Genomic DNA, 255,239 nt, shown 5'->3' on the forward strand with positions numbered 1-255,239 from the left:
AATATAACTTTCAGTAAAGCTTTGTTCCTGGTGAGCCTCTTTGGGAAGAGGGAAGGGGACGGTATGTATAAAATGAAAAAGCCTGCCATGATCTTAAGCTATATTTAAAGTCAATCCACATAATAGGGGCATATTTGAAAGAAAATGTGGCCGAGAGCAGGAAAAATAAATCTGCTGGTACAATAGATACACAATCCCCCCAGCAGTCTATAAACACGTGCAGGTAATCTGTGAACAAAAAGCCACTGTTAGTTCATGGGGTTGCCTGATGGACTACTTAAGTGCTCCTAAAAGACTGTGACTGCGATTTAAAATCCACCAGATTCTGCTCATAACTGAACCACCGAATCTGCAACAACCTTACTGACCACAGCACAGAATAGGAGTAGGAGAGGATACAAACTTTTATTACTCCAAAATGACCAGCCCTATGAAAAGTTTTTTATTTTTTTTTTTAAGCTATGAACAGTATACAATTTTTCAAGTCGGAATTAAGTTCTTCTGACTCTAGCCAGAAGTCGGCAGTCTAGGTGTCTATCAATCGCTCTCGAAAGAAGAAAGAAAAATTCTTCTGTTTACCAGAGTGTGTGTGAGTTTGAACCCCCCACCCCCTCCTGCTATTCTGCCCAGGAAAGCAAAGAGCGCAGGAAGCCCAAATTCCTGACTTGCTGGAAGACCCTAAGATGACAGGAGATAGAAGCCCCTAGAAAGGCATGTATTGCTGTAAGATAACCACTGCAAATATCAAGTAAATGTAGACAGAGAACAAAAGGGCTGGTTGGAAGGAAAGAGCTTTGTCAGGAGCACGATTAAATATTTATCATTTGTGCAAAGTTCTTATGGAACTGCAGGGCAAACTGAACATCTTTCTTAGGATGCAAATTTGTAGAGCTATTTTCACTGCTTTTGAATCCTGTATGCATTTTCTGTGTGGGATTCATTGTTTTGGTGACAGATTTGTTTAATCTGGTTATTATAGTATGTGACCAAGGATGAAGGAAAATAGTGACTGCAGTTTGCTGTTTAACAGAGTGGCAGACTTGTGGTGCATGCTAAGGCGCTGAGGTTTTTGCTAACACTTTTTTATTAATGTAGTGTTTTCCACCCCAAGCATTCCCAAACCAGCTGTTTAGTTGCTTACTCCTCCAAAAAAAACAAAACAAAACCCCCCCATGAGATTGTCTTAAAAAAAGAAAGTGGGAGATTTTTGCATAGAGAGAACAGGCTGAAGAGCTAGGTGCTTTGTAGTTCCTGATGCTTTAAAGGCAGCTCTCTGCCTCAGAAATATGTGAAGTGCTGGAGACCCAAACCTTGTTTTATATCTATCTCTCTGCAAAGATGTGTCCCCTCAAAGGACGGGAGAGCAGGGCTCCCTGCCTGGCTGCTTGGGCCCGTCAACGACTCAGACAACGCTTTGCTTTGCTGGAAAAAGAAAGGGCTGATGCCCAAGGAGGGCTCGCACAAACCATGCTGCTTTTCTAAGGGAGCTGCCAGGGATTTACCTTGGCAGGCATTGCCAGGCATTTTCACACATCTTTGCTGCATTTGAGGGCTGTAGCATAAGGACAAAATGTGCATTTGGTTGTCCCCAGGTCCAGCTCACGGGGATAAATCCTATCAGCTTGTATTTGACATCAAGATGGTTTGTGTAGCTCTTGGTCTTTCTGCCCCCTCCCTGCCCCCCTCCCCGGAGTTGATACAACTTTTCTTGGAAACTATCTTCAGCCAAGTTTCCAATCTTTTGGTATAGCTCAGAATTTCAACTTTTTTTCTCCATGTTTTCCTTCTTCCTCTGGAGGTGAGTGAATCGAGGTTCCAGCAAGTAGCTGAAAACTAATCTTCAGTTCTTCTCCTCTGCTATGTGGCCTTTCCTGTAGTTACATGAGTGACCAAAAACTGCTGCCTGGAGCTCTATGTTGCTCTTTTTCCTTTCCTTTCCTTTCCTTTCCTTTCCTTTCCTTTCCTTTCCTTTCCTTTCCTTTCCTTTCCTTTCCTTTCCTTTCCTTTCCTTTCCTTTCCTTTCCTTTCCTTTCCTTTCCAACTCTTTTTGCAATGCATGCAGTGTCTCACACTTCAGCACAAACTATCTGGCATCGTTCTCCTTTTGAGGTTGAGGTTCAGAAATTGTTTTTAGGATAGAGAGCAAGGAAAGAAAGGGTCTCCTCATCTTCCCCACCTTTGTCATCCTTAAGGCAATTAACTATTCCCAGTTACAATGTCTGTCTGACCTACAGCGGTCTTCAGGAGTCTGGGAAACCTTCCCTGAGCCTTTCAATGGTAGAACTCAGGGCTATCTCTCTGGAAGGGGCCATGACATCTGGTTTCCACATGGACTAAAGTTTGACTGGTATGAAGTACCTCCTTTAAGGTGTAAAACTTCTGGAAGGTGAGGAAAGATGATTGAATCCTTCTAGGGTGCAACTTTCTGCTTGCGGAACCCCTTCTTGCTGAAGTATTTGCTCTCCTACTTCTTCGAGGCGACACAGAGCTGCTAGTGAACCTGCATGGTTCTTCCTCCTGAGACTGGTGATCTCCCAAAGCTGCACCAGTGGCCAGTGAGGATGTCCCATGTTAATCCAAAAACCCCATGGAGAAGGTTTCATTTTCAGCTTGGCAGGTGTTCCTCAGGCAGATCCACTGTGGTCTGGGGCCTAAGCAAGAGGCAATGGATTACTCCACTCAGCTGTACAGTACCAAATGCTCACTGGAAGCATTTTGACATTTCTGTGGCTTGAGGCATTGGTGACCACGGAGAAAAATATGTTCTTTCAACCTAATCTTTAATTATTTTCTTTGCAGAAAGAAGAGTAAAAAATTTTTGGTGATGTATTAGCCTTTGTCCTACTAATGTGTCATTTTAGTAATTGTAGAATCTTGGGAAACTGAGCTTCTGTTGCTTGTATGATGTTTCACTTTTTTCCTTTTGTAGATACATTGCCATTTTCTGTATCTTTCAGTAGTTAACAATGAGAAAAATGACAGTCTTCTGAGAGGTTATAGTGTAATTAGTTGTAAGGTTCATGCTGTTCGCTGTCTTATGTCTGACATCCATGGTGAGTAATTGAGAAGATACTTCCGCACTGACAACAGCAAACATATGTGTCCAGTTCCTTCTGTGGAAAACTATTTTTACACTTATTCCAGAAATTGAAATGACTCTTCTTCTTTAGAAATGGATTATCTTAAACTGCTGCTATGCTATTTCCACCGCTGTTGTCAGAGTCGCTCTCAAGGTCAAGATGTGTGTGTATTTTTTTTTTTTTTTTTGAGAGGAGTTTAAAAGTGCATAAGCATTCGGATTCAACCTTCTATAAAAATCATGCTGACTGTTCTGCAGCTCCTCTTCACCAGACTGACAGGTAGAAGATTTCATCACAAATAAGATGACTTGAGGAAAATTAAAGTCTTCAGCAAATTTTGTTCATTTTTAGCTTCCTGAAAACCTTCTTCCAGTCATTCCCTGTTCTCTGCTTTACTCAGCCCCGTGAGTACTGCAGTGAAGAATGTTGTATGGGTTCAAGATAAGAAATCTCCATCCCAGCTCTTGCTGCAATGCTCAGGTGGTCCTTTTCTGAAGGCCAGAGTCCACTTCTATTTCTGACTCAGACTCCTAGCTTGGACATCAACCCCTCAGCAGAGGAGGACACTGCAGGTGCTGCTCTGCTTGTGTGCTGGGTGGTTCAGGTACCCAGCTAGGGAATCCATTTATGGGGGTCTGAACTGCTTGTTTTCCACGTGCTTCAAGACGCTCAGTTCAGATGCCTGTGAAGGACAGGGATGCAGCAGTTGGGACTCAGTTCAGCTTTCTCTGAAAGTGTGGAAGCCTCCTTCTGCAAGTAGAGAATAAACCAAACTGCTTGAAAACAACACTCCAGACTTCATGTCATTATTGTTGGGATAGGACAGAAGAAACTGGAAATGATTGGGCAAACACCATATTTTGAAGTAGCAAAATGCCCAGCCTCTGGTACCCTTGCCATATCTATAACTCGGTGTTACTGAGCTGGAAGGGACCTCTGAAGGCTGCCTCATCTAACCTCCTGTTTGAAGCAGGGCCACTCTCAAGGTCTGAACGGACTGCTCAAGGCCGTGAGACAGTCTACATGTCCAAGTCTCCCTTGCTGAGAGTAACTGGTGACTATTCTGGGTAGACGCAACACGGCAGGAGACTTGACTGTAGGCGGACAAGTTGAAGCTGACTCTCGATAATTTTTGATTTTTTTCATAAATGCTACTAGGACTTGGATACTTTGAGGAGAACACTCCTTAAGGAAGGAGCTGAGGCAACATTTGTTGCCTCCACCAGGATTGTGTTTTGAACATAGTGCTGAGTGCTGGAACAGTAAACAAAAGTCTCTGGGAGCAATGGTAGTGACAATGGTAGCAATAGTGTGACATAACTTAGAAAGCAGCAAGATTTAAAAACAGATGATGTTAAAGCAGAGCTGCTACTGTTTGGCTGGCACAAACCTGCACATTGTATTTTGCCTTTCATTTACTGAGGTAAATAAAAATAGACTGTTATGTTTTAATTCAGCTTCTTCCAGTTCATACCAGTGATCTCCCAGAGACTCCCCCTGACTGCTCATTGCAAAGTCTGAGGACAACAAGTTTTTTTTCAAACCTCTCTGTGAGATATTTTTCTCAGTTCTAGTGCTGACATCAAAATATATATGTACATTGTTAGAGAAACTTGATTTGTTGCCACACTCTAAAAGTTTAACATTGGTCTTGGGATAAACTTTAACATAATGAAAACAACCTGAATTTGGAGTAAGAGTAAATGAAGGAACGGAAAATTTCTCCTGGGAGAAGGCTGTGGTTGCTGCTGTGAATCATACAGCAAGGGGAAGGTCTACAGCTCTTTATTTAGTTACCTATCCTGGGTTTATGCATACAGTACCAACTCTATTAAGTTCAAAGCATGGCAAGAAGCACATTTATTGAGACATACAGAGCAGTATGGGCCTCAGCTTATCCCCAAAGAAGCCACAAGGGAGCACGAGCACTCTGTAGTGCATGAGAACCTGGAACATGCCCTATAGCTTGATCTTACCGAAGTCTATATGAAGGTACTTGGTGGTTTGCGGCAGGCCTGGGTCTAAAGAAAAGTACTGTAAACTAAAACTGTTATTTTAGAGAGCAGAGCAGGAGCAGGTTGTAAGAGTTGAGATGAGCATCTTCTAAATGTTAAGGGGCATGTTGCAGGAGATGCTCAACAGACGCAAAAGGTCACCGTTGCCCGAGCTTTCAGTAAAACAAAGGCCAACTATTTTTAACTTCATTTCCAGTGGGAAGCCTAAAGACATAAGCTGGCCTCATTGTAGAAGGGCCAGACTTCTGATAATCAGAGCTGTATACATAATGTGATGCTATGACCACATATGCATTTGTAAACAGTGTCCAGAATTTGCTCTGATCTCTGATGCAGTAACACTGCCAGTTGCAGATGGGGCCCAGTTGAGCTAAGTACTGCAAGCCATGCAGTAAAAGCAGTGCCTGCCTCAGGGTTACTGAAAGACATGTTATATTCATGAACCAAAGGTGGGATTGAGCAAGAGGAGACATAAATAACTTGTGTTTCTGAATAATACCATTATCTCCTGCTGCTCATGACAAATGAGTAAAAAAAGCAAGAGAGACCTCACTGATTGCCAGGGAAATGGGGCTGAGGCCTGAAGAAATTGTTGCTGAAGGAATCTGCTGGGAGAAGCAGGGCTCCCTAGTGTGTCTGCAGGCCAGCTAAGACTGATAAACAACCTGCACCAGACCTCTGAAAAGTCCAACTTGCCTTCTTTCTAGTGTGATGAAAGCTATGTCAGGAAAGAAAAAAAAGTGTGGGCTAGTATGGGCTTCTCGAATTTACAGAGGGCATATCAATATTTGATAGAAAGCTTGGAGATATTCAACCTTTCTATTTATTTCTCTGGAGATATTCAAAACTGCCTGGATGCAATCCTGTCTAACATGTTCTAGGAGATCCTGCTTGAGCAGGGGCATTGGACTAGATGATCTCCAGAGGTCCCTTCCAACCTCAACCATTCTGTAATTTTTCTGCCTTTTTTTTTAGCAGTCCAGCAATGCAGGTGAGGCACAATTCCACAGCAGTGTGGCTGGAACTCTCAGCTCTTTTTCTGTGCAATTGTGAAGCTGGATCACTATATGATTATGGCACTCTAGGGAAACAGGAACCTTTTTTAGGAATGAGTTTGAAAGGCTTTTAAGTACAGGAGCTTGTTGTTTTATTGATGGTCACTAGGGACTGGGGACAGAATGTAGCTCTAAAGGTGACTCCATGGGAGAAACGAGCCCATGGTTTCACTTCGACAGTTCATAAATGACACTGATTTGTGCCTCTGGGTGGCTGCCAAGTATACCATGAGGGTACTGCCTCCAGCAGTGATGTGAGCGAGAATAGAAAGCTTTTAATACCCAAACTAATAACTAACACAGCCTGGGCCTGTTCTTGGCTGCCTCTCCACCAGCTTCAAAGGGGAGCAGCTATCGGCATGAGCGCTGCATCCACGGCTTTGGGATGCCTGCAGCACGTGGCCAGGAGGGCTCGTGGTGCTGCTTCTTCAAATAGGCAAGCTGTGAGTTAACATTACCCCCTGATGTTACGGCTCCTGTTTCTCAGCTGCTGCTCAGACCCCCATCTGTCCTGTGGCAGTGGGGGTGATCCACCAGCTCCACTCCGGAGTTGCACCTTGTATTTCTGGGGGAAATTCTACTCTTATCTCAGTAGCTATTTTCAGTGAGCAATTTCCCCTCCCTTTAGCATGGGCAATGAGTGTGCATGGTTGCTGCTATTGGTAAATTGATCTTATGCCGTGAGCCTATTACCTCTGTGCAAGCAGCACAAAATGGTTTTCTGCCGCAGCATTAGAGCTTTGCGGCTACGCTCAGCATATCAGCCCAGCTATTTCCAAGACGTTTCAGTTGCCTCACTGTTCTGAAGCACACAGACCTCCTAGGACACCTCTGAAATTACTCTTTAGTGCTCTGTGTTAGTGACTTGTGCTTTTGAGGAAACCAGCCCATCTACAGGTTGTCCAAATGCACAAATAACACACGTTTTCATTTTATCTGCAGTACTCATGAGTCCTCCAGCTGCTGTGGAGGTCACTGAGCAGGTATTTCTCACACTTGCCTGGAAACCGCTCTTGGAGCAATGGTGATGCTTGGAGAACCTTGTACATCACAAGCTGCCTGGGGATCCCAAAGTGCATCAGCATTGGAGTATTGCACTCCTTTTTCTAGAAAGGCACAGAGATGTTAAGATACTTGATAGAAGTCATACATGTCATCTTTCTAAGAGCTGGGGGTTTGGTATAGGAGGCTCCTGGTTTTACTCTTTCAGTGAGAGGCTTAGATCCATGGTGATGTATTTCTTATAAGGACCTCTGACAAATAGTTAAGAACTTGATACAGTCAACAATATATTTAAACAGTTTTAAGTAGTGAGTTAGGTTTTTGACCAAGTTATCACTTTTCAAGAAGGTACTTATTTTGTACCAAAAAAAAAATCAAACCTTTCATTGGTCAGATTAATGCTCCCAAATTAATTGGAGTTTTGGGAAAACAAATTCCAGTACATTTGGATTGTACTGGTGATTGTCTTGCACTGAAGCTCAGTATTTTCCACGTTCAACACACGATCTTTCTTTAAAAGGAAACCTCATCTTTAAAGGAATAAACGAAAACCTCTCAGGCCCCTTGTCCCACTGTATGCTGGTCAGCTTATGCCCAGCAACTGCAGTAGAGTAGTGAGAGTGACTGGCCCTTGTTTTTTCCACCAAGCCCACAAGTGACTCAAACACTTCCTCCTCCAGGTTTTCTAGAATAGAGGCTTATATGTCTGCACCCTTGAGCGAGGATCTTTCTCATATTGCACCCCGTCTGTTCTAAAGCACAACAGTAGGTGACTGTATGTTTAAAAGAAAACAAAAAACCTCCCTGTGCTTCTCAGGAGAACAGTCTCATCAACCAAAATCAAGCTGCATAGTGTCCTGCAGAGCATCCTCACTAGGCATTTCTCAGGGTTAGCCATTACAATCAGTAATAATTAAAAGCAGCCCAAAGAAGTAAGGGGATAAAGGCCTTTTCTCAGTTGGTGTCAAATCTGTTGCAGACTGCATACTCCAAAACACAGGCTAGAGCTGATGCTGTGGGTGAGGAGCAGTGCTTAAAAAAAGAAACCCTGGCTGCTTCCCAGAGAGCTGAAGTACTAATTAGGGCCATGGACAGTCAGCTAATTCAGACCTTAATGAGCCTCAAGGGACTGCAAGATAACAGAAGCTATACTGCATATACCACCGTGCAGCCTTGAAGCTGTGCTGTTTTATTAATAAGAGCCTTTACAATAGATGTTGCATCACATGTGGAACAGGGAGGAAACTGTGAAAAAGGAGCTTGTGAAATCCAGACAGTGGAGGCAGGTCCAGCCTTTACTAGTGGCGGAGTTCACCTGTAAAAAAACAAATACACACTGGCACGATTTGGGGTCTCCCTACTAAAAGCCCAGAGATCTGTGAGGCTGGATTGCTATTTCTTGAGCTAAAGAGAGAAACCAATGCACCTCAAAGACAAGACTGAGGTGTTCCTCTTGTTTTCTGGACTTTGGACTGGACCTGAAGTTTCTTCTCTGGGTAGTTACTCTTTAGGTTGATTTTTGAAACAAAGCTGTGATGGTTTTCCCAGGCTTCATTTTCTCAGAAAACATCTCATACAGGGATCGCAGGGATCTTCGTGTGAGCATATGTAGGTTTGTGACACACATGGGTGTCCTGGTCATATGTGTGGAAACATGGTTAACTGCTAACACAGCAGGAAATAGGATACTTCCATATCTCTGGGATATAAAACGGATGTGAGGCAGAACAAAAAGAAAGGTCCTCACGGTTCCCCTTGCAACCTGCTCCCTCAGAAGCCTCTACAGAAGCTGGCCGTGGTATTGCACTGGGGTACCTCTGAACTCTAGAGGATCAGGCTTCTCACAGAGCCCCGTGAGGCCAGTGTAGCTTTTTACCATCTTCATTCAGCTTTATCTAAGACACTACGGACCCTATGGGGTCATTTATGTGGATCTTCCAGCAGACCCTTCTGGTGTTTGGATTTTCACTCTTTCGAAGCAGAACAAAATGAACTTGAGCGTGAATGACGTGATTTCCTTTCTGGGGGCATCCTGGCAAACGTGGGCCAGCCTGGGCAGCCAAAGCAAATATTCCCGTTTGCTCCACGCCGACAGCCTGACTGCAGGCTCCCGAGTGCCGCCGGGGGCCGGTTCCTCCCGAGGAGAAGCAATAAGCAAAGCCGCTGCCCTCCTCCCGCTGTGCCTGTGCGTGTGCAAAAGCAGTCCTCCTCCTGTCTCGCTCCTGCCGCGACTTCTGTGCAGCAAAGGGCAGAATCTGGCCTTTAATCACAGGTTTCAACGAGGGCTTGCGTCTGTTTGGCTGCAGCACTAATTATCTCTGCATTTCACCTACTGAGAAGATAGGGGGAATTGACACAATTCTGCTTCAGAGCTCGTTTTTAATGAATTAAATTTAAATTCAATTAACTGTTTCTCACATTTTTTTGTATGTTTTTTCCTCCCTTAGCAAGCTAAAATGCTAATTGTAGAGTGCATGATCATCATGGTTAGGTGCTTTGCTGAGAGTGTAATGGAGGGTAGCAAGAGGAATCTCTTCACACGCAGTGGTTCCTTCCTGCCAAAGGAGCGTTAGGTCTCATCTAAGGTCCTTTCTCCCCCTGTTAATCCTATTTTTGTATACATACATATGTGTGTGTGTATATATATATTTCTATAGCCAATACACTGCATCATCTTTTGGCACCCTGAGGAGGAGCCAGGGGCACAGCAGATCTTTCCAGTGAATTTATATGACTGTCACGTACCCTTTAGATACGGCCTGGCTTCTCTAAATTTTTCAGAACCTACGCTGGCTTTTGTGCCTACAAGGCGTCTTTGCTCTCTCTGTAGGGGATCAGCTGCTGTGGGTTAGCATCCAGCCCCATCAAAAGCAGGAAACCCTGGCTGGGCTCTTGGAGAAATGGAGGAATCACCTCCAGTTTTCTTCTTCCCGGCTAAGTGGGAATTCTCCTCAGGTTCCTACAATTCCTCCCCTATGTAAATTAAAATGACTTTTCTTGCTGCCTGCTTCAAAACTGATCCCACTGGAAGCCTGGGCACCCCTTCCCAGTGCCTAGCTGTTGCTCCCTTGTTGCTGCACTGCTGAGTCTCTCCCATTCGTCCCTAATCCTTCGGTATTATTGTATGGCATTTTCTTTTCATTGCTATTACACGTAGCAAACTGGGCCAGTGCTAAATTTCTGGGTATCAAGCCCCTGTGAGCTGTGCAAGAAAAACAAGAAGACGTGACAGAGGTGTTAGCTCGCCTGGAAAGCTGGATGTGGCCAATGGTGAGAAAGGTTAATATGGTTTCCCTGCTAAAATAAAGGATAGTGCCTTGATTCTTACCCTTATTTATCCAGTTCAGAAACAGTTCACTGCTTCACAAGTCAGGATCCCACCCTTCCTCTTATTGCCAAAGTGTGTTTCCTGAGAAAGTACAACCTGTCTCTTCCATCTGCCGTTGCAATTAAAATAGCTGGGGTGGGAGCTCTCCTCCCCCTTCCCAGTGCCCAGAAGCATTACTCAAGAAAACAAGGAAAAACACAACACCTACTAACCAGCCCCCATGTGAAATTATCTGCCTAGGCATGAAAATCTAAAGGAGCTGTTAGCTGCTGTGCTCCACACATGGAGGCAGGGCAGGCTCCAGGAGTGGGTGAACGCTCAGGTGGAGGTGCAAAGCATGTGATGTGATCCTGCTGTGACCTGTGTGGTCAACCAGGTCCACCCTTGTGTATGGTGACCTTTGAATCTTTTGCAAGCTGTTTATGTCGTATCTTTATTATATCTATATATGGTTATTTTTATCTATATTCTCTCTTTTGCATCTCCCCTATGTGAACAGTTCACATCCCCATAATATCCCAGCCTGGTGAATGTGTGCATGGTGATGAACGCCCAGTGGCACCAAGCAGAAGCTGCTGGCACCTTGGGTCTGTTTGTGCATTGTGTATGTGTAAATATAGGGGTATACAAAAGCTGGTTGATTTTACAGCTGTTGCCTTGAGTTGCAGGATGCTTCTCCTAGTACCTGAAGTTAGAGTGGGTGAAAGAGCGAGCAAACAGCATGGGAGCTTAGTGTCACCAGCAAGCAAATTGTGGCTCCTTGGTCTTTATTGTTCATCTTTTTGTGTCATGAACACTTTTTTGTTTGCTCTCCTCTTCTCTCCTCTGTTCCTGTCCTCTCACCAAGCTGCAAAGTGCCTGGCACCACGTGTTTTCAGCCAGCATCTTACCACTAACATTTACTGGGTTTCTTCAGTATCAGAAAGTAATGGGATATGTTGAAAATTGTGATTCTTTTTTTTGCATGAAAACTCAAAGTTCTTTTTGTTGTGGCTTATGTTCACAATATATGAACTTTGGAAGTTTGATTTTACAACCTGGAGTTCCTAAATGGAACATAAAACTGCAAAAAGCTTGTAAGAGTTGGGGGACCTGCAAGAAGCTGCCTCATTCTGAAGGGCTTTGCTTTTGGAAGGTATGCACTTACTCACTAATTTATTTGCTGCAACAATAGAAGGATATTTACTTTTCCTTGTTATTTCTAGTAAAACCTGCTGTATCATGCAGATTTTTCAATCAGAACCTCTCAGAAAGTTCTTCTGAGTCTTCTTTTAGGAAGCAACTACTAGAAATCTCTATTCTTCCCCCCGCATCTTCCAAACTATGTAAAAGAACTATAATAGGAAGTAAAAGAGTCTTCAACAGAGATGAAGCAATTAAATGCCACTGAAGATTTCTATTGTCTTCAACTTCCACTTCTCCTTAATTGCATTGCCACACTCAGCTTCCTCTCATCTCTCTTCCCTACACACTGTGACCTGTCTCTCCACTACATCTCCCACCTCTCCCCTGTCACCTCCTGGATCCCTCTCAGCTTGGTGCTCAGTTGGCCTCAGACTTGTAGCCTCATCTCATCCCACCTAAGGGCAATGTGTGAATAGAGATTTCATACGCTTTTATGGCTGTCCATAGACAATCCTCAGACTCAGTGATGAGACTAGGATGGGCAAAGGTATCGTGTTATTGGTATGAGAGTTTTGTGTGTATATTGGGGAAGTCTCCACAGCAGCTTGGCCATTGACTCTTGGAAATATTTTATTAAATATCATAAAGAGAATGCTACTTCTGCCTCTATGATGTTTGTATCCACTGCAATGAGAAGAAGAATGTATTTTGTAGTGAAATTCTCTTGAATACTCTGCATCTTATTTTCTGCTGAAATGCAACATTTGTGGCTGCTCCACTGGAGTAGCTTCATCAGAGAGTCTTGTGGAAACAACTATTTTCCAAGGATTTAAGTAATTCTATTATTTAATGAAAATCAGTAGCATCACAAAACCAAAAATAACCTCTCTAAGAACTGTGAAGCAACAGCTTTTCCTCTAAGTGTGGTTTCCTGGCCCTACTTGCTCATCCATAACCATATGATACATGGAGAAACTGTAGAGTCAAATGGAAAGTGAAGGAAAACATGATTCACCAGATATTTTGCAGCCTTATCTATTGTCATTATGGCAGTGACATATTAGGCAAGGGCTGGGCAGATATTTTGTACTATAGCCTCTCATTCCAAATTAATCCTCCGCCCTTTCCCCTTGCTCCCCAGCTGCCATCTTCAGCAGCAGTGTTGCTCCTGCCTTTTGGGCAGTAGCAGGGCTCGGAAGGGCTTTGGTTTATAGGTTCCCACTTGGCACCCATCTTGTTCTGGCTCTGCCAAGGGTCTCACCTGGTGAGCAAACCCTACCTTGTATTTTTCTTATCTCTCCTCTCTGGTTGTTTCCCAGGATAACAAAATAATAAAAACAGATTAGCAAAGCTCAGAGCAGTAACAAACCATGAAAGTCTTTGCCCTCTGATTCAACTGCTTGGTACTATCAAGCAAAAGAAATGTGAAATGGCGATACTTTTTAATTCATTAATGTATTTGTTTGCCATGGCTCAAAGCATTTTCTGTTCTTGGCTCTTTATAAACGGCAAGTACAAAGCGTAAGTACGGAAGATAAGGCAGGCATTTGCACAAATAAATGAAAATAATGATATAGCATCAGTTGCCTGAAAGCAAGAATCAAATTCTTTCCCATTCTGCTGAATTTGGTATACATCAAAAATACAAACTCTCTGCATTTTCAGTTCTCTGTGCAGAAGAAAAACACAATCTATTTTCCCCATTAATGACAAACACCTAAGCAGCAGTCAGAACAGAATAACAGAACAGCCCACCTTACTGCATTTATTTTTGTCAAAAAACCCATCAGTGTATTGTCGTAGATGAACACTGTTGAGAGAATTGGGACTCAGAAATCAAATGGAGTTGTTGCAATACAAAATCTGTCTCCTTTCAAAAACACTTCTAGGGTTGTGCTTTCTTTTTTGTTTTGCTTTCAAGAAGCGCTGGCTACACTGCCGGTCTCTTCTGGCATGAATGCCTCTCTTGAGAATATTTTCCAGGCATTTTTTTGGAAAACAGATGTATAGTTGAGAAATCAAGTCAGGAGTGCAGCAGACAAAGGGAATGGCTTTACAGATTAACTGGGTGTAGTGGTTTGGCACTACTTTGTCAGCATCCTTGCCTGGACATCTTAAGTCAAAGATGCCATTGCTGTCAGGACAGCATAATCCTTCTTTCTCACTTTTCTCTCTAAAAGTCTAACCCACATCCAGAAGATGAGAAGTGAAGCTCCTAAAGGAAAAAAAAAAGAAAAGTGGTGCAAATAGAAATAAACAGTTTGAAAGAAAACCACCCCCCTTACGCCAACTTTTATTTTAAGAGGAGATGGACTTTAATGAAATAAAGTTGCTAGGCTGGAAGAGATGTGTTGTCTGTTATTTCTGACAGAAAAAAAGGCTAGATAAGTAGATAGCATGGACAGCCGATGGATGCTGTCCTCATTGAAATGAAGTCTAAGAAGGGGGAAGAGATATTTTTTTTGTCAAGAAAAATATTGTGTGCCAAACTGACCTTAAAATTGTAATTTTAAAATTTAAACTTGCACATGGTATCTTCCTTGGATTTTTTGTTTTGGGTTTTTTTTTTTTTTTTTAGTTACTTTTCATTGGACAATTATATAGCAGCTCTAGCTGGCCATTTCTGTGCCATCTCCACGCAAAGCCTTGATTTGAAAAGCAGTGCGATATTGAAATGTGACTGCTTGTAGGCTTTAAGGGTCTTTGTAAATTGACCGCCATGGAGGTGGCAGCAAAGACCTATGGACTGAGGCTATTTCTTCTGCTCATTTTTCATCATACATGTGTCCTTGAATGGCATCAGAGGAAATGAGACCCTCTTGGCAGACCCGGGGTGCAGCCAGCACTATTGGCAGAGCCCTGGGATGCCAACGCATGCCCGGACTCTGGGGAGCTCCATAGGTGCAGCGGCCCAGGCCCAAGGGCAAGGAGGGACCGTAGCATGACTGTGTATCGGGCCTCTGCGATGGCCAGGCACTATCAAAACCTCTTTTATAATGAAAATGCTATACATCCAGTGTGCCGCAAGACTGGTTGCATGTGGTTTTAACTGGTAATGAACTAAGATTGCCCTTTTAACTCACTGAACCATGACTACAGCCTTGAAACGCATGGCATAGGCTGTAGCCACACACAAGCCTCCACAGCTCCCCCTGACTTTGAGACTACCACTCTCGCTCCGGGAGTGTGGTAGAAGAGCCGCAAATGCCTAGCTCAAGGCTCCTAAAGAGGACTTCTCACGGCTTAGGCCGTGCTGTCCCTTCACCCACTCTTGCCTCCCGGTTTCCTCGTTCGACTGGCAGGAGCATCAGTTTGTCCATCTCTTCCTTCTCTCGCAAGCTTCTGGCATAGCGAGACAGACGCCCCGTCCTCCTTGGACCTTTTGCTGGTGGGCTGAGTGGTTCCAACTGAACACTTATAGAACATGGCACAGGCAACCCCTAAGCTGCAAAGAACAGAGCACAGTACTCCTGCTACAGCACAGACAGCTAGAAGCCATCGGCAGGCAATCTCAGCTCCCAGAGAGACAAGCCCTTCCACAAACACCCTTGTCCTCCTGTTTGCTGACCTAGGGTAAGACCACGGGAGTTCCTCCGAGAGTGCTGGCCTGGTGCTCGCTTGTTCCTGCTGTCCTGCATTCATAACCACAGGGAACACTTTCTTTTGCAGGAAGCGTTAGGACAAATTCTGTTCAACTGCTTTTCAGATTGGCCCAGGGGAAATTCTAAGTGTTCCACAGGCCCTCAGCCAGCCTAACATTAGGGCATGTTTGAAATCACTGAATCACGGAATCAGTAAGGTTGGGAGGGACCTCTGGAGGTTTTCCCTATGAGGGGGATGTGCCCCTCGCTGGGTCTCCCTTAGCACCCGCTGCTGCATTCGTTACCCTCAAGTTCTGTCCTCGCTTGCTGATGAGGTCTTTCCTTCAGCCCAGGCAATGCTGTGTCACTGCAGTGAAGCCGTGCCATCCTGTTGCGTTGCTACCCGTGCGTGCCGGTGAGAGGCTGAAGCTATGGAGGGGCTTTAGCTCCCACAGGGCGGTACGGTGGTGCAGGCCTGGAGCAGGGGCCCAGGGTCATGGGGGAATTGTCAATGTGGACAGTCACACCTCGATGGCACCAGGCCCAGGGAAAGCTGACCTGGCAGCAGGAGCTCGGAGCAGAGCTGGCCAGAAGCCCCTTCCCGCTCTGTGTTCCTGTCGCTCAGCAAAGGGGCTTCTCGCCAGCTCTGCCTGGCTCCAGGGGCATTGCCTGCACCGGTCTGGCGCTGAAGAGGTCACTGACACCAAGCACCAAGCTCCCAAGCTTTATTGCAAGCAGGAAGTGGCTGTAGCCTGACAAGCGTGGGGGTTGCAGGTGTGTAGGACTTTGTCCTTGAAGACCCCTGTGTCTGGCAGCATTGTGGGGCCTCCCGAACAGCAGCAGTGCTCTGGGGCAGCGTTTGCGTCATCTCCAGGACAGAGCGTGGCTCTGGCCGCCCGTCTCGGCCGACAGGTCCTCCTTCTGTGCCGTGAGCAGAGCAGGAAGCGGCACACGCTGCGGGGTGAGGGGAACTCGTCCGGCGCGGTGGCGAGCGTCCGCGTTGCTCTCCTTCTTTGTGCTCCGCGTCCACAGGACCAGCTGCGATGTCAGCGGAGCCGCCCGGCACTCGCCTCCCAGCCCCGTGGCTCTCGCTGCCCCGTGAGACAGCTGCAGGTGAAGGCTCTGCGCAGAGCCCGAAGCAGCGTCTGGAGGAGCGAGGGCCTGGGAGCCGGTGGGTGTGGGAGGGCGGCGGTGGCTGTGGGGGGAAGGAGAGCTGTGGGTGAGGGGCTGCATGAGCACAGGGCGAGCACCTGGTGCCCCCCCCACCAAGGGCTTTCCCGAGAGGTCATGGCTTAGTGCTGCCGACCTCAGTGGCCCTGGCTGGGCCGGGCTGGGTCTTCTGCCTCCAGAACAGCTCTCGACTCACGTACGTACCTGGGTCACCCTCTGAGGAGTCTCTGGAGGAAGAGGAGGAGGAAGAATTTGCCTCGTCTTTGTGCTCAGAGGGAACCTGCAGAGGGAGAGCAAAATCCCACAGGTGAGTGCCATCCCCTAATGAGGTGTCAACAGGGGAAGATAGTACACAGTGTGGGGACGCTGCAAATGGCCCTGAGTCCCTTCAATGGTCAGTGCTGGCCACCTGCTTCTTGCTCACCTGATGTGGACGGCCTCCATGCGAGGGCGAAGCTGCTGGTCCTCCTTCTGAGGAGCCTGACGTGTGGAGGAGCGTGCTGGTCCCCTCTTGCTGAGAGCCTCCGGGCAAGGATAGATCTTCTTCCTCGGCTCCTGCGGCCACTGCCTGGGGGAGAGGTGCGCTCTGCAGGTTGCCATCTACCTCTCCGTCAGCGTCTGTGGCCTCGCTGTCGCGCAGGTGTCTCTGCGGCATGAGCCTCTGGAAGCTTGGCCGGACCCAGATCGTGTGGACAGAGGCAGATTCGTCCAGCTGCTGCTGTTCTGGCAGGTCTCTGTCCACCTCCTGCTGCCCTGCTTCCTCCTGTGCTTCCTGCAGTGCTGCCACAGCCCTGCTCCCTGCTGCTTCCTCCCACTCATTTAAAAACTGTTGTGGTGGCCGTCCTAGCCCTGGCCTTCTGTGCCTGCCCAGGAAAGCTGGCATGCTCGCCGCCATGAGCAGGGGGAGCAGGTCCTTGCTGAGGCGCCGCGGCTGCACCTTCGGCACGCGGCGCCGTTTGCTGCTGGTCTCTGCTTGGCGGGGGCGTTGAACTGAGCACGTGTGCCAACGGCCCCTGCGGCGCAGCCACGCTGAGCTCCTCCGCAGCATCATCCGCCTGGGGTTGTGTTGGAGGGCTCTCCTGCTCACGTCCACGGCCGGCTGCAAGGGTGCCAAGACGAGCAGGTCGGCGGCATGCTCCAGGGAGGCGGCGGATGGTGAGAGGCTGCGCGGGGCAGGGCCCGGGCCCTCAGCCTCCTCTGCGACGTCCATGTCTTGATGGACCTCGCCAAAGCCAGCAAAATCAGGCAGGGAAGGTGACGAGGAGTCGTCCTGGGCCATTTCCCCACGGGGCTGGCAGCGCTGTCTTCTGCAGAGCTGTGAGCTACTGCAGTGGCGGAGGGGCTGGGGCTCTCGCTGCCGGTGAATCCAGCCTCCGGTGTGATGTCACTGCTGCTGCTCTCTCCACTTTGCGATGCTGAGGACTCAGCTGGCACTGCGTCGTGGCTGTGCGCCCTTGTGCTCGGGACCTGTGGCAGGCTTGGCAGCATGGGGGAGCTTGGCCAAGGCTTGTCCCACTCCATGGGTGCTGGGCCACCTTGGCTTGTGCCTTCAGCAGTGCTCTGGGTTGCCCAGAGAAAAGAGAAGCATCCTGAAGGTTGGCGGCTGATTGGAGGAAGGATGATCCTGCTGCCGTGGCTCTGCAGCGGCCTCGGTGTTGCCAGGGCTGATGCGCTCGTGCTAGGCCTGGCCTCTGGCATGGCAGGGAAACCCTCTTCCCTTGCCCCAGTGAGAGCAGAAGCATCCTGCTGGGGGAATGGAAGGGAAGCGCCACTGCCGGGTGGGAGGTGTTCCCTGGAGTCATCTTCTGCAGAGCTGTCAGCAGGCCATTGCAGTGCCTTGGGCCTGCCTCTGGCAGAGCATCCTGACGACGCTGGCAGAGGGGGCAGCTTGACTTGGCTTGTAGACGCTGCCATTTGACCTCTGCCCATGCGCAGGGACGCATCTGCCTGGGTTGCCGCCTTGGCGGGGAGAGGCGGCAAGGATGGCAGAGGCGGCAGCTCTGCTCCTGACGAACTGCTGCGGGGCAGAGCCTCCCCGTGCTCCACGCTGCCCGTCTGCAACAGAAGCCCAGGAGAAAGGCCCAGTTACCGTGGGTGGGGACTCCTCCCGCACCCTCCCTGCTTCCCGGCTGGCAAACCTCCCTGCTGGGAGCCCCAGTGGCAGCGCTCAGCCCCGCGGGCGGGCGGGCGGCCGCCGCCTTGCTCCCAGCCGGCACCTGGGGAGGAGGCTGGTCGCTGCTGGGCAAGGGAGAGGCGAAGGCAGTGCCCCCGGAGAGCCCAGTGCCGAGCCCTGGCAGCGCCGCGCCGAGGCGGCGGTCGGCCTGCCGGGGGCAGGGACCCGCTGTCGCCTCCCGGCACCTGCCGCCGGCTTCTCGGCAGCTCCGGGCAGTGGGGAAGCGGCTCTGCCCGCGGGTCTGGGCGGCTCCGTACCTTTGCGCTGCCGTCCTCGGGGTGCCGCGAGCTCTCTGGGCGGGGGAGCGGAGGCAGGCTGTCCCTCCGGGGGGACGAGGCCGAGCTCTGGCTCCGCTGCGTCGCTGCGGGTGGCTCCTGGCGGTCCACCTGCGGGGAGAAGGAGGTGTGTGATGGAAGCGGTTGGGCTGCCACAAGCGGCCCCTGAAGCGCAGGAGACACCAGCCCCGCTTCGAAGGGCCCCGAGGAAAGGCCCCGTTGCCGCAGGAGCCCCGGGCTGGCCGTCTCGCAGCACCTCCCCTTCCCCACCGTCCTCGCGCTCGGCTCGCGCGCCCCACGCCTGCTGCCTCCCTGCATCCAGCCCCACGGCTCACCTCGCCGCGTTCCCGCGTGCTGGGGCGCCCGTCTGCGGCCTGGGAACAGGGGTTCGCCTTCCGCTCCACGGGCATCTCCAAATTCGCTGCCGGACACCACTCACGCCGGCACCGCGAGGAGCTGCTCCCTCCTGACGGAGTTGCTCTCCTCAGACTGGGGGCCGCGGGGCGCCCGCCCGGCAGGTCGCCGCGGGGACGCCCCTGTCACAAGGGCTGCGTGGGCCCGACGCCGCCCCCATCACAAAGCCCTGGCGGTCGCCGTGGGGACCGGACGGCCGCCGCCGGGGCCGCCCCAGCCCCGTGGCCTCGCCTCCGGCCCCCCTGGGCCCGCGTCCCGAGCCCCCCGGGAGCTGGGGCCTGGGCAGCAGGAGGAGGCTTCGCGCCCCCAGCTCTGCGCTGCCCCGTGCCTCGCGGCGGCGGCTCCTCTCCTTGCCTCCCTGGCCCCTCGCAGGCCCCCCGGACGTGCAGAGAACAAGAAGCATCCGTGACCAGCGACCAGCAACCCCTAGTGACCGTTGTCCCTGGGTTTGGGGAGAGTTCAGGCATTTGAAAACACATGACTTTAACATTTGGCAAGGTGAGGAGCCGGAAGAGAGCCCATTAAACATTTGCTTCTCATGAACACAGATTAATTAAATCATTTAGCCAGCACTGCCTGTACTGAGAGCACCCAGGCACCTGCTACGTTGGGGTTTCCCTTGTTTTTCCGCCAAGTGCTAGGCTCCAAAGCGGCTTGAGCTCCAAGCGGGTGCTAAAGGCTTTTGGACATTACAATGTGCCGTCCCTCGGATCTGCTGAGTTATGGCCGGCTTGTGCAAGCCTTGCCCAGGCAGCGTGGCTGATTTTAGGCGTGCCTCACGGCGTGAAGGCAGGACAGCTCTCCGGAGTGCTGGCCAGTGGAGCAGCCCCGAGCACTAGCATTTTGTGTATGAGGATGAAATTGGTAGGATATCCCCTCAGTCTTCTCTTCTCCAGGCTAAAGATGCCCAGCTCTTGCGGCCGTTCCTCATAGGGCAGATGCTCCAGCCCTCTGATCATCCTTGTAGCCCTACGCTGGACTCTCTCCAGTAGCTCCATGTCTCTCTTGTCCTAGGGAGCCCAGAACTGGACACAGTCCTCGAGATGAGGCCTCAGCAGGGCTGAGTAGAGGGGCAGGATCACCTCCCTCGCCCTGCTGGCAACACTCTTCCCAATGCACCCCAGGAGACCATTGGCCTTCTTGGCCACAAGGGCACATTACTGGCTCATGGTCAACTTGTCGTCCACCAGCACTCCCAGGTCCTTCTCTGCAGAGCTGCTCTCCAGCAGGTCAGCCCCCAGCTTGTACTGGTGCATGGAGTTATTTCTCCCTAGGTGCAGGACTCTGCACTTGCCCTTGTTGAACCTCATGAAGTTCCTCTCCGCCCAACTCTCCAACCTGTCCCTGTCTGTCTGAATGGCAGCACAGCCCTCAGGTGTGTCAGCCACTCCTCCCAGCTTGGTATCATCAGCAAACTTGCTGAGGAGGCACTCTGTCCCCTCATCCAGGTCATTGATGAAAAAGTTGAACAGGATGAGACCCAGTACTGAGCCCTGGGGGACGCCACTAGCCACAGGTCTCCAACTAGACTCCACACCACTGGTGACAACCCTCTGGGCTCTGCCTTTCAGCCAGTTCTCAATCCACCTCACTGTCCACTCGTCTAACCCACACTTCCTGAGCTTATCTAGGAGGATGTTACTGGAGACAGTGCCAAAAGCCTTGCTGAAGTCAAGGTACACAATATGTCCACTGCTCTTCCCTCATCTACGTAGCCAGTCACTCCATCATAGATGGCTATCAGATTGGTTAAGCAGGATTTCCCCTTGGTGAATCCATGCTGACTACTCCTGATCACCTTCCTTTCCCCCATATGTCTGGATATGACATCCTGAATGAGCTGTTCCATCACCTTTCTGGGGATGGAGGTGAGGCTGACTGGCCTATAGTTGCCTGGGTCCTCCTTCTTGCCCTTTTGAAGACTGGAATGACATTGGCTTTCTTCCAGTCCTCAGGCATCTCTCCAGTTCTCCATGACTTTTCAAAGATGATGGAGAGTGGCCTGGGAACTACATCTGCCAGCACCTTCAGTAGCCATGGGTGCATCCCATTCAGGCCCATGGATCTGTGGATGTCAAGCTTGCCCAGAATATCTCTAATCCTATCCTCCTCAACCAAAGCAAGGTCTTCCTTTCTCCAGATTTTTTCCTGGAAGGAAGGAAGGTAATGATTAATGCAATGCATTAATGTAAATGCAAAATGGAAGAAGGTAATGATTAATGCAAGATAGAAGATGATGGCTAGCAGGAATGGGCTGGAAAGGACTTTGCAAGTGGAAGCCAAGAGCCCTGTAACCTGGAGGGCCCCTTATATCACTGATTGCATTGGGAAAGTGAAACGAGGAGGCTCTGAAGTATGAGTTGGAGCTGCTCAGTCAGGGAATTATGATGGTCTCTGCACCTTTAAAGTCTGCTGACAGCAGTTTCTGGGCTCCCTTTAAGAAATAAAAAAGGTAAAGCACATAGGAAGTACTGAAATATTGCAAAGACAAATTATTAAAGCCAACAAAAGTTGAGAAATGCAAGACTGAACAGGGCTTCAGTGTTCCTGCCTCAGCCACTGCTCCCAAGACATGCCAGAGGGCTGTCCTATCTAGCTAGGATCCAACCTCCCTCTGGCTCATTTAAAAGCATCTCAAATTTAAAACAGCTCTAATCATCTCCTTTAATGATTGCAGCTGGACCAACCCATGGGACCCAAACTGCTAAAATCAGAGGTGTTCTTAGCTCCAGCTTGTCGTTCAACCTCGACAGCTTGTACATTAGTACCCAGACAGTGGCACAAGGTGAGGCTGAGCCCTCTCGACAATTTAGCAAGTGCTGAATAATCAAGCGCAGTGAATATGAAAGGCCTTTCCTGGGGTAGGAGAGTGCCCTGGCCATTGGGGTAGGCTCCCTCGGTTGTGACGGGTTATCCTCCATGCCAGGCACCAGCAGGAGACCTCTTGCATCTTGATGTGAAGATTTGTCTTGTTACTAAAATAAATGGTATGTATGTGTGTGCATGTGTGCACGGTGCCCAGGCGCGACAAGTTCCCAGCCTGTGACTGGGCTTCTAGGCATCATTACAACAATAACAAGAAATAATGTCCCTGGAAGAAATTCCTCTGTCTAAATGACTCGCTCATGGCTTTGCTTTAAACATTACGACGTTGCAGAACTAAAGGCCAATCACCAACATTACGGCAGGGCACTTTTCACAAATGAATGCACACACTGAGCTTTATTTCTGTAATGTCATCAGGCCGGCAGATAACGAGCAAGAACAATTTTTTGCCCTTAAATAACAGCACATGGAAAAAAAAATAAAACAAAAATAAAACAACCCACAAGCAGAAAGCAAAGGAACTTGTGAATCACCTCTCTACTCAGGATTTACAGCGCACAGGCCTGGTCGGAGCAGGAGAACCTACGGAGATGACTGATGTCTGCTTTTTCTCAACAAGCCTGTTTGGAAAGCGAGAAGGCGATGAATCAACCAGAAAAGAAAGAAATAACAGCAAAGAGGAAACAAACAAACAAATATATCAAGTTTTAAGCAGCAAACTGCCCAAAGGGGACGGGAGAAGGTCAGAGGGCTCTAACGGGAGCTCATGCCCCATCCTGATCCCCCAGAGTAAGGCTCTGGTACTACCGCGCCTGCATTCGTGCGGGCATCACTCATTTCCTCAGTGTAGGAGATGTCTGGCCATGTGAGTTGGGCTGATAAGCATTTCTACAGAAATAATGGTGTGCTTCATTCCTGGTTGAGTTAGGATGGATACATGGCAGGTCCAGCAGCAGGACGGTGCCAAGCCAGGGCCAGGGAAGGGCTTGCCAGCAGCATCCGGAGGGCACAGGGCTAGCTGGGGCCAAATTATTGGCTGTCCTTTCCCAGAGAGGGGATGTGGTGCTACAAATGACCAAGAGCAGCAGTTTGGGGTGGCCTTTAGGAGACACGTAGCTGGGTGGCAAGCAGAGTGCTTGCATGAGACAAAAAGAGAAACTTTGGTTTTGGCTGTGCCGGCTTGTTGGGCCTTTGCACTTGCTAGAGCAGATTCTGTGATTTCGGCTCCGACTTTGATCCGCACTGGCTTTGTAAGTAAGTCCCTGACCTTTCCTTCCCTTTCAGATGCGACTGAGGTTATTTCCACTTGCATGCTCAAAAGTACATCCACCGCCCTCTGCTACCTTAATCTTTCAGTCTACTCTTTTGCCAGCTTTAGAGCTAAATGCTCTTCTCAGGAGACAAGCAACACCAGCACTGCCTCCGAAGCAGCTTTAAGGCGATGACACAAGACAGGTCATGGGGAGACAATTACAAAAATCAATATATTCCACTCAGACAAGCATTGTTATATCATTAGCACTACTGTTGTGTGTTAAAGGTCTTTTTACCACCCACTTAGCCTAAGAAGGGGCTGCCGCTGGCGCTGCACTGCTCAACCGGGCAACGACAGTGGCGCGCTGTGCTGTGCTGGCTGCTTGTTTTTGGCTCATGTTTGGTGCAGGACAAATATGGCCTTTAATCCTCTACGAAACTGGGTAATACTAAAATACCTTCCCATAATAAAGCTAAGCCGAAGAGCTAAGTCAGGTCAAAACAGCCCTGGAGAGTTTCCTATCGCTCTTCTCCAGGACTGTCGTCTGCGGCTTTTCAAGGACCCGATGTTCCTTAACTGGAAAACATCTCTGTTAGCTCCAAATTCCTGCTCCCGGTCTCAGAATGGGTCTATTTTGGGACTGTAAGGAGCACTTACTACTTACCTTGCTACTACAAATGATGCAGTTAAACTTCCTGGGTTTTGGTAAATCAGAGGGGTCAGCATGCCCAGGGTGCAAGGAACAGATGGGAAGTCCTAGCCATGTGTTTCCCTTGCCAGGTAATACTGTTACCGCTAGCTCCAGAATTAAACCTAAATGCAGTATGCACATGACAAATAGCTCGCTTCCTCACTGTCCAGAAATGCCGTTAATTAGAACCCCCTCCCCCCGCCCTGGGTAGCACTAAATTTTGTTACAGGCCGAAATTGCTTAGCTATGACTGGGGAACAAAGTCAAGCTTGTTTAATGGTACAGCCATGCAGCAAACAACAACAACAACAACAAAAAAGGACAGTGTGACATGCGAGCAGCACGGGCACCAGCAGCGTGACGTGTCCTGCAACGATGCACGCAAGTCAGCGCTGCGCGAAGCACCTTCGCGGGCAGCCCGCTGGGAATGGGCACCAACAGCCCTGGGAACCACGGCTTCACTCTCACCATGGACTGGGAGAATTTATTACACTTACTCCTATTTTATTTTCCCAGTCCCAAGACTCTGGACATAGAGAAAAAAAAAATCACTGCAGCAGAAGGACTGGACTGGCGGTGCATGTGTCTTTCATCTGCAGGGGATAGAAACCTTGAGGAAACCAGTGCATTGATCATGTTATCCCTCAAAAATAATCTGTAGGATGAGGGCTAAGGCTGGCAGTGACGTGGTTACGGCTCCCCTTGAAGGGAAGAGAGATGGACAACCAGGTCCTGACATTCCCACCAAACTCACGTCTCTGCACATGTGAAAACACAGAGGGGAAAAGAAAATCAGTATAGAAAACAGAGGTGGGTGCAGAATAAAACTGAAGCAGTTTAGGTCAGTAAGGCAGCGAGCGAGGAGAGATATTTGCAATTGCATTAATAGTACAATTTTGCCTAAGTGGTTCCGTAGCCGGGGTCGGGCCCGAGAGGCTTTGCAACGCAGCATGCTTTCGTGGCAAATAGCTGGCGAGCGGAGGGCACCTTGTGTGTGGTAAGATTGTGCTTTTTTGTCACAAGAAAAGCATCGGGCAAGTTGCTGGGTGTTAAACTACAGCAATTTGCAGCTCTCAACATTTATCCAGTTTCCAAACAGAAAGTAAAGGGCTTGAAAGGGCACAAATTCTTGGAAAAACGGTATTGCTTGAAGGTGTGGAAGAATACCTTCAGCTCAAGAACCACAGTTTTGCTGCTTGGGAATGAGAATGATGGGAAAGCTGTCGAGCATCCTGGTCAGCAGGCATCAAAGCAACACTAAAATGATGGGGGCAATACGGCTCAGGCTGTTGGTTTCCACAGGAGACTTCGCTCACAGGGACTGGGAAATAGCCCCATGACCAAGACGTGCCTGAGATAACCACAGTGGCTGCTTCCAGTTCTGCAGAGGGCTTCTTTGCTCGGACCTGCAGCTCCCTTCATGGTTTTTGCAGTGCTTCATGGTGAATGTAATCTAGCATCACCCCAGCCTCATATAAAACCTGTATTAAAAATTGCTGCTGTTGGGAGAGGTAATCTTAAGTGGCTGAGCTGACCTTTTCCCATGCATTTCCAGTCTGCATTGGGGCAGTCACTAGCCCATGGCTCAAATACAACTTTGGGTTACACAAGGAGTAACAAACCACTGGGCTTGTTTCAATCTAGACCAGCTCAGAAAGTCACAACTGTGATTTTTGCCCTGGTTGTACAGTTTTGGGACAATCCCACCCGGTTACAGGCGACTAGAGCTGGCTGTTGGACAGGTACGAGGAGCCCCAGCTCTGCTGGTGTAGATGACTTGTACGTACACCCAAACACACTCATGAATGCACGCACATAAAAGTGAGCTAAAAAGAGAGGCAAATGAAGCGATATATGCTTTTATTTCCACAGATGATAAGAATAAAAGCTCTTTATTATCTGCGCTGAGGTTAGTTTGTAACACAGTTTTTCTTCCGTTGACTTCCTGGGGGAGTGCAGGTGGACCAGCCAACAAGATACCACTTCGGTTCTCGGCATGTGCCTTAGCAAAGGTTACATATAGCCATTTAGGCACAGGATTTATTCTGAAAAAATCTCAGCAGCTGCCTAAGTCCTACCAAAAATGCGTGTTTTTTTTTTTTTTTTTTTTTTTGGCCCCACATCCACACGACAGATTAACAGCCAGCCTGTCGCTAGCTGAGATGGAGATGCTGAGGCTCTCCGCTGTCACAGCAGCGGGGCAAGAAGGAGCATGAGTGTTAAGAGCTGCATCCATCATCACTGCTCTAAATCCGATTAGCAGCTCTTTTTCTCCAGCTGGTGAGCAGAAGGAGCAGGGAGGTAGCCAGCGTGACGTATAGATGTCCAAGAACAGAGCGCTTCCTCCAGCACTAATGTTTTCTTTATGAGGCGATCATTTCTTCAGGGGGTTAATTTTTTATATATATTGCCTTTAATGAAAAATTAAAAAGAAAAAACCAAACTCATAATGTTCCTGTCTTAAAAGGTTTGGTGGTGATATGGCTGCTGCTGTTGTACCCAGCACTGAGGGAGGATGAACCGTCCACGTCCATCAAGCGACGCATGTCGGGCTCGGGCCGAGCGTGGGTGGTTTGGTGGCCCCAGAGCTGCTGGAGGGCGGCCGGTTCGGCAAGGGGGCTGCCGGGTGGCGGGACCCGCCGAGAGCCGCCGCCGCCGGCCCCCCGGCCCCGGCTGACCACCGAGGCGCCCTCAGACCCGCAAGAGGTAACGGGCTATTTTGGCTCTGAAATGAGAGGCAGCAAATTTTCGCAAGGACGCTTTTTGCCTTGAGGGAGCTAAAAAAGGAAACAGGACGTGAGCATTAAGGAAATAACGGCTACTTCTTTCCCATAGCAAAGCTAAAAGAGCTGCAGGCAGATGATTGATAAACACTGTTTTACGATTTGCACTGGCCAGCTCGGGCAGACGGACATCTGGGCTTAAACGGCTCCTCGTAGCCCGGGAGCACGGCGAAGCCCTGAGCGAGCAGCGCCCTCGAGCCGGCCCCGCGCCGGGCGCCGCCGCGCTCAGCGCCGGGCCCGGCGCCGCCGCTCGGGCTAGGCCGGGATCCGTAGCGCGGGTTCACCGCGTGGCTCCTTAGAAAGGACCGGCTCGGCCGCAGCGGCCCGACGTGCGGGCGGATAAAACGGAGAGGGCTCCGCATCCCCGGCTAGTCCCGCGCGTTGCCAGCGCTCCTGCTCCCGGAGCCGCGCGGGGCCATTGCGTTTCTTCCCCTTCTCCCTCTCTGCCAGGACTTTTTTTTTTTTTTTTTTTTCAGGATACATCCTTACCCACCTCGGACAACGCATGCAGCCAGCATCCCCCCCCGACCCTCTCCCGAAGGGCACATCCGCAAGCCCAGAGGTGGATGCGCAATTCCAGCAAAGAGCTTTTTTCTGCCCCGTAAAAGCCCGGCGGAGCGGAGATGGCGGCGGCGCGGGGAGGGGAGCGGAGGCGAGGGAGAGGCTGGTTGCGCAGGAAGCTCCGCTCGGGCCCTGCTCCGGCCCGCAGGCTCCCTCGGGAGCGGTGCCGTGCCCGTGCCCTCGAACGAACGGGACCGCGGTTAGGCGGGGGAAGAGCCAGCCGGGCCCGGGCCTCGCCGTCCCCGCAGCGAGCGGCCCCGCGGCGGCCGAGCAAAGCGGCAGCAAGCGCAAGGCCACGAAGCTCCTGCCGCCGGTGGGTGCGAGCGCCGCCGCGAGCCCCCGCGCACAGCAAGCGCGCGGCACGGCAGATATATATATATATACACAGACACACACACACACATATATATATATCTTTTTCTTTTTTTTTGCGGGATAGACCCGTGTTTTGCCCCAGGCATGCTGCTGGCTCATCCTTGGGGGAAAGAGGGAGACCGCCCTGAGGAAAAATGATTTAAAAATGCCTTCAGATGCCTTTTCACTTCTTTTTATTTAATTCCATAAATATTTTCATAAGGCTCAGTGTCTTTACAACACTATTTTTTTTTTAAACACTTCTTTTTGTTTTATACACACAACTTTGACACTTGTTTGACAGGGTCAAACAGTCCAATATAAACAAAATAATAAAACTGGCAAGTGCGGATCAGCTGGGTTACCAAAATCCCTTTTTTTTTTTTTTTTTTTGATTTTTTGCTCTTACTGTTAAAACCCCAAAAGCACTAAAATATCAGTATTTGGCTTCAAACTAGAATTTTAAAAACCTCTTTTTTTTTTTCTTAATCTCTGCTACAAGTCCCTGTCGTCATAGTGCCTTTAAACTCCTACAGCCTCTTCTTTTCTTCTCAAGGAAAAATAAGCTTGGTGATGCCATGCAGAACTTACAATAGCTACTAAATATACATGTTCCCTGAAATGTAGCTGCAATGAAAAGATGACAGAGCATAAAGAGAACAAAACCAGAAACCCAAAGCACCACAGTGTACTAGCAATAACATTGCGAAGGACGGCCGGCGACCGTCCGGAAACTGAAACAAAATTTCAAATATATTTCTCTATGTATCATTCTCTATTTACAACTGTTAGATGCACCTAGGTTGGTTCTTGTTGGAGCTTTTCTGGAGAGGGTGGGGAGGCAAAAGTCTTGAATTTAGAGCCTCTGTTCTAGTGTCTAGGTCAAGGGGTGATGCAAGTCATTTACCTAGGGAGGAGGGTTGGTTTTTTTCTTTAATTATTTTTTTATATATATATATTTATATATATATATAATTTCAGCCAGAGAAATACCGTAAACATGTAGGTTTATTACAACTGTCTCGTTCTCTGCGTAGGGAATGGTAGGTGGGTTCCTTCTGTCTGGCATTGCAAGGGACGTCTGTGGCGGCTGCTCAGTCAAAATTACCCCGAGCTGCTCGCGGCCGAGCTGCGGCCGGAGCGCCGGAGCCCGCGCGGCAGCCCAGCCCTGCTCCCTAGCGGGAAAGCCACGGCAGGCAGCAAAAGTGGGACCCGGTGCCGGTTCTTCTTCGCGATAACGCGCCATCTCTCGCAGCACCGCGGCAATTTATGGAGGGGCGTGAGCTTGCGCGACCGTCCTGACCGAGCGCCAAGCCCCCTCTTTCCTCCGGAGCAAACGCCTGCATCTGCTTGGCCGGCCGCCCGGCTGGGGCAAGGGCTAGCAGCGCTAGTCTGGTTTGGCTTTCCGTTTAAGAAAGAAGCTGCGAGTCCAACAAGTGGCCTTGTCAGATCGAGCGAGTCTTGATTTATGATGCAAATAATGGTGTGGCGGTGGTGTTTCTTTTTTCCTAGTGCTGAATATTTAGGAAGCATCTTCTCATAAAAATTATGGATGTCTCATTCTCACTCTCTGAGGCACAAAACAGTAAATTAACAGGCTTAACTAATGTGCTTGTTACTTTCTTTTTTTCTTTTTCTTTTCTTTTTTTTTCCCCTAAGCAATTAAAAAGGCAAAGGAATAAGTGAAATTTCATCATGCTGACAATATTTTCTGATCTCTCTCTCTTTCTCTCTCTGTCTCTCTGCAGCTCTCTCCAGCCACTCAGCCACAGTACACTGCTTCGATTCACTTCTGCGAACCAAACTCATTCGCTGCTCTAAATACCCACCCTGTTCAACAGGCAAAATGACAATCGCTGCAAATTCTGTATTAATATCCGAGCTTAAAAATGCAGAGATACAAAAGAGCATAAAAATCTGTCCTGATTTAAAAGTGTGTGGCCTCCTATATGGAAATCCTGGCATTTAGCTGTTGCTTGCTGCCGGCTGCAGCAGGGAGACGCTTCCCCTCTGAAATCCTGCTCTGGCTTTGCTAGTTATCGGTAATTTCTAGGTTACTAAAAAGTGCTGAGATAACTGCTGTTGCTTAAATAAAAAAAAACAATACAGATACAGTCACTGCCTTGTAGCATGCCCTGAAAGGGAACAGGCCTCATGGAAATACTGAAATCGCACTCTTGGCTGGTCTCCCCAATTTCTTGTTTTTCTTCAGAGAGAAAAAAAATATATCCCCACGCTAGGTGGCCTGGGGTTGCCTAAAAAGGGTGAGACTCAAGTCAAAGCAAATACCATGATCAGTTGCTTCAGCCCATGTTTGCAAAGGAGCTTGCAAAACAGCTCTGCAAAGCTTTGAGTTCATCCTCTAACGCTGGCTAAACAGTCTCATTCGGCCAAGGAAAAAAACCCCAAAACCCACCATCCTAGGGCACGACCATTTCCTTTACAAGCTTAAACAGAAGCTTTTGGGCTTGCAAAGAAATGCACCGAAGGCTGAAATCGTAGCAAGCGGCTTGGAAAACACAGCCGTGAAGCTCCACAGCGAGAAAAAGAGAGAGAAAGAGACCCAGAGATCTTAGCTAATTCCTATCGAGCCCGCTGACAGCGCTACACCTCTGCTCAACCGTGGCTCCAGGTTGGATCCAACTCATCGCTGCTCTACATAAGGTCACGCAACCACGGTCACGTGGCGAGACTCCTCCGGTCGCATCCGTACCGGAGCAAGCCTCTCTGCCGCTACGGCTTGCATGCATTAAATAGCAGGTGACTGTTCCCAATTACTTAAGCAATGATCCTTAAGCTAACGGGTCACTTACTGGCAGCTAAGGGCTCGCTTGGCAGGTCAGCGCCCAAGGCTGAGCCAGGGAGCTTATACGGAAGAGCGAGGAGCAGCGGTGGCTCTCGCTCTGGGGATCACTGCTCCTGTAAATAGCAATTAGTGGTTCGTTAGAGCAGTGCTGTGCAGGCGTGAGCGTGGCCGACAGGATGGGACCTTAGTTCCCGAAGAAAGAAAACTGGCCATTTGCTGGAGGGTAATAGCCAATTTTCCGCTAGCTAGAACGGAGGGCTTGAAGCCACCAATTTTTAAGCTTTTATCTTTGCATAGAAGACAAAGATAGCGGTGGGCATTTCGGAGTTGTGGCTTGGCTTAAAAAAAGAACACAAAATCCAAACCGAAAACAACCCCACAGAAATAAAACGGAACGCCAAAGAAACGAAAGCCCCCGCTGCTCTTTTCTCAGCCTTAGAGCGAGTGTGAGCAACTCACACCATGCTGGGAAAAAGACAGCGCTTAAAAAAAAATAACAAAAATAAAAATAAAATAAAAATAAAATAAAGCAAGACATCAACTAAGGAAAACCTGCTCACTTCTTACAAAGCCCTTCGGCTTGTTTCCCCCTGCCCACGAGAAAACAGTTAAAGCCAGAGAAATACTGCGCAGCAGAGCATGGTGCACGACAGAGCACATCCAGACAGGCACGGTCGGGCCAGGGAGTGCGGGACAGGCGGGGAGGAGGGCGAGGGACGATGCTCTTCGGTGACACGACAGCTCCAGGGACAGCCAGGGACCAGGGATGGAGAAGCAGGCAGGGGGAGCAGAGACCTCCCGCCGCACCAAAAAAAAAACCCCAAACAACGCCCCCATCCCCGCCCCGCCATAAATAAAAGCAAATAAAATATACACCAACGCAGTCCACGAGGAACTTCAATGACGAGCTCACACAAGCGAGGAAGCACTCTGGGATGCCGATGGCGACTCGAATGGAAATGAAGAAGAACAGAACAACAACGACAACAACGACAAAAAAATTACGTCCGACCAATGGAATAAAATAAAATAGGTCACATGAGTAGAAATCATTGGTGCTTCCTAGTATCTAGTAGCAGATTGTTTCCCAAAAACAACAAAAAAAGTTTTTGGTCCTTCTATATATATATACATATATATATATATGTGTGCATGTATATATATAAATATATATGTATACATATTTAGTTGCAACAGTGCTTCTCCGAAAAAAGGTCCATCTATAAATATAATTTTATTTATTTTTATTTTTAATTTTTAGGCTTTTTTAAGTTTAAAACTCTCCGTCTCACTCTACGTATTATTTTTTGAATGGCGTTAACCTGCTGAAGTTTTGCCAGAATGGTGACTGGCTGCGTTTGGGTTCGGTGAACTCGAAGACCTGGGCCTGGGATATGCCATCTGTCACCATGTACTGTCCCTGATTTAATGGATCCTGGGGTGGTGGGTAGGCTGGAGGAACCGACCTGGAGTAGCTGACACCTGCATCGATGATTGGGGGGAAAAAGAAACAGATCAGTCAAAGTGCAATCGGGTCAGTAGTCGTTCTTCGTCATGCTATCGCTTCTTAACAACCAGGGTCCCGAACGCCGGGGAGCTGCGCTAGAGACGGCAGATCTACGGACGACAGCGGCAGCTACCTAACGTCTCACCTCGAAGGCTACCTAGGCTAAGCGACGAGCGGATGGTCTGGACACGGTGCGTTACTCCTGCGGGGCTGGCCCTGGCGGAGAAGTCCTGCGGGACCGGCCGAAGCGCGGACGCAGGGCCAGGCCCTCGGGAGCATCCCTCCGGCCGGGCGAGGGCGGCCAGCCGCGTCCTTCAGCCCCCGCTCCCAGGGTTCACCCTCGCCGGTTCCAAGCTCGGGCGCATCCCCCCGCTCCCCTTGGGAAGCTGTTCAGCCGCCGGCTGCTGCCGAGCGCCGCACCGCCCCAAAAATCGCTCGGCCCCGGCTCCTCTCGGCCCAAGCGACCTGGAGCATCCCCTCGCTGCAGGAAGGCGCCCCGTGGGGGGCCTTTCCCACGGGGAGAGGCAGCTCGGGCAGGACGGTGTTGGAAGCCGGCTGCCGGAAGCTCTGGCCATCTCTGGATTGCCTCGGCGGCACGCAGGACCGCTCTTCTTTCCACGGGGAGGGCTGCCCCCGGCCGCGGGACGGCTGGACGGCTTCGCACGAGACAACCTCGAGGCGACTGCCTGCCCTGGCTTTAACCGCAGGCGCCAGGCGACTCTGCCCGAGTGGATCAGTGTCCTCATCTGGAAAGCGGGGTAGTGAGACCCACCTACCTCACACGAGGGTTGTGAAGCTAAATTAATTAATGTTTGTAAAACACTTTGAGATCCTCGGCTGGGAAGGTGCTAGAGAAGGCAAAATACGGTGATTAGCACCCAGGTACCACAGCAACGTGTGCACAAGAAATGCGACTCTTCTGTGCATTCAGTTAGCGGTTCCTAGCCACACACAAACGCATGCTTTGCGGGACCAGCGCTCGGTGGCCCTGGGACGGGAAGGGCTGCGCACAGGCAGGTACTTACAGGCAAAGGGATAAGCCGCACAAAGTGCACTCGCCGAGTTCAGCTGACAACTTTTATACGTTGCCGCCTTGTAATCCAGGACCTCTTTTTGATATGAAGCTAGGGCTTTAGCATGGCAGGAGAGAGAATTAATTCGCTTCCCCTTGCTAGAGAATTTACCAATCATGAGTTGTTAAAGACCCCCAACAGTTCAGACTGAACAGAAATATCATCTTGACTATGCCTGACTGGTTTCTTCTTCTTTACAACAAACACCATCAAGCCATGCAGCTCTCTGTCCACTGCAGGGAGGAACAAAGACCTTTCGGTGGGCAAAACCCGCTCCATGATTCATTACTTTTTAATCTTTAACAGATTCCTCACAGGTAACATTTCAAAGTTAGCTGGAAAGAACAATCCAGAGATGCATTTGTAATTGGATTCTGGAATCTGAACCTACTCATCAGCTAGTTTTCTGCTTTTGTATTTTATCTAGCTCTCCACTTTATCTTTCTCAACCTCCTCTCTCCCACAAAAAGCCTGCTGAGGAGAATGCAAACCCAACAGAGCCCTTGTCGTTCTGAGGACAAATCCAAAATGGATTGCTTCCAGGATGCCTTGGACAGCTTCTGGACCATCCTTGCTGGCTGGGCTCAACTGTAAACTTGAATTTGCCACCCTGTGTGATTCAAGCCAATGATGTCCCGTAAAGGCAGGACATCAGCTCATCTCTGCCCTCTCTCTTCCATCCCTTATTTTTCTGTCACAGTCCTGCTCTGAGTTTGCTTGACAGAGGTGAATTCAACAGGTGGCCAGTGCAACCAACTGCAGAGTCTGCTCTGGAGAGCAAACGCTATCCCTACACCCTCATGACAGTGTAGACATACTCCTGGGGACAGCTAGCCATTAGTGCTCCAGGATTACCATTTCTCCCAGGTGAGGAGAAGTTGGAGAGGACTTCCAGGGTCTTTGGGGAGATAAGGATCTGGAACAGGTCCCCTATGTGGCTGGAGTTGGGAAACGTATCTTATTCTGTCTGGTGACTTGGCTCTTTGGCTGACCCAAAGGACCATATATTACCTTAATGGGAAATAGTCCTTGTGTAACCAGGGTTATTAACTAATGTTCCACAATGCTAAAGAGCTGTGAATCTAAAGCTGCTATTAAGGGCCATAGAAAGCAATTACTTCTAGCTTTGGAAGACCTCAAAACCACATTTCTTTAATGACATGGCCCAATGGCTTTTGTATCCTGTGGCTGCAGAAGAGCAGCCAGTCTTGTGAGGAATCCAGTCTGCCACGCTGAGCAGGCCTGAGCTCTTTATTGTCACTAAACTAATCTGTGGAGGGTGAACTAATGCATTTTAGCCAAGACACAGAAGTGCGGAGAAACCTCCTGGATCAGAAAAAATTTATGTGCTTCGAGGGATGAAGAATTGGACAAAGAACCGTCTGGTTGAAGTCCATTGAAATCCGTGGAGTTCCACTGCAAAGCAGGTACTCCATAGTCTGCCTTCTCCAAAAGAGAACAAGGCAGACTCCCCTGGGAACATACATGTCCCCTTGGAACATATCTGCATATACACTGCTGCTTTCCTCAGTAAAGAAACTTAGACTTACACTCTCCAAGCTGTTTATGTGGCTCTGCTCAAGACCTAGGCCTTTGTATTAATCTCTCCATCGGATGAACCTCAAAAGCTCCCAGCTGGTTCTACTTGAATAAGCAGCCAAAGGTTTGCATATTTACCAAGTGACTCCCGTGGCCTAAATTACTCCAAACTGTGCATTTCAATCGCATGCAAAACTGCTGTGTGTTTGTGGGCATGCAAATAAAAACATTTGTGCTCTGCAAAATTAGGCTGATAAGTCCATAATAATATATTTTCTTGTGAAATTGTCATACAGCACTTTGCGATAGCTAGAGATGCCACAAGAAGAGCTTTTAGAGCCATCCGCTTTCTTGACAAGGTGGAACACAGGAATTATGTGGTGGGGAGGAAGAGGGAAATTCACCCAATCCAAATACCTTCAAAGCCTGAGAAAGAGCAATTCTGGGAAAACCTGTGACAGGGTGGTATTTTTGTATTCTGCACTGAAGTGGTTTGTTCCCTCATCAGAACTCAGGGCTATTGTGCAAAACTGTCTCTTGGGGGATTTTTTTGTATGCAAAGCCATAAGGCCACTGCAATTCAGCTGAAAAAAAAAATGAGCAAAGCTCTTTTCCAATGCAATTTTGGGCTGCTTGGTGAACAGAATTCAAAACTCAAAGGAGAAGAATCGATAGCTAAGTAATGATTTCTAGACACAGCCTCTGCGCTGCCTTGCCTAGGCGTAAAAAAGCAGCTATATAGCAACGCCCAGACTTGGAGCTCCTTCTGCTGGTTCGTACATAATTCTGCACTATAGCAGACTATGAAGTTTGCAGCTGCATGGCAAGATCGTTCAGTAGGGTGGGGGGCTGTGGAAATCTGTTCAGGATGAGTAAAAAGAAAACTCTGGGGCTTATAATCTGGCTAGACAAAACTGGCAGAGAGAGGATGCACTGTCAGTTGAAATCACGGCTTTTTTTAGTGCCAGACAATGTCACTTTGAATCATTCGGATTTCTCAGGTCAGGGAAACAATTGCAAGGATTTAAAACTGTCTCTTTTCCCCTTTGCATTCCCATTTTTCAGAGTGTCTCTCCTCCTTAGAGTTACCATAGGAACCCCAAACAATATTGCCAACAGGAACTAGCACTGGAAGATTTAGGAGCGAGCTATTAACTCCCAGGCATCCCACACGGATGTGTGCCGACAGGCCCAGTTATAATCCAGGACAGCTACGTTAGCGCTGTGCTGTGCCAGAGTTAATACAAAACACACACGGGACACACTTATATTTGCCAATATACCATGAAACCTTCCCCTGAAAGATGTTTATTCCATCCTCAGCCTGTTAAGATTTTATCTCATGTTTTCATGAGTTATTTCACATGCTTTTCTTCTACCTAGCCATCTAGACATCACCCTGTTCATTAGTCAGGGTTAGGTAGGAGGCAATAAAATATCAACATCTGCTCTCTGCGCTGGCTAAACCTGGGACTCTGCTGGTGGAAAAGGAAGCAGTGCTACACCGGGAACCCTGCTCTTCTCTTCACTCTCAACAGCACCTTTGGCAACCCGCATCTCTCTGGAGGCATGCTCGGAAGTCTCACAAATCCACCCTCCTCACGGATACCGTGACTCAGACGCAACGTGGGGCAGCACCTCGAGAACACTAGCCGTTGTACGCTTAAATACTCCTGCAAGAGCAACAAGTGCAAGCCAGAATAAGAAGCGGTCACGGCTGAAGAGCCCTTTGCCCTTCTTCAGCACATTTCAACAGAGGATCTCAAAGCACCTCTCCACTATTTCATTCAGTTGCTGTTACATTTAGAGTTGGCAAACTGTTCTGTGTCCAATAGCATTTCTGCTCCCCGACTGCAGAACTAGCTTTTAGCGCAAGAGCTGTAGCTAGGAGCTGTGAACAGGAAACGCCGCCTCAGATGGCAGGTCTGATCAGCCACCTACCTCCTCAGGTTTTGCTTGCATGCTAAACTATCTAGCTCAAATTTTGTCGTACTCACCCAGTTCAAGAGGAATTTAAGTGATGCGTTAGCCATGGCTCTTTAAACAGCAGGAGATTTTACTCAGCAATCTTGCAGAGGTATTACCAGGAACGGCACCCGGCAATGAAAATGTGCCTCAGTTCCTTTTTCTAACCACTAGCCTCTCTCCTCTGTTTGGAAGAAAAGGTAGGGAAAAGGGCCAGCTGCTCCTCTGGGGGGACTTTGCAGCCTTTAGAAATGTGACAGAGGGAAAAAATGGTCTCGTGTCCTGGCTAATGCACAGCCAACCACAGTATCTACAAATACTGAGGTACCTTCAGCTTCCTGAGTATATTTATCGAGCCTGTTACTGCAACCTGGTGTCATTAGACTAGATGTTAAGATAATGATTCCCTGTGTGATAAGCAAAAGCTGTGAGGCAAGATGGAATAAATGATACCAGGGCTTTATCATTCAAAGCCAGGTGAAAAGTAATTTATCCTACTTTATATAATAGTCTCCTTCTCTTCCAGCGCAGTGTACACTGATAGCAAAGATCACTCTATCTGAAGAGTGATATGAAGAGGTCACTTCATTCACTACTTCCCTGAAATGCAGCCTCTCCTGGGCTGAAGACTGCACCCAGCAACACTATCCCCTATCTAAAATACCACATCAAACTGAAACTGCATGAGAATCTGTGTTGATAGACTTGCTAAAGTTGGTTTCTCAACAGGAGTTGAGAAGTGTCAACAGGACACTCAACAGGAGTTTCAACACCTAGATTCTTCAAATAAGGGCTTCAGGACTGCTGGAAAACCCAAGACGTCCATTTCACATCTCACCAAAAAGATCCCTCTGGAGAATTTGCTCAGAAGCACATGCCCACTGCAGAGTCACCAATGCCAGTCTCACATCCAGGAAATTTTTCCCTGATTTGCTTAGTTTGCAAATCTGACCAAATCTCAGATAAAACTACTGACTCCAATCAGGTTAGTAATTACTCCACTGTGATCTATCTAGATGATCACCAGTGAGACTAATAAGTGCTTTGGTGAGCCCCAGATAGTTACCGCATAATCACCATGGCTGTGTTTTGGAGGTTCTGGCTCAGGTCCCTGATTTACAGGTGATGGGATGAGCCCCAGGATTTCTCTGAATCCATGGGGAAGCAGTACTGAGAACATGATTAGCTCCATTCTTTCACCTACGCTGTGGGAAACTTTATTAAAAAAAAAGGCAAATGACTTTTTGATTATCTGAAAATGCAAATGCCCCCCTTCGTTTTAAAGAGGTGGGTTTGTGTGTTGCTCAGTTTCATGCATTGCCTCCCTAGGCTATGTCTACATGTGAGAACAGGATGCAATAGCATAGGCTTAAACACTCACAAAGAACTAGAGGAGGCACCTAGAAACTCTGTTGCCTGGCAAGACCTGTCCTAGCCAGTCAGATAAAGTCAGCAGAGGTACCTCAGCACTCGGTCATCTCACCTTCATTCTGCTAGGCAGACTTGCTGTGGGACAGCTTGAACTGCAAAATGTTTGAGATGGTATCTGAGAAAGGGTGTTGGGTGTTTGGGTCAGGGCTTTCGTGGGCGAGTTAGCCACAAGCTCAAGCCTTTGGAAAGGAAGAATGCAGCAAGAAAATGCAGTGACTCAGAGGAAGTTCTACTGGAGGCCCAAGCAGTTCATGCTGGCTGAAGAATTAACCCCTACTGGGATACGCATAGCTGAGTAATTATGGGCAGACTGAATGACAGAGCTCAGCATCCATCTAAGTCCAAGGCTAGATGAGGGGGTCATTGACCATGTGTTTCCCTCCTTCCAGGAGTGCCCAAACCACCATCCTGAAGACTCCTGAGGGTTGGAGGCATCTGCTTCGCTGAAGCTGTGGCTCAGCACAGAAGAGGCAACATGGGACCGAAGGGGCAGACTCCTAGCAGGGGTTTGCAGCGCTCACCTGCGAGGGGGAAACCCTCCCATCTAGCACTTTCCCCTAAAGTCACTCGTATTACTTTGAATCGCCATTTCACACCAAACTGGAAACATTCATGGAAACAGTGCTTTGAGACTGGAGTCACGTCACTAGGCACTGCAATCTCCAATCACTGATAGCTTCTAGGATCGAACGCAAAACCGCCTTATGTGCTCGAAGGATGGAGACAGGCTACATGCAGTCCTGCGTGGGGACACATGGGGACATAGCTGGGCATCCAGAAAGGGACTGAATGCTTCTGAGAGCTGCAAACACTAAGCATTGCAGCAGAGATTAAAAGGGGGCTATTGCAAAAGCAGCTCTTGATGGACTAAAGAAGCACTGGAGCCCAGTGTTTTCAGACACTTAGAAATGGAAAACATACCCTGGATAATCCTGGTCTACATTAAAGATGGACTGGAGATCCACAAGGGATCCATTTGCAAGGCAACTTTAGCCTTGTTGTCACTGTTTTAGTCAATTGTAAGTGTAATTTTGGAAGCACAACCCAATGAGATCTTAATGTCTCGCTTGTCAGTGCAGGCAGCAAAGGTCCTCAGTGGCAGCTGGACTGAACTGCAGAAAAACTGCACACTTGATTGTCTGTAGCGTAAAAAGGGTTGTGGGGATTTTTGTTGTTTTTGTAAATCAAGCCAAAAAAAAATCTCTTATTTTACTGTTCCTAGGAGACACCACACTGAATTCTATTCCCAGTTACTGCACTGACATTGAAAGAAGCTAAAGGGCTATAACCAAGAGGCAAAATCGTAAAAAAATCAATGCAAAAACAAATAATAATAATAACTAAAAAAACCCCACGAGCACCAGCCCTTTTCCCTGGCTGCTGCGAAGGAGCACAGCCAACACTACCCATTCACTTTATGTCTAATGGACTTAAAGAAGGCAGAAAATTGCTTTGATGCTTTTAAGGCACCTGGTTTAATATCATTCTATATGGCCCTACCCGATACGTAGTGCAAACCCTAGCGCATTGCCGAACTCTCATCTTGCTCATCGTGACATCGATCTGGCAGGGATCTTGGCGCCGCGGCGTGCATGCGCCTGTGTGCGTGCACGCCAGCGCTAGGACCCTTTCATCCCCCAAAACCTTCCAAAATGCAAGGAGCTGTGCTACCCGAGTATCAGTTTAGAGGGCAGAGTTTTGGTTTCTCCTCTCGGTACCAGCTGATCTCACCGTCTCTCCCTCCTGCAGCAGCTGAAATGCTGCTTTCTAATGGGCACGGCGGCTAACTCCGGAGTAATCCTTCGGGGAGGCAGGGCACAAGGGTGCAGGAAATAAGCAGCAGCTTTATACTATGTGAAAAATGCTTTTCTGCTTCACCTCTGCCAAACCTGATTGCGTTTTTCCATTTCACCTCCTTAACAGCTTTTCTCTCTTCCTTAAGTATTCCGTGACAGGGAAATTACCACTGTTTCCCATCAAATAAGTGGAGGGAACAACTGAGCTAATCTAGAAACAAGCCTGTAATAGACATCCGCTGGCACAGGAGGACTACTGAGCCCTCGAGTCTGGCTTTAGCCACTGTCCACCCAACGCCTGGACTCAAAATGGATAAACAGTTCTGCTGGAGTCGGCAGAAACGTTCCTATTCCCAAAGTGCTTCCCTGCTCTCAGATGTAAGTGATGCTCCAGAAGCAATTCAAAGCCCCTTGCAGCGCCTCTGCCTTGCTGGCTGGAAAGCCAAGGTGCCCGCAGCCAGCACCCTTCCCGATGCCTGCCCGCCTTTCTGGCAGAAATCCTGCGGGCGCTGCAGGTAACACGCACGTGGAACGATGGCAAGAGTTGGTCCCTGAAACACCGCGTCGCGGGAGCGTCCTCCTGCTTCCGCGCAACGCCGCGGGCTCCCCGCCGCAGGAGCTCGCGCCTCTCGTCGCCTTTGGGGCAAGCGCACCCGACAAACCACCCTCCTCCGAGGAACAGAACCACGCGTTTGACCTCAGCAAAACGTTCGCTGCCGGCACCTCCTTTCCTGAATTTGAGATTGGGCTCCGATTACTGCGGCGTAGGGCAAGAGAGGCAGAGCGGCCAGTGCGGTTTTGCTGTTACTCCACAATTCCTGCGCTAGGCAAAGCAATCCGGCTCCGCTTAACTCGACGCTCCGAGTCTGACGGAGCTGCCGTCGGACTCGAGGACTTCATCTCAGAAAAAGCGTTCCCAGTGCTATAGCATAAGCTCATTCTGCACAAAGAAACGCTGACTGACGTTCTGGGGAAGCAGGAGCCAATTAATTTTATAGTCAGAAGAGCCTAGGATAACACCCTCCCATTTTTTCATCTCAGAGAGAGAGAGAGAGAGCAAAAGAAAGAGAAAGAGAGAAAATAAGAGAGCAATTGCTGTGTAAGAAATAAATACAGTTAGGCATATTATGTTTGTCAGGCTGCAAGTACAGTGATTTAATTGGGAGCACTGGTAGGCATGCTCAGGCACTTTGGAGTTGTGTCAGTCAACGATAAGACAGTAAAATTATTAATTAATTAATGGCTTAATTAATTAATAATATAATCAAATGATTAGATCGCAAATAACAATTAAAACTGGTTTTGTTAGGGCCACCATGCAAGCCAGCTTCTGTAACTTTCCAGCTGCCATAATTTCAGTGATTGCTTCCGTGCTAAGGGAAAAGCATGCAAGAGGTGAGGGGCAAATCTGCTCAGTGGATCTCGTGATAGTAGCCTGTGCTACAGGTACGTTCGGTGCGATAGGTGTTCCTGGGCCCGTTTTTGGATGTATGCCTATTTTGAGCTGAGAAAATCTGGCCAGGAGAGCTTTTAGAGAACATTTCAGAAGACAACATGGGAAGTTAGTAGCGAGGAGAAGACCAATGACAATGGAGAGACACAGCAAACCGATGTGTTTACAGTTGGCCTAGCAAACCACTACTGGACCAGCAAAGCCAGTAGACAACAAATAGGTGAGGCAGAAAGCAAGGAGCTCCTTCGACTTTTGCAAAAAAATAACTCAAAGCGGGGAAGAATCAGCCTAGGGCTAACAACATCCAAGAAATGATGAGTTCTCGCAAAACCCATTTAAAGGCCTGGGTGTGCCAAGGTACTTTGGTAACTAATCAATATATCTGTGACTCTGGGAAGCTTAGGGAAACCTGAAAAATGTCCTCCCTGACTTTCCCTCCATAGTTCCTATTTCAAAACCCGCAGCTGTAAGAGTTATTGCAAGAGATGACTGATTAGCGCTGGCCTTGCTGCCAGTTGCAACTCAGTTTAACATCTAGCACGGCATTTCTTAGTTGGCTGTAGTCTGCCTGGGTGGGGAAACGAATCTGATGTTAGAGATATAGCAAGTCTGGACTAGGATGCTTTATTTCCTACAGCTGCTGCTTCTCTGCTGTCCTTAAAAAGTCACAGGGAGCCCAAGGAAATATGAGCCTCCCCTTTCCAAAAGCAGGAAAGGGGTAGATCTCTCACTATCATCTCCAGCATTTTAACCATCTTCCTTTCTTTTCTAACGGGAGACTTTGGGCATTAGGAAAGCAGCCTCCTCCCGGACATCTCCGCACTCACTCCCATTTCAGCCTGAGATAAACGGCTGCGTCTGGTTAGTCCGTGGATCGGCGAGCGGTTCCTGCCCCCGGGGCAGCTTCCGGACACGAGACTGGAGACACGACATCAAATTCATCTCTGGTAAAATTCCACTGGCTCCAACCGCGGTAGACCAGAGATTAATTTGGCCCACAGATACATTAAGAAAGGATACAAAGCACAAACGGTGTTTTATATTAAAAAAAAAAAAAAAAAAAGGAGAGAGAGAGAAAGGGAGAGGGGAAATTCAAGGGGAACGCTGGACCCTAGCCCAGCAGGATTCAGCCCAGCCCGCTCCACCCTCACATCACCTGGCACAGGGCATGTTGCCGGTTACCTTTTTGCTTACTGACTTTCCTTACTGTCATTGCCGCTTGCCGCTTTTGATTTTCAGAAATTTCGAAGCCTGGAAAAGGGAACACGGCAAACACAGTTCAGAAGCTTGCTCAGGAGGCCGCTTGTCCTTTCGGGGCGGCGGTGGGGGGACCCTCTGCCCTGGTTAGCAAGCACAGAACCCCCTCGGTGGCCAAGCCGCCCCCCGCAAGCCGGGCGTACGGGCAGGCGTTTCAGCGAAAAGCAGATCGGTCTTGAAAGGAAAGACCTCTTTATAATCTCCTTGTGCAGGGACTGCATGAAAAGTCAGATTAGACCCATGATTATTTATACAGTGTCGTAAATATGCCCAGTGCTCTACAGCTGAGCAGCACAAACTGATTTCGGTTACCGCCGATTTATGGGCTGAGGCCGGTAAGTCATCGCCTTCCCTGCGCGCCTATCCTGCACAAGACACGCTTAACCAGAGCAAAAATGACACAGCCAGGGGACTCTGAGGACTCCCTGGGGGTAGATGGCTGAAGACTTCTCCCTCCCGCAATACCCACCGAGGTCCACTGGGTCCAGGCTTGAAGCTACAGGCAGAATTTGTTTGGGGATGGGCAAAAATACCAGTAACTGACTGGGAAAGGTACCTGTTTCATGACATTGAGACCAGCCAAAGACATTTGAACAATTTTGAACTGTAATTCCACAGCAAAGAAAAAAAAAACAAAAACAAAGAAACCCCCAAAAGAGGGTTTCTTCAACAGTTGGGGCTAAATTTAATATTACCATCAACCTCCTTTCAGATTCATTTCAGATTCCTCACCTATCTTTTCATCTTCTTGTACCATCTTCCTTTCTTCTCTGAAAGCTCTGAGCCATCGCAACTTCTCTTCCAGTTTCTTGGCAAAGAATAAGTGCATTTCCTCAGTCTCCTTGTTATGAAGTTTGAAGGCATTCTTCATGCTGACATTGAAGTCATCATCTCTCCCATCCTCTATATCTACCACCTCGTACTTATCCATGTCTATGCGACCTTTGTAATACAGGATATCTCTTCGTATCAGGTCCTGCAGAGAAAAAAGGAGAGATGGGTTGATCACCAGACCCTTACAGAGCCTGAACTCAACAGAGACTTCATGGGAGGGTTGAAGAAAACAGAGAAGTAGTGGTGAAATATGATCAAATTCTTAAAACCTCATCTGCGGTGAACACATTTGTTGTTGGCTAAGCGAATAGGGTCGATTATAGGCATAATAGAAGAAAATATAAATCGTCATGCTGCAGGATTTTGCTCGTGGGCATGAAGAAATGCCTCTGAGTAGGTAATGCACTTCCATCCTTTTCCACGGATTCGATATCTTCTTAGGAAGCACATGCTGTGACCCTGTTCCATGGTACAAGAGGCTCGAAAACAAGAGTCTCACGGGATTCCTATGCTGCAGAAGAGGCCGTGTAGAAGGGCAAGACAAATCTAAATGCCACAGGAGATGGAGTTGCTGCCACTTCTCCCTGGAGCTCATTTCTCAGTCTTTGAGAATGCATCAGTGAGAAAATTACCCTGATTCTCAGCTCAGGGAAATCTTAGCTCATTTCCATCCTATTAGCCGCTGGTTATAACCTCGTGGTCCAGCTCAGGTTTCCTTTTTCCCTCCTTGATGTTTGCAGCCTTTAGAATGAAACTTATTCGTCCTTGGCTGCTTTCTAAGTCGATCATCCCTGGCTTAGGTTTTTTCAGAGACAGCCCACACGAAGGGGAAAGAAAAACAAATCCGTATTATTATTTTTCTGAACCGCTCTGGAAAATGAGCCCACTCAGGCTCATTGCCACGCTGGTGGCCACCTGCGTGGTGATGCCACGCAGCGGCTCCCCTCATCCCCACCACCGAACCGCAGCGGCTGCTCACGGCAGCTGGGAGACAGCGGTAGATGGAGGTGGCAATAAAAGTATTTTGAGCTCTGTGGTGTCAACTGCTCAATCACAGATGGGAAATTGCAGATGCAGACGAACTGCAGCAAAAAATAGTACTCAGATTTTTTTTCTGTTTCCTTCCTTCGTATTTACTTTTCGCCTGGTCCATCAAATTTTGTACTGCCTTTAATGGAACGGCTCCTGATGTAAACTGGTGTAAGAGGAGAATCAGACCCATATCTATACATTTTTTACAGGAACAGGGAACAAAAAGTTATAATCAGAAAAACAGGATATGAATTATATAAAAGCATGACCACATAAAGTGATTCAAGTAACAAGGCATACATATTTCAAAAGCCAAATTCAGCAAGACACAATTAAGAATCCCTTTTTCCACCCACTCTCATAACCCAATATTTAGCTGTACGAAACTCATCTAACTTAAATACCTTTCGATTTTTGAGAGTGCCATAAAGCTAAATGCTATGTCAAAGGATTCATTCGAGAGGAAAAATAGAATCAATGCGTCCGGCCTTTATTTACTCGAAAAAGATTCAGAAGTGAAGTTTTTTTTAAAGATAAGCAGGAGGTATTATTTTAAACAGATTATTAACTTCTGGAAAGCAAACAGTACATCACAATTTTTCAGCTCATTTCCTCATGGGTCTGTCAGGCAGCATTAAAAACCCTGAGACAGGATACCGTCCAGGAGCTCAGAGTCTTTAACAGCTGCCTCCCTTCTCTGGAGCGCTCTACCAAAAAAAGAAAAAAAAAATTCAGTGACTAACATACTGTAGAAATACCTTCCTCTAGTATGTAGGCTTTGAACTGTGATGCAGTCCAAAACACAGGAAAAGGATATTTCAAGCTGCATATGTAATAAAAAAATCCCTTTTCTGTACTGTGCTAACTTGGAGAATTGGTTCTTTCCTCTCCCTCTGCCCCCCAAACCGTGGAAGTGCTGAGAAAAGGCTGTAAAAATCACACTAAACTTGTTCAATTAAATCAATACTGTGCATTGTGTTTAAATTATGGTCTTGGCTTAGTCCTTAGAAATAGCATTTCTCTTTATCACATTCTCAAAAAACGTGGATAATAAACCTTATGGGGGGTGGAGGGGAGATGAGCTCATTAAATTAGCTCTACCGAGAAATATTTTTCCTCCTCCAGAGGAAGAAGCAGACTCACCACTTAGGAAAACTTCCAAAACAAAACACTGAACAGACTGTCCTCGTAAGTGAGGGAGCTGAAGCGGGATCAACCACCCTGTGCCATGCAGATGATAATACAGATATTTGTCCGTAAAAGGTAGGATGAAAATACAGAATTGCAGTCCTAATCTAGTTCTGAAAATACAGCCCTTGGTGCATTAGCTTTTTTCTTGTATATATTAAATGCATTTTTCCCCCTCCCATCTCTCCAATTTGCATTTAGGAAACACCCTGGGTTATTTTCAACGCTTCGAGAGCACGGAGCGCTCGGACCTCATCTGGTCCGCGCATATCGACAGACGCGCTACCCGCGTGTCCCCTCGGAGGCTGCAGTCGCTTTGGCGGCGCGCTGGCAAGGCTCCCGCGCTGCAGGGGGGCCGCTGAGTCCTGGGGAGGAAGATAACGGCGCTGCCTAGCAGTTACCGAAGGAACAAGAAGGAGACGATGGAAGCATCGAGCGCCTTGGGGAGCAAAACAGCCCCGCACGTTGCTGCTGCCGGTGAAAATGCAACCGCGGGCAGGAACGTGCTCAGCGATCTCCTCCAGACCGCGCGCAGAACACGCGCGAAGGAGAAACATCGCGATTTTTTTCCTCGGGCATTAAATAAGCCCGGGTGAAAATCAGCAGGGGTATGGAGTGCAGTTTGGAACGGACTTGGTTTCTCAGAAAGTTCAATCCATATTGCAAACGCAGTGACTGTAATTAGATCACACAATTTTTAATGAGTTAGTCACGTCGTATCGTCATTTCTCCTTTTTTCCCCTCTTCGGACCTATGCTCAGTGGATGGATGCTGCTCACTAATAAACGAAATTTTAATATTCACAGTATGGGAACCATAATAAGTATTTAATCCAATGCTATTTTATTACAAATGTTCCTGCAGCTCTTAAAAAGTAACATATATTATTTAGCTCACCACTGAAGTACGGACCCGTTCAAATGCAGTTGGTTTCCAACACAATCAATTTTAACAGAAGTTAGGAACCCATCTGTGCTGCATGAGACATACACCAAATAAAGCCAAACCTCTGTTTTAAGGAGCTTCTTATGCTTGTGAGCAAGAGAATCAAAATTCAGGGAAAAATCTAGGGAATGGAAGCAATGCTGCTTTGCGCGATTGGTGCCAGCGCCTGCAAGGAAGCCCATAGCAGTGCTGAGAAATGAACCCTGCTGTTCCGGACCCCAGTTTTTGCTGGGCACAGGACTATCATCCTTGCTTCAAGAACGTAGGCTGAATCACACAAGTGCACACAAGATAAAGGAAAACAGATGTGTGGCTGAGGATGGAAAGAGATTACTTAAGGAGATTGGCATAAGTACATGGGAGAAGGACAAAGCAAATATATATATAGATACACAGCATGGAGTCTTGCTGGATATATGAGTTGCCATATGATTAAAAGGGAAGGCACAATCGGCAGCTGGAGCAGTGGCCTGCTACTATCCTGATTATCTCAGGAATATCATACTAAGGAGCGGGGAAAAAATTACTGAGCTATGTTTAGGTCAGGATGAGGACCTATCTGGATTGCACTGCCCCGTTTTGGATGTCATATTAAAAATTTTTTTTGAGTTAAATCAGATGAAGTGCGAGAAAAAGTACAAAGGAAGAAACCTTCAGAAAGCAGGATCAAGGGGGAAAGGCTGAAGGAACAGAGTGTTTTAACTTAGAGAACACATCAACGAAGAAGAACATGCTACTGGTATTTCTATACGTGAAATCTTCTTGTAAAAAGGCCAGTGATTATTCTCCATCTTGATTGTAGTGTGACTTAACTTACCACAAGGGAGAATAAAATTAGATACTTGGGGAAAAAAAAAACACCCTTTCTGGCTATAAGGGTAGTTAAGCACCAGAACAGACAAAACAGGGAAGTCTTGGCACAGTCTTCCTTGGAGATTTTCAAGAACAAGGTTAGACAAATATCCATCAGAGATGATCTGAGGATACTTGATCCTGCTAAGGGAATAGCTAATCTCCCGGGGTCCTTTCCAGCTCCACTTCTCCATGGTGCCTAGGATGAAGCGACAGATGGAGGAGGAGAAGGATGAGAGCAGGTAGGATTGCTGTGGACTTTAGGGGCAGCATGACAGAAGCCCCAAAGCACAACGTGGAACAGCAAATGCAAGGAGCAGCCACGTAAGAGCATGGTCTCGGCAGACCGCAGCCACATTGCCTTGTGCAGCTCTTAAAGAAGCGGATGCATTTAGGTCATTTGCCCTTATTTTGTCTAAATACGATCCGTCTTACCCTACAGCTTCTGCAATTTTGCATTCTTTCTCTAGCAGAGAGTTAATTAAGCTCTTCTGAATAAAAAATGCTCTGCAGTCTGTTCACATAATGCATATGAAGGATTTGCAAGGAAAAAGATGAAGATCCCCTCCAAAAAAATATTGATGGGAGCACAAAACAAAAGTTTTGACACATTACATAAACGCACCACAGCTCTGCTCGCTGCAGTTGCTTTTTTGGAGGGTTAGAGCTGGGGTGCTGATGCCTGGGTAGCGGCTGTGCTCAGAGAGCTGGACCTGTGCACATGACTTGCTTGGGCCATTTTCTCCTGCTTTGACTTAAATCTCCCCAGCTCACTGTGCCCTCTCTGAGGGCAGAAGGGGGCTTTCACTAGATGGGCTTGGAAGAAAAAAAGAATCTCATTTGTGACTGTCATAAGGAAAGCAAGACTTTAAATTGAAAACATCTCAGCCTGCAGATCTGAGGCTGCGATGTGGCTTCCGCAATGAATTATCCGCCTACCTCCCAAATCATTGGGCTGGATTTGGCTGTCTAATAAAGGACTGTGTCTATAAATCAGTTTGTTCAATAAATCGACTTCTATTCTACCTGTCTTCTGTGCTGCTTTCTCCTCCTGCCCTTTGGCTTTAATCAATCAATCAGTTGTTTCCTGCTGCGAGCATCCCAGCCCGTAGCTACCTGGGACAGGTGTTGCCTTTGCATGGCATGTTTGTGCCGTGCCCTATATGACTCAGACCCTCCTGTGCCGCTGCAGAGGAAATATAATGTAAATCACAAGAGGGACAATCTGCCTGCGTAGTCGAGTGCTAGTGCAAATCGGCTCCAGAATTAGAAGCCGCCCTGCAGCTTAAAGGAGCACGTAGCTACAAAACACTCCCCTCCGTCAGAAGGCACAGTCGAGCGCTCAGGAAACTCCCGCTTCACCTCCCACAAGGCTCTCATCCCTTGCGGAAAGGGGCACTAAGTGTTTCAAGTACACAGGGGAGCAGGTTTTTGGGTGAATTCTGGCTGGGAAAAGCCCAGGAGGAATCAGAGCTCCTTTCGGGTGTAACGAACCCATTCCGTGCCTGGGCTCAGAGTCCCACTGGTGAAAAAAGAGGATTTGTTAAGGTCTAAAGGGAGCTGAGGGGAGACGGAGGAGTTGTGCTGCTTGTATTTGCTACACTACGCTGGTCCTCAGCAGCTCTTTTGCTTCTTGTAGTCGAGGCCACTGCAGATGGACTGCAAGATGGAGTGGAATACAGTAACTCCCTGACTTCTCCCCAAGGCAGAGCCCAGCCTCTAGAGACAACCTGGCCTAACATATGTGCCAAATAATTTTCACCTGGTACCTTTGCAGCTCCCCATTCCGTCCTCTCTATGCATTTCAGAAGCTCCTCCTATATATTTCTTTGGCCATGACATGCAAGAAGAGACTGTGAAGTCTTATGCAAGCGTTATGATTTTAGGATGGCCCATTTTTTCAAGTGCCATGTTTTACTCTATGCTAGGTCACACTCTGTTTCTCATGTGTAAAACAAGTCATCTGTAAAACACAAGCAGAGAGAGAGCCATTTCCAGCCATGACTCATTAGATCTCTTTTATGAGCTGACAATATAAAAGATGCTATCCTCAAAATCATCTGCTACAAGTTTCTCGTTGCACATGTATCTTATTGGTCTTTCTGATTACCAAAGTCTTGCATATTCCAAAGGTAAAGCAGTTTCAAAACGACCTAAAGAAGAAATATTACGCGCTGTAAGTACATGGATACAGTCAGATCTTTTGAGCTGTTTTCCTGAAGCACTGACTTTGCTGTACGCCTTCACGTGACTTGCAATTCCTCCATGCATCTTCCCCCCTGTCTATAATGGGATAATGGTATTTGCTTATTTTACACGGCAATTGTGAGCTGTAAATAAACAATCATCTGCGAAAGACCCATTGAAAGCCTCTGACGAAAGTTCTTTAAAGCCTCAAGGCACGGTAAGAATAGCTTAGCACTGGGCTTACAAGTGCTTCATGGTTTGGAGCTAGCAGACCAAAAAGTCGCAGAGGGAAGTCTCTGCAGGCTGCAAGCACAGCCCAGAGATGGCAGATGGGCAGGTGGCATCCCCCAGTTCCCTGTGTCCCTCCTGCAAGGAAAAGGGTGGCCTTAGTGCTGCGAGGAGTAAGAAACTGAGATAACACATAACGGGTGGCTCTTCCGCTGGGGACCATGGGCTCCATTCCCAGTAAAAAATCTATTTTTGAGATATTTTCCCTCTTGCATGAACATGGGTTACAGTGCAAAGTCACATGAGGGCTGTTGGGGGGTTTCTCACCTCACTGCTCCTTAACCTAAGTATGTACTCAGTATGAGGAGCATCACCTGTAGGGCAACAGCCCTCATGAGGCTGAACGCCTTGTAGTGTTAGTCTAAGTAGAAGGCATGAAGGAGAGCCAGGATTTGCCCTAAAGAAGTAGCAACTGAAACCTAACACAGACAAGGTGGCAAGGCAGCAATGCATTCACTGTGACTGCAGATCATTTGTGCCTAGTAGGTGACGGGTTCTTCAGCTACCAAGGGGAAATAGGGCTTCAAGAACGAGATTGAAGAAAGAGAGTCTGTGCAACTGGAAACTCTGTAACTTGGCCAATAGTTGATGTTATGCTGAAACTGGGAAAGACTAAACTAGGGTCCGTAAGAGCTACATCCTAATCCTACCAAAGCCTTGGGAAAGGCAGAGTTGGCTTTTGAACTCAGCTGTGGGTCTCAGACCCATCTCTGGAGATTTTTAGTTGACCTGAACAGTAACCAAAGTACAGAATGGAAGGCAAGCAGAGAGAGTGATCTGAATTTCTCAATTTACTCCTGAAATTGCTCCTGATTTTCCTGCCTGCCTGCTCTCCATCTTCATTCTGCCCAGCCCGCTGTGAGCAATGAGAGCATGGCATGCTGCCACTTTGCCATGTCTTTGGGTATCTTTAGTCATAAGGGCTTTCAGTGTTCCTTGGGTTTTTTAAAAAAGACTCAGTGCCTACATTTTCAAAATCTAATTTACCTTTAAGCAACTCTTTGAAGAAAGCAGTCCAGCCTGCTTTTCATGAACACTAAGGACACAATTTTCCATAGTATTTGCTCATTTAACTTAACCCAGCTGTGGGCAGACGGGGCAGTAACACACAGTTCTCACTGACTTTTCCAGAAGCCGAGTGCATTGCAAAACTGGGCCTGCTTTCTGTTCAGCTGAGCACCTACAAATTAATGAACCCTTCTGAATGTTTTTGTCCTAAATAGTTTTGGTATCAGAACTAAATCTAAGCCCTACCACATTGCTGGATGCCAGTGACGGTGAACTTACTTTGCTATCATCCAGCTGTTTGGGCTGAGCCATCGTTGAAGAGCAGCTCTGAAGTACCCTGGGGGATAGGTCATGTTATAACCTTGGGGAGGTACCACCACCTCCAGGATAGAGCCTTGGCCACTCCTGTCTTCCCACAGACCTCCCACGCTAGGCTAAATTATCTCTTACAAGTTTCCCCAGGGGCTACCATGCAAAAATGGGAACTGAAATCTCCAAGCACGCGGTTTATGTAATCCCTCCTTGCACAGGGACAGCTGTGCTGGGGAGGCCAGCAGATTCCTGCCAAATTATTCAGCAGTGTCTGTCTACTGAGTTTGGAAAGAGCCATTTGATTCATCCTTGCCAGTTCCATGAAGCTGCAGTGTGGGATCAGCGTGGGAGAGGATTGGAGCTGAAAGCGTTTGTGTGGAAATGCTATTTTTGTTAGACATATTTGTTGGAACATCAGTGGCACTTTGATGCCTTGTTCCACCTAAAGCTCAGTCACATCATATCTGAAGGAAAGGGGCAAAGGTGAGTGCATTTCCAAAGAACTAATAAATGGCAGAGATAGGAAAGCTTTCCGCAGACACATCAATTTGCTTTTCTGCTCTCTGCATTTTGTTCTCAGAGTCTGAAGATCGCCCTGGTGAAAGGGCACGGGAGGAGGAGGGGTCGACTTGCAGCTTTTGAGGTTTTGCTCATGGGCCAAATTTACACCCACCGCAATTACAGGCGTGACAAATGGGGCCCCGTGTGTACTGTTTACATCTCCCATATCTATAGGGTTATATGACCAGGCTCAACCTGCTCCCCATCCAGAAAAGGGAGCGCAGACCGCGAGCAGATCTGCAAATTCAGCCCTTCCTGGACTGCACAACGGTGTTACTAACAGCAGCCCTTGTCCCTCTGTCCTCCGCCTGTAAGTCTCCTGCGTCCGGCTGACACGGGTGTTTTCTCCCCGCAGCCCAGCTGCCTCTCCGGGCACCGCGCTCCCTCCTCTGATATTGCACACCGAGCACCCGCTGCCGTGAGTCAGCAGCACATCAGCAGGTTTCGGCAGGTCACGGGGTCCTGCCAAGACGGAGGATTAACCTGAGTCCTCCCGCAAAACTGCATTCGGGGCAGGCCACAACCGGCACGCGCGCCGCCCTGCAAAGCGTTCACCGAGCAACCGCTTCAATGACTGTCTTCACTAAATATTAAAGCTCTGTTTCATTTTCTTCAATCTGCCAGATCTGAAAGCTAAAAAACAAAAAAAAAAAAAAAAATTTCCACAACCATTTTTAATATATATTCTGCCAATTGCTGGAATTTATCGTGTTCTGCTCTTTGACGTTACTAACCGAGCAGACTGACAGAGATGAATGAGAAGATCAAACCGACCGGTGTTTTTTCCCTTCTTATGCTGTACGGTCTGGACCCACAGAAACCTCTCGTCTGCTGACGGCACCGACTGATCGGCAGGGCTACGTCACTGGGACTGTGGAACCAACGCTCCTCAAAAATTTAATTTTATACTTTGCTCTGGGACTCTGGCCAGGGCATCCTCAGCCAGGCATGTTTTCTTTGGCTGTCTTCATGCTCGCCTTGTGCTATCTCACAAGATCGAAGAGCATAACACCTTGCTTGGAAGGGCAACACACAACGGAGTCTCTACTGCGCTGCGGGGAAATACAGCCCGATCCAGTTCTGCCACCTCGCTGCAGCCTGGAACCAGGTCTGACCCGACACATGGGCTTTTATTAAGAGCTGCGTTAATGGGAGGAAAAGAGAAGAGGTGGGATGCAGGGGATGTCCAACCATGTTCCTTGTGGGTGGAAAACCAACTTGAAGGAATAAGAATTGTGCCAGTGCTGCCTTCTGTTTGCAAACAAGATTTTAGGCTAAACACATGAGATGTAGTTAGCTTGCAATAACAGCAGGGTCTTTGTTTCGGTGCAGAGATTACCTCAGTGGTTTCAACTGGAGTGATACGGGAACTAGACCTTCTCATACCGGAAGGGCTCTGAAATGTCTCCTTTATCTTCCTACTTGGAAACTCAAACTGCAATGGGGTTTGACAGGATTATTTTATTTACTCTATCTCCTATAGCAAAGCTATTTCTGGCTGCATGTCTGGCTCTTGCTATTAAACTGGTTTCATTTTGCCTCTCATCCAACCTGCTTCGCTCTGAGAGCTCAAGGGAAGGCAGCAATAGCAATAAGCCACAAGCTGGAGTTTACATTGCATCTTGATTGCAAGAGACACATAAAAAGTGCAAATGAAAACTAAATGTGTTTCCTGCAGTCACTGATCTTTCTGCTCTGTCAGAAAACACTGAGCATGGCACCCCATCAAAGCCTGTTCCACTATGGGCAAAAGAAAAGCGTAAGCTGGTGTGAAAACGCTGTTAACCCTTCCTATTTCATACTGTTGTTTCCAGTCCAGTTCCACTCTTGCGCCTGTTGGGGAAACCAAAATTATTACCCAGAAGAGACATATGAAGATCCCCATCTATTATGCCTCAAGCATCCCCCAACATAACAAGCTATGACCATAATTAATACTGTGTGTCACAGCCCTGGATGTTAAATACTGTGATTTGCAAATTTAAAACATCTCTGTGTCAAACTCTCTCAACCTCAGGGTGATAAGAAAAGCAGGCGTTGTGCCTTTAAGGCAACATCATCGAGGACTGACTTCATTTCTTGGTAATTTCGGTTAGCATACTGGAATATGTATTCTTATTTCCTGATTATAGACATATGGCAAGTCGAACAGAGGCCAATACTTGCTTCCTACACAGTTTATTCCCTTCTTCCTTTCCAAAAGGGATTTTTGCATTATGGAAATGAAACTACAGCTTCTTCTGAAGAAAGCACCACTATGTCCTCATGCATACAGCAAACACCCAGCCTCTGGTTCAGGAAACACGGATAGAAAATTCATTAGGAGAGTCTGATGTTAATCTAATAGCCTGAAGTGAGCTGGCTTTGCAAAGAAAATCTAAATCATGAGTTTCACCCGTGGCTCTTAATTAGGAGCTGTAGACATATAAGCTAACTCAGTCCTCTCCTGGTTCTAGAAATGTTCTGCAGTATCTACCTACATCCCTTGGTATATCAGTATTCACTTTATTGAATATTGAAACAGTTGACACGGTCATTTCATCTGACTAAACTTCTCACACCCTAGCACCAGACAATAATTCAGTAGCAGTATCAGGAAGCAATCAGTACTGTCTCTCATGGCAAAATTTGAGCCAAAAAGATCTATTTGTAAATTTGTGACAATTTTTCCACACAAGTTGCTTTGCAAGATGGTTGCCAAAATGAAAGCTGGCTGCCTCAAAAGTCAGCTCGTCCATCTGCTGTTACTGCTCTTATTCATACAACTCTTGTAAATCTGAGTGCAAGTTTCCTACTTGGAAGAAAGACTTAGCTAGATATCCATAGTGGCTCAGGTAACGTCTTGTTGGGGGCATTTTAATATAGTCCTTGATAATTACTCATAGTCACAAACTAGGTGTCTGTGCGAAGTACTCCCAGTTACCCAAGATGTGGTGGTCATGGAAATGCATTTTGGACTTCTCTTTCTGAGGCAGTGGAGCTTATGTTGGTATCAAGGGAAGGATATTGAATCCAGACAGCCCCGTGATTCCTCGAACTTCCTTGCCTGATCACTGAGCCACGTATATGCCTTGCCAGTTCTCTGAATGCACACAATCCATCGACCAACTAATCATCACCCAAATGCCCCTAAGCACATTTCCTAAAAAAGACCCTTGGCTCAGCTCCCATTGCAAGAGCCCTTGGAAGAATCCCAGAAGATTAGGTTACTGGGAAGACAACAGGGACATTCACGTTCAAGGTGTTGCTCAAACCAGCAGCTGGGAGTCCATCTTACCCATCTGCAGAGCAGCAGATCACCTTTATGAGATGAGTGAGAGAGAGGATACAAGGAGGTAATTCCAACCTGCTGAGGTCTGCAGACACCCACAATTTCAAAAGGCCAAGCAGATGCTGAAGCCTTACTTGAAACATTTAGGAGCAACTGTTAAACGTATTGAATGATGACCAGCTTGCTCGTGGCTGTCAGATGGCCTGCCTGGCATTACTGATGATCTTCTGCAGGCATATCAAGCAGGGAGCCACTATGTGCTAATCACGGGAAGAATCATCCTGAGAGTTATCCTCCCTCACAAAAATGTTTTGACCAGATGTTCAAAAAAAAAAAAAAAAAAAAAAAAAAAAAAAAAAACCTCAACCTTAAAAACATTTTCAGGCATCAAGAGAAAGAAAGGGGATTGCAAAGCTTCAGGAAAGTAGGTCATTTTCAAAGCAGAGAGGAGTTTATTTGGAAAAAACACTAATTGCTGCCAAAAGCAGATAGCGGGATATTAGAGAAATACTGGCATACCTAGTAGGCCTTATTCCTTAGGCACGGGCAACACTGAGTTGATCAGTGGGAAAAAAAAAATGGTAACTCTTGCTAGCATATGATAGGTGTCCTGCTGAAAACCTTCCTAGGCCATCTGCCTGTATTGTTGATGTAATGAGCCTGGTCCAAAGAATAAATGGTGGAAATGAACACATTTTAGAGCCTCTGGAACGTGCCTTGCCTCTAGAGCTGCCCACCGGACACAAAGCAGCAGAACTGAAGCAGTCCTAGCAGACAACAAGACTGCTAGGAAGAAACTCAAACTTGAATGGGGAGAGGATGTGTTATTTTGCACGTAGCCCTAGCCTGGAATAATGAGTACAAAATGAGCTGCTATTTCGGCTGAAGATAGATTTTGTTATATTCTGCCATGGGTTCAGCAATTACACAGCTTGCCCAGAGAAGGAAAAGCTTGGAATACAGATACATGCAATGGTTGCTGGAATAAATGTGCAGTATGCTCTCCTAGGAACGATACATCCAGTGCATGGGTTGGCCATCATGCCTGCTGGAAGCAGAGTGTTGCTGTTACTTTTGCAGCAAAAGGAAGACTGAGAGCTATAAAATTCACGTATCAGTTTGAGTTTGGACATGCAGGAGAGCTTTCAGTAGCTCTTTTCCAGATATTGCAGGAATTCATGTACCATTTTCATGGAGCTAAAAATGCATCTGTTGGTATCACTGAATGCCACAATCACCTCTCATTAGCCCAGATGGCTGACACTGATTACAGCCAGTTTTTGCCACATTTAGACTGTTTATTTCATCACCCACTGCAGGAATTAGAGAGCAGGAACCTGATGGTCTCATTGAAGCGGCCCCAATTTTTGTAGACAAGTGAGTTCAAAGGGAAGGACCAGCAAACCAGCATCCAAAATTGTCACGGAGCTTATGAAAGCAAACTCTATCTGTTCCATCAGGAACAGAGGTATCCATGTCTGCCAAACTGTATCTGCCAAACCACAGAATTCATATGCATTAACAGGAGCTTTGGGAGCACAGAGCTTTTCCAGCTGCAAACCTGTACCCATGAGACAACAGATAACACAGGTGAGGGTGATGTGCAGATAACTTCAGTGGAGATTTGGAGCACTGGGAAATCTTTTCTGAAATACACTCTTATCGTCCTAGTGCCTCTCAAGATACCTGGTTTGCTTTCACCAAAGTAAAAAGTTTGTGATACATTCAAATACAGAATTCGCTTTAGTTCCTTATTGCTATTAAAAATCTCTTTTTGACCAATAAATAGGGAAAATTTAACCATTATAATTCAAGAATATAGGTATTCTCAAATAGACTGTGTCATGATTAAGGATGTGTCACACCTACTAATTTACTCTTCAGCTAACGTTATCTTATCTAAAGAAAGCCCATAAATGCAGAAGATCTTCTGAAGAAGGAGATTTACTGTGATATGCCTTTGTAAGTGGTATCGAAACAGAAACCTTTGTTCATGGCTCACCAACCAAATGAATCGCACGCAAAACATTGGTCGGATCCTCTGGGAATGTTCTCATTGTCTGGAAGAAGAAGGGTCCTGTTCAATCTGCCTCTTTGGAAACCTCTGAAAGGCTTGATTTTTCCTGCAGATGAGGCAGAGAAGCTGGCAGCCCTGGAGCAGTGTCAGCTCTGAATCCTTCCGGAAACTTGAGCTTTTTTTTTTTTTTTTTTTTTTTTTTTTTTTTTTTTTTTTGCCCTTGTGCACTTAAGCAACTCTGATTCCTTGCGGGCTTGTGCAAGTGTGATGTGAAAGCATGTAGCAAGCCACACGCCACCTGGGAGCACTTCGGTTCCCTGACTGCAGCAGGGCTGTGCTGCTGAGACTGAGCCCAACAGATGAGCCTGGGATGTGGCAGCTCTGCCTAACCCCGGCCAAACCGAGCTGGAAAACCAGGACCCCGGCAGACCTGCTGTCTTCTCCGAAGTCTCGGAGATGTGTAGCTCATGGTTCATCTCCCTCAGAGAGCAGATTTAAAACATAGGGTAGGGAAGGCCAGCCACCTTTGGCTTCCAGCGCCTTGACTGAGACAACCCCAGGCTGTCTGGCTGTCTGGCTCTAAAATAGAGGCTATCTTGCTAGACGGTTGCTTGTTATGATCCATAGCAAGAAATGGTCTAGACAACACAGGTTGTAAATCACTCAGATTTACTTTATACAGAGTATGCAATCCTGAAATGTGAGCTAACACTCCTATTAATTCCGAATTTAAAATTTTTTCTTAATAAAGTTCAAGGAAAATGCTATCAGTGCTATTGGGAAATGCTACGGGAAAGTCCTGCTCTAGCCCCCTCTCCCCTCCTATCCCCCTACTCCAAAAAATAAAAAATGCAACTTGACATTGGAAAGGCTGGTACTGCAGATGTAGGAGACACTGCAACTTGGTATGGCCACTGTGCCTGTGACATCAGCCTCAAGCACTCTCTGCCCCATCACCCCAAAGCTCTGGAGACTGTCCTACAAGGATCTCAGCTAGCGGCACAAGAGCTTGTCACATCTGCGACACGGAGCCAATCTCCCTACCATGGAGACCTAGAACCACCACAGTGTCTCCAAGACAGAGCTAAAAACTACAAGGTGTTTTCCTGTGAAGACACCTCTTCTGCGACATCACCACACACACACTACATAACACCTTTTGAATACATACGGGAAGAGGATAGTGTCACACCATCAGTGCTTGCATACTGATGCAACCTTTAAGCCCCCAATAGCCTCTTGTGAATTGCTGAACACTCTGCATCCATACTGATGACCACAGAAATCCCAGCTCTGACTTTATTGGGAGGCAACGCTAGAAATCTCTGAGGATCGGACCCAGTGCAAGCCAAACTGAATGCTTATGAATTGGAAATTCAGGCTCATGATCAAAGTTCAGGAGGTCAAGATTAAAAATTAAACCCAGCCGCTTATTTCCAGCCTCATCTTGACAGTTCTCTGAACATCTGACTGTTGTTGGGTTTGGGGGGTTTTTTTCAGAGCTGAAACAGGTGTAAAAGGGACAGAAATGAGGGAAGAAAAATAAGCACACACATTCCAGAAGGCAAAATTTCAGCCAGCCATGACTCAGGGATAAAAGTGCCACCCGCTGAATCGCCCAGGTCGCTTGCACCCTGGCAGTGGGCAGCAATGGCTCAGTGAGTCAGGAGCCACCCACTTGCTCACCCGCACGGCTTCCCGCAGCAGCAGGGCATTCCTCGGAGGGCTGCCACGCCAGTGCCGACCTCCCTCCGCCTTCCCACCACATATGAGATCCGACAGGGACACGGCCCTGCTGTGTTCGGCTGCAGGCATCTGCAGCTTGCTCTCGTTCACGCTTGAAGTCGATCCAGGGGACTCCCTCTGCAGCGCTATCTATATATCTGCAGTGAAAATGTCAATGAATCCAAGTGTGTCAGAAGACAGAGGCGTCCAGGATTTATGAGCTCCATCACTTTACACGTTGACGTCTTCTTTAAAGTGGTTTGATAATAAAGAGCTGGGATCACCTGAGTGAGGCTACAGCAACGCAACGGCAGGAGGCTCATAGCACGAGATGATGATACTGCTTAGCGCAGATGCTCCCAACCACAGTTCATCCGCTGCTACTAATACTATACTGTGTTAGGATCAGTATTCTCGATTATCTTTCTCTGCTTTTGTGATGGGTTTCATTGCAGAAATATGCTCTGTAAGCTAGCACTGCAGCTACCTAAAGATGAGGCTTAAAACATCCCACTCAATGACAGCACGTATACTCTGGTAAAAGCCACATTGCTGCCTGCTAGTTCTTCAAGAAGCAGAAATCGTCATTTTAATGCAGCAATTGAGTCGTCTGCTTATGTGCCAGGCTTCACAGTCCATACAGAAATTCTAGGGCTATCTGATTCCAGACTACATGCTGCTGCAAAATGCTGAAGGAGAAGCAAGGCAATGAGCCAAAACGAGGGGCACGCAAGAAAAAGAGCAAGGCATGAACCGAGCAAATGGATGCTGGATTTGCCACTGGCATACAAAACCTTCTATGTTATGCTCACCATCCTGTAATTCAGTATTCCTAGGATTTGCATTGCCCTTCCTCGGTGCTACCCACGTCCTCTTCTGCACGTGTGGGAAATGGCCTCCTTGCCCTAAAAACCACTCTGGGATGGAAAGGCTGCAGCCTGCCTGCGGTGTGTCCTTAGCAGTGCTGGTTTCTCCCTGGATGTCCTTACCTTCTTGCAGAGAACCATCTGGTGATCAAAGAGAAAGAAAACACGCTGCTGGTTCCGTCCATAAGGCTGGTAAATCCAGGACATCTCCCCCGTGTAGATCAACTCGGAGCTCCGGTCCAAGATATCATCTCCCTAGAGGGCGTAGAGAAGGAGGTGGAGTGAGTCACTGCTCCCCCCCACCGGCGCAGCAGATACATTTCTCCAGGGCAGCTGGAGGGGAGCAGGAATTAAATGACATTTGGACCCTCCTGCATCTCTCCAAGCTGCCCCTTCTGACCAGAAACCAGATCATCCCCACCAGCTGCCTGGCCGCTCTGCCCTTTCTCGGGGCGCCCGGCTCGCTGAGGCAGGCAGGAGGTACAGCTATGGCAGCGGTCTTGCCACAACCTCTCAACGCCTGTCCTCCAAGCAACTCCCCCCTCCTGCGCATCCAGGGCAAGGAATGCCCCTGGGGGCCCCCAACCTTTAAAAGAGCTGCCCAACTCAAGTCCCCCCGCCGAGCACCTCAGGACATCCCCCACCACGAGCGATCAAAGCCATCCAAAGCACGCTATCAATTTTCTCTCCCTCGAGGCTGTCAAAACTTCTCCCTCCAGATTGCTGCCTCTCTTCCCACTCTTTCAGGCAATTGGATCCCCTTCTCCCGTAGGGTAGGTCGTTAGAGCTCCCCATCTCCAAAGAACTCTCAGGACCACCCTGGTTCTTCTGGCAGCAGGCAGCCCCAGGGGCTGGCGAGGCCTCCCCGGCAGCCTGCCAGGATGCCCTCACCCCTTCTCTGCCTCAGGCTAACGCTTGTTTTCCTCTCCAATTCTCTCTCTCTTTTTTTTTTTTTTTTTTAAAGGATTCATGAGCAGATGGTCTTGGAAATACAGCTTGCTCTCTCCCACTCTCGGAGAGAACAAATGCAGTCACCCTCCGCTAATTGGGATGAGCTGGACTTTTTAAAAAAGTTAATTAAAATCTATTTATTAAAAATGGGCGAATTCGCTGCCACCTGCCCCGTGGGCATCTCAGTGTATCTCACACTCTGAAACGCCGCAGAAGGAGTCAGAAGGACTTTAACTGAAAGGTAAGGAGCAGGATGAGGGAGCAAGGGAGAAAAGCTTCCTTTTTTTTCTTTTTTTTTTCTTTTTTTTGGCTCCCAAGCTAGTGCAGTTCTGGCTTTGATGCTGAACGAGAGCCAATTTTGGGACAAGCCCCTTCCAAAATCTCGGCAAACAGCATATAACACTTCAGCCAGCTACAGGGGGCATCTGGAGAGATGTGTTTTTCTGGTACCACTTAGACTTGCGGGTACCAAGGGACCCAAGAGCCAACCCCCACTTCTAATGTTGTGGTTCAGATTTCAGGCTGCTGCTCAGGTAAATGTGTAATTAACCTCTCGGCATTGATTGCAAATGAACGCCTGAGTCCCTGGGCCTGGTGACAACAGCAGCTTCATTAAGTCGCTGCATCGTCATGCTGCAGCAAAGACTTTCCAATCACCTCAGCGAGGTATTCAGCCACCCCTCTGTCTCCCTTCCGTGGCTGCGGCACCCGAAGGCCTCGTTAGGGATAACTCGCCAGGAATACCGAGGCATATTCCCAGGGAGAGAGGGGTTGCACATCCCACAGCATCTCAGGAGCGTGGTGTTGGGGTCTGATCTCAGCTGCACTACCTCCTGGTCAGATCTCAGCCTCTACAGAAACTAGGTCTGGCTGAGACGGTACAACCAAGCCCTTGAACAAGAAGCCTCTGAAGCAAACAAATGAGCTCCAGAAGTTGTGGGCCATCCTGACTAAATATGAGCTAATGTGAAGAAGACTCGTACCAGCCCATGGACAGAAGATTTTACAAGAGGGGGTGAGCCTAGAAGAGGCTGCCTGCTAAAAATAGAAAGCCAGTTCTATGTTTTACTCCTGTGGTAGCATCTAAAGCCTGAGGACACACAGAGGACTCTGTAAACACTTCTACTTGATTAGCTGAATCCAAACTGTGTAGTCCCTGCAAGCAATATGAAGGAAAAAAAAAAGATAGGATCTGTATTGCATTTTTTATGTTGTGAAAATTATTTATATATACAGTCTATAGGCTAGAAATAGATGGTTTCCAACATCGTGTTTGCAAATTTGGAAATATATATTGCAGATAGCTTTAGATTAGCATACAGCTGGCCAACTTTCAGCCCCCAAGAGCAGCACTCTCCATGGCCCTGCCTGTTCCTCAAACCCTCGGCTGCTGTAGCAATACTGGCTTGGTTGTGCTGCCAGAGCCTCCCAGAGCAGACGCAGTGAACCTTGAAAGGAGGTTTTATGCCAGCACAGTTATACCACCTCTCCAAACAGCATGAAGTCTCTTCTGGCGGTGGAGCATCCATATGGGTGGGGTTTACTGGAACTGCGAGGTCAGCTGAAGAATGGGGCAAGGAGGGAAGCGTTTGCTTTTCTGCTGAGGGCTGATGTGACCACCCCAGCTGGCCTTTCTACATGTCTTGGCTTGAGGCAGGCTTTCCTGTAATGCCTCTCCCAGCCTTTCTCTAAAGCCAAGGTAGTCTGCCTTCAGAGTTAAACTAGGTAGTGGAGTTGAGGATGGGTACGCATTTGGGCTGCCTGATCACACAAGCAGACTCAGCCAGCCTGTTTTCAGCAGTAAAAAGCTCTCTGAGGACTAGTTGTCCAGCACTGAACAGATTGTCTGAGGTCTGGCTTCCTAAAATCTTACACAAAACTAGGAAAAAAAGTCATTTCCCTCTCCATTTTTTTGCAAGCAATTCCCAGAGAGGCTGGATCTCCTATATCCTTCTGTAAGTTGAGAGAAACACCATTAAAAAAGAAGAAGATGGATTTTCAGTAGTTCTGAACTAGCAGATGTCTTACTGACTTTGCAGAGCACAGCAGAAAAATGGCCAGGACAAGACGAGAAGACCTCCTGAGGTCTCTTCCAGCCTGAGCTATCCTACGATCCTGTAAACTAATAAGCTCAGCCCTCTGCAGCCTGCAACACATCTGCACTGGGCATCCTGCTGCAAACGAGGGGCAGGGAAAAGAAGGAAATGTTACACCTCCCTGACTGCTCCGCTGCTTCTCTCCCACGTGAGCAAGACACTACCCTGGTATCAGGGGCTCCGAAACACTCGGCTCATTGGATGTAGGTGCCCAAGCCCAAGCCCACCACCACACACGGCTCCTTGCTACTGCTGCCGGGCAGAAAAGCCCCTTCATTAGTTAGCATTCAGCAACCAGGTCTCTCTCCTGCCCGACACCGCTGTTCTTTAATTAGAGATTGACAGGCTGATTAGCACTCTGGGCTACGGAAAGATCAGAAAAAAAGGAAAGTGAGAGAAATGTTGTCCTTTTCATCAGGCTCATTTTCAATACCTTCTGTTGCTGGGAAAAAAATAAAAAAGGATCTGCTCCAGCCCCTGATGTGATTTTTCCCAGGAGGATTTCTCATCAGGCTGTCCTCACTTTGAAAACACTACATTGGTCGCATGCATCTTTTCTTTTTTTTCTTCATGTCATTCTGGGATTTAACAACGTAATATTAGGATCAAGCCAACTATTCTGCGTTACATAATTAAGGGCATCCAGTCTTGTTTTAAAGGACCCGTAAATAACAAGAACGAGAGGAAATTTAAAAGGACAGAGTTCATTATATTTCTCAAGTATAAGTATTTCGCCCTTTATGTAAATTTGATACTCTCAAAACCTGCCAAATTGGCAACCCAAGGGAATCAGGGCTAGAAATATCTAGAAATCTACACAAACCAATGTCATTTGTTTAAACTTAAGGAGGAGCAGTTTAAGCTGTCTCCTAGCTGAGGAACTGGGCTCTCTCCTGCTCCTGCCACTGGCTCAGGGTCCTTCAGCAATGCCTGTCCTGTGGACAGCCACCATGGGCAAGAGGAGCTGGGCTACTTTGCCTCCCTCCTCCAAGCCAGTCTGGGCTGAATGGGAGGAGAGCAGAGCTGGCCATAGCCACAGAAGCTGGAGGGGCTCCTCTTGTACCCAGGGGCTGAAGTTATGGTCATTGCTGCCTCTTTAGGGTTTGGGTTTTTTTTTTTTTTTTTTTTTTTTTTTTGACTTGGTTTAAGAGTTTCATGAAAGGGAACCATCACCCTTCCATGGGAATAGAGCGATCCTGAAGTCCACCAAAGTGAAAAGCTGTTTTCCATCACTGTGTCTTCTCAGATGGGCGGTTTTGTGGAAAAAATCTCTTTATATATATATATATATAAAAACCCACTAACCTTTGAGAACTGTAACTCTCTTTAAGAGGACATGAGCACAAGAAGGGACTGAGCCTCCAAAAGCTGCCCAGCATGGGCTTTGTCTGGCCTGTTTTAAGTCTGATATAGAGGAGACTTTGCATGCTGCTCTGAGCGAGCTCCAGCTAACCTCGTGTGTCATTTCAGCCTTCGTGCTTTTAAATGTTACTGCTTTGATCCAAGGGTATGTAACTATGGGCAAGGGGATGATGCTGAGCGAAGGGAAATGCAGGCTGGACACCAGGAAACACTTCAGAACAAGGAGAGCTCCCAGACGTTGCAAGGACCCTGTGGGAGGTGGTGGAAGCCCTATCCTCTGAGCCATTAACAACTGCAAGGACAAAACGCAGCAGGGAATCGGGCAGCATCTCTCTAGGGCTGTTTACATTTTGGAAATTCATTTGCAAAAGAAAAAAAAAGAGAGTCTCATATGTGTCACCAGTTCAACACAGACTTTTCAGTCAAGACCACGTTCCTGTGAGTTCTGCAGGACCACATTTCAAAGAGATTGGGATTATTTCTTATTTATGTCAGATCAGCATCTTCCCTTCAGATTTTGCTCAGTCATGACTTATATGAAGCTGCCAAAGCTGTCAATAATTCCTTAGACTTCATGCCCTGGCTGTTATAGCACAGTTACCAGCTACCGCTAAAGTCAGGCCACATTTGCATGGTCCCATTTGCGATTTAAACCATGAAACCCTGCTTATCTGACATCGCGGAAAAAAAATCAGCCTTGTTTAAGTAAAGGACACTTACATTTTTCAAATGCTGACTCTGAAATCAACCTTCAACACAGGCCAGGTGGAACATCATGAGAGAGAAAACCATTCCTGACACACACGTGCACAACTCCCTGGGATTCAGCGGAATAGCTTCTGCTTACATTAGCTAGAATTTGCCCCCTAGTTTTTATTTTATTTTATTTTAGGATCACTATTATGCACACACTCCAGATAACACCCTCTCCTTGTGAGAATATGTGTAAACACACTCTGTTTCATGCCAGCATTCTTTGAACATTCATGAACATCTCAAATATTCACGCGCTAAGCACTGTTTTTGTTTGATTTGGATTCTTCTTTCTTTTAAAAAAAAATCTTTTCTAAGATCTCATTGCAAAACATGGGTAAATTTAGAAATGAAAACGCAATTTCCAATCAGCAAGTCAACATGGTTAGTCTAGAGATGTGGAAGAAAAACATAGACATTTCTCCAAATGAAACATTTCAGCAAGCTTAAACATTTACCCTTGGTTTCTGTTGAAATAACCCACCAAATGCAATACACTGTAGTGTAACATTAGGTGGAAAATTGGGATTATCTCTATTTTGTGCCCTTGCTGGATTGCTAGTGAAAAAAATTCGACCTGGCTGCTTTTCCCCTGATTCCTGCTTTCTCAGATTTGTTTGTTTGTTTGTTTGTTTGTTTGTTTTTTCAGGCTAATTTTAAATGAGCTTGCACCCCTGGTCTACATCGCTACAGCCAGTTTGCACTGCCGTGCCAGCTGCAGAGCAGATGAAGCCACTGTGATGCCCACAGGGACAGAGAGGGATCACCTCTGGGCGCAGACTTTAACTAGAGCGGGAATAGGGCCACGGAAAGACGGGAGGGAGAAGCTGTGGGTTCCTGTCGCTGTTTCAGCGAGCACTTAATACAAGTTGTATAAACATTTATAGAAGCACAAACTGGATGTCAGTCAGCTCTTCACTCTTCACCCAAGTGTCCTTCATTGAAAAGCTAGGTCTTCTCCCACGCTCTGATCCAGATAATACTTGCATATTCCCCACAGACTGAAAGAGATGGGGGCGGGGGTAAGTGCTGGGAAATCCCTCTTGCATCCCACAACAGCTAGGAGATGAGGGCTTGACTCCCTTCAGGTGGGGGAAAGCAACCCCAGATTGCCTGCAAGAGTGTTTCAATTTGTTACGGAAAAAAGGCAACTTCTGCCAACTTTGATCATTTTTTATGGAGTCAGATATGCTCCGAGGATGAGCTGAACCAGATCTCCAGGCAAAGAGAGATTGGGAACAAGTCCTAAAAGTGAGATGAGTGCATTCAGTGCTGCCTCTCACACAGCACTGTCAAGGCTCAGGGGCTACCAGCACACTGCAAACTTTACTGGCAAAAGCAAAGGCACAGAAGGTTTCAGACAGTGCTATAGATAGAGATCAGCTGAGTGGGATTTGGGAGGCTAGCAGCTTGGGTTTGCAATGCCTAAAGATTGTTTGCACAGATCTAGGACAGATCTAAGCATCTGGCACTGCTTTTGATCTCTTCTGCTCCCTTTCTGCAATATAATATAGATGACTTGCGAGTATTTTGTTTTTTCCTGTATCTTCCTGGCCATTACAGTGACATCTGTGCAGTGGGGATTGGATTTGAGGACTCAGAGGTTACTTCTGAGGCAAAAAACAAGCGGCGAAGACCTCTGCTGGATCTAGCTCTTATAATCTAGCATTCCTGCCACAGTCCTATGACTCGTGTTGATCCAAAATACAGAAGTAGAAATGGCAAGAATCCTGTTTTCCTTTGAACGGGGGCAGTGTCTGTATTCCCATTGGAGCTCTGAGCAGTAGCAACAGCAGATTCTGTTGTGTTATGAAAAGCAGGAGGATGTTGCTGCAAGAATGTGCTTTAAAAAAATTGGAAAAGTAATTGGAAAAAAAGCCTGGAAGTATGATTTGGAAGTATGATTTGGCGAGTTCCTAAGGACAGGATGGGGATAAAGAATGGGTACGGCTAAGTAGGAATAAATTATTAAGGATATGGCTAAGTAAAAATGAAAGATCAACTGGGCTAATGGAAGTAAAAAAGAAACTACTACACCAGAGATCTTCTATGGAGGTCACCTTGGCCTTCCACTCACACATGAATATTAACTGACTTGGAATTCATCCGTCCTTAATCTAGATTTATTTACAATGACGGTCTTGGCATTTCTTACAAATGACACCCATTTGCTCATCACACAGAATATCCTGAAAGCTGAATATAGATCTGATGGCCCTGGGCCTCCTTTGGAGCCGTTTTCTAGTTCTGAAAATAAGTCTGTGTGTCATTATTAGAGAGAGTTTTCTTCCCAGTAAGCAACAATAAAACAATCAGGGGAATCATCTGCAGTCTCCGCTCTAACCACCACTCAAAATGTAAGAACCAACAATGATTACTGTGTTTATATGTTTTATCCAGAGATCCAGGGTTGAATCTAACCCTCATTAGACCAATATAACTAATAACGCACAACTGGAAGGTGACTGCCTTTCTCTTTGTCTCCTCCCAGCCTCCCTAGATCTTCCACATCTAAATCCGGAAAAATCTATTAAAGGACTAAGGATTCTCCCTCCATCTTAATTTACATAGTGTGGTCCCGTTGACTTTAATGATGAGTTAACTAACTGTAAAGAAGACAGAAAGCTGTTCCACCACTATATTTACTTGCTCAACACATGACTTGATGATTTAAAGTAGAGGGGGATTCACAAAAACATTTGACTTTGGTCTGATACAAAAACCCTACTCATAAGCTACAACAGTTTTAAAATTCAGGGAGGAAAAGAAAAGGAGAATGAAGGTTTATTTTGGATTAAAAACATACACGTCTAAAGTATAGATGACTGAAGGCCTGGTAGTGAGGAATCCATCTGCTGACTTTGCCTTGACTTTATTTCTCAGCTCATTGATTATACCACGACTACAGGCTTGGTTCAAAAATATCTTTAAGTATTAAGTATCTGCTCACTTTAAATATGCAAATAGCGTTGCTAGCTTCAGCTTAGTATTTGTCTTAACCTGTCACAATTTCCATTGGTTTCTGGTACCTCCTTCCGTATGTCTTCCCCAGAGGGAGAGAGCACAAACACCCATAAAGAGTTTGATTCAGAGCTCACTTACTCCCAGCACAACAGCACTGCAGTCACCAGAGTTACTCTGAATTTATATCAGTGAAGTTAGAACTGGACCCTAGGCTATCTTCACAGTACCACTAATGCTGTTTTACATCTTAAACGCCATTTCCAAAATCCATAAATATGTCATCTTCTCTGTCCTGTGAAGTTTAATCCTGGTTCTGGGGTCTTCTCCAACATATACCCCAAGCACATCGTGTGAAACAAACTACACGCTCTAGGATGATTCAAAAAAGTGCACAGAATTTACTTTTTCCAGATTTATAGCACCAAATCAGGATGCAGTGGGTACTTTACCTCCCAGTCCAGAACAGAGGCCTGCCACTGAGCTATCTTGTCGATGTTCTCCAATCTCCGCTTCCGCTCATTGATCTGTTGAGTCACGTTCCTCATGACTGCGAGTGCAGCAGCCACATACCTGTAGTCACTGTCAAACACAAAAAGGAGTCCATAAACTGGAGTCTGAGATGCAATGAAAACGTCCAGGAGTCTATCCTTAGTAGTGGCATAATCTCACCTTTCAGAAAGAAATGCAGGTAGGATTCACCACTCATTACTACGAAACTGTATCTTTTCCATCAGCAGTAACTTTCTCAATCATCCAAAAAGGTCAGCTTGTTTAAAACTGAACTTGTGTGTTCGTGAGACAGACAAGCAGGCCAAGTCCTCAGTTGGTTAGTATGAAGAGAGCCCAATTGAGTTTGGTCTGGCTTCTACCTCTCTAACCTAAAACAATTGTGGATATCTGTCTTTAAAATCTTAGGATGCTCAGGTGAAGCACCCAAGAAGAAAGTTTGAATATTTTTATAATTTCTTTCTTTGGTCTTAGATTATTGCATTTTTAAAATGAACATTGGAAATATTTTTAACATCAGCTTTTTTTCTTTTGTAAAAGGTATCTGAAGAGAACTTCTAGGGTGTAAAGGTATCCTCCCATGGTCTACTCTTGCATGGTCAGGACACAGGCTTCTCCGACCCCACTGTCTGCCCACATTTGCTGTGGTAGTGAAAGGGTGGTGATGTCCCAGGAGAATCAACCACCACAGTGAAATCTCACTCTCCCAACTCGCTCTGCCTGGCTTGAACACAGAGGTTGAACACAGCAGAGCCACCAATGGAAACACTACAAGTAATTGATCTCACAGCCTTTAAGATGTAAGGCCAGATCCGTAAGGTGATTCCAGTAGCATCACCAAGCATTCATCCTGTGGCATTCACTCCTACTGCAGACTTCAGGTGAGCAAATCAAAGTAATTCCTTCCCCCTCGCCTCCCCGACCTCCGAACAGGCCTGTGAGTGCAATAACACAGAGTGAAAATAGCCTCCTGCCAGAGCCGGCAAAGATGATGATCAGTCTTTTCAAAAAGTGATGCTGGAATCAATGTTATTGATTTCCACCCTGTGCTTTCTTTTCCATTCCAAGGAACCTTAATGTTCATTTCAATCGGAAAGACGGACAAGGCCAGCTGCCATAATGCCACCATAATTTATTATTAACTTAAGGGTTGATATTGACTGCTGACTAATGAGAAAAACTGAGATCTTGGGCAGCTGCTGGGGGAACGGCTTTATTGATTATTGTGAAGAACTGCACTGATAACAGTTAAAATAGGGGTGAATGCAGTGAACTAGAATGAATCTCTAGATCTGTTTCCTTATGTGACACAGATGGGATTAATATTAAGAAACAATCACAATACATTATACAACAGAATATTATTTGCTTTTTTGCCATCCTTTCTTGAATGAAATCCTGACATTCATTCTCAGTTTTTAACCAATTCTTATGTCAAATTCAAGCTGAGGTAAAAAAAAAGTCCTACAAAATCCAAGAAGTCAGGGCTAGTTTTTCAATCAAGTAAGGATAATAGAGGACAAGATATCTGACTTATAAACCGTGATGCACAATGAAGAATTTCTTATGCCTTCCTCCACGTGAACCTCTGTAGGATGTGTGCTTGCCTGGGTGGTTAAGGGAGAAACTGAGCTATCCCAGAGACACGCTAGTCGGATCAGTGAAATATCCAAGAGATCTCACTGGAAAACTAGAAAGTCACTATGGTCAAGAAGGATCTGTAAAGGTAGGGAGAGGTGTAGCAATTAAAGAGAGTCACAAATAATGTCCTGGCAGCTACGCTCATGCAAAGAAGAGAGGCGAACTTCATTTGCACCCATTTGCAGAGTCTAACCTACCTCACCTAGCACGTTCGTGCAGCTCTTGACTCTGACTCAGATCTGCAGTGGGAACGCTGGGGACATTAGTAAGCTGCACTTATGACCTTCCTATATTTAATTCATATTAAGCTGGTGTAAATCTTTAGGAGGTGAACAGACATGGCTTTGTGAAAAATTCAAATGAACCAGGCTCAAAATAATGAGCAATTCAGCAGAGCTGGGCTTTGAAAACATCTCCATGCCTGCCTCCATGCGGAGTGGGCTGATGCCAGTCAAGCTGGGTTTTATCTTGGTAATGTTAATTCACTAATTCTAATGTTCTGGTTGAAGAGAAACCCCCATGCACATTTTTTCTTTCATGCAGTAATGAAGCAAGAATCAGCACTGAACTTCTTGGGCTCTTAGCCCATGTCTGAGGCTGAGGTGGCAAAAACTTAGAAGAAAAATAATAAAAGCAAAGCATTTGGCCAGTGAATTAATAATAGGATAGCATTAACTATGAAATTAAGGTTAATAAATTGCTTGTTGTTTGTACTTGGGATGCAATGACCTCTTTCTAGTGCTCAGTCAGGATGCAAATGGCAGGATGCCAAATATCACATGCTATCTTGGGAGAGAGTGATCAGGTTTCTGGTTTCAGCACTATTGCCCTGAACTGGCAGAGAGAAGACGCATACCTATACAAAAACAATATTAGTGAAAAGGAGGAAAAAAAGAGAAAGAATATAATGTGCCATCTCAGATGAAGCTAACTCTCTCGCCTTCACTGGGACTCCTGGTCCTTTCTGAGTTGTGTCTTAACCTGTAAATGGTTCGATTGATTTTTTTTTCAAAATGGTCTCTTCTGCATAGTGCAATACTGATCAGAGTGTGTAAGAGACTCTCACTCCAGCCTGTGGTGGGCCTGATTTCATTGCATCCGACTATTCTGTAATTTTATAGCTTCTGTTTCAGACTCTCAGTCAAACTGCAAGCGTTGCCACATTGCCAGCGAAGGAAGACACCTCACAGCCTGATTAATGGGGCCACCTGAAGCTCTCCAGTTGGCTTCTCCATATATATCATTCACAGCTGACACTGACGGCACCACGACCAGCAGGTGCCTGTCTTGTTCCGATGTCTGATATTGCTTCAACATGACATTCCTCAAACATTATTCACTTTCCCAGTCCCAGGCTTTTCTCTTCTCAGCCCTGATCTCAAAGCGAGTGATTACAGCAGCAGCAAACATTCATATTTCAGGCATGTAATCAGGGAGCCCTGGGCTTTCTGCACAGCCCTGACGCAGAGCCGTTTGATGCTGCGTAAGTCCCACTCGTTGTATCTCACTTTCCCTACTCGTGGCATTGAACTTGTCTGAAGAATGAGCCACGTGACTTAGAGGATCAGCAGCTTTCAGGTTCTTTGAACGTTTCAATCAGAGGAGCTGGACCACGGGGAACTGCAGTATAACCCACCACACTTCTGCATTATGATGCCATTTAACACGAGGCAATAAACTCTTTAGGGCATGCCCTAAAAGCCACTAACTGAGGCACATCACACATCTCAGGTGGAGATAAGGCACTGACCTTTTGCTGGCTCTCTGTGCTGGCATGAATTTCATATACGCACTGTGTTACAATTTCAGAGGGTTTACATTTTATTAATACCAAGTAAGTAAATATTATCCTGGTTTCTCTTTTCAGAAAATGGAGAAACAAGAGAAATAAAGTATCCAAAGCTCTGTCCTGTCACAGACACAATCCAGGACAAAAGGAGATCTCAGTTTGAACCAACTAACTGTTGCTTAGCCACAGGAAAGGTCTCAATCTCCTCAGTCTGATTACATAGCAACACACTGATTTTAGGACATCCCAAAGAAAAAGAAATGTACTGACAGAATAATTCACCCTTGGTGCAATCATACTGCCCATATAGTGCCACTTTGGTACTGTTAGCAATAAACTCAGAGGAGGTTACTTTAAAACATAGACCTCTCCTCTCTGCAGCTGCTAACATCCTCTTGTCGCAAGGTCACAAATCTAAATTCACATCATAAGCACTGTGGGGACATCCCATGGGTTGGGTCTGGCAAGGAAAATAAGCCACAACATTTGGGATTCTAGAGCTGGTTTCAAATACTCTTACGTTCCCATGAGTCCCCTCCAAGTTTGATTTGGCCTTGCAGTGAAGGGAAAACCAGAAACTAGATGTGGAGCCAAATGCATATCCAAACTGGTGATTTACAGAAGGGCATTTGGTTAGTATGAATGAGCAAAACTAGTGAACCAGCTCAAAGCATACCAACGCATCTCTGCTCGAGTCACTTCTCTGTGACCAGAGTGGGATTAAAAAAAAATCAAACACTCACAGAAACTTCTGAAATACTTATGGTCTTATTTTTCCTCTGAACCATTTTCCCTTGAGTGGGTTTTGGTAAGAGAAAGAAAACTGGTAGGGCAGGGAAAAAATTGTTCTTAGGGAGCCTGATTAGGGGAACCGATTTCACAGGTCTTGACTTACACTAGGTCAGGGAATCAGGTTGATGGCCCTCACCACAAGCAAGAGATGTTGGAAGTTTTAGGAAATAATCAAATTGCCAGTGCTCCTCAGAACCGAACCTAATGCCAACATCAGCGATGGAGTCAAGCTGAGAAGCACAGCACATTCTGAATTATCCCCACATCTGACAGAATTCAGCTTTGAGTTATGGGTCCTGGCTCTCCATCAGATCCACGATGAGGGCCTCTTCAGGGTAAAAGAACGAGCCTCTCTGACTGCTGACTGCTAACTAATTTTTCTGGTGTAGCAGGTAGCATCAGACAGTATATCCAAGAATAATTAGTTCACATCACTGATTACAACAGAGCTCAACTGGCTCCACTGAGAACCAGTGCTTCGGAGAAGCTTTCTGTCTAGTCTGCTGAACCTCTGCCTTGCTTCAATTTATACAAGATGTCATGAAGAGAAGAGCTGGACAGAAAATGCCAAACCTCTGTGTGCATGCAGAGGGCAACGTAAAGGAGCAGTGAGCAAAACTGCATGAAAGAAAGAGCGTTGCAGTACCTGTGATCCTGCGCGGTGTACTTCAGTAACTCTGCTAGCTGCAAGGGGTATTTGCAGATCTTCTGCACCGGTGTCAGAAGGAAACCGTCTATGGCAATATCAATCATCTGCTGCAACAGACGGCACGCTTCGAAGAAATGCTGGTACCTGCCATCCTTCATCAGCTTGGAAAGCTCCATGCATGCATCCAAATGATTGTTACAGTACTCCGAATAGATCCAGAACCCATCTTGCTGTGAGAGGCAGGAGGGAGGGGAAGCACACAGAGAGGAGCACACATCAGATGAGCACTGCCAACACTCAACCATCCAGCCAGCTAATGAGAACATGTTCCAACTAAAGAGAAAATGATACCCCAGTAGGAAGAGGAAAGGCTGATCCTGGAGGATTCCCTCTGCTTGGAGGAACTGCTGTATGGGTGCTCGGGGGGGGGGGGGGGGGGCAAGGGAGGTAGAGAGGGTCACTGTGTCCTGACACACTGCTGAAGGTTGTGTGGGTAGAGGGTCTATAAAAGTGATCCCCAGAGCAGTGTTTCAAATTGAGCGAGGGATTTTCTTTTTTAAAAGCAAAGGTGGAACCCAGTTGCAGCTCTGGTCTTCGGCAATAGAAGAGGACAATCTTGTTATCTCCAGAGCTCTTTCCCTGAAAGAGTATGACACCCCGGACAAGCGACAGGGAGCTGAGCCTCCCTCCTGCTCCGCTGGGTAGACTTCAGCGACCCAAGGCACTAACCACTCTGTGGGTTTGCCCGTGGCCTTAAGGGCACAAAACACCAAAACTGGGGGGGGGGGAAAAACCCACAGAGGAAAACACACTGGCAGATGCGTGCCCAACCATCCTTGAGCTGGTCTAACAAGTGGTTTTGGCTTGATCTTGCTGGAATCTCCCTTTTCTGCCTCCATTGACCACAGATGGGGCCGTGGCAGCTGATCATCTCCTAACTCAGGCTTGGTTCATCTGGGCCTCACAGAGCAGGCAGACTATGGAGAGGGAAGCCCCTTCCTTTAAATATACTTGCCCAGCAATCCATATTTCCCAGCGAATGTACTTTGCTGGGATGGGGGAGCGCGGTTTCTTCCCCCACGCCTGCGGCTGGCTGTGAGCCACGCGCTGAGCACCTCTCTCTTACTAAAGTCGCTGAGCAACAAGACACTTTGCAGATCCAAGTAGCAGAATCTTAACCTCCTTATACTTCAGCTTCCCCAGATGCTTATACGGGGATAATTTAGCAGGGATTTATTAGCCCGCTTTCAACCCCACGGGAATGACAACGGATAAGGATCAGCCCTTCGAATAGCAGTAGCAGTTCTTACTGTTGTCACTACAAATGCATTGCCAGCACAGCCCCAGGACACGAAGTTTTAGTTACTAAGTCTCACGAAGATTTGTTACTTCTTTTTAGTGCAGAGCTCCAATATGCTGCTACTTCAGAGACTGCTGGCTCTGCCTCCAAAAGGAGCAACAACTGAAGTGGCATTTAAGTTATTTATAAAAAAGTATCTACTAAGGGGCAAGCAACGAGGTCAAGCTGTGTGAACTTGCACCAAAGAAGCTGGACGGTGGACATCTGGTTCAGATGCCGTGGGCAGCGTCCACGAGCTACCCGCAGCCACGGCTCCCCGCTTCCAGGCTGGGCAGCGTTGTAGGATGGTGTCATGCCCGGCACATCGCTGCTTTGCCACGTGCCAGTTACGATTTTCGTTTCGTTCGCAGAGCACGCAAGTTCAAGGGAGGCCAGTAACGCACAAGCCTCGGCGTGGGGGACAGCCTCCCCCAACACAGCCCGCAGCGAAAGGCATTTCATTCCTCATTTTGCAGCGCGATCTTTCCAGTCTGCTTAATTTCTGACCAACAGAATTACTGTTTCTGTACGTTGCTACCCCCTCCCTAGAGCACCTAGCCCTAGAGATACACAGAGTGATGCTAATGCCATAATGCAATTTCTCAAAAATAAAGTTCCTTTTCAATTAGAAGACCAGTGATGCTTAAGAGCAGCTGTGAACCTTTTCAGGGATGCCCTGCTGAAGTTTCAGGACCGTCTATCATAAATTTCTCTAATAATACGTGAACATGGCCAGCTCAGCCCTGACTGTAAGTAATGAAGTAATACATTATAGGATCTGCATCCCGGGTCTTACGTAAGCTCTGATATAGCACTTCATTCTCCCTGAAGGAAAGTCTGAAAAACCTGGACTCTAATTTTCTTGACATTTCCTGACATACTTACAACACCGGCCAATTTATCAGCTCGTGTAATATGGGGCTTATGCAATGGCAGGATGGGGTGGGCAAAAGCCTCCAGGACTATATTGTCAGCAAAAACGTCCTCTTCGTTTTGCATACGGCATGAGTAAGCTATCTGCTGCCCTGCTGCCACTCAGCACGAGGCATCGACCGGCACCTTCCCACCCAGCACGGGCAGGAGCTGCAGCTGGACGGGTTTTTCATCCCTAGCAAATGCGTCTTGTTGCCAGAGTGAAGATCCTGAGCGTTTGCTTTCCTCTCCTGCAAACGAGCCCCTGACAGTCCGTACCTCTTAGCAGGAAAACTCATTTCGTTGGGAAATGATAGGTGAAAAGACCTCTGCTATTTTTCTCAATTTTCTAGAAAAAAATACTGCTTTACTTTTGGATCAACTTCTCTCCTAGGGGAGACAAATTTAGAGGTGAAACACAAGCAAGGCCTCCTTAAACTCCTTTGGACTCCCTTATACCTACAAGGTATTAAATTCAAATTCACGGGGAGGAAAAAAAAAAAAAAAGGAAAACCAACGAAAAAGGCCAAGTGCACTTACATGTTCAAGAAAACATGGTCCAATTTCGCTGAGGTGGGGGTCCTCATTGTTGTACTGTTTCTCCAAGTCCCGGACAAAACCCATCTGAAATCTGTAGATATCTTCAATGTTGCCAAAGATGACCTTTAGCTGTTCATCACTGAACATATCCCTCCTCTTCCGGCACTGCTTTAAGTAACCCTGTAAGGAGTAAGGGAGAGCAATGCATTAAATAACGTGAACTCTGGCAATCCCAGGAGAGCAGCAAGAAAGCAAACACTTCTTGTTTTAGACTGAAAAAAAAAAAAAGGAAAATAGCTGGACATTTTTACTAATGCAACTCCCAGATTTTTTCCTGAGGAAATAGTAAGTAAAACCAGAATCAGAACATAGCTCCGAAGACAAAATCCGCTTGTTATGGCATGACAGTCTCCATCCACTCCTGCCTATGATTCGGGATGCAGTAAGCAGATCAAGCCCCTTTTTGGGCAGCTGATGCTTCCTGTGCAGCTTTTGGCACTTAGAGCCGCTGTTCCCGCTGCAGCCAACAGCACTATTCTTGCTCCGGACCCACCAGAACCACTATCCGTGGGGCTGGCCAGCCCGTGTCGGCAGAGACCCGCTGGAGACAGCGTGCGTAGGGGAGTAAGGAGCATGCAGAAGACAGCGCGGAGTCCTCAGCTGCCGCACAGATCGGTTCTGCAAAGGGAAAGTCTCCCCCCCAGCACCTCAATCAGCACAGCCTCAAAACCGCTCCGTCCCTCCCCGCGGGCAAAACTTGCCCGATAGCTCCAAAGAGACGGAGTTTCGCGCGCCCGCTCCTCCAGAAACGACCGCCCCGCAGCGCGCAACGTTCAGGGGAGCCACCACAGCCGCTGCGGGGGCACGCGGCCTGCCCAAGCTGCACACGGTGCACCCTCGCGCCGGCACCGAGCGAAAACGCTCCCGAAGCCTGCCGCTAGCCGAAGGAAACGCATCAAAGCACGCCAGCTTTCCCGGATTCGTTAGGCAACGGGGTTTATGCCATCTAGAGGAAAGCAGCGTTATTTTAGCTTTTATCTCCTGCTCTTCATTGGATTCCCCCAAACCCGCTATTGCAAGCAGCAGAAAACGAGGGAGAAATTTTGTCCTGTTTTCTCAGCTCTCGCCTTCATTTGGTTTTCCTCCTTTCTGAAGTGGGACTAGATGAAAAGGCTTTGTGCCCTGCTCTGTGCAAACATCGGGTTCTCTTACTGAGTCTATAGGCATGAAAGATAAATGGTGAAAGAGAGAGGAAGAATTGGGATCCGGAGAGTTTAAGGACATTCTCCAAAATCACCAAATAAATCTGTGGTGGAGCTGCAAAAAATTCAGGTCTCCTGAATCTCAGCCCAGTGCAGCAATAAGAAGATCCTCCTTATTTATTCCTCATCAGCCTATGGTACATACTGGTACTGTGGCCAAGATCAGCTGGACATCACACAGGAACTTGTCCATGAACTCACCATCCTGGTTTCGTCTGAATCATGAGGAATTCAAACACGCTTGCTTGGATCACCCGTGGTCTAGGGGACGGGGCGGCACGCTGCAGCTCGGGATTGCCTGGGCTGCTTTTCTGCCTCTGCCACTGGCCTATGTGACATTGCGCAAATCATTTCACCTCTCTGAGCTTTGCCTGTCTTGACCGTTTAGACTAGAAACTTTGAAGGGGCCAAGTATCAAGTGCTACATGCTGTCCTCGTCCTGCTTGTGGCCTCTCGACTGAAATGACAACATGGGGGTCATCCCGAGACGACTTTGTCCTTTATTATGTATGGAGAGTTAAAAAAAAATAAGGGAAAAAGTGCCAACAGCTCCGGTTGAACTGCTATATTTGGGAACTATAGATGCTTAGTCACACAGATGAGCAGCCAGCTGGTGACATGCAGCTGCTGAGAGACAATGCAAACTATTGCAACGCTATAATAAACTGTCCTTCAGCCTCACCATGTGGTTCCCGGGAGGGAGAACTTCAAATAGATGAATGATAAATGCAACTTTGGCCAACCTGGCAAAGAGCCAACCTCTGAAATGACCACCTTAAAAGATACCATATAATGAACTGGCTTGCTTCTTCAGTTGGGTTATGGAATACCTTTTACATTTGCTAAATCTAGGTCTCTTTGCTTTCAGGGTTTCCTTAGGAGCTCCTTGCTGACTCATTTTCCTGGGTTTCCCTCTTTCTTTTATCAAGGCGAGGAGGAACGGGAACAGGCTGGTCCCCAGGTTGCAGGACAGCTGCAGGGCAAATGAAAATCCAAACTAGCAAGGAATAATGCAAAATGCTTTCTGCGCTGCTTTTCATGATTACCTGCTGATCCCAGAACAGCTGAAAAAGCCACGTGGACTCGTCTCAAAAAGTCAGGCTCTCGGACCTCGGCTTTGGTGCCAGCAGTGCTGAATGACTGCTGCAAGCCGGCCTCCCTTCTCGCATACCCTGCTCTAGGAAATCAGTCAATGGCTGATTTATGTGAACATCTTTCAGCCCTGCGGTTGCTATTGGCTGTGACTACTGTCTTGAACGTTCCCCGTCCTCTCCACGACGGCTCATCACTTTATCTAAGTCACGTGTTGCAGAGAAGCTGAAGCAGCACATTTCTGTGCAGGCACCTATAAAACCACAGGGAAAAATGAATGCATGCACGGAGTTCCCAAGCCTTAACCTGTACCTAGTCTGTGCATTTGGATGGTTGATTTCCAGCACAAGGAAGCAAATGGGAGACTAAAGATTTATTTATAAAACACAGCAAGCACCAGCTAGAAGGCTGCTGCATTGTTTCTTCCAGTAAATTTACTTCTGTTACATAAAACAATGTCATCTTCCTCCTGCTTGTTCCATCAGGTTTGCTCAGAGAATGGATAGCTGACTGATGAACAGATGTTGGAGAGTGTTTTGCTCAATGAAATACCTAAAAATAGCAGTCAAACTGTCTCCCTTTAAAGTGCTTTTCCATGTAGTCCCTAAGGCATAGACCAAAGTTAGAAAGTATTTGTAGGAGGTTAAGTACTAAGTTCTCTCCACTCTGGAGTGGGTACAGGGAGAGTCAGGAGAGGTGTCCAATCCATCCATCCTTTTCCTTGTCCGGCTGAGAGCAAGGTGAAAGAGGAGACGAAATTCCGGTTTCTTTCCATTTCTGAGCCAGCTTGGATGAAAGCTTGCCTTTGTGAGGACCCTTCGATTTGGACAGCACTAGGTTATCTAAAAATACTGCTCTCTAGAGCAGTGGCCACAGCATCTGGGCGAGCATCATGCATGAGTGTGACGTGCTATGCAGATACTCACATATCAAGAATAAGCACAAGAGCAAAGTTCAGGCTGTTTGAATCAGAAAAGCATGCTAGAGTCACGTCTGCCCACAGGCAGTCAGGACTCCAAAGCGCTTATTCAGACACCTGCCAGCAGCAGATACTGAACATCAGGCACATAAGGGTGCATCGGTTCCTCCCCGCTCCTATTCCCCACAGGCACCGCTGATTCTCGAGCTGCAGACTGCGACTGCCATGGGGCCCACCTGAAATACATAAAGCCCAGCAGTAACATAATCTGGTTCCTCAAAAGGGCAGCCAGCTCCAAACCAGAAAGACTAGATGTATGCAAGCAAGCTGCAAAAGCCAGCTACAAATTGTGCACTGGGGAAAATATTTATACATATTTTATATCTATCTATCTAACTATGTATATATAGAGAGAGAGATATAAAAAAGTTGAAAAGTTGTAGGTTTATGCATTCCTCTGAAATACGGGAATGCCTGCTAACAATTCAGCAATCTCTTTGCATGCCACCAATTCCCCATTAATCCAAAGTTTTCCACTGAGCTTCCCTCCAATCAGGCACCCACTAAGGAGCAGCTGGTCACGAAGGGCCAGCAGTTCCTCATCTGTGGCCCTCTGGAGATGGACAGCATCTCTGCCAAGAATGTTTCGTGCTGCTTGGCTCGGAGGCAGCACACACAACTGGTCGCTCTCTGTCTCTGGGAATGAGTCAAGCTAACGTCACTCAGACCACATGAGAACTTGTCCCGTCAGCTCTGCACAGCAGACTCAGCTTGACATGCTAAGCTGCAGTGAGGAAGTTTGCCCCACGACACTCAGAGCTGGCCTGGCACCAAAGCAGTGCTCAGGCAGAATCCAGTCAAAATTACGAAAAAAATAAAATCAAAACGAGACTAACTGAATTCACCCTTGTAACCTTAATCTGTATTCTGGTCTGAATTCTCCATGGCTCTCCAAGCTCAGCAGCCTCTTCCTTGGAGCCCTGCTGCAGCTTCTCCTCCCGCTGCAGCTCACGTCACCTCCTCTGCCCCTGCTCTCGTGAAGGTGCCCCCAGTTCGAGCATCGCCGCTGCTCTCCCCACGTCACCCCGCATCAGGCACAGGCCCGTCAGCCTCCTGCTCAGGGCCGTGCACGGCGTGTCCTCCCCACGTCCCTGCCCTTTGCAGCGAAGGGAGCTGCAGGTGTTCGGGGCATCTGCGGATCATGACCGCAGCCTGCGGGCTCCTGGTGGCAGGGAGGACATCTTTGCGCGCCGGGAGATGCCCATGCCTATCTATGGGTTTTACAGGATGGAGAGCGAGCAGTGATGTCTACCATTAAAGCTGGCTACTGCTACCTATTATAAAAGCTCAGTTTTCAGTAGCTTGTTATTTTCCTAAAGGTCTAACTCTGAAACCCTAAATTGCTACAGCTGGGATATTTCCCTGATGCAACAGTCTTTTTCTTTCCTTTTCTTTTAAAAAACCTCCCCCCCCAAAAAAAAACCACAAAACCTTTTTTTCCCCTTGGGGATGTTTCAGAATAATGACCCAGCCACTCCTGATAACGCAGTCCAGGGAAAAGACAGCGTTCTGCCCCCTAGTATAAACCTTCACACAGACGGTTTCACTGGGCAGCAACCGGACCTTCGGGCTCCGAGCGAGGGCGCAGCAGCAACGGCCGTGGGGGCTGCGGCGCTCTGCTGCGGTGCAGAATACCCCCCCTCCAAGCCAGCTGCGCTGCAAAGCTCTCCGCTTGCACAGGTCATTTCTATTCCGGCGCTGGCTAGCTTTGGAGCTCCTGACTTGGCAGGACTAGTGCGATGGGTGTTATGAATAATAACACGGAGTATCATAATACACCAGCAGGCACCCGGAATGCATCCGAAAGCAGAAAAGAGCAATCTGAGGGCTCTTAATCACCTAGTGGGAGCTACAGTCTTGTGATAACCACCACCCATCTTAAGGTGTTCCACTGCTGGTAGGACTCGTTATTCATTACAGCACTGAGGATGTAACTACATGTTGCTAAACTCAATACTAAATCAGGCTCGACCTTCACCACCCGGCCAGAATTCCTCTTTCAATCCCTGCAATTCATCATAACCCAGCTGTTTGCCCTGATGTCTTAAAATAAGGAGCAGAGGGAAAGGGGGGATTTGCCACTGTCAACGGCGCTTCTGCCCCTCGTCACACTTGTCTGGAGGCTACTTGTTCTTCGGCACAGGTAACACCTCCAGATGAATCCAGCCACTAGTGCCTCTCCATCTCCAGCCACCCTCCTCTTACGCACAGATACAGTCCCATCAAGCCGTGCAGGGCCAGCCATGATTTAGCTGTCTCTGAGCCTTCTTGGGGCAGAAGGGATTGCTCTGATTAAACTGAGCAAAATGAGATTTTCCCCAGCAATGGGCGGCCCATCATTTTACAGATGAGAATGCCCAGTGCAGTTGTCTTCCTTCTTTTGCAGAAGAGGCGGCTGAATCATCCCCTGGTACTCTACCTGGAGGGCAGATCTATCCCCTCAATACCGTTCTGTATCACACAAAGCAAGGGAAGAGCCTTAGAGAGCTCCTTCACGTACAGGGCATATCATCAAGTGCTGAAAATCAGTGTCACTCCACTGACATGGCGAAGGCATGGTGACATGGCAAATGCAAGTTCAGGTTGTTTTTCTTTTTTAAACAGTGCAAATGCAGGCAAAGAAACAGTACGTGGAAAAGTTCCGGCAGTTCTTCACTTCTTCAGTGCAAACACTTCTGACTGAAATAACACAGTGAAATTAAGCTCTTCTGTTCCCAAACTGAAATCCCACGACTCTTCCATACTTGAAAAGCATCACAGATGCTTTCGGCATGGCTGCTTGTCAATAGAAAAGTGGCAAGCTGGAAGGGAGGAGGAAGAAATTTTCTGAGGAGGATTCAAAAGGGACTCCACCACTTTGACTCTGCAAAGACTGGGCACAGGATGGCTAAATCCCAAACCCTCGGAGGGAGGAGCCGAAAGCCGCAGGCTTCGGTTTTAGGGCTAACAGACTTCTACCTCCAAGTGACAGCAGCACTCCCTGCGCACAGCACCCAAGGGGTCTGCACCGCTCCAGGGCGCAGCCTGGCGTTCCCCTTCCCAAGCACCCAGCGCCCCACACGCTTGACGCTGGGCTTTGCTCGTGCCACGAAGGCAGTGCTGCAGGACACTTAAGGCGCTGCGGATACTACTCTGGACTGACAGTAACCGTAACATAACGAAGGAGAACTGGGTTGAGGATGTGAGAGATTGGGCTTCAAAGCCAGGGATCATCTGCTTGCAGTTGCCCTTACACCACATAAATCTGACATACTTCAGTTCCCGTGCTGACACTGTCTCGCTCTCCAGCTCAGTCTACGCAAAGGCAAACAGGAGCCATCCCGAGCAAGGGGAAATTGCAAACGCGATGTGAAAAACAGGGACGAAATGGTTAACCGATTTGTTTAATTACAACCTAATTCCCTCAATCACGAGTTCCAAAGTAGTTGGCAATGAGATTTAATTAAGAAGAATGATTGAAAGATATCAACTTCATCATTTTTTTCAAAGGGGTATGGAAAAAGATCCAAACCTTGTATTTTTAGTTAATACAAACTAAAGCTAATTAGGAGATCTAGAAGAAAATACTCTAAGTATCAATATTTATTGACAGATACTGTTCCTCTATTATACACGCTAATTATAAACAAACTGCATCTCCTTCTCCCATCACCCACGTACAAGCCTGTCCTCAGTTCTCAACAGCCCACCATTTGTCTAGCTGTGGCACTTGACCCACCCCACTGCGCGGTCCCAGCATCACAACCCACCCTGTACCTCGCAAATGTCCTTGAGGTGCTTGATATAGTGGCGCTCCGTGCTCATGATTTCGTTGATGACGTTGGCTCTCATCTGGTCTCGGTTCTGGAGGGTCCTGCCGAGACAGAGGCAGTCGGCGCTTGGATCCAAATGGCCATTCTGCACTTCGCTGGTTCCTTCCTCCACTCCATCCTCTTGGTTCACCCATAGCTGCAAGGAAAAGAAGGAATAGCAAGAATTTTATCTGGAAAAGCATCAGGAGACAACCAACTGAACAGCGGCTTGGTAGTTGACTGGAGGACACAGAGAGATCCTGCAACACCTCCAACCTTACAGCCTGGCCTCTCCCCAGCATGCCCCCTGGGCTCAGACGGCCACTGGAGCAGCTCTCAAGAGGACGGTGATGCACCAGGGTACCTACGAGAGCTTACCACCTCAAAAAAAGCCATTTTTATATTGGCGTAACTGGCCTCAAATGATACCCCCACCATTAGCAAAAAGATTTTAAGTTATAACATTTTGGTCCCAAATATAAAATGACCCTATGAAGGTGTGACCGGACTGCTGGATGCTATCAGGTGCAGTGAACCAAGACGTGTTCATACGTACAGAGGACCAATCTAAAAAAAAAATGCAGATATAAGCATATAGCATGACTTTCCCTGGTTCTCACACACCATCAGTTAGGGTCTGCTCTGACAGGAGGAAGTCGGATGAAGAAGGATCACTACATTTTCAGCACACTGAATTTTCTTTCCGTCACCACATATGGAAGCTGTAACCCCAAAAATAACACTATCTCCTAGTCCCAGTGGAGAAGGCTGCTCTTTGCACACAGCGCATGGATCAAGCAGCCTCCTTTTGTTACCTTCTCTCTAAAACAAAACCTGCTTTAAACGACTCTGTTGACTCAAAGTGGGCTTGACAAAGTTTGCAAGCAAACATTACCTAAAACACACAGCAACACTGTGATCTTACTAAAGTCATCTAAGTTGTTATGTAAATGAATCAAGTTTCCTTCTCAACAGTCAAAGCCAAAAATATTGGAGGGCTTGAAACTTAAAAATAGTTTTCAAATGTTTCGCATTGTTCAGCACAAATTCCATTTTTGATATCTTGATTGTAAAAGGCTGCATTCCTTTACAGTGGCAAAGTGAAGAAATCCGAATCTTCTTCACCGAGCTCTCTTCCCTGTTTTTTCTAATCAACGATTGCATTTTGCTCAGTAACATCTTCTCTTCTTACAGCTCCTACATTTTGTCTTCCTACGGTGAGTTTTAAAGGTCAAGAAACTGTGATTTTGGAAGAAAACCCATTTCTTCTCTAGTGCAATGTAAATGACGCAGTAAACTTCACAACAACAACAACAACTGCGGTTCAACACGAAGTGAACGCTAAAGTCACCAGTTCTGCTGGTCACTGGCTAGGCAGTGGGGGGAAATCAGGGGAGGTGAGAAAAGCCCAACGTGGGAACACCAGCCGCAGCGCACAGATGAAGCAAGGAGCCCAAGGGGTTAAACACGCCCTAGAAGTGAGCGTCTGCAGAAATGCCATGCAGCTCCAGGTGCTGGAGGAGGTGACTTCTGTGACCAGAGCCAGTTGCAGCCACGCTGTCTTAGACACATTGGAGGTGTCATTCGCCTCCTCCACGGACCTGGGTGATGCAGCGTGCTGGTGAGCTGCCCTGCCTGTTTTCCCCCAGGTGTTTTGTGTGAGATGAGGTATTTTCCACCCTTGCAGAGCTCTCTGGCATGGCGTTGGCTGCAGAGATTGTATGGGTCCCGTCCCGTCCACTTGCCTGCCAATGTTACCCAGTTTGGGGGCTGCATGCAGCATTTTGGAGGACTTTTGGATGACTTCCCTCAGCAGTAAGCACGGGCGAGCACACTGACCCCCGAGGCCTGCGAGGGACGATGCCATTCCACCCCAAAATGAGGACATCGAGGACTCAAGCCCTCTCCAGCAACCCCCCACCTTCTGCTTTGAAAGAGGTTTCAATTACCTCTAGATGGAGCAAGGCTTCACACCCGCGAGCCATGCTTTATGCTGAAAAATAAACTTCCAAGCATCGCTTCTGAGTAAGCGCCGTGACGGAGTAGGCTGCCAAAGCGCTCTTGGGGGACTGATTTACTTCCATCAGTGCCATTGATTTTAGTGGGGGCTCAGCTATAAAAACCTAGGGGCCGTGCTCGGAACAGAAAATGGGCTCGAGCTGTGAAAGACACAGTTGCGCCGACAGGTCTTTGAGGGATACAGCCTAGTGACAGCTTTATTGCTATTCCAAGCCAAACACATGCTGAAAATCAAGCGGCACCAAGGTAGACATTAAGCCCTCAAATCCTGTTTGTGGAAGTTAAAAGTATCTTCCCAGCCTACCTTTCTGCTGTTAGGAAAAAGTATTTTGCAGCTCCTAAACCCAACTGGAACAGCTCATTACCAAGTGCCATGATACTCTGGTCAGTTTTGCAACGGAGGGTATTTTTTTAAAAAAATCTCTATTTTCATATTAAAAAAAATAAAAGTAGGGAAGATCTAATCTTCATAACAGTGGAAGGGTAAAACTTGGAAAGTATGAGTCCTAAAGCCTTTGAAACTGTAACGCAAATTCCAAGATTGCAACTTCCATTTATTTTGGAAAACCTCACAACTCGATGTGCCTGGCGGGTGTCATACGGACTCTCAGAGCTTCCAGAGATGGGAGTCTCAGGAGTACTGTTTTTTTTCTCTTAATGAAATGTTTGCTCTTTCCTGTCAGGATGCACACTTCCAATGGAAAAACTTGCAATTCTAGTCCAGATGACTTCTGGTTTAGATTAAAAACACATGCAAAGATGTCATCTTTAAGAGAGGAAGCCAAATGCATCCAACACTCTCTAGCCTCAAGTGATGGAAAGAGCAATCCCACTGCCATGTCCAGCACTCCTACTTTTTGCCTTAACCTCAAAACTTTGCTAATATCTGGGGGTTTTTTGTGTTTTCTCTTGCATTATTTTATTGTTATTCTTCCAGGTGGTGCTGGGTACCTGAAATTACTCTGACAGTCTTTATTCCCAAGAGTTTCAGGCAAGATCTGCAGTCTCTCAGAGGTTAGCGCTTTTAGGGAGAGAGTTCACTTTCTGCTTGTTTACCCAAACCAGCCAAAATCTTCAAGCTATCCCCCAGCTTTCGCTTAGGGACGTGAATCCATCTCATTGCATGTCAGTAACTCTAGTAAGGGTCTTTCCTCCGGGGGATCACTTTGAAATTTAGACCGCAGCTCAGAGAAGATGAGTTACCTTCCCAGCTCTGCTGCTGATTTTGGGCCAATCACTTAAACTATAAAATAGGCATAATCTCCCTTACTAGTTACATTATTCATTAATATTTTTGAGGTTCTCAGACTGTACGTTGAAGAGGGACTTGAAAAAAAGCTGTGCAAAATCCTAACATGGGCTTAACACATCACTGCGGGCTTGTCCCATCCTTGTAGTCAACCATGGGCAATCCTTCGGCTAGGCGGACCTTTGGTTTGATGCAGTACGGCTGCTCTTACAACTTCAGCTTTTGGATTTATGCAGCTCTCAGATCCCCTTCGCTCTCACAAAGAAGTGGCTGTGCGGCATTTTGGCTAGGAAAAGTTATACTTTTTACAGTGGTAATTGTGTCCTCTGACCCAACGCCACCACCGCAAGCCAGATCCTCTATGCTTCGCTGACCTGCTCGCTCAGACCTCAATGATGGTACACTGGAGGTGACAGTGAGGTGGAAAAGGCAAACTGTGGGTGACACTACTTTTCCCCGGTACCTTATTAAATGTCATATTCCGTTGATCTAGAAAATACTCCAAAGGTCGCTATTATTGCCCAGTCCACTGTCCTTATTCGCTAGGGTTTAGACACATGCAACTCTCCCAAAAACATCCTCCTGCCTGAAATGCTTGAATTGTACAAATAAGAGCCACGATAGCACTAATGGAGAAACACTTCTCCTTTTGCCCGGTGACTTTCCACCGTGCACGGGACACAAGTGCACCAAGTTGCCTCCTGCCTGGAGCAACAAAGTCTATTTGGTAAAAGCAGCTTCAAAACTCTACTGTCTCTCTCGTTTCACCTCATTTCCCCAGTCTTCCCTGCTCAAGACAGGTAGCTGCCTGCCCTGCTAAGTGCCCGTGATGCCTTCCCCAGGAAGGTGATGGGAATTCAGTTTCCTGACAGCTTGTCAGCTGTGCAGCTCACTCTGATTTCAGGAGGTCTCTACAGACTCCTGTCCTGTCTTCCCAAGGAACTAGGGGCTGTGGCTTGGAGCAGACCTCCACTCAATGCCTTCTTTCTTTTTCTCTTTTTTTTGCAAAAACAGTAACAACAGCTGTTCAGCAATCACCAACAACCCTACAATAATAAATCAGCCTTCAGTGTCTTTTTCAACACCTCTGCAATGCAAAAAAGCACAGGTGCTGAGATAATATAACACGGTGTATGTCTCCCCCACACGTTTCTAGAAGTCCAGCATGCCAAAAAAATGGAGCCTGCCCCGATAAACTGCCATTAGAAAACCATTTCAAACTCTTCATATTAAGCTTTTGTTAAAAGAAGCCAGCAAAAACTACCGAAAATTTTCAGGTTGCATAATGCGAGGGCTAAGTGACACTTCACACTGAAAGGCCACCCTGCACGTGGAGAACAGCCTTATCACGAGTCTCACAGCCCTATTTCAAAACCCAGTCCTAATTAGGAAGTCATGACCGGTTCCTGCATAACATAATAATTTGCAGAGGCAGAAAAAAGCAAAATAGTCAAATAAAAAGCCCCTTTTGCCTAAGGACCCAGTTCTAGGAGCCAGAGAGAGCTGATCATTTCATTGTGCTAGTTAATACTCTATGTGATTTTTATAAAATCTGTATAAATGTGATTTATCAATTTGCAGCTCTTCCCAAATGATGCATAAAATCACCAAATGGCACCACTCCAACATTAGCTGACCTGTAATTATTATATATTTAGACTGCTGAATGCATACACTATATATAGAGGACATTTTACTCGAACAGGCATCGAGGGCTGATGGTCTCGTAAAAATCAGAACGCATGACAAAACTAACATTTTACCAGCCATCTGGATTATTAATCTCCTTCCACTGCAGATCCGCAAGGACAAACCCAGCAGATAATATGTCACCCTCGGATGCTAGCTCACAATTAAGTAATGCGACGGATTAAAGATACAGACCCTTCCAGTGGCGTGTTGTGTTCCACCGATCTGCCCTCCTGAGCAACTTGATCACAAGTGCCCAGTGTGAGCAGCCCTACTTTTACCAAACCCTTGTACTGAGTAGCTAGGATCATCAGCCAACTGCAGGGCCCTGCATGATACTCCAATAACCTCGCAGGGACAAGCTGTGGCGCAGAGCCTCCAGACTAATTTGTACGCCTGGCCGTCCTCTCCTGGCTCTTGGGAGCTGCTCTGGGAGCCACAGGCTTTGCTCTCTGTCCCTTCTTCCATAAGCTGGCCTTAGGACCAGAGGCCCTCTGTGCAAAGCTCTACAAAGGTAAAACAGCCGCAGATGTCAATCTCAGCAGCTCACTCCAACAGGCAGAGCTTGCCCTGCGCTCGAAGTAACGCCCAGCCTGTCCTGAGCTCCCCAAATGCCCAGAGGTAGCTGCTGCTGTCCCACTGCCAGTGGGAAAATAAGATACCAAACTCCTTCAGGCTTTCCTGCTTCTCTGCCCTCGCTGCAGGGACAAGGCCGGGATTTGGCAGTGGGCAAGAAGCCCAAGGATGCTAAAAGCAGTCCTAGCAGGTGCCCCTGCCACTAGCCACCCTCTCGTGGGTATGACACAGGCATAGCGGAAAGCAGGGGACTGCGGTTGCAATGCTTCAGGAAAGCAGGGATCGTGGTTGGGATGCCACTGGGAAAGGCTCTCCCACAAGACAAAGACCTTCCAGAATGAGGAGCAGGACATTTGGTCCTAGAAAGAAAGGCAGTGAAACAAGTTTCTTCCCTTCATGGTCCTACCACCATTTTCTCCTGCAGCCCCAATTTTTCCATGTGGCTCTAGCCTTGCTGTCCTTCATCTCCCTCTATTCCCCAGTCTCCCTTAAACCTTTGCCTTCCCTCCCTCCTGCAACTGCTCAGTGTCCCCAAACTCACTCCCCGCTCTTTCCCTAAGATCCTACATTCCCAGCATCACAAGTTCCCATTCCCCAAGCTAAGAAATACCCCCCTCACTTGTTCCCAAAAAAGGAAAGACAAGGACTTTATAGAGACAGCAGAAGACTCTGTGTCCTTGAACGATGAACAAAACCGGCTCCGGAAAGGTTGCCCCAGGCTTCCTCCCTGCGTCCTGCAGGCGAAAGGCGCTGACTCCCGAGGGCTGGAGCAGACCAGATTTACTGTTGGTGACGTGACGGTGCTTGCCCAATAGGTGCTCCATGCAGATGAGCTACATTTTATTTCTAGGATACTGTGAATTAGGGCTGACACTTCTAGATCCCAAAAATCAAGAGCTTCAGACTGTGATGTTACATGTGACATGCAACCAGTAAGAGCCAAAGCTCAGGTGCTCAAGCAGCTCATGGCAGAAATCCTGCCAGGCTGAGGAAGCTCCCACTTTTTTCCACTAGAAACTGGATCTTTCTTCACAACCAATACACTTGCTTGGCAGAGGATAAGCAAGAGACTGCAAAAATTGGTGCCGATTTGGCCTCATTCAAGGAACGGCCTCAAAACAATCTGGTTTTGCACCTGCAAAGCAGCTGGTATGAGGAAGGGCCCAACTTCATTGCCGGTATTTGAACCTTTGGGGATCCAACAGATGCTGAGCAGCCTGAGTGGCTTTAGTTGTCACATTAATGGCATCTGCAATTAGCACAGGCTGCGTTTCGATGCTAAAACACTGCTTGACTTTTTAAAAAACCCATAATTTGTCTGCAGTGCATCCTGTCACCGTGACATGCCACTTACTCTACGTGCAATACCTCTACCAGAAGCTATTTTTATGCTGGATTTTCCATGGGAGAATAAAATCTCCTTTATGAGGCACTGACTATTCAGCAGACATGCAACGCATATCGTTTTATTTTTCCAACAGGTGAATCCTGTTTCAGTGCCATCCACATTTCCCTGGAAAACCTCACCTAGATGCCGCCACGCCTGGCACTAAGGAAATGCAAATCCAATGATGGCAGCTGACTGAGAAGCAAAAAAATCAGTCTAAAATTACAATGTTCACGGGCTTAAAGGCAGAGCCCAGAGGGTTGTCATCAGTGGTGTGGAGTCTAGTTGGAGACCTGTGGCTAGTGGTGTCCCCCAGGGCTCAGTACTGGGTCTCATCCTGTTCAACTTCTTCATCAATGTCCTGGACGAAGGGACAGAGTGCCTCCTCAGCAAGTTTGCTGATGATACCAAGCTGGGAGGAGTGGCTGACACACCTGAGGGCTGTGCTGCCATTCAGACAGACAGGGACAGGTTGGAGAGTTGGGCGGAGAGGAACTTCATGAGGTTCAACAAGGGCAAGTGCAGAGTCCTGCACCTAGGGAGAAATAACTCCATGCACCAGTACAAGCTGGGGGCTGACCTGCTGGAGAGCAGCTCTGCAGAGAAGGACCTGGGAGTGCTGGTGGACGACAAGTTGACCATGAGCCAGTAATGTGCCCTTGTGGCCAAGAAGGCCAATGGTCTCCTGGGGTGCATTGGGAAGAGTGTTGCCAGCAGGTCGAGAGAGGTGATCCTGCCTCTCTACTCAGCCCTGCTGAGGCCTCATCTCGAGTCCTGCATCCAATTCTGGGCTCCTCAGTACAAGAGAGACATGGAGCTACTGGGGAGAGTCCAGTGTAGGGCTGCGAGGATGATCAGAGGGCTGGAGCATCTGCCCTATGAGGAACGGCTGCGAGAGCTGGGCCTGTTTAGCCTGGAGATAAGAAGACTGAGGGGGTGTTTTATCAATGTGTGTAAGTACCTGAAGGGAGAGTGTCAAGCGGATGGGGACAAACTCTTTTCAGTTGTCCCATGTGACAGGACAAGAGCCAACGGGCAGAAATTGAAGCACAGGAAGTTCCGCCTGACCGTGAGGGGGAATTTCTTCCCTGTGAGAGTGACGGAGCCATGGCACAGGCTGCCCAGAGAAGCTGTGGAGTCTCCTTCTCTGGAGATATTCAAGGCCCACCTGGATGCAACCCCGCCTAACATGCTCTATGTGACCCTGCTGAGCAGGGAGGTTGGACTAGATGATCTCCAGAGGTCCCTTCCAACCTTACTGATTCTATGAAACCTAAGGAATGATGAGAAAGAAGAAGGAGCACCGATATCCCCCTGCATTTTCTCCTATGTAAGAGGGTACTGACCACAAGGGCTTTATACGCAACTTTTGTTGAAGGCTTTAAGGGGAGATTATCCTCCAATTCACTCCAACACCTCGAGAGCCGCCTGGCACTACAGGAAGTTTTAGTAGAGCTTCCTCTACCCCAAATTTGCTCCTTAGCTTAGCTTGGTAAATACGAGAAAGAGTCACCACTGTTGAGGTGCTAGGAGATATATTTTGGAAACTTTATCTGCCTACTGGCATCTAAAGAGATTAAGGACAGCTGTATGACAGAATAAATCCCCTTCGCCACTCAAGATGTGTGCAGTCTGCTGTGTCCATCTCTAGGGTAAGATTTCACAATAATAAAATTCAGTAAATTTTCATTTTTGGACTTCTTTTTTTTCCCCAGAACCCAAGCATGATCCCATTTAGTTTTCTAGTTTTGTAGCATTTGAATCTCACCTGGGCCATTTTGGAGCTGTGATGCTGGGCTCTGCAATCAGGAACTTTGTCTGAGACCATCTTTATTTTCTGAAGGAGACCTTAAAGTATGGCAACTGCCTGATTTGCAGTACTGAAGCATTACTTTGTGCCTACAGAATATATGGAATATTCCTCCCTGCAATTACTAATCCTGATTTCTTGAGCTCGCATGTGAACGTGGACGTGCTGCTATGCAAAAACTCATTTGCACAGCGTCATGTAAAGACTGCCCAGGGCTGTGCCCTTCACGAAGAGTTCCTCCATGAAAAGGAGTGAATCAAACAACTCCCGCACTACAAGCACATGAAATCCTTTGCAAAATTCCTGCTGTTTTCATGACCGTGCCTCCCACCCTCTCAGATCCCTCCAGTTGACGGGACAGTCAGAGACACGGTGCAGCTAATTCCAAGGCTGACTCTTGCGTCCTGCAGGAGCACTTCTAAATGGTTGCCTGGCATGTTCACTTGACAATAAATACTTAAATACAAGGTAGACATCTTAATCTGTCCGAAACTCAGCTCATTATCCAGCCTGCAACCTGGTTCTGGAGTTCTCATCCGCCTCTCTAATGATTTAAGGATTTTCATAACTTGTTTTCTCTTTGAGTGCAGCGGCTTCCTACAGGAAATCATTCACCATTGTTTACTAAGCTCCAAATTTTACTGCTCTATTTTGCTGTTCCTCTTCCCCCAAAAAGCATTGCTATGTCATCCAGTTTCTCCTTGAAAGCTCCCATGCTCCCCAAACTTTATGGCTTTCATCTCTCCCACTTTCTTCCAGCCTAGCCTCCAGCGACAGAGCAGATATAACCACGGGCCTTAGGCACGCGGAGACAACAATTCCCATCCGGGCAGCCACGTTGAGAGCAGCATCTGTGAGCATAAACCCCTCTGAACTCTGCACATGAAGAGAGGCTGAGGGAATCGGCAGGTTACTCTTTTCCTCTACACTTGCAGATGGGAATTGTTCCCGCTAGGAGCTTTTGCGAGTGCCAAATTCTTTGCCAAAGATTTTCACGTGATCTGGCTGCGGAGCAAGAAGTGTCAGACATCTCATCGCAAACTAGGTTTTCCAGGCCAGTTTTCTATGCAAAAGTGATCCAGATGACTTTCAGAGGAAAGTAACTTTGCAGCCATCTTGTACTGCAGCCCTGTTAGTATCTACGAGACACCTGCAGCTTTAATATGAAATTATTCCTGCTTGGTTTTAGGGACATCTCTGTCCTGTCTCTTCCTATGTGAACCAGTGCTTGTTTCATTCTTTTGATCCTCTGCTAGGCAACTTGGTGTCCTGTCTTCCTCCTATATTCGCATAAGAAAAATACAGATACACAGGGAAGCTAACATTTTTCTTATGCAAGCAGAACTGGACCTACTCAGGCTAACTCAGGCAGTTTCCTGGTATCACCTTAATAAAGCAGGGCTCAAAGTGCAACCACAGAGAGAAAAACAACCTCCTCATTATGGAAGAATGATCAGCTCAATAAACAGTAGGACATACAGGAATAAGATGGAGGGGAATGAAAAGCAAGACGGTTGCAGGTTAAATGGCTCTCGGTGGGACTCTGAAGGAACATGGTCTGGCTGCAGTGGTCCTGCAAGCTCTAGGGGGGTTGCAGGCACCTTCTCTAAAGGCCCCAAAGGCTTTGCAGGCATCTGATGAGAATCACTCTGTCTTTCTTGGTAAGTCAGGTGGGAGGGGGCAAAAAAAAGGAATATGCAAGAATAGAAATGAAGAGGCAAGCAAGTGACCTCAGCCAGCAGAGGAGAGGAGAACATGACAGCCCAAATGGCAGTTGTTTTCGCAGCACAGGGCAACCAGGGAGTGGGCTGGTTTGCAGCAGCACGCTGCTAGAAATACTGAGCAGGGAAGGCAGCTCCGCTTTGCAAAGCCATGCGGTGAACGGTCCCCTTCAGTCTCCCTTGCAGAGCTGTGGACAAACTGTGCTAGAAGTTAACTCGCGTGTTTTCGTTGTTGTTTACATTTTTTGCAATGCCTGGTACTTGATTTTAAATACTAATTACCACTTGTGGCAGCAAAAACATGCAGTCTTCTTTTTGGGAGCCCACAGTTCAGTCCCAGGGCATGTGTCTGGTCTTGGACCTAGCTGAAAAAGTTTCTCACAGGAGTAAGTGATCCGTCCTTCTTGTAGAGTTAATGGGAGGATTGATTTTCTTGCAGTAAGGTCAAGCTGTCGGGTTGTCACATTAGACAAAATGGGCAAGAAGCTTGCCTGGAAAGGCCATCATGATCCTATGTACCAAGGTTACCTCCAGAAGGCTGCTCAGACATTTTTCTCTGAGTATCACGGTTCAAGATTCATTGATTCAACCCCTCTGTTTTTACTGCCTCCTAAAATCATCCTCATGAGCCTTAGGGAGAGCTGGAAAGTTCAGCCAAGCCAAATGATCCATGGCTTTGGGCCCCAGAGCAAGTGGGCTTGCTTGTTTACTTGTATTTTTTAGAAGACAGGCTAGTGCAAAAGAAGACTGTCACTAAATCTACCATGAACAGCACACTTACAACATCACACAAAAATGGATATTAAGTATTTCCCCCTGAATCACAAACAAAACAGCACTGGTAAATGCATTGGAAAGTTAAACTGGCCCAGATCATCACAGTCTCTAAACCACATAAAAAATAATCAGGCAGATTTTTAAAATTCAGCCTTTCCAGCTTGCAACATGGATGAGATGTACTAGCAACACAGGTGAGAATATTTTTCCTGATAAGATTATCATCTTGATCATGCCTAGTACAAATCAATTTTCCAAACTCTGACTCACTCCACTGGGAGCCGGGTCAAACTCAGTGTCCTAGTCAACAAAATACTGAACGCTATTTATTACTGTGAGGTTTGGGCTGGGTTTTCTTATGCAAGGAGCTCAGGCTTCAGTTCCAGTTCCTGATCTCTTGCTGAAAGAGCTTGCCAGACCCAGGAGGGCTGACAAGAGCTGCCTAACCAAGCCCCACAGGAGGAAAATATCTGTCCATCAGAGAGCAGAGAGGCATAAGCCAGGGAAAGTCTGGATTCCCCAAGCAGTGGTCATCATACACGATTAGAAAACATCAGACCATACTTCTTAACCCACTCTTTCTAATCCAGGGGGCTATTTCCCAAATAATGGGATATAAATCCCAAAAAAGCAAAGCAGGATCTTGGTAATGCAGGAATGAGTAAGGACTCAGGAGGGGCATAAGACAGGCAGAGAGCCAAGGCAAATACAGCACTGCTTTAGGATGCTGCACGGTCTTTGTCGTGTGCTTCAGAGAAAACACTCTTCTCTTCCACTGCTACTGAGCTTGTCAAATTGCCTGGGAGGTTTAAAGGAAAGTCATCTTTTGGACAATTTTACAAGGCAAAAGAAATTTTCATTTTTGAACCATATTCCCTCAGCTTCTAAAGGAATTAAATCTCTGAACCCGCCTATCGCACCCTTTGCAGAAGGGAGCGAAAAAAAAGAAGCGGACAAGGTCAATGCCGATGTCTTGACTCCCCGAGGAAGGCTTGAGAGCGCCCTAATAGTGTGGCAGGAGCTGATGGCAGCAAAAAAAGTGTCTTCTTGTGCCTTTGCTCTCCTAAGACATAGTGAGCGAATAAATAAAGTGCTGAATGTTAATTTGTGAAAGGCTGGATCACCACCAGAGCTGCCCGGGTACAGCAAAGTCTACCTCAGCAGAAAACCAGAGACGAGGGACTATGGTCCTTGTCCCCTTAAAAAATAGCCAAAGCTGCTCAAAGATTAATTAGTCAATTAATTCAACACCAAAAAGTGCTGGAGAGCCAAAGCTCAGCGTGGTTTGTGGAAGGTGCTACACGGAGCCGGGAAAGCTCTCCCAAATGCAGGTCTCCTGTAGCCAGCATAAACCTTCAGGCACCCCAAAATCATCTACCCAAAGCCGGCAGAGCAGGTAGCTGTTTTTCAAAGGAGAATCACCTAAGCAGAGAGCCCACAACATGCAGAGACACCCAGCAAAGGTGCTCCGGGTCCCAGGAGCACTGTGCAGAGCCAGGACCCACTCTGGTCACCCTCTACCACCTCTCATCTCTTTTGAAACCTTCTTTGTTCCCCTTTTACTGATAGAAAACAGCCACACTGCTGACAGTAAACATCAGTGGTGGCAAATACGGTGTGCAGGACTCTGCTTTTACCATCAGGTCAAACTGCCATTTCAGTCCATTGACCGATTCAAACAGCACTGGTAATCGTGGTAGGACAAAGAAGAAAGTCACTCACCCTCACGAAGCTGGCGGGAAACCATCCTTCTTCATCATCAATCTGACCCCACCACCAGTCCTTGTTGGAAGCATCCAGGACCTTGATAACGTCTCCTGCTTTAAACGCCAACTCCCGGTTGGCCATGGTGACGTGATCCCATACTGCCTCAGCACTTACAATAGAACCACCACTGATTAGCTTAAAAAAAAAACAAAAAAAAAGAAACAATCAGTAAAGGCTCTGTTCTCCGACACAAGCACATTTATACTCCCAACACAGAAAAAAGTGCTTAGCCATAATAAAGCAATTTTTCCCCATTCCAATCCATAATGCAGTTGTGCGTTACACACAACTCTCACATGAATAAAAAAAATTAATGCAGTCTACAGGCACCTATACAGCCAGCCATGTGCTCCTAACCTTGTGGTCAGGCTTTGAGAGTGCAGAAGTGAACATCATGTGCACTTGTTCAGCATCTCTCAGGTCCTGGCCCTACTTACGTAAAAAGCAACACCTCCCCTCTCCCTGTCACCGCTAAGCCATTTCAACGCGCACGCACACCTCTCAAGGCACTTGACTTTCAAGTATAATTTAGTTAGCATAATGTACAGCTGGGAAGTCCCCAAAATGGCCAAACAGATTGATGGTGTCTTGCAGAGGAATTTTAGTTTCCTTGTGGTCTCCCAAAGCTTGCTCAGTTAAAGGAAATATTATAATCTTCAGGTTTAGAAGGCATCGCATGCAACTCCAAGCAATGAATTATGCGAGCTGTCAACTTTTTTTTGGGGGGGGGAAGTGGCAAAGTTTCCTAACATATCGAGGAGAACATTTTATTTTTAACTGTGAGTTTAGTATTAATTCAGTACTGGTGACACACTGACAACCTTGCACTTGAAATCTTCAGGCTATGCAGCAGAGGCAAGAAGGGCACTGTACCACCCTGCTGACCTGTTTCAGACCTAACCTAGAACGCAGATCAGTCCCAGTGGTCTTTGCTCTGCCTCCAAGTAACCTTCTTGTGATGGCTGTGGTGACAGCCTTCGTGATGCAGATACCTGCCCGCTAGAAACTGGACTGAGGCCAAACTTGTGTCCTACAAGACCCAGGAAACTTTCATATGGAGCTCTTGGTGCGCTTAGAGATGGGCCAGGACCACCTCAATGACCTAGAGGTAAACAGCTCTGTATTTCATCAGCAAGCTTTCGAGTCACCAAGGTTTCCACAAACTCCTGTTTAATGCTTGCAGGAAGGACTCATACAAACAACTGATGTTTGTGCATCCACAAGACAAATCATCCATCCGTACCTCGGACACCTACTGCTCCTCAGAATGAGAGTCATTGATTTAACAGAATAATAAATTGTGTTTTTGTTTTGTCCACTGCAGGAATTCGGCACTGAACAGTAAGACTGTCCCAGCAAATACAGACTCTACCCATATGCTAATAAGCTTGTCAGAGCCATCCTGCGCCTTGTTCATTAATTCTGCAGTCAGAGAAGCACCGAGTGTGGTGAACTCGGGCTTGGCTCCAAATCAGAGTTTCTACTTGCAAGGCGAGAGCCCAGCTCTGCAATCAGTACAGACCTTCTACATGGCAACACTTTACCAACCACAGATACCCTCTTAATTTAGGCAAACAACACAAAACATAGAGACAGGGGCCCATCACAGCGGTTAAATAAGTGCAGAAGCACTGTGAGAGCTCTTCACTGCTCTTTTACAACTTTGGCTTATAAAAACATCTGTTAACAACTACCTGCATAGTAAAAACTTGCAGTAAACCTTTTAGCATCGCTGCAGGGGTTCTCAGGGTAAATGTATGAGAACATTCAAGTCCTATGGACAGTTAAATCAACAGCTTAAAGGACCTGATTTACAGTTTCCTTGAGCTAACTTTCCTTTAAGAAACCAAGCTTCTTAGGTTTGTGACAAATACAGTTGCTGTTTCAGCTCTTCAATTGTTACAGTCAGTTGTACATAAGAAAAGCAAAATCTAAGACAGTCCAACATGACACTTAGTGCTTTTCATCCTCAAAGCAAAGATTTAACTAGTCAGCTCACTCCTCTTGCCTCTATAGCAGATAAAGTAAAGTAAAGCTTTTCCAACTTCTATTCTGCGAATGAGGAAATTAAAGGAGGCAAGCTCAAGGCTGCAGAAGGATTCAACACGGAAGATGGGACATGTACACTGGACACCTGACCACCACTTCTGTGCCCCTTCTATGATGCCAATGATCATGTGCAGGTTCTCACACTCATGCCGCCAATGCCAAAAAACAATAATAAAAAAAAAGAAATAGTTTTGAAGAAGCAACCCCAAACATGTTAGGTAGCTGTTAGCAAAAATGACAAATTATCCTTTAAAATTCAAAATCAGCTGTAAAAGACTTCACATATCATATAGAGGCTTCCTAGGTACAAGCTTTACAAGATCACCAGATAATACACAGAAACCAAGGCACAGCAAAGCACAGGTTAATAACAAGCTATCATTTAAGAATCAAGCAATGGACCTAACCTACATGTTGACCTTACCACAGAGGGCATCTAATGTACTGACATGTACTTGTCTCACATTTGGGCATTTGATACAGAGCTGCAAGGAGCTGGGCACCGGAGGACCCCAACGAATCTTGCAGTAGCTGCAGTCAGACAGCTTAGGGCCTTCCCGCAGCCTGTCCTAGCTCTGGAGCCTCTCTTAGCCTAAGAATAGCTAAATCTGCAAGAAATAACAGTTTTGAAGCTTGACTTCTGATTTGAATGCAACAACTGGCTCAGCCCAGGTGACAATATGTTCTAGCACTTTCTCACCTTGTGCTGCTCTAAACCATCAGGATTTCTAGAACCTTTCATAAATATGAATCAGTTAAAACCTTGAAGAACCCCAAGAAAGGAATGATGGACTTCTTCACCCTTTATATATTCACGGCCAGTTGACAATGATTTGTTCTTGTGCCAGTAATGACTTCTTCCCCTTCGGTAGTGTTCACCCTTGATGCTTCTATGGAGACAGTCACACCCCTGTTCTCAGCCTCTGTTTTTCTACATTAAACAAGCTCTGTTCTTTTAGTCTTGTCTTCGCAGACGGCTCTTCCTTCCCCTGAGCATTTCCCTAGCTCTTCAAGGCATCTAGATGTTTTGGCTGCATCTTGCTTGAACACAGATGACCAGAGCTGTAAATACTATTCCCAAGGAGACCTTACCAGGGATTTGTGAAACAGCATGAAATATCTCCTGTACTATGTCAGAGAAATCTTCTAGTGATATATTGTATCTCCCTTTTTTTCCCACGGCTACCTCCTACCAATGTCTCTGAATAATCTTGCGTTTGGTTAATTTAAATAGATATGTTTGAATGCATCATCTTTGTCTAGAGAATCAGTTGTCTCATCAAAAAATAAATCAGGTTGGCTTGACACTCCTTCCTTTTGTTAATGCCGTTGGGTATTTTAGTCCATTTTTTTCACTGATGGTGAACCAGGAAGAGAGCTATTACGCAGACGCTGCGTTTCTGCTTCTTCTGCATCAGCTGGCATAGACTGTGCTGCCACTTCGCACGCAGCCAGTCCTGGGCACTGAGCTGCCACAAGAAATGTCACTGAACCCCAACTTCAGAGGGATTGTATTTACATTGTCCTTGCCCAATCTGTAGAAGTGCAGAAGATTTTGGCTTGGTCAACTGCAAAGGGTGTGGAGGGCCAGAAAAGCAGGGCAGTTTGCATGACCTTTTTCTGCTGTTAACACAGAGAACTGTAAGAGGCTTTCTGCAGATGTCAGAAGCTGAGGTGGCTTTGCAAGGTGTTTGCTGGCACACAAGAGAAAGAGGGACTGAAATTTCTTCTTTTTCACTTTCTAGCACCACAGGGTAGAAGAAAGACCCTGGCCACGTTAGCTGGTTCTTTGCAGCCCTCAGTCTGTAACACTAGCCCAAGAAAGGGACGCACATGCCAGAAAGTCTGCGAGAGAGACTTAGCCTTCCAGAATACAAACACAGCTAAATCTACACTAAAGGAATGGCAGCACGATGGCAGATTTCCCGTTCCAGCCATCAAACATGCTGGGTCCATTGACAGAATGTCAGCGCCCAAAATGAAAAGGTCCAGTTCTAATTTATTTTATAAGACACTCTGCTGTATCTGTGAAGCAACCTGACTATTTCAGGGCAGGGTTACACAGACAGAACTTGATATCTGCTGCAGAAAGAGAAGAACTAGAGAAAGGTCAGAATAAAATGTTGTATTTTCTGAGAGAATTCAGCACAGGAGCTCTCCAGTCCAGAAACTTCAGGTCTCTTGGGTTAGGGCTTGGATGTCAAATCAAAAGTTGGTTCAAAAATGCCTAAGCCCCAAGTTTCAAATGAGTCTTGACACTGTGGTCAGACATACCCAACCAAAGACCCTGAAAGGGACTCATCTCCCCTAATTCTAAATGACTGCCATACAACATCCGAGACAGTCATCAGGACTCCTTTATAATCAGTGAAAAGAAAGAGACACATCTGGAGTGTGATTCATCTCAGCTCTTTCAGTTGTCTACCTTCGAGTGAGGTGAATCATGCCCTAGAAATGACTATTTCTCTTTGTTTAACTAGGTGATGTAGAAGTTTACATTTCCACATCTGAAGTCCATCCCATCTACAATTTAGCCATCACTAAAAAGGGGTAACCACAAACTGGATTTAATAATCACAATCACAATAAAAATAGTCAGATTCTTAAATCAAACTCATCCAGACACAATAGGTTCCCAGTATGCAAAAGCTGTTATAAACAATGCAACGTGTTCCTTGACCATTAGAAGAATTCACAAAATCTCAGCTATTTGAATTTATAATAATGAAGATGCAAGTATTTGGGGGAAAGTGTCCTACTTATAAGGACTTATGAGGCAGTTAGAAAAGCACAATAGGTGATAACGTGCATTTGTTTCAGAGATACATTGAATACTGCATGTCTTCCAGATAAAGGCCCTAGATCCCACTGAAATCAATTATTCTTGTCATTTGGTTGTTTGAACTGAAGAGCAAAAGAGAAAAATTTCTCAGTGCTTTCATCATGCAGCATCAGTGCAGGACAAATGTCCAAGAGCATTTCATAATAACGGACCTGAGTATAGTTCTTACTGCTTTACAGCAAACTTCAGAGCATAGTCAGCCACTAGCTGTCTGGGGTGAAGAAACAACTTTCTCAGTGGGCAGATGACTGAGGATCAACCACGAGGTTGTTGGGCATGGTCTAGGGAACCAACCAGAATGGCATCACTGTTCACCACGAGGCCTGCCTCACCTTTGGGTGAACATCTGATCGTGGCCAAAGATGAGTGCAGACGAGACAGATGAAGAGTCTAAGGCCAGATCAGCACTCTCCACGTCCTAGCGCCACCAGAGAATTTCATGAGGAAAGGAAAAATGGAAAAAGAAAAGGCTCTAATTACATGCACAACCGACACATTTCTGGAATGTAGACTAAGAACACGAGGCATTATTACCAGATCATTAGAACTTGTCCAATAATTTCTTACTACAGGTTTCCAAGTGCTCTGTAAGTGTCCTATAATTCAAAGAATCTCACTCTAAAGATGCTTATTTAAGATGCTCCTGCATGTGCCCATGCACAACAGGTGAACGCTTGCACAAGAGTGAGTCAGCATGAAGGAATTACATCATTTCATCTTGAGGTCCATGTGGATTTTCCTTCATCTTCTAGTCTGGTTTTATTCCCAGGATGGAACAAGGCCATTGGAAATACCGAATTACATTAGAGCTGCTGCCAGTGTAGAACGACAACAACAACAAACAGTAAAAAAGGTTTCCAGAGCGCTCTGCAAGTGGTGAACTCTGGGATGCAGGGCTGTGAGCACAGGCGAGCCGAGAGCTCCTGACGCTGGCACCGCAGGCCGTGGCGTGGCAGGGATATTGCAAGCCGTCCCATGATAAACATTGTGGTACATCGTTGCAAAACCTCTGCCGAGCTCACCTGGCTGCGACGCTCCTGACCAGCGTCAGCAATGTCCATCTGGCAAACGAGCCCCATCGCTGCCTTTTTCGCGAAAGCTTTCCAGAGGCCTCAGCCAAAAGGGAGGGATTGCCACCAAAGCTGCAGGGGGCAACTTCCACGGAAAATAAAAGAGGAGCTCAGATGTGGTAGCTTGACTCTGGAATCTTTTTTTCTTTTTTTCAATTCTGGCCATGGCTTTGTGGCGCAGCTGTCAAGATAAAATAACGACCACTGCCAAAGAAAGCAGGAAAATAAAAATAGAAGGAATATCAGGGACAATACCCTGTTACCAAAATGCATTATTTGCTGGAATTACTCCACTTAACCCCACCGCCTGACCAAGTAGGGGGAGAAAACCTGCACACACAGGAGAGAGGAGGGAGGGGAGATGACATGAGAGACCCTCCTGCAGCAACAGACTCCACGCAAGTTGGCATCCCCAGTCTAGCAGTCTTTTCTATAGCGTGTTTTCACCAAAAGAGTGCCAAAATCACCATGTGAGATTTTTTTTTAAAGTGCATCTCAGAAAGTGTCCTCCAAACCAAGGTTTACGAATTATTCCAGGCTAGGGCAGGATTTAAATCTACCAGCCAAAGCCAGCTGTGTAACTGCAAAGAGACTTTGCTCAAGCTCTACAAGATGGGGCGCTGCGGAAGAGGAATTTAGGGAACGGTTGAATCTCTTCATTCAGCCAGGTGCCTTTTCCCCGACTTTGTTCACGTCCAGCGCCACGATGCCCAGTTGGAGGCCACCATCTGCTCCCGCCCAGCACCTGCCCGCAGTGAGGCAGCCAAGGATGAAACGCGTTTGGCTGAAATCAGCCGCGACTGCAAAATTTTGTTAAGTATTCCCAACTAATCAGCACTTGCTGGCTTCTTACTGGCCAGCTGGAAAAAGAGATCAGGGACTTACACATCCGTGGAGACTGTAGAGGACACAGACGAGCAGAAGTCTTCTCAGGATGGTCATTCAGTTTGAGGCTAGGCCACACAAGCCACTGTTGGCTACCTGTACCCTTCCAGGGATAAACAACAGCCTTTCGCCCACAGGCAACAACCGAAGAAAACGTCACCCCCACCTCACCGCTCTGTACATTTGCTCTCGTATCATCTCCCAACAGGCCCTTTGATTATGCATTTATTTTTAAACCTCTCATCAGAAATTATACAAACTGAACGATGCTAAATCACAGCGGATTAGCCACACGGCTAATCATTCACCAAACGAACGGGAGGGCATTTCCACTTGATTTGCTTATTCTCTGAAGAGGTGCAATCACAGAAAGGTTAAGCATGAGGCAGAGAATTTCCCTTTTTGCATTTGAGCCTGCTGATGAATTTGACTAATGGCTGGATTTCAGCTGGAAGAGGCTGGTGGGAGGAAGCGAGCCTCTGCTATCCTCCAGTGCCGCAAAGACTGTCACACTTGGCTGCAAGCTTTATACGTATCCAAAGGTGGAGAATCAGTCCAGACTTAAGGGTTCATTAGGACTGAGTTACTTTATTTTTTTGCTGATTTAATTTTCTTCAAGAGCTATAGCCTGGCACAAGCGAAATCACCTGGCCTCCTACAGGGTACAGCGGTAGACTCCAGGGCAGGGTATTACTCTTATTCTCCATCCTATTCTAGTTATTTGCCATGTCATTTGCATTAATACTAACAGCTGCAACACGAGGCTGGCACCGTACCTGGAGAGCTGGCGATGCCTTTAAAACCACGGTAGCGACAACGAAAAGACTGAGCTGGCCCAGGAAAGCCCTGCCCGTGGGGTTTGAACGGGCTCCGGGGCACGGCGAGCACCTATGTCCCTGTAATTGCTTTTCAGTCCCTTTTGTGTATCGAGCACATTACACCTCTCTTTGCCTGACGACATATCGTTCATGTGCAGTAATTACAAGTAACCACTCAACCTAATCTTTTAACTCCAAGTACAAGGTAAGCTCTGGAGCTCAAAATTTAAAGTGCTTCCAGAAAAACAGCACCTTTCTGCAGATGTGGCCAGAGCTGCTCACGTCAGTACACCAAATCAGCGCCAGCACCAGTTGTCAAGAGTTATTTTTGCATGAATCCTCCAACGAGGAGGTACGGTGCAGGGCACTTAAATGCAATGAAATCATCCTGCGCAGCCTGCGGCGTAATTAATGCCCGGCGTCGGCATTCACACATGACCACGATTTGGCTGGAAATGGCAGCAACGACCAGCCTACAGCCACTCAGCATTTTGCCTAAAGAGCCTGTTTTCCCTGAAACTGGAAAGCAAAGCCATTCCCTCCCAGGAAGAACAGCCTCCCGGACCGACCGACTGTAGGTAGAGTTCACCTGAGAACTGCATACTTTTTGCAATGAAGGGGGATAAAACCATAGCTGCTGTGAAGAAGGCAAGAAGGCTTGCAGATTTATAGATCATTTATGTTCGAACGTCCATCACCTCTTACTCTTGGGCATTGGTTGGGGGGGGGGTCCACAATGAAAAGAAATAAAAGGGCAAATAACCCAAATTACTCCCAGAGGACTGAGTTATTCAACCCAGCAAGGCGACGGCACGCAGCTCTTCCCGATCCTCAACTGAGGGTCCTCAGCCTTGCGGCTGCGCTCGCCGGCGGCGCAACGTCGGCGCGGCACGGCTGCGCGAGCCCTGTCCCGCTCCGCAGAAAGCGAGAGCGTGCAGGCGCACGCAGCAGCTCTGCGCTTCGCTCCCCAGAACCGGCGCTTGCGGCCCGAATGGAGCGTAGCGGCTCCACTTACCTGAAATCAAACACTCACAGCAAAACGAATAAAGTGAAAGGAGCAGGACTAAGGAAAGCCTAAGAAAGCAGATGCTCTGCTCCAGAAAAGCTGACACAGTTGGCCAGGGTCTCGAGCTCAAAAAGGAAATTAATTCAAAAGCAGGTCTGCAATTACAAAGCCGAGACGTCGTTCCTGGACGGCCAAGTGAAAGGAACAGGCAGCAAGAGCCCCCGTCGCGGCATCAATCACCGCAGCGTGTTTTAAACACCCTTTAGAAATGAAGCAGATGCCTGGATTATGTCATGCCAGACCACAATGTATTAAAACATCTTAAGTAATAGACTTAATAATGCATAATTCCCGTATATCGCTACTGCGCTCTGGGGCCAAAATGATATCATTTTTTATAATGCTGATATTTTTAGCAAGGTGATGAAGACTTGGAATTTAAAAAGTAGTGACTGTTACTAGCGCAAAGCAGCGCCCAGGACAGACTGAAGTTCAGGTGAGCGGCTTACACTGACTGCAGTCCCTGCTCGGGCTCCCATCCGCTGTCCCGATCTCCTGATTTCTTAGCATAAATCACTCGGCAGCTTGCATCTAATAAAGTCAAGGAGCGGCCCATGAGCACGAAGAGGGGAATGCCACCGACAAATGGTTTCACAGACGCGGAGCTTACAAAAAAGTTTAATTAAATGAAAGCCTAAAGTGAGTGACGGCTTGAGAAACAGCACCTTCCCCCCAGAAACCGCCCCAGGGTTCGGCTGACTTTGCAGGGGCAGTAACAGCCAAGGCAATGGAGAGCAGCGCCTGTCCGGCTGGTTTTTTGCAAGGTAGAGCCAACCGGGGGAAAATCCCATTGCTGCAACCTCAGGAAGCAAGAGGAAAGAGCAGGATGAGTGCTCAGAAAAAGTGAGTGCTCACCCTCCACGCGCGTCAGCTCCCGAGAGGGCAAAGAGGCAGGACTGCGACAGCGTCAAGCGGCTTCTCCCTTCAGATGCTGCTCAAGGCAGAGCCGGCACTCTCCACCGGCTCTCCGAGCTCGCAGCCCGCGCTGCCCGGGCCCGGCACGGTGCCCTGGCCTGGCCTGACCTCAGAAGCCCGGCAATAGCTTGTGCAACGCGCTACCTCACTCACCGACCTCAAAAGCATCGAACAGCGCAAACCCCGCCGCGACCACAGCTGCTTTGGAAGGAGCACGCGGAGCAGCGAAGCAGGAGCACCGCCGCCCGCGCACCGCCGCGCACCCCTTTGCTCCCTGGGTCTCGGCAGAGCGGTACCAGCTAGCTGGGGTCCCCGCACTCTTACTCCCAAGGGATTCACTTTGCATTGCCATAGTTCGTCCTGCTAAAAAGCTGAACGGACAATCCCAGATGTGAAAAGCTGTCTAGCCGGTAAGGTAGTAAAAGACGCTAGTTAAACGCACGTAACGCTCCTGCAGATTGTCATCGAGCCCCGTAAGCCTATTACAGGGACTGGCCGGATCAGTAACGGGATACGCTGCCTTCCACCTCTAAGCTGCTTTTCTCAATTCGGCCCAGGTTGGTAATGAACAAAAGTTACTGCCTGACGGCTTCTCTGAGTTTATGGAAAACCGCCACAAATGTCTCTTTTAATAGGAGTGATTCAAAGCAGACGCTCAACACAACCTTCTCCCTAAACTGGACTACGACCCGCCTCCAAACTCTTCAGCCTGTGGATGCCTCTGACTGAAAGAGGGTGGAAAGCTCCTTAAAACCAGACATTTTTCCAAGGCGCCGACACTCAGCCTGCGACAGGCATTACGATCCTGGCCTGCTGCGCTGTTCCTGGCGACAACAGCTCTCTCCCTAGCACAGCGTGCTCCTCCGCTGCCTTGCCGCCCACCTCCCGTGGTCCATCTGGCCGCCTGGCAGCAGGCTGGCACGCGAGGCGGCCCCGGGCACGCATGCCCGAAGCCCCCCCCCACCGCTGCAGGTCCGAGGCACGGCAGGAGAAGCCCCCGGAGCAGCCCGGAGCGTGGAGCTCAGACCTCTCCAGGTCAAGCTGCACGATACCCCAGCCAAGTCCTCCTCTTCTGTGCTCCATATTCCACGCACAAAAGGCAACGCTTGCTATCGAGTACAACGAAATTATCACATGGATGGTACTGGAGGAAATGGTTCCACACCAAGATAACTCTATTCAAAGGCTGGAGGGTAAAGTTGTCACAGATGAAATATCATTGTCTATTATCCGTTGGCAAATGCACTGCTTAATGGCAGCCACTCAACTTAATGGCTTACATTCCAGCTTCTTAAAATGAGCCCATCACCACCGTATGTAATCACAGTATATATTTAAAAGTATAATTTCCATTCGAAAAGACCATGCTGGAGCAATATGACTCATACAGTTCCCCGCGCATCAGAAAGCATGTCATGGAGACTGGGAATTTGTGAGCCAGTTACCATCTGTGTACAAATTAGGCCGCGGATGGGGTTCTTCAAACCAATCTACGGCAAGCTCCCGCTGACATAAATGGCTGTTCTGAGGCTGCCGAGGCCTGAAAGCGGGGTCCTCTGCCTCCGCGCCCAAGAGAGCAGAAACATTTTCTGAAGCTGCATGTGAAATAAAGGGATACGGATCTCAAAGAGGAACGCAAAGGAATTAAAAGGCATCTTTTCTATTCTAACATTTCGTATCTGAATAGCTATTGCTGCAGGCTTGGTTTCATTTCTGCCATAACAAAATCATCTCCACAGAGTAATTAGTGTTTTCATGTTACAATGGGTCCACGCACGGGAAGGAAGCACAAAAATATGATTTGTCTTCCAAGGCAACCTGATGCGTTCCCTGGTTAACAGATCTGAGTCATTAAGGAACAACAACAGCTAGGCAAACTATTTGCAGGAAACATTTGCTGATTTTAGCAGCTTTTTCTTCTTAGTGAATTATCCATGAAAAGATTGCTTTTCACATTCTTATTTGTTACCTGTAATGATTTGACAATTCTTTATAGCCTAACTCGGCTGTGCACTGTTTACAAGTTATTTGCTCTCTCATTATCACTTAAAATAGTGATTATTGATAATTTCCTTCATGGTTTAATTAAGTCACCTGGCACTGCTCTGCTCCCGGACTAGATGACTATCACATTTGCACACAATTTTCAAGATGGCTGAATTGAACATTCGGCTGAACAGGTATTTGCACTAGGATTTGCAACACTATCTGAAGGCAAACATCTGAGTTGTCTGGAGGGGTTATGAACAAATTATTTTTTGCATTATTCACCTACATCTAGAAATAACGCTCCCATCTGTTCCATGCTCCTTTTCTTTCTTTCTTTCTTTCTTTTTTTTTCCACTTTGGTAAAATGAGGGTCACACAGTGCATCCAAAGAAAAATTTGCACATCCCTAGCGCCCTACAACCATACACATCCACAAGCACACACACACCTGGTCAAGGTCGTTAACAGCCAAAGACAGAAATACAGCTGTCACGTTAAGGGGAGTGAGTAATCGCCTAGTGCATCATTGCTGCGACAAGCACCCCAGGACATAGGCTGGAGTCAGAACATGTCCTTTGCAATTAATCATTAATCAGGACGTGTTACGACAAAGAAGTCAAACGGCAACTCTAGAGGTGAACCACAATGTTACTTTCAAAACACTTGTATTAAAACAACAACCACAAAAACCTCTCAAATCAGTGGGGAAATGCAAAAAGAGCATGTATAAAATCTAACCCAATGTGCAGGTGGAACACATCCAAGTCCTACGGGACATGATTCACCCCAGAGCAATGGGCAGCAGTTCAGCAGCACGTGAGTACCTGGCTGTGGGGCTTTGTTGGTAGAGCAGATCTTTCCTTGCCCTGGCCTGTCCCATGTCACTGATCTGTAGAGGACTGGAACGAGCCTCAGTTGCTTCATGTGCCAACAGGCTGTTGGCTTCCGTTGCTCCTCCCTAGAGAGGCAGGGAGCTCCCACACAGGGCTCCTACTTGGGCTGGACTCGGTGTCCCTGGTGTGCTTGGACAACCATCAGGCTCCAAGGTTCAGAAATATCATTGAACAGAACATGAGGAATACAGACATCAAGGCTCACACTCTGAAGACAGGCTAACGGCTTCACAACACAAACCTTTAAAACAATCCAAACTCTTCTTATTTCCCCATAACACTGTTGCTCCCAGTCATCTGTTGAGCACAGCCAGCCTGGTTTGTACCGTAAGGCTCTGTCCTTACTTCACTGCATAGTGACACCACAGTCAATCTGAACATCTGCGAGCCTAGGTTCATCAAATACACCTGGTTCTCGCTTTGAGGAATATATAACCCGAGTGCCTGAGGTCTCAACCGATACATTTCAATGATGATTTTATAAAGTAAAGCTGATGTAAAATGCGAACGACAGTCTGAGGAGGTTGCTACATCCAGGTACAGACAGATGTGAGGGTGCTTTATGACAGCCCAGCTTGGGTTTGGGTTGAAATGCCCCCAAATGGAGCTGTCACGGCCCAGCTCTTTGGAGACTGTGAGCACAAGCGGATTCTCATCTGAGGTTACTAGCCTCAGCTTGAGCTATAGCACCTGGTAAGCGATCTGTACTCAATTATATTCAGAATATAATTATTACTCCTTTCAGATATATATTTTCCTGGCAGTAAATGCATTAAAGGGTGTGGATCATTACTTCTAGGATAGAAAATTTCAGAAAGGGGCCATATAACGAAGGTGGGAGAGTCTGACCTACTAGAAAACCTCCAACCCTTTTCACAAGGATTTTGTTTGCTTGAGCCAAACAAACAGAAGCTGAGTGTGTGGATCCCACCCTGACAGCTCACTCTGCAGTGAGCAGCACACGCTGGTTACATCAGAGCTCAGGCAAACACAGCACATAAGAAAGACGTGATGCTTAAGCCTCGGTGAACTGCGATGACACTGCTCCTAGAAAGACGGTGGGGAAACGGAGGTAAGATGGAAATGCACAGGCATTAGCTACAAGGTGAATTCCCTAAAGTTTCTGCAGTGAACATGCCCCGAGATAACATTACTTGACAGTGCAACTTGCTCAAATCTCCAAAATAAGAAACTTCAGCTAGGGATATTTTGACTAATCATTTAAAACAAGAGTATGTATACCTCGCTACTCTGCAGCCTGTTTCATTTCTCACTAATTTCTCCTTCCATCACAGAAACAATTTCAGAATATTCCCAAGGCTTTAGAAGAACGTTATGGCAAGCCCTGTACACACTCTCTATTCTAGCATCATTAAAAATTGATATTGTTTGTTGAAAGCATCCAAGATGTTCTCTTTGGGCAAGTACTTGGTGAGTACCCTCTCCAAGACATTTTGTAAGCAACTTTTACTACTGGCCTAGATATGTACTCCACCTAGAAGAATTAAGTGACTCTAAGGAGCTGGTAGTCTAAGGCGTAAATCTTCATTTAAACATGCCCTATAAAAATGAAATAGGAGATGAGATTGATTCATTTATTTTTGTTTTATGGTCCATTCATAGAAAAAAAAGACAGGTAAGATGCAATGTGCTCTCTCTCCCTCTCGCAGGTTTCCATCGCTGCTGCATACCTCATGAAAGTAATAAATTATCTTACTCTCACAAATTTTCAAGTTATTTTTTGTTGCCAGTTTGGACAAGGAGAGACTTTGAGACAAAGCTCAGCTCTAACTTAATGAAGATTGGCTTTGGGGCTGCAGTTCAGCTGAATAACGGCAGACAGAGGTCCTCTTTTGTCAGCTCCCTGCTCGAGGGACTTTGCCATCTACTTGTATGCGAAGTACGTAGGACGGTGGGAGCACACACAAACAGTAACAGAACTAAGGTAGGAAGATGAATTCAAGTTGAGGGATGTATGAACAAGCAAGGAGGAGGCTGGTTCAAACCCAACTCCAGAGAAGGTCATAAATCTTAGAAGAGTGCTGGATGGTTTGACAGCTCAAGCCCTACTTTTTCATACCTAACACTTCATAAAGGCGCTTGTCCAAAGTCTGCTACTGCCTTATAGGAGAGTATGTCATCTCTACAGCAACGTGATGGAATAAAAGATAATTTCCCCTCCAGTTCTGCCACAGTCTTTGATGACCTGGATCACAGGTTCAGTTTGCTGTCACACAGCCTTAAGGATCCTGCAAGGTAGTGCATAGCAAGAAAGGACAGTGCGAGAAACTAGAAATGGGACCCAATGATAAGCATTTGTTGCAGTCATCATTACCTATACATCTTCGCCCCAAGCTAGAGGAGGTGTTATTATTCAGTAACGCTCCTTGATGATATTAAATAAGAAAACCTTACAAATATCCCTGAGAACAGAGAAAGACGGCTAAAAGAAACTCACAGAGATTACAAACCTGAGGCAAACAAACTCATTCCCAACCACAGAGGGAGAGATGCGCGTGGGGCAAGGAAGCATGGGAGAAATAGGGGCAGGAGATTCAACCGGAGTTTGAAATACCCTGAAATGAGAAAAAAGACATGGAAAAAGCTGCAACAGTCCCTCCTCCCATGGCTTGTTCTGCACGAAGCAACTCATTTCAGGCCGATATTGACAGCGTGGGAGGGATTCAGAGAAAAGCAACAAATCTGATCAGAGGTTCTGGAAGGATTAATATCTAAAAAGAGATTAAATCTGTTAAAAGCTCAACTAAACCACCATTTCAGACTGCATTAACACAGTTTAAATAGTTCTGGGAGTATGTCTACATAACGGGGAGAGCTAAGAGTATAATGTCTGAGATGAAGAAAGGCTCCATTTTAACCATCTGAAACCAAAACACCGACCAAGGAACCGTTTCCTATCGGTGGGCATGCTGCAGCAGTGCCAGAAGCTATGCCCAGGTGAGAGCTACTGTGCTAGGGGCTGTAGGAATTCACGGGCTCTTTCATAAAGATGTTGCAGGCCAAGGAGAGACTGATGAAAGTCTCAGTGACGTAAGGCAAGTGTGGAAACTACCCCTTATGTTTGCAACAGGTCCTGTAATGGCCCCAAAGATTACACTGATACACTAGACTTTGTCTCTATTGCACTGTCTCTGCCAAAAACCAGGCTATGGCAGGAGGATAGTACTATTACAGCACAACAGTGCTGCAAGAGCAGCAATGTTTGTTCACGTATTTCCAATATGGAAACAATCTCAGGGAGTTGCCTAGTTCTCCAGATATATGCCCGATCTTGGAGAACCCAAACGTTCTCCCCTCACAAACTGCAGCTCTTGGAGATCCTCATTTCCCTGGTCGCAGCGACACTCTGGTCCTCTTGGCAGGGGCCTGGTCCAGCCTGGTAGCAGGATAGATGCCATCCTGCCAGAGGCTCTCATCTCTTCCACGACAGCCTGGCTCCTGTGAGCACCCCTTGCCAGAAGAACATGCAGCGCTGCTGAAGACCCCCGGCAATTTGCCCCAATAACTCCCTCGCGTTCCTCCACGTTGCCCATGGCTTTCCGTGTGCAGAGCCTCACCTTCTCCCAGCCTCCTGAGAACTAACTGGTCTTAAAATCATTATTATCCACAATCCCTGGAAATGCAGCTTCTCAAGTAACTTCTAACAATTCAAGTCAGCAGCCAAATTAAATCAAGAGGAATTTCATGACGGTTTTGAATCGGGCTGTCTCAATGCCTGAAACTGCCTCGATTAAATATGAATATATATATAAATCCTACAGAGCATCTCAGTAAAGGTGCCTGCACTATTACGAAGGCTAACTTGCAGTGTTGCTCATGGGGGACAAGAACTTGATCCTTCTCCACCCACTTAAGGGCTATGGGGGGGGGGGTGGATCTGGGAATATTTTTTGCAGATAAGTTGATCTGGAGGAATTAAAACACAGATCGCATGTTTGCATCAGGTTTGGACATGCTTGTTTTTGGACAGCAGCAGACACCCAAGGGAAGGGAAATTAATTAGTTAACTACAGTTAATTAATATAACATGCCTGTTTTGCTGGGGCAGTCATCTAAAGAGGAAACAAATGACCTCCTTCTCCATGAGCCCTGGACAGGGGGAGCCTGCAAGAAGCTTGTGTGTATGTGCAAAGCCAGCAGAGCTGCTTGTGGGACCTGTGGGTGCCAAATACAGAACGCAACCTTGCAAGTTTTCACCTCTACAAATGTCTGCACGGATATTTTTGGAGAATGGTAACTATTAATCCTTTTCTGCCATCGCCTGCAGGTTTGAACGCCTCCCCGAGAGCAGTTTTGAGCTTTTCTCACAGTCCTGGCCACTAGCAGATCCACAACACGCTGCTTCATCCCAAAGAAATCCCAGTGCAGAGTGCAAAAAGGATTCTACACTTGCTAAGGGGAGAAATTTAGCTCTGCAGCTCCAGCTCCAGAGCAGTGGCCTGCCTCTGCCTTGGGGAGCAGCAATGCTGCCGCACTGTACAGTGCATTTCCGAGCTGCTTTTCTGCCCACAATATTGCTGGCTGTGGCATCCCCAGTAGAGCATGGATTTGTCACCAAGAAAGGCACAACTTTGCAGTGCTCAGGCACTGACAGAGGCCATGAGAAGCTGGAAGTGTCATGAGGAAAAAGGTCTTTCATCCTGGCTGCATCTTTCTGCAGACTGAGTGGGCAACAACTGCCCACGTGGGCCACACGAAAAATCAGTGCAGCGCCCCATTAGGGAGCCCTGACACAGTGGATCATTCCTCAACCATCAATGGTTTACAAAACCCAAGTGACAGCAGTCAAAGAGACCTGAGGACTCCTCTGCGACGAAGGAAGTACCATGTCTGAAAAAGGCTCAAGGACAAGCCCCCCGGGTCACACAAACCAACCAAGTCCTCCAGGCTTTCCACCAGCGTCCACCACGCTCTCACTCGCAAGAGGCCAACGAGACTGAGAGCAGCTAGGGAGAGACCTTGCCTCTTCTTCACTCTCTTGCCCACCAACACGTGGCCACCACTAAAGAGAGGTGATTGCAAATCTTTTTACTCCAGTCCTGCAGGGCCCTGGGAGGTGCAAGCCAGCATACTCCAGTCACGGCCAATTCTCAGGCTCTGCTCGGGGGCACAGCTAGTTCAGAGGGTGCTTGCCGGCACTTTGCAAAGAGCTGGCTAGCCTTTCGTCTCATTTTCAAAAACGCAATCTCATGAAACAGCAGCTAAAACACACCCGTTCTTTCCCCAGCACTGCTTCTCCGGGTAAGGAACTGCCACGGTCACGACGGGGTGGGAGGTAGTGGCGGCGGCGCTAATGGCACGCCGGCTCTCTACTAAGCTCCCCGTTAGGTTGTGGTGCACTCAAGGCAGAAGTTTGCAAGCTACAGCTCTTGCTAATTAAAACTGCAGGCAGAGAAGGATGCAGGAAGGCTGAATATAATTACCCAAGCCAGAATTTAGCCAAGACACTGGCTTTATCCACTGCCTGGTGCACAAAGCGCTAAAGGAGTTTAATTACTGTGGCTGACGGGAATCTACATCTGTGACTCCGCACAGGAAAGCTGCCTTTTTTCTCACTCCTGATTTACTTTCGCTCATGAACTTCCAAGGCCACATCTTTGGTGGCTAGGGCCAAGCTGTGAAGTTGCGTTCGACTCTCTATCAAATTTCAGGAGACTAGGCTAGACGGGTGGTGTCCTTTGGGCCCATCTCTTAACAGCTCCTGGTGATTCTCCAGGCGCTAGCGAGGGTAAGGACAGCACGGAAGAACAGCGCTGGCTGTCATTTGCAGGGACTCGGGAAGGGTTTTTTTTTTTCTCTCTGACATACAATAACCAGTTTTTAAATGCAATTTTTCTGATTCTTTCATGCACTTAACTTCCTTTGTTTCACTTTACTTTTATTCAGTATTTTAAATAGCAAAATGTGAACTGAAATGTTTTCTTTTACCAAAAATGAACAGCCATTTGAACGATGCTTTCACATGTTCTGATGGGGGTGGGGCTGTTTCTTACTTTACAAATGCAAACGCTTCCCAGATTGCCAGAGAGATGTCATCCGGAGTGCAGCGAGGTCAGGACAACACAGACATATTTTTATTTTTCCTGCTTATTCTCCTAATAAGCAATGAGTGTGCTCACACCCTGACGTACACCTTCAGAGCGTCTACTCAGAACTCTTCTTACCCCAGCAACCTTGTCAAGCTAAGTCATCACTAAGGACAGATTTCCTTTTTTCTTCACTCTCCACTGTGCGTTAATTAGCTCAAATGTTGCCATGGGAACCCAGCAACACTACTTAACACCCCATAATTTGCCGTGTTGGTGAAACATGGACTACAGCACTACCAGAGGTGGCCGAGGTGCATACTGAAGCCAGGTTTCCTCCTTCCATGAAATGTTGAGGTCTCTTTGGTCAATAAAAGTTGGAAGACCTTCCAATGGGCCTGACCCAGACCTGGACATCAGGCAAGTTATTCTATGTATAATATTGAGAGATGGTTCCCATTTTCATGGTGTTTCAGCAAATTCAGTCCTGGGGCACTAGTAGGAACCAAACTGAACCAACAGAGGTTTGGCTGAGTGTGTATGAAAAAAGTTGGGGCAAGTGATCAGAGGCAGACGTTCATCTTCAATAATGATCAATAAGCCATGGCCAGCCAGAGGCCCTGCAGCTGGTAAATACACGCGATAACTATTTGCTAGAGCTCTGCAGCGACGCTGCGTTGGACGCCTACTATATACACCGTCCCGCTGCCGTGACTGTACAACGCCCGTAACTTTGCATCTCTGCCTCTTAAGGCCTGGACGCTGCAGCAGGATCCGAGAGTGGGCAGCAATTAGGACACAGAGCAAGACACTGGCTTCATGTGGCCCCCATCAGTCCGTCCATCCATCCAGCAGTTTTTTTTTTTTTTTTTATCTCCACTACTCCCTTAGGAAAGCCCCTCCACAACCTCACTCGTGCCTGGCTGCTAGAAATCATCTTCTAACCGCCGCCTGTATTTCTCCGTGATCACTCAATACCTCCTTGTTCTTTTGTCTTTCAGCCTAAGTAGTTCTTCTCCCTGGTGGGTGTTTGTACTCGGAGCATTTATAGGGCACAGGCACACTCCTGCTCCGTCGTCGCTTTGCCAGGCTAGACAAGACACTCTTCGCTCTCTGTTCCTCAGACAGATACTCCATTCCCCTGATTGTCCTTGTCCCTGTTCCAGTTTGAATTCATTTTGCTGAATACTGGCAATCAAACAGGTTACGCTATTCCAAGTGAGGTTGCAGCACTGCCTGGTACAGCGGCATTAATTAATCGCTCTACTGGAAATTCATCTCCTAACACATCCTTGGATCATATCTTTCTTTTTCATGGCGGTCTCACACAGGCAGCTCCTAGTTGGGTTTTGATCGCCCGAATACAGCTAAGTCTTCTGCCTGCTCACGTTATAGGAGGTTGCAGCAGGGGCTGCTCTGCCTGTGAGCCACATGCTGGCATCTGCTGTCGTGTGCTGCTAGGTACCTCCAATCTGCTCTTTGGTTATTTGGTTACCCCGGTAATAGTCCTCATCATTCTGCGCCATTGTAAGAAGTGTGATAGACAAATCTTAAACAATCTCTTTAAATAACCAGATTTCACTATCTAGGGGGTAAAACTAGACCCAAAGCTCAGCGCCAAACTAATAAAGGTATTGCAAAAGCAAAAGAAAACCACGGCTTCCTCCATCAAAGAAATCCTGAAATAAAGCAGGCATTTTTCTACATGTCCCCAAGCCAGCTCCTAAGGAATGAAAGACCAGGTGCTTCTCGGCAGGTCACCCCAGCATATCAAACTAAGGCAAGTTCCCCCCTCTCACGCTTACTGGACGAGAAGCTCTTTTGGCTATTCCAATCTCTAACATCCCAGAGAGCATAGACAGAGTTCAAATGCTCCGAGCCAGCCGGCTGAACGCATCATGCTGCGCGCAGCCTTGCTCCCCCTGCACGTAACAAGCATTCAGCTGTGAAGGTGGTAGCCAACTGTGAGGGATTTTTTTTTTCTTTTCTTTTCACTTTCTTTCACTCCAGAGGGAAGCATGATGCTCATGCCAAAGCTGGCTGAATGGGGAATCATCCCTGAACCTGCATCTGCAGAATCATCCTCTTGCTTTCCACAGTAGCGGTAAGAGATGCACCAGCACGGCAGTGAGTTTCCAGGCAGCACCAGCAACTTGAAGCCCACCTCGATATAATGCTTCCTCCTAGTCCAGATCAGGATTTGTTCACCAGACCAGCAGACCCTTTCTACTCAAAGAAATCCAGCTTCAGGATTTCCTACGACTTGACTCAGCACATCTGTGCAATAAATAGTAACTGGTAACACCTCTGTATTTAGCAAAAGGGTCATCCAGGTTCATGCGAGCAGTGTGGGGAAGTCTGGCCTCTGCACAATTATCCACTTTGAGCACACCGAATTTGTCAAAACCATTGAAGAAATCAAGCTGGAAAAATACCCACTGCCAAGTAGCTGCATCCCTTCACATCATTCTAGCAATCCACCCACAGAATTTTTTCCTCATCTTGAATACATAGTTATTTTTGCACTTAAGGAAAGATGGAAACATTTTCCATACTTTCAGAGTTTCTCTGGCAGTGTGGAAACTATCCCTCCTCAAAATGCCCTCCAAACTCTGGGGGAAAAACATTTGTCGCTTGTGCTAAAGCTTCAGAAACTTTCTTTCACAGGATGATGTTTCTTCAGTGATTTGCTTTCCAATTTAATAATTCAAGGGCCCTGAAAAGGCATGCACACAGCAAGGAGCAGGAACACTAAACCAAGGCTGGACTTCAAAGCTCTTGTGAACAGACAACCTGAAATGGGAGAGGCTCAGCTTCCAGAAAGACAACCTTTCTAGAAGAAATAATAAATTGGATAGCTCAAGCCCAAGTCCCAGTGAACATAGGTCTAGCTCTGGTCACAAGAGCTGGAAGCTCTCAAATCGCATAGTCAAAGCGAAGACAGCTTTGCTCAAACTGAAGGCACTAAGCTGACTTTATACTAATGAAGACTCTAGCTCAACAATGCCAGTCAAGCTCAAACTGAAGAAGATCAAAACCTGTTTCCTGAATTAACAGTTCTCAGTCCAGTTTCCAGTAGACAGGAATCCAGAAAGCACCCAGCAGAGTTTAGAAATCAGTGGAACTCTGCTAGATGCTCCACTGTCATCTCCGGAGCCAGTTCCTTGTCTGAGCAAAGTCACCCCACATTTAACTGCGGTGATCAAGGCCAGGGACTGCCCCAAAAGAAGGGGTAGGGAAAGAGTGACAAAGGCTTAAGCAGAGACAGCAAATCTGAAAAAGAAAGCAGAAGCGAGAAGGGCCTTCAATTACAGCGCAGCGGTCCTTTGGATCAAGCAATCCGACACAGATGCAGCTGTAGTTTCTCTTGATTTCGAGACAGGGATTTGAGAATCTGCATCCAAATAGAAATCCTCTTTCCTTGTCTAACTCAACGAAAAGCTGGTTATTTGATCAGCATTTCTATTTTCATCCCAGCTTGGGCCACTGCAGTTCTGCAATGCATTTAAATGGGGCGGGGGGGGGGGGGAGATCTATGCACTGTCATTCTATAGTAGTGATTTTGTGCTCACGTATCTAATTCGAAAATTGATCCTTGGGCAAAACATTAAATACCACCAAAAGTAACCAGCCCTAGAAGAAAAGGAACATGCACCAAAGGACAGAGAGCCAGAAAGCAACCTACTACAGCAAAAACAGGCAAGTAGCCCAAATAATTTCCCTTCAGCCCTTCTGCTGCCTTTTTTTCTTTCTTTTTTTTTTTTTTTTCTTTTTTTTTTTTAAGATTTGCAGCACATGTCTATCATTTTCTGGTGCCTGCATTGCAGACCTCCTGGTTAAGAGAAGAAAAACCCTCCCGATTCTTGCGCCAGCGTATAATCGCTTTCTACTGTGGCCAGATTTGATGTTCAGCCAGTTCATCCTTGCCCCAAAGCCGCCCGTCACGGGCCGGTGCACGGGAAGCAGAGCCATCCCGCCACCCGAGCTCGGAGCAGCACCTCAGCCGCATACCCCTGGCGCTGCAGCTCGGTTCCCCGTCTCCCCCCTCTGTTTAGGGTTCTTCCCACGAGCCGTTTCTTTGGCACCTTTAATTTAAGCATTGCTTCGCACCTCCGAGATGCGGTACTCACACTGATGGAGCTTTACCAGGAAATGCAAATTTACACTGAGGCACGCAAATGCTAAAAGAGTGCAGAAACTTTCTTCTAGAATAGCTGGGAGTTGGGTTTCCAAGGCTGCTTTGAAAACATCATCTTAGAGAATCTAAACCAAGTAATTCCACCAGCTCCTCACTAACTGCAGCTATCCAAGGCTGTTGCAGAGCTACACGTGGCAATCTCCCCTTGGTGGGAAATGCTCTTAATAGAGCACATCTGTCTGCAAAATCTTACAGTCTCCAGGCAGAGGAGGGCCTCCTTGCTGCTCACTGCTTGAGCTGCTACAGGGTCTCACAGGTCCTTCAATCCTCCTTGAGCAGAGCCCAGCTAGAAGAAGGCTGGTGGGCACCAGGACCTGTGTCTAGCCTCCTCGGCCCAAACTTGACACAAAATAACCCCCACTCCCTTTTTTTTTTTTTTCCTTTAAATTTGCTCTTTTCACACTTCAAACCCAGTGCATCGGGGAAGGAAGCCTGGAAAGTGAAACTAAAACAAAAACAGAAAACGAAAAATGGATTCTCCAACCTGGACATCGACATAAGCACCTGCTGCCCGTGGGGAAAATTACAGTGCAAATGGAGCTCCTTCCACTGCAGTGCCCAAGGTGCTATTGAAAACACGAGTTTTTAAATTACATTATTTCTATCTCAGCCACCCCCTCTTATTTATGCCTTGCAGAAGGGAGACACATTTGGGATATTTTTAAACTCTGCCGCTCGATACATTAAAGATCACAACCTTTGCCAGCAAGTTGGTGGATCTATCAGCTCTCCGTCGGCTGGATTTTGCCCCGTGCAAAGGCGCAGGAGCAAGCTGCACCACGGCAGCTCCCAAAGCCGCGCGGCTGCTGCTTCCCCGGCTGCAGAGATCTCGCCGAGAAGGTGCCTTAGTTTGCTGCGGCTTCACTTCCCATCCTCAGCGCTGGACATCATAACACCAGGCTGAGCCGGGCCCAAGGGATATTTTGCAGAGAAGACCACGGGCAGCTGACACATCGGGGTAATACTCGCACTGAAACCTGGCGGGATTCCCGTTGCTGTTTGGGGAGAGTTCTTTTTTTTTTTTTTTTTTTTTGGTGTCCTGCATAGAATGAGCTTTCAGAGCTGTTTCTGGGAAATTAGTAACTGAGGTTTGCTCTGAGCTTTTTCACCTGTTGCTTTGATTTATCGCCAAATGCAGGTTTTAGGGATTTCTGTAGGGAGGCGTGTGCACGGGCACACACGTGTGCCTGGCGTCTGAAAGAGGGCACGGGGGCTGAAGGCTTGGGCACGCACCATGACAGTAATTACTCAGACATTACCTACTCGGTAGTTAGCTTCCACGTAAACGATAACAAAGGCCCCAAAGAGAGTGCGAGCACACCTCCAAAACCTGACTGCTATCAAAACAGCACACCTCAGCTGCTTCCTTTGCCCGTGTTCATGACCCAGAAAGGCAAACAGCCCTTCTTCTGCGGCCACCGAAGCGCAGACAGCAGCCCCGAGCCCGCGAGCGGGGAAGACGGTGCAGAGGTTCATGCTGTGATGAGTCCCGCGCGAGCCGAGCTCAGCCACCGCTGCGGCAGGGGGAAGGACGAGAGCAGGAGACGGTCGGGGTGGACAGTCGGCTTGGTTGCCCACCGGAGCTGTTCGGATGCTGTTAGCCTGACAAATCCTGGTCTCACGAAGAGGAACTTCTGCCCTAACAAGCCTCAAACCAAACCATTTATTTTGACGTTATCTTCTAAACGCTCTACCTAGACGTGCAGGATCACAGACGTCGGGAGAGGACGCTATCGTAACTGCTGGCCGATGTGGGCAATGCCACTGCATTTCCCACCTGTCCCCTTCTGCAGGAGGCCACTGGTGCTCCTGAGGATACCACTACTACCTGCTAGTTCACATGGGGTCCATGCAGCTATGTCTTCAAGAGAGCCACATGCCAGAGCAAAGCTGGAAATCCCTCCCCCTTCTCAGCTACATCAAGATTTTTCTTGTGTTTCTTTGACTTTAAAAAAGCACCTGTCCAAAATAGTCATTACTGGAGGTTGAAGGCTGCCTTCCCGCTGGTTTTGCCAGGGAGCGGACGTCAGCGATGGAGGGTTTGGGGCAAGAAGTAACATTCTAGTTCACTCTGGACTGCAAGACTCAACTCTGCAGAAAGGCAGGATTAACAACCAGGATGCACATAGCCCCTCCCTGAAAAGCTTATCGTTTTGGGGTGAACAGCAGAGACTTGGTTATCAATCAAACCAAGGTTAAGACTGGCAAAGCACCACTGTAAAGAACTTTTCCCCAGCGCCCCTAACCCTCACTTGAGCTTCTTGCAGCAGAAGGCAGCCACATTCCTATTTCCACTTTAGAAAATAACTCTGCATTAAAGATACACATTAATATTTATTTTGGTCGCACTAAATACTGTACTTAGGACTTTTCACTTTATTATCCCAACCATGGATGAACCAGTTCTGATAAAATATCCGTCAAATAGTCTAGTCCCTAACCCCCAGAGATTAAAATAATCTTTTTCTTTTTACAGACTGAAAGGTTCAGTTAGACCATTAGGAACTTCACTGTAGCCAGAGCAGAAATGGAAGAGCTGGAGCACCAAAAAGGCAGCTATTCTTGTTAAATCGTTCTCAGTTTCTCATTATAGGGGTCATACCCCTACACTTCTACAAAAATGTAAGCAGTCTCTATGACCTGTAGAGTTTAATATTGAATGCTATATTCCCACATTGTCTAAAAGGTTTTACAGAATTTTATGAGATTCGGTTATATAGTTCCCAAACACTAACCAAACAACAAAAAAAAAATCCATTTCTTCCAGATTTTCAAATCACGATTTTTGAAAGGCTGGAAACATCAATGCAATCCCTGTGAGCTCATTAAGCTTTGGCCATTAGCTTTTATCGAGGTCTAACACTACCTTTTCCCTGTGTCTGTTCACGTGCTTCCTGTGCACGGGAGTCCCCTGTTCACCACCTTAACGCTGTGCCATTTGCTCTTTCCTGCTTTCCTGACATTCTAATGTATTGCCATTCTTTAGATACAACTTTTCCTGGAAAGCTAAAATAACCTGTCACAAGGTTCTTTAGACCTAACAGCCTAATAGCAGGATGACAAACTTAAGTATAATGTACGATTATGCTGCCCACTTTCCCTCTTCTTTACACTTTTTGTAAGTCTTCCGCCCGCATGTGTATCCGTATTTCCCGTTTGGAATTGAGCAAAGCAATTGAGACCGCTGAAGCATCTTCCCCATTTTTCTCCCTTTTCCTACCTCATTCTGGACATACCAGTTGTTTCGCTGCTGGATTTAAGAGCTGTAATATCTGCAGGCCGTGCCAGTAGCAGCAGAGGCGGCGATACAAGCTCACACCATCCCAACCTACCAGTAAGGTGGGCAAGTAATCTAAAGGGCTCAAGATCAATTTAGTCTCCAAGGCAGTTCGGTCTTTTAGCCCTGACAACTCTATCTTCAAACGGTGACCTGAGTTACGGCAATGATTTTGGTGATGTGGCTATCTGTCCAGTATCAAGAGGACCAAAGCATCAGCATTCCTTTAGATCATATGGTCCCACTTTGCAGACACCACCAGCCAGGGGAGAATTTATACTTTTCACCTACTGTATATGGGGGGTTGCAAAATTTCAGCTCTTTTCCTCTCATGCAGCCCTTCGCATTCAGAGTAATTTTATTCACAGCTCAATCTCCCAGTATAGGCCACATTTCATGGGCCCTACGAAACAGTGTTCTGCACCTGGGCCCCTTTCAAGAGGAGCAATGTTTGCCTCGATCTTTTATTCCTTGAGGGCCACACTTCAAACACAGTCCGTGTTTGCCTTGCTTTTTTCCCACCCAAAAAGCCTCTCTATCTCCTCCAGAGAGGTCTAACCAACGACACAACTAGTCGGGTAAAGAAATACCACAGCCATGTTCTGCTAGGTGCACATAGTACACATTATCCCACCCCAAACACGAGCAAGGACGTTCAGGACCCGTGTCGTTCAGATCCCTTGTGTTCGCTCCCATCTGATGCTGGAGCAGGCAGCTAAGAGCTGCAGAAGACCTAACCGCACATTGCTTTTCCATGATTTCCACAACACGTTTCCGCAAACAAAACCCAACGTCTTATTTCCCGCTGAATTACAGCACGGCAGCTCAACAAGTTAATAAAATCCCTCGCTGGCTCTGTATGTTGATGACGCCCTCTCTCTCCCATAAAAGACGATGTCAGATCCTTGGACCTTTAACGTGAGCCTTTCAGAAGCAGTTTGGGTGCCTCTGAGCCCACCAGTGCAGCCGGGCTGTCCCCTGCGCCACGCCAGACCTCCGTTCCTATTTCAGTGTGGCTGCAAACAAAAGCGCGCAAAGCCGACTCCCAGCGCTGCCTGGTTTTGAGTAGCCGGGCAAGATTTCTACCGAAATTGCTCGAGAATGCGCTATTGGATAAGGAGCCTTTGGTCTTGATTTTATCTTGCCGCCGAACGGCGGCCGCTGGCCGGAGCTAAGCTTGCGCGCCGAGCCTTCGGCTTGTACAGCGCTATCTTCCAGCCACCCGGCTAAGGCGTTTACGGAGTATTTATCACTGCACTGGACGTTAGATACTGCATTTAAGATTAACAGGCCAATGCAGGTCGCATCCAAGCCCTAGCACCACTCTCTGCGCTCTCCTGGGCAACTGTTTCTGAATCAATAATAAAGGGGACAACACATCTGGGCTCTCTCTGATCTGGTCTGCTCTGTCATATTGCCCTTCTTGGTGTTTGCTAGCAGCCTCTGTGTAGCCACACGTCTCTACCTGAACATATTAATGAACTTCTGATGGAGTACTTGAATCCTGCCAAGTCGAACGGGAAGCTCTACAGAGAGCGGGCGAGACCCCACCGGTGGCCAGGGGCTGCGAAACGCAGTGGTGGCGCCCAGCGCCCCAAATTGAGCCTCCGCAGCAGCGTTCTTCTGACAAACCCTTCCAGCTCCATCCACCCGGTGCCCCAGCTCTTCCCAGAGGAGGCTGGCCTCTGCGGAGCACTTTGTGTGAATAAACGGCTTTTTCTCTTGCTTTCCGAGCGCTCCACTTCACCGTTTCGCCGCGCGTTTGCTCCACGCCGCGTTCGTGCGCCCTGCTACCTGCTTAGCGTCTTGCTGCCTCCTCCTCCCGCTCCCTCCCAACGTTTCCCACCTTGCTCTCACCAATCATACGGGGGAAAATTTTAGTTTGAGCCTCATTAGTAGGGGATGCAAAAATAGAAGTGCATTATTTTTTGTCGTTCTCTCAGTTGACCCATCAACAGCAGGAAGGTAAAATAATTAAATGTTTGTCTAGCGTAAGAAAACCCACAAGAGAGGCTGGTTTTGCATTTTTCTTGAACCTGGGACATCTCAGGTCCCTTATGATACACAGGCTTTGCCCTCCCCACTCTCCATAGCTATAAAAATGCCTCATGATCATACTTCCCTCCTCCCCCCTTTCCCTCCTCCTCAGTGCAAAAATAAACTCATGATAGAGGATTCAATTCAGGAAAGCTGGCAAAATGTCTCTGCTGCAAAGCACAAACATCCAGCAAATCCCCTACAAAACTTAGACTGAAAGCTCCCCAAATCCTGCCTTGCAATTTTGACAGCATCTCCAAAAGCTCTCCTGGAGACACCAGAGTGGGATGAGCAGGACTGTATCTGCAAGGACCAAGGTCAACACAGGAGACATTCACAAAACATTAGTGAGCTGACTTGATCCTTCATCAAAATACTTTTGCTTTGCCTTTCTAACACTTCACTGCCCACGACATGGCAGGCTGAGCCGATGTGACAAACTGTCGAAACACATTTTTTTTTAAAAACATAAAAAAATTAAACCTAGACTTTAAAGGTAAAACTGGCCCCTTTGGTCTCTCTATCACATGTGACATGCCTGCTGGAAAAACCAGGGGACCGGAGAGCAGCTTGCTGGGAAAAGGCACCTACCAACCGGTTAGCTCTCGTCTGTGATCTCCGGGGTTTACTTTTGTCTTTTAGGCTTCCATTAGTTAATAAAAATAATCACAGAAGCGCCTGAGCATTTGCTAGTGTCCAGACACAAACCTGTGAAAAGGTGCTGCTCCCTGTTTCTATAACGAAACAATCAGATATTATCTAAATCATTCTGCAGGCACTAGTAATAATAACTGCTGCCACCCAAAAAAAAAAATTAAAAAAGGATCACAACAAACACCGTTGTTCCTAACTCTCTAAATTCATACATCGTGGTTTATTACTGTTATTGTATTAGTAATGACCTATTTACCACGGGGCTATTGAGGGTGTCAAATCCAAAGTGCCTTTGTGCTCCCTGTTGGAGCCTGAGATTGCTATTGATGAGCTTAGTGACTTGATGCAAAGGAAATGAGTTGGATTTAATGCTGCTGGCCGTCTTCTTGGATAAACGCCAGGGATTTTTTATAGAGAGTCTTCAAAGTGCCAATAAAGTGCCAGGGGTGTGGGCAGGCATCTCCATGGAAAACCGTGAGCAGCAGAGGTCCACCTATGTTCACACCACGTCCAAACCCACGTATGTGGCCATGGGTATTTATTTGGTTCTCTGAAGCTGCCCGGAACTCAGATTTATGGTGCGCCCACCGACAAGCTACGTGTGCAATTGCACATACATGCACCCAGCACATCTGTGCAGGTGCATGGGCGCATTTTCGGACATGCGCAGCTGCAAATCAATGCCTCGTTGCATTATGTGTGCTTGCGAGTCTGCAATAGCCAATAACCGTTCTGTATTCTTTGCTTTTAATTAAGTCAGATGGTTAAAATAGCCTATTCTTAGGGCTGGCTGAGTAGGGAGTACACATAGAAAAGAATTTACAAGTGCCCTGGGAATAGACTAATTCCTGGCTATATTCATTAATACCAATTCCAAAGAAATCAAACCTTCTCATTTTTCTCCAGAAATCCGTTGCATATTTACTAAAATTCCAAAACCATTCTCCTGACAGTCGAATGAACGCTTTTAAATTATTATGTCTTATTTCAATACAAAACAGTCTAAGACAGACAAAAAATTAAAAGCTACAAGAGCAACAAAAGGGATACCAACAGCTTCCCAACAAATAGCTCTGGGAAAAAAAAAAAAAAAAAAAAAAAACCTACGCCTCAGCTGACCAACAATCTAGCTCATGGTTTCCATGGTCTTGGGCTTACTCCCAAATTCTCAGAAGCCATTCCTGGTATTCCTCCCCCCACTAGGCCCATCAGGATTAGCAAGAGCCCTGGAGTTTCAAGCTCACAGTTTTAAAATGGCTGGTGCTACTGAAGCCAAAGGAAATGGGGAAAGAAATGTCGGAGCTCTATGCATACATCAGTGTAAAGCAGGCAGAGTTTATGAATAAGCAGTATATGAGATGGGACAGAATTATTTAGGGATGAAGGGGATTTTTTTGGTGGTAGAAGAACAACACGGCCCACTTGGTAATGAAGCATTTTTAAAAATAACACATTGAGGCTGCTGGACGCAGATAAGACTCCGCAGCTCAGTCTCTCTAGCACCCTGGCTAACCAAACAGAGCTCGTGCTTTCTAAGGTCATCCATAAATCCAGAGGACTTCTGACGACATTAAAGAGATCACAAAGGTCTGGAATAGGCTATTGAACTGCCAAGAGAAATCCTTTTCTTACAGCCAAATCCACCTCTGTGAAACTTCTCCCCAAAAAGAAGGAGCAGTAATCAAAACGCCGCTTCCAACCTGTGAAATATCTCACTTACTTGTTTCTACTTCTTTAGGTCTGGTGCCAAAAGTAAGACCTGTCTGCAACGTACCCAGCACCTGCAATCACAGTCTACACCGGCATAACCATCAAATTGAACCTCAAATTTTTACTTAAACAGTCATTTGGGGGTTCAGAAAGCACAGGTGGGCACCAGACCCCCTCTCCAGGGTGACAGATAGGACTGACGGCACACGAGTCTCCAACGTCTGGCTTTCGAGCACATTCACACGCCAGATCCTCCGATCGCTTTAAGGCTTGAAGCCAGGTAATAATAATACTTAAAAAATCCCTTCCTCTCTGCTCCAGTGTTACCAAGTGCCCATTTCCAGCGTGTGAATACATCTGTCCGGGGGAGGTCCTGTTGCTCCTCTCTGCAATTCTCATTAGAATAAACTTGATTCCGTGCAAAGCCTGACGGCGCTGCCCCTTCTTGAAGGCGTCCCGAACGGAGAAACGCTGCGCTCCTCGCAATTCAGGATCGCTGAACTGCAGGGGGCACTGCGAGAAACGCATTTGGATCATCTGTTGTGCCTGTAGGCAAAGGAAGATTGCCCCCAAGAGCACTCGTCCCTGTTTTTTTCTCCAATCTAATGAGAACTGCCCCAAGTGAAGGTACCTCAGCCACTTGCCAGAAATACAAATCTGCGGCCCGGTGGATTAGGTTTGCTGCATGTTTTTTTTTCCCCTGCTGTCCAGCCCCACTACTCCCTTCATGATATCACTCCTTTTTGCTTAGTTTTGCTTCCTCCAAACCTTTGTACAAGCCGGCACTCTCCCCTTGCCTTGCCTCCTTGGACTATTGACCCAGTCAGACGCTCCATCTCCGAGCGCTTCCTCCTGCCTCGGTAAACCAGCTCCAAACCTGCTTTCAGTTTCTCTCTGTGGCTCCGAGACAGTAATTCAAACGTGAATGCACTTAATACCCCGTCAGCAGAAACGAGGACCGGAGCTGGCCTCTATCGCTAATGTGAAAAGACTCAGCGCTGTCCCATGAGGGAAATGTCCTCCTCGCTTGATCAGGGAGGCCAGCTAAGCTCCCGCTAAGCGACAGCGTGCAGCACCATCATTCCCCAGACACAGGACGGACAGAGGACAGATAGATTTCCGCTGGACACGTAAGGACAGTCCCAGAGAGGCAAAGCAAGGGGAACACCCTTGGAAGCGAGGAAGGAGGTCAGAGGAAATACCGTGTATCTTGAGATGGTGGCTTATGTTTTGAGCCACTCTGCTAGGAAATTTTTCTAACTGTCTGACTGTCAGGCAAGTCTCCCGTTTCCTTGGATTCCCGTCTCATATCGTTGGCCGTCTGTGAAACCTGACTTCCAAACAGATGTCTAGCCTTCAAGAAGCCCCACTGAGGAACATCTTTCTCCCCAGGTTGCTCTCTCCCAGCTCCACTATTCAAGTCCACCTTGCAGGACAGCGTGACAGATGGAAGAAGCGGTAGGACAAGACAAAGTTTAAAGGGACATTTTCAAAGCAGCTTGCAAGCCATTAGCTCCTTGCATCTCCTATGTGCTAAGGGAAGACACTTGGCCAGAATTCTGCACAACTCAAAGCCAAACTTTAAGTCTGTGAAGGCAAGAGCACGTAAAACTCTCCTCAAGCAGCAAGGTGAAGCACATCCTACCTCCTAGAAGGGGAAGAAAGCTTGTCCCGTGCTGCTCAGGGATGCTTGATGGCAGACCTAAGCCCCGGCCTGGACACATCACTGTTTTAGTATGTGTGTGGAGCTTGTCAAGAACTAGATTGAATACGATTTACTGTCAGCAGCTCCGAATGGTCGAGATGCAAAAGAAACAAGGTAGAAGTTCCTTCACAAATGCCACCTAGTACAAGAGAAATGTCGGGGCACTAAGCTGGCCTTTCAGGACACTGCTGGGAACAACACTGAAGATCACAGTTAGATCCAGTACTCAGTTCTACCAAGAAAACATTCCAAACTCTGTCAGATACCAGAAGACTTTAACACTGATGGAGTTGAACCTGTCCCTTAAGCAGGATGAGGGCATACATGGGGAAAGAGAAATACCAACTAATTGGGCAGACATAATACTGCACTGCATGAGCCGCTGGTAAGTCTAATGTATTTAAAACAGAGGTGATTAAAGTAAATAACACAATCTGGCTTCAGCTATATCACTCCTACAGAAGTATTGCGTCTGGAGTTCCCTGCATAGGGGCAGTAGGTCACCTTAACTACATCAGTCTAGTTCAGCAGATGTAGTAGCATAGTCCTCTCCACAGTGGGATTATCCTATGGAAACCTGGAGGTTTTCACCTCCATATCCTCTCTAGATTGGGCAAAACAAGTGGTCTCCGCATGGCATCTGTCCCAATGGTGTAACACTGTGAGGCTGAGACAAGCTCACCACTAGGGTCTCGGTCCCAAACCCATCGTACTCACCAGCACAACAACCTCACAGTGCTTCTCAAGGGAGCCAAATAGTAAAAATTCAGTGGGAGAAGCACCAGGCCACTCCACTTACTGCTCGGCCTCTGACACAACTGCGGAGAATTCTTTCCCCGGCCACTGCAAAAAAGAATGGATTAAAATAATCCATGGAAGAAAGCTGAAAATAGCAATTCAGAAAGCTGCAAACATCTGGAAGTCCAATGCTTTGCTCTACAATTCTGAATTGATTTCTTGCCTCAAATAGATTTCTAGATGGACTGCAATTAAAAAAGAATTATACAATGCTGTAAAATGTTACTCGTTTTCATTTCAGATTTTCTTTTCCTTTCTTTGCTTTCTATATCCTTTCATGTTTTATCAGCCATGCCTTGGTTTTTAGTTATCTTTTTCTTTTCTACTGTTCTTCTGGCCAAGGTGCTCTGCATCTAACCATTTCTATGTTTTATTAGGACTATGCCTCAGGGAGCTTGCACAGCCTTATAGCATTTCCCTGGGAATAGCTGCTCAGTGGCAAAAATGCCCACTGTGAGCACTATGGCTCCTGAGAAGACTCATGGAAATATCTGAGTATTTATTACCGCAGCAATTGTTTTGTGAGCCACCCCAAAACCCTCAGGATGCCCTTGTCCCGTGCCTCCAGAACAGGAATTTCCATCTATTGTCCTGACTCCTGCTCACGAGCCACAGGGAGGGACGAAGATGGCGAGGAGCGATGGACAACATGAAAAGTTTTGCCCCCCTGAAGAGCTTCCAAGGATGCTGTTGGCTTGGGCACAATAAAGAGACCGTTTGGGTCTCCCTCACTGCCATGGGATATCGCTGTAGCCTGGGGACAGGGCAGCGTACCCAGGGCTATTCTGGGCCCTTCCACTACTATGGGTGACATCAGAGCCATGGTTAACTGCTCACCTAGCCTAACGTTAGCCCAGCTGCCACCGAAAAGGGCACTCCTGCCATTTTTCGTTGGCCGCTGCTGTAAAGGGACGCACGCGAAAACGAGACGATAACGCATGGGGTTTCCAGCAAGGGATCTCAGACACCAAAGCCAGCTCTCAAGAGCCCTAGGGTTCAGGCTCAGATGTGCTGGGCTCCTACCACAGCACGTGCCAGCCTCTTTGCACTTATCCTGCACAACCTTACTGCTGGGCCCTTGTGGATAATAGAGAAAACTGCTAGTAGCTCCATGGCTTTGGTCTTCATCTGAATTTTGAGGGCCTTTAGGCCCAGAGAGGCTGTGGAGTCTCCTTCTCTGGAGATATTCAAAACCTGCCTGGATGCAATTCTGTCTAACATGCTCTAGGTGACCCTACTTGAGCAGGGGGGTTGGATTAGATGATCTCCAGAGGTCCCTTCCAGCCTGAACCATCCTGTGATTAGGCACTCATTTCTATCTTAAAATAGGCAAAGTACTCTAGTATTTATTTACCACGGAGGCCCAGGAGATCATTTTGAAGGTGCTGGCATGCAGAACGTTGAGTATTATTGTTCCTTGAATTTCAACATGAACAAAGATAAAACTGTCTGCAGTGGAAAAAGGGAGGAAAAAAAAGCTAAAGCAAAGAAAGCTAAACCCACTGCTAGCTGCAGTGAGAGGTCTGCAGCCATGGGAGGACTGTTCAAAGGAACGAGTGGAAGCCTTTCATGACCATTCAAGACTAACCACTACAGGCACTTCCTGCCAGGTTTGACAAAACAGGAGGGAACGTGCCCCAGGGAACAATCTTCCTTTCGGGAAGCGGATGGGCAGGCACGGAAGCTCTAGAAGTTAAAAACTGGTCAGTAAGATGTGAGCTCCTGTCACTCGGGCAGGAGGATGCTGGGCTGCTTCTAGGAGACAGCACTTCCAGATCCCACCATCCTCAGCAGGGCCGTGGTGCCTTGGATGGCTTTCACCCATTCACTTGTTCACCGTGAGCCTCTCTCATTTACTGCCCCTGAGGAGTGGATTATTAGTTGCCCAGAACGGTTCTGCCTCGGAGCTTAAGCCTGGGAAGACTCAAAAGCTACTACTGCAAAGTTACGAGTTTCGCTTAGGTGTTTCTACATAGCGCAGTTTAATTTCCCAAAAGTACAGAAATACCACAAAAGGTTTTGAGAAACAAAAAAGACTAATTTTGATTAATAATAACACAGAATAATTGTGCTATTCAGGAGCAATGATTGAAGTCTTTAAAGAGATACAAAGAGTTTATCCAGAGGAAAGTTGTTTAAAACACTGAAAATACTAAGGATGCAACCTGATGTTTGCACATGCTAAATATTTGAGGCCAGGTTCATCTCCGGTGGAAAGCTGCTGACAACAAGCGAGTTGCACTGGCTGTTGCTTCAGTGTGTTGTCCGCGTTAAACTTTCCACCTGCGTGAAGTTGCTCTTACCTGGGAGTAGCTACAAGCACCAAGTGTGGGAGCAGCCCTGGGGAGAGCCCTGGTCTGGCAGAGCCTTCAGGGTGCCCTGCAGAGCCCATCACCCTCTTCCCTCTGTCCACGTTCCTTGCCAACCCATGGTCTCCTATGATCACCTCCACCTCAAACGCAGCACTTTACCTCCTCAGCGCTCAAACCACTCAGTGGGAAAGGGCAATCTCGAGAACTTCCCAGATACATCAGAGACTTCCGTGGTTTTAAAACCAAGAAAGGAGTCAAATTCTCATGCCTCCAAGGACGGAGCATCAGCAAGCTCATGCGGGGGGGGGGAGGAAGAGTGCTCTGTATAAGCAGGTTGTTCCCACGTCTCTCCCAGCTTCCTCTACAGCATGTGCCTCCAACCCTGTCTCAGCCAGGGCGCTGAGTTACACGTACTACCAGTTTGATCCCGCACGGCAATTCACTGCCTCCTCGGGAAGGCTTTGATATTTTCCAACCACAGCAGAGAATTCACTCTGCTCCAAGGGCAACCGCCAGCTCAACCGCCACGGAAGCATTTGCAGTGCCCTGGCAGAGGAAAGCTGCTCCAAGCCTGTAGTTTTCATTGGGTAAATTACAAATAAACAACCAAGCCCCTATTTTTTTGTTTTGAATTATTATTATTTCCTTTAACTCTGCTAGTGCCTGTTCCCCTCCTGGGCTTTTGCGGCACAGTCTGGACATACAGGAATTAAACCTGGAATTCAGGCTGCCATTACAGGTGCACAAAACAAGAGACACGGCGCTGCTGGGAGGACGAAAGCACCCAACTTCTCCACGCTGCTCGGTGCCCTGCTGCCTCCAAGTCCCCTCAAGTCCCTGCTGCCTGACTCCAGCCAGATCCACCCTACAGATCTTTAGCTTGTGCCCTTCTCTCTCCGTAATTCATGATGCCCCCCGCCGCTGGCAGAAAAACCACCTCCTGCATGGACCTGAGATTCTGCTGTTACGACCGCCTTATGAGCAAAGCAAAACCCAAGGCTCCCGGAGCGACGCTTATGGATGGGATGGAGCGGGATCTGCTGGAAACAGGGCCAGGCGGCAGGGATGCACCCCAACGTGGGGCAGCAAAGCGATGCTGAAAAGCCCCGCTCACAGCAAGCCTGCCTCCGAATCAAACCACCAGGTTTTCTTCAGTCCCAGGGATTATATAATACGTTCTTGCCTGCTGCTGACTCATATTTTTCAAAATATATCGGGGAAGGAAAACATACGTCCGTGCCTGTTTGCAAGGCATATGCATGCATCAGGATAAATATACATGCCTATGCAGGGATTTATGCACAAACATGCACACACGGGCACGTGGACATGCGCCGTGCAAGAGGATGAGAGAGAGGGACAGCCTGACTTCTGTTCTAAAAACACACGCTGGAGAGAGATTAAACCATCCCCGGTTTCTGGGGCAAAACGCAACAACTGCGTAACACAGGCGGCGGTGGAGGAGCAAGGGGAAGCTAGAAGCTACGGAGGCTGAGGAGAAGACAACGGGCAACGAAGCACCACGCAACCCTTAGCCAAAGCTGGACTTTGGATCTCGAGGCTTCTGCAAAGTCTTTGGTGTCCCAGAGGTGGGATGGAGCTGCCGATGGGCACCATCGGATCAGAGGTTCAGATGCCCTCAACCAGGGCAGAGAACCTACCGAGATGTCTTGTGCAGGTGCCGAAGTGGAGGTGGACACTTTTGGGTGCTGACGGCCAACTCGATGCCAGAGCTGCCACTGGTGGCACTGAGGCCTCTGCTTTAGGCATGCGGCTTTGCCTACGTACAACACTACAGCCTTAAAATTCAGACGCAACCAGATTTTGTTGCCATTTAAAGGACGTTAATTTGTGTTTCAGAGAAACTTTAAAAGCTGTTTCATCTAGATTCCAAATCTGTTCTACAAATGTTACTTTTTAACTTAATTCTCACAAAACCCCACGGAAGACAAAGCATCCAGCATGCCCAAAAGCTTTGGACTAAACATTAAAACCGAACACGAAAGTTTGATCATATTTTTCCAAGATTGCAATAAAACTGACTGAAGCTCAACGAGATAAGGAAAGAGAATTGCACATAAATTAATCAGTACCTTATCAAGCCAAGAAGGAACAGCTGATAGCAAGGTTTTTCTAAATTCGGTATCAGAACAGAAACTCCAATGCACAACCTATTAAGAAAATCTTGTCAGATGTGCAGAACATAATACAAGAATCAGAGACAATACGGGGGACGTGGTCCAAAGAAATGCTTTGAAAAATAGTCTTTTGATAAATGCAGGCAAAATTGTGACTCTTTTTTCCTTTTTTTCTCAACAGGAACAATTTTATGTGACAAAACTTTTCTGCAGATAAGCCCAACAAGTGAGCCCAGTGTTTACCGGGATGAAAGACTGATCCTTTGAGCATTTCTCTACGTTTATATCTATCTTTGCGTAGCTGAGACCATCCTGTATTTTTTTTAATTCTGCGAAACACCTCCCACACCATTTAGGATCCTTGCTGCTTTCAAAATCCCTGCAGCTCTGCCGAGGTCTCTCCTATCATTTTTTGCCTGTGACACTGCAATCGCTTTTGCAGCCACAAGCTCACAAATAACAGCTTAAAGAGTCCGGGACCAGCAACGGGAGAAACGTAACCCTTGAGAAACGGCAGCTCCCAGGCAAACACCTGAGTGAAAGGTGGTGCAAAAGATGGGGCAGATGCTGAAGCACTTGAGACCTTCCGCATGGGCATGAATAGATTCGTCTGCTCCTGGACTTTGCTACGCTGGGATCTTCAAAATCTCTTGAAAGATGTTCCTCACTAGGGTGCAAACACCTTCCTCCAGAAATCACCCAGACAAGCCAGGTTGCCTGACGTGCACCACCAAGGAGGAAGGGCTTGGAGCCTGCTTCTGTCCCTTGCTCTGCTCCTCGCTTGCCACGCCGCCATGCTTTGCTGCCAGACCGCCTTGTGCCTCAGTTTCCCTGACTGCCTTATGGGCACAGCGAGGGCTACCCAAAGCCCCTTGCATACGAATAAACCAGAGTTGGATGAAACCCAGATCTAATTCTTAAAATATCTTCCTGTTTTGCTCCTTCAGTCCCTAGGGCTCTCTTGACATTGATGGTAACACGTCCATCAACGGGAGAACTCTGAAGGCTTCTTGCCTTCTACTCAGGCTTCCCTGTGAACATGCCACTGGTATGATAGTCCCGACAACACAAGAAAAATACTCCACAACGACTGTTTTTAGTTGGAAATAAGCAGCTGGGCTGCCTGGTACTTTGCTGGTGAGGAGGACAGCAGGGATAGACACAACCCAGCCACCAGACAGTTCTTTTGAATTGTGAATAAGACTCATTTCTGCTCAGCGTCCCAAGAAATTCAGCCATAGTGGACCAAAACTATATACATATATATATACATATATATATATATAAAATCTGTCATGATTCCTCCAGCAGCATCTGTTCTTAGTTGGGAGCATAAATCACTAGAGCTTACCATCTAGGACAGGATTCCCTCTGAACGCACGCAGACCCCTGCCATGCGGACAGAAAAACAACACTTTGCACCTAAAGGACCTTGTGGAAAGAAAAGAACTAGGAGCCGGCCAGCGTTGGCTATGCCTCTGCAACGTCCCTCTTCTGCAAGCGGGGAGGAAAAGTCCCGAGAAGGCGAAGCAACGCGCCCAAGGCCATACAGTGCATCAGTGGCAAAGCCGGGACCCAGCGGACCTATCCTCCGCCACCACTGCAAGCACTAAACAAACTCCCCCTCCTCGCAGCAGGACGATTCTTACGCTGTTATTAACGTTAGGTGATTTTCCTCAAGCTTCCCAACTTGCGACGACTGGAGATGCCTCGCGTAACAGAGACAGATCGCTGCACGTTAGCAAAACAGCTCTCAAAAAATGTCCCTTATCCAATATATGTCGAATACAGCCACGACGCCCCGTTCCGGAAGACATAACGCGGCGAATGCAAAACGCAGCAAACTCCCCTCCCCGCCAACACAGGCGCACGGGCAACAGCAAGACGGCACAGGCGGATCGCGTACCTCCGCGCGAGCAAGCGAGCGCTGTACACAAAGAGCGCTGCGTCGCCCATCGCAACCGGCTTCCGCGAAACACAGCAGCAGAAGAGCCCCAGCAAAACGACGCGAACGCTGGGGAGGCAACAAATTTAAAGCAAAAGAGAGAGGGGGAAAAAAAATCAAAATCAGCATCAAAACTTACATGGATTTTTGGCAATTTTCCTTCGGACATTTATACGCAGCAGCTGGGCCGCGCACCCAACACCTGATCCGAAAAGAAACACAAGCACATTATGCAAACAGGCGGGAGGCAGGTGCACGGGCGGCTCTGGAGCGGGTTCAGCGAGGGGCTGAGAGGCAGCGGCCCCGCGCCGCCCCCCCCCCCGCGCCCACGCAGACCCTCCTCCGCTAGCGAGCACCTGCTGCCGTCCCGGGGCCAAAGCTGGATGGACGGACGGACGGACAGGCAGCACGTCGCAGATCTCCGAGCTCTCCCAGTCCCCCCCCCCCCCCCCCCGTTTCCTTTTAATGTGTCACGGGAGGTGGCAAACAGCGGTGGGAAATAGCCAGGGAGGGCGCGCGGGGTTGGGGAGGGGAGGAAACCTTTACGGCAAGGGGGAAAAAAAAGAAAGAAAAAAAGAAACCCCCCGCAAATGGAAGCAAACCCTCTTATTCGCCCTAAAATGAGCATTAAAGCCACGGCGAGGGCAGGACTGGCGCTGGTAAACGTGCCGCGGACGCTTTCTCGGCAGCATCCGAAGCGGGGAGAAACGCGCCGTCTCCCCTTATCGAAGGAAGGCGCCCGAGTCCTCCGGGAGGAACGGACTCGTTCCGGACTGCGCGGAACAGGGTTGCTATGATACAGTCGGAGGCATTTTCATGACTCCCGGGGCGAATCATAGCACTGAATCCCGCCCGAGCAGCCGAACGGCGAGTCGGGTCTCCCCCGGCAGCCCGAACACGCAGCAGCAGCCGCGACGAGCTTTCACGGCTCTAAACGCGCCGTTTTCAACAAAATTAGCCTTTTTCTTGGAGGCTGCATTTTGCAGCGGGTCAGCGGTTTCGGTTTTATTTGAAGCAAGGGTGCTGCTTCCCCCGCCGGGCTGCAGCATCCCCCACAAATCGCCCCCTCCGACTCTGCCAGCTTCCCGGCGCGGGTCGGCCGCTGCGAGGAACCAGGAGCGGCGGCAGAAAGCCGCGAGGTTGGCAGCGATCGAGCCGTTCCTGAAAAGCTGGGGTCGTTTTAGCTCGCTAACCCGCGCCTGCAAAGCTGGCGGTCCGAGGCCCAGCTTTGCGGGCTCCGAAAATGCAAAAATTGCAGGGGCAAAACTACGCCAAGCAGGGCGCAGGCACGTGTTTCGGCACCATGCAAAGTTTTCTGCTCCGAACTTTCCCGTTGCCCTCTGTTTCCGGGCCACTGCTAGCCTTTGGGAGAATAAAATGTAATAAAATTGCACTCATCTCGGGATAAAATCGCATTCGCTCTCTCAAGCGTGGTGCGTTATGCAAGGCGACGAGAGCCCGGCGATGCCTCCCCGTGAGCAAACCCGCCACCCTCGTGCATCCCCCCACCCGGCTTTAAATCCCCCGGCAGCTCAAACCACCCCCACGATGGGATTAAAACCGGCTCGTGCAAATCAACGCTTGAACGGAGAAACTCCGCGCGCACGCTCTGACACGCGCCGCCGTGAGCCCGCACGCTGCCGAAACATAAACCGCGAAGCCCGGGCTCGGCGCCAAGGGTTGCGCTCGCACGCTACCAAGAACCACGCCGGGTCCCCGGCCTTCCTCGCCGAAAGCTCGGCGAAAGGTGCTCGGGCCCGGCGTTTAACCGTACGGGAAATGAACGTTCAGGCACCGTCGGATCCCATTTTTCCTCCCCCCCCCCCTTTTTTTACCCCCGTTTTTCTACCCGCGCTCCTCCAAATCGTGCCGGCGCCTCTCCAGCGGGGGTCCTGGGGCGGCTGCTCGGCCATCCGTGCCCGCTCCTGAGCTTTCCGAGGGACTCTGATGGTGGAAATAGAGCCACCAGAGTCCCTCGGGCTCTGTCGGGGCTGCTCAACAGTCCAAAGCACCCTCCTCGTCAAAACTGCTCGTTTCAAGGAAAGACTGTCGGCTTTTACGAAGCGAGGCAGATGCCACCTCCACGGAGAGCTACAAGTGAGTAAGGGGAGACCCAGGCAGCGGGCACTGGAGGGGCAGCTTTGGGCTTCCTTCACTGCCTTTTGGCGTTTCTATCCACTAAAGTGGGCTACGGTCATGAAAAAACCACCCAGTGAGGTTTCCCCCCCCCCTTTTCATCTGCAGCCAAAGCCAGGTTTGGAAGTGCCAGATTTGCAGCACCGAACTTCATTTCGAGTCGTGACAGCAGCCGGGAAGAACTCTGCTCCTAAGGACATCCACGCATTTAACTTGCAGCAGATCGACTCTCACGCAGGAATAACCACGGCTCAATCTACAAGCTCCAGCTGTGTCTTTAGGAATCGGTTATGTGAATTTTTCCAACTAGCGGAGCGCATAGAAAAATAATACAGACAGCTGGAATTAGCACAAACTAGTTAAATTGCCAAAGCAATATAATTCCAGTGACTATTATCACAAGACGTAAACATTTTCCAATTAAACTGTGATTTTTTTTTTTCTTGGAGCAATCCTGATCTTTCCCGGTGGGGAAAAATAATCTATAACAAATAGGAAAGATCGCTAGGGGCAACACTACTAATATTCAGAGACATATTTTCAAGGAGAAAAGATGTTACTCTTTTTCAGACGTTCCTTTCATTTTCTTCCCAAACTTCACATGCTGCAACTCGATTCCCCCAAGCCACCTCCGAGTGCAAGCTGTAAACACTGTAATTTTGGTCTAGACATCTTTCAAGGGAAGGACCTCTAGCTAGTGGACACCTTTTCATCAAGCCCATAATATGTAACTCAGCACTTCGTTTCCAAGAAAATCAATGTAAATGAAGTCACGCAAAACAACCCAAACAACCCGTGTCAAAATCGTGTTAGCCTGGAGAGGGGCAAAGCTGCTTCTTAGCACATTACCAAAAACTGTGTGCATATGCATATAAATATATACACGTATCCAAAAGAGACAGAAAAATAAGATTTCTAGAGAAATCAAAACAAGCCCTGCGCCCCCCGTATCTGTTGCTTTAGCAAAGCAGAACAAAGCATGCATCCCCTTTTATCCCTGATCCCTCCTTCCCAATTTGCAAAGGTATAAAACACATGCAAACAGAGTGGGGGGAAAAAAAACCCAGCGGGTTGTGTCTCAATGCCTCTTACATCTTTAAAGAGAGCAGCTAGGCTAAATCAGCGTGGATGTAGAATTTGGAGGCTTCGGGGCTGGATACTGAGAAATCCAGTCGGATCATCAATGCAATACAGAGAAATAAACAGATCAGAATTCCCCTCCCCCCTTTCTGTGGCTGAATATTATTTTAGCAAAGATTTAATCCTTTAATAGGATTTCTCATTCCTTCCCCCCACACCATTAAAAATGCCCAGCTCGCACTTTTTGCTTGCACACAGCACCTCTCTCTCACCTGGCAGCTACACGGTTATTCTCACGGACGCTACAAATTAACTGCTTGCTAGAAATTTCGACCAAAAGCACTTCTTACTAACTTGAGCCCCCGTTTTCCAAGGAAGCAAAATAACCCAGCCGGTGCTCATCGCGGAAAGCTATTTTCACCCGGCTGCGAACTAAAGAGGCACCCAGCTCGCTCGCGACTGCGGAAGGACCGACGACCGGAGCACCGTTATTTAGCACATTTAAAACCCCGGCAAAAAAAAAAAAAAAAAAAAAAAAAAAAAAACAGCTACACTTACAGGCATACTTAAAAGACAAGACATGACAAAAGATTTAGGGAGAGATAATATACCAACGTCATACATATCACAGCGAGGCCATGTTGAAGCTCAACGCGTTTCCCCCCTCAGTAAGAAATCTCTCTCTCTTTCTCTCTCTCTCTTTTCTCTCTCTCCCGCTCGCTCGTGCTCGCTTGTTGAATTGCTAGTGGTGGTAGTAGCCCCCAACAGCTCAGGAGAAAAAATCCATTTAACGCGTGCCCAGGAAGAACATGAGTATGACATTCACAAGCAAGAGCACCACGATCACGGCAAACACGACCACCGTTTGGACATCCAAGGTCATGGTGCAATGCAGAACACTGTAGTGTTCAAGGTGGGGGGCTGGCAGATTTGGAGAAGTCAACCTCTGCTCTGTAAGACTGTCCATACATCCACCATGCTAGAATAGAGGAGCGAACTGGCCGCGGCTGCCGTTTGCCTCAGGAACGGTTCGGGCTCCGCTTTTTGGCTTTTTTTTTTTTTTTTTTTTTTTTTTTTTTTGGTTGTAGATGGGGCGGGGGGGGGTTGGTCCCCCTCGCTGCTGCCTCTAGCTCCTGCAGGAGCCCGCTACGCCGAGCATCCTCACGCCCAGTGAGCGCTCCGGCGGCGAGACGCGTCCTCCGCGGGGAGCCGGCGAGCGCCGTCCGCGCCGTCGCGCCGCGGCCGCGCTAGTCGGGGAGGCCGGTGCGGACGAGGAGCCCGGGCGAGTGCGGCGGCTCGGCGAGCGGCGGCTGCTGCATCCCCCGGCGCCGGGCGGCCCCCCGCGCATACTAATCAGCGCCGGTGCCCGGGCGGCAGAGGCAGCGCCGCTGTCACTCAAACGCCGGAGGAAGCGGCGGCCCCATAAATACAGGCGCCTTCCGCCGGCGGCGGCGCAGCGCCCGCGGACGGCGCAGCGGCCGCCTCCGCGAGCCGCACCGCAAACGCGCCCGGCGCGGGGCTGCGCGCGGCCGCTGCGCGCGGCGCCGCCGCCGCCGCTCCCGGCTGCGCCGGCGGCTCAGGTGCGTCCCGGCCCCGCCGCCAGGGCCGGGGGGAGGCACCGGGGGGGGGGGGGGGGGCTCCTCGGGGCTCCCTGCCGCAGCCGCGCAAGCTGCTTCCTCCGGCGGAGTCACCCGCGCACGCCGCGCTCGCGGCCCCGGCGCTGCCCCCGAGCCCCTTCGCAGACCCAGCAGCTACCTTAGAGCGGCATCCTCCCCCCCCATCCCCCCCCCCCCCCAAAAAAAAAAGGCTCAGCTGGAAAAAGTGATTTACAGCAGCGAGCGGAGGACAAATGTAGAAATGTTGCCAATATGCAGATGCATCTCGCCCTGTCGCTGCAAGGCGGGAGCTGGGGAGTTTCTGCCCCGCTGCAGCAGCCCCCCGGCGCGGGCAGCACGCTGGCAGCATTTGCGGGGGAAGCACAAGCCAGCTTATGCCCCGACCCTCCCCGGCTCGCCAGAGCTGCTGGCCTGTGCTGCGGACAGCGCATCGGCTGGAGCGCCGGGCTCCAAACTTGCATTTTCCACTGCTAAATCGAGTGGATTGTCAGCCTAACACAGAATTCCTAATGCCATCCTAGGCTGAGCAGAGCAGCAAACACCTGGCGGATGGGGAGGGATTATTGCCGTCCCCAGCTTTTTCCAAACCCATACAAGCAATTTTCCAAAGCCCGAGCCTGAACTCCCAGGAATGTCCAGGAAGTCTCAGTTTTGGCCTCAGCAAAATAAGTGATGGGCCCGAGTGACTGCAAATTTAGGTGCATCTTTAGGCCAGTTAATCTTTTTCTCTAAATTGGAGCCTGGGTCTGATACACCTTTATTTCCTAGGGAAAGCATCCGCGGAGATTTTCTTCCTGGATGCAGCAAGCCCAGGCAGTCCTGCGGGTGGCGGAGCGCTGCGGGGGGGGGGGCTGATGGGAAGCAAGGCAGAGGAGCCGGAGCAGGGAAAGGGACCGACTGTCCAGCACCGGAACTGCAACCGGAGCTGCTCCCAGGCCACGCCATCGCAGCAGACCCGGCTCGGCCCCCTGCCTTGTGCCGGCTTGTTCGCTCCCGTCCAGCACTGAGGATGGGGAAGCAGCAAGCTGGACCCTGCGTGCTTCTGCATGTATGTATGAGGGGAAAAGCAGGCAGCTAAAAACAGCAGAAACCTCCAGAAAAAAAAAAAAAGAAAAAAAGAAAAAAGGCGCAGCAACTATTGCACATGCTCAAAAGCCACTTCCGTGGCTGAGAAGCAGGATTTCATTAGGAGCGATGTGCCTGGCAGGTCCCCGGCAGTCATCCTGCCAGAGCTGAGCCAGTCAGCGCGCAGGGGAGGGCAGAGCTTCCGCGCGGAGGCGATGCAGGCGGCCGCCCGCCTTTAAACGAGGGGCCCCCGCTCTCCGGGCACAAACCGAGAAAAGATGCGTGATGGTTACATAAAACACCGCCTCGCCAGGCTCAGCCCTGTTCCGGCAGCGCACGTGCCCCGGCGTTGCAGCAGCTTTCACGAGCTGCGATTTGCAACGCGAGATAAGCCACGGCCTCTGCTATACGAGAAAGCCGTTGGCAGCTCCAGCATCCTGCATCAGTCGCATCGACAAGGAAGGGGCCACGGCTTCCCCTAACGCGTTACCTACATGCCTGTATATATACATACGTGTACATAAATCTCTATAAACGTACAGAGATTTGAATATACTTGACTCCCAAATAAGAGGCAAATCAGAAAGACCGTTATAACAATGCTGATTGCAATAACGTTAATTTTGAGATATCGCACTGATGTAGACGCTGCCAAATCTTAATTCCTCATGTGCGTAATTGGGCCAAGCCATGTGACCACGACTCCCTCCAATGGACATCTCCAGCAAGTAGCACAGCCCACTGCTTTCGGCTAAACAAATACAGCTTTTCCTCGGGATCCAAATCCCCGAGGATTCAGACTGGGAATGCGTCAAGGTCCTACATTCACCTCCCACCGCCAGGAACACCGGTCTCCACGTGGGCTGCCTGCCGACGGCAGGCCAAGCCAGTGGCAGTAGGGGGTTTGGCCCCAATTCCCTGTCCTGCACGTGCAGAAGCTTCTCTGCTCCCCTCCATTTCTCTTCCATTAATTGCAAAAATGAAGCACTCTGACAGGTAACCTTAACACTGACCCAGCAACTTATCTTACCGCAGCTGGAGACAGCGTTGGACGTGAGCTCGGTGATTTGGCACGAGCACCTCACCTCTACCGGCCTAGGAAAACGTGCTCACCAGCCAGCCAAAGGCAATAAATCTTCCCGGGAACCTGGGAAAGTTTTGGACAGACCCTGATTCTGAGTGGGAAGTAGGAGTGTGGGACTAAACCACAGCGTAAGGGGAAAGGGCTTGTACACTACCATCGTCCCTGCGCTTCCTTGGTTCCTCCTCCTGCATTTTCCGCTTGAGCACGAGAACTACATTGCAAAAAGGAGGATTTTCTTAAAGATGCCACTTTTTTCTCACTGCAAAAAACATCCGACTCTGACACAGAGCCCTCTTCTCCCCTGCTTCGGCCAGAGGGGAGGCGTCAGCCTACGAACTGCCAAGCTCGTGCAATGTGCAGTTTTTCTTGGGGAACTCAGAAGTTTTATATGTTTATGGATTAACTTCATTGGAAGCTTTGGGTTCCAGGACCTCTGAAAGGCCCCAAATGCCCCAAATCAGTTATCCAAACCGAGCAGCATGCAAAACCGCAGAGTATTTGTAAGAATTTGGTCTCAGGGAGCTGATCTTGGCAGTTAAAGCCAACTGCTTCTCCTTGCCCATCCACTCCATCTTTCACATGCAAAGTTTCCTCACTTTTGATACAAACTTAGGCTTCTCTTCCAGAAACTTCCCCTTTTCCTTTGCTATGTTCTACATATCTCCCTTAAAAGGCTTTTCTTCACCCCATCAGCTTGAGTGTCCTCTACCAAACAAGAAAGTTCAAACAAACTTCAGCTTCCTACAGCATCTCATGTATTAATTGCACAATGTGCTTTACCAAGCGTAACGAGACAAGCAAATGATTCATTTATAAAAGTAATACAAAACATAATTACAGAAAGACAAGGGGGGAGGAAGAAGAGGGAGGCAAGATGAAAAGATGATCTCGAAAGCCAGTGGGGCGTAAATGGACTTTTAGAGGAGAAGGCTGAGGTGAGAGCCTGCAAAGCAGCGAAACGGGGGGGAAGATCGATGGGCACCAGAGTGGAGAGAGACCCAGGAAGCTGCTTTTGCAGCAAGGCTGTGACTGCTAGGAAAAAAAAAAAAAAAAAAAAAAAGGATTTTAAGCCTACTTTTGCAATGTTTAAAGAAGTAAAAGTGCTCACTACCGGAGGCTGAGCTGGCCGTGCTGCTTAACCTGCCTGACCAACCGGACAAGAGTGTTAGCCAAGGAGACTGACCTGAGCACCTGGGTGTTCCACGAAGACAAAAAGGTGGATTTCACCAAAATCTGGGAAGCATCACTCTGACCTTCCCAGCTCGGCCCTTGGCAGGCAGAGTATATACAGCTGAAGATGCACAGAGTGCGGACAAGCTCTGTTAGATGACCCCTTTCCCATTTTTCACCCGTTCTAATCTTGCCTCAGAAAACAAGAAGTGACACTGTAGAGCCAAATTATGTCCCAGTATGGGGATCTACCTATTTTAACCATTTCCTTTAATACTCGTAGCCAGATGGCAATTAAATGTGGGCCTGAGAGCTTACTACCTACTCGTGTACTAATCATAGCTGACTGTCTTCTTCAAAACCAACCATGTTCCACATGGACAACTGTTAACCCCTTGAGAAAGGGCGGCGGTGACATGTCAGATGCTTGGACCACATCTGAAAAGGAGACCTCAGTTAATCCTGGTTCCTTCTACAAACAGAGCCAATGTCTCAGCAGATGGTGCTCTTCCCTCTGCCAAAGAATTAAAGCACATGCATGATGCTGGGAAGGGGAAGATGAAGCCAAAGACTTGTCCCTGTGGTCTTACAAGGTGCTCGGGTGCTTCCTCCAGAGCACCCTGAGCAGATCCCACCAGGGTGCTTGCTCTGCAACCAACACACCCTCGCACCGATCATCGCGTCCCTGCTCACGTCCTGCCCCATCCGCTGGGCCGTGCCACCAAGACTCAACTTCAAGGTCTACCCCAGCTGCGGCTGCGTTGCAAAGAAGCAAGGTGTGGGGGGGATGCACCGATATAACCATTTGCGTAGCTTTTGTAATACCGTGTAAATCAGAACTCAAATGGCAGGGAGTGTGAGCTGTCGGGGGGAGGCGGGGAGTTAATCCTGTTGTGCTTGTCTGGATTCCCCTGAGAAAAACAAAACTTCTATTTTTAAGTTTATCTGAACTTAAAGCACAAAGAAAGACTAAAATCTCATGCCTCCGGCAATCACGTTGCAACTGCTTTTCTTTCTACATGCATCTGCTCCACATCCCGGCCTGTACTCCAGAAACATCCTCAGACTCCCAGTTTTGAAAAATTAAAGAAAAAAACAGCTGTAAATCCACTCAAATCCAGGGGAAATCAGATGTGGGGACACCAATTACCCATGGTGACAGAGCAGACCTGAGGGACTGCAAAAGTTCAGCTTAAAAGATGACACATCAAGTTCAGGTGCTCATTTTCATCTTACGTAAGCTCTCTTGATCTGGAAAACTGGCCTAGAAAAATGCATAGGCTTCTCCGGGCTTCCAAATGAGCTTGGAAACCAGGGAAAAACCACGTTCAAAGTGCAGAAATATCCCAGAAAATTGCCCTCCTCCTTTTGCTGCTCCCTCCAGGGACTTTTTCAGGAATTCCAGGGCTTCTGCTCTCCCATCTGAAATTAAACTGCGGAGGTCTCCGCAAGACTGCTGTTAATCTACCCAAGCTTACTTTGGCCAAATAGGGAAACAGGAAATTATCCACCATGTATACCAGGCAAGCGGAGCCTGCCTCCCCCCAAAAAAACGAGGGAGGGGAAAAAAACAGCCCGTCGAACCCGGCGTTGGTGTAAGGAAGACGCGAGCAAAATCGCACGAAGGGGGAATTGCAGCTGGATACCAGCGGGTGCACGCAGCGCTCGCAACGCACGAGTTTTAACCGGCAGTAATGCCGCCGCCGACGAAGCGCCGGCGATCTCCCGGCCGGGAGCCGGCCGCCCAGCGCGACGCTCCTGCCCTCCTCCAGCAACGCGCGCCTTCCCTCGACTCGCCCGCGTTGCGTAACGGGCAACGCTATTTATTTATTTCGTGCTACGGCGTCTTTTCTTAACACGAGAGGCAACTGGCGGCTGAGATAGCTTGATGAATTTTTCCCATTATCTAAGAGCTTAGTCACCCAGGGAATTAGTCATGTTCAAAATAACAGCCAGGCTCAAAGATATTTGGAGCAACTGTTCTGGAGCAGAAGCAGCTAATGTCATAAATACATTAAGATGTTGGCTTGAAGCATTTCAGAGATTTTTCAAGAAATCTTTTTTTTTTAAAAAAAAAAAAAAAACACAATAAACAAGACAGTGGCAGAGAAGTCGTTGGGAGAAGGGACCAGAGCCGGGCCTCCGGTGGGACTGACACGAGGGCAACCTCGAGCGCACGGCTGGTAGTTAGCAACAGGTTTTTATTTAATATACTGCACTCCTCGCACAAAGGAGCGCCCTTCCGGCACTACTAGCGACACTTGGCCCGTTCACCACCAAATTCCTTTTGAACATATTTTAAGTTGTGATGATACATAGGAGGTTTTTTTGTTTGTTTGTTTGTTTATGATAGCCGTGATAAATATCAACACCTGATTATTTTAAATATTTGAACCACATGCCCTGTAAAAATCCGGCTTTAACAGACTGAGACTCCGCAGCTATTGAAACCATTGGCTGCACTCTGGCTTCCACAGATGCAAGATTAAGCAGAGAACGAGGCTTGGAGGGAATAAAGTGGAAACGATGAAGAGGAAGGAAATAAATTGAGGAAATGAAGAAGATGAAGATGCAAGCTTGTATTTCCTTTAACAAATACAACCAAAGCCGCAGGGGAAAAAAGGAAAAACTGCCCTTGTCAGACAAAAACTCCTTCAAAAAAGTTGTATCATGGCATGATTTAAACCAATTCATCTGATTATCCCGATGGATCAATATTCCCTGTGAAAAATGCCTGGCCAAATAATCATCATACTTACAATGCTCATCCAACGCTTATATTTATTCTCATCACTGGCAGTGACAATTGCTTTCATCTTTCAGGGTTCGAAGCCGACACTAGCAGAGTTTAGCAGCTCGGTACCAATGAAGCACGTAAAACACCCTCATGGGATGCTAGCATAATTGGCAAAAGATTAATTGTTTAAAAAATAGAAAGCAGCACACACAAAGGAGAAAAAAGAAGGCCCGACAACTTAATATTACAGAATAATAGCTCGGATTAAGTGGCTGATTTAGGAATAAAGAGCCACCTGCCATTAGAGCAGAAGGTACTATCATTGGTAAAATACAGCGACGTGCTTCCTGGGGACGGCTCGCTCCTAAAGGGCGCGCGTCTGATCCTTTAACCCGATCCAGAGCTGAGGATGCTAGAAAACAGCACTTTTGATCCATCAGTGACGGTACTCCAGGTTTCAACCAAAGTGACCAAGCAGAATAAAGCCCAGCGATGTTACCCAAAACAATTTTCCATTGCTGTTCTTTAATGAGTGTTAATAAAGTAATAACAGGGGAGAAAACAACAGCCAAAACCCATAATCAGCGGCTTACTGCTCGTGGAAATTGGTCCCGTGTTGGTGCAGATGAAAGGGTAAGGTTCTTCACCATGTGGGAAGTAGCTGAGCGAGTGCAAATGGATCAGCCAACCTCCTCCTGGGAGCAATAGCAGTAAACCACTTTACACTTCTATAGCAAATTTGGGCCAGAGGACCGGGACAATGATGTCTGCACTGACCCACTAAAGTGCAGCTGCTTCTGGTGTGGGACATCTCATCTGTTTAGTGGAGCGCTGCAATATGACCCAACGTTTTCAATACAAAAAAAACAACCCAACAGGAACAGCAGGGAAACTTGAGTTAACTGGATTATAACTACCTGCGTTGGCATTTGGCCAGGACATCTGGACCAAAGCTGCTTGTCTTGCAAGAAGCGAACAGAATTTGTAGCCAGCATGGGTCACCAGGACCCTGACTTCCCAGCCCACCGAGAGACCAAGCTCCCAGCGGCTCAGCCCCTCCTGGCGTGGGAGCCTTGTTCGGGCACCCACAGAAACAACGTCACCCATCGGATCGCTCAGACCCCGGCCATCCTCCCTGGCACCAGACCCCTCGTTCATAAACTACTACAGAGATCTCTGCTGGATTAATCTTATTTGGCTCAACGGTTTGATGTGGTTCTATGATCCATTCTTTTTCTCTTTTTTAAGTGATACAGAAATCCACAGAGAATCTTCAGACACTGCTGAGGTTGCTAAACCTGCCTACGACACAGAGACACCACAGCCCTCCGCTGCATTTTTCCCTAACTAGAAGGGGCGATCCTGGGAAATTCCTGGGAAGAGCCTGCTTCAACGTCAATCACTGGAGCTTCGTTTTCAAAATATATAGAGATGTATTTTAAATTATTGCCTAGCCAGTAACCATTACGATTTCTCGCTAAGAGAAGGCAAAGATCGGACTCGTCGGAAGCAAAATAAATGTCCCTTAGTGCCAGCGGCCAGATGAGGTTTTGTGCCTGCGCAGCACCCCGTGCCCCCCCCACCCCCCCGCCGGAGCTCCGCACCTCCCTGGGAAGCAAGGGGAAAGAAAGCGAGAGCGATATCCAGCTTCCCCTCCTTACTTGCTTCCAGCCCGGCGATCCCTGAGGATGGAAACCGGCGGAGGGAGCGGGAGGCGACTGGTGCTGCCCCGGCACGGGCGGCGCGCAAGGGAAAGCCGGGAGGCTCGGAGGGGGCACCGACCCCCCCCCAAAAAAAAAAAAAAAAAAAAAAATCAAAGCCCGGAGGCGGCAGCAGTGCGGGGGGCGGGGAGGGACACGGCATCTCCCGGGGGGACGTTTCCGACCCGGGAGGCGGCGGGATTTCCGCGCCCCCCCCCCCCCCCCCCCCCCCCCGCCGCTCTCCGGAAGCCTCCGCTCCTCAGGGGAGCGTTTGCCAGCCCGGATGCAAGCGGTGCAAGCGGTGGCAAGGACGCTCCGGCTTGGCAACAAATTCTCCCCCCCCTCCCCGCTTCCCTTCCCCTCCCCTCCCTTCGCCTCCCGTCCCCGCGACTCCGGGGGCAGCGGCAGAGCCGAGAGGTGCCGCCGCCCGGCAGCCCCCCCCAAAACCCCGGGAAGCATGTCCCCCCCCTCCCCTTTCCCCAACCACCACCCCCACCCCGCTTTTAATTTCCTCCTCGGCGCAGCACTTTGGCCCCTAAACCAACGCCGAGCCCCTAAAAATGGCTCCGGAGCGAGCCGGGGTTTCAAGGACGGGCTGCAGGGAGGCGGGCGAGGACGGCGGCTGCTTGCCCGGCCCGCGCGGCGAGCTGCGCCCAAAGCCGGAGCCGGAGCCGGCTACCCGGACTCACCATTCCCGAGCCATCCCTTAGCCACTGCATCTTGCCGCCGCCGCCGCCGCCGCCGCCGTCCTTACTAGCAGGGAGGGGAGGAAAAGGGAAAAAAAAAAAAAAAGGAAAAAAAAAAAAAAAAACAGCGCTGCTGCCTGGCGAGAGGCGAGCCGGAGCCCCCCGCCCCCTCGGAGCCCCGGCCCGGCAGCAGCGCCTTGCCAGCCCTCCACTCCCCACCTGCGATTTTAGGGGTTTCTTTTCTCCCCCCCCCCAATCCCCGATGGAGGGATTTGGAGGGGGGGGTCTTATTTCCCCCCCCCCCTTCCGCCCTTTGCCTCTCCCGCAGGAGCTGAGGGATGCAAAGGGGAGGGAAGGGGCAGCCAGCAAAACTTAGGGAGACTCCACGCCGGCTCCGAGCCCCCACCCTGCCGCGCGACTCCCGTGGCCGCCGAGCCGCCCGGCCGCCGCGCTCAGGCCAGCGCTGACGTGCGGAAGGGCAGCGAGGTCCCTCCGCTCCCCTCGGGCCACCCGAGCCCCCTTTCACCCCGAAACCAAACCTCCCGGCTGGGACTCGGCACCAGGGATGAGATCGGTCTGGCACCGGTTGGGAGAGATGACAGCACGTTGGGCTTGCATGCCCAACAGCAAACTGGAGGGAACGCTGCGTTCTCCAGCTGAGACACCTATGGCCACGCCGTTCTCCCCGTTTCATAGGTGACACACAAAGAAGCAAAGGAAAACCTGTAGAAAAAAGCTAAAGTCACTGCTGCTACATTTGTAGAGGATGTAGGAATTTATTGTGCTTTGTTTTTTTTCCCCATATGCTCCTGCCTCAAGGGCAGAAGGTGCCGCCTCCTCCTCCTGACCTGTGGAGGAGCCCAAACTCATCCTCCACCTGGAGATTTGGAGTCAGCAAACATCAGGCAGCTCCTCGCAACTGCCCCTTTCTGCTCCTTCTGTGCCATGCAGCTGGATGCAAGAGGGACCAGAGCCTGAGCATGCCCATTTATTTATTTAAATAAGACAGGACAGAAGTACAGGGAAGAGGGAATGGATACATCCTTGTATCCCACAGGCTCCATGTAGCCTGTTCTAGTTACATCAAGCCACATTTCATCACCTCTTATACAGACACTGACAGCATCAGTGTTTCTGGAGATGCTGCCAAAAGTAAGAGTCAGAAGGCAAATACTTAGAGATGTCCAAACTCTGGAATTCCACCCAACTTTCCTGTGTTAAGTGACGGGAAACCCAGGTAAATTACTGGCACCCACAGGGTGAGGGTGAAGGATAGAAGACCTGACAGATGGACAGACATCCTGTATGCACGTGCAGTTTCCTTTGGAAACCAGCCTAAAAATAAAAGCTACGATCTGGGCTATTTGGCACCGTAGGGCAAATGTTTTTCCAACGAAGACGTTAAACGAGAGATCTACAGTAATGATGTCACTCAAGTAACGCAAGCCAGACCCTCTGAAGCACAAGACCGTCCTAAGAAGTCACACTACCTGCCTCATAGCGATAACTCCACTACCTTCCGTCAAAGCTGCACCCATCTTAACCTCGACAGAGCAAACGGGGGGAGAAGCTGGGCCACAGCTCCCAGTCAGTTGCTCTAACTGGTAAAGTGGGTCTGGAGGAGGAGGAGGCCATTTTTGGTTGAGGGTTAGTTGTTATGCACAAGCAGAAATTAGGCCGATTTCTCTCCTCCCCGCTGTCTGCTGTTGATCAGGCCTGTCCATAAGGCTAATATGCCGCTGTTTCACTTCCTAGCCCTTGTTTACGCTAAGCTGTTTTGAGAAGTAAACGAAAGGTTAACTCTTGCTCCCCAGGAAGGTGACAAAAAGCAACGAGGACCAAAGATCAGCCAAATCCCAGAACTGGCTTCAGCCCGCACACAAGTCCAATCTGCCCAAGATCAGTGGGGCAGTGAGCCTCACTGGCACGTGAAAGCTCAGAAAGTACCTAGCTGCACGTCCTCCGCCAAGAAAATGCACCTTCGATGCTCCAATCTACATGCAAGGTAGCTTGCAGTCAGCCAGCTGGGCAGAGGACCAAATCCACAACCTCTGCCAGAGCAGGGTGAGGAATAGGAAGAGACACCCGCGAGCTGCTCCGCCGGAACGATCTTGAAAAAGAGGAAGGTACTTGCCGTTCTTGAAAGAGCACTGAGCCTTGGCTCCTTCGCAGGGCGTTGGGAAAGCGGCGCTGCAGCCAAGCGCCGGCGAGTGCGCCGGGGGAAGCCTCACCGGGACGCACCGGACACTTAGCATTTCAGCCGAGGCGCTAGCGCTGTGAGTCACGCCGAGCGCTACGGAGCAGCGCTACAGCCAGCGCACTCGTAGGAAAATCCATATTTGCCTAAGGCAGAAACAGAAAGTCAACTTCAAGCATACAGCAAGAACAGGCAGTGAAACAGAGTTTGCATCGCAGGCCTGGACTAGCTCCTTCCCTATGCTGTAGCTGGCCAAAAGGTGACCTTTGCTAACAGCGACAGTGAATAGACCCTCGGCAATGAGAGGTGGGGATGCGTTACAACCACATGGCAGGACATCCAGCATGTTTCTCCAGAGGTTCACGTCAGCTGGGGACCTGCCAGTGCTAGGCATGGAGCCCCCAGCCATAACTCACATGCCTGAGACAACTCCAAGCAGCACCGATTCCCTCTGCAGAGGCAGGGAGTATCTCCGAGAACAATTTTGCTTAGGTGAGCAGAGCAGGTCCTTGGTTTTTTCCAGGGGATAACTCCAGAGGATGACCCTGGTAAGGACTCACATGCACAGATTTATCATCAGTATTATGATGTCATTATGAATTTATTTTCAGCTGAACTGTGGCCTGATTGTATCATGGCTCTTGTAGGCCCTAGAACTCCCTATCTCTACAGAAGATGGACCAAAAAAGGCCAGGTGCACTTCAGCCTCTGGGAGCTGCTTCTGGATTCCTGTTGCCTGGGCAAGCTCTTTTTAGCATGGCCTTGCTTGTCGGGATCAACAAGTTTTTGAGTCGATCTAGCCCCTTCTTCTTACTCTCCTGAGAAAAACAGAACTATTTGTGGCGTGGAATATCCTTTCCAAACCCCATGAGGGCCACCACAATCTTCCACCACCGAGAAGCTGAGTCCCAACCCATTGCTGGAAGACACTGCTTTTAGACTGAGCCCTGACAGCCTCTACAACCAAGAACTTGACCTGAGCTGATCACCCGGCGCTGCTTCATCCTTGGTAGCTGGCTACAGACAAGATCATGTCAAACTGCAGGCCAATCTTTCCTTCAAAAGTCTAGTCTACTACTGCTTAACTGCTACATGACTGGTATTCATGAAGTGTAATAACCTCCAGGTGAGCGGAGACATGTGAAGGCAGAGGCAAGGTTTACCTGGAAACTGCGGTGTAGTAGGACTTGTGACTGATGAAAGTACCATAACAGTCAGAGTAATGCCACTTCTCCATACGCAACTTTTTATTTTTTTCCTAATTACTCGCAGCCGGAGATACTGGTTCAAAAGCAAAACAAATGGCTATGCGCAGAAGGATGTTTACTACCACATCACACTGCTTCAAAAGCAAAAAGGAATCGCCACCCTTAGACCTCATCGAACACCTTTGGAGTCACGCAAGGGACAGACTGAGATTTTTCTGGACATTTCCACTACAGTCTGCTGTCCAAGAGCAATCCTAAACATGATACTGGGATCTCAAACTTGATGGTAATTTTCTTAGCATCTGTGAGAGCGGCAAAGGAAGCCCAGTAGCATTACAGGCTTTTACCTTTCTCTAAAATCTGTATGTTATCATAGTACAGTGTCATCACTGAAATCTCCTTTAGAACTTCAAGGACTTCAAGGACTTCAAGAACTTAATCCCACCCAGCAAATGTCTCCCATTGCTTCTCCAGACCTGAGCTGCCTCACTCACGTGGGAGCCTGACAGCACTCTTTGGAGAGCCCTTTCCCATAGTGATTATTTCATTGCTGCAGAAGGCAGATGTTCTTCATTACATATTAGAGAGTACAGATGTGTTCTCTATTGAGCTGCAGGGAAAAGGTGCCTTATCCTACAGGTTAATTAATGAGTAGGGTGGGGGAATTTGTCTGACCTCTACCAGGAATTATCCAATTTGACTTTAAAAAATGATCAACTAGGCTACACAACTATGAAAAAGGCACTTACCTCTGGAAGAAAAAAAAAAACCCAAACCAAAAAACCTATGCAATACTTCAGTAATGGTCCAGCGCCTCTCAGATTAGCTCAGCAATAACACCGTGCTTTGGGCTCTTTCAAGATATTATTATTATTATTACTTATGCTACATTACAAGGTAGTGTGTTTGATCCTTAATTGGAGGTGACATATTTAGAAGCCTCAGTTGCAAGCAGCCTCCTGAACCAACTCTGACACAAAGATTGCTCTAGTCATAAATTATAGGACATAAACAAGTGCATAAAACTAATTTGTTCTGATGCAGCTGATCAGGATCTTGCTGTTTACCCCACAAAGATGGAAAGATTGGTATCTCCCTCTTGCAGCTGCAAACAAGAGGCACGAGGTCTTCATGGACTTGCCATCAAATCAGGGGCAGAGACACACATGGGAATCCAAACCTGCAGCCCCCCACTCTGAACCACCTCTCCACCCAGGCCAGCTGCAGGGATGCATGCTCTATATGCTGGCACAAACTCTAGTCTTATTCCTGATTTAATTATATAGACTTGGCACTATGAATTATTCGGTAGGTTTATACTTAGCAGCCACAGTGCGAGCACAGACGCCGGGCTGCTTGCAGGCAGAGAGGTGCACAGCACCCACAACTTGATCCTAGGGTGAAAGAAGAGCCTTGGCCACTCCGTCCAGAGATTGTGCCTCAAAAAACCAGGATTTCTTTCTTTTTTTTTTCTTGGCGGGGGGGTCTCTTTTAACAACAGAATGAGTTTCGAGTTGTGAAAGGAAGAAAAACTGTAATGTTTGATTTGCTAATATCCTTCGACTTTTTCCAGCAGTGGCATTTTTGAAACTCCCACACCTGCTTTAATTACGCCGCTGGCAGTCTGTTGCCAAGGAACGCGCTCTGTTGCCAAGGCCTCTGCTTTGGAGATGAAAATTAATAACCTGCAGTCAAATTAAACTTGTGGAGTGATGAGGAAAGCACCCCGGTTAAGATCCCCAAGCCCTTGAGAAGCCTCTCCAGTGTTAAAGCCTTCTTTTTGTCCATCTGTTACTAGCATTGCCCTAGTTCTGCTCATTCAGGGAAAATCCTATGGAGATTAAAAAAAGGAATAAAACTAAATTTGAAAAAAGAACGTTTCTTTTTTTTTTTTTTTTTTTTACAAGCAACAGAATGCATGTATTTAAATTTAGCTTGTGCATTTAGAGAGAGGGATCCACAGCCATAAAAGATTTGTAAAAGGAAACAAAAACTAAATATTACTACACACAAAACGACCTAGAGGGAGACGGTTTCTGATCTCCCCTGGGCCATGTATTTTAAGTTGAGAAGGGACCTGTATAGCCACCTACTCTGCCGCCTGCTTTCTCCCTCCTGCCTGGAGGGCTGGTTGGCCTCCAAAGTCCTGGTGTCTCCATCACCCAGGCGAGGGCTTAATGAGCAACTTGTATTTATAAGCTAATGGCCACAGATGGGTGTTCATTGAGACGCTGGGAGCAGCACTGAGCAGTCTTTTGCATGCACTCATCGCTCTTGTAGCGCTAACATTTAATGCGAGACGTGAGCTATTGCTCTGAAGGCTGGGTGCAAGCATCTCCACTTGCAGCCATGTCTTCAGGGCTTCGGTCTTCCTCTCCTCTCTCTCAGGCCTGACCTCAGCTGCGTGAGCAGGGGAACGGGGAAGTACCATCACCCAGCACATACTGCCACAGACCCAAAGTTGGAGCTGTTCCCACGCAGACCCACAGAAGCCCCTTCACAGCAGGGGTAGTTAACCACACATACAGGGCGTGAACACCGGCACGGATCAGCCAAATTTACAATTTCGGGTCATAAGCAGATGGAAGTCCACAAAGCTCAGATCTTGGGAGCAGTTATACGAAGACGGTCAAATAAAGGGGTTAAAACAGCTCTAGCGCTGCCTGGAAAGCCTTTCTGCAGAAAAGCAATTACCTTGCTAAACCAATATCCCTACACAGCACGTGAAGCCATAAATACATAGCATTCTCTCCCTCTAGCGGCTGGAGGCTCGGAAGGAAAGAGGACAGAACACGATCCTGCAGTTCCCGGAAACAATCGGCGTTATCCCCCCCCCCCCATCCTCCCGCAGGTATCCTAAAATCCCCATCGCAGATTCCATAGGCAGAGACCACCCCGGCAGACTGTAGCAAAGAGGAGGTATTGCAACCTTCGAGACAGCAGCAGGCAGAAGAGGATGCAACGAGCCGGTACCTAAATTCAGCCCGTTTTCCCTGGAGGGGTACCCGTTATTGCACCACAGTCACTCACTCATGTGTTTTGCCTGCATTTGTTTGTTCCTCCTCTCTGTGCCTATTCCCCCTGTCTCAAACACCAGTCCTTCCACCAGGTCTGCTCACATGCTACAGTGTTAGTGGACGAGGCATAAAAAAGCCACCTGGAGACGGTCCAACTGTCCGAGGAGAGCAGTGATGGGGTAAACCAAGTGCAACGCCTTGAGACAATATACTATGAAAAGTCAAGTCAAGTTTTCCTGAATACACATAGCTTATCCTAGCATTGCTCATTGCTTCTAAAGATGGCAAAGTCCTGAGACATGCATCACATTTCAGAGGCTCCCGGGTTTGGTTACTTGGCTTCTCTATGGATAGGAGCGCCAGGGCTTGTTTTGCAAGTGCTCTGCCACTCTAGCCATCACATAAGGGTAACTAGTATAGTACAACCTTCATTTTACATAAATGTAGCATTTTTGGAAGGAAGACAAGACACCGTACTGATTCAAGACATCTCCTTTCCGCTAGCTACAACAGAACGTTACTATTTTATATACTTTAACTAAAAAGCTTCACTCGATAGCAGACATCGTTACCTCAGCACAAAATATATGTGTGTGGGTTTTATATCATGCTGCAAGAATATTCGTGACAACAACCGCAAAAACGTGCTTATAAGAAAGGGCTGGGACGGGCGGAAAGGGAGAAAGAGGTGAGGGAGGCCATCCAAGCGAGCTGGCGGCTTGCATTCAAAGGCAACACTTGCAAATATTCTTTGCATTTTCGCCAGGCTCGTGTGCCAATCGCAGCACATCTATGTCTTCCCAACAGCCTTGGGGGAAGAGGGTGAGGGAGCCTGAAGTGGTAAGTAGCTGAGCTGTGGCTTTTGCAAGACCCGGCTCCTCACCTGCTCATAACCATCCCCGCGCTGCTGTGTTAAGAAGCGGATGCAAGCCAGAACGCATCCACACAAGCAGGTGCCTCGAAGAACCAATGAGACAGGCAGATGTTAAAACCACATGCATGCCAAAATCCCGTTTGAGCATACTTACTCCAAGCCCTATGGATGTTGCCATGTTTTTTTCCTGTGTTTTCTCCCCAGCCACTGTGGGTTCATGAGACGTCAGCATGAGCCAGCTGAAGGCTTCTCCTCTGGAGCCAGCCTAGGGTGCCAGCTACGCAGAGCACCCGTTAGGCAGAGCCAGCACTGGCCCCCAACAGCTGCTTGCAGAGAAACTGAGTCAGGCCTGCCCTTCCCCTTCCAAAACTGCCTCTTGCTATTTGGTATTTTCACTTGGCCATGAAGCTTGTAATTAGGACTCGAAGGCTCCTTGGCATCACTGCTTGACTACAAGGGATTATACAGATGCAAGGAATTTAAGAGCCCATGTGATGTGAAACGAGAATGCCACCCATCACCTTCTGCAACGCTAAATATACCAACATTTTACTATGTATTTGCCTACTTAGCCATCTCAAGAGCAGTCTGTATCAGCCCCTAAAGATGATAGTCTGCTATAAGAAGATAGTCTGCTATTTTTATATACATACATACATATATATATATCATGCTTGGCAATTTTTGTCACTAAAGCTCCATAGATGTATTATACACATGGCTTCTCATCCTTTTAAACTTGAACACGGGAGAAATCTACATTTATATATAATCTTCACAGGTTCTTAGAAAGGGATGTTGTCAGACAGGATGAGTGTCCTAACACCTCTGAGAGTGTAATTCTTGTAAACGGGGGATTTTAACAATGTTTTAGAATATGGGACGAGAACCAAGTTATACAGACAGCCATTGAAAACTTGTATTTATGCCATGTACAAGAATGGTAGATTTGGGTGTTTAACCCTAGATTGTCACAAAACGGAGACGTATGTAAAGTTCCTCAAGAAAGAAGTATTCATGATTACACGTGCCAGCCAGGTAAGGCTGCAAGATCAGCTTTTAAAATTACTTCCCAAATCTAATGCTTATGGAAAGGCATCGGGCAGACACGCTCATTCGAATGGCTAGAGACAGTCACTGAGATTCTTTGCAATCTCAACTGCGGAAAAATCAGGCAGAATCCAAGCTGCAGTGCTAAAATAAATGCTGGGTGTGTGGCCCTTGCATGCTTAAACTCAGTGCCAGACTGAGAATCTAAAAACATATGAAATGCACAAGATGGTCCAATCAAGATACATTGGCCTTTTCGTTAAAAAAACTCTACAAATTTTCCTCCAACTCTGAAATGAGGCCACAGCTTGGCTGAAATGTCCCAGCAACCAGTACAAAGCAGCACTAACAAGGGAAGATAACAGCATACAGGGGCATCCATACCATCTGCAAACAGCAGCTAAGGATTCATACATTAAGTATTGCATAAGTAAATACCCGAGTGGTTTCTTTCATTTCTGGAGTTTCTGGTCCAAAGATGCTCTCACTGACAGCTGCACAACCTGACACAGTCATGTTGGTTGTACCTCAAGCGCATCATCCAGTGGATTGATATCCCCCATCGACTCAGCAGGCAGACAGGTTTTACAGGGTTTTCATACGTTCTTTGGGATTAACTGCATGTAAAAGGTGTCTTCCCAGCTCTCTGAGACTACTGTGGTTCATGTAGACGTCCCCAGCTGAGCACTGAGCTACCCAAATGGGAAGTGTAGACGCACCAGCAAGGAGCTCTTGTTACATTCAGCATCTTTATGACATTAAACAGATTTTTGCACGGGAAGTGGTTGCAAGTTTGCACTGTACAACTAGTTTGAAACTAGCTCAAATACATGCTGAAGTCCTGGTGAATGTATTATTTCAAGGAGAGCAAAACTTTGTGTTACTGGAGGCAGTGTAATCTATTTACCAGAAGCCCGAGGCTGTGACCTATTTTTACCTGCATATATAGGCTCTTAACATGAAGATAAATGCATATTGCTTGAACTTGTTACAGGATGATATAAATTGCTAGCTGCTGGCTGAGAACTTTTTGCTGTTTGTAAGTCAGCCTTTTCTTCACATGCAGTCACTTCCACCTGTGTCAGAGAAAATATGACCTATCACAAAAGGTGGGGAATTTAACAGCGATGTTGATACACCACGAGATCACGGAGTAGATTTGGAGTCTGGATGACATCTGAACCTTTCTTGTACTGCAGGACAAATTCCAATGAGTAACATCGAGTTCCCTCCCGTCTTCTCCAAAAATAACAACTCGTTTGTCCCCATCAAGACCAGCAAGGGGAGAAATGCTGTCATAAATTCTTTCTAACTGCATTTACCATGACCAAATGACATGACTTCACCCTAAACAAGAAACAAAATAGCTGTCTTCTACAAGGAGAGAAATTTGTTTAATCAGAAGGGGAAAGCGGGAGTCAACCTTTCCAACTCAAAACTGAGTAGATAGTTCTTCACCCCTGTCGTGATTACACCAGCAATTCTACCTGAAGCATTGAGCATTCCTCCAGAATGTTTCCTGGGTTTCTTAAGCCTGAAAAACCTTGCTAAAAAAACAAAGAAGAACTGGTTTTCAGCAAAGATTCCCAGAACTGCTGCTCATTTGAGAACGTCTCTCTGAAATTATTTGCTTTCACACCTACGGTCCCACCTGGAACCAGAAAATCCTTTTGCTGAGTATTTCAGAACCAGAAAGGGTCCATTTCCGAGGGGGACTCAGCGCTGACTGATTATTCATCACTAGTCTTATCTTCTCTCCACAGTCTCCAGAAATGATCTAGATCTCCCCCTCTGACTTTGAAGCTTTAAAATAAAGACAATGGGAAACCTCTCTCAAAATCAATTAAGTCTACCAAAAAAAAAAAAAAAGAAAAGAAAAAGAAAAAGAAATAGAAAGAAAAAATGCAGCCAGTGCTTTTCCTTGCCCTGTATGCAAGCCTGGATTTGACATATTTAGTCACCACGGTATAGCTGCTTGGGCTTTTTGGTCTGCCAGTTGTTCCATTCCTAGCTTTTGCTCTTTCATTTTTTTACATGATGCTCTGGCTCTATTTTCTGATGTGACATAAACCACCCAGTATCATTTTGGCCCTGATGGATATGAAAGCTGCATGAGGACAGAAAATGACTCATTAAATTATTTTCCTTTTTTTTTTCTAGAGCCTTTTCCTCTCCCCTCCCCCATCCTCTCCTTTTTGTATTTGAATGTTATTTTTAACATCTAATAACGGCTCTGTTTTTCCACCCAGAGTAGGGCCAACTCCTGTGAAACCCCAAGTGCTCTCTGCTCCCATTGACTTCAAGCCTACATAAAAACATATTGAGGAGGGGGTCGGTGCTCCCACGGCTCTGAGCGCTCACTTTGATTTCTATGGTCTTAGTGCTGAACCTTACAGGACCTCAACTCATTTTACACTCATTTATGGGAATTATATACAATATTCCTTTTCTCTTTCCCTGAAATGGAGCTAGTTGTTGAAGGCAACCATTATCGAGCAGCCCACAGAAACGCTGTACAATAGCTTAAACCACCAAGTAAAGAGCATTTGGATGCACAATGTACCACAGCCACCATGGAGCTGATCAGCAAATTGTGGCTTTGGCGCAAAAGGCTTTTGGATATTAAAACAGGCTCTTAAAAAAGAAAAAGAAAGAAAGAAAAGAAAATCCAAAGAAAAATGCCACTTCCAGTTAAAAAGCTAAATTTGTTGACAAAGACACTTGATTGTGGTTCAGAGCCTTAGAGATTTTTGATTTTTATTTCTTTGAGCCTTCTCCCTCAGAAAGGAGAAAAAAATCTCCAGAAAACAGGATGGGAACAGAATCGCTGTAAATACAGTGTTCTGACAAAAAATCCACAATCTGAATGGAGCCCTTACCGAACTGTTGAGCTTAGTCCCACAGGCTCCAGCAGCACTCCAAGAGACCAGTAACATTCCGGTTTATCTTAAACAACAAAAAACTCTCATTCTTGTTGAGGATTACATAAGCCTGTTATGTAACAGGGACACGGGAGACGAGCAGTGCGTTTGGGAAAAGGAGGCGAGCTACCGGCTCGGCAGCTCCTCTCCGTCTTCTCCCACGAGGGAGCGGAGGTCCAGGCGCAGACGGATGCCACCCCAACATCCCCCTTGACTTCCCTGGAGCAGGCGCAGCACCCAGCTCCAGCTGCCCCCTACACAGGACAAGGATCCAGCCACTGCTCGACTGTCCAGCATCCCACAAAACATATGGGATGAGCAACTTCCATAAGCTTCTGCCTGGAAGGATACTTCACACACACAACTGCATACTGCAAAAACCCAGGTCACTATCTGATCTTCAGGAGTGCTTAATAAGATGCCCGGGACAGACGAATATTACAGTTGTGTTTATCTTATCTGACATACCAGTATCTTTCCCTATTTCGTTCCCTCTTTCTGCTTCTCAGCAGGAAACCCAGAAGAACTCAGGCTTGGTTCAATCCTACCACGCTGGCTAACAAATGTGACATAACCCTCCTCACACAGCATCTCAAAACACCACACTGGATTCTAACCCTGATAAAAGTTGCCCGTAAATCTGTCCCAAACTGGCAGCAGCAAATTTCCTGCAAGCACCTGAAACCACAGTCTCAGCATCCCTGAATTTATTCCTTTCTCTCCCCTCTCCAGTGCATATTGTGTTGCGTTAGGGAAGCAAGAAGACATGTTCCCAACATACTCTGCTTGACATTGGGTACGCTGATATCACATCAATGTTACCAACAGGGGATCTCATCGTATAGAGAAGTCCTGGAGAAGTCTCCTACTTGGGGCAGTGCTCCTGCTGCTTACTGGGATCACAAACACTTGTAAGGCGAGACATGCGCATATAAGCTTTCCTTACAAAATGGACAGATTTTAGTCACGATCACCAAGGAATTATCCTTGGTGATCACAAGAGGACTCTGGGTATAATCTGCCCAGAGAAGTGGAGGTACAGCACAAACTCTTCCATATGAAACAGCTAACGCTCTACAACTAGAGCTGTTTGCTCACATGTTGGTTGGAACAACAGGGCAATTTATCCTTGAGGAAATCACTTTTATTTTGTCCTCTTGCTCTGCTTGTTGCCTAGAGCAGCTGGCTGCTTTCTTGAATTTAGGAAAACAGTTGAACCCTGAAAATCAGTGTACATGAAGCTTGCTGGAAAGCCATGCCTGGTATGTTTGTACAGTACAGTGCATTGATTAGGCCGCGTAATAAGTCTTTCAGCACATTAAATTGCTTCTCCCTGAAAGCTCTCCTCCCACTGAGTCTGCTAATTGTTTCTTCTTTTAAAAGTTATTAGTGAATTTAGTATTGGGCTTAGATGCTTCGGTAATAACCCCTGAGACTCCCAAACAGGTATCAGATAGGCACTAGTGACAAAAGCCTTACTGCAACATTCAGTAAACATGACTTAGAGAAGCCACCTCCCCAAACCGGTGAAAGCACTGGTCCATTCCTTTAGCCATATTATCATAACGCTAACTTCTGCCTCAATGTAGGATCCCATTTGACCACTCCTGAGAATAAGCCAGCGCTTCCACTGACCCTAGGATACCCTGTCCACATAGTGTGCAGTGCTCCCAGACATGGAGATGAGGAAGCCTGGGCCCTCACAGCCCCTCAGCAAGCTCAGACACATCGATAGCTGGGTACTTGGACAAGAGGCACTAACTGACACTACCATTGCAGTGGAATGACCAAAAAGACATCATTCCCTGTGGGGAATGGCTTTCACTTCCCACCAGCAGCTGGGCAGGACAGCTAGGAATGACGAAACAGCCCATTTCTCAGCACAAGCCCCCTAAGCCATCTCTCTGTTATTTCTTTACCCTTTCAGAAGAACAATTTTCCTTTGCAGTGTGGTGACCAACAAGCTCCATCCCTCACCCACAGGAACCTTGCTAAGCTGAGCTGGAAGCTGCTGTGCTTTTCTTCCTAGTGTATATTGTCAAAGAGGAAGACTGGGCTTCATTTCCCACTCTGCCCCCTTGGTCTCCAAAGCCATTCCGGAAGAGCTGTGAAGGCAGAACGCCCAGTTTCAAGCCTCAGCCCAACAGACATACTTTCAGCCTGAACGCGTGTCCTGCAATGTCATTTCCAGACTTTAAACCAAGCTCTGGGAATCCAGAATCATCCCTTGCCTCTCACTGCTTTTCCCAGCCTTAACGGCTGTCTTGTGCTGCTCTTTCAGAGACGACGTTTCCTTTAACAATGCACATTCCAACAAATCAACATATATTTTTCTGCCAGCAAGGCTCTCTGTCTTATTCCCAGATGCACATTCATTTGCCTCTCCCAGCTGCTTAGGAAACTCCTTTTGGAACTACACCCCAGAGTATTTTAAGACTCGTGAAGTGATACAGCAGGGGGTTGAGGGGGGAGTGGGAAGGAAGAAGAAAAGAGAAAGCTGCCTGAGCGCCTCTGAGATGGTGAACCAGCAGGATGAATACGCTGCAAGTGCAAACATTTCGCCAGTACAAACGATTAGTGCAAAATACTAGACATCGATGACAGAAGCTCCGTCATGTTTGGTCTAAAATAAAAATTGCTCTGGGAAGGCACGGCCATGCAAACGGCTTCCCTCACACCACCCTGCAGCACACTCTCTAAAAAGCACGTATCAAGTTAATCTGAAAGCACCTTCAGTGCCACGGGGCAATGATGAACTGAAGCAGGCTGTCCCCACACAGTGGCTCGAAATAGTGATTCTCAATCGGGACAGGTAATAAACCTCAAGCAGAGGAGTCAAGAGAAACGCCAACCCCTCTGAGCTCCAGGGAGCAGGCAGCAAGGTCGGAAGCCAAAAAAGGTGTATTAAATCTCTCACTTTAGTTCTAAACCTCTTCAGTATGAGGACCTAAGTCAACATGAAAAGCAATTCATCCCACACACACCTTTCCTTGGCACTGGATACTGCCAGAAGAAGGATGCTGAGGCAAGCCTGAAATGCCATGTCAGCATGAGGAAAATCTATGCAAGTTTGAAGAAAAAGAAGGCCTGTGGTTAACTATCACACGAGCGCAAGAGAGGGAAAGGCTATGGACCAGTTTTCTACTCAATGTGAGGCTCAGTCACCTCTCAAGAGAGATTCCCAGACTGCACAGTGAAATCAAAGACGCTCTAGAAGTCATCAAGTCTTTCATTTCTTTGAATCATTTTTCCAAACACACTCGGTGGTTTCTAAAGATCTGTATTTCTAAAGAGTGAACTCTTTCCAGTTTTAGGTTAAATACAAAGTCTTGGCTTCTCTGCTCAGTTTTCCCATCAAGAGCGAATGCAAAACAGGGTGCAGGCACCATCTCGCAATGCTGAGCACCCAAGCGCAAGGGTAGGAAAGGTCCTTCAAGTTTCTTGATGACATAAGGTGCATGGTAGAGAAAGGCATCTCCAATTGGCGAATGTTAGTAAAATTTCCAAAACATGCAACATGAAGTAAAGAATGAATCTCAGACATTTAAGCCTCCCCAAGACAATTAAAAGTGTGTAAAATATCTCACTATTGGGAAAAAAAACAGTAAAGGATAAAGTGTGTACTGAATCAGCCCCTTGAGGGTGTATTATATTGACAATACTTTCATGTATAACGTTAGTGGCCACCTTACTAAAAATCAAGGCACTGACATATTCTTACAGAGACAGCAAACCAGCACGTAAACAGAGGACCATGTGCAACCCTTTTCCTCTGCTGCTCATGTGTCTCTCGCCTGGCCAGCCTAAGTTCAATTACATTTATTTTTTTTTTCAAATCAAGTAATTAATTCAACTGAGCAGATTGAAAGTTGAAGTCACACCCAAAACGTGAATACTACAACATGGTTTCCAAATCTACTTTCACCTTCTCCATCTTTTGCTTGTCTTTTAGTCTCTTGGGTATTGATTAATTCAAACTCACTGTTTTAGCTATTGAAATTAGACTGCAAGATCCTTGGAGCAAGATCTTTGTCATCTTTTAAACAGACAAAGATTTTGTGGCATATCGCTAGCTGTTTTGTGTGTTTACAGCATTATGGTCAGTCCAGTAGAGTAGACTTCAAAGTATTGCAACGTTTAAAATCAAACTTGCACTTCAGAGCTCTTGGGGCTTGGGGGCCAAAGTAGCAAATGTAATACTAAAGTTAACAATACATTTCAATTATTGATATGTGAAGATATACTGCGAACAGCGAGAGAACTGATGACAGCCCAAGAAGTGCAAGAAAATAATTAGCATTTAATATTTCATCCAAATGGTTAATTTTTAAACATTCGAGTAGTCAGTTGAGTTTTTCTTTTCTTTTTCTTCTTTTTTTTTTAATTATTCAGCTCTTTTTTTGAGAATTTCTTTCCATGCCTCAGCCAACTCCTGTGCCAACTGGCTTCCAAGCAGCGCCAGACACTTGATGTCTTTCAAGATGGCTGCCATCAGCCAGCTCCTCTGAAATGGCTTTTTAAATTAAAAACACCATTCCTGACTGCAGCTCGTGTTTCATTCATGTGCAGAAACATCTTACCTTGAGCTCACGGGCTCCTGGGAGAGGTACCACGGATCAGGCTTTGCCTCCAGGTCTTCCAAGGATGCGACAAGGGAAGCTGGCAAAGGGCTCCGGCTCTGCACGCCTTTAACCCGGACTCCGAGGGCACTTCAGGTTGGACTCTTCTCCGCAGAAAGTGGCAAAATTGTTCAAATGCTTGAGTGCAGCTGCTAGCAGAGAAGGACCTGCCCAAGGGGCTTCTCCTGCCTGTGCAGGGGCAGTTCCTGCTCTCACCGGGGCAGCTCTTGCCCTCCCGCTGAGGCTGGGGACAGCCCCTTCCTCACACCATCGGTGCAGCAGAAAGCAGAAGCTACATCAGTCTCTGTGCTCCTGCCTTCAACCCGGGGACAGCTCCTACAGGGAGCTTGTCACGTCCTTCCCCATCGTGCTGATGTCCATGGGGAAGCGAGAGGCAAAGCATCGCGTGCTCCTCTCCTCCCCCAGAGGCATTTCAGCTTCAGGAAAACAAACCAGAGTTTATTTTGACTTGTGTCTCACTGACAAAATTACCAGCTAAGGGCTTTTCTAGCTGATGATGTCAAACGTAGAAGGAGCACACTTGTCTGTCAGATCCCAGGTGGAGGTTGCAGCACGGCAGTTAGAAGGATCATCCTGCCCTATAATTGGAGCAAGCTTTCCGGGGATGTCACTCAGAGAATAAACATGAGCCTGTGCAATGCATTTTTACACTTGCTTGCCTGACTCTAATCTAGCCTTAAGCATCCCGAATATGATGCGGATGCAAAGTGTTAGGACAAGATATGCTATTAAATCCTGGATAAAACAGTCTACCGAAATTCTGATCCTAGGCTTGAGCCTCCACTGAAGCCATCTCAGGACCTGTTCCACCCAACAAAATGAAGAAAACGTGCCCCATGAGTGTCTGTGTCATGCCAGTGGAAGGCAAGGAAAACAACCCCCAAACAGCAGTGCTCAGTCAGCTGCCAGGACTAAATCCACTCTCAGCGCTGAGTAGTTTCTAATCCCTTTGGCGCTGTCACTTCCATAACCACCTGTTTCACCGCCTGCCCACAGCAAGGGCAGGTGATGCTGGAGCTTCTCAGGGTTTTCAGCGCAAACTGTACTGACCCAGTCATCAGTTCACCTGGAAACAAGGACACCCAATTGCATTTTTGTTTCTCCAGCTTCTAAGAAGGAGATGGAGGGGGAGCTAATATTAGCTCTTCCAGGAATAGTTAGGTGGCTAAAAAGAGAACAAAGGTGATAAAACAGACTGTGTCTGCAGTAGCCAGAGGAGAAGGTTCATTCCTCCAGCCCATCTGTTTTTATCCCCAACAGCCTCTGCTTTTCATTCACACTTGATGGAAGTTCTGGGTAACACACCTGGGTCAGCCCTTTGACATCCACTGTCAAAGGAGGACAGGGTTAAACGCATCTCAGCTAAAACTAATAGCACTGGCAGGCTGGGGCCTTCTGCAAATACATGCAAGTTGATAAGGAAGGAAGAACCTTTGGACAGCTCAAGAAGCTCTTCCTACCAAAGACTGCACATCACTGCAAATCCAGGTGATGAACAATACTTTTGAAAGCCCTCCCTGCAGAACCCCAAGGAGAGCTATATGTTTTGCCAATTCCCTGTTTGAGCAACGCTACTAGAAGGGGCAAAGAAAGTTTTGGCCAAAATCACAGCAGTCCATGCAGACCTGGAACGGGACCTTGCTCTCCAGTGTCCTCTCTGTGTAACCAGGGTGTGTTTACCACACGCATTCCGATCTTTTCCTCCTTTCTGATCTGTACTGATCAGAACTGAACGTGTTCAAGAGGAATCCCTGAGATCAGGTGAATTCTACTCCTTCTTTGCATTGATTTTTCCTTCAAAAAATGTATTTGTTGCAAACTAACTCTGTCTCTCTATTGACCAATCACCCTGAGGGCTTAAACATCCTCTGATAAAAAGGGAGAAAGATCCTGTTCTGCAATAAATGGAAGTGAAGTGAGTTCATTCCTGCCTTGCCAAAGCCCTAATGCAGCTAAGTTAAAGCATCAAAAGCCATGACTTAAAATTCCTCCTGGACATCTCACTTTCATTTTGATAATGGCAGAGAATGGCATAATTTGTTCCAATTTCCATGACTGCATTTTGCCTTTTTGGGCCACCATCAGGCCTTGGTTTAATGGCTTGCAAATTATACACAGAAACACTCATATACTGTACTAAGCACTAGAGGACTTTTTCTTCCCCTCTTCTCAGAAACAAAGGCTTGCCATGTCCTCGCCTTTTTAAGCCTGTCGTGAATAACCCTGCTTGGATGACTATAATTACAGGAATTCAGTAGGGTCTTTTGTTTTGTTTTATAAGCTAAAAAAAAAAAAAAAAAAAAAAAAAAAAAAAAAAAAAAACAGAGAGATGGAGGAAATGGAAAAATAAAGACCTCTGGACTCAAAGAAGTTTTCCAGGAACTGTATGAATGAGTGTGGAGAATTGCTGTTTGCAGGAACACGGGTTCTCACCTGGGATTAACAGTGCTGAACAGTCAATAGGGAAAGAAGATCCAACAAGCCCCAGGGCTACAGAAGGAAAGGTGCCTGGAAAATAAATTATGTCCTGTAACTTCAGTTGTTGTATGAGCTAAGAAGCCAGAAGTGGACAAGCTATATCCTATATGTGTGCTCATGCAGGATACCACACAGGGAAGGCTTGCAGAAGGAAAAAGTCAGTAAAGCAAGTGTTGGCATCACTGGGAACAAGGTGCAATTACAGTTTCTGAAGGTCCTCAGCAGGGGACCTCAGTGCCCTGTCCCTCATGTCCCAAGAGCAACCCAAGAAGGCAGCACCCCACTTCCCAGAGCACAGCTGGGACACCACCTTCTCCAAACACTTCCAGCTGAGTTGCACTATTTCTATAAACTTCACTTTAGGCCAGGATTAAAAGAGTAATTTAGAAGTTCAAAGCCACATCGTTCACAACTACCCACACCAATCATCCATCTTCAATGTCATCACCACACTGAGTTAACTTCCTCAGGGCCACGTACACGCTGATTCTGCACACGGAACAACTCCACAATACTTGAGGAGTGACACAAGGGCAGAGTGGAGCTTTCCATGCATTACCACCCACGTGGTCTCTTTTTTCCGCCCTGACCAGGACAGGCACTCACCACCCACCGAGGGCCAAGCGAGAGACAGAACATGGGAGAAAAAATCCCATAGCAACAAAACACACACCAGCAACCACAGAAGCTGTTTCCAGTGCCTCGGCATTAATTTCTTTCATGTCACAAGAACCTCAGCTACGTGATGCAGTGCTGCCATGAGTCAGGACAGCAGAGAGGTTATGGCAGAGTCCCGACATTTGGCGAAAGGCAGATCTGTTATGTGAGCAGAAGCTTGCTCTCACCCATTTTTTTGTATTTCTGCAAACAGCACAATTCTGTTACGGAAGGACACAATTTTTCAGGTGAGCCCCAAAACTGAATAGCCAGCATTTGCCCTAATTTCTGCATAATCATCACATGCGGACAGGGAAAGTCTGCCTGCACAGCTATAAAACAGCTACGACAGAGTGAAACGGCTTCTTGAGATGTAGTTTTTCCTCACTGATTTAGACAGCTGAGAAGAAATAATGGCTTGTCACTGCTGTATTTTCCTTGCAATGGGAACAGGTCTGGAAATCCCACAAGGAACGTGCGAATCTGATCCTGTGATGACAGTCTGTTTTGGATCAGCAACCAGCAAGGTATCTGGATGCCCTGTGCGCATAACACTCCTTCAGACAACCCTCTGCATCTATTAGCAGCATCTGCTGCTAATAAACAGGGAGAAACCAAGACACCAGCTTGCTGCTATTTTTGGATTAGAAGCCTGTTTTGAAAGCAAAGGAAATTTCCAGCTTTTGCAAAGGCCCTAACCTTCTTTATGTGGGAAACTACCTCCTGCATATTCCCACCAGGCATATACCCACATACAGACTCCATAAATCACCTAAGCGACCATTAGCATAATTTCCAAGTCAGAAGCAAAAGCACATTGCCAGAAGAGAGAAAACAGCTTATAAATTAACATTAGCCACAAGCATAACATAAACCCAAATCTATGCTGCTGAGCCAGTGAGAGAGATCAGCCGGCAGCAGTTCACACGGAACGGTACTGAGAAGCGTATGAAGATCCCTTTTCCACTGCCAGCGGAGGGTCTCAGAGCTAAGCCACCGACCCCACAAGACCTGGGCAAGGAGCACAGTTCATGCTGCTCTTTTGGGGAGTCATAAGCCCAGAATAAGGCCAGTGCTAAGGAGCTGCAAAATATTATGTAGCGTAACATCAAAATAAGCACTCCTGCCTCAATCCTCAGAAGTAAAAAGTCAAGTCATTGCAAGTTTAACCTTAAGGAAGGCAGTGGGATTATTCCCGCGATGAACGCAGCACCTTGTCCTTTATTACACCTAGCTCTGACACTTTCCTCTGACTACTACTTATAACAGATATAAACGGCCCCCAAGCAAAATCACCGATCCTTAGTAATTCTTTGCTTCAAAAATCAAGATCTCAGTTTGGTTACTCAAGCTCTTCATTAGTGCTGGTTGCTCCCAGCAGACTTCTGCCACACTCAGATCTCTGTGTGCAGATCTCAAAGTACGGAGGGTTTCGAAGCCTGGTTCCTCAAGTCACAGGTCACCTAGAAATCACAGATTCCCCAAGTCACAGGTCTCCTAGAAATCACAGGCCCCTGTGGCCACCTCTCAGCTCACTTCTGAAGCATTAGGTGAGACTCCTTGTTGAGTGGCACGACAGTGCTGGCCTAAAAATCAACTCCGTGTTGATGCTGCATCCTGTGGGGTGACATAAGCCTGGGGACTGTAGGACTGCTCCCCGATGGGGGGCCCACAGTCAAGCACAGACAGCGAGCAAGCTCCTCAGGCGAGCAAAACCAGGGGCAGAAGCACAGGGGACTGTGGGGCGTGAGCTGAGCACAACACAAAAGCTCCAACTCCAAGGGCGATTTGAAAGAGGGCCGAGAACACCCATGCTCATTTTCTTTCTTGTTTGAAACAAAGATGCGATTTTTCCATCCGCTTTATAATTCGGGGGTGGGTGGTGAGGGCTGACTCATGGCTTGTGAATGCTTCGGGTTGCCAGCGCCACAGGCACAGGGGGAGCCCGCTCTGAAAGTGTCCTTTCTTCTCCACCCTGGAAGAAAGCTGTTGCAACCAGGGAATCAAAGGACTGCAGCAGAAGAGGGGGACCGGGCCGGAGGGTTCTCCAGTAACGTTTTGCTGCTTTCAGTCACACAACACCGAATCCTCCTGCCTGCTCCAATCCACACCAAAGCCCTCGCAGCCACAGCATCTCCAAGGACAGCAGAGGGAAGGGAGCAGAGTGGAGGTGGTGATGGTGATGAGGACCACTTTTTGCATCGGAGGGGCTCCCCACTGAGATTTTTGTGAGAGGGCATTTAAAGACTGAGGAGGCTGCAGTTCCTCTGAGGTTTCATAATTCCAGCTCGGCACAAAACCAGGCTTCCCCTACCCTCCTCCCCCCTGCACCCTTTCTCCATCTCCAAAGTGTCAGCTCGAGACTGATGTCAGACTGAAAGCTGCTGGCGCAAAGGTGCTGTTTTCGCATTTGTGTTTTTCCACTTAGGTCTGCGTTATCCACGGCGACTTGAATATTCAGATAGCTCAGATAACAGACGATGCCCCCAGTACGTGTCAAAAAGAGACTGTCAGAAAAGAGAAGCCGGCCTCTTTCAAATGCCCCGAGATGTCCAAGTCTTTTTTGCTTTTTTGAGCAGCCACGTCCCTCCCATACACGTACAAAAGAATATTAGCCTCCAGGTGCTAATTCTACAGCCAGATACTCTCTGTCTGCTCAGATCCTTGCAGTAGCTTAAGCACTTTATCCGCCACTCCCAGCAAAGGTGTAGAAGTTGTCTCCTGATCGTGCTGAAAATCTCCCTGAAGCTCATGTTGCCAGAGGAGTCCAGCAGCTCATTTAATATTTACCAGATCTTTTCAACCCATCAGCAACTCCATAACGGCTATGCCTGGGCAGCCGGGGTAACTATAGGTCCCTAACTTTGTGGTATCCGACCGTATTGGCTTGTAGAGTACAAAAATTTCCAGGGAGAGGAGCAGGGAGTAACAGATCACTCAAAGATATATTTAAGCTGCCTGTTATTAGACTCATTTTTCTTAGTTATTGTTTGTGGATCCCCTCAAAGCAGCACAACACACACACAACTCTAACCACTGCTTTAACTAACGCACCCAAGAGACCTGTTGTTGGAGCTCAGCAAGTTTCTGCAGCTTGAGGGCTAAACCAGCAAATCCAAAATTCACTAAAGAGAGAGAATGCCTGGATGATAGAGAAAGATCATTTTTAGGCTCTGACTTCTCTCAGAGACGATGCCCTAATCCTCAAATCAATAGCTAGTGGTGCTCCGAACATCTGAGTGAGCAATCTGCAACAAACACGCAACACATGACACTACATCATCTTTTTCCACCAGCAGAAGGTGGAATTCTTAAACTTCAAGTGTTGGGAATAATATTTGGGCTCTGCCTTCTTTTGTGCAAATCAGCTCAGAAGTACTGTAAGTACTGAGATCTCGTGAGTCTGTGAGGGACAAGCAATTCCACCTTGCTAATATTTGTGCAGGAAACTTTCAAGTACTCATCTCAATGCATCTGAGGGCGTGAGGGTTTCTGCAGAAGCAATATTGAAGCTAGAGTGCAAAGTGGTGGCAGAATTACCTCTGCCTTGACCAGGATGACAGTGGGGAAAAGAATCCAGATTTCCAGCCTCCTACGTGCCAAAACCTACAGAACAAGATTCACAAGAGTGTGTCAAGAAAGTGCAAAATGCTGTAATGGCAGCAATAGGGGAGAGGGGATAAAAGAAGAAATTTTAAAAGAAAATTCCTGCCCTCTAACACTGACGTGATGATTATTGGCCTCTGAGAACCCCAGAATTAAGTGCCCAACAAAGTTCGCTAGAGAGATCTGATCCAGTACAAAAACAGAAGATTATCTCCTCTAAAATTATGTATTCCTCTAAAATTATTTCCTCTAAAACTACCTAAACTCTGCCTGTAGTTTCTATACCCTAACTGCAGCCACCATGCAGTCTTTCTGCTCCACCTCCCTCCCCCCCCCAGGGGAGAGTTTATGGGAACCCCCTCGGGATGTTTGCAGGAGAACATCTCCATGACCAAACTGGACCCCGCTGGCTGGTTGGACTTTGGGCAACCCCAGTGCTGTTGAGGCACCTAGATTACGTGATTTTTCTGAGATGCTGGGCATGCGTGTCTGAAGTCAGTGATGCTCAGCACCTCTCCTGGCTAGGCCAAGAGTGCTTCTGGCTTTCCATCCTGGCACTCGGGCGGTAGGACAGCATGGAGGAAGGACCTCTTAATAAAAATGAGCATCTTTCTTCCAGTTCAATTCTGTCCCTATCTTTTAGTAAGGGCCTGCAAACCTCATTTTTAAAATGATGGGTCTCTTCATATTCAGGCATAACTGTTTTTGTTTAGAGTTGGAGCAAAGAAATAGTATAAATTATACTTAAGAAAACCCTTTGGCATTTTAGCAGGCATCGGAAAGAACTAGCTTCAGAACGTCGCTTTGTAATGGATGTCTCCATGGATACCTCTCTTTGTCAGCACTTCATTAGATAAGAGCTGAGATCTTCTCCTTCTGCAGTCCTGTAGGTACCTCAAAAACACTAATTATGCAAATCTCCATCCCCTAACTGATGAGTACTTGTGAGTTCAGGTGACAAAACAGATGAGCTGAGCAGCGCTAGGGAAGGAAGGCAAGATTTCATTTAGACTCTCTCACAATTACTGAGACTCTGACAATTACCAGAGCCTAGGGAACGCCTTTAGGCCATAAAACTGCTTCTCCCCTCACCTCCCATTTCTTTTGAATGGCAAGAAGATGGAGAGGAAGAGAGAAATGGAGAGGCAGAATTTGGGGAGTAGCATCTGGGACCCCAGAAGAGTTTGAAAGTTAAGTAGAAGATTCTGCATGGCCGAACCATCACCAGAACTGGCCATGACGTGGTAACCAGGGAGACACAGCCCAGATGAGCATCCTTTCTAGATACTCCAGAATTCAATGTCTCCATGAGAGCAAACACTTCAGCTAAAACTAAAATCCAGCTCTGGTAGAGACATGGAAACCACAAAAAAAGCTAGCTTGATTTTCAGAATGGCATCAGCGGTAGTAAAAAGACAGACAGGGATTGAGAAACTCCTATTATCTGTAAGCCAGGCACAGTTTACAAAAACATCAGAAACATGATAGCTCTGTGGGAGGTGGGCATGATCCACTGGGACCTCCAATTTGTTCTTCCTTTGCTCAGCACAGCAGAGGTTATAAGTGTTGCAACCTCCTCCTATTCCTGAAGCATCTGAGAGCCCACTCAGATCTTGGCATGGCTTAGAGCTGCCACGGAGAAAGGCTTTCCTTTATCCCGGAGCAGTCAGCATAACTCAGCCAAATTCACAGGCCAAATCCTCTGGACTGCTCTCAGTTATGCTGACGTACAACAGCTCCACAGGCCCATCTACCAGCCAGGGATGGCTGACACATTGCTTCTTTGTTGTGCTGCCTTCCTCACCTCCCGGATGGCAGCAGAGAAATACCAACTTCATCATGAGGTTAAAAAAACAATCTCATGACACCAGTGAGCTTGGATTTTTGAGCCCCCTTCATGTGGCTCCGTGACAAGGCTCAGGACTAAGCCTGTAGGAATTATCCTCAAGCAGAACAAAATCACACAGAAGCCTTAGAGGCATAGTGCAAGACAGGAGGTGCCTCCTGGAAGCAATTCTTGCATGAGACCTTGCGGCACATATTTTTTCTGCTTCAGGCATGCTCCTTCTAAAGCTTCGCTCAAGAGCTAAGTGGAGCCCCACCAGGTTTCTCTCAAAAATAGCAAAGCAAAGACAGCTCACCTGACAAGGTGCCACCTCAATGCATTGAACAGCAGTTGGGATTCTTAGCGCTAGAGGGCTTGGGTAAAGCACAAAGTTGGATCTGTCTAGCAGGTTCATAGAGGTAAAATGTCAGACTCCAAGAGTGCTGCCAGTTTCCAGCATGGTTCTGGCTTGCACCAGCTGAGACCTAGCATAAAACCATGTTCCGATAAAGACAGCAGGTGGGCAGGAACCTCGGGAACTGTCCAGGAGGCATAAAACACTGCAATCAAAAATACAGAGATATGGTTTACTGGGATACAGAGCTAGAAAAAGTGACAGTGACCTTCCAAGCATCATCCTGCTGGCAATTTGCACCCAGGCAAATCATTTTCTCACAATTCTCTAAACAAGGGCTGCGTTTTTCTATCCAAGTTTAGAGAAAGAAAGAGACAACCAGCAGGATGGGAATAACGACACCAAGACTGCCCTGCACGTGCTGCTATCTAACGGCAGGGCGACCATTAGTAAGTCACCAGGGATAAAGTTTGGATCCTTCATGTTTTGGGGCCCTAAATCAGCATAACTGAAGTTTTATTTTCAGAAGAGCCCAATACTAACAATTGCAGTTAGAATCAATACAAGAGCTTAGGAGCTTTGTAAAAAGCACAGTTTACATGTCTCAGTTTAAAAATTAAAGGTCACTCCTGAACGTCTCCATCAGCCATGCCTATGATGAGGGCATCGGTACGCCATAAAGCATTTCAACGTTCCCATAGGAAAGGTGCTACAGCTTGTATCAGGTAGACACACGCTTGCTGCCACCACGGGGAGACACTGCGTGTACGTTACATCACCAGCTTATTATGCGTTGTTCTTTGATGACTGTTTCATCAAAACTTCCCTGCCGCTCACTTGCAAAAGCCGTCTTCAGTCACCGGGAAATTCAGAGTGTTGGTGGGAAGGATGTATCAGATCAGGTCGGCTCCCTTGCCTGCTCTGCCAGCCCCCGTGAATCCTGTCTAGGGCTGAGATCACCACAGTCATCTGCTGCGACTGCAAACTCCTCTTTCTCATTCTGTCTCACCCATGCCGAGATCCTTGCGGTATAGACATAGGAGTAACACAGCAGCCTCCCGGCCACCTCCCAACCCCAAACAACGCACTTTCTGTGGTGACTGACGGGATATACGTGGGTCTCTCCCACGCTGTGGCCTGCCTAGCCCTAAAACCCTCCTGAACCAGCAGGCTTCACAAAGCACCATCAATCCTTCTTCATCAGGTGCACTTGGTCACCCCGATACTGAGAGGTGCCATCCTAGGTTAGGACTCCACTTCTCCCCCCGGCTTTTCTGCTCCTTGTTGGTCTCCATTCCTGATGCAGAGACTCACATCACTTTGATTTGCAACTGGTAAGTGACTATGCCCAGACTGAGCAGCCCAAATAAAATATTTCTGTGTCTTCCGTCATAAAAAACATCAGTGGATTTAATTAGGCAAGAATAGGCTCCCCTGTGGCCGATTTTCTTTATTAGTCCTTTACCTGAGGCTGTGTGAGCAGAATTGTTTGAAGGCTTTTCTAATGACAATTACTTGTATTTATACAGTGCCTGTCATCCTAAAGAATCCCAAAGCAATGTAAACGAGGGGAATTGCTTTACTGATCCCTGAACCGTTACTGCCTCAGCAGTGCAATGTGGCAGCTGCTTAACACCACGCACAACGAGCCGGGCAGGAAGACGAGGAAGCAGCGAGAAAGCTTTTAAAACATGGACTCAGCACTGGGACCCGTGCCACAATCCTGCCAGATCGCTGAGTGCCTTCGGGATCCTGGCACACCAACACAGAGGTGGCTCTTCGGATGCACAGAGTTCAGCAACTTCTGCGCTCTGATGCTGTCTAAAATAGGGGGAGGTTTTGGTGAAACCATAAGGCTGGAGGTGGTCCTGGGAGAGACAGATAACGCAGCAAGTCAGGGACCCTAAAGTAAACATCTGTGTTCTGCAGGGAGCTTGGAGGAGGTTCGGGCAGTCTGCAAACACAGGAAGGAAACTGCAATTCAGAGAGTACAAGAGCACTTCAAATGCCTCTGTTTTTTTGAAAGGGTAGACTTAAGCAAACCTGAATTTTGGTATTTTTTCTCCTAGCTGTTTTCTCCAGGAATCCCCCTATCAGAGCAAAGCCCTGCTATGCATAAGGAAGACGATGCGTGCATTCTTAACCAAAAACCTTCATTATATCAGGAAAATTTACTTAAAATTTCCCACAGCTCCCATCTCCACTCCACTCTTCCACAAACAGCAAGCCAGGGCTTCCAGCTACCAAGCAGCACCATGACAGTGTGATTTCCTTAAAATTTACTCTGTGTAGTATTATTCATGATAGATGTCGTGGCAATTTTAATCTAATCACCTTCTTTGCAGCACACGTTAGGAAAGCAGATAGTAAGTTAATTTTAAACATAACTAGATTTTTGATACTGAATTCAACATTAGAAAGCTTGGCAAGCCCAAAGGAGAAGGATCATAACCTATACAAGGTCACAAAGTCAAAGGTGGTTAATCCAGCACTGCCACAGCCTTTCCCCATGACCCTGAGGAAACCGTACGGCTTTTCTGTGTTTCATTTGCCTCACGGGAACATCAGCATCCTTCCTTGCTCAGAGTCACCGCTGCGATTGAGGAAACCCAGCTGCGCCCTTAACGCCCACCCCTCATGTCCTCCAGTGGGTTACTGCCAGGACTGACCAATTATGCAACTCCTCCCTAAGTAAATCGGCCATCTAGAAATCAAAGGGAGCACTTGCAGAAGCACACGGTTAACACCGTTGGGAAGAACTGGAAGCCTAGCGCAGCGAGCTCATTTCCCACGGTGAGCGTTGGCTGGGCTGGTTTTGAACCAGTGACCCAGAGCAAAGAGCAAATGCTGGCAGATAAGAAAAGATATCATAATCTATCCCCTAACTTGAATGGGATTTTCTTTAAGATTTTTTTCTCCTTTTTCTCAGAAGACAACTTCTTTCCATTCCTCAGGAATTCCTGTAATAACTACAGCTTTCTGAATACATTTTAAAACAAAGACTTGCTTGAATATTAATGCTATCAAAAAATAATGGGAGTTGAGAGTATGCCCTTGATCATGTCTAGACAGAACCAGATATAATGGATTTCCAGTACCTAGGTAGTAGATATTAATAGATTAATATTACTCAAAGACACAAGCAAATTTCTGTGCATTATCCAGAGAGAAGTGATCCTATAGCACAAGTTCTTGCAGATGATTCATTGCCATTCAGCTCCTGACTCTCCATCTGCAAATTATCTAGGAAAAAAAGGTCAAGGGGTGCTGAGTGGTTGCTCACAGCTGACTTGCCAGCCTTGTCTCTTCTGGCAGAGGAAGTGGCAAATGCCATAAAATGACGCCAAAACTAAAGCTTAATAAACACTAAAGATGAAGAAGCTGTACTCAAAAACTGCAAGCTAAGTGCCCTATCAGTCTCTTAAGAAGATCAGATCTGAATGTCACTGTTCAAGACAAACATCAGTCCAAACAAACAGGATGCCAGGTATGAAGTCAAATCTGGTCTGAACTCCACGACTGTGTTTCAAAAGCCTCAAAGAGAGCAGAAGAATTCCTACCTCCTTCCACCTATGAAGTTCACACGCCTTTCATATACAGCCAGCAGCCCAGAAAGGCAGCAAAGTGAAGTTCACCAACGTCCTATACAGACAGCAGAGGCTGTTGCGATAATCTGCCCAGGCCCCACCATGTGTCTGGCATCAATCCATCGACAGCACAGAGCCAAAGAGGGATATGGCTTCAAATATACCAAAACCAGTAAAGGCAGAGACAGTATCAAAACTTTCTCTGATCACTGTTTCTTGTGCTCTTTTTAGATTGAAAGGGATTTTTTTTTTACTGGAAGAGTCCTATAGCACGTTGTGACCATAATGGTATCAGCACAGACCACCCCCGCATTTTGCAAGGTACATGACTCCCCCTCCACAAGAACACGCAAGTATCCCAAAACTCTCGTGCACCAACTCACTGACAGTGCTTAGCACTGATCCTCGCAGCTGCATCAAGCTCACTGCTTTAAGCTTCCAACTCTTTTGGCCACCATCAGGAACCGGCAGACCTTTTTTTAGGTGACTTCGGTGAGTTGCCATGAGCCAAAGTAGCCTATGCTCCCCAACAACACTTGAATCCTGGTACTGTCAAATACCAGCGTGGACAAGAGGCTGCACTGGTGAACACAAAGTTCTGTTCACACAAGGAAGGTTGACTCCTTACAAGAACACTAAATGTTCAGGGCAACAAGCAAGACACTTCAAAAATACCACTCATCTAAAAACTTTCCTAGCAATTTTTTAAGTGAGGGAAAAGAGGCAAGGTTGTTCCTAAGCAAGGTATCATTTGATGATGGCCATGAGGGAACTGCATGTCACACATTACAATTTGTTCCTGCCAAAGCTCTCCTCCTGTAAATCCACACATCTGAGGGAAGAGTGGGCCAGAGATCCTGAGCTCCACTGCCTGGGCCGGGACAATCTCCTCCTGGGAGAAGACACATGCTACCTCCATTGCTCATCATCCTGCATGCAGCAGCCATGGCCGTGAGTAACGGCCACCACGGTGGTGTCTTGGAGGTCTTCTGTGGTGGAAGGGCTTCCACGTTAACATCCATGGCGGTAACTAGAGACTGTTGCACAGAGCTGGCTGTTGAGAAGCAGAAATATGCAGGAGTCCAGAGTTCCTGCGTGTGCTTTAGACAACCCATATTCCCATTGCTTATGTCCACAAACTTCTTTCCCAAAGAGGAGCACAGAAATGCTTACTTGGGACACAGCTGGTTTGGTAAAAAGGAGCAGTGTTGGCATAAGAAATGTTCACACTTACCCAGGAGTTCGGCAATGTGAAGCCTTTTGTCAGGAAAGGGGAAAACGAGGAGGGGGGAGAAAGAGCAGGGGTGGGTTCATCTACCAATTAAAGCTGCTTGAGGTGGAAGCCTGGGGGAATCAACTTTAGCACTCCATTTCAGCTGCTTTTTCCCTTTCTCTTTTGAACAGACGTGCATCTCTGTGCTGTCAGACTTTGATGGTTTTATGTAACTGTTTAAAAATTGAACAGGCTTCTTAACTTAGGTTTAGTGGTTTAGTAGAATACACTTTTTTTTTTTTTTTTTGCCTTGCTCTCTCTTGAATGCACATTAAGAATAAAGATTTCTGGAGAAAACAAGACCTTTTCCATCCTCTGACATCAGCCAAAGCAGTACAGAAAGCCACGTCCTTGAGGAGACTATTTTTTGTACGCTCTGTTCCAGCACAAGCCGATGTATCTGCAGCCCCAGTGGGCTTTCCAACTGGTAGCTGGAAAGACAGACTCATCCGAGAGAAAATATGCAGGTTAACCACAGCAGCAGAAACAGCACCCATGGTGCAACTCCTCAGCAAAGGAGAGGATCCTAGAAAGCAGCAAGAATGAAGCAAACTCAAGTGACAGTGCATTGCAAAGCCAGGGCACCTTGGCGGTTCACCGAGTGGCAGGCAGAGGTTTGCCCCATCCTGTGGCCTGAGACGCACGGCCCACGACCTTCTGCTATCAAAAGAATCGTTTTTTCTGTCTTTCTTCTAAACACAAGCGGAGAAAGTTTCTGCTCTGGGCGGCTAGATGAGAAAGCTTGAGAAGAGACTCCCTCCAGGCTCAAAGAACAGAGGCAATTAACACTCACCCATTTTTGTGTCTTTGTGCCTTAATTACATTTGTTTCTAAGCCAGAATCATATTTGTTGCTGCTTCGGGTTGGCAATGTTAGTGGTTGAGGCTTTTGCAAAACTCAATAAAAATATTCAACAGCAAGATTTGTAATTAAAAGTCCTTCTCTCCTAATGCACCGACTATTTCAAGGTGTCTGCCTTGGTTTGGACTGTGGGCTCCTTAGGGCAAATGCTGCTTCTCAGTGTTTGCAGAGGCCCACAACAAGAGTTATTGCCACCTCAAGACCAGGAGCTATAGTCAACACCAAACACACAATATGAGCATCTGTCACTTGAAACTAATTTGCTCCCAGCTTGGAGCTGAACCCCTGGGCTGAATCCTCTGCACCCAGCCATGCCTTGCAGCAACAGGCTGAGCCTGGGAGAGGGACCTGCCACGGACTTGGCCTAGCTCTGGGTTTGGGAGAACATGAGCAAAGATCCACCCAGTTCTGCTCCACACTTACCACCGTGTGATCAGAGTGCCTTCCTGTTGGGCCGCCTGACCAATGTCCCTCACAGGGTGTTTCTTCTCCTACAAGGTCCTAAGTAATTCCACAGACAGTCCTCCAGCAGCTCTTTCTGCTCATTAACCCTGAGCATCTTTTGCTACGGGGATCCCAGCTATCAAACCAGGACTAGCTCCTTCTGCTCAACTCTCCCGACACAACGGTGCCGTATCTCCCATGAGTCACAACAAAAATCCAAAGGAGGAACCAAGCAGCGCACTTCCAGCATCATAAAGCCAAACTAAACATTTTGACATCCAGAATCTTTTACACATGAAGAACCCAGATGAGATTAATAAACATTAACTCGCACAGTGCACCACAGCGCTGCGGGAGGCCAGTGCCATGCTGCCCCTTTTAGAGATGCAGATGCTGAAGTACAGAGAAGCTACATGTTACAGAGTTTTGTATGTGAGTCTGGAAGATGATATTGAAGAACAGCATTTACTAAGATTAGCTGCTGTTTATCTCACGGCTGTATGGAAGTCCCAGCTCTTTCCTGCACTCCCATCTGCAGCATGTGGTATTGGCTGTTAAAGACGGCAAATAAGCTACTGAAAAGACCGCCAGGTCTGAGCACTGCACTTTCTTCTCCTCTACAGCTTCTGTCTGCCACATCCCTGCTCCAAGTTTTCCATGTCCCCAGCCAGTTGCTGTCCTCTGTGGAGGTACCCTTGACACTAGTCATCCCGCTGGCTGCTGGTTATCCGGCAGGTAAGGCGTTGTATCCAGCGCTGCCTGGCTGGGCATCGGAAGTGTATCAGAGGTTGGTTCTCGGTTTGCATGGACACTCATGCTGGTGTGCCAACATCACAAAGTGGGCTAGGAACCTGCTTTGTGGGAGTAATCCAGCCCATGGGCCATACGATGTGCAGGCTTGCTTTAGGACTGTACAGGCACAGAAAGCCCAAAGGGTAAGAGTTTATAATACAAGTGAGACTTAGCATTTAGGGTTAGATGGAGGAGCCACCAGACAGCTGTTCCACATGTCCCCATGTTCCAGAAGACAGAAAAATGTCCTAAATAATGTCGTCCCTGACCAGAAGATTGCAGCTTCATGAGGCTTCTGTATTTGGCCAAACGTGGCCTGCTTGTGCATCAGTGCTGTGCATCCTGGGTTTAGCACATGGTGCCTCTGGACCCAGCCAGACGCTAAGAGCATCATCCGCTAGAGCAGCGCGTCGTGCAGATTTGCAGAATGCTGCCACGTGTTTCAGCTGCATGAGGCAGAAAGCAAATAACAGAATAACGGGCGGAAGACCCTGGCCCTGCCGCCTGAGGCTGCCGAGGCGTCGCTGACGGCGTGAGAACTGTGTCGCTATGGCACAAGCAGAGGGGCTGATGGGCTGCGAAGGGCACGCGTGTCCCCAGCACGGCCCCATGGCTTGCCCTTGCAAGGACGTTGCTCCCCCGAGTGCACCAGGCTGCTGAGAAGTGGAGCAGGAGGCCTCCTTCCCCGACCTCCCTGCGGCTCGGGGGGGTTTCTGCAGACTCGCGTGTAGCACAGCCATCACTCCCAGCGCAAGTGGGAAGATTTACCAGCTACTGAGGGAAAGCTGTAGAAAGCCAATTTAAAAGTTTTTCCTTTTAAGATAAATTCTGATACAGCTCCCTCAAAAACACGATCAAGAGGCAGCACAGTACAGCTGAACCTTCGCAAAGGCCATCTCAAATCCAAGCTGAACCCCACCCCGTTTTCCTCATCCAGCTTGTACAAAGCCACACGGCATCAACGCCTGCCCCTAAAACTCCGCAGGCAAGGCCGTTCCCTGCTCCGGGCCATGGGGAGAACCCCCACCCGCCTATATCCGGCGCGTTATATAAACCGTATGGCAGCAAACTCCTCACGCGCCGCAACCAACTCCCTGGTCAACCCCAAAGCTGCAGGAGACCCACAGCCACCTGCAATATCCTCGCTCTGCTGGATCTCGCGACGTCAAGCAAGAATTACCCCCCCCCCCCCAAACATCTGACCCGCTTTTGGGCTGTGTTTCTCCCCCCTTCCCACGCCTGCCCCCAGTCCCCAACTAAATCTGGGCGAGATTTCCTCTGTTATCCTCTTGCTGCTAATAGATGTGGAAAGAGGATGCCATTACAACACACTTCCCTAGCAACGGTTCAAAATAAACCTCAGAATTAATGCTCAAGGGTGCAGGACGTCGGAATATCTGAATCAAGGAACGAGCGGTTACGTTTGCGGCACTGGGATACAGCTGTCCTTTCGCTCTCACCACAATACCTAACCTCTCAGACAAACACCGGGAATCCTAGTGCTCTTGTTTAATTGACAGGCCTGTAAATCGGCACTAATCTTCCTTTTTCTTTGTGTAGTTGTGCGGGATGATTTGCGCCTGGGGTCAGCTATTTTGGAATATTGCAATGCTCCAGGTGGCACAGCCGAAAAAGAAACACACCTGGGACTCCTACTGCTAAAATGCTCTGGTCTGGAGCAAGCAAAGCATCCTAATATTCAAAAGGTTCGTTTCTTTACCTGAGTTTCCCAGACACATATGCATGCCACAATGAGAGGAGGGAAAAAAAACCCTCTCAACCAAACAAAAATTGTATTTGGGGATTTTTGCAGGAGAATGATTTTATATATACCTTTGGAAAAAAGAGAAGCAGAAATGGGGAACTTGTATTAGAACAGGTTAAGTAAGCTACTCTGATAGGCACTCGCAATTCTGGCTGAATATAAAGATAATTTGAACAAGATTTCTAACTGAGAGAGGGAAAGAAAAAACCAAACATCCATGAGGAATAGGTAACGAACAGCGTCTGGGAATCACTTCCCCCACTGCAGAGACAGCAAGTCTTCGTGCAACTTTATAGGTCCTTTTTGACTCATCCCGGAAAAAGTATTGTATGATAAGAAATTGCAGGTCTCCATAAACAGGGGGCTCTTTTCCAAGGAGAAACCCCATCTACACACGTCCGAGCAGAATTTTCCGCACCTGAGTTTCAATGTTATCTCCCCCATGTACCCAAAATGATTCCTTGGGCTAGTAACGCTATGCAATCTCCTAACAGCTAGATAGCAAACTGCAATTAAACACATCACTGCAAAGGCACAGCAACATAGCAGTTCTACAGGAGAAAGAAAAAGTTTTATTTTAAGCCTGCGGAGAATAAATGCAGCATATTAAAGGAGGTTGGACTCCATCCCTGCTGAAAATGCACGGTAAGCCTAACATCACCAGCACCTCTGCAAGCACATAGCAATAGGAACTCTCTAGCAAAATTATTCAGGGTATCGCTTTGCTGGATGAGGCCAAAATGAAAGCAGATGAACACTTAAGCCAAGTAGCAGGGGCAATTTCTCCGCACCGAGATGTGAAACTCTCCCGCAGCAAGGAGCCGACCGGCTGCCTGAGAATCGGCCCAGACGGCGCTGGAGGGAAGAACAAGCCTGCGCTCTTCTGGAGCTGCACTGGGTAGAGGAAGAAAAGAGAAGAAAGAAAAGGGAAAAGCCACAATTTTGAACTCTTCCCTAGCATCTCCACATGCTCCACGTGGGGGGGGGGGCAGATGTTAAAAACGATGAATACCCCGGAGAACAAAGCGCCATCTCTCAGAAACCTAGTCCCCTCTCTCTGTAAGAAAGGCAGCAACTCCTATGCCACTGCAACTGTAAGCAGTAATTCTCTGCTCGTCGCTGGGAAATGCACTTTTGCTAAATATCTCCTGAGAGGCTCTGAACAGAAAGCTGCAGCTTCCCCTCCCTCCCCTTGCTGTCTGCAGTATGTACACCGAAGGCCTTCGTTTCCACCTTAATGCACATGTACCGGAGCTATTTTTGGCCGAGAGTGACGTGGCTTTGTTTGCATAACTGGGTTCCCACCTCACGATCTGCCGCTCTAATAGTTTGCAAAATAAGAGCTGGAAAATGTCTGACTCCCAAGAAGCGCCTGTAAAGTTCACTTCTTAAAGCGGGGGGGGGGGGGGATGTAGGAAAAAAAAATTATCTCTGAAGAAGAGCTTGTAAAATGCTGTAGCAAGGTGCAAAGGAAATTCTTCAGTGATGACCTGAAGGATGTGGGGTTTCGTTGCTAATTGTTTTGCTGAAACAGCACCAAAACAGAAAAGACAAAATGAAACTCATACAGGAAGACAACCATATTACACACATTTTAAATGCCTGATCCACTATGAAGGTGACTTGTAACAACTGAGGTCAGCCTGAAATATCATCTATAGGAAATGCAAACTTATCACTCATGGTTAAGGATGGAGCTCAAAACAAATGTTCTCACCTGTCAAAGCTGCGCTGTGACCAAAGATCCCTCCTGAGGAGTATTTGATATTTGTCCAGTGCAAAACTACAAGTGAGATATTGTAGAAGAGCTGGCCCAAATAAACAACCCAGGGGAATAAACTCTGCACAAACAGATCCAACGCCTGGTTCTTCTTGCCCAGCCTCCAACTACAGGCAGAAGAAATACTTCCAGTACTTCAGGGGAAAATAAACAGATCCTGCCCCCGTGATGCGGCAGGCAGTTTCCTGGGGCAGAGGATTCCCGCGGCGAGAGCCGATCCCTTCCGCTCATCTTGCCGCCAGTCGTTCTGCCGTGCGTGCTCGTGGGCAAGGGGAAAAGCAAGCAGAAATCGTTTTCTATTTGAGATATCCGCCTCCTCTCTCTGCCTGCTTCCTGCCCATCCAGTACCCTCACCCACCACTGCATCCAACACTGGAAGAACCTGGGGCAATTCGCAGCATATACCCATTGGCCCTACAAGGAGAGAGGCCAAGTTAGGCAGCAAGCACTACACTATGCAGTTACAGGGAGAACACCTGACACTATCTTGCTCAGCAGGCTTGATGGGGAGAAAATAATACATCAGTTTGCAAAAGATTGCATTAGCTTCTTAATCTTTTTCTGAGCACTTTGCAGCATCGATGTGGAACCGAAAGTCTCACACTGCAGAGACCAGGTCTCTTGTATTGCCAACCCTGCAAAAGTCTACTGCAGGTGCTCTAGCCACTGGTTGCCCACACAGCTGAACATCTGGGAATCAACAATAACAAGACAGAAGCAAATCTGCAAGACAGTTTCCACCAGCACAGCCCTATGCGAGTCCAAGAACACTAATGGCATTGCAAAGAACTGAATGCCTCGCTGTTACGGTGAAGTCTTGGAAAAACTTTAGTTTGTTTTTAACGACCCTCTTTTTTCTCTGCCCAAGCTTTTAATTGACTCTCGCTCTGTATTAAAGACTCAAGAAAGCTCTTGGCTCCCTGCTGAAAGGCAGAGTTAACGAAGAGGTCAAGAGTCCAAACGGAAAAGGCAGGTAACGCGTCAGGCAGGCGCAGCTGACAGAGAGCGTGGGTAGCGGCACTCGGGGCTAGGTCACCCTGCGAATGAATCAGTGAATTGCAGTCCTCGTGTCCAGCTTTAATTTACCTTTTGCTATTTTCTCTTCCCCACTTTCCAGGAGCGGTAAAGGACGCCAGCTGGCTGCAGCCCGTCCACCCGAACAGAGCGCGACCGCAGCAAGGCACCCGAGCCAGCGCGCTGCTTGCCGTCCGGTGCAGTCCCTTCCCCAGCGTTACACTGACACTGATGCGACCCAGCCATTTCCACATCTAAACTTGGCAGAGGAACTGCGTACACCTCCGGCATAGCAAGATTGCCCCTTTAAAAGGCAATCACAAGCTGTAGCCCGGCTCCAGCAGGAGCTGCTCGTTTCCCCTGTCAGTGGCTGGACTCACCTAAAAATTTGGGAGGTGTGTCAAGCGAGTGAGCAGAGGAGGACCCACCATACGAAGAGCGGTGGTAGAGGTATTTTTGCTTTCAGACATGCAAGTTCTTGTGTGAGGAGGAGTGTAAGGGGAAGCATTCGGTACTGACTCATCTCTCTGAGAAATCTGCTTCTCTGGGCACCTCGCTGTAACCACACTTGGCGTCAGTCCTTTTCCAGCTCACAGCAATTGTTTTACTTCGCTTTCTGCCCTTTACTACATCATATAGGGCATCACTGGGGAAGCATCCAAAATTCAATACCACCACACAAAGCAATGACAGGTGGACAGAACTGGAAAAGGTCACACTTCACCTGCATGTAGATTTGCACAAAAACACATCTTGACCTGGGAAGTGAGCCATGCCACAACAGCCGTCCACATGCAACACAAGTTAAATCCATCCCTGAGGACAAGAAAGGTCCAAGGCCTGGCAATCAATCAGGGTCCAGGGAGCCCTCTGAAGATGGCCCCAAATAGCATACAGGCTTTGAGCCACATCCCTGACATGGGGGTGGTTTCTCTGATGACGGCTCAAGGTGGTTCAGACTCTACAACCTCCCCTTTGAAGGATGTGCTAACGCAGCAGCTTGCACCACACAGTGCTGGGCCAAGCCTCCACAGCTGGTGAAGTGACTAAGGCTCTCTCCACAGGTGTAGGCAACCCAGGCACAAGGGCCCAGATAGCCCCAAACACCCAGTTGCAGAGCACAGTTCCCTTGCAGACAAGAAACCACTCAGGTGTGATGGGATGCCGCAAGACATCAGAGCAAGAAGAACAGTCCAAGGCTTGATACAGAAACTGCCCTTGTGAGTCCCCCTCCTGACGCAACCACATCCTTCGCCTGTGGAAATCCTTCTCTGACTCATGCCTAAGAAGGCAGCCAGGCATGTCAGCTACTGTCCCCGTTCCTCCCCCTCATCCCACTAGTCCCTTCCTGGTTTTCTGCTGAACTCTCCTCCGCACATCTGGATGGATCCAGGGGACACCAACACAGCACGACAGCCTGAACCCATTTCACCTTACTTGTTCCAACTTTCCTCCTACAAGTTTATTTCATGGCTACTCTCCATAGACTGATGCACAATGTGTCTTGGTATTGCAGCGGCCAAACAGCATTTAATACAGGTAAAAGCTCAAGGGCAGCACTGCACTGCAACCAGCTATTACTTGGTCTTTTTTCCCAGCTGAAAGGAGTGCAATCACTGACCCCATCACACCAGACACAGCTAACATGAAATGCCTATTCTAGTTCCGGTCAGATCAGTCTCTCAGGATTTTGGGGCAACAGAATAATATATATCCCTAGATATTAGAGCCTGAAAGAGATTTATTAAGGGACTTATTCTCTATATTCTCTGCAGTCAATTAAGAGATGAAGATTAAGATTCATTTAGAAGCTCAGTCCAGGCCATGCGGTTTCACTGATATAATACCCAAGTTCCCTTTGCAGCTTCTCATTCTCTAAATTTTATAGTCCTCATTCTCCAGTACAAGCGCAGTGCTTGGTTAATGTCCCAAATTGAATTCAGGTATAAAAACATCACAACTCTATAGAACAAAACCAAGGGAAAAAAATAAATAAATAAACTAGACCATTTATTTCTACCTGTAGTAGTCACCCAAAATCCACTTCAGCTTCTGGATTTCAAAATGCAGAGCAAAATCCACCCAAAACAGTTGAACCTTACCTGCAAGCTCCGATTTTCACGTGCCAACCAAAGCACCATTACATTGTGGCCAGGTGCACTGTGTTTGTTTGCTTCTGGATCTACCTCCCCAAGTTACATGACTACAATCAGGCTGAAGTAGAGGGGCAGGTCCTAGATCTTCCTTCCAGTAGGTCCAACAGAAGCAAACCAACCATGCTGGACTCATTACTGAATTGCACAGAGCTCACAACAACATGGAGGTTGAACTTCAGCCCTCCCACTTCCGTAGTGCAGCTGTCCATCATGAGAGCTGAAGGCGAATCACCTTTAGCCACATCGGCCTGATGATACACGGTGAAGCACTTCAGACCTCATCTCTCAGAGGACTTCCCTTCTATCCCTTGATACGATTTTCCTCAGAGCCAAGACGTAGTCACACACTCAGTGACTGCTAGCTTCAGCAGCACTTTTGTATGGAAGATACATCACAGAACCTCATCTCAATAGCTAAAGGAGAAGAGATTTTTAGGCTGTGACTTCTTTCACCTTTCCCTCCAAAATTTAGCTCTTACTCAGCAAAATACCCGTGACACTGCAGTAGCCTTGAATTACAAGTGCACCCAGAGCTTAGGAAGCACTACAAAAGCATTTGTTCCAATATTTACTCAGAGATTTTTCATGCTACACCTAACACGGACTTTAGTTTATTGAGAACATAGTGCACTGGGGAAAGCCAAACCACAGAGTATATACTGCTGCCAAGCAAATTGTCATTAAGGTTTTAGCAATGCAACGCAAATTGAGGTTACATTAAAGCTTCTTTTGTATAAACCATATCCCAGAGTGAAACCCAGTGACAGAGCTGAGTAATGAGTTGAAGTATCAAGGTAGAACTACTGAGCAATAAGAAAGGGATCCTTTCTCTGCTGATACTTAAGATGAAGATGAAGAGCTTAATTTGAACTGTAGAACAGTTGATTACATACAGCCACCATTACACACACGTTCATCGCTATGTAGGATGCAGTACCCACCATCTGCAGGGGCACAGAAAACATCCTGAGGTTCAACTACACTGTAAAGACCATCAGCTGGAAGCTGACGTTTTTCTTAATATAAGTTTATATATAATCTCTAAAGAGCTGAGAATCTCTTCAAAATTTGGAACTTCAAATCTCTCTCTTTCATCATCCAGAACAGAAACCCACAAGGCAAAGCTTACTGTTCCTTCCCTTCAGGCTTCTCCTTCCAGTAAGGATTCACACTCCTTCAAGCCTCCTCTGCCCTTAGAGGCTGTGGAGAAATACCTATGCTATGGTACTGTTGGGGTAACACCAACCAAGACTCATGTTTGAGACCAGTGATGCTCTGTACGGAAACACAGCACTCTTAAGGCAAAGCAAAACAGCCAAACCATGTTAAGTTCATAAGTTCTGCTCGTTCTTGGTACTAGCAATCTTAAAGCCTGTTTGGCACTTATATTCATCCCAGTCACTGGGGAGTAAGTTCAAAGCATGGTCCATTCATGCGAAATGGATGCAAATGGCTTTACGGATGACCTGGAGTTCATGGTAGATTATACACATTCATTCAATGTTCTTCATGCTCTGACCAGTTCATAAACTAAATTGGATCAGACGCATCGGACCTCAGGTGCCGAAGAGGCTGCCCGCTGCTGCGGCCCCCGCTAATTTGGAGAGCCTCGCTGAGCACAGTTCACGCAGGCGCACGGGGAACATATGACGCCATTAGAAAGTCATGAGGCTCCAAGGCAGGTACATCAGGGTCAGCTTGGACTTAACTGCGGTTTCCTCCTTGAACGAGCAAGGTGTTTTTCTTACAACGCTGCACAGACGGGCAGAGTTTTTCAGAACTTGGAAAAAACGTGTTTATAAACACCTAGAGTGGCTTCAAGGAGGAAAATAATGGAAAAAATACATTAAAAGATTTCAGAACACTTAAGTAGCACAGCATAATACGGTTTATTAAGATATAATGTAAACCTCGGAAAATATACATATCAGACATACACTGGCAGAAGCACTGAGTGTTTGAAGTGAAGGAAGAGAGATTAAAAGGGGATGTGTTTTCTTGGCAGCCCTCCATATGTATATATAAACCTCTGGTCACCAGGGCGCTGATATTTAAACTAATTAGCACAAATAAAGCAACGGGACTATGCTTTTCTGTGAGCCTATTCGTATGGACAGAAGAACTAAAAAAAAAAAAAAAAAAAAAACCCAAAAAAACAAAAAAACAACACTGTGATTAAATGATTAAATCCAGCTCACGTATCAGAATGCAGCAGTCTACAACCCCTTCCACACCCCCTTCCTTCTCAAAGCAGTAAGGCAAGAGAAACATGGCGCAGGACACATTTTAAATAGGGGAAAAAAAAACCAACCCCACCAAATAAAATGCTCACTCAGCATTATGCTAGGAGATAAAAATAGAAAGCAGGCCAGCTGGTACAGAATATCAAGCAGCATTCCCCATTCAGTGCAACGCAGTATGAGCAAGACAACCCAAACCAGCCTTCCCTTCGCTGCTCTCGCAGAAGCTGCACGTTGCTCAAATTTCCTGCTCTCGATAGACATGCTGGTGGGGAATTAGCTCTGGGGAGCCAGGGACTGGTGCGTGTGGCTCACACAGCTATCGTCACTGCAAGGGTGGCCTCCCACCAGCCTCCAGAAAGAGCTCGTGACTTGGAGAGGAGCAAGGACAGGCTGGGTTGGTGGGGGTTTGTGAATGCTCAACAGCTTTGTGCAGCAGGTCTGCAGGCTGCCTGCTGTTAGCACAGGTGATGGTAAAGAAGCTGGCTTTGATGCACAGGCGAGGTTTCCATCCTAGGTATCAAGACATGGCTTTTCCCAGCGTATAAATTTGTGCTTTAGCCCCTTATATGATACTACTCTGTAGAGGAGGTGGGGAAGGAGAAGAAAAGAGGAATATTTGGGAGGGGATTCACCTTTGCTAAGCTGAAGGCTAAAAGCTACATTTCTAGTCATGTATGTTCCTTCCCAGGTAGGGCAGAGCAAGCTAATACACATGTGCCTACGCTCTCTGAGGGGATGGTTTAGACTTGAGGATGGTCTGAATTCTCCTTCTAGAATAGGTTCCCCCAGCATCTGACTATGGAGAGAGCCAAGATGACTAACTCTGGTCAGACAGCTAACTAGGAGCAAATAGTCCCTTCCTACATAACAGCAGAGGCCAGCAATTTTGGTCAGAATGAAGCCATTTCGGGATGAGACTGTCAACCTGTACTTCTGCCATCCAGACCCATAAAATAGCTACCAGAATTGCTCTGGTGCTGAAGAAAGTAACCAATTTTTACCCCAGGACTTGTCACTGTCCCAGCTGGTAGGAGCTGCTTGAGGACATAGCACAGAGGTATGCTGAGGGGTGCCAAGGGTCCTATCACTGCTAGGACAGCCTTTCTGGTAACTCTTTGGCATTTCAGCTTTCTGCTGCAAAGACTGCAGATTTGAGGACTTTGAGGTCCTGTGTAAGCTTGTCCTTAATTTGCCAAACTGCTCACACAAAAGCAAAGGTTGCAAACAAGTTAAGGATTAAAACAAGATGTTTTGCATATAAACTATTTCAGTTCAAAGTTACTCTCCAGGCAGAGAAATGTATTTAAAAAAAATACCAAGAGCTTTAAAAAGAAGGCTCAACTTAACCCCAGTTTACTTTTCTCCTGCTTCTTGAAATTAGGAGAGAATAAAAAATTCCTGCATGGCTCTGCATGTACCACCCTCTGGTGCTTCAATTTACCCATCCCCACCTAGGAAGTGGGATAATGAAGTCTATCTAGCCCACCAGAAACTTCTAAAACCTGTGTCCAGACTTGCAGATACTCATTTGTTAGGACAGCTTGAGCATGACGGAGAGCAGAGCAGAGCCATGGGCAATAAGAAAAAACACAGGAGGGGGTGTGAGCATCTGTGCACTCTTACTGTGCCTGGGAGATGCAATACAGAATGAGATGTTTCCCTTTTTCTCCTTTCCTACTGCCATCACCTTCTCCTCCAACTGCATTTTGCTCTTCTTTTCCTGCCCTCATGCGCAAAGGAGAAGTACCTCGATGGGAGATGACCTGGCTTCTAAGAGCAGCCATCCCTGCTGTCTAGGCAGACATATGAAGATGCAGCTGGTTGCAAAGTGATCAACACGGTAACCAGATGTGACATTTTATTGTCTTTACCAATGCTTTGTCAGTGACCTCTTGCTCTTTCTCCACCTCACACATTCCCACTCGAGATGGAAATCAAGCACAATTGCTCCAAAAACCTGGCCTCTGGTTTGGAAGTATAAATCACTCCTTTCTGTGCTAGATCTAGCCACTTGACCGGTCTTCAGCTGCCAATGAATGGATTTGACAAGAGATAACCAAGCCCACAAATCTTTACTCAAATTTATAAATCTCGTCAAAGAAGAAATTTCCTTCTGCAAGGAGGTGATTTACAGACCCATAGATCTTCACTCAGCTTGGGACAGAGGTGACAAATGAATTTTCAAGCCCTGCTATTGTTAGCCACATTCATAAGGAACTGCAAGAGCAGGATAAACACAGTGCTTCTGATTTATAGCCCCCAGCACCGGTTTCACACACCTGCCCATTCGCTGTAATTCAAGCCAAGCAACAAGCTGCCTAACAGCAGTAATGAACAGGTCTCCAAGGGCTTCTTGATCAGCACCCAAAACCAATTCCCTGGCCCTGCGACGCGCAGATCTTTGGCACATCTGCGGCCGAGCTGAACCTCACACCCTGGTCTCTGCTCATTCAGAAGGAGTTGAGAAGCTCCTTTCCCTTTCCAGATTTTCTCTTGATACCACCAGTGGAGAAGGAAAACTTCTTAGCTAGCCATTCCCAAACTTCAGCAGCATTTTCAGTTTGCTGGAGTTTTAATTTTCACCTGCCTTTGTAAGGATGCTCTAATGTCCAGTCTCTAGGCTCCATCAGAAGTAAGTCTGCACATTCAGATCACTCAGAGCACAGACCATCTTGTTTTTCATGCATTCAGCAACAATATCATGCCACAACACAGTGGCACCTTGGCTTCTTTATGGGGCCTGAAGGATGGCTACCAAGGCTGCCAAACGTATGGTTCCTCTTAACACATTAAGAAAGTATTTCATTTATTAAGCTGGACCAAATACAGCCATGCATCAGTCAGCACCAGCTCTTGATTATGGACACGTTTTGTGTGATATAACACAACTCACTGTATTCCTAGGTAGGGCTTACAGCAGGACACTCCACTGCTGTAATAGCAGTGTCACAGGAATATTATCATTGCCTTTCTTTATTCTGCCCCACAGCATGAACAGCTCTGTTGGTATTACATCACGTGTCAAGCTAGAAGCTTAGGTATTATCAGAATGGCCTTCCCAAGCCGAAAGAAGTGATCTAGGTCTGGTACAGATGTAGACGAGGAACCTGAAAACCACAGGAAGTAGAGCAGGACACAAGGGAAGGGAGAGAAAAGTCCAGCTCCCTCTGGCTTGTATCTCAGCCCACTAACTCTGAGACACCCACTTATGGCCAACTTACTGCTTCTATCGTGGAAAACCAAAGGGCCAGAGGTCGGGTCCCCGCTGGAAATGGCGTGTCAGGAGGGCAGTTCAGCGGACGTCGAAGGGAGGCTGTCAGCAGTAATGCACCAGTACGGAGGGACAGTGGTAAGGGGCTGCAGAGGCCCAGCGGCGGATGGTCCGCTTTTCCCTTCTTGAATTGAGTTGGGAAATTCCCCGTTTCTGGCTTCCAGCTCGTTCGCTGTTCACCTGCCCCCGAGGAACAACAAGGGCCAGACATCTGCCCCGCTCATTAGCCACCTCTCCTCTCATCGCGTTAGACACCAGCTAGCAACTCTGTTGCGCTGCGGACAGCCCAGAGCCTTACACCTCGGGTACCGGTGAAACCAGACGTGCACAGGAAACACATCCCAAAGTCGACACTGGAATAACCAAGGATCCTAGGCTTCAAACTCGAGGCACGGCATAGACGAGAAACAGCTCCGCGCACAAACAAGCAAGTGCCTCCGACGACGGCACCAGATCTTGCCGTCTGTCCTGCATTTTTTCTTTTTTTGATTCCCAGAGAGAGGCAGCGACATCCCCAGTCCCCCAACCAACAGCTTTTACTTCCCCTGTGGAGAACATCATGCACAAAACCCCCAAAGCCATCCTGCATCGAGCCTCTACTAGCAAAACACTTGGGGAAAAAAGCAGGCACATAAACACGTCACGGAGACGACACAGCCGGCAACAGCACCAAACCCAAAGGACGCGCGGTTAAAGAGAAGGAACAGAAGACAGCAAAACCGCAGCGCAGATCTACGGGTGATTTGAAACGTCCCGGCGCGCTCCAAGCGCGAGGAACGCTCGGCCAAAGGAAAGGGCGGCCCATAAAGCCTCCAAAATACACCAGAGGGAAACCATTGCAGTGGAAAAAGCTTAACGCTCCCATTCTTTTACTGCTGTAAAGTAACTCTCGTAACCAAAAAAAAAATATATATATATATCCCCACCAGTGCCTAAAGGAACCAGGGATTCAGGAAGCTTTTACTCGAGCGTATTGCTATAGTTTCCGAGGCTGAGCACGCGGGAGAGAAACGCCAGCCCCGCAGCAGGGAGAGGGACAGCTCGGACAGCGCCTTACTTTATCCACCAGCAGCTGCTCAGCTCCGGGCTTCAGGGGTTTCCATCGGCTGCCGCCGTTCCTGCAGTCCCTGCGCACCTCCAGCGTCTTTGAACCCAGGTCGTTCTCAGCTGCCAGGAGAAAATGCACCAGGGAGGGGGGAAAGGAAAAAAAAAAAAAAAAAGAATGACAAAGGATAAATGCTGTGCTTTAGCTCAGGCTGGAGGCGGAGGCTGTTCTTTTATATGAAAGAAACCAAACTGTTTGCAAGAGGCTCATTCAACCTCTTCTTTAGGGGAAAAAAAAAGAGAGAGAGAGAGAGAGCAGGGAGTATATTTAGGTGCTTTACTCAGTGCTCTTGGGATGCAAGGAAAACCGCGCAGCTTGGACACTACAGAAGCGCGGGCACAAACGGAGAGCCGGGTTCAGCGGTCCAGGCACGGCGCAGGGCGCGGACGCGCTCGCAGGAGCGCCGGGCAGCGCGGGAGCCGAAGCGGCGCGCGCCGCTCCCGCCGTCCGAACGGCTCCCAGCGCTTCCAGTTACACCAAATGGTGGCTTGGCCCTGCAGCTGGTACACACCAAGCCCCCAAACCTGCTCGTAAGGAAGAGGGATGCGGTAGAGGAGGGCCAGCAATTTAACTTTCAAAACTAAGCTCTACTTTTCTAATCAAGCTGACTTGTCAGCTCGCCGCGCCGTCCCACTCTTTTGGGGGGTGAGGCTGTCACTGAAAGCGAGACAGGGGTGTTTCCCTCCCACACTTGGCAGCGCCGGGTTTTAATCCCGTCCTCCGGTGGGCCCTTCACATCCCTCGAGGGTGGAGCGATAGCGGGACGTATAGATGTGCCTGCCTGCCCGTGCGTACGCGTGCCCACGTGTGTTTGCATCCCCTGGAGGCTTGTCATCCTTTTCGGCGAAAAAAATGTTTACAGAAAGCAGCCAAATTCTGCAGTTCTGGCCTAGAAGGTGCACGAGCTTATTTTTCTCCCTCCCGATCCACCTCTAACCCAGGCAGAAGTTTCTGTGCGTTGATTCTGTGGGCCCCAAAACTGGCCAGCACCAGGGTAAACGCGACGGGCTTTGGGAGAGCGGAGATCAGTGCTCCTGCAGCTCCTTCCCTTACGGGGCGAAGGGCACGTGCCGCAGCACGGGGAGCACCGCCGGGGAGCCAAGAGCGAGCGTAACCCGCCCGAGCTGCGGCCGCGGACCGTTTCCCCGCGGGCAGGGTCCCTCCTATGGGACGGGGTGGAAGGACTGTCACTTGCAGCATAAGCAAACGAAAAACCTTTAATTCGTGTCCCCGTAGGTTCTCTGGAGGGCCACAGAGCTGCGGGCTCCCCTGCGCCAGACCGCTGAGGACCCTGGAGCACTTTGCAATCAGGCAAGTCTGGACCCGGTCCAACTCACAAGTGCAGGCTAATTATTAAATTCCCAGCCACGAGCCTAACGCTGCTCCCAAATCACAAAGACGGGGGCTCTGCTGCTGCCCAGGACAGCACGAGAGCCGAGATGCTGCCCATGGCCCGCGGCGTGCCCAGGCGGGCAGCGCTCCTGCCTCTCCGCCGGCGTTGCTGGGAGAGAGCTTGCCCGGAGCCCCGTTTCCTCGACGCGGTGCTGACGTAGGCAGCCTGCTGTTATTTTTAGCAGCACGCGTTTCGCTTTCTAGACTCATAGAAAATCGAGCCGCAGCGCGAGCGCTGATTATAGCGAGAGGATGATACCGGGCTCCGGAGGCAAAGTGCCAATGTAGTAGCACTCGAGAGCAACGTGCGAACAGAGTAAGGCTCGCTTTTTTGAGAGAGATGCGTGCATTGCTCCCCGCGTGCTAGAAGTGCGTGCACCCCTAGAGCCACCAGCAAAAGAGGCAGCTGCTTCACCTCTCCCTCCCCGGTTCTGCTCACTCCTGATGTGCTGCCACCACGCATTAACTCTTTGGATTCCCAGGACGCTCTTTAGCGACGCCAGCGCAGCCTGGCAGTGTTCCCACACCTGTATGCAGCCAAATTACAAGATTCTCGGTGACAGCGGGTGTCCTTCAGGGAATAAATTTCCTCACTCTCATTATCAGTCTTTTTAATTAGAGGTTCAGAAATGATGTCACCTATTCAGCCATCAGCCTATTTACCTGCCAACACGATGCTCTTCCAGCAAATGCATCCTCTAGTGTCATTTTGAACAGGAAAAATTACAGTTACAATAACCAAGTTCCCCAGAGGATAGTTTATCTCAGTTGCTGGTTTGTGTCCAGCCAAACAAATATCAGACCCAAGCTTATGGAGAGCACCTACCACCATCCCAAATGGCAAATGTTCACCGCAGAGACCGATAGCGAGTGCGGATGCAAACTCAAGCCACGTTTCTGACCTTTCAACCTGCTGCCGCCCTTGTCTTACTCTGCAGGACACATAGGACTGAAGAATTTATCTAGGAGTGAAACAACCCAAAGCTACTCACCGCCTGTGCTCAGTAACAGCCGCCTCTTCCAGCCCAGCTGGTCCAGCCCCATCGGGGTGCTCTGGGAGAGGGGTAAGGAGCGACATCTCTCCAGGAGGATTTTGAAGGGAGGTGCTTGTGGAGATGGATGAAGAGGATGACACAGCGGCTGGCAAGAAGAGGGTTGGAGAAGAACTTTACCAATATTTGCCAAACCTTGGACAAAACAATTATGGCACATACAATTTTTCTTCCAAGACACTGTAACATACCTGAGATGTCCTCACTCAGATCTCACCATCTTTGGTTTTTTGGCTGAAAGTTTAAGACTACCAGCCTGTCCTAACTCCCATTTCACGTGGCTCACTAGCTTGAGCACAGCTTGAGGGTAACACTTTCCAAGTTCCTTAAGTCCTAACAACTTCCAGTAGCATTTAGCCTCCTAGGCACTTTTGGAAGCAACATCTGATGAAAGCTTCTCCATTCTGGGCAGCATTTTGTCTATGCCCACGATCACATCAGCAGAATCCCATGGGTTGGGACTTGTGGGCCCCAGGGCCAAGTAGGGCATGGCTGTAGCAGAACTGAAGATCAGCACTGCTACAGCATCACTAGGCAGGGACTGATAGCCCCAGCTGGGCTGAAACGGGGCCCTAGACCCATGGGTGTGGGTAGAAGCCACAGAGGAGGTTGGTCAGGGCTGTTAAAGCCTATTAGCACCCTCAGGGCCCTGAGAGCCTCCCCTCCTGGCTAGGTATGTCCTCATACCTGATGATGGCCTAGGTGCTGCAGGTGCCATAGAGTGATTTAATTGTAGGGAAAAGGATATGGCATGGGAGACTGGGGCTCCATAGGTCAGGATCAGGCCTGGTGAGGACAACTAGGGTCAACTGCAGCCTAGTGATGGCCAGGCAGTGCCATGGTGACAAGATAGGTTCAGGGTCAAGCCAAGCAATCAGCCCATGAAACAGGGTCCAGATCAGCAGGGTCCATGGCCAGGCAGGGGGCACAGCCACGATGGAGCTGGAGACCAACCACGCATTGCTGGGGCAGGGACTGATGGCCCCAAACTCAGCTGGAAGAGGGTGCTGGGTCCTGAGCAGTGGTGGGGGAAGCCTCAGGGGAGGCTGGTCAGGACCAGTAAGGCCATTTCCACATCTTTGCTCACATCAGGGAGAGTCTTTGGTATGTGATTTGAGCACCTTTGGGATGAAACTGTACTGAAGGACATGCTGCCAGCATGCAGCCTCTGTACAACCCAAGCCAAAGCATGGCAAGGGAAGTCAGCTTGGAGATGTGCTTCAAAGGGTGCTCCTGAAATGAGCCACTAGATGTGCACCCTTTGCTGGCCTACAGTCAACAGCAGGCTGATCATCTCTACTCTTCTCACCAGGTGGCTGTGTGGCCATCACCACTGGCCTCCTCGTGAGGCCATGCTGAAGAGATGGGTTAGTAAAGCAGAGGCAAATGAGAAAATGGGATTTTGAGAAGCAGCTACAGCACTTGAAGGACATAGTCATGAAGCAGTACAACAAGCTTCCAATGTCTCTGCTGCAGGTGCAGTTTAGGAGAACAATCTGCTCATCTTTCTGCCTGTCCAGCATCTTATTATAGAAATAAAAGTTACCAATTTTACTCAATTACTCACCAAAAGCAATTCCTACAAAACCCTGACTGAAGTATTTAGAATCTTGCTGATAATAATATCTATGTAAAAGTGAAATAAATTAGTATTAGAATGTCTTTTTCCTCATTCCCCAAAATCTTAACAAAATACTCCTTTCCAGGCATTTCCAGAGGTCATATAAGGTCATCCAATTCCACAAACAGAAGCCCACAGATGGTCTTCAAAGTGGACAGGAGGTGAATAATCATAATAACAGCATTGCTATTATTACTGTGCTGTTGGATTTTCTAGGTCTTCATCTGAAATCTTTGTTGCTAGCTTATAGTGGTAGATGAAACAACGGGTAATATTCCCTGCTGATCAAAACAGGCCCAAAGTCTTGCTGCCGTTGCTATAAGGTTATCTCCAAATATGTACTATTTTAACCACTTGGCTGGCCTGACCGATGGTTCGGAGTGTTCAGGCAGAAGAAAAAGGACTAATGATATTGCCTAGCACTTCTAACATTGCCCTTCAGAGCATCACCACCATTTGGGCCAGAACAGGGTCCCAGAGCACCTGATGCGCACACAGCCCAAACCGGGCACTCCGTGCTGAATGGGGTTGATGGGCACCTTCTTCTGGGCACCGGTTGCACGGTGTCACTCTCAACACACCTCCCTACAACGTTTTATCCTTGTGACTAACGTGATACCTACCACCTCTATTCTTTCTTTTTTTTTTTTTTCCCTTCAGGTTCAATCCTTACCAGGTTTCAAGTGATTCAAATGTAAGGATGTGGCAAATGACACCACTTAAATAAAAGTATACCTGAGACCAATTTCTAGTTCTTGGTAAATGCCATGTATTTCTTTAGGAAAATTAGAACTTTTTCCAGGAAGATTCACATAGAAATGCAGAAATTATCATAGTGGTTTGCCTGGAAGCTGACTGGCAGCGACTGCTAACATTACTATACCAATAACATAGGAAATACTACTTGAAATAGTAAGACACTTGCAACCAACTACAGCTATCCCAAAGGCACAGTGGGAGCCTGTGAGTGAACCAAGGTTTGGTCTCTCATTCCCGTGTCCCAGCACAGGGCCCATATCTGCTCAAAGTAGGAGCTTCTCTTGACTGGCTAGCAGTGGGGAGGTAAAAACCAAACACAATTTTCCAGATAGAAAAGTTTTTTGACTCACAGTTCTTCTATAACACAGGCCAGTAACACCCAGAGGCCCCCATTCCTAACACCAAAGGTGGTAGGAGATAGACTGGTTTGAGGCAGGGAACTAGACAAAAGCAAGACCAGCAATATCGAACAAGTATTTTAAGAAAACATGTGGAAATCTGAATTATCCATGTGCTCAGTGGGTGATTATATACATATATATATATACATACATATATATATATATATGCATGTAAAGCCTGTCAGCTTTGCAAGCTCAGCCTGCCTTTCACTGACGATGCTAAAAATACGTTTTCAAAAAAAAAAGAAAAAAAGTCACCACTATACATAGCACTAAATATAGGCTTTAATTCAAGATTTTGCCTGCATGCTGTGGTTATTAAAAATATGAAAATCTGAACAGCTTGGAGTTAGGCTTTAGAGGTTTTGTCTCTTTTAAACATAAGATGATTGTCAGACGTAACCATATTAAAGGCCATAAATGCACAGGCTCCTCTTTCTGCAACAAAATCATACCTCACTATGGATGAGAATGCAGCACTCCTTTGGCAACAGCAGGATTTAGAAAGTAAAGTACTATTTCTTAATGGGAAAGGACTGTGAAGTCTTTCACAAGCAGAACTTCCAGCAGCAGGCTGGGAGACAACTCAGCTTATTGGCAAAAAGCAGCAAGATGAAGCAAGCTCTGAAGATCAACCCTTGGAAACACACATTTCCTGGTTAGCATCACTGCTGGCAATTTCCCGTCAAACACGGAAAAATGAAGTAGCTACATCTCCCTCTTGTGAACAGCCGACTGCCGCAACTGCTACCAAACCCAACCTGTCGTCTATGGGAGAAGCTGAGAAGATCCACGTCCGGCGCTCCGGCTATCGGAGCGCGTCTCTGCATCCTGCAGCAGGTGCTCAGGCTCGGGCAAAGCCACAAGCCTGGCCTCCCAGTTGCACCCACCAGGCGGGGAGAGCCCCTTCACCCCTGGGTGCCCAGGACTGTCGAAATCAGATTTGCACCCTTTGGGCAGTCATGTTCCCCCAGAAAACAACATTGCAAAGCCAACTCTTTTCTACGTGGGACCGTAATAGCTTGCAGTAAGAAGCAGTCTGTGAACCTTTTGGAGATAAAATTCAAAATCCTTTCGGCAGGGAAGCTTTTTTTGTTCTTTAAAAGCAGATCCTTGATTTCACAAGTAGCCAGCAGAGGGCACAGAAAGACCGCTGTGAAGAGCCCTCTGCAAGACTGGCAGGAGCCAAAAACGCGAGGGAGCTGCTCTGCAGCACTCTGTCCCCATACACCGCCCGAGATGGGCAGGGAAAATCCCTCTGCCAGCAGTCAGAGCTTCTGCATCCTAAAAACCCTACACTGATGTCTGAAATATGAAGCCGCATCCCTGTTTTGCAACTTTTCCTTGAGCCATTCCGAAGGGAAGTATCAAAACTCGCGCGCGCCCTCCCTGTCCAACAGCAAGTCGGGTGGTTTGAAACCCCGGCTGGAAGAGCCCAGACCACAAGCCAGCCTACATGGTGTCAAAGCTTCCTCCCCAGCCAAGCACCACCTCAAGCTACTGGAAGCAGCCAAGTGTGACTTCTGGGCTATGCCTGATGCCTGAAGGCAGTGTGCTGTCTGTTGGGATATTATGATGTTTTTAGGGATGGAACATGTCACTTTGAGTGGCCTTTCTACACCCGCTGTCCTCATTAAAAGCCACTGCAATGCTATTTACTTTACAGCATTAAGATGAGACCCTACTGAGCTGTTAGTTGCCCATAATATTGATCAGTGTTTGCCCAAAGACCTTAAGATTTAACGGGGAGACAGCTAAAGCAAGAAACAGAGGCATTAATTGAAGGAGAGTACAGCCAAATGGCAGATTTAATTTACTGCCCAGCTAGGAACAACACCCAGGTCTCCCAAGTCCTTTGCACTCCACCATCCTAATCCTCCTAGATCATCTCCTAACAGGCCGGGTCAGGAAGCCCCAGTGAGAAGCAGGTAGGTTGTTTTGAAGACATTTGCAAGGGCTATTTCTGCTCTACACAGGTACATTTGGAAGCTGCTGGAGCGCTTGCTTACAGCAGTTTACCCAGCCAAGCTGCCCCATCCTGGCAGCTCCTTCCCCTTACTTGCTGTTGAGGGCTACACTTGAAATCCAAATCCTTCAATCCATGCAAAGCAGGCTGGAAGCAGAGGCAAAGAGCAGTGACAAATGTCCTGGAAGACAGATGCCAGCAAAGAGCTAGACTTATCTCCCAAAACAGGACTCCAGCTCACTGCTACTGTCACAGTGAGGTTTCAGCCATTCCTACTGCCCATTTATTTTTGGTAAAACATTTCCGAGCGTCACTCCCTGGTGACAGACAGGCAAGCGAATCCCTCGGGTCCCTCAGGACATTTGCTCCTGGAATGGCCCTTCCTGGAGTACTCCTCCTTTGGCCTGACCCTTGACTGCTCTGGACTTGGCTCTCCTGCTAGACCACTAGTCACTTCTGCTTCTCTCCTCAGAGGTGCTGGGACCCAGAAAGTGTCTGCAAACCAGGGTGGGCTGTGCGGTTTCCCTGCACCCCAGCAGAGGTGGCAGGTGCGGAGCTGGCCAGAAGCTGCGCTGCTCGGGAGGTTGTTAGTGCTATCGCTGCACTCAACGGGAACGCAGGGGAGGTTTCCTGTCCAGTTATCTCAAGCGCCATATTTAAGCTTCTTGGTCATGCTTGTAAGCTGCAACAGCTGAGCGAGGACTGGCTGCGCGTCCTGTTCACACAGCTGACCTGGGAAATCATTTAGATTTTGCTCTAAGAGCTCTGCAATTAGGCTTGCAGCCATTGCTCTCAGCTAGGTGTTTCATTTCAGAAGCGTATCTACTGTAGGAAACGAGTGCCAATGTTTTCCTCCGCTTTGCCCAGTCCTTTCGTGCCAACGTTATCTTGCTCCTGCCCAGAATTCTTTCAAGTTGGTCCCTGTGAAGGGAAACACGTGATATCCCACCACCACCCTCTCCCATTCAAATCCCTCCTAAAACCATTTCTCCCTGGAGGCCAGAAGAAGTGCCTAACCGCTATTCACCCCACTTCATAAGTGCCTGGAATTACACAGTGAGCTGTCATTATTTTTTTTGTATTACACAAAATGGAGAAAAAAAAAAAACAAATCCAGGAATAACTAACAATGGTACTGCCCATTTTAGCTGGGAGTCAGAAGTTCAGATTTTTTCCCTCGGTATTTCTAATCTGCTGCCAGTTTTCAAACACTTCCCCTCTTGGCTCCAAAGCTACCGTGACCCCTTTTCCAACAGGGAACAATGTCATCACCTCTGCAACATCTCTGGGCTTTCCAAGCCCAAAAGGGAAGGAGAAAGTTGCTTCATGACTTGACCTGATTTCCCTACCTGCTCCTCAAAAAATAGAAAAAAAGTCACCATTTGAGCCTCTGCTAATCAGCAGGGATCCAGAAGAGAACATCTGGGCTTCAAGTTTATTCCTACCATGGCTTGTCCACAAGCCTGCCCTATTTCTACAACTGGCACTGAATGACCAGAGCCTCAATAGACCCTTTAGTGACTGAACTGGGCAAAAAACTGCCTCCCCCACAAGAAACAAGGTTGGCAAGGAAGAGGCTAGACAACTGCTACCACTGCTGTCATTTTCTGCTCTGTAAGAAGAGGTACATGCTTGATGGGCGCAGAGTTAACAGGAGGAGACTACTGGCTTCAGGAGGCCTTTGTTCATCCCACTTATCTGACTTTCTTATCTGTGTGACTTCTGAGCTTTCCTAGTGCTGCAAGCAGGACCATATATATTTATAATATCTAGAAAATATAGGCCCAAAATACAAGATCCACTTACGGTGTTGAAAATTTTAAGGGCTTTAGAAGACTTGTTTTAGGGAATGCACTGCAGTAGCTAGAGCCACGATTTTCAAAGGGGTTAACAGACCCACCTTTCAGTTAGGGCTGCATATTTAACTTCCCCAAAGGCTACGTCATTTTGTGTGGAGACAGATGCTAGGCAGCTCTGACCAGACCTCAGGCCAGCATGTAGTCACATTAGCAAGGCATTTTGCTCACACCATACACCAAGGCTTTCTGTCACAGGCTCAACACCAGAGTAATGAGGCCACACAGCTTCTGGCTGGTTAAGAAGATGGAGTGACTTTACTCTGATGTGCCAGAGAAACTATCTGATGAGCTCTACAAGACACAGGACATCTTTCTTTTCTGTTCTTGTGCTAAGTCTCAGCATCCTGAGGCATGATTGGGATTCCAGATGCTGTGAGATAGCAAGCACCAGCTAATAAATAGCAGCTACCACCACCAGCACTGCTGGTGTACCTTAAGTACCTCAGAACGCAAGGACCACAGTGATATCTCTCCATGCAGTTTGTCCACTGTAAGCTTTAAAATTCTGAACTTGCCAAAAGTGCTTTTGTTACAGGTTGCTACTTCAAATGAACTAAATGCAGAAGGCAAAGCAAAAATAAAGATAGTGCCTGGAAATAAAGTTCTGCTACAGCTCTCTTCTACGTGCATTGCTATAAATGACACAGACAAAGGATCACAGCAGGAGCAGCTCTCAAGGTTTACGTTAACAGCTCAGGGATACACCAGTTAAAAGGCTCTTCTTGGTCTGATATAAAACCTGCATGTCTACTGCTATCATTGATTTGACGGTCTAATTAACTGAAAATCCCAACAAGATACATGTAAAAATACTTCCAAGTGAAAAACGTCTTCATAAGCGACACTATATAATAACAATAGGGTCTTATTGCTAGCGTAACAGTAAAGATTACTCATACCTTTCCATTGTTGAGCTTGCCAAAGGAGACAATTGTACAGACGTTCATTTGGAACGGATGGCGCATTTCGTTGCAGTTAAAGTCATCCTCCCTGTCAGGTATCTCTACAGAATTTTGTTCCACAGGTGAACTTGTTCCATGCTTTTTGACAGGGTAATCAGTCTGCTTTAAAACTTGTTCTTTAACTCTTCCACATTTTAAAGAAATCACTGCAGAAAAGTCACAATGAGCAACTGCAGAACTACCCAGGTCCTCAGTACCCAGATTATTCACAGAAAGATCTTGAGAACATGACAGCTTCCTGCCCAAGTCCTGTGTCTCCTGTGGAATACTGCTTGTATCCTCAGACTCCAGTTCATCTGCAGATAAGTCTTTCAAATGCAACTCCGTATTTCTCTGGTCCTGCATATCCAGTTCTGTCTTTGAAAGCTCCTGAACCTCTGCTGGAGAGCAATCCATGTCTTTGGAATCCACTACAGCACAACCCACATCCTCAGTATCTAGTTTAGTCAGAGTCGTGTGTGGAAATTGTGACAAAGCTTCAGAGGGGTCTTGAGTATTTAGCACAGTAAAAGAGTCATCTGGGAGCTCTGGCAGGGTGGAGATGGATGGTTCTGGCCCAAAGGGAGAAAGGGACGTTTCATTAAAGCTATCATTCTCGCTGCCCAGGGCAGAGCAGCCCATCTCTTGTGATACCTCCGGGTTTTTGCAGTGCCGAACAAGCTCCTTCCCTGTTGAACTCTCGGAACTCTGGTTATCCCAGATGCCTGAGTCTGGAGACTGCAGAGGTGCTCCCCCCGTGCAGAAAGCCCTCGCATTCTCATTCTCGATAACCAAGGCCTCTTTGCGAGAGGCGGCATCCTGCCTCCGGCTTTTGTAACTGGAGTGAGGCCTTTTCTCATCTGGTGAAAACGCCCTTGAAGAGCCTCGCAACTTCCTAGCTGCCTCAGCAACACTGTTAAAGAACCTCACAACACCCCCAAAGTGAGCGGCTTTGGTCGCACTGTTTGATTTTTTTCGCTGGCTAAGATTCTCCTCACATCTCATATCAAAGTCAAAATAAGACGCAGAGTTATCAGTTATATTTTCTAAGTTCTGGAAATTGGTTTCAACCCTTTGATCTGGAGGCTTTGAATTATCCCTGCTAGTTAATGAAATTCCTTTCAGATAGCTCCAAACATCAGAGCTTTTTCCTCTTCTGCTCTCCTGTGGGAGCACAATACACCTCTTTTGATTGTCCCCTTCTGTAATTGCAGAACTCTTAAAGTTTTCAAGATTCAAAGACTCACTCTTTCTAGCTGGTATTTTATGGCAGTTACTATCATTATCTTCACTCTGTAATCTGACACTAATATCCCTGAGCCATTTATTTTCATTGGCATCAATTTCAGGAATGCTGATATTCAGCTCTACATCTTCAAAAGAAGAATCCAAATCATCAATGTACCCTGCGTATGAGTGGCGGGAAGGTCTCTGACTGTCTCCCAGCTTCTTAACCCTGTAGACTGCTCTTTGGCCACTGGCATGATGGTCCTCTTCAGGGGCACAAGCAACCTGAACTTTGGATGCTCTCAAATCTACATTCTTAGACATGCTGGAGGTTCTTAGCTTTTTTAAAGACCTCACCCTGTCCATGAAGGATGTTTTTTTTTCTTCTGAGGCCTCAGAGGTGACTCCAAGCAGGATCATGGATTGGGGTCTTTTATTATTCATGGAGGGACCTTTCCTTCGACTAACAAAATTCCAGATCCGGTTGCCCTTGGCCTTCTTCTTATACCTGGGCACTTCTTCCCGTTCATTTTGGACTGCACCACTGGAGGTGCAGTGCTCAGCACCACAGATCTCCAACACATCAGTACTCCCTTCCTCCATGTTCGCCTGGAAAACCCTGTTTGCAAATCCATTTGGCACTATCTCAGGACCAGTGTGCTGGCAGCCCTCTCCAACTTCCATATCTCCGGCTAGTCAGCTGGTATCAGGTGTCACAGCTCCATTGTCTTCAGATTGTTTTCTTCATAAGACTTAAGGAAAAAGAATAAAGGAAGGCAATTAGCAACAGGAGGTTTTTTCAGGAGATGCATTTATTAAACCAAAGGTCAAATCTTATCCCAGGGACAGCAATGGTAGCTTTGCTACAGATTTCGTGGAGGCTGGGATTTTGCTCCCAAACTATATAAAGTTTAAAGCCACTCAAATCTGATTTAAATGACTAGTTTTAGTGACCGCAAATAAATTTCCAGCATTAATAAAGTTACCACAAAGTATACACAGATTACCATAAATCACATCTAGGTCTTACAAATCAGCAGGACTCAGAATACACCAGAGTACATGACAGAGAGGGAAAGAGGAAATCACGGCAAAATGTCCCTGTGCACGTAACTGTCATCTTCACTAGCTCCGTTTGCCAGAACTAACAACGCACTCCTGATGAGTTCAGTCCCTTTGGGCAGGCAATCAAAGGAAAGCCAGGATGAGCCTCTTCCTGGAACCGAGGCAGTATCAGAATATTTCAATACCAGAAAACCCATGAAATATCCATGCCAGGTTTTCCCACTATATCTGTGACACCAGCATGGGAATCCCTCGCTGGAAATGGACTGCTAACTGGAAGCTGCAAGGCTATCACTCAACACCACACTAAATACACATGTTCCCTTCAAGCGAGTTCCAGCCTAAGTGTACAAGATTAAAACCACCCGTATCCCACGCAGCAGCAGTGGAAACCACTCCATACGCTTTGTGGGAATACATTTGAACTCCTGCTCACACCGATCCTAAATCTTCCCTTCCAGCATTCTACCTCGCAAGGTGGTCCCAGGTTCACTGTCTACCTGGCAGCATGTACAACTACATGCCAGGCACAGGACATGGTTAAATTCCCCTCCCACCCTCAAGAGCAAAAAGGGAGCAAGACTAGGAACAAAAAAGGGTAGAGCCCCAGAGACACAGGTTTGATCGTAGAAGATGAGAACCTTCTATGTCACACTGCAGTTACACTGCAGCACTCTGACACAAAGCCTTGAAGTACTCTCCCAGTCTAGTCCTTTTGACTCTGAGTCTTCTGTAAATAGTTCCAACCTGATCCATAATGAAATTCATTGTGTTCACTATTACTATTAAAACCAGAGTTACTGATGCAAAGGCTACCACCCTGGGGACCTTGTGAACACGGAAAGGCTCACCATTGCTCTCAGTCAATCAAGCCTTGGTTTCTGCTTTTCCACCACACCTATTTTTATTGAGCAAAGCCCACCTAGACCTTCACAGATGACAAAAGCACAGAGGATCCAGAGCATGTCCAGGTAAGGCTGAAGCACTTCACAGAAACACCCTACCGTCCTGCTTCCATCTGAGCTGCATCCTCCTGGCTTTCACTGCAGCTATGACACTTAGGCCACTCCAAGCATTTTTTGGCACCAACAGTAATCACAGTGATGAAGATGAACGTTTGTTACCAAGGTTAACTCTAAATTAAAAAAAAAAAATCAGAATTTCATCACAAAGAAACCAGCTTGCACGTGCATAGGTTTGCTATGCTTTGGCCGTACATTTACTCAACTCACTGTCTTTTGTCAGCTTCATGATGGAAAGATCTTAAAAGATGATCTCCTTCCCCAGGCAGACATCTATGCTGGGATCTAAGCACAGACTAATCATCACTTAAACAATGTAATACAAATTTATGTGGGATCTATGTCTTATACTGGGTCACATGGGGCTGTTCCTCCACTAGGAGCTCCAGAGCCAGACAGACATTCCTCATTTCCCAGGCTGCTCAGCTCACTTTGGGTCCACGAATTGTGCACAGAGATCACCACTGCAATTTAAAGAATAACAAAAACTGAGCCAAGGTGTGTGTGTGTTGGGGGGGGGTGGATCCAGGCCCTGCCAAGGGCCACGGTGTGGTGGTGGTGCCTTGTGGAAACCAGTCATAGCTGTTCTTAGGAGAAAAAGGCTGGTCAGGTCAGCAGGGTCAGGTCCTCATCCAGGTCTGGGTGGTTGGCTGAGGAACACCACTTTGTTCAAAAATATCTGTTTGTGCTTGCTTTACAAAACACCTAACGTCCCTCCTGGTGGGGAAAACAGCTGCCAATGCTATAGCTGTCAATCAAACACTGCAACTCTTCCAAATTATGTGAGCTACTCTGGTCTCTACCTCCTCTCTGCATCTTCACCCAAGACCTAGCTGTTCTAGCCACAGAAATGGTAGCCCTTAATTCTCAAAATTCACCTTCTTTTTTCAAGTGATTTAGGTTGACAAGTGGATTGCACAAAATCCCAATCAACTGGCACCAGGCATGTTACACAAATTTGTGTGTCCACAGCCACAATCCTCCTCCAAATTCCTTGCATTTTTTTCCACTATCCAAATCTTTAAGAAAGCACTAGGCACTTTGTAGCTCATCCGCAATTGCGTAACATTTCCTTGGCAACGAGGCAATTCTGACACAAGACAGGTAAGTGTGATATCAATCTGGCTCCTCTTAAATGTCCTTCAGCACATGGAAACAAGAGCAGAAATAACACCGTGGGGCCAGGTAATGCCTACTGAAGTTAACAGTTTCTCTTGGGCTTAGTGGACACTGAAACAGGACCAAGCATCCAGGCCTGTCTGTCCCAAACTACCATGAAGGAACTGTTTTCTTGGGCAATCCTGTTCTCCTGTGCCGGCCAGCAAAGATGCCCATAGCCATTTTCCAGGTGTTGTGCACAGCCGTAGCAAAATAAAGGTGTCTATGTACCCAAAGAAACAAGGGTAGCGAGGTTGGCTAGCGAAGAAGCACCGATCACGAAAGGTCTCTTGGCCCAGGCAGAGCTTAGCTGTGTCAGGAGACCCCGAAGATAGAAAAAAACTCCTCCTTTAAAACTAGGCAATTCCTGCTATTTCCAAGGCTGGTAGAAAACAATTTCAGAACAATATTTTATGTCATAACAGCTCTTGGGCAATGAGTAGACATATTTTATTGCATGTTTGGTGCCGTAAAGTTGAAAAGGCAATGTGTTAAAATGCTTAGCAGTTAGGACCTCTAGCTGGAAAGAGGACCTGCAGAAGGGTTCCTGGGTTAAATATTTGAAAGGACTCTCTCAGCCATGAAAACATTAAAAATTCAACTGAATCACGACTCCTCAGAGGAAAATACAAAGAAACATGGAGCAGATGTTTCAGGAAACTTCTTTGCAGGGGATAAATTTCATCAGCACTCAGAAGCAGCACAAGGGCTGTAAATCAGAGCTCGCCCTGTACCAGCTCCATGTCAGACCTCCGAGCAGGAGGAAATTTCATTTAGCTGCAAAACTTGGCAGCAGAGCAGACTCCCAAAGAAGCAAGTAAGACTCCACCCAAGCAGGCTACGAAGACCATGAGGTCATGGAGACGCTACATCTGCGACCCAGCATGGAGCCAAGCTGCCACCAACACGCATCATTCCCTGCATTGCAGCCACAAGTCAGCCCCCCTCCTTGGTACCAACAGGAGTATTTATGGATCCACAGGGAGCTGGATGGAGGAGGCAACCAAACTGAAGATGCCTTGGCTTTGTTGTTCATCAGATCAGCCAGAGGAACACATGCCACGAGGAAAGGGTTGAGGGGCAGGACTACCTCTTTCCCCAGCAATTAGATTTTTGCTGGAGTGAACTTCTTTAGTAATGAGGTTTCTTTTCCCCCAGTTGTGATGGATAATGAACATGTCCAATTATATTTTACAATTCCAGCTTTATGCAGTCACTTTTCTTTCTCAGAAGACCAATTCTACCCAGGCATCTGACCAAAGCACTTTTTGCCCTTCGCTAACAACCTGACACGGTCAGTGCTGTCAAAGTTGGGTTCTGATCAGCCACCAACAACACACATCTGTTTCTTTTTTACCTGCTCTTTTAATTGCAGAGCCATCCCACCAGGGCTGCACTGCCAAGACTAGCCTTCCTCTGTGTCCACACAGCTCCCTTGCTGCAGATTCCCAGAAGTCACGGCCCCATATGTCTGCCAGCACAGGATTTTGTTCAGTCTCTGATTTGCATCATGTGAAAGCACACCAAGACCGTCACCTCCTTAAGCTGCCAGAAAGCTTGCTCTTACCTTGTCCATCACCTGCACAGGTGTGCTGAGAGCCACGTTTCGTTCCAGAAGATCTAGAGGGCCAGCATCAAAACTGGAACAGCAGTGGGAGCTCACCTGGGCAAACAGCTACGTGCCATTATCTACTGGGTACGGGAGCCCAAGGTGGACTCGCCCCCGGCAGATACGTGTCCATGAGTGTTTCACGTGAGCATCTGCTGAGCTGCTTCCCTTCCCCTGCTCATGCTTGGGGCAGCTCTCCAAAGCTCTCAGTCCATCTCTCACCTTTCAGCAGTGCTAAGTTTGCTTAAAACCCCACCAGCTGCCCCCAGCAGCACCAGATGCTGTTGAGCGGCGCTCGAGGATTTGGGACCGTGCACCAGGCGAGACGGCTCTCTTGCAAGGCGGCACTGGGAGCTGGAATGTGCCCAGGGCCCCCGGGGACACGAGCTTCCACCGGGCTCTTCCTCTGCAGAATATAAAATAACAAACAACAAGGAGCGTTTGGCCATTGTTTGTCAGGGAAAGGGGAGCGGCGGGGACAGGGCACACGGCGGAGCCGGCCAGAAGGCATGGCTAAGCTAAGGAAGTCCTGCCTGGGCTTCAGTGTATCCGCTCCTCTCCAGGAGGGGCGGGGGGAGGCAGGAAGGAGAGAAAATAGAGAACAAATGATCCTATAACCCTTGAGAGAAACCTGTCTGCTCCAGGAGAGCGTATTTAGCTCCAAAACGTGAAGCCTCTTGCTATACAAAAGAAAAAGAGGAAAGAAAACCCCGCCAGTTCTTCCGTTACCATGTTCTACCACTGGAAAAATGGGAGGAAACAGATGTTAAGCTCTACAGCGTCAGGAAATTATCTCTTTCATGAGGGTACAGTTACCTCAGTGTATTTAGGTCAAATAAATAGCTCGAGAATTGTGACTTCTCCCCCTTTCTGTTTATGTCTCAGCACACATCTCCTCGGTCTCCCTTGGTGCCGCTTTGAAGGACCAGCCACAAAGCGTCGCTCAGTTTCTCGCAGCACACGCACGGACGCCGCAAGCTGGAGCCAGGCACACTCGGCTGCCGAGCAGCGGCCCGGGTCCGGCTGCCCGCCTAGGAAGTCCACGCTTGCCCTGGTGCAGAAAGCCATCATCACCCACAATTGCTGCAACTTTGCTGTCCCTACAAAAATTCAGGATCTCATTTACAGGACAAGGCGGACTATTTGCTGCTATGCTTTGGCCAGGCATGGCAATACTGTAGCTTATGTATTTATTTTTAAATAAAGGTGGAAGGAATATGGACAGGAGACTTGGGTGAAACATCTGTTAAAGGGATCTGCAGGCCTTCAGCAAGTGCTATTACGGCTTTCCGGTGCTGGCTCCCCAAGGAGAGATGAGCAAGTGCCCATAGGAAGTGACCGCAGAATTTAAGCATGATTTTACATGCTCTGCAAAATACGTTACAAGGGAAGTTAAAATCTCCCATTAGGAGCAGGAGGTGGCCAGACGGACAGGAGATCGGCTTGAATGCTGCTGCAGTCAGGAGAGGACAGATGCTACTCAAGCACTGAGTAACTACTAAGCAGCAGAAGTGAACCTGAGGTAGTAGTAAATTATTGATGACAACCTACCAGAAGACTTGGCTCCTAGCATGCATCAGTCAGCCTGTGCTAAGAAACCACAGCAATGCCACCATTTGCTCCTGCAGCTGCCCCTCAACAGAACTACCGCAGAGCAAACCTCATCCTGACGCAGCCCAGCTCAGCCACCACCACTGCTCAGGCAGCTCTGGTGTTTAACACCCTTCCCCTTGTGAGGATGCACTCAGTGAGGCAAGCAACAGCTCCCATGCTGCCTGAGAGCGACTCCAACTGCACAAAGAGCGTGTGTTTCCAGCCACCCACACTGCACGCCACCTCCTTAAGCATTTGCTACAACAGGATTTTCAGTGTTTTGCCCATAAAATACAGCACAGGTGCTCCAAAGCTGCATGCACAGCGATTTGCACTCCATGAAGCAGAGCTGGAGCTACAGCAGCATGTATCTGCCCAGCGCAGTTTTCACTGGTTTAAGCCAAAGCTTTTACAGCACTGGGACTGAATTGGTGTTTCTGTTAATTCAATATTCGCTGGGCGGATGGATGGATGCACAGACAGATAGCTCCAGCAGCGTATTCATAAAGACGGAACTCGAAACTTCAGTTTGAGTAAATCAGTTCACTCATGTATAATTTAAACATTACTTCCTTCCCATTTCAGGGAGCTTTAGAGTCTGTGCAATGCCTAAACACAATGAAATTAGAGCAGGCGACTCATTTCGCCTACAGCCACAGGAGAGACAGAGTTGTTCAACGGCATCTGTCAGATAAACTGGACTCGTGCTTCTGCTGCCAAGGGTGGGACCAGCTCCCTGCAAACACAAGCAGCTCCACAGCCAGGGCTCCACGGGCAGGATTAATCAGTGCGATGCTGGGAGAGGTGCTTGGCCCCACAGCGTGCTCTGCAGCTCTCTGCCTGCCGAGCCCTAAAATCTTCCATCAAACCGGCAAATGCTTCATTCATTTCCCCAGTGCCAGCACAGAAAAGGGAGTCACGATCTCACCCCCCATGCAGAGCCAAGCAGGAGAAACTCAAGAACAAAACACAGACGCATAACATACAGGTTGTTTAGGCTGTTCTGTAGTCACCTGGAAGTAGTTAATTACACCTAGAAAAAATTAATTATTATCCAGCAGAAGTTGTAGGTATTCTCATACCATGGTGGTGAACTGAAATGCGACAGTATAGGCAGATTCGGAGGTCTGTGCCCACATGGACCCCATCAAAGTTGCATGAACGACGGATGTCAAGCCACTTGCCACCACGCTTTGCTGGGAGGCAAGGACTTCACGATGCTCGCTGCACTGCCAATAACCCTGGAAAGTAGGGTCAAAAATGGAAACAAGTGGCAGACTACTGCCCGTTGCTCCCCTCAGTCATCACAGGCACTCCCCAGCTCCGAGGTCCACCCCGGGACACGGCCTCTCCTCAGAGGAAAGCAGAGATTCCTCGAGATCTTTACAGCTGGGGCATTCCTCCACAGCGCACCCACTAAAAACACTTTCCTTCTCCAAAATCTTAAAATAAAAGGACACAGACATCTGCAGTCTTAACTAAGAGCCCAAATGAGCAACCAGCATTTAATTGTTTATACCATCAGACAAAGATAGTGTCCAAATAATTGTCTATTGTATCCCAAAGACAGTACAGGAAAACTCTTCCCCTAGCAGGGAGCCTACGGGTCACACATGCTTCTGCCATAACATTTGCTATAAATAATCTGTTGAGCAAAGGTTTGTGCTCCTTACAAAGCAGCATAGGGCAGTCTCTGAGCTCCTATCAGCCTGAGCCATTAGCTCTCCCCGGAGAGTGTATATCCTACCCTATTGTTCCTGCTAAAATGTTTGAAAGAATTATTTTTTCCTTGCTTCTTTTGTTTTGGGAGTTTATTTATATTTCCTCTTTGACATGGAATTACTACTTGAAGAAAAATAACTGCCATCTCACCAATGCCAATATTGAAATTAGGTGCAGAGGGTCACATTTGCCGCTACATTGCCATAGCTACAGCCTTTACAATCTGTGTTCCTGCGCTAATGTATGTTCAGTGTATTCAGCTCAGGATCAGGAACAAAGCGCCGGGCGCTAAGGACGGCCCCGAATTCTCACCCAGAGATTGTTGGGGCACGCAGCAACTGGTTTCGCCCAGACTTTGGAAAGAATTATTTCAGTGTATTACTCAGCAGCTCCATTGCACTGGCCTGGCGACGTCAAAGGGCATCTAATGCACATCTAACTGCACCCTCTAAGTCCTGTTTCTACTTCCAGGCAGGTATCAAGTGACCTATTCTTCTTAGGCAGCTTTAGGGCTGGGATTCCCCCTAGACTTTCCCCACCACCTTGAACATAAGAATCATCTTCTTTATAGCAGCTTGAACATAAGAACCATCTTCACGTGGAAAATACTATTATCTACGAATCAGACTGAAGACAAAGATTATTTCTGAGCATGACACTGCAAGGATACAGCTGCCCAGCAGCCTGGAGGAGCATCCACAGCCCATGAACTGTAGGCAGCTCAGTTGCCAGGCAGCCCGCTTGAGAGTCTCACCTGCAAAACTCCTCTCCATGGGCTCCTTGATCAGCCTGCACACCCAGCAATGCCTCTGCAGCTCCAGGGCCATCAGGTGAAACACGATATAGCTAGCATTGCTTTGAATGAGTCTACCACCTGCCACTACCATTAACAAATTAATCATGAGTTTCTATATGCCATCTTATAGCTCCTGGGAACCATAGCTTCTTGCAGATTTCCTTACCAAATGGACCAAAAGCATCCCCATGACAGAGAAAATAAATTTGAGGGCAATAAACTGGGATGGATGCCTACTCCCAGTTTGCTCACAGGTAGACACCTGAGCTGCTAGGAACTGGCTAGCTGCACAGTCTCAGTTAATAGCACAGCATCTGAAGGCAAACCGGAATGAAGGACGCCTCCTTTAGAACAGATACGACGTAAAACTGCATGGCTGGGCCCCTGGTTTGCTATAAATTCCACAGGCACCACATTACGGACAACCTCCACTGATCAAACAGAGTCCTTAGACTAAAAGATGTGCTATAGCCTGACCAAGCTTAGAGATTACACTGGTGGCAATTGTAAGCTTGAAGCCTAGGGCATCAGATTTACAAGCTCCTTTTCCTTGCACAGCAAACTCTTGCTTTAGAAGTAAACTTCTGCACTGTCTTTGGTGACAAATCTACCAAATCTTCAAGTGCCCAGAAGTTTGATGTCCCAAACTTGCATGGGTCAATGGCACACACACTGGGCATTTGGGCACTACCACATTCAGGCACGTCAGACCGGGGGAAGCGGGTGCTCTTGCACAAAATTGTCTTAAGACACATGGAAAACCTGCTTCTGCATTTCATGAGGAGCAACATCACTGCTGGGTCCCTGCTCACTGCAACTAGTTCTCTCCACCTGAGAATCACAACGAGCTTTTGAACTTTGTGTGTAACATCTAATCTGATATTTGGTTCCAAGCCATGAAGGTAGAAGCTCCCACATCTCTCTCACAACCCCACAGAAGCCATAAGGTCCCGCTGAGACTTGCAGACACCCTTCTCTTCCCTCGCACCCTCACCAGGAACGAATGGCTCACCCATCTGTCTTAGTATCCCTTCTAAAGAGATTTATTCACATCCAGTGTCATCACACCCTGGCGCCTGTGACATTGCAGTTGGCCCCCTATGGCGCACGCAGCAATTGCTTTGCAGTAATTATCAGTGGGTGTTTTCACGGGTGCCCATTTTTGGTGGTAACTTTGCCACTGGCATAGGTGTTCCCCTGTGCTCATGGAGCTTGGTGACCCTGAGTGGTTTCCTTCAGCCAGTGCAAGGTCCCCACATGGGTGCTGCACCCTGAGGCACGAGGAACTGCTGCTCTTGGACACGTGCCTGCCGTGCCGATCCGGCGCTGACATTAAGCTAAGTGAGCCACTTCATAGCCTCCTGCATGGCCCCGAGAATGGATCCTGCTCAGACAGCTGCATCTTCTCGCAGGTGTGGCTTTTCCCTGCAAAAGGGCCCGTCAGCTCATACTGCTTGTACGCCAGAGCCCTGCTCACGCCTGTTGCTCTCAGCCGGGCAACGGCAGCAGGAGCCACGTCTGAGCATAGAGAAACAACATCACTTTCAATTAGCGTCATCAGCGGTGAGCTTTTTTCATCTCTGGGCTGTCCAGGGCCCTCCCACGCACTCCGGGATGCTCCGACCGGAGCCTTGCACGGACCGATGACCACCCAAAGCACTGTGGGACCATGGGCAACCAGCTCTGCCTTCCCATGCTGTCAGCCACCCGGGCTGGTCTTGGGTACCTGATGCCTTGAGTTACCCCAAGCTTTGGTGCAGACACAGGCAAGGTTTTCCCTTCCACCTCCGACTCCAGAGCGTGACACCACATCTGGCCCATACCCCAGCCAAAGCAGCACATGCTTCTGCTCTCCCAGCTCGCACCCCTGGATAGAGGCTATAGTTTTATGGGCCCTTTTGAATGGTAAAAAATGAAGCTCTGCTCCTTTCCATACCTCCAGATACTTTCCACCCCAGCACTCACCTCGCCTATAACAAGGCTGAGAAGTGGATCTCACTGCAAGTTAACACAGGGTGTGGGGTAGCACTTATTTTGCAGCTGGAGCATTTCCCTGATGCAGTTCACCACATGTCCACAAGAACATGCCCACCAGTGTGAGAGGGAGCGGGCAGTGTGGAGAACAACATGGGGCAGCAGGAGGCACCTTACAGCCCCAGGCTAGCCCCTAGCCTGCCACAGCCACCCCACGCCATGAGCCCAAGCGCCCAGCACCTCCCCTCTCCGAAGGCACAGCTCCAAGGACAACACTGGCACACTTGCATCTTCGCCCCTGCTTTGAATGCTCCAACGGTTTGAGAATGACCTAAGGGTTTTACAGGACCTTGCGTGGCATCGAAATATAGACTGCTTGGCTATAAGGTGCAAAAAACCCAAGATTTGCCAGATACACCAACCTAAATTCCCAATACGGTGCAGCATCCAACCAACAAGGATGGATGCTGACATCCTGGCCGCAGCCGAGCAGGGCCATGCGTCAGCTTTGCGACTACAGTCACACGCCTACAGCTTGGGAAACAAAAGGGTAGATGTTTCTGCTGGCACACGCTCCGCCTTCGGCAGCACTGGCCCAGCCACGGCACACTACCTCATGTTTTGTTGATGATAAGGTTCAAATCCTGCTCAGCCAGTGCCAGGGTTGGGAATAATCCCCCAGGCTCCTGACTTGCCCGTGCACGCAGGCAGGGCAGGCCCGGCTTCAGGGCGCTGCCAAGGAGCTCGCGGCTCTTACCATAAGCTGCCGTGGTTTCTGCTTGCTACCGAAGTGCTGTCAGCTTTTATTTAGCTGGAATCCCCGCTCCCTGTTCAGGCAAAATCACTTTGGCTTATGGATCGTACACTTCTTTTTTGCTACGTGCTGTTGCAATGCTTTTCCTTCCCGTAGTAAAAGGAACTGGCTCTCCCTCATATACACATAGCGCTCCCTTGAAATAAAAATCTTTTAATGGGTCAAGCCTTCGTGTCCATCTCACTGGAGAAGCATCAAAAGAGGAACTTAACACCCAGCTGTGGTCACGTTCAACCAACTTAACAAGACAATAACATGGGCTACAAAACGAATGGACTGACATCAGGATAAAGATGATAATTATTTTTAGTGGGGTTAGCAGTCCCAAGTGCCCCTTCCCACAATGGTGGTGATGCATCATTCATTGCAGCGCTGTGGAGAAAGGGACATCCTTTGTCCCCCGCAGAGAAGACAAGAGATGTGCTCAAGAATATGGAGGTCTCCAGCAAGGATCAGGGGCAAACCTTGGTTCCCACAGAAGCTTGGAGGGATCTTCACTCCCAACAGGTCCTGGGCTTTACCCTTAATTTCTGGAACTGCAAGTAAATGAGAGCAGCAGGCCTCACCGAAGGCACAAGAGCTTCACGTGTGTGTAGGCGCTGCCAGACTCGGCCCCGATTTCACAACCACCCGCAACAAGAAAATCAAGAAAGCTGACGCTGACAGCTCAAGGCCCTGTATGAGGAAGCCCAGGGAAGCCAGGAAAGAGGCAGCAAGGGAAGCACCTGCAAACCCAGACAAGCACAGCCTTTTGGATCCTCACGTCAGAGGCGTATGCCCACATTCAGTTTGTTTTTAACCCTGGAAGGCGGCGTTGTTGAACTTTCCCCCTAAGCCGCCCATCCGATCATGGACCCCTTGCTTCCCACACCCCAAAGTCAAAGCAATGAAGGGGCAAAGGACAAGGTAAGCGAATTAAGCATCTAATTTTGGAGCATTCATGTGTGTCATGCTTTTAATTGTGTCTGTCCAAGCATGGCATCCCCTTTCTCACACAGGCTGCTCTCTCAAAATGCAAGTATTAAAAGCTAGGTGAGTCCTTACAGAAAAGAGGTCTGTATGGGGAGGCATATTCAGCCTAGATCGTATGCTCAATATGAAGTTGTGGCCCATTGCTACAGTAACGTGGCTACATCGCCTCCAGACCAAATCCATCTGTCATTTATCCTGCTCACACCATGGTCTGCCCATATCCTCACGGCTAGAAATGGCAGTTCAAGCAGCATGAGGCTGAGGCCCCTTTTAACAACACCACCAGATTGACACCGGGCTCCAAAGCACATTTTCTCACCAAATTCTTTGCTGAAGAGCTTGTCCCAGCTTGCTTCTTCTCTAGAAATTTGCCTATACCTCTTGGGAAACATTCACAGCCTGCCCACCTGTCTGTGAGAGGCCTAACTGCAGCTCCTACATGGTCACGTCCTCACCATCACAGCAGGCACACTGCATCTTTGGTACAAAAATCAGATTTTCCTCTTATACGCTCAAACATGGATTTAGCTGCCTAAATTAAACTTGAGCTAGGGGTCTTGATATTCATCCTTGCAATCATCCTCGCATCCTTGTATACCCTCAGGGGGCAGAGGGTATACAAAGAAATGAGGAACTGAAGCACAGAGGGGCTTCTCCAAGACCACCATTCAGACAGATGTGGTCTCCAAAGAAAACCTTCTGCCTGAATCCCCAGATTGTCTCTGCTCCCAGCAGAAGATGCACTTTCCTTTGCAAGTGTGTTTGAAGGGAGACGAGCAGTATTTTCACGTTTCGGTATGAAGCTTCAAGGAAGAGGCAGCAATGCCTGTCTGTCCCCTGGCTACAGCACTGGGCAGAGCCACAGCAGAGCTGTGCTGCAGCATCCTCTGGCACCACTGCTCCTCAGAAGAAACCTCTCTGTGCTTTCACTGCTCTGGCTGTGTATGAAAGGGAAACTTTCCAGATATCAAAGCAAAGTGCCTGGACTAATTATCACTGGAAAAGTTCAAGCTGGAAACTATACAGATACACTGCCGATACTTATTATAGACAGTTTAAGTGGCACTGCCCTTGTTCTTTATGGGTGGAAAACCCAAGGATTTCAACCAAAGGGTGGTCTGGACTAGAAAACATAGGGGTTGCATTTAAGTCTGTATTTCCCCATTGCTTTGGGCAACAGTAGATGCTTCAGAGGAAGAGGCAAGAACTTCATCAATCAGTAGTTATAGAATAATCTTTTGTCTAGGAGAAAATCATTTCTAGTTTTCTCAAACACAGGTTGGTTTATACCCTGAAACATATTGATTTATCTTCCTTTTATACAGATATTTCCGACTAATGCAACTCCTTGTCTTAATAAAAGCTTATCAAAACCTTTGGCCTTAGCTTATTAGGACAATGAAGAACTGGAGATTCTTCAGATAGGCCTGAGAGACAGGCCAAAAAGCCAAGCTCTGCTGCTTTGGAGAATTACAATCACTGCGTATCTGAGAAATTGCGCTCTCGTCCCATTTGCAGCGTGAGCTGCACGCGCAGAGACTTGCTAAGGTTTATATCCTCTTTCTGTGCCCCCTATCCTCCTCCTCATCCTCTGTGTAAGGCAGCAGCACCTGGCTGCGCGCCCCAGCAACCTACCACATTTTTCCCTCTTTTTTGCTCCTCTTCTCAGCCCATGAGGGGCTCCAGTTTAGGTTTGGTTCATCCACTCAAAAGGATTGCAAAAAAAACAAGTAGAAGCATTTTCCAGATCTATCTTCATTAATGTTAAGATGTTTATGGCTTGGCCTTAAAATCTTCCTCAGTGGTACTGGAAAGCCAAACACGGCAGTATCATCTCACCAAGGGAAACGAAATGAAGCTGATAAAGCTTTCTGCCCAAGCTGATGCTGTACTTTCACAGGCAGTTAAAGGAAACATAAGCCAGCGAAGCCATTAATAAAAGTGGTCTTGCCCTTTGCTCCTCATCTCCATGCCTGCTGCCTTATTCCTCATGCCAACGCACATCTGTGCAGCTACACAGTGAGGCTGGCAGAAGATGCCACCAGGATTAAAATAAAACTGTGCAACAGCCAGCTTAGACAGCCGGGAAGGGAGCATCAAACTGCAGCCCTTGATGGAGCACAGACACCAAGTGAAACAGTTTCTTAAGGTGAGAAAAGAAGCGCCAAAGTTGCTTTCCCTGCAATCTGCAACAATCTGTTGGACAGATTGCAACAGCGACAATCTATCATTCTCTGGACACCTCGTGCCTCCTCTTCCACTCTGGCCTTGCAGAAGACAGAAGTCGAAATGATCAATATGGACCTGCTGGACTCTGGAAGAAAGAGCTCCGACTCCCGTCCAACAGGCCACATCTGTCCATGCAAAATGCTCCCCCAGGCTGCAGAGCTTCCCAGCGCTGGAAATTGCACGTCATTTCCCTAATTCTGCCAGAAGAGCTAAATATGCGGGAAAAGGAAGGTATCTGACTGTCTGGGGAGCGCCAGATACACACGCACCACCAACCACGGGTGAAACTGCACCTTCAGCCCTGCATCCAGGCCGCGTTGCAGATCAGGGCACCACGTGGGGCCTATCCAGTGCCAGAAGACAAAGTTGTCTGGCAAGAAGAAACGCTATATGAAGGCACAAGGCCCCAGCTGGAGAAGAGGACTGGTGACTCTCTCCCAGCCCACTTCGAGGCAGTGAGGAAGCCTGCTACTGCCTTGCTGGGACCTTGCTGAATGCTACCAAAGGTCCAGCACCCTCTGGAGAACTGACCGACTGCCATTTGGATACCTCTCCATGCCGTAACGGCCTTCAAGGCCAAAGTCTTTGGCTCCCCACAATTTCCTTCAGCAACTTGACAGATCATTCATGGGAAACGCTGTCTGAAGGAGCTCCAAGCCTTCCGGAGACCCCACAGGGACTATACGGGGATGTTCTTTTATCACCCCTCTTTTTGTAAAGTCTGACTCGCCACATGTCCTCGGTTTTGTGCTGCAGATACCCTTTGCACACAGTTTGCTCTCTATCTAAATATAGCACAGCTTATCCATAGAGAGCAGGAAACAGTTTCTCCAGGCCGGCCAGGCACTGCCTTCACTGCTGGGAAGCAGCTCCTGGCGAAAGGTGGAAGATGAGATCTTCCCCAGGAATCTAAAAAAACCACACCTCTCCCTCACAGTTCATCTTGGGCTGAAGCCCACCAGGAAAGAGCAGTGGGTATAAAGTGGGTATCGGCTGGCTCCTGCTGGGGGAAGTTTAAGGGCTGCAAAAATTATCCTGGGAACTGCTGAGGTGATGCTCTCCCTGCTGGGACAGGAGAGTGGCCTGGAGAAACCAGCTGGCCCTGCGAAAGACTCTTATCACTTAAGCCTGGTGGAGCAATAACAGGAAGAAATTGTTTTGACAGGACTTACACCACGTAAAGTAAATTCCCCAGGCACTGCTCTTTAAAATCCTATTGGAAAGCACATGCGCGCGCGCCGCTGTCCCTGCTGCAGAGATACGGGGCTTTCCCCCGGGCTACAGCCCGAGCAATGGCCACCATCCTGGTCACATTTCTTGATGTTTCAAAAGCAGGGTTTTGGTGGGGTTTCGTGTCCCCAAGACGCCTGGCTGCAGCGATTCGGGGCAACGAGCATCGTTCTCCCTCGGTGTCTGCCACCCATCACCCGGAAAAATTGCAAGTACCCAGAGGCACGAGGAGGGACCATGCCGTGGCTCCCGGTTTCGCTCCAGATTTTCATTAACCCCAAGGATTCCCGTGAAAAACCCGAGTAGCGAGTTTGAGCAGAAACACGGTGACACGGGGTTTGTGCATGAACACACGGTGTGCAAGCACTGATTTGGCATTGGGGTGGACTCGGACCCCCAGACCAGCGCTCAGAGCCAGCAAGATGTTTTCCAACGTGAGCAAAAGCCGAGTCCTGCTCTGGCCCCGACCAACAGGGCCAGTTACGATGGTGCAACCAGAATTCCCCGCACAGGGCAGCACGCTGGCTCCAGTGAGCAAATGCTGCAGGAAAGCGCTGCCCCGGGAAAGGCAGCTCTGCAGCACGTCCGGGTGACGTCTCCCAGGCTGCTGGGGACACCGCTCCTACGCCCAGGCCAGAGCAGAGGAGCACCACAACCAAGTCCGCGCCAGAAAGCAGGCAAAACCGCACGAACGTATCAAAACAGAAGCCGCTCAGCCTGGAAACGGCTGCAGATAATTAACTACCAGACCGAGCCTTTGGCAACATCTGGGCATGGCTTTGTCTTATGGGTATTTCACCACCCTGCACAGCCCTCGTGAAAACACGGCACCTGAGTGGGCGATGATTTAGCGGGTGCCGCTGTGATTTCCAGCCAGGCCCAGAGGTCTCCGGTATCTCCAGATGCGCTATCAAGGGAGCCTTTGCAACACGTGGTAGTGGAGGACCACCCCAACGTGCAACATGGACCAAGCTACTCCTCAAGGGCGCGAGAAGCCAGCCCGCCTGTTGGCTGCCGCCTTGCAACACAGGGCTGGCCAAGGCAGCAAGTCGCTAATTATGCTGCTTCCTCCATCTCTCCATGTACGCCTTTGAAGCAGCACTCTGCCAGGCCAGGAGGGAGCTCTTCATTCACATCTTTCCACAAAACAGGTGACAACACCTGAACCCGACTCAGCAACAGTCCCAGGTAACTCTGGATGCTTCAGGACCTCAGCCGAGATCTCCTGGAACTAACCCAGCTGGCCATATTTGGTCGCTTACTGCTGGACTCAGCAGGTGTCTTTCAAGCACCTCAAAAAGCTCAAATGTTTGCAAAACACATCAGCTGTTCAGAGATCCAGTGTTTGGGGCCTTGGCTCCAGAGTTAGCCTGATGCACAATGAAAAGACCACTTTTCAAGGAAAGCTCCACAGCAGGCAGTTGGCATCCCAAGAAGAGACGGGCAAACCAGAAGCAAAGGGCTTTCACCTCATTTCTTCCATCTGTTCACCTGACTTCCCTGTGCCTCCTCCTTCCTGCCCACAAACAAGGGATAAGGGCTACCACTTGCTCGAGCAGCAGCTCCAGTCCCCTCATCCAAGATTGCTAACATGTAATCCAGCATCCCAAAAGGCAGGCATGCTGCCCCCCAGCGCCAGAGGGACCGTGGGGTACACCACAACCTGCTTTTTAAAAACACTCAGGTGCATCTAGAGGAGGAGACACATTGCCATGTTCAAAGACAAAAAGCAAAGCCTTGACCCCAAGATTTGAGAGAGCCTCTGGGTTTGGGCTGGGACCAAGGAACTGAGGGCATACACACATACATGCAGCAGAGTGTGGTTGGAGAACGTGTGCTGTCCAAGACCTCAAATAAGTTGAAATCAATGGTGATTTGCATTAACATGATCTGGCTGGGATCAGGGTAAGCAACGGGCAACTCAGCAACCTGTTCAAAAGAAGGAAGATGAAGTTCTGTGGTCGAGGAAGACCATCTACAGATGCGATGAGACCCTCTTTTCAGAGAAGAGCAGAGAAGATATGGATAAGAACATCAGAGCAACATTAAACTCTTGGAGATCAACCTACATCAAGGAAGATGTTTACAGAGTGCTGTGTCCAAAATGTCTGCAACGAGCAGAGACACAAATCACCTTTCTGCAGACAGCCATGAGTGAGCAAGGTTTGGGATTTAAAGGGAAGATACAGAAAGATGCTAACAAATGTGTGTGCATATAGACTCCTCAGCCTTCTCTGTTCACACCTGCTTGCATTTTCTGGACCCTTCTGGGTCAAAAAAGTATAATCAATCCCCCCAAACAAAGCCTTGCCAAAGTCAACGGTGCTTACACATGCGGTAGAGACCTGGCATGTGGAGGAGCTCTAGCGGAAGTGAAGGAGCTCCAGTGGAAGCAGCAATTCAGGTCCTGTGGGCAATAATAGCTGTATAACCGAGCACCAAGGCAAGGTCAGAGCCTCCGTCCACCCCGTGCCACAGCAAAGACCATAAAAATGCAGTTATCCACCATGCACATGCATTTTTCCAGTGGGAAAGAGCAAGCGCAAGCTGCTGCGGGGCTCTCCTAGGCACTTGGGCTTTAGGGGTACACATCCAAACGCCCCTCAGGATAACTGACTAAGCAGCACGGAGCAGGACTGGACCAACGTACTGTGGACCAAGCCGCAGGAGATGCCAAGCCACCATCCCACAACAATAAATCTGCCCCAAAACATGGAAACAGCCCACTAAAAAATTCCATTAACTTTCTTTCAACGTTTTTACTTCCCCCTCGTTCTTTTTCACCTGTGTCATTTATGGCATTCTTTTCTTTTCTTTTCTTTTTTTTTTTTAAGTGAGGCTCAGTAATTTTTATTAAATCACCTAATATTACTGCAAAAACTGAGAAAGTTTCTAAGATCACGAGACCTTTTGTGAGACCTATTGGCGAGGCAAACCAACATCCAGCTAAACACAGGCAGGAATAATTGCTCCAGGTGTAACCAGGTTGCTGTAATTAGCTCAGTGGTTTCCAGCCTTCTGCTCCTCCAGTCTCGGGGGAATTCAGAGACTATGTCTAAGAGGGCTAAATAGGATAACTATGAGAGCAAACCAGTTCTCACACTGAAGTTCCTTCCAGGCTCATCTGCAGTTTTCGCAGGAGCCTGCGAGTTGGGAGGAATTAAAACCCATGGAATAGGATGGTTGAGTGCAATTAACACTCAGGAGGCCAAGAGGAGAGAGCAGAAGGAGAGGACGGGAGCCACCAGTGCTCGGGCAACCAGAGAGAAAGAGGCAGCGCCCACAACCAGTATGCGATGAAGCGGAGGTGGAGCAAAGGAAATACTGCAACAGGCCCGAAAATCATCCCGTGGCACCCGCGATTTTCGGTGTCTAGTAGCAAAAGCTTTAGTTCCCATCTCCATCTTTTCCAGGCAGTTTTGCACAGTGCTTCCAGATTCTTGGGAGTCCATCCCGAGGTTCCCACGGAGCGGACAATGCTTCTCCACTTCCGGCGTTCACATGCCTACGTGCACGCGCTCGCCCCTGCACAGATGCACCTGCTTCTTCCTCTTTCCCTTATCAGCCAGCCTTTTCCCGTTTGCCCGCCAGATCCTCGATGGGAACGCGCTGATGCCCCGTCCGCCCAAACGACGGCCGCCCCTCGGGGAGCTCACCCAAAGCGAAAGGCAACCGAGCCGCCGGCGGAGCTGCCGGACTTTGCGACAGGCCTTTCGCTGGCGGACGGGGAGGAAACGCCACCGCTCCGCCGCGCGTTAACCACCATAAATTAAATGATTTCAGCTGGAATCACGCGTGCCTATGAGCATCCACACCGCAAGAAGGAAATGAGCTGGGGCAGCAGAAATTTGGCATTCCCGGCCCTATACCTAGTCTTTTGTCTCATCGGGGAGCAAAATCTGCTCACGTTAGCAGTTCTGCCAACCGCAGCGGACTCCACGTACAAGCACGCCTGAGCTACCATCTCAGCTGCGGGTCTCCAGCAACGCTCCTACCCAGAGTGAGACAAATCAGCTTACTTCAAGAGCAGTAATTTTGGCACTCTCGCTTTTAATTCCCCTGATCAATCCCGATACCATGGAGGAGGCGAGCGACATTCCATAAATACCAGATTTAAATGGTTACGGCAAGTTTGGACCAATTCACTATATGCCACTTTAGGCATTAATAACCTGTGCCCTCCATGCAATGTTAACTGCTGTGCTGTAGAGTTACACTGGATTTCTCACGAACCGCAGTAAGTCGATTTAGGGAGAAACGGCAAGCTGCCGTTACTGGAAGGAAAGTGTTGTCCCTTGTCCTCCAATAAAATCGCAGGGAGGAGCGGAAAGGTTAAATCAGCTATTAATTAATGCATTTTGAAATACCTCCTCTAATGAGTATTAAGGTGTAAGACAAAACCACAGAGGTGGAGAGCTGAACGTGGCATCTAAGGGAACCCTGCAGCCACATCGCCTGTAAACATATGAGTAAGTCCCTCGCACAGAGGTTGCCCCATCAGCTTCACCGTGACTACTCACATCAGTAAGAACTGAACCATCCAAGCCAAAAAACACCCATTCCAGCCAAGAGAAATACTCTCCTGGATTTAAACATACTTTGAATCAGCCCCGGTGAGTAATGACCTAATTCTTAGGCATTTCACACGAGCAAGTATCAGGCATAAGCTGTTGAAATCAGATATACACGTACAGTGAGAAACAAAACTGGACTGTGATCAGAATTTGGCCCAATGCAGTAGCCATCCAGCTCCATTTGAAGTTGTTACTTCCTCAGCAGCTCAAATAAATGAACAGAAAGAAGGATTTGCAGCAGCTTACGCTGTACAGGATCTCGCAGAACTAATGCAGACTTTGCTGCTCTGCATTTACTGACAGTTGCATCCGACTACCACGATCGCAAAGCGAATACTACGGGGGATTCGTCCTGCCGTTTTCTGCTCAGGAGAGCGACTCCTCAGCTGCCAGGAACACAACGCAAACCGATCCACTCGCGACTATTTTTTTTTTCTTGCGACGCTGCAAAAGTCCCAGTTCTGAGAACACCAAGCTCAGGCAGTGCCCACGTCGTGCCAGCCCGCCCCGAACAGCGCCGAGAGCCCCCCCGTCACCCTCTTACCTTAGCACATGGCCTCTGTGCAGCCTACGGAAAAAATCCCGGAAAGCACCAAAAAAAAAAAAATCACTCCTGTCTTGAAGTTGCAAGGTTTTAAAAAAGGGGGGGGGCGGGGAGCGCCTATTGCTGCAAGTTACTCAGAGTGGAAAATAAAGGGGGGGGAGCGGGGCCCTCTCCGCCAGGGTGCGGGGACCCCGCGCGGCCGCTCCCCGCGGGACCTGCCGCCGCGCCACGCCGCGCAAGGGCCCCCGCCGGCTCGCGGCGCCGGGAGCCGCGGGCGGCGCCGCGCCGGGGGCCGCGGCCGCGCGGCGCCGCGCAGCGCCGCGCCGAGGGCAGCGAGCGGCCGCCCGCCGCCGCGCATCCCCCGCAGCCCCGTCCCGTCGGGGCCGCCCGGCGCCTGCCGCTGCCCCGGGCGCTCCCCCGCCGACAGGACAAGGAGAAAAAAACAAAAACAAAAACAAAAACCCAAAACAAAAAACAAACCAAAAAAAAAGCCCAAAATATATTACTGAAAAGAAACGAAATCGTCCCAAGCTCGGGGGCGAGTCAGGCCCCGGAGGGAAAGTTTCCGCGGCCGGTGCAGCGGACGCGCCCCGCCGCCGCCGGCAGCGTGTGCGCCGCCGCCCTGCGCGCAGCGCGGCGCTCCGCGGAGGGGCAGGCGGGGGGCGGACTCGCTGCCAGCTTCTCCTGGCCTCTTTGGTCTTCCTCTCGTGGAGGAAGGCTGCTTCCTTGCCTGCCCCCTGCGCGGCTCCCCGCCGCCCCGGAGCTGGTGCTTGCTGCGCGCCAGGGTCTGCCTGGGAGGGAATGGGTCATTTTGGCTTGCCCGGGTGCTTCGGACTATTCATTTTTCTAACCTGGGGTCACATGGCAATAAGCCTGAAGGGCCCTTTGGCCCAACTCAAATACAAACTTGATTTCCCCTTGCCGCCCCAAATGCCCCGGGAGAAAAATAACTCCTTCACAGCACTGGCCAAACACGCAAAACGTGTAGAGGCTTTATATCGGCACCCGGCCAGGCGCACACGCGTGCAGGCGCGAGAAAGAGCTGGTGGGCAATCACGCAAATAAACAGAATTTTTGTTTTAAGAAGCAGCCCTTATAAAGGCAAAAACATTGGAGGGGAATGAAATTATTATTTAGGCAAGGTTTAGCGGGTTTAATTGCTGCTTTTCCATTGCATATAATTGCTTGTTTGGTCATATTTTTTAAAAAGTTTTACATGAGGGGCAGGTGCGTGCGACAGGAAGAGGGTATTATTGCTGGGATGACCACAACTAAGTGAAGTGGGAGTCATCGTGTCAATCACTCCACAGAGCAACAAGTTCTCAAGAGTTTTTCCCCCTGGGTTTCTGGTTGTTTTTGCAACTCGGTGAATTCCACGTGCTTTCTCTGGCTTGGCGCACGGGCAGTGCAAAGCCCCTTCTTAAATTCTACGTTGTCAGCCTATTCCCGGAAAGCTAATCCCAAGGCCAAAAGCTTTCCAGCTTGCGGTCCTGCCGCACAACAAAACCGGCCAGGTTACGGTCCGTCCATTTTGTGCGTTGTGTCGGTGGGATTTAAACACACACTTAAGTGCCGGCTGTAAATCGGAGCCGGCGATGGTTGGTGTCCATCATTGACAGCTTGCTCCGCTGACAGCACCGGCTTTGAAAACACGGCTCACGCTGGCTAAGTCAAACAGAGCCTCTCGTCACCGAGTCCCCCTTATTTTTCCAAGCGGCCCTTCCTCAGGGCTGGCCGGAGATGGGGGTTTTCCCTGGCAGCCTGCACGTGCCAGCTGCAGATCGCAGCTGTTGAATTGTCCCTCCTCCCGCGGGAGGCTCCCGCTGCCCCAAAGCCACCCACGTCATGCTCACCCTGGCCAAGGAGGAGCAGCGGGCTCCCCACACCGCTCGGCTGCGTTTGCTTACCTGGTCTCTCTGCGTACAGGTGCAATGGTGGCGCACGCGGGTGGCCAGCACATTGGGACACGCTCTGGGGCTTTCATGCCGGCTAGGAGCTGCTCTGTGCAAAAAGAGCAGGATCTTGGGATGTGTTTGCATGAACGTGCAAAGCGTTAAGGGTTGGTCTGTAAAGCTGCAGAAAGGTGGCTTTTGCAAAGCTTCACCTGGGCCCTGAATTTGTGACTGGTCCAAAACACCCCATGCACTTACCTGCTATATTTCAAATACTCCAAACTCCTTAGCTGCTACTGCAAAGGTGGCCATGTTGCAAGAAAACCAGGAAATCCTGAACAATTAAGTGACCCATAGAAAATAGGGGCCCAGTTCCAGTTCCACTGACAATAACAGGACTTTTTGTATAGACTGCATTGAGAACCGGATCCGGGCCACCCACTCATCAGCAGCTGATCTATAGTGGTTGCTAAGATAGCCCAGTTTTCCCCATTTTCAGGATGAGGTACAGCACTGGACTTTCCTGATCTACTGAATTTTGATACAGGATTTTGATATTTGATTCCCAAGGGTGCATTCCTCCAGCCCTAAGAAGTGAAGGTCCTCATCAGGTTGGCAGCATGCCCACAAAAGAGGAAACCCGTAGGCACGTAGACATACCAGCTGCTTCACCACCAGCTTCTCCAGAGAAATGCTCAGCTTCAGAGTCTCAGCATCTTTCTGCTCCACTTAGGAGGTGACAAGGCCAAGCCACCACATCCTCCAGCTCCAAAGCCATCATCATGCATGGCTACAGTGTGTCTGGAAACCACTTTGTTGAAGACCCTCCTAAAAACCTCAAATGTAACACAGGAAGGTGGTTACTGCTCACTCCCACATTGGACCTGCCCTCCTTTTCCTTGCTGCATGTCCCAGTAGCATCCGTTCACTTGATAAGACACAGGATGAGCCTAGCAGCAACCTCTTCCAGTTCAGAACCAGCAGGATGAGGCCTTCACAGGTCTCCTTCCAATGTTACCTCAGGCCCACAAGCAGATTAACAAACCTGAAAGACAACAAGGACTGATTAGGGCAAATTCAGGTCCAAAAACTTTGAGCTGAGGCCTTGATATATTTTGAGGGGTCTAGCAGAGTGGGCTGCTTGGGACAGCTCAGTTGGCACTGTTGGCAAATCCATGGCCTCCCCAGTGTCTGCAGGTGGAGCAAGGCCATTCAGCCAACCTCTAGCACCAGCCAAAACCTTCCCCACCTCCCAGCTGCCGCAGAGCTGAGCCTGTGGTTGACCACAACCAGCTGCTGCTTTTCAAACATGATTACCCCCAACTAAAGGAGGTGCCAAGTGCTGCTGCAAGAGGTGTTAGTTAAAGCTCGTTAGCCACATCTTTTCCATATACCCTCGTTTTCCCTGCTCCTAGACCTGTCCTATATGGCCAGCCTTGACTTCTAGCCAGGCAGGTTTAAGAGCTTCTTGGGGTCTCAGCTTCCTCCCACCAGCCCTTGCTCCTCCTATAGACTTGTCTTTTCTAATTCTTCTGGAAGATGCAATTACTCTGAGGCCATCTAAACACAACTCCTTTGAAATCCCCGAAGTGAGAAAAGATGTAAAATGTCTTGATGGGTGATTATCTCCTTCCTTCATTTTCCAAATAATTTCAGATGAGATGGGACCTATCATCCTTCCACTAGAGCTGGTCATGGAATTAGACTGTAAACTCCCAAAGGCAGAGACCAGATTTCAGGTTAGCCTGGATAGTGTCTTGCGCTGCCCCAGGACAGCGAGCCCTAGACGCTGCCAAAATAAAAATGACAGACACTCTGTGTCACCCCCTCCCGAGCCCCCTCGCTGTGGCACGCAGTCTGTCTGGCCATCATCCGCCCCGTGTGCCCCCACTGTCTTCTCCTCTGCTCTGCTTTCACAATCTGCTGCAGTGCAGCCAAATACACCCGCTCGCGCGTTTGCGAGGAGGAACATCAAACCCCGCGCTCGGGATTTGCATCCGAACATGGAGCCTACGGAGGCAATTAAAAACACACAATTGCTTTTCCCACCCTTTGGTATTCCGCTGCTTCCCTCCCGCTTCCAGGTTCAAGTCGAGACCTGGCGCGGAGGCAGACAAACCCTACGGAGAAGCCAGGGGCAGAGTTCAGCTCTCGCGATCCCGGTTTGTGGCCTTGAAGCAGACGGGCGCTGGCTTGGTCCGACACGACGTTTTACAGCCCACGATCAGTGCCCCGAAGGGCTGTGACTCTGGGCCACTCCTGGGGACACGCACAACTCAGGGGGTGCTGAATGAAGGATGGTGAGATGGAGGATTTTTTTTTAATAAATATGCATTCATGGCTCAGCCAAACCCAAAATATGGTGCAGTAAGGGATAGTGATCCCTGTGCCCCACCATGGAAGTGGCCACCATCCCGCTGGAGCTAGCTAAGGCTCGGGGAATGCTTTGTTTTCCCTTCAGGTTCCCACTGAACCTCCAAGATAACGCAGCCCACGTAATACAGGAGAGCAGAGGGACTTCTGATGGCTGGAGGATGGGGAAGAGAAGTGTTGGGCTCTTGAGCAGATCCCCAGGCCACACTCGGTGACACCTGGTTCATGCTATAACGACAGGTCCTTTTTCCTCGCTTGCCTGTGTTAGGGAAAGGCGGAGAACGTGTTCTGTTGGTTCGCTGGGGATGTCTGTCCTTGCGCTGGGCCTTGGTTACTCCTTGTCCCCGTTCCTGCTCCAGGCGTCAGCGCTTTACGCCCTGGCCGTGCCCTCCGGCAAGTTCAGCTCCGAGGAGTTTTCACTGCTTTCCTGATCTGGCGTGCTGGAAACCCCATTTCTAAGCCCAAACTAGAAGCACCCCCAGCAGGTTTTTTAATTTTTTTCGGTGGTGGAGAAGGGGGATTTGTTCACGCCGGTGGCTCCTGTGTTTGCAAACCAGATGCTGCTCTAAACCCAGGTGCCCAGAGGAGCAGAAGGAAAGGAGACGAAGGCAGCTTGGCCGCCCAGCCCCCAAGGAGGCACCGCGGCAACACGCGCACAAGCAAACTCAGCTTGCAAAACAGAGAGGGGAAAAAAACCACCCAAAATCATGATAATTCCGACTCTTTATTAATAGCACAGGCACAATCATTTGCATATTTTTTGAAGCATACGCTTTCTTTAAACTCGATGGGTGGCCTTTTGAGCAAGCAGGGGCGGGGGGAAGGTAGCGACGTCCCCTGCAGGAATAACCCCCCCGCTGGGCCTGGGGCTTCTCACCAGGGGCTGTGCACAATTTGCACTTAAGCAGGGAAAAACATCTGAGTGCAGATGAGGGAGAATTGGTGGTGGGGGGGGGAGCCCTCTGGGACCTGCAGAGCCTTGGCAAAATACCTTCTAGCCTTGAAGGCCAGAAGAAGTCATTATGCAACTTGGTTGACCCCAAGTTGCTGAACTAAGCTGACGCTTTCTTAATAAAATTAAGAAAAAATAAATAAGTAAACGGAAGAGCAGCCCCGTACTTTGTGGCTGCTGGGAGTTTCCCCACTCCGCAGCTCCCCGCCGCCGGCACTCGCGGCCGCGTGCTTTTAAGCGTGGGAGGTTGCTCGGCCCAGACTTGCTCGCCCCAGCGCTGAGCTAGCGCCAGCTCTGCCGCGGCTCACACGTCCCGCCCGGCCCCGATAAACCGGATGGGTTTAATAAATGTATTTCGTCCTCGCAATTCAGAGTCGCAAGTAGGGAGGAGGAAAGAGCAGGATGGAGTGATGCAGAAATAAATAAGGAAATAAAGGATATAAATACATTATTTAACCATGTGTTTTGCTATTTATGCACATTTGTCCAGTCACACGCACTTCCGTAAATACACCCTTACATGTTGTACCTCCCACCTGCCTCCTCCGGCTGCATTTCCAGCCAGTTCAAAGCCTGACAGTTCGTCGTGGAGCATTTAATATCCGAGTTTCAGTCCTTTCTTGCTCTGGCCTTGCTCCGTTGTTCATGCACCCGTGCGTTATCGCCGGAGCCAGTGTTTGCCTGCATCACAGCTTGAGACACCTCAGCCTCCTCCTCCTGCAGTCAACGTGAGGCCATTGCATTCAAAAAAAAAAAAAAAAAAAAAAAAAAAAAAAAAGGAAATCACGGAACCACACCTCTGGGAAGATCCACACGTAAAAAGGTATAGGCCACAGGTAGTGACATCAGTCCTGCTTCAAATGAGCGTCGATTCTGGGGCCAGGAGATGATGGCTTGATTGCCAGGCTCAGTTGGTTACCTGCGTCACTGGTGGGTTTTTAGCAAAAGCTCCTGGCCAAACGCATTTCCTACAGTCCAAAGGTCCCTCCACCTCCTGCTCAGCTGCCAAATCTCCCATTTCCTCTGGGCAGAGTGGCTGCCAAATGGGAGACACCAATACCAGCAGAGGAGCTTTCACTCCTTCCTGCAGCCTGCTGGATGCCGCCTGCAGTGGCCGCTCTGGACTCGGATTCTCACACGGCTGAAGTGCTGAAGTCACTTTATCCCAGGTGCAAAGCCAATCATTTGTCCCCCAGAAATGCTGTTCGTGGTCCAGTTTGCCTTCATTACTTGTTGTCTTGCTCACCACAGCTATCCTGTTTCAAGAAGACAAGGGGGAAGTCTCTAAGGTGCTGGAAAACTGTAGGATTTTTTTTGTTTGTTTGTTTTTAAATGGAAAAAGTTTTGGTCCTCTGGGCCCAGGCCACAGTTGCCCAATGCCCCCAAAAGGCAAACTCCTGGTGGTGTGTGATGGCCCTCCCTGGCCATCACCAGCAGATGACAACTTCAAATGCTGCTTTGAATCCAACGGATGGGATGCCCAGAGTGACAGCTTTTGAAACCTCCCAGCTCCTACCGCCCTTCTTTTCCCCCCGAAATCCCTCTCTTCTGCATGAATCATTTGCCAGAGATAGACCTCTCAGTGACTGAGCCCGAGGTTTGTGGATGTATTGGATCCTCTCCTGTTTTGAGGAGGTTAGGACCTCATTGCTGTCCTCCTTTCCTCCTGGGCACAGCGCTCCTGTTGACCTCATCTGCTCAAAGCTCCAAAAGTGGGGAGCTGGAGATGCTGTCCCTGCACTGCGGTGACCAAAATACGCCTGCTTAAATCAGCTCCATTATAGAGTTCAAGATGAGAAAGAAGGTCCTAAAGAAGGACAGGCACAGTTAAAGAGTAAAACCCTGTGTCCACATGACTTGTCCATCCCCATCGTAAACCCAGTGGAGCTGCAGGCTTTTCCTTTCTTGCTAAAGCTTCTTTATTTACCGCTCATGGCCAAAAGATGATCCTCAAGCAGAAGATCAGCAGGTTGCTTCAGCATCAATAAGCCCCTGACCTCACATTGCTTTGGGCTGCTGCAGGGAGCTTTGCTAACGTAAGTGGCGGCAACGAAACAGCACAACGTCATGGTGAGGGACTCTCCAACAGCAAAGGGTAACGCCTGGAAAAGCCATCTCACGCACTCTTCTTAAAGAAGCAACAAAAGAAAACTGCACTGCCCCTTCTCCTGGGTTTGGTTTAATCCCAGGCTTCACTTTTTTTCTAGTTTCACACAAAGTGGTACTTTACTATCAGAAACAAATGATCCGTTCAAAAGGGCATACAAGCCCACGGAAGATAACAGCACACCCTCAGCACACCAGCATTGTATACGCATGTAATTTAGCTTCCTAAGGTTGCAAAAAAAACATAGGGGAAAAAAGAATGTTGTGAGTGAGTATGGTGAGGAGGGAGGAGATCAGATCAAACACCCTGATCAAAGCTAACATAGCCTCGTATGCTGCTATTCAACAGCAACAAGCTAGAGCAGAAAAGAAAAGCGCTTAGACACACTGGAAACACACGCAGGCATTGACATGCGAGAATTCCCATCTTCCCTTGGTAACACGCTCCTCGTACTTGAAAGCACAGCATCTTCCTAATGCCAAGATCACGAGACCTCTGCATGAACATGCAGGCAGCATTTACCCGAGGAAGAATGAAGGGTGTAACAGCCGGGAGGGAGTGGAAACACATCTCCAAAGGGTTGCAGGAGAAGGTAATTATTACAAAGCCCTCATTGTGCTGCATGGGGTATTCTGAGCAAAAATGGGGTGGAACCGAGTACAGGAAAGTTGAGGCTCAACATAATGGAGAACGAGTCCATGGCACAGAGCCGAACATCAGCCTTCAAAGGGAAAAAGGCAAATCCTTGCTTCATGTATCACTTGAAAGAAGATTAACCAACGTGCAAGCCAAAGATGAGGTACGAACCACAGCTCATCAAGCTGGAGCCTGCCATAGCTGCGTGAGAGGGGACAGTAGTCAGCCGAAGTGAAGGTGAGGCCGTCTACCACTGCAGCAGAAGCTTTAAAGGAGAAACCTTTCCTTCAGCTCTCGTTGAAGGAGCCCCGCTGCTGCTCCACAGCCTCTCTCGCCCTCTGCCCCCCACCCACTCTGGCTGCACCCGGCCTGTAACCTGAATGCTAAGTAATGCTCTGGATCCCGTCCCGTGCATTTCCGAAGCTCAGGGAATACAAGGGAGTCTTCATCAGCCTGCTCTTGGAGCGGGAACAAACATAACCAGTCCTGTGTGGTTTTATAAAGGATTGGTTTATTTATACGTTGGCGGGTCCTTGGCATCCTGCCCTTTTGACATCCCTTCTCCAAACGTGGCAGCTCAGGCCCTGCCCCAGGGCACCCTTCCAGTTACGCAGTTACTGCAGCGGCCAGCGCTGGTTATCTCTTTCTCCCATCAGGTCCCTGAACCCTCCTGCTTCCTCCAGCTGCGAGGTGCCCTATTTGCTGACCAGTGCTTTTCCTTAGAGGACCCTGTTCAGATGAGAGAGAGCATGCTGCCTGCTCACCGCGATTTCGTGCTGAACGACACGGGCTGCCTCCAGACCCTGCTTCAGTCACGATGCACCCACAGTGGACCAGGTGATTCCCCCAGGACAGCCAGACCCCTTGGTGACAAGGCCCACGCCAGGGTACAGCAAGAGCTGGCAGCTCCCTGGAGGAGCAGGGCTTGGGGGTGGTAATGTGGTCAGCAGGGCAGGGACCTCACCAGCCAGGGCCCCCTCCCACAGTACCTGAGCAAGGCAAACAGTGCAGGGATGGTAGCCAGCTTCAACCAAGAGTCCAGACCATCAGGCAAGTTCATGGTGATGAGGCAGGTCAAGCCAGGAGATCTGGATCAACAGGGTCCATGATCAGGTGCAGCTGTAGCTGGAGAAGAGACAGACACTCCATCATAACTCAGGCCCAGCCAAAGGCCCCAGGCTGAGCTAAAATGGACTCCAGGCCCCGTGGGTTGGGATTGTGAGTGGAGGCCCCAGGTGATGCTGGTCAGGGCCATTAAGGACAATTAGTGCCCTCAGGGCCATGATAGTCTGTCTCCAAAGAGGTCCTGCTGAAAAAGATATGACATAGTCAAAATGGATGAGTAAACACAGTGCGAGTCAAGGCTCAGGGAGATCCTGACCACTGCTGGGGCTATGCCCAGGGCTTACAGCAGCCTCTGCGGGGATGATACAAATGGAGCACGAGGCCTCGCTGCCTTTGCTTTGGTCTGTCTGGTTGAATCCATGCACAGACTCCCGGGAGCAGCAAGCAAAACCCAGAGACAGTGAGAAACAAAAGCACAGAACCCAGGAGTCCAAACGTGCCCAGTCCTGCAGGAGTGCAAACCTACCACTCCATCCTCCCCGCCAGTCCCCTGAGCCCTCAGCTCTTGCAGGCTGGCAAAGCTGACTTGCTGGAATGGGAGGGTTTCAGTCATTATTCGGCAGGGCTCCATTCACTGCAACAAACAGGAAAACGCAAGACGAAAAGATCATAAAAATCATAAACAACATCTCTGAGGGCTGGCCTGTGTCAGATAGGCTCTGCTGCTTTCCTTCCACCTCAAGTGATTTTACCACACTGAGTGTGCGGTGAAATCCCTCTTTTTATCTCACAGCGTTTGTTTCCTCGAGTCCTGTGTTTCAAAGTCAGCCTTAATCACTTTTTAATCATATTTGATGCTTCCTTGCCTTTGGCACTCCTTAATCTCGAAGATGCTTCCCATGGAACAGCCATGCCTTTCATCCCTCCCAGGAGGGCTCCATCACGTAGGCTGAAGGTCTTAATTAAATGAGCACGTCCTTGATGTTACTGCATTCTCTGGCCTTGCAAAGCAAAGGTAGAAGTTCATTGCTGCCTCCGGCTCTGTAACCATTGCTCAAAAGCCAAAGCAGCCAGTAGGGGAGTCTTCACTGGAGCAAAATGCAGCTTGGCTTCTCTTACCCAACTGACATTCTCCTACGGTTGTTCTAGTCAAGTTTCTAGCCCATGTCTAGACTAGTTTCTAGTCTAGTTTCTTCAAGAACTCCACACTTATTAAGTGGGCTTCTCCTCAGAGAGAGAGCACAGAGACACCAAATTCCTTTTAAATAATGGATAAGCTTTGTGTCTGCTAATGTAAGACAGCATAAACCTGACTGAGCCAACATGAAGTGTGATTTGACTTCACTTGCAGGAGAAATAGGCACTAAATTAGTCATTTTAGCAGTAAGATTTTTTTCTTTAAGGAAGCTTCTGCTTAGAATTAGCCAAGGGCAATGCATGGACATCCAATCATTATTAATTATTTTTCATTCATGAAAGCTGCCTTTAGCTAATAAAAACATAACTGCTATTTCTTGTGTGTAATCAAGTAGATGTGTCACAACACAGTGTGTTGGCTTCTGCTCTGACCCGTTGTCACGTCTCTGCAGAGAGCCAGGCAACCTTCTACTGCTGTAATACCACGACAACCCACTGGCAAATGGTGACAACAGGCTCTTTGTGATTCTGCTCTTGCAAACATATTTGTGGTCATTTAGCTACCTGTGATCTTAAGGCAGGAGATAGAACTGAAGCTTGGTCAGCAATGAAGGCTGGGTGGCAGCCAGAGCTGTGGTCAAAAACATCCATCCTAGTTCCTTGACACTTCTGCATTTGTGGGCCGTGGCTCTGTGGAAAAGATGATGCATCATCAAAAGATGATTCTACATACAATTGTCCTGGTTGATTTTACAGAGAATCTAACCCAGACCCAAAGCAGTAAAGTGAATTTACTTGTACTGATCTAAATTTGCTCCTTCTCCTCAATCCTTTTTCTTTCATCTTTCAGGTTATTCATGTGTTCATAGAAATTGCTGGATTAGGCCACTTGACCACAAGTGGTCCACAGTCCATCTCCAGCAGTGACACTTACAAGCTGCTTTTAAAATCATTTTCAAGGAAAATGGGAACGTCCTGTTGGTGTTGCACATTTCCCCCAGAGTACATCCTATAAATCCCGCAATCCACAAATTTTGTGGACAATGCCACCCTGCAGACAGAATTCCAGTGAGAATCTGGTTACAGTTGTAAGAATATAAAAAGCAGCATCCAACCTGCAAGCAGCAAACAAAAAGAGGGCATAAAAGCTAGAGGCAGCACATCAGCGTTTCATGGATCTGGCGAGGTAATGAAAGCAACCACGCTTGGGCCTGTTGGTTTGCTTGTGGGCCAGCTTGACACGCTTTGGGGAGAAACCAAGGATAGCTTAGAGATTTCTTGCTTATTTGGTTGCTCCCCAGAAGGAGAAAATGAGCTTCCATTCCTTTGACTTTTTGTAAAAAACAACTTTACTTCTTATTCCTCAACAATCTCAAAAGGGCCTAAAAGCCAATGGAAATGGCATCTAAGACCATCTTTTGCATTCTGAAAATCTTCCCCTGTGCTTTTGGGGTGCAGCTGGCAAAAACATACTCTGTAAGAATTCATGTTTACATGTGCTCCCAACACGATCTGATTAGATGCTAACACTGGAGGAACAGGAGCTCTTCGTGACATGTCCTGGAGGTATCTGTGATTTCACACTGGACTTCCTTCAGCATCTGTGGACAACCTTACACTTAGTGAAAAAGTGTTTATTATCTCCTTAGTATACTAAATACCAGGAACCAAATTAAACTCAATAGCGATGGACTACGTAGAAGTTCCCCATGTATGGAGCTTCTTCCTACTCACAGTGTTAAAATGCCTTAGCCACCCACAGAAGGACACAGACACTTCTGAGGCAAGACTCAACAGGTGCTATGACATTAGAGACACTGAACAGAGCAGGTGTAGATGAGACAGGGGCCTTCTGAGCTGGCTGAATGCAAGAAAACAGCAAGATGAGTGAGAGAACTCCTCCCAGTTGCATCAGCTGGAGAAGATCTCTGCCTGAAGGCACCAGCAAAGATGTGCCAGCCAAAGACCCTTTCCTGCTATCACTCTGAGCAGCTCAGGACTAACTGCATTATACATCTCCTTGATGTATGGCTGCCCTTGAATCCTGTTCCTGTCTTAGCTGGTATTTGTGGTGGCAGTTCATTTCTGCTGAAGGACAGGAATCAAGTGACTGCCATTAAGGCCATGAGTGACTACTTGCTCTTGACAGTTTCCAGATAGCAGATTAGCAGAACAGTAATGGATAATAAGGAGCCCCCACTTATAAAACCCCTTAAGAGGTAGGATTAATGTAAGAGTGAAGAGAAAGCTTGATGAGGCAGGGTGGTAAGGAGCAGGAGACAGAGGCATCCGTTTAGGAGGCAGAGCTTTGTCTTGCCTGCCAGATCCACAAAACCAGAGGGGGAATCAGGAGAAGCTCAGTTACCCTCAGCTGTCCTGGGTTTAACAGACCCCTTTGGCTCCAGAATCACTTCTTTTGTCCTCTTCTGGTTCCCTCTGCTTTTGCACTCCAGGGCTGGCTCACGGACATGGCCGGAGCCTGGGCTGTGCTCAGTGGCTCTCCCTCCCTTACAGATAAGGAAGTGGGCAAAGCGGGGAGATATTTCTCCTCTGTATCCAATCCAAGTCCTCTATCCAGGTGATGGGGCGCCATCAGAAAGGATGAAGAGATACCTGTCAGCCAGGACAAAGCACAGCCAGTTAATACAGAGGCATGGGGGACACCCAGCGATGAGCTGCGGCTGAGGAACGGTTGCAGTGGAAGGCAGCTGGCAGCTAACGTTTCACAGCTCCCTCCGTGCCTCCCGGGTGCCACGGACTTGCAGCAGTACATCCTGCCTTCTGGAACTCCTGTCTCGCAGGGAGAGGCTCGGCATCCCATCCCCGACTGTTTCCAAAGGCTTTTTTTTTTTTCTTTTTGGCAATCTAAAAACAAGAGCGGGAGGAAATACATAAAAAGCTGGTGCCTAGGAGACTGCAACCTCTGTCCTCTTTCCGTTCTGCCTGTCAGCAGTGTCTACTGCTCCCCTGGGCTCCCTCAGAGCAGCCTCTGATTTACCTGATGGCTTGGTCTCCTGCTCTCCTGCTTTCCCGGAGGCCGCCTGGCCCTCTCCTCTCGCACCAGTGGGCAGTCACTGGCTTCGCTGCACCCCATGGCCTTGCCCCCAGCAGTCAGCTCCCGCAGAGCCCCACTGAGATCTCCTGCAGGATAGCAAGGTGCAATCAAGGAAATCGAATATCAGTTGTTATTATACAACGTAGCGTGAAAGCTCAAGTGGCCCTGCCAGTGCCAGACACTGAAATGCAAACAGCTTTATCAAGACACGCTGAAGCAGTATAAATTCCTTGGCAGAAAGGTGAGGCCAGCAGACCGTGCAGGGGTAACTGCTGGGGCCATATGTTTCCCATAGCGGAGAACTTTGTCCCTCTGGAGGCAGAAGTGGAGCAGAGGGCATGCAAAATATTCCCAGCAAACTCCAGCCTGTGGAAAAGCAAGGTCCCGCATCCCCAGGAGAATGCATTAAACCTATCCCGTTTCACAAAACCAGAACAAACTTCTGAAGGGTTCTGCTCGAACAGCAGCAACCCCTGCCTTGGTGAAGGTTGTTTTGGTTTTGCTCCACTTAGAGCTGGTGGGACTGGTAGGAGTTAACTGGAACTTAGCGTGAGTCTGGGTGAGGGAGCTGAGGTTAGCAAGGCTGTAGCAAGTCACCCAGCAGCATGTGTCTTGGAGAGGACTTGAACTCATCAGCTGCTTGGCCAAAAATGCCTCCTAGGAAAGAGAAAGGGTGCAGGAAGGGGAAATACTAGCCATTTGACACCAGCAGGTCACAGCTAGCAAAATGAGTTATTATTTGACCTGGATTTAGAATCCGACACAATGCTTGAGATGTCTCCTTATGGTCTTCAGCAAGCTTTATTCATATTTACCTTGTGAAAGACCACCTGAGAGAGAGAGCAGGGGTGAAGTGACCTGCCGGTACCCGAACAAGAGGAAGGGACCAAAGGGAGCCTGCCTCTCACCTCCCAGGTCCTTGGGCTTGTTGGCAGGCTCTGACAACCAAGCAGAAGTTCTCTGCCTTTGAACCTTCCTAAAACTCAAAGTAAATGGACACAAGTTCATTGTGTCTCTGCACATACCGGAAAAATGTCTCAAAGAGTGATGCTGACTGTGCCCTTCTTGCTGACTGCTGGTGTGCAGAGAACTTGTAAAAGTGGGACAAACTTTCAGGCTTTCCCAACTCCTCTCAAAGCAAATGAATTAAAGCCTTCCCCATCGGTGGCTGAAGCACAGGCTGCCAGGCCTGCAGCTTTGGAGAGCAGGGCAGAGCTGGTCCCTGATGCCCTCTGGTGCCTAAGCACAACATGGCATGGAGGTAGCCAGTTGATGGGACCAAACAAAACTATACTAAACTTTTGAGTAGCTCCTCTTGCAGATGTGACACTAGCTCCTCTCCAGCAGCACCACCATTTCAAAATGGGACAATGGATGGCCACGAAAGGCAGTGGTCAAATACCATCAGCAGCAAAACTGCCTCAATTTCAAAGTAAAGTCGGACCAGAACAAAGTTGTCTGCATATTGTGTCACGAAGACCCTCATGGCACTGCCGTGTCATGACTGGGCCTCATGTCATGAGGGCATCTTATGTGATGCACCCTCAGCTGCAGTAGGAAGCTAAGGAAGGAGCTTTTTGCTCTACTACATTCACTTTTTCTCCAGATTTCGCATCTGAGAGACCTTGCTCTGCAAAATGGAGCTGTTTTTGACTGCTGTGTCCATATAGCAAGGAGGGACAGGTCTTTTGCCCAGCCTCGCCAAAGCCATCTGCCAACCTTCTGTGCTACTCTGAGGGGCTGCAGATGGGTTGGGAACATTTGTCCCACCCATTCAGAGGGTGTGGAGATCCTGGAGCTGGTGGTCCACGTGTGGCCACACCAGACTTGCCTTCTGCTTCAGACAGAGCTGGTTTATGGGGGCAAAGAGGCTCTGGGAAGCATGAAAACCCAACGCGATCCCTTCTCCCCTTCAGAGCCCCTCTTTTGAGCGAGACCTAGGGGGCAAAGCCGCTCCAGGAGACCTTTCTTCTTCGTGTGGCTTTTAACAGGGACACTGAAAATTATGGTCAGCGTGGCTTTGAAGTGATAAAGCCTTTCTACTGTCGGCGTGCAGCAGGGGAGCGGTCCTGCGCTTTCATCCCCCAGGCACAGCGCGCAGACACCCCGTTGTTCCCCGCGCCCGGCGCAGACCGCCGCAGAGGCGCTGCCGTCCCCCGGGAACGGTGCTCGCCTGCTTTTGATCTAAAATAAAAGTCTTTGTGAGCAAAATTGTCTGCTCTTTTGTCTGCAGGGGTGGGAGAGAGAGAAAAAGAATTACACACACACACACACACACACACACACACACACACACACACACACACACATATATATGTAAAATAATAACAAAACAGAACAAACCCCAGACGGGATGGAAGAAAACTGCCAAGTGCAGAAAGCACTCTGGCAAAATAGCACAATAAAGCCTTTTTCCTTGTGCAAAACCCCAATTCCCAGCCAGGAGGCAGCTCGCTCAGCAGCGGTGTCACGGTGGGGCTTGCCACTCGCCTGCCAGGCACGGACGGACCCAACGGCCCAAGGATGGATGGATGAGGTCCGTGCTCCGCTCCACCAAGACCCGGCGCTGAGCCCCTGGGGATGGATTTGCGCCTCTCCAGCCGCGCGGGCAGGCGGCCGCTGGGCCGTGCGGGGAGAGCGGCCGCGGCGAGGACGCTGCAAGGCTGACCTTCCCCTCTTCGGCCGATGATGCCTTCCCGCAGGATGTAAACTAATCCGCCGCTTTGAGCTGGAAAAACAGCCCCGCTCGCCGCCGTTGACTCACTTCCCCTCGCGCAACAATGAGCTCGGAAAAGCTCCGGCGCTTTGGCAGGGCTTTCTGCTTCTTTTCTTACCGGCCCTCAGCTGTGCCCAGCTTGCTCACAGCCGAACGGAGCTGACCTTTTCTTTCCCACGTCCTGGGTTCGCTTTAGCAGCAGTTGCCCAGCTCCCGGTGAGCTTAGCCCTCCGGTGACGCTCCACAGCTCCTTGCAGGGAGGCACCAACTTGCTTGCCCAGTCCGCCTGCTGCTTTCTTCCACCAAGGAGATGCCAAAGCTGGTCCAGTTGTGCCACTTGCCTCTCCGGACGGCTGCTGGGCTCCCCTGGCCTCCCAAAAGCAACCCTTGCCAATAGCTCCTGCTAGAGGCAACATCAAGGCTCAGGACTCCAGCTGAGGCCTCCTTGCACAGCTTCAAGGAACTACCAAGTTTGTCATTGCTTTTGGCTTCTCTTCTTGCACATCCTGGAGGTAATTCCCAGGAACTGCTGTGGAATCACTCCAGACTGATGCAGTGAACTCACCACGTCTCCAGGAGAACTGAGGGCAGAAGGGCTGCTCGGCTGCTCCTTAAGATCTTCTGGCATTCATCACAAAGTGATAGGACATCGCAAGGTTAAAACCCAGGTTGGGATTTTTCAAACTTGGTGAAGCATGAACCTCTTCCTTCTCACCCTTTTGGCCCATTTCGTACCTTATGCTCCTCCTGCTCCACCTCCAGCTCCTGATCTGGACTTCACAACCTATTTGGTTACAATTGTTTGCAATGAAATTGTTGCTGGAAACTCAGCTCAGAGCCCGGTCCAAGAAAAAAAAAATCTAAATCGTGGGAGCCCTTTTATTCACTTCCATGGCATTGTTCAGCAGTACCAGTCTGGTACGGGCAGCGAAGAAAAGGAGACTGATGTCAGCATTGGATTTACTGAGCAAAGGGGGCCCTCAAGCTCCCACGTCACCACTCCCTCGTGCACTCACTACCGCCTGCTGCAAGTGATAGCACTCTAGGTCCGACCCATTGGACCTCACACCACCCTCAAGGGCTGGGAGGAAAGAAGCCGGACGCCCAGCTAGCTAGCGAGGAGCTGCAAAACCTTAACTTGTTCTTGCAGACAGTGAGACCGGAAAAAACAAAGTCCACAAGCTCTTCTGGATCCTACACCAACAGCAGCTGGCACTCCTGCTGGGATGGTGCTTACTGCAGGATTAGGAGTCAGACCTACTGACCCACATTCAAACCAGATCAATATATTACTCACAGAGTCTGAGGCACCATCCAGCTCCTGGAGGAGGGCCTGTAAAAAGCTGCCTGTCACACCGAGGAACTAGATATGCGGAAAAGAAGTCCAGTTTGGGGAATCTGTGGGCAAACTCGCTAGCGCTCCGCTTTTAAGTGATTCCCCAAGGCCACACACAGGCTGGAGTTTGGCTAAGTAAAGCAGATGGCGTGGGGTGAACAGGCAGGGAAGAAATGAGAGTTAATGGAAAGTCAAGCTTAACGGGCTGTTTGAGGGACGCTGTGGAAAATGCCGGCCCATGTCCATACGGCCAAGTATTGTATTATTACACTGCAGGTTTGCTTTCTTCCTGTGTCGTGCTTGGAGATCAATGTCTAAACCAAGATTGAGCTGTCAGAGAGCTAAATCATCCCCATGAATAGCTCATCTAAAAAAAAAAAAAAAAAACATGCAACAAATCTGGATTTTAAGGTTGGCTTAATCTTTATCAAATTTATAGGACAGCCCCTCTTCCATAGATGGGCCAACAAGATGGAGTCTCATACTGAGACTTGTTACAGGCTGTAAGGTAATACATAGCTCACCACAGGGTTACCACCTGCACCCGAAGATCTTAAAAGTTCAGGAACTATCTGAGAGACATGTCCAGCCCCGCTCGCAGGAACCGAAGGAGGCCAGCAGACTGCATGTGAACATTCTGCCTCTGCTTGCAATCTGGAGGAAAATGTCCAGGCAGATTCAGAGCCAGACCCTCAAAAAATATGGAAATGATATGAATCAGAGTCTCATTCTGGTCCGCCTTGGGTTTTCACTCCAAACATGTCTCTAAAAGTGTTAAAGCATGTTGGTAGCTTTTGAAAAGTGAACTTGCTACATGTGCTGTGCAGAAAGGATTCTGTCTACGCCCAGGTTTGGTTGGAGAGAACTTCTGCAAAGACCTGCCTCAGTGTTACTCATGCACTCAGTATCTTTTCAAATTCACGTAGTGCAGTAACTCAACTCTCCCTTAGAGGTCAGCCCAGCATAAAACTAGTACAGACATCCATATAGTGCCTAGGATGGGAAACATATTTTTCTTCTCAGAGTCTCTACCTTTCCAGGAGCATAGCTGTTGCTGAAAGGAGAGCTTTGTCCAGGTGCTGCAGAATATAAACCTTCATCTCCAAGCCCAAGGGCCTACAAAGCATTTCAGAAAACAGACCTCTTTACATCTACTGGCAAGGACAGCCGCAGGAGCACCAAAACCTGGAAAAAGCTAGCGCTGGAGGGGTCAGCTATGACTTGCACAGTAACACAGTCTGGCTGTCCTAATGGACCCAGCAAACCTCTAGGGTTGTAGAGCTAGAGATCTAGATAGAGTTTAAATTCATGAAAAGAGCAGGAATTTGAATAAAATGGCCATTCAGCAAGGGAAAATTATGCTCTCCCAGACACTCAGATCCTGTTGTCTTGCTGTTCCTCAGCGCCAAGCTCTTACGTGCTTTCTTCTCCTACGGCCGCTGGAATGCGATGGATATCTTGAAACACCTGTATATCTCCTGGTAAGGTAGGGAGTCCATGGAGATGTCACAGCCTGTGACAGGTACCGAGAGCCTCAGTCACACACTGCGTGGACAGCAGTGGTGCCACCTTCCTCCACACAGCTGCACTTTACTCCCTACTTCTGACCTGGAGAGGAGAAGGCAATTCAGTCAGCGCATCCTACTCACTAGTACCCAGGAAGGTCAATTAAAGCCACCACAGATGCTGTTGTTCATAAGGGATTTGGGCCTGCTGCACATTTGTAAGCAGATGTCCAATGTTTGAACTGGTAACCTTGGGCTTGTACCACTTTTGCTGCTGCATTGCGACTCCTCCACAAAGGGAGCGCACAGAATTGGGTAGAGGCCGTGGAAATATGCTGCGTTAGCTGCAGAAGACATGCACCAAAGCCCTCCGCTGCCCAGGACTGGCTTTTCATTGCACTTCTGCCAGGAGAAAGTCTCTCCGACCCCCACGGACAGTTATTCTGGAGCAGGAGCAACTGAGGCTCATCCGTGCTGCTGCCGTAATACTCTGCGTGCCCAGGGCATGGCACAACTACTTTGAAGCTCCGTGCAGGTAACAACGAGCTGGCTACAGGCAGGTTTTAGAGCCCTGACATTTGCTGGATTGCACCCACAGAGACAGGAATCAGAGCCACTTCCATTGCAGCAAACAGTAATCGCCTCTGACAGCTTGCCTTTCTCTCCCTAAACTCTCCTAATGGCTCACTTACATCAGACCATGAAATAGTAGCGCACAGTTAAAAAAATAATAATAACAAAAATGAAATGATCCATCGGCCAGGCACGTCTCAACGAAGCCCTTCTGGTGTAACTAATCCCATTTGCCTCTGCACGACAGCGAGCTGCTGCCGAACAAAAGCCCGGCCAGAGAAGGCCCGGCAGCTCCCTCCGGGGCTTGCCAGCGTTGCCTGCAAGCACGGCACCGCTCCCAGCGTGACCCGCTTGCCCTAGGAAGGGAAGGAGAGGAGCAAAAGCCGGCCCCACACTAACGGGCTGCAGAGCAGGAACGGTCGCAGAAGGTACCGGGATGGTGCACACCAAGTGTGTGTGACACCCTCCCAGGGACCATCTCGTCATGCACCATCTATCATAGCAGAAAGCACTGGGGGAAGGAAGGAAGACGCGTTTTCCACCTGGCTATTTCTAGAACAAAGATAACGTTGACTGCAAAAGTAAAATCCAGGTTCCAGTAGGGAGGAAGATCTTCCAGCAGAGCTGCCTGACCTCCCAGGGGAGCATCAGCCCGCCGTGCTGCCTGCCCTGGGAGAATGCTGCATTTTCACAAAAACAAGCCCATTTCTTTTCATTGGCAAAATAATATCATCCCAGAGGTGGGGAGGCTGGGCAAGGCCTCCAGGGAAAGGGATGGAGTAAAGGCGAGGAATCTGCAGGCCCCAGATGTTCAGCCCAAATCCCAACCTGCTGGGGTTACAGAGAGATCCCTGGAAGAAAAAGCCAAAGGTCACTCCAAGTCCAAAAACCATTCAGGGGAAAAGCCAATACTAGAGTCCCCAAGTCTTTTCCCACTCCAACTGTGAATTTGTTTGGTAGGGTGGAAGAAACCTTTTTTTTTTAAGCCTTTCCTGACCATTTCATAGCTTTCAGCATCAGCAGAGAACCTCGTAACGCTTAACCCTGATATGTGTTTCTCTGGGGGAGAGGGGGGAATTTTCTACCAGAGAGAAAGAAGTTTTGCATAAAACTTTTGCAAGTCTTATTTTTCAGCCTGCCTGAACTTCCGCAGGTAAGTGGGAGCCATTGGTCTCTAAGAATGTCAAAACAGCACTTTTCACTAAGAAAAAAAAAAGCTTTTAGAAACAAATTACGTGTCAGGACACTCATAAATAGAAACTCTGCTCTGCCCCCGCAGTTCTGTGTATTTGTAATAGTTGCCAGCTCATTACGGTTCATTTAGCTACTCGGCAGTTCTTCACTCCTCTCATAATTAAGTTCACCTGAAGCTGCAAATTAAGGAAGCAGCAAGAAAAACGAGCAGGTGAAAAACAAGCTTTTGCCTTCTGGGGGCTGCTTCTCTCAGCGGGGCTGAGTGCCCACTTCTCCAGGCTGCCTTTGCTTGTTTGTTTTGCATCTTTTCTCCCGTTTTCTCGCTTTTCTGCCATTGCCGCAGCCTCGACGGTCGAAATCAGCCAGCTGAGCGCCTCCGGCTGGGGCCGCGCGGGCGTTTCTCCCTTGGGCGAGGCACCCGCGAGGATGGGGGAGCCCCGGGAGAGCCCCGGCGGTGGGAGAGCTCGGGGTGCCGCGCGGAGCAGCGGGCGCTTCTGAAGGACGCGGCTGCCCGCGTCCCTTAGGGAACTGGGAAGCTGCTGGCGAGATTAGAGCTGCTTGGCCCAATGAATGTTAATAATCATGTCCTGAGCTTCAGCTGGTGCCACTCTCTCTGGGTTCCCATACTGCGCTCCGTGCAGCCTTTACATCTGCTTCTTATCCTAAATTCTTGCAAAGCGGCAGTGCGGACGCGCTCACGTGCAACGCCGCAACCCCGGCAGGAGCAGGCGCCGGCGGCAGTAGATGGAAGTGGGGAGCTGTCGTTATTTTAGTTTGCTTTTCTTTTGGTTTAATTGCCCCTTCTCCTTTCCTAACAGACAAATGCAACTCAAAGGAGAAGGAAAAAATATATATATAAAAAAAAGAACATACCTCACTGACAGCTTGTGCACCAGAAAGAAAATAGCTCCTTTCTCCCCCACCCCAAATCCCTCCTGCATAAAACAGATCTTGGCATTGGCCTAAAAATAGAGAGATTAAAAATAAATCTCCGAAATACAGCCCTCGCTGGCGAGAGGCGCGCCGAGCATCGGCTGCTGCCCTGAAGATGGCAGTAGGAAATAGAGGCTGAGGCGCTGGGGGAGCCAGAGCCCCCCAAATCCCGTTGCTATGGCAGTGTCGGGGCACCTCTCCCCTCCACCGCGGGACAGTTCCCCCGCCGACCGAGTAGGAAACACCGGCGTAAAGGCGGACAGCAGGACACGGGCTATTTAAATCCCACGCGGCGGCTGTTCCAGCTGCTGCTTTGCTGCTGCCGCCGAGCAAGCAGCTGGGATTTCATCCCCTCACCGTCCTTGGGTTTTTTGTCTGAGTCTCGTACGAGATGAGCTGCTATGGGCTCCTCTGGAGGTGGATGGGGGGAAGAGGTTATGGGCACACAGAAGAAATTAATTTAGCTGTCTCAGCCCCCCAGGCTCCTCGATATTAGACCGACTGCAGGATGCATTGGTAGAGGAGCAGAGGGAGAAGAGGTAGGGCCAAGGGACACCACTCCAGGTGACACCACAGCCATGTAGCTCTGCTCCGTTTCTGAGTGATGACACTGCTTAGGGGCTACTTTAGATGCCCTTCTGTCCTCCAGGCTTGTCGAGGTCCCCAGGCAGAGGAGGAAGGTGAGAACTTACTATAGCAAATACATCTTCACAGAATCACAGAATGGTTGAGGTTGGAAGGGGTCTCTGGAGATCATCTAGTCCAAACCCCCTGCCTTATACAGTGAAGATATTAATAAAAATAAAGAGGACTCCCCCCCTGCCCCAAGGGTCCTCTATATCTCTTCCTAAAGCATAGTGTTCCTTGCTGGGTTCCCATTCAAGAGGAATATAGAAAAAAGAGGGGTCAAAGACCAGAAGCCCCCAATTCAGCTGCCTCTTCATGGCTGCAGGAGACCAGGCACCCAAGGCACCCAACAGACACCTAGAAGTTGCCCAGTGTAACTCTGCTAGCCAGTGCCTCATCCTTACACTCAGAGCTGACCCGTTTCTGTGGAAAATCAGTGCAGTGTCTTTCCATCTCACCTACAGCTTGTACTTCTGAAACTGCACAGCAGAATCAGTGACAACGCACAAGTGAAGTGTTGGATGCGTTTCACCCTGTCTCCTACTCGTCATGCCCATAAGCTGCTTTATAATTTAATCAATTAAGTCACTCTGAGAATTATTCAAAACTATCTGTGATGCTGCCTTAGTCCTCAGTGTGTTTAAGGAGCTCATGCCAAGCTGCTGCATTCCTAGTGGTTTGCTTAGATTAGACCCTGGCTCCGGAGAAGGCAGGCAGAGTCGGCAGAGCAGAGAGGTCTTCTCCAGCCGGCGGTGGAGTGGCAGGGAGAGCCCAGCTGCCAGTGGTCACGTCTTCCCAGCACTAAAACCCCAGGAATGCCTGGAGCCTGCATTGCCAGGGACCGAATACAGGGTAGAAAGGAGGAGGCGTCTCTAAAATGCTGTCATACGATCTTACAGAGGTAGGCAAAAGCCAGTCTAAGACTTGAGACCTTCTCGCCGAGCCTTGCGAATGCTTGGATCCAGGCCCCAGTTAGCGACTCTGTCCAGTTCCTTTACAATTTAGGGGCATTTTCGGTCCCCTTCGCCCCCTGCAGCCGCAGCTCCCCAAGAAGGGAGGGAGATTTGCTGCACCGCCCGTCGCGCAGAAGCGCTGCCGTGCCAAGCCCTTGCATCTGGCAGGGGAAAAGGAAAGAGCACGCAAAGCCGCTCTTGCTGTTCCCACGGAGCGGAGTGTTCCCTGGGATGGGAGGAACATGCCAATCCCCACCATCCCCCGGCGCACGGCATTCGGGAGGAAAACAGGCAATTATCGCCTCAAAGACCCTGCAGGGAGGGAGATGGGAGCTGCAACACAAGGTGAACAACTGCTGCACGTCGCCAGCCTGTCCGCGTTTTGGCAGTACGGCCGCCCCGTCAGCAGCCAGCAGATGAATCTGAGTAAATCACCACTCTGCATTAATAATCTTATCAAGTCATAATCGCTATCCTCGGTAAACCTCCTGGGCTGCCAGCCCAAAACTGGGCCAGAGGAAATGCCCACATGGGATCAGAACTGAAATGTGAATGAGTCCTCATTTCTGCTGCCACCATCTAATTCCACGTGATAACACTGCTTTAATCTTGCTTTTCCCTCACCCCCAACGCCCCAAAAAACCTCCCGATTTTTGGATGAAAGGATTCAGGCAAGCAGAGGGACTCTGGGAGATCTTCCAGACAGGGTAGCCCTGCTGGCAGGTTGGTGGCTGAATCTCTTTCTGAATCTCTGTGCTCACTGCTGTACAGATACCCTGTAGGTTTATGTGGCATGGGACTGTCACCAGGTCCAGCCGGTTTTGACACTAGTGCAATCCCATGAGGGTCCTCAGAAGCTGTAGGTCAAGTTCTACAAGCTCTACTACCTTCATAGGCTCTTGAGTATTTTCACCGGGGCTGACAGATGGGGCACGCAGAGCTGAAGGATGTGGCCTGAACAGTCTTTCTCCCTCCTGCAGACCCAGCTGCAAGTGCGCTTGGCCGGATAGAGCAGCGGGATGAACGTTTTCCAGAGGCTGGCAGAACCATGAGAACAGCTTCAGCTTCCAGACTCCTCGCGCTCATCCTCAGGCAGCGCTTGGGTTCAGCGTGCCTCCTCTTACGTCCCGAGGAAGTAAGGTAGGCAGAGAGAGCACCATCCCCTAAGATGCATTTATTTGCCTTCTCTGTTTCACCTTTCTGTCTCCCAGAGCCTGGGAGCCTTTTGCCCTCAGCTCGGGCAGTCAGAGGGACACCCACATGAGATGCTCTCTCCCGGAGCTTTTACTGCCTCTTCCTTGATGAGCTTTCCCTTTACTGCAAGGATTCAGACTGAAAGTACTGTTTGCTCTTTGTCTACAGTAAAACCTACTGTGCCGCTAATTTGCTCTGTCATTTCCAACTGGTAGGGGACCGTCTTTGCAATACGTTCTCGATGGCTTTGAAAAGTTTAATTTGAATGGTGAAAGATCAAGCAAGACAAAAATGCAGAGGAAACAGGAAGAAAATACAACAGTCTTTAAATACTACAGTCTTTAAGCTCTGTAATGTCCTCTGACCCCACCTTCCTGAAGTCAGATGGTGACTACGACAAACAGCAAGTGGAAATCTGATGTTGAAGACAGTCAGAAGAAAACACAGGTCTAAAGGAGCGATGCTTCTCAAAACTAGCACGTGGCTAAGCAGAGTGGCATTAGACCATGTCCAATGATATTCTGCGGCTGTAATCCACCCTCTATGCTAAAAGGAGCATCAAAGAGAAGCCAGTCCTTCCCTTTAACCTGAAGCAAATCAAAAAATTCCTGGAGAGTGCTGCCCCATTTCCCTTCTGCCTTGCCCATTTCAAAAATGAAATATTATTTGAAGTTCTGTGTTAAAGCAGAAACATTGCCAAAGTAATTTCATTTATTTTTTTCATCTCTGTAAACTTCAGGGGGTGCTCAATGATTTTCAAGTGAAAAATTTTCTTCTATTACACGAATAACATTAAGTAGGTCTCGGTTGAGTCACAAATTACTCCTCGGCCTGACCCTCTAGGCTTTGTACAAAGACACCTTTGAAAATGTATTTACCTTTAATAGAGCTCATCTGTGGTTCTCTTGCTTTCACAGCTCGTACCCTCGAGAACAGAGGGCTCCCTTTAAAGCAAGAATTTGGAGAGATAAAGATCAAATTAAATGTATAGCTAGCTTTGTTAGACCCTGGTGCATAGCAAAACCTAAGTCAAAGAGCACACCTACACGGAAGCACAGCTCTGCGAATTGCATTTATTAACGGCCTAGCTGCTAATTATCACTCCTGGCTTCTTTAGGAAATCGGGACAGGCTGTGCTTCCTTTGGCAGCGGTAAGTGCGGTTTTCAGCTGCAATCTCAATGAGATTTCATGCCCTTAGGGCAATGCTTGGCTGTGAGACCCAGGAGAGCTACTTGTCTGTCTCCACCTTCCTGACCGGGTCCTCGCTGCTCAGCGCCGGCATTCTTATTAAACTGCGTCCCCAGACGTGCTCCACCTTCGCTGCCTAGCGGGGGCACAGTGATGTTGGGGAGCGCCCTTCGTTTCAGCGAGGCGCCGATGACTTGCTCTTTGCTTGTCCGCGGGAGGAAGAGGCAGTCCTGCCGGCTCAGGAGGTTTGGCTTCCTCCGCTTCCTGAGGCTGCGGTGAGTTTGCCTCGCTGCCGGTGGGTTTGCACAAAAATTGTCCGTTTTATTCTTGCTCAGAGCCCAATCGTCTAAGACGGGTGCTCTCTTTTTCTAACCTTACCTAGGGAAGGCAGTTTTATTCCTTCCCCCTTGGGACAAAGACACCCTCCCATGCAACTCCATCAGGAGCCCAGGTGAGTACAGCTCACCACCAGCTGGGGAGCATGCTAGCCCTGATCACCTGCAACTCCCTCCTGGATGGGTCATCTCTAAGCCTCCATAGCCCTCAGGACGACGTGGCAGCCGTGACTGGGACAACCCATGCCAGGCTGATGGGCATTTATCGAACCAGCCCAGCTCGCCCAGCCCGGGCACCCAACAGTTTTTCTCTCCCAGGATAATGAGCTGACAGAAACCCACGGCAGCTCAAAACCCCTGAAGCGACACAGCTGCCGTCAGCTGGCTAAACCCTTCTGTTTTCAGAGTTATCTCATCCTTTTCTCTGCTGGTGTGAGTCTCACAGTCTCTTTGTCTTTCTGGATTAGTATCCTCAGCTCAGACTATTTCAGGCACATTCTCCACAGCCCTAGGAAGACCTGTTCTGCTCCAACCTCTGGGAAACAAGAGTTATGACTAAGCCTGCAACTATTAGAGATGCCTGCATCTTCCTTAATGGTGTAATTTCATTGTGTGGGGTTTTCTTTAATTACTTTGAGGAAAAAAACCCAACACTTTTAAGTGTGAAATACATTTACATGAGGACAACCAAGTCTCAGTGTATTTTTCAGCACCCAGATCATTGGCCCTGCTTGCAACGAATGAGTCAATTTGTATTTTACTACCAGGCAATGAAAACACTGGAGTTTCCAAAGCATTTGGGGGCAATGAGACTCTCAGAGCCCTGATCCCTCTGTCCTCCCCAGGAATCCCTAATGGCAGCTCCTATACCCCTATTAATTGCTATTCTTGCCACATGTGCAGTAGAAAAATGGTAAGAGAAGGCCACACACAGGGCAGAAGGTTAAACTGATCTCCTATAGCATCCCCCAGCCAAATGGCTCCACAGCGGCTTCTAGTACACAGCGGCTTCTAGTTCACAGCTGGCTCTTCATACCACCAGCCAGCCCATCCCCTCTACCTGCCGCTCTGCCAGCAAGCTGTTACTTACTGCTGGCCAAACCAAAGGGAATATGCCCCAGAGAACAGGAATGAGATGCTATTTAACACCTGCAGGCATGAGGGGCTGCCAGCAGCCCCTCAGATAACCCAATCCCTTTCAGGGGCCACCTGCGCCTGCTGAGACAGCCGGGAAGCCTGCCTTGGCCACTGCGGCTCCCCAGGCAGCTAAGGACCGGCAGAAGGCTGCTGCCGTCAGAGCTTGTCTTCCCAAAGGTAGTCCTCACATGCTTTTCTCAAGTGGTCGTATGTGACGGAGCAATGCTTGCGTAAAAACGGAAATGCTCCCCTTTGAGATTATGGACGCAGAGAAAAGCGCTGGAGCAGAAGAGCAGCCTGTGCCGCTTCTGTCACCTTCTAGCCGCTTGCCTTGTCCCTGAACATCAGTCCCAGCTGGAGCATCATGGAGCAGAAGTGTGGCATGGCACGGGGAGCCATGCTCACAAGCACCCTCACCACAACCTTCTGGTTGCCCGCTGACCAATTACCACTCACATTTGGGGGCTGCACGCTACCAAAACATGACCATCATCTGCTTTTCTGCTGTCAAAACAGCTGTGATTCTGCCAACTCTGTCTTGAGAAAATGAGTTAGCAGCTTTAGAAGTCTGAGACCTCAAAGGAAAACTTGAAAATGGGACTCGGGTGCTTTTAGGAAAGATATTTTAGGTCTACGAACATGTGAGACGCAAGAAGAGCACTAAGAATAATAGATCCCCAGGCTGCAACGAGTTAAGTGTCTGCTTGGTAGAGAAGCAGAGCATTCAGCTTCTGTTACTGCTTATCACACCCAAATGCAACGCACCTAACCCATCCCAACAGGAAACTCGTTAGCAAAGCCATTTAACATCCAAGTGTAGGGTTCCCGTTCGGTGGCGATGCACCCAAGCCAAGCAGCTGGCCCTGTGCCCTCCCGGCTCCTCTGTTACCTGATTCTTTAGGAACAGGCTAGAAACATCAAGCCCTCCTGACAGAGTGCTGCACCAGCCTACCCCCTCTTCCCTTTTAATCACTGCAAAAAGATAAAAGGAGACTGTGAAGACCGAGACGAGGCAGTGAGATCTGAACTCATGACCTGGGACTGGATCCATCAAGGACCACTGGGAGGGCGGAATTTCTGCAGACACACGAATGTCTTTCCTGCCCATCCTTTGAACGGCCTTTTTTTTTTTTTTTTTCCTTCATTCTAGAAGCTTCCATTCCCTGGCAGGGGGAGAGCCTTTTGCAGCACTGGCTCAGCTTGATGTTTCATTTTTTACAGCTGATTACATCTCAGACCTCTGCCCTTGTTTAAAATGAAGGATAATGATTGGACCTCATCCATCAGTGACAGCCGGGGTCTGCCCTCTGCTCTTTCCCCTTTGCTCTGGCTGTACAATTTTTTCCCCCTAAATTCAATTAGGGATAATTAGGAGTCAATCACCTTTTACTGACATGACTCCCAAAGGGTAAGTACTGGGCTGGTGGCCTCTCTCCTCCTGATGGTCCTGCTCGTGAGAGCTGGCCTCAGGTGCTGCCTCTGCCGCTTGCCGCCCCCATGAGAGCCAAGTCACGCGAGCGAGCCCTCACGCTCCAAGCCTGCAAAGCCCTCACCGTCATCCTTACGCAACGCTTCTCTTCACAGGGCTTTACACGCATTATGAAATTAGTCCTCACAACCTCCCTTGGGGGGGATGGAGCCAGCCCCACTTAGCAGGGGCCTGGTCCAGAGCAGGACAGGGACTGGGGCTGCCCAAACTCCCAGCTCCTGTGTGCTCAGCCAGCCCAATTCTCTATAAATAGCTCCTCCTGCTGAAGAGCTTGAACCTGAACTATTGCCCTTTTTGACATGGAAAACGCACCTCACTGGGGCAGAGCAATCAAAGGGCCCTTGTTTAAACCTCAGTGAAAGGCTGCTGCCTTGTCCCAGGTTCAACGTTGCTTTGGACACTGCCAGAAGATTATATCCATCCAAACTGGAGAATGGTTTTGCCTCCAGAATCTGAGAGAGTGCCAGGAATTATCCTGCTCCCTCCGCAGGAGGGAGTAATCCTAGCTGTTTCTCCTCTGCCAAACTGCAGAAGCTGACCGGAAAATGAGATTATCAGCACCCAC

At 48.1% G+C, this 255,239-nt stretch overlaps 2 protein-coding genes and 1 long non-coding RNA gene across 10 annotated transcripts; all 3 read right to left on the reverse strand.

The window, feature by feature from the left end:
- Nucleotides 1–25,869: 25,869 nt before the first annotated feature.
- Nucleotides 25,870–226,356, reverse strand: ARHGEF9 (Cdc42 guanine nucleotide exchange factor 9). Of its 8 annotated transcripts, none has more exons than XM_062584964.1 (14): nt 226,277–226,356; nt 203,706–205,726; nt 196,141–196,288; nt 193,709–193,818; nt 95,971–96,150; nt 82,986–83,177; nt 75,897–76,076; nt 73,103–73,335; nt 68,177–68,306; nt 59,725–59,856; nt 43,248–43,491; nt 42,441–42,509; nt 31,371–31,976; nt 26,725–26,767 (listed from the first exon to the last, which is right to left on the reverse strand). In XM_062584964.1, the coding sequence occupies exons 2-13, from the start codon at nt 205,656–205,658 to the stop codon at nt 31,795–31,797; spliced, it is 3,753 nt and encodes a 1,250-aa protein (XP_062440948.1). In that variant the 5' UTR covers nt 205,659–205,726; nt 226,277–226,356; the 3' UTR covers nt 26,725–26,767; nt 31,371–31,794. The 8 variants fall into 8 exon arrangements, with proteins under 8 accessions (XP_062440951.1, XP_062440948.1, XP_062440949.1 ...); XM_062584965.1 differs by lacking the exon at nt 26,725–26,767 and adding an exon at nt 27,866–29,258 and having other exon boundaries at nt 31,375–31,976; XM_062584963.1 differs by lacking the exon at nt 26,725–26,767 and adding an exon at nt 27,866–29,258.
- On the reverse strand, nt 139,336–139,609 carry LOC134145451 (uncharacterized). The gene has a single exon (XM_062584971.1). It carries the CDS (start codon nt 139,544–139,546, stop codon nt 139,367–139,369), a length of 180 nt encoding a protein of 59 aa, XP_062440955.1. The 5' UTR covers nt 139,547–139,609; the 3' UTR covers nt 139,336–139,366.
- Nucleotides 226,357–231,704: 5,348 nt separating the features above from the next.
- LOC134145357 (uncharacterized) lies at nt 231,705–239,057 on the reverse strand. The gene is made up of 5 exons (XR_009959589.1): nt 238,804–239,057; nt 237,003–237,128; nt 235,828–235,935; nt 235,226–235,361; nt 231,705–232,749 (listed from the first exon to the last, which is right to left on the reverse strand). It is a non-coding gene; the product is annotated as an uncharacterized LOC134145357 (long non-coding RNA).
- Between the last annotated feature and the right edge of the window lie 16,182 nt (nt 239,058–255,239).

The sequence above is a fragment of the Rhea pennata genome, chromosome 11, assembly GCF_028389875.1.
Source record: "Rhea pennata isolate bPtePen1 chromosome 11, bPtePen1.pri, whole genome shotgun sequence".
Lineage (NCBI taxonomy): Eukaryota > Metazoa > Chordata > Aves > Rheiformes > Rheidae > Rhea > Rhea pennata.

Excerpts from the sequence above, each read along its gene's own strand:
- LOC134145451 (XM_062584971.1), bottom strand. The coding sequence starts at position 139,546 with ATGGACAGTCTTACAGAGCAGAGGTTGACTTCTCCAAATCTGCCAGCC.
- ARHGEF9 (XM_062584964.1), bottom strand. The coding sequence starts at position 205,658 with ATGGAAGTTGGAGAGGGCTGCCAGCACACTGGTCCTGAGATAGTGCCA. Across the intron at positions 193,819-196,140 it reads GCTGTTACTGAGCACAGGCG|CTGAGAACGACCTGGGTTCA; the intron begins GTGAGTAGCTTT and ends TTCTCCTGGCAG. Across the intron at positions 96,151-193,708 it reads AGCAGCTGCTGGTGGATAAA|CTAATCAGTGGTGGTTCTAT; the intron begins GTAAGGCGCTGT and ends TTTTTTTTTAAG.